Raw genomic sequence first — 219,731 nt, forward strand, 5'->3', positions numbered from 1 at the left:
TTGACTTTCCGAATTAATCGTGATATAATCTATTGATAATTGGTATGTATCTTAATACCTAGCAAGCTTTGTTATAAAATGTTTTTGATATCCACCCAAAAAGCTTCATTAAATATTCGGGTATGTACTCGTTTCGATAACAGCTGTGTCGATACACGCCCATATATTTCGTGCGAAATTATTTGAACGCATAACATTATTACATTTCACAGTGAGAACAGTCAACATAAACTGAATTATACACTCTGGCCGATGAAATTCAAATTTGACACAAATCCAATATTTTCAATATAACGGCAATGGGAGGAGCGAAGTAGTGGCTTTGTTGAGAATTGTGGCTAATACGCGCGAGAGATCAGGGTAAGGGCGAGAGGGGCAGGGTCGACCCTTTGCCTCAGCCGCGACCGACGCGCGCACTGTCACCAATTCACCGCTAATCTTGTGTACTTTTAAAACAGCATCCTTAAAAAAACTAACGCCAAAACTTAAACATAATGTTAAACGCTAACGCATTGCAGTTAAATATTGAAGCGATGCACTGAAACTGTGCTTCACGCTCTGAAATGCGGACTCAAGACCTAAGTCTTACGAATTGCGCCAACAGAAATAAGAAATAGTGCGATATAGTGGGATTAATATTAGTAAATAGTATGTGGTGCGAGTTCGCACGAGCTTCTGCCGAAACGGAACGAAGCAGAGGGGTTCGTCCCCCCGCGCCCCATGCCACCGCCGCGCCGCCAGCCATCAGTCGCCCCTAAGTCTCAGGTTTGTACGCAGCATCCCGACGCTTATTCGCATCACGTTTCAAACAATATTAACCCTTAAATCGTGTCCGATGCACTGATATTGGCATGTGATTTCGCGGCGGTTAAAGTTGACGGGCGTTCAAATTTTTGAAAAAATGGTGCAAAAGAGACGTATTTTGCCAGCTGCCGGCTTATTATTGTTTTTCGTCGGGGTGTTGTCGGCGCAGAGTTTTCCTGTGGACAAGATTGCCGTCGGTAAGTAATGCACGTGTCAAAACTATTCCGCAAAAAACTTTTCTTGTGCACTTAATTTTTGTTTCGCACTACTTTTAGTTTATGATATCGTTGTAATTATTTGAGTAACTATTTCTGCTACTTTCTAGACTGCTTTAGAGTTACTTTTGGGTGAAATTAGCATTGTTTGTTATAATACTGTTTTATATTTTTTGAGCGTATTTATGTGTTTTGTTTCTTTCTCCCTTTAACCAATGTCTTCTCAGTCGGAAAATAAAATATCGATTTTCTCTCTCTATCTTTGCGCACCTATCCCTCTTCTCCATTCTTTACTCGCAAAGGGATCAACTTCCGATAACACTTGAAGCGTGTGATAAAATTTTAACGGATTTTTTTCATCAGTAGCATGAATACTTTATATGAATATAATAATAAAAAGGAAATGTTTTATCAACAATGAACAAAGGAAACTGACTATTTGGTAATGGTTGCTACACAAATAGAACATTCATAATATTTATTCAATGTACAAATAAAAATATTCTGCATTTTCTTCACAAAACTTGAACTATAAATATTTAATGTATTTGAATAAGCATCTGAGAAGAATTATTTGCTCTTCTGATAACTTAACGGGGTACGGAGTGTAGTTCAAATACGCCTTAAAGAAATTTTTGCATAATATTATAAGTATAACGTTTACTTTACTTTGCTGAAGCATGACATGTTTTCTAAGAGTTTGTCGATTTTATACCGTCGCTGCGCTATATTCCTTCTGCACAGAAGAAACTTTCTTATTTAAGTCGTTTCAATAAATATTGTGTAATGGTCAACATAGGTATTATCATATTTATGATGTGATATTCCCAAAGCTTTTAATTTTAATAACGTGAAGAAGAGGAAGTTTATCAATTTGAACCGTTTTTAAGATGGTTCTTAATAAGGTCGACAATTAAGTTTTTGTATTTTCTAGGTACCATTTATTACTTCATTATTTGAAGGTGTTAGAACCTCTGATTTGACTCTGGAGGCACCACAGTCACACCTTTACTTATAGTAATAACAGTGGTGCTGGTTTTTGGTTTGAAAGGTGTTAGTTCTCAGGGGAATCAACGCATCTGTGGCCGACCTTAGGACAGCAGCAGAAGCCACTTACCATGAGATGGACTGCAGGCTCGTTTGCTATTTGTATAATATAAAAAAATGGCCATTGGTCAAAAATGGTCATCACAACGCCTCAACTAAACAACATAACCTCATCGAATGCAGACTTGTTGGACTGTCCTCGCTACATTGCTGTAATTATAGTCAAATTGACAAAAGTTTAATAAATCTAAGTTCGAAGCATTAGTTTGTATTTTCTGGTTTTTACATTTGGTGTAAGTCAACAATATTTGAGATATTGTACCAATAAGATATATCCGCTTTAACATTTATCTACGATCATGAATACTTGAGATTTCTTTTGGCAAAAAGAAAATTTCGCTGTTTTCTTACACACTCATAATTATTCGAAGGAGCGTGGTAGAGTAGCTTCCCCTAGTTGAGAAAAGTAGATGGGTGGTGTCATTAAAATTTGATTGCGGTACTTTTGTCGTTTATATTCAACTAGCTTTTGTCCCCCATTGCTCGCATTAGATTTTATTTACTCCATAGCTATATTATATTATTACTTTGTTATGTGACGTACGCTTTTCATTGTTGTATTATCCGGTTATATTAAGCTGCAATCTATTCATCTTTGCATCCATTCACACGGAGATACGAATTCGATAAATAAGTTAGCATTTTTGTATGCTAACTTATTTATCGAATTTTAATAATATAGGCGACAGATTTTAATCACAATTTTACAAATAAGAAGGTAGAAAGAAACCTTTGTGGTTCGACTCCGGCGGCACCACCTCCACACTTATTTCTGCTTTATAACAGCAGTGGTCCGCGGAGACGTACTTAGCTGAAGCGTTTCAACTTAGTACTCAGGGTTAACAAAGCATCTGTAACCGACCTCAGGAAATCTTGTCTTATCTGGTATTAATTCCTTGACTATGCAGATGTTTGCTATCTAGATCTAACTGAGGAGCAACTTAATAAGCTTGAGCGTATTCAAAATTTGTTTATCAGGTTCATATTTGGAATTCGTAAATATGATCACATTTCAGAGTATCGAAAGAAACTCAAGTGGCTCCCTATTCGTCTTCGTCGGAATACTCATATTCTTTCTGCTTTATACTGCGTCCTGTTTAATTCAAACAGTCCCAATTACTTAAGGGAACGATTTCATTACCTACATCTTTCTCACGATACACGCTTTCTTCGTTCTAATGAAAATCTTTCCCTTTCAACTCCTTGTTCCTCATCCTTCTTCGGCAGATCCTTTACTGCAGTGGCTGTGCGCCTATGGAATTCCTTACCATCTGTTATCCGTCGCGCACAGTCACTAGATTCTTTTAAAAGACAAGTGAAGGAATTTTACCTAGCACTTTAACCTGATATATATTTAAAATATTATTATTATTTGTATTTATTTATCCTATCTCTTTTTTTTTTTTTTTTTTTCCTATTCTCTGTAATATCTCTATCCCTTACTTTCTTCACCTTCTACGCTAGCTGCTGATATGTCCAAAGATAAATTCTAGTTGGTATGTTTTTACATTTGTACACCCCTACCCTGTGTTTCTTGTGTCTAATATGTTTCTCTTTCAATTACTCTATGGTTGTCTGGAAGAGATCGCTTTTAAGTGATAAGGCCGCCTATTGTACTCTTCATTATATGTATGTAAATATTTGTCATTTATTAGTTGGTGTACAATAAAGCATTTTTGTATTGTATTGTATTGTATTGTAATTATAAATATGCATGGGCTGCACAAGTCACTTACCATTAGGTGGACAGTACGCTCGTTCGCTACTATCATATTATAAAAAAAACATAATGACGAAAATAAAACACAAAAATAAGTTATTAGACTTACATTTCAAATTTTATTACGTCATAATATTAAGGCTACATACCCAACATGCGATGAGGTCACCTACAACCCTACAAGTCTGTTCTACACTTTCCAGTTCACTACACTACAAAGTATATGCGATGTGCTCCGTATATTTTTTTACTTTTACCTTATTGCTTAGTTTTTATCAAGCCTTTACAACGTAGTATTTAAAAATATTATAAGGCTGTGATTGCCTAGTGGTTAAGAAACTCGGCCTCTCGATCGAAGGATCCGAGGTTCAAATCCCAGGCACGCACCTCCGATTTTTCAAAGTTATGTGTGTATTAGGAATTAATTATCACTTGCTAAACGGTGAAAGAAAACATCGTGAGGAAACCTGCATACCTGAGAGATTTATAAAAAAGAAAGAAATCTTGAAGGTATGTGAAGTCTACCAATCCGCACTTGGCCAGCGCGGTGGACTATGGCCTAATCCTTCTCACTTTGAGAGGAGGCCCAGCAGTGGGACAGTAATGGGTTGATGATGATGATGATGATTTAAAAATACTTAGGCAATTTTTAAAGTAAATACAAATATTTTGCAATTACATGTAATGATTATAAGTTTTTTATACTTATAAAATAAATAACATTGAAAACTTACTTTTATGTAAGTCGGGATCTATTCAGACTTAGAGACGAATGAATTTATTGTGAGAGAAGTAATTAGATTTCTTATTCATACTGATTAACCTATAAATACTAAGTTAGTCAAAGAACAAACAATTATTCAATTTAAATAGGTATATTTGAAAATAAATTTATAAATATTTATGAATTATAACACTTCAAATGATCAATGATATTTATATTTCAATTTATAATTAAGTGTCCACTTTCATGGTGTACGTAGATACGTAGATACGTAGATAGGTGTACGTAGATACGTAGATACGTACACCATGAAAGTGGACACTTAATTATAAATTGAAATATAAATATCATTGATCATTTGAAGTGTTATAATTCATAAATATTTATAAATTTATTAGATAATATTAATATTCTGTGGACACATTTGTCCAAATTTTAAATCTCAATTTAAAATTATTAATTTTATTTGTAAGTATAGAAATTTATCCCATTTTAACACTCGTGTTTTTTCTCGGATAAAATATTTAACTAGCGCAATATTTCTGTAGTAATACTCATAGGCAACCTAAATATTTACTCAGCCGTTAACTCATAACTGAAGTTAAATCTAGGGAATATTTAATAATTTATTCTTGAATTAGAAAATAAAATGTGACACAGAATATAAAAGAGCTGCGGTGGCCGTCATTCGTAGGAAAATCACGTTTAGTCTCTTAAGCAACTTAAGGAGGAATGACGACATAGCGGCCTTGTAAAGATATTAGAAAATGCCGTTTTAAGGGTCAATAACTCCTATGGTTATGGTATATGGTGGTGGATGTAACTCAGCTTTCAAAAGTATCAAAGTATTTGTAAATACCATTTAAGACATAAATTAAAAAAAAATACAAGAAGATGGGATAATAGCGTCAGATCAAATTATATCATGATCTCCGTTTAGTGTTTTATAAACAAGAGAGGTAATGCGGAATAAACTTATCATTACAATACCGATAAAAGTTATAATTATATAACTTGCAATAAGTCACCTACAATTTGATTTTTTGATCAACTTTAAGTATTATAGCTTACAATTGTAATGTTGAGTTGGTGTTTGTAGTTTTACTACTTTGCGACATATAAGTCTGGCCATACATGGACTGCTCGAGCAGTTACCCCGTTATCAACATACACGGACCGCTCTTGCAGTCAGAGTCAACAGCTTGAAGCTGCAGCTTGATAACTCCTTGAGCAGTCAAGGTAACTGCTCGAGAAATTCGTGCAGGCGGGAAGCGTGCGCAACGAGGAATGAAGAGCGCGGGCTGAGGTAATTGCGCGAGAGCAGTCGACAGCTCGAGCAGTCAGTGTATGGCTGGCGACTGCTTGACCGCAAGATGAAAAATCACCGTGCTCTTAACCGCCTCAAGCAGTTGCAACTGCTTCAGCGGTTCGTGTATGTACGTACTTATAAGTCTGAAGTTCAGTATGCAGTCGCAGCATGTAGCATTCGATACTGGCTGCTCCAAGCTGCTCGTGTATGGCCGGCCTAAGATGCTTCGTATGCACTTTATGTAAATTTGTCGTCCAAAAATAAATATTGCTCTTTTGTCACTAGGAATAAGAAAAACTCAGTCAACATATTTTGATGGTAATAGCAAAACGGAATGAGTTACGTTCAGCCGATTTTCTTCTTTCAATAATCACGTGTGGCTTCTTAAGCCGCTTAACCAATAGGGAACTAGACACGAGCTGATGTAATGCAGAACAAACGATTAATGAGGTCGAAATGGGAAATACATTCAGATGTATTCTAATATAGCTCTATCATCGACTTTTCTACTTAAATGAGCTCGCGTGTATTTATGACACTTTTATAAAATGAGATAAAGATACAAGTGTATTTTCGCCATGTTTTTAACTTGTGTATTTTGAAATTTAATCACACTGAAATTATGTCAAATCTTTTGGATATAGCGTTTATATAAAATTAAAATTTGGTTGGTTATGCATTGTAAATATATTAGTACTAGTAATCACGATTTTTCAGTATCGACTATTGTCGAATTTTGAAATAAATTAAATGAAAAATTACAAAGAAGGAAGAAAATAAACTACAAAATCAACAATAAACATGGTGTTATTCAAAACGGAAAGGGATAAAGAACAAGCAAATGTGTTTCAGGTTTGTTCATAGCGCCAATATCAAAGGGGATTCTAGCGCAAAGAGCTTATATCAGATTTAGCCCATCGAGGATCCAAGATGCATCACCGAACAGTGCTTTTAAGGGCTGTCTGCGGCTAAATATAGAATAAGATAATGAATAAATTGCAATTAAATAACCAACACCTGGTCGAAGGTTCGAATTCCAGACACGCAAACCCTAATTTGTCAAAATTATGTCTGTAGAAGTTAATTATAAATGAATAATTATCAGGGAAGTACTTGAGTAGTCGTAAAAAAATATTCTTAAGGATATGTGAAGTATACCAATTCGCAGATGGCCAGCGCGGTGGATAATGCCCTATCTCTCTTAGAAGAGACTCATACCCAGTGAAAGGTGGCGGGAGGGTCGCCGTTGCATAACCATTAAAACTTGCCCATTAAAGATTTTAGATATTAGTTTTGGTGCTAAAGGATATTTCCTCGTATATAGGGACAAGCTTTCGTAGCTTTGTGGTTCCGAAATGCAAGCTGTGTAAACGTTATTGTTTAAGCAACAACTAGAGCGACCGGTCCTGTTGAATTTGTCCATTATTAGTATTAGTAGATAGGAAATAGATAGACTATGTCAGGTAAAAGTATTTTTTATGAAATACAAATATATTCGAAGAATTTCTGGTTTCGGAATCACCGCCACATCCACTTCTGCCTAACAACAGCAGTATTATGCGTTGCTACGGCCTGGTTTCATGGTTGTGGTAAGAGAGAATTATTTTTACGAAGCGTTACAGCTTAGTCCTCAGGGTCAGCGGCGCATCTGTTGCCGACCTCAGGTAGGAATCTAATCCTATCTAGGGTTGTTCACAGATTTCAATGGGCGGCTGTAGCCACTGACCATCAGGTGGACTACATGCTCGTCTGCTACTCTTATATTATAAGGAAAATTCTGAACCTAATAGTGAGTTTCGGGATTACTTTATTTAATAGGTATGTAATAAGCAATAGTTTCTAAGCCGCTTCAGTTGATACAATTTATATCAGTCTATTGGATCAGACGTATAGATTGGATCGCTACTATGAGTGCTGAGACAAGCTGAAAATTTAATAAAAAAGCACTTCTTTTCCTAATGAGTTCCAATGAGCACTTCGAAAGACATTTTAAAAGGATTATTGTCCTCTGATAGCAATGTCGAGAAGGGCAATAAAATGATTTCTTCTTGAAGTTAATATTATTTACGATATAAACGAGGAACAGATTTTTATTGTCCAATGCTGCATTTGTAAGCAACTACTGAAAAACACTTTTAGTATTGTAAGATCCAAATTTGTATATAAAATTTAATTACAGCATCAATGTATTTTTGATTAACGTTTAGGCGCGGATTTTATCGAAGAATGTATGGACGGAAAGTAGTATGAGCAGCGTCATAACTGCGTGTACGACGTTTTTTAGGGTTCCATCATAGATTAGTGAAGATTGCTCACTCCTAACAAGAAAATGTAACCAGTTTTGAGAATTGAAATAAATGCATAAAAAAGTGTCGCGACGTCTCCGTGCTAAAATATTTAAAATACTTATTCATTTATTATATAAATTACGCAGTATTCGTTATTTATTCGTAAACTTTCTCTAAAAATGTTTGTATTTGTCAAGAATTGAAAAAAAATAACTGACAAATCAGCCGTTTGTGGATTCATTCAATTTCAAGGCAGCGAAGTATATTTACTAATCTATGGGTTCCATACTCAAAGGGTAAAAATGGTACCGTATTATTAAGCTTCCCGTCTGATACCTGTCACAGGGCTCTATGTCCTGACCCAATACATAGACACTTGAATTTTTTGCGGAGTATGTATAACAACAAATACTATAATCATAAAAATGTGTAAATAAATCTGAGTCGCTTGCTTTATCTATTAACCGTAGTAGGTAGACAGTTCAAATTAACTTCAATGACTACTATAATAACCAATATTACAAAATAAAAAAAATATTTGAACATTTTGGTTATACGGAACCCTCCGTGTGCGAGTTAGACTTGCACTTGGCCAATTATTTAGAGCATGCTTAACTTCATTTTAATTTTTTCACTAACATGAAATATTAGCTTATCTTATACCAAACCTTTACATTGCATATACCCTTTATTTATTGAACTATTATTCCAATGTAGTATAATAGTTATCATCGTCATGTAATGTAGTTATAGATTAGACACGACTTTATCTTATATATGCTCCGAAACGGCTTTACCGATTTTCACCAAATTTTATATGCCTATCAGTAGGTCTGAGAATCGGCCACTATATATTTTTCATACCCCTAAGTGATAAGTGTTGTTCCCCTTAACATTTTTTATTTATATGGCAACACAACGTTTGCCGGGTCAGCTAGTTATGATGTAAAAAAGTCATTAAAATATTATATGACACAAACTCCCCGTCAAGTACAACGTGTCCTGAGCGTAAAAGCTTGTTCATATATTGCTTGGAACGAGCACATCTTGTTTAAGACTCGCTTAGGCCTCGAGTGGTGTTTATGGTCTTCACAACTTAATGAACAACACTTTAAAGTAAGCGTGGGTTAATTAACTTTCTTTCTTAATTAATACTCTTTTAATGTATGCGGTACTGTTATCTTAACGTAGTTAGCACATACAACATATACTTTTGGAAAGATTATTAGATAATTATACAGTCTTTATAAGCAATGATAGTGTACTGGTTGTAATTCTTCTCTTTAATGGGGAGGCTCGAAGTTCATATGACAGGCATGCACATATGGTTTTTCGAAATTATGCGATTAGAAATTAGTTAAGCACTAGTACTTATGTTTTGCGCTTGCCTTTCACAAATTGAGTAATAGTAGGATACAATACTTATTATAGTATCAACATACACTATAGTTGTAAATATAGTTAAGGTGAATGATTTTACAATATTCAAGAAATTATCTATATGTTCATTAAATATCGATATCTTTTAGATTAGTTAACATATCATACTACCAAATTTTCTACTAGTTCCAGTGCTAGTTATAATCGGACGTAGAACAAAGCCTTTTAACGATATAGCCTACATCACACTCTACGATCCGCCTAGATTGGATTTTTTATTGCAACTAGTGGTCAAACTATCCGTGATGTTTTAAAACAATAGATCGCCAATAAAATATTGCCAAAAACGTTTATAATACGTACGCTGCATTTTGAGAATGAATCCATAAAAAAATGTCATGGTCACGTATTTTCTGTAGTTTGTTTGTGGTCTATAGGTATCTGGTATAAGGTATAGTTTTCGCTAAACTGCTAGCCCGCTCTGAAGTTGTTGCGAGCAGGTCAAACAATTTGCTATTGCGACGCGATTCATTTCTATTCAGAGCGGACTAGCAGTTCTACGCGGCGTATACACCTCACTAAGATTCGCATACATATAATTAAAGTAGTTGTGTTTAACTTAAATCTTTGTTAAACACAAACAACTTTTATTGATGTATTATTCGCGTATGGTGGTAAAGATCAGTGGGTACTGTAACTCGATAAAAGCAGTTGGCTTGCATAATGTATTCTAGTTTATATAAGATGGAACTCCTTAGGAATGTACGACAATTAACTAAAACCCGTGCAACAGTCCGCGTTGAGGACCGTTCCTGGCAGTTGGGGCAGTCCTGGCTACCGTTGACAATTACTGGCGACCATCTGCGGCTGTTTTTGCAGATGGTCGACTTGGCTGTAGCTATTCATCGTCGATCATTTTTTTCCTCGATCGCTGACGACTATCCACGACTGTCACCGCCTGTTGGTAGCGATACTCGACGGCGTCGCTGACGGTCATCAGCATGGGCTGTCGTTCGCGTATTAGCTTACTGTCACTCGTATTTTAACGTCCTGTAAATAAGCTATATACCAAACCTCGATTGATCCTTTATTGAATTTGGTGACGATTACCAATTGAACCAGTAACTCCTGACATTAACATCGACCTTTATTTTTGTTGGTGTTTTTTGACCCGCGTTGCGTAGAGGGGTCCAAACCACGCTGAGGGTTCTGGGTTCGATCCCCGGCCAGACAGATAGCTAAATGATGAATTAACATTTCTGTTCTGGTTCTGAGTGTATTTATGGGTATGACGGCATCTACGACACAGAGATTTCTAGTGTGGGGCTGTGAGTATAAATAGCATATTCTTACATAAATCGATATAACAAATTGAAATCCAAGAGTACAAAACACTCTAAGGCATAATAATCTCTACTGCGAAAGTGACAAGTAAAGGAACCGCAGGTTGTAAACAACGAGAGCCTGCGGCTGTGGGGAGGTGGGAAATTAAATGGATGGAAACAAACACAAAATTAAATGGATGGAACAAACACGTCACACGTCGTCACGCTGTACGTAAGCTTTGCGATACTTTTGTGATTTTCCGTTCGTAATTTTATAATGGGGTGACTCTTATTTTACTTCACGGTGATATGTTTAGTCTACTTATACTAAGGTTTGTTTTATGTAAATTTTACATTTGATTAAATAAATAAGAATTAGCAAAAAATAAAAAAGAGATTATTTTAAGGGCTGGTCAAGTCTACGTGACTTATACAAAGTTTCTGATCAAAATTGCAAATGAATCTACTAAGTATCAACTTGTATAATGTCAATATCAGTGACCACTAACTTAACAAAGAACAGGTAATATTATATCTAATTAATTAACCAAATTGTATCAAAATTAATAGTAAATGATAAGAGTAAAATTAGTAAAAAATACATAAATAACAATTTAAAAAAACGTTAAGGAAATAAGACTTATCAAGAAACAGTTAGCATTGCATAATGGTTCATAAAGTTTTAAAGATTCCAATAAAAGTTTAAAGTGAAAATGTTGAAATTATAAGCAACGAAGTTACTGAGTTGAAGGGAAAGAAAATTTATAGCGAAGCAAGTACCAATATAACGAAAGAATTTAGCATCGGCTGCACCTTATCGATATGCTAGAGTTTGGTGTAGCTATTTCTTGGAAATGTGCTAAGGATGTCGTCGTATCAATTTCAACTGTATTATATTCATCTGTTGTACGAAATAAAATGGGTAAACAATTAAACTATCTGCTATGTTTTGGTATGTTTTGGTTTGGTTTTCAAGTGTGGTAAGTAAGGAAGTCACACTTATACGAAGTGTTTTAAAGAAACTCAAATAGGACTCTTTTCTAGAGTTCATTGTAGGTGTTAATGGGAGGCAGTTGCCACTTAACATCAGCTTGGCCACGTGCTCGTTACTAGTATAGCATCTGTAAACCCCAAATAAGATTGCAGTCTTACCTGAGGTCAGCCAAGACTACGAGTCCCCTTCAAACAAATAGCAACTTGATTTGTAGAAGACAGAGGTAGTTGTAGATAAGAGTTACTTTTCTATATGACTTTCGTCTGACAAAGGATTCCGACAATATTTAAAGGTCACTTACTTTACTCCCTGCTTAACCAGCTTTTCAAAGTGCCGAAATGCTTGTGGATTTGCCTCGAGTGCTCATTCGTTTCGTCTACTTTACGTCGATGCCATGGGATCATTAGGTCTCCATTGCTTGTGTAGATGCTACTTCTATGGCGAATTATGTCTGTTTATGCTACACCTCACGAATTGGTTATTAAATCAATTAATCGATCAATTCAAGTGACTTAAGTCAATTCAAGTGACTTAAGTCACTTGAATTGATCGATTAATTGATTTAATTGATCATTTTGTTTGGATAGATAAAGAACATATTCTTTGTTTATCCAAACAAAATGATGCCGTTATTCATAAGCAAGAACATCATTTTGTTTGTCTATTATTTACAGAGAGAACTTTATAGTGATACGAATATTAATCAATCAATAGCACACATTAATTAATTGTAAAATTTACACGTGATATAAAATAAATATATCACACGTTGAAATTGAAACACATATCATGAGTCACATACAGCCAGAGCCGTGCGCTGATACCTATAGCCAATAAAACTTTAATTTACTCCCAGTATTAACTGAAATATATTATTATTATCATAATTTATCGAAAATTAATTCACATTTGACCACATCACTCAGTAGCTAATTATATGTAAATGTTGGGATATATGTAAATAGTGGGATTATTGAAACAGTTTCAATAGCGTAATGAGCGTCGAAGATAGGGGAAATTAATATAGAACCGACCTTTTTGTAAAACCAATCTGCGGTGTGATGTTTGCTTTAAAATAAGCTCGATTAAAGCAACATTTTATAATTTATATGTTTTAATTAAACACGTTATGAACGAACTGAATGGATATTGAAATACACCAACGTTGCTCGCGCGGCTGCAGCTATATTTTAGTTTTGCACATCGTTTTTTAATTGCGCTTGGATATTAATTTCCAATAATTTGTGTTTTACCACTGAATCACTAAAATTATTATGAGTTAATAATTTGGAGAATCTACCTAAAATCCACGAGGTAGTAATGATCTAAAATTGTCTGTAAGTATTATTTATGTTTTCACTAATAATTTTAATTTACTGATTGTTTTTAGGAAAGCTTCGGTAACTTTCTTCGGTATAAAATTCGTATTTACATTCACATGCATTGACCAGTTCACATCGGATGCACGTCAACGATATAATTTGCAATTCTTTTCCATAAATCAATCCAGGAGATTTATGGCACAGTCTCGAGTATTGCAGATTTTTATCGACGGATTGGTTAGATTGCCAAATTGGTACTAGTACTATTTGTACGAGCACGTTCGCCCATCAAAATTCAACCAATAGAATAACTATATCGACGTTTGACTCAATACTTGGCAGAGGACCAGCTGTAAAAACGAGAAATCGTTAATTTAAACAGTCAATAATTCAATAAGTTTAAATAAAATAGGTAACTAAGATTAATTTGTTTGAGAAATACATTACGTATTATATTTAAGGTTCCGTACCCAAAGGGTAAAAACGAATCCCTATTACTAAGAGTGTCTTTCCGTCTGTCACAGGGCTTTATCTCTTAAACCATAATAGATAGACTTCCTTAATCTTATGATAACGAATACTAAAAAAACATTAGTGGTCTAGAATCCTCCGTGTAAGAGTTCAACTCGCACTTGGCCAATAGTTTGATGAATAAATGAATATAATAATATGCTACGAGTATTATTGAGGATAACATTTCTTCTACAGATGGCTAAATAATAAAGAAATCAGATTGACATAAGATATACCTTAAAAATTACTTAATTTATAGATAGTATTATCCAATTTAATAATTACAGATTACGTTCAAGTCAAAAGCTGGCTAAAAAGATTTGTAATTACTCATTTTCCCTTTCCATATCCAAGTTAAATCTTTTTCAATTATTTACTCGTTAACGCAACAGAAAAATTGCTCGACCATTTATCGGCGAAGTTCCGAAAGATTGCGCAACGCAATTGTATATTTGAGCGCGATTAAAAACGCCACGAAAAACCGTTGACGAGATAAGCCTCGCTTGAAAATTGAGGTGTACAAAACAATGATGCATTTATTGCCTTGTTCCGAAGCCGGTGTAACGGCGCTCGTTTTGGTGCATTGCAACCAATCGATATTTTTTGTTGGCGGAAGCTTAGCAAAACGAGTGAACCGGGTAACTGGGTATTAATTAATGGAAGTGTGCAGCCGTTTTAGCTCCATTTCGGCGGTTTTATCGAGACCGTCTTTGTTCTTTTATGAAAGGCTGTCGACAGGTTGGGCAAGAAATACTGCAGAATATATTTTTTCGGTCAGTTTTTATTAAAAGCCGGCAAGGCTACATATATTTAATTATATTTCGTTCGCGGCTAGTTAGACGATCGACGTGTAAATTTAATTAACGCTGTTTAAATAGAGCTTCAAAGGACTTGTGATGAAAAGGTGATATTTTTTAATGTCTTTTCAATTTAGAAATTGAATAAGTAATTTGTCTACTAGTATTAGTAGTATGAAATACATTTATTCATATAACAAATACAGGTAGATACATAAAGACTCAGGGCAAGGGTTGAAATGTAACTTCTCAATTTTTCAAAGTTATATTATTACTTACTATAACTGTGAAAAACGTAAACCCCCTAGAGTTCCTTAAATAAAGCTCCCAAGGTGTTCAGACTACCAATGTCATTTGGCTAGCACAATGACTTAAACCTTTTCTGTAGAAGTGGGACCATACGTAAATTACTCTTTTTCTTTTAAGAGCATAATGTAATGAGCATAATTTAGAATTCACCGCACACCAATCTGCAAGCAGACCATGTTGTCTATCTTGACAAATCGTTTACTATACGCCGGCGCCACAGAGCTATTAACGCTCCGACATGCACCAGATGGACGACATCAATTAGAACACGTCTCTGACGTGTAACCATATATTGTGCTTTACCGGTTAACCCGTAATTGTTGGTAAATACATCAATATCACTGTTTCCATATAGACGATTGACCCCGTCACTTCTCTGTGATTGGTAAACTAATCTTCTGAGTTACTACAATTTAAATTTAAACAAAGTGTGGCAATGTTGCTCTTGCAGCCAAAAAGCAAAGAGTACAAGATGAGAAAAAGAACGATAAGAATTTAATTACACATCTGCCCTAATAATCATCTCGGTTTGGCCGGATATCGAACCTGGAAAGCTAACACAACACACTGTCAAAGTGAGCTTTGTGCGTAAAATATAATATTTATCACTGATTAAGTACATTGCATCTTAAAAGACAGAAACTTCGTCAGTAAATCAGCTCCATACCTACATTATTACCGTCCTCACTTTCTAGGACATAATTTATGCTTGTTGAACAAACCTGCAATATCTCGCCGCCCTTTCGTGATAATATTTTGTTTCGAACAAATATTCCTACCATATTGAGTTTTCTCGAAACAGCACCCTGAAAACTTTTAACAATATTTGGGTAAAGTTGCTAACATTACCAGCCACCGAAGTTATCTCACCAACGCTGCTTTCTGATACCTCTTATATTGCAGAAATTGTTACGATCAACTTTTGCTATCCCGCGGAATCTTATGCGTGGCCCACATAATGTGGAAAGTCACTTGAAACTTTACAGCTTAAAAACTCGATTTCAACTTAACGTTGAATTTTACAGCGTATTTAGTTTTCGCCAGCTAAGTAAATTAAACAAATATTATTTTTCTTACTTCACCTTCTTTAGCCTTCTTTAGCCTTAACTCTTATTAATTACGATAAAACATATTGGAATCAAATTCTAAATAATGATATTTTTCTTTTGGGGAAACATATTGCTCAGTATTGATGTACTCGTAAGTTCGTTAAGTAGAAGTCAAAAAGGTTTATCTGACCACAATTTCAGATTAAAAAATATGAGCGCAAAAATCAGCTTTTTTAGACAAAATTGGTTTAGAGACTTGCTGTCAAAACACATAGACTTCTGCAATGGTTAGACCTGAATTTATCAACTAGACATTTCAAGCATCTTTATTTTATCAATAAACCTAGCGATGGTTCGGGCGCAGACGTTAAGAGGTCTGTACAATATTCGAAAAATGTCTACAAAGCGTCTCAACCAATACCTTTCCGTACAAGTCTAACGGAGCTCTGATAAATGTCGGTGGTACAGGAAATCCCGGCTTAGTTCCGAGTGTTTTTCCAAGCAGAACAGTCATTCTGTTCCAAGACAAACGAGAAAGGATACCTCATAGTCGACTCCTTTTATCTCTCTGTCTCTTGACCTATTTAGAAGCCCAAGCGGCATCAATTCTGTGTTGGCATTGTTTGGTAAGTGGAGCGCTTATAGTTTAGTGGCAGTGGTATATTTATATTACGTTTTCTTAAGCAATATCGGGCATAAACTGATGTTTTTATAATTTTTCATAAAGACGTATACGGGTTATCTAAAACTGGAATCCACCCAACTCCACCAAATCAACTATCGGATACTCGTTAAGTTGTGTAGTTCTTTCGACTGTTATTTACATCATATATATGAATGAAAAAAATAAAACTGTATGTATTGTACATACAGTTTCTTTTTTTTCATTCATATAATAACAAAATTGCTGGTATATTCTAAAATTGTTCCTTTTTACTATTCTGACACGTTAAAAATTAATCAACATTAATTGGAGTTAGAGCGACTCTACTCCACAAAGATATTCCGAAGAGAATTTGCCGCCAAGCTAACTAAAAAACGGGGTGACGTATAATTTCTTTGAAATGACGGATTCAGTCCAGGAGTGCTACGGAATTGTGATCCTAAGTGATCGTAACGTAGAAACTTACCATTGACCTGCAGGAGCGTGAGATCCTCCCAGTCGCATTTTCAAAACCCTTTGAGCGACGTGCTAAAAGCGTTAAAAGCAATAAAGCTTCTGTTTTGGCCAGGCAATGTCGAAATTAGTCCTAAATTTCAGACTGAAATACCTAAGTGTAGAAAAGTAGATGGCACTGAGTGCTAAAATCTGCTACGTTAGAAATTTCGTAAGTGGTAAGTACTTGGACTCGATACGAAAATGCACTACTTTCGCAAATATTTCTGGAAAGTTCTGTTTATTACTAAGCTCCTTTAGTTATTAAATTGAAGTAGCATACAGTCCTGATGGCTTACTATCACTGACGTCTCTTCCCAAACCCTCCGAATGAGAGTACTAATCAGCAATAAGGGAATAATCAGCAATTAAATACCAAGCAGTACTTATATTGACTTCCAAACACGAATCGCTATTTTAAACCTATACTTTTTAAAGGAACATTATTTTGTCTCATAAAGTACCTTCAAAATAGTAATTGAAATGAAACTACAAAAATATCTATAACCTCTTAAAATAATGATTCTAATTGTCTATCTATCGAACTCTTAAGATGTCTAAGTGCAATACACGACTTTCTAATCGAACAATAAAACCACCGATTTGCAGTAGTTGGTTCGACTAAGTTTAGCTTTTAACCTCCTTATTATGAGTATAGAAACAAATAGAGGCCATTGAAAGTAATGTTGCAGTCAATTATACGGAGCCGTATTATCGTAGCTCTTGCTTTAGGCACTGTATTTTGAAAGGTATATTATAATAAGAAGAAATTATCCCGAGAAGGATTACGTTGTGGTAACAATAAATTGCTATTATATTAATATTTTCGTTTTACATTTTCATTGTTATTATGTGACTTGAAAATATTTTTATCTTGTTTATGAGTAACAACAAATATGATACACGAAAGTATTAACGAATATCGACTAAACTACTGAATAATGAAATTCTTAAGTTATTTCTGCCTAATTCCTAGGGTTTTATTGCAAAAGATGAGCTGCTTTATCGCTATTATTATCTACGGACATTTTGATGAAAGAAGGATCTCTCCGTAATATTTTGGAGTAAATATATTTCATGTTTCCTCCAGTACCTAATATGATCTGTCTTTGCGTCGGATTCCTGACATAGTTAATACAATATGCATAGACTTATCACGTTAAGTGACTGTAGGCCAGTTTGTTAGTATGCCAATATGGGCTACTAAACTAGAAAATAAGGTAGCAATAAGAAACTCAGCAAGACTTGTAATCTCTTAGTCCTTGCAGTAATTGTCAGTAACTTAGAATGCATGAATGTCACTGTTATAAGGAAGAAATATGAAAGTAGGTCAAGTTGAACGCACTGTAAAGTTATAAACAAAGTGACACGCAAGTGGCTGTATCGCAAACTGCTGAGGTAATATCACTTACCCGCGTTAATAATGCAGGATGGAGTTTAAGCTCTTGTTGCATTTTTCCCCGCTATTTTATCGGGCAATTTAATGCTACAGTATAACAAACCATTAAATCGCTTTACTTGGATCCGGACTCCGTTTAGAATGAAATGATTTTATGTTATATTCGACCAAGCCGTAATACAAACATCTGTTAATTTTAAGTCCTTAAAATCGTGCAGAGTTTCACAGGCGTCTGTTTTTAATCTGCTTCTATGTTACATTGGGGGGGGGGGGGGGGCGACTAGGTGCTGCAGCGTAATCTCTCCGTGGGAGCTACGATGACTACTTACTTGAAGCGGTGGCACTAATGGTTTCGAGACGCTTTGCTTTCAAAGGCCGAGGGATGCCATGGTATCCCATGTATTCGTTGAACACATATCGAGATTGAGTCGTTTGTGAAGTACACACCGTTGTAGCTGTACGAGGACACGGCGCAGCATTCATAACCAACAAGCTTCCGCGCGTCTCAAAGATGACAGGATGAAGTAGTTACAGCTTCATAAAAAGAGAAGAGCAAACGCCGTCGCTACCTAGAATGTACTATATAGAAGATAAACCTAAATATCTGTGTAAAGGTTACTTTTGGAATAATCTAGCCTATTGTTACCATGCAAATTTTACGTCTAAAACGTTTTTATGCTGTTCCCGTCAGCGTTTGTTTGAAATTTTACACGGATTATTGTGTAACAAGCCGAAACGTGGCAGGTTTATCGTATGTTCAAACAGGTGCTTCTATACCAAGTTGATTAACATATTTCAAGAAGAATATTCATGTGGCGTGCTTTCAAATTGATAGAGAAATTAGTAATATAAAACCAAATATCCGACTGCTAAAAATAAAGAACTGAAAACGAAGTAATGCGTAAAAGAGTCCAACGACACTTCGTTTGTTGAAATCCACCAAGTAGTTTTGTTGTTTTTGTATGCATTAGTTGTAGTAGTAGAATAAAACTTTATTGATAGGGGAAGTACACGAAATTACTAAGTCATCTAGGTAAATTTTAGTTTTGTGAAGCAAATACCAATAAAGGACGTTGATTAAAAGTTACCATAACTGCACAAAGTCACAGGAACTAGTGTGGGTGCTTCAATTCTCAAAGGTCCCGCGACAGCTCGTTTAGCCATATCGTTTGATATTGTCCCACTCGATGAATCTGAACAACTGTCCATTTGAAAATTAAGCGTACGATATCGCAAATTCCGTCGAGACATTCTGTGATCGAACTTTGACAGATTGCGCTTCAAGGGGAAAATGGAAAAGCAATTCCGATGTCCTTTAAACAAGGTAAACGTTACTTAACTTGACCAGTGATAATAGTGTTTAATGTAGATTGTTTAATCTGTCTAATTAAAAAGGCCCATGAATATAAAAAAGTTATAGTCATGCAGGACTTACGAAGTTAGATCTACTTGAGTGCATATTAAAGTGTATTTTCATTACCACGATATTATTAACTTGACCATGTCGCATATCGCTGTAATCACCAAGGGATCTGAGAGGAGCGTAAATTGCTCCCCCCAGGGCAGATCCCGATAGAAGGGCATCGCGTTAGGAGAACTCCGGTTGTGTTCCGTTGGAGATCCCGGAGTTCTCCACCTAACGTTGAGGACGGCCACCGGGGGCTTTTATTACGGTAAAAATCCCACATAACCCGGCGTCACTTCCATGGCGTCGGGTACCTTTTGAAGGTTTCCCCCTCGTCCAGAAAAAAAAGGATCGTCAGGATTAACAATTTTCCTTGTACAATTTTAGTGTGGTTTTTAGTTTTTAAACTATAAGTATTTTATCACAAGTAGTTGAAGATGAGATCGACTTTTATGTAGTGGAAAAGCTGGCTCGTGTCAGCCTGTAGTTTAAGCGTTTAAAGCGTTAGTTAAAGAAGTTAAAACGAGGTGAGTTTTAAAACTTTGATAAGCGAAAAACATGGTGTAGTGCTCGTTTCATAAAAGTGAAATACGTAAGTTATGGCATGTAAGGAATGTAATACTTCGATGACAGTTATTCGTCGCTTACGGTCGTCAATTGTCGCCGGTTGTCATCAGTGACAATAATATAGGTGTAGCAAACGATGCACAGAGCATGCAGTCCACCTGATGGTAGGTGGCTACTGCCGTCCATGGACATCTGTAATCAACTCCAGATAGGATTAGATGTTTGTAGGTGAGGTCGGCTACAGATGCGCCGCTACACCTGAGGACTAAGTTGGAAAGCCTCGGAAAAGTATGTCTCCCATACCACACTTCTGAAATGAGAACAAAGCTGCGCTTAACACTGCTGTTATGGGGCGGAAATAGGTGTGGCGGTGGTGCGGCCTGTGTCGAACCACAAAGGGTTCTACCACCTTCCGTTATTATTATATTATACATATTATATGATAGTTTATTAGTTTACTGTCGCTTATGAGCTATCTCTCTTAGATAGGGCGTTGATGAGATCCTCCCGAAGAGGTGTATCACGGTAAACACAACTATGCAGCAGTGAAACTACGTGACCAGTTGTCGCAATGAGGGCTTTTAACTTTCAACTTATTTATGTGACATAAAATGTAATTACATGAAGAATTTGCGAGTAAGCCCCTGGCTACAGCCCAACGGGTACCGTTCGCAAGTAATGTGCTTTTGAAATAATATGTTATAATAAAACGGGCCTAGATAATATAAGACATGTTGCTTACATTTAGAAGCTTTAAACCTTCTTCGAGTTTATTACTAAATAGGGCAAAACTGTATTTTTTAACGAATTTGCGCGGACCTAAATTAAATTGTATTGAAGTTTGAGTAAAGTCGATTAAAAACAAATAATTGACCAAAATTTGGTGGTACGGAACCCTGAATACCTGAATACCCTGAGTAAAGATCAAATAATTCGATATCTTTTAAAATACGGTAATACTGTTATCCGTATGGTTAAGAGGCCATAAATCTTCCATCGTATTTTAGGGTTCCGTACCCAAAGGGTAAAAACGGGACCCTATTACTAAGCCTCCGCTGTCTGTCCGTCTGTCCGTCGATCCATCTGTCACAGAGGTCTATCTCTTGCACCGTAATAGACACATGTCATTTTTACAGAATGTAATGTTTTTTTTTCTTCTTCTTAACGAGGGGGATACCTTCAAAAGGTACAAAGGTACAAAGGTTCAAAAGGTACCCAATGACGTGGGAGCGACGCCGGGTTATGTGGGATTCTTACCGCACTAAAAGTCCTCAACACTTGTTGGAGAACCTATAACAACAAATACTAAAAATAAAATAAAAACTTGTCAATAAATGCGGGTTGCTATTCAAGAAACCGCTATGTTCGACATTTTTCGCTTTATCTTTTGAACTATAGGTGGACAGTTCAATTTTTCGCAATGCATGTACTTCAATGGCTGTAACAATCAATAACAAATGATAAAAATAAATTGAAACATTTATTGGTACGGATTCCTCCGGGTGCGATTTCGACTTGCACTTGGCCAATTATTTAAAAGTTTGCTAGTAACAATTATCTCAGACAAAAAAAGCTATTAGGATCTTGATATTCAAACGGTCAGTATGTTAGATATATATATTAATTATTTATCCTTATTTAAAATTTACTCATGTATAACTCGCCTAAAATACTTAGGTTAAACACTTAACTATCAATTTATTTACGTTAGGAATAGCACTAGGATTTTGAAATGGATATTAAAGCATCCGAAATATTTGGAATACAAACATAAATTTCAAGTTTCTAAATTCATGAATTGTTTAACACGTTAATTATATTACTATCAGTATGATATTGAAGAGGTTCGAGTGTTATGAATACATATATACTTTCAAGTGTCTATTTTGAATACGGGTATGTAATAACCAGTCAGTAATAATTAGCTCAAACACTTCGGCCGTAATTGATGAACTGGCCGCAAACAGCTGGTCGTGCGACAGCAATTTGCGTATTTGCTCGCCTGCCTTAGTTTGTTCAACAAACATGTTTACAATATATTTAACTCTTTAGTGAAATCACACACGAGTGATCAGGTAAAAGTCGGTATTTCAACAATGCAGACCTCATATTGAGAGTAAAACCGGTGTGGTCCACCTGGAAGGCCACCTATTGCCACACCTTCCTACAATAAGGTTGTGTTTCAGCATAGATTAGTAAAGATTACAAAATTTTGAAAATAAATGGGGCTCAACATAAGAAAAGCCGCATTTTTTTGAAGGTTCCTTCATCTATTAAACAGTTATAATTGTCATAATGCTATCTATGGCTATCACTTTTATGGCTTCAACGATAAAAATACTATAAATCAAAAAATAAAAACGAATGAAAATTTGGTCACACGGAACCCATAGTCTGCGAGCCCGACACGCACTTGGCCAATTATTTATGAATGATAGACGTCATTCTCGCTTGATATTGTCTGTGCGACCATTGTACGGGATCAAAGATAAAGCTAATTGGTAGGAAAACCAGCTATCGCATTTAAATCTACATTTTTGTTTTTTTCCGAGCACGACTGTCAATCTGGACGAATTCATTACTCACGTCAATCTTCTTCGATCTGTGGTGGAAACGTTTTTGCTTTTTTATTATGCGTCAATAAAATTGTAAATTGATTTTAGGAAGGCACACTTAACACCTGAACCCGTGTCGAGACTTTAAGGACGTTTGCGCAACGTCTGCAAACTCACGCGACGGAAAAGTCTCTTACAAAGATGTACAAAATTCATTTAGATAATACAATATCGCCGCATATTTCGTCCTTCTATTCATAAATATCAAAACCCGTTAAACTAACTCGAATACGAGTCTAACTTGCAAAAATTATAAATTAATTTTCCATCCCACAAAACGTATCCCGTTTGAGTATCTTGAATGTACGTACAATTCTTTCATCGGTACGCTGTTGTGAATAGGATGTGCGGATATAAAAAAAAAACCCTTTCAGTCTAGACTCCGCTCGGAAATCCATAGGTTTATTTTTATGATTTTGTAAAAGAAAGTTTTTATAAATAGGCATCCCCGCTTTGTTCGGTTATTCAAATAGGTGGTCAGCCCTGTGTAAATATAATCAACATGAAAGCTCCTTTTTGATAAACCCCGGTAAAGGATACAAAATATAAAATACTACGTTCAAAAGACTACTTGAAGTTAGATACTAATATTTCGCAACAGATTGATATTACTTACTTGCTCATAACTTTAAAAGCTGTATTCAATGGGTTTATCTGTGGTTGGAATTCTCAAAGGCATAACGTTGTTGTTTGTGCTTCCTTCTACTTCATCTATTACATTACGTTAAATTTCATTTAGCGTAATGTAATAGATAAAGAACAATTACATAACTTTAACAAGTGTAATATTTTTGTTATTTTCGGAGACATTAATAAATACAACTTGGATTGTTGTGTACCTACCCAGGAAATGAATGAGAATTCCTTGAAAATTCTCGTCTAGACTATTTTTGAATGTAATCTTTAAAAACTTGCCTAATATTATAAAAAAAACAATGGTTTATTTCAACAATGGTATTGGTATATAACATTCTTAGCTCGCGTAATTTCGCAAAAATGTTGCACATGACTTAAAAGGCGAAGAATAATTATAGAGGAGCTATAAATCAAATGAAAATTTCCTACTATGCTGTGCCTTAAACACCGATGCATCAGTGCATATTCAGCTAGTTGTTCAAAACATTCTAAGAGGATTTAAGCTATCGGAGCGTATTGTTAGTTACTAAACTAAAACTTTAAATGCTATCGAATTTTGGCTTAGAATTAAGTGCATTTCGAGCACAGTTTGAAATTTTAGCTACACTTTATCTCTTCATCTATTGGCGAAGCAATTATGTGTTGTATCTACATTTTTTATTCTGGGTATTGTAGATTTAAAACACAATATAGTACATAAGTAGTAGTTACTGATCACTATTACTTTATAAGGTGTCTTGGCAATAAAGGACAAACTGCGAAGGAATCACTTTAAGAAACATAAAAACACGTTTAAATACTTAGTAAAAGATGTACCAAAGATGTTAATTCCAAAATTTAGATGAATCTAGTGACACGTAATAATATGTTAAAATCATCAAGTCATTTGGGCTACAGGGCGTGACAAAAATTAGAAATTTTCTTAAAAACATTACCGTCCAGTTCAGTAGTCAATTACATTTATCCTTTAAAAAAAATATTTATTTTGATAGGAATTTCTAAATAAGGATTGGTCTTTTATTGTTATCCTAACAAAGTTATTTTTAAAACAAAAAATATATTTCTGGTTGCATTACCTACATCGTGAAGACAATGCAAGAGTAGTAATTTTTATAGTTACTTTATTAACTTAACTTAATAATTTTTTAAGTTACACTCCAATGTAATAAATTCCGTAACATCGTGGATCATGAATGAGGCGCGTAGCCTTGAGAACGTTTTAATGTAATGACGAACTAAGCGTTGACGAACGATACGTACTATAAAGCGGCAATGGAGCATGAGGGTTTTTCTTCTCAGTTTTTTAGTTAAAAATTCTTTAGGCTCGTATTCTTTTGACGCATAGATAACACAATATTTCGACCGTAACGTAAGCGTAACTTATCGTTAGCTATATCCGAAAAGTATGGGAATAAAAGATTACGCAATGCGTGTGTAAATATTATTAAAAACCTTTTTGGCTTACAAAATGTTATTTAAATAACATTAATATGTATCCTCTATAAACTAGAACTATGGGAAAAAAGTCATAAGTATTATTTGTAAGCGTCCTCTTAATGACATAATTTTTGGTGATAAACCAATGAAATATACGGCCAAGAGCAGGGGAAATGTGTGCCAATAAAGTTATATAGGTATTGCTATAACTCAAAAAGAGTATGCATTTGCGTAGACTCCAAGTACTCTACGTATCATTCTCAACGCCTGAGTATTAATCTGAGGATTAAATTTTAATGTACGCATAAAATTTCCAATAGCGTACTACAAACGCGAACTGTCATGAGCGATGAGAAACTCATAGTTCACGAGTCTTTATTAGGGTTAATTAATACTTATTTATCCCGCTTATTTGAGTTAAGTTCGTTTGTTGATCGCGATCGCGTATTATAATAACCTCTCGATGTCACTGTATTGCGCCGCTCGGTCTCCAATTAATACAACCATCATTATATTTCATGTACAGGGTAAAATAGGTTAATAGTCTAATGATCCTTGAGATACTGGTAGTCTAGTTCAATCCGTTGGTGCGCACCTCCGATTATTGCCCCGCGCTGCGGAGGGTAATGTTGTTCGAGTGTATGTATGTCTATCTAAATCTTTTTGCAAGTTCTGTAGCCGAAATCGCTTGAAGGATTTTAACACATGTTATGACGTGTCGTTAATAATCTAAACTGTAGAAGTGAGATATTTGCTTATCTGGGATTGCAGGGTTAATTTTTATAGATTACCAAAAACACAACATTGTTGCTAAACACTAAAGGAAACATTGCAAGGAATCTGAAAAATTAAAAGTCTATAAAGAAAGACTGGGGGTTAGGTTAGTTTAGGTTAGAGTTCCATATCCATCACCACTACTACGTTTTGCTTAGTAATAAAATTATTTATAATAAAGCGGTCCTCGGTACCTGTAACTGGTACACGCTTAATATCGATTTCTCGTACGTTATATTAGCCCTTTTATAATTATGGGTGCTCCGAGGCACCCCTTTACGCTACGTGTTGAAAGGGTTATGAGTAGGTATATGCAATGTTTTCTATTTTTATTGTAGCGCGAATGTGGAACACCACTCACCTTTTATACAATTTTCCTGCTGATAGAATAACGTTGAACAATGTTTTTCAATCTTTTCACGTTCCTTATTTCACCTTTCACGTAATAGTAAAAATGTGACGTGACTTTCTATTCTCAATTTATTCGTAAATCCAAGTTATAAAGATTTTTTTATTTTTTATGAAATTAAATAACGAACTAGCATGTGCTTCATCTACTTACGTGTAAATGGAGGAATATGTAATGTAGGTAGTAAAGTCAGTGTCGCCGCAACGCTGCGAATCACTGATTCAAGGACCTTTGCGTAAAGTTCAGGTCCCTCCTAGCGACCATATTGTGTCTGTTATCACAAACATACATAATTATTGTTTCGTTATAAGTTTAATAAATTTTGATGTCCATTGCTAGAACTATTTATTCTCTCATCACAAAAAGTTGGTACATATTCTTCGGAAAGATTTTATGCCAAAGTCACCTTCAAATCATTCTTAGAAAGCGAAGAACAATGCAAAAAGCAATAAAGCTTATTGCTTTATTAGACAAAATATGAGTTATCCATTGTATTTAAGCTCTTAGTGGTGGTGTCGAAAAACTTTTTATATTCTGGTATTACATCAGTCAAATAGATAATAGTTAGGTATGTAAAGTCACGTCCACAAATAATACTCGTATATTACTCCTGCGCTTAGAAATATCAGAGACTTATTCCCAAAAAAGTTTTGGCTTTTAGAGGCCTATTTTGTTACGTTACGTACGGATTCTCTTTACGAAACAATTTTCTATTTAAACGGATAAACTGGCTGTATTAGTGTGGATGACAGTTTATTAATCGCACGAATCAACGTACGAGCCTAATCCGGTTCACGTGTCAGACCAATATATTATGGAATGCCTGTACATGATTAACGTAAACAGAACATTCCGTGACACCCGATCTCAGCTTATAGATAGTAATATCTACTAGCAGTGGTCGAATTCGACAATAACTTTTGAGATAACTGGATATACAGCGAATTATAAGATGGTTTGTTCTTAACTTCAATGCGTTATATTTTACTTTTACAAATATTAAACGTAGATATAAAATGTACCTTTTATCTATGATATGTATGAATACGATAAATACTTTAAGTAAAAAAAAAATTAACGTCAACCCATTGTTGTCCCACTGCTGGACGGGGTCCTCTTAGAAAGAGAAGGATAACGCCATAGTTTACCGCGCTGGACTGGCTGAAATAATTTTATAAATCACTTTCCATTCTACTAAGTATATACTTTTTAATCAGAATTCATGGTTTAATGAACGTCTTTAAGTCTTCAGTAAAAATCGATTGATGCATGCTATATGGGTCAATTTTAGTTAATAATACGTTTTAAAGATACCTATTTTAAGTATTAATCAAATTTTATGGTTTCACACCATAGGTTCCATTAGGTAAGGTAATTATTTACGAAAATATTTTTTACTAATTATATTTCTGTAAAACGCTTAGACAGTTATATGAAAATTATTCAGTAACGTCAACTGTAAAGTGTAGTTATTTATATTTATCTTTTAAATATGCATTACATACGTCAATGTTATGCAATAATTATTATGAAAGTGTTAAAATAATTTCTCATTAAACACTGAAATGTTAATCAATATTCGTGGAGTGAATATTCGCACATATTGAAATATTTTATTTTACTGGAAATATCATAATTTGAATATAATTAATATAAACGGGATATTTGTTCTCAAACATACAAAAATCCTTTTATGTTTATAAAAAATATTTTAAAAATGTAATATAAAAAATGACACCGCGCATCTACGTAAAAATAACATACTTTAGCATTTACACTAATAATTGACTTGCAATCAAAACCTACTAAGAAATAATTTTATTTTAAGAAACTATTGTACCAAGAAAGTCTGCAAAATATTGCTACGAGTATTACAACAAAACAAGAAGTCATTGTTCCGCGCAATTCTCTCAGTAAACAACGCACAATGACCGCAAACCACACAGAAATGCAAAGACGTTCCAGATAGCTGTTCTATAATTTAAAACGCAGTTTTAAATAACATGGATTACACAAAAGATTAAACAGAACGGGCGCTATCAAAGTAGAAAAAAGGCAAATAAGAACGGTCCTGCAGTAATATTGCGACTTGCTATTATCGTCTCATAAAATTTGCAGCGCCGCTGGACGCCGGAGTTTAAAATATTTCTACAGAGCGAAAAAGTTTCTTTTAATCTCCTTTTAATGAAGTTACAGGGGTCTCAGGTAAGACACCGCGTTACAAACAAATCCGGCGCCTTCATAAAATCCCTGTGAAAGTAGATCTAACTACTAATTAGCCTGGACTATTACCAAGGACAACTTGATATACAAATATATAATTAATAATAATATTATAATCTGAATCGTTTTCGTTTACTATTTTCATGTTAGAATTTTTTTAAATGTAACTAACATTTTTCCAGTACTAAAAACATATTTCCAGCATATTAATGAAGCCGGAGTCGAATGTACATTCCACATGATGTTAAGTATTGATGTTATGATGTTAAGTACTCGAGGACACTTATCGCCCAAATCAAGTAGACGTTATTGGCCTCAGTCATTAGGTTAGTCATAGTTAAGATTAAGTCTTAAATTTTACTATTACCAATTTCCTTAAATACTATACTTTGATACAACAGTTAGCCTAGTGGTTGAAACTCGGCCATTCGATCGAAGGTTCCAACGTACAAATACTAAACGCGCACCTCTGATTTTCAAAATTGTATGAAAACATCGTGTGGAAATCGTGGCCAGCGCGGTGAACTATGGCCTAATCTGCATTGGGACAATAATCGATTTACGATAACGATGTCGATTTTATTAATATAGCTGTTATGAAAATTGTTACATAATAGTGCCACTACACATAAAAGATAAGCAACTCTATGTTAATATGAACGAAACGAATTATGTGAACGAAACAAAAAAAAATTGTTGATTTTATAAGATCAGCTAACATAAATGCTTAGTAATAATATGCTAATTTGCCTAATGCGAACCGGAGAAAAAATCAAAACCAAATAAGCTCTTTGAAAAGGAGCGTAATTCTATTAAAAGGCGGTTAAAATTACTCGGCGAGTCGGAAAAACCGAGCAGCGGCAATAAAACAATCAGCTCTGCTAAAGGAGTAGTTAAGTTCGTTCAAAGATCATTAGCGTTTTTCCACCACTAAACGTTCCGCGCCACACAAAGCAAAACAATTACTGAAATCGGTTCAACAGAGCCAGGAAATATGTGGTTTCAGCTCGATGAAATTCGTCGCGATGGAAAGATGACGTTGCAAATGGAAGAAATATGGCTGGAAACGGCGCTTAGTTTCCAGGATAATGTTCGATCGGCGTGGAAATGAAAAAGACAGGAAGTGTGGTACGTAAGGCGTTTCGCCCGGGGGTGTAATCGCAGCCACTACTTAGGAGCGTGTTTCCAGTATTCATCCGTCAACGTCTTCGCATGGTCATATATGTATTGCGTGCTTTGATTGCTTAAGATGTATGCGTATGTTAATAAATCAATCACATTGCGCTTTTGCGACGCATCCTAAGGCACGTTCCGGCTTTGCATCTGTTGACCTGTCGTGTCGTTAGATAAATCACATCATATGTTGTGCCCTCTTAGCACATAGCCTCATAGCAGCAAAACTTTAGTAAATCAATAGAAAACCTCAAAGTGACGATAACAACATAATATATGTTATGTTATGATATGGTATTATGATAATATGTTACCTCATTACTAATCACAGGTCATCTAATTGATTTTGGTTATGATTTAATTAATATATGCTTTAGAGATTATCCAAATGCAGAACTATCTCCTTTGTATGGATGTGGTTTGAGCAGTCGTTTACTAACAAAAGAAACGTAAAGTGCTTAACCAATGATGACGATCATTCACGTTATTATTATTTGAGTGCTATAAACTCGATGGTAAAACAATTCGAAGAGTCTTTTGAAGGTGGTAGGACCCTTTGTTCGACTCCGACGACTGCCACACTCATTTCTTCCTTATAACAGAAGTGTAAAACGCTGCTGTATGTGTTGAAAGGTGTGGTAAGGGAGACATTTTCCGAGGCGCTCCAGCTTAGCCCTGAGTAGCGGCGCATCTGTGGCCGATCTCAGGTAGAATCTAATCCTATCTGGGGTTGATTACAGCTTTATTCTTACCGCGTACGTGCAAAATGTGAAATCAACTTCATGACATGGGGCTCTTCAAGAGGGGTGTAAAAAGAACTCTCCTTCAAAGCCGGCGATGCATTGGCGACTCCTCTGGGGTTGCAAATATCCATAGGGGACGGTGACTGCTTTCCATCAGGTAGCCCGTCTGCCTTATCGTTAGGTTATATATAAAAAAAAAATGTTCATGGGCAGCAGTAGCCGCTTACCATCAGGTGGACTGCATGCGCTTCTGCTACACATATATTATAAAAGAAAGTATTTAGTCATCTACACAGCGCCTAAAGGAACAACTAAACTGTGGCTTTACTGATTCAGATAAACGTTGCGGTCAGCGCTCGTATATCAAACGAGGACAATCCCGGAACCTCGCATTTTCCTGACCGATAAATACGTCCCAGCTTAATACTCTAGCTCAAATATTTTTACACGTATTAGTAGTGTTCTTTCAGATCTTACTCTAAGTATAAGATGAAACTAATTACATTTATGCATGCGTTTTGATTTTTGCAACTACTAAGCCATTTTATAAATAAAATTGCATGTGTTATATGTAGGTAATTAACGACTATTTAATAAATATTTCTCATTATTTCTCTTCTAACTGTGTATTTTCTTAAATCAGAAGATTTGGATAATATTTAAATTAAAATAATATTGTGCTTTTCAAGTTTAGCTACATACATATTGAAGATATAAGGCACTACTACGGGTTTACGAAATACAGTAGAAAACGAATAAAACCTATCTACATTAGGGTGGCAAGATGTTACGCCAGAATGTAACACACTATGCTTAGCCATTAAAATTCAAAGCACGTTTCCTCTTTCCAGGTGCAATCTTTGATCAGAGTACCGAGGAGACGCAGTACGTGTTCCGATATGCCATGACGGTGCACAACCAAAACATTAGCAGCCGTCGACTGGAACTACAGGCCTACGTCGACATCATCAACACCGCTGACGCCTTCAAGCTTTCACGACTCAGTAAGTACTACAATCAAACTCAAATTCAAATCGTATTTATTTAATGTTGTTTCACATTGAACCGCTTTGAAAGGTTTCGCTATAAAGTATGTGTTTTAATAAGCAATAAAACACGGGACTGAAATTTGTCAATTTTTAAATTAGTAGACAGTAAAGGTTAATTTCGTAGGTAAAATGCATACATGGATTAATTATAAATTAATAACTAGCATTAAATAACAGTACAGTTGATTCTAGGATTTTTGATACACAACCAATGTACCTACTCGTACATATACCATTACCAGACTGAAAGGTCGTTCCACACCGGCGACACCACCGCCACAAGACGTCTAAAACAACAGTATTAAGCGCTGCTGTATTCTGAGTTGAAAGGTACGGTAAGGGAGACATACTTTTCCGGGGCATTCCAGCTTAGTCCAGGGCTTCTGTGGCCTATTTCAGGTAGGACCTGATATCCAAGGGCGCCTAAAGCCATTTCCAACAGGTGGACCGAATCTGCTACTCTTACGAGTATATTATAAAGTAAATATAAATATATCAGATTTCACTAAACAGTGACTTTGTTAAACGAGTTAAAATAACGACGAATGTAAGAAGACTATATACTCGTTATAGGAATAAACAAGAAAGTAGGAAGGTGAATAATATAGAATTTCAAATTATCGCTTCCTTATTAATAGTTTCCAAGCAAGTTGCAAAGACGCAGTAAGTCTACCTACGTGAACATTGTACCAAAATAACAAACTTAATAGATCAAGTTTCTTTGCAGCCATTATAAACATCGCGTGAGCTCTAACATCTTACGGCTCATTGAGCGATTTGGATTATTATTAAGTTAATAGTAGCATCTTTTCTTTACAGTATTTTTGTCACAAACCTTAGGTACAATAGAAATACAGGTTTGTGGTTTTTGTTATTCAAAATACTATTCAATCCGTTTGAAGACATTTTTGTAGTAGTCTAAGACACACAGTGAGTAGAAGTAAACCAGTTTACGCGAGTTATCACATGACTTGTACTCTCGTGTCGTGTGCTTTATAATATATGAGTAGCAGACCAGCATGCAGTTCACCTGATGGTAAGTGGCTACTGCCGCTCATGGAAATCTATGATCTACCCCAGATAAGATTAGATTCCTACTTGAGGTCGGCCACAGACACTGCACTAACACTGAGGACTAAGCTGGAATGCCTTGGAATGGTATGTCTCCCTTATCACTCCCGTCAAACCAGAACGCAGCGCTTGAATCTGCTATTTTTAGGCAGAAATAGGTATCGCGGTGTTGCCGCCGGAGTCCAACCATAAAATATTCTACTACCTTTAAAAGTCAGTTGCATATAAGTAACGTTCATTGATTTTATTTGTAAAAATGTAATGCCATACCTATAGTGGAATGAAGAAAAAAGTTCGTCTACATAGTAGAGTATAAATAAAATCCATGGTAGAAACGAGGCTTTAGATACAACATTAGAACGAGTTATCTTTAACACTTGCATTAGCCGTGCTTCATAAAAATAAAATGGAATATGGTACTAAAATGTGTCAGTCAAAAATCTCGATAACTTTTACGCGTACATGTATGTGGTAATAGCTATTCACTATACCGTCCATGTTTCAAAGGGTAAAGCTGACGCTCATGTTAATATCATTAGTTAAACCGAAGGCCTTACGGCGGCATTACACGAACTATCGGATTTACAACCCGCATCCCCACCGATGCCCACGAAAGCATCGATAAGCTGTTATAGCATGCTACCACTAAATGATAACCAATAAATGCTGAATAAATGCTTTTATTCTTACACTTTTGTGGTAGTTTCTATTGATATACAAATATTCAGTTAATTTTTAATAAAACAGTAAAGTCCGTGGTTAGAATTCTAGGCATGCACCTCGTTTTTCACAGTAAAGTTATGTGCGTATTAAAAGTTATTTATCACTTGCTTGCTTTCAAGAAAGGTAGTTAAAACTACACACGTGAGAAATCTGAAAAAATCCTGTAAAGATTTGTGAATTCTACGAATTCGCACTAGGCCAGTGCGGTAGACCTAATCTTTATCATTGTGAGAGTAGACCCGTGCCCAGCAGTGGGACAGTAGTGGATTGTTGACCACAAATATTAACTGCAATTTTTTTATGCCGCATTGTTGGATACATGTCTGTCCTCGCAAGTAGGTAAGACATAGCACATATTCAACCACGACGATTCAAGGCGGATTAGTGGAGAAATTTACTGGTTAGTGGTCACCGGCGCCGGATATTATCAAACCGCCCATAAGGCCTCAGGACTTGTTTAACAATTGTTATCTAATGATAGCTACATTATATTTTGTATCTCCCTTCGAAATGCGATAACGTACAAGACATTGACGCAGTAGCAATTATTTATCCATCTAAAATCTTTTCGTTTTATCAAGTTGCATATGAACCACACGTTTTTCGTGTAAATTATTTTCTGTTTATTTTTTTATAGTCCCGTATAAAAACATGATTCGTAAGTATGTTAAAATTCTATTCTTCTCAAATAATAAGTTTATGTCACATTGCCTCTTTTCTAGAGACTAGTGCACTATTGAAATAATTATTATGAGTTACAGCTGAGCCGCTTAAGGGTAATATACTGCTTTTAAGCTTACTCAACTGAGTAACCACATACATCTTGTACGAAAACCAGGTCGACTGTAAACATTTGTAAAACGTTCCAGCTTTATAAATTGAAATTTAACTCATGTTTTTGTTTGATTCGTATTTTTTTAATTAAACGTTTAACAAAAAGTGTAATATTATATTTAGCTGAAACTAGGACATGAATAAATAAAACGGGAAATGTTTTTTTAGAATCGGGTTGCGATATTTGAACTTCAAACACGGTAAAACTACATAGAGATCAGATCCCGTTTTTAAAATTGGTAGGCTTGCGTCGGCTTCAGGCCTAAAATTTAGATGCCCTTTGAAGCGCTTTAATGATAGGTGGTATACACCATATACGTCATATACGTGATAGGTGATCATTCCTATCATCGTATATGTAATCTTTGCATGCACAATACGATGCACTCATATACATTTTCAGCTGATAGCACACAATGTACTCTAAAAATATTGATAAGGATAACTTTTTCAAAATATAAAAGCAGCAAATGTGCATGCAGTTCTTCTAATGGTATGGGGAATCTGTCGCCCATCGACGTCTATAATCAATTATAGATAAGATTGTTTTCCTATCTGAGCTCGGTCACGGATGCGCCGCTACCCCTCGGATTAAAATGACATTATAAAATTTATATTTAATTATAAAATAATGAAATAACATAAAAAAGTTAATTATTTGTTTAATTTATTTTCAACTTTCTATTTTATTTGCGCGTTACTTTGTGTGAATCTACGTTTATTTATATCTACACACATAGAACGTGTCAGATACGAACAATGACAAACAAAATATTATTCTTTTATACAATGCATTTTATCTTTTGTAACCCGGCCACACAGACACCACCAGATCCAGAGTGTGCTCGGTCGGTAAAATAATATTTGTCTGCGCGGTTGCATGTATAAACAAAAACTCAAAAAGTAATAAACGAAACAGTACGCTACACGTAACTACCAAATTTTAAATCAAAAACAACACAAATTTCAAATAGATTTAATAAGTACATTAATTAGTTTAGTTAGTAAAATCAAATATATCGTCAATGTAGGCTTTTAGTGAATGTAATAAATCTAAACGCTGACAAAACATTGGTTATAAATTGAAATCATAACACTAAATAGTTCACTGCCCAATTTGCGCCGTTTGTGCAGGTATCAAATATCGCTCATTGCGAGCTTAAATAATTTATTAATTTAGAGAAACGTATTAATTATATTCATTTGAATAACTTGTTATTTATAATTCGTTATTTGTACGTTTTCGTCGTCATCGTGGTTGTCAACCAATTACTGTCCTACTGTTAGCCATGACTGTCTTGATCACGATTACTTGTCTTGTCAATGAGAAGAATTAAGCCATCGCATTGGCCTAGTCTGTGACTTTACAAACCTTTGAGTAGCTTTTTTTAAAGATTGCTTCAGTATGCACGTCCTCATGATGTTTTTACTATTAAAGCAAGTGATAATAATCAATTCCTAATAAGCACATACGAGTAACTTCGAAAAATCAGAGTTGCGTGCATGGGATTTGAACCTTGACGTTCAAGCACGCAAGCAGGGTCAGTATATTAAACGAAACTAAGCGTATAAGTTGAAAATGTAAATTGTAAGTTTCTAGTGGAAGATATTAGTAATATTTATTAAAAGGCTGGTTTTAACTAGTTAAGACCAGTCACTTTAACTTTTACTACCACTTAGTTTCAATGATGATCCACCGAGTTATTATTTAATTCTTAGTTTTTTATAGCTAGTATTGGAAATTAAAAATATAAAAATACTATTCTATATCTGTCGTAAAGCTGCATCTATTCTCTATTACATCATGCATTAGCACTTTAACTTAACTCGTACTGTCGTTTGCATTCAAACTACTTGGAGATAGTTTGCGCCTTATTGAAAGGATGACTGGAAATTAAGAATGCAGACAAGGCCTTGTTTCCCTGGTTCCGCATTGAGTGTCCTCCGAGCCGCCATCAGCACGCTCCGTGATCGGAATACACCCGCTTTGATCAATACAGAAGAAGCCGGAATGTACCTAGTTTTCGCAAGGATTGTGTTAATGTTAAGAAGCAAATAACTATTGAATATAATCGATTAGTGAGAACTTCGTAATAGTTTTCTTATTTTATAACCTACCAACTGTTGCCCGCGATTTCGTACACGTAGACTATTAGACAATGTAATACAAACACTCATCCTTTATCGAAACCTTTTAATGGTGGAATATCCAAAAATCCGTTTAAAGTAGGTGCCGTATCAGAAAATGAACCCATTCTTTTAGTTAGTCAATAAGTGAGTGCGTATCCTGTCGTTTATACGAGTATATCACAGACAGACAGAAAAATATATATTTTTTCTTATTTTTATATTCATCTAGATTACGTATACATCTTAAATATAAAATTCTCGTGTCACAATGTTAATTACCGAAACGGCTCCGAAACGGCTTTATCGATTTTCACCAAATTTTATATGCATATTCAGTAGGTCTGAGAATCAGCTTCTATCTATTTTTCATACCCCTAAGTGGTAGTAACATTTTTTTATTTTTATAGCAACACAGCGTTTGCCGGGTCAACTAGTGAATACATCAAAGAAAATAACCCACATAACCCTAAGAATGTGTCGCTCCCACGGAACCGGGTACCTTTTGAAGGTTTCCCCCTCGTAAACAAAAAAAAAGTAATTACATCAATATGTACCGATAAATGCTTAAAGGTAATGCCAAGCTACGGCGTAGAAGGGCTACGCAGTACCTCTACATCGTAAAAAATATAATATCTGACCAGTCTTTCCATAAAATAACGAACCAACGGTATTCAGTTTATTAATATACTCATTTGTTTTGTCTTAAATATTAATGATTAGGAATCTTACGTACAATAGTCCCTTGAGAAGCATATTGATTAAGCACAGCGTATGCCACACTTCGTACACCGCTACCGTATTACTATAGTACCGTCATAAAACAATGTTGATATCAAAGCTAAAAATTATAATGTTCTTCTTTAAACAACAAGTAACCAACATAATATTGAATTAGAATATAATACTATTTTTGTATATGTATTATAGACAAAATAAGATTTTCTTTTGTTGACGTGTTATTAAAACATATCGTATTGCAACTTCAATAGTTATACATATTTATTGTACTTGAATGGTATACTAAGAACCATTGAATTTATTAGAAAAAATAAATAATACGATTTTCTTTAATCAGTTGATTCTTGTACATAATATACCAATTGCTACCAAATTTGTTCATCATTATGCTTCAAACTTTAAAATTAAATTGCAAATCATCAATGGCCATGGAGGCCAAATTTGACAAAATTTATTTTAAGAAATGTTTTTATGGAATATATATTAAAATTAAATTTAAGAAAAAAAAAACAAAAAGTGCCGGAGCTCGGTCTCGAACCAAGGGCCGTTAGATCTTCAATCTACCGCTCTCCCACTGAGCTACTCCGGCTGTGCTTGTATTGCTAAACAAATTGATCACTATCGTGAAAATCTTGTATCGACACTGAATATTAAATGGTAACACGATACGATAGGGTCTAAACTGAAATGGTGAAGCAAAGGGGAGGCCTTTATGAAGTAATACTCGCATGCTGTAATAGTGAAAATTCGACCGTAACTAAGAGCAATTAAACACTAAACTTGAAATTCACTGAGGTATAACATGAACAGTTATCCTTTTCTATAGATTATATTTCATTGATAAAATACCTATTTCGAAAACAGTTTTCACTACAGCAAACGTTTTTAATTTTTGAGTTATTTTAAAAACACCCAACAGACATTAAAAATAGGTTTAATCAGCTAAGCCAAATTTAGAAGCAATGTAAACCGTTTTTTTTTTATTTAGATTGTTTCTATGAAAATTTGACATTTGATTATTGTTAAATTGACAGTAGATATGCACGTTAGTAATGTTAATAATGATTGTTTTTTGTTTGTTTAAATCATCATTATTACCCACTACTTTCCTGCGGTTCTTCCATATAAGACATTGAATTATACTGTAAAACAAGTTTGTAATGAGTAAATTTACTTAAATAACGAATAATAAATAAAAGTTAATTTTGTTTTTACAGATTTTTACCTCATACAATGTTCAAATTAATTCAAATTTCCATCGGTAATAAATATTTGTTTGTACAAATATAATTCCATTTCAGAAGCTATATAGCCTTTGAAGGCCGTGACGAGGTTTATTGGAAATATGATTGTAGACAATATGATAAGCGATGATTACGGGGTAATATTAATTACATAATTTTTGAATTGTTCATTTTACTTTACGCTGGTATCATGTAGTGTATAAATTTTCATTTTACATTGTTCGCACACTTTATAGGTGTTGCAAATTTCGCTTAAATTGAACTTACGTCAAAGCGTTTAATTATGAAAGTGACTTTGTTATACTCTTCCGTTTCTTAATTTTCTCGATGACAGATCGACGCCCATGTAATTTTGAGTTGTTACCGTTAAAATGTCACACAGATAATACTGTACTTCATGGACAGGTAGTAATGTGTACATAATGATTACTATAGGAGCTATAACGATATATATTACTATAGGAGCTATAATGATATAACGATAAAAATGTAAGAAACTAAACTATTGCCGGATACTTTTGTACAAATTTATTAACTTTAATATTATATTACATATACTTATAATATTATATTTTATTACAAGATGTTACACGTATAAATTTTTGATTGATAATGCCTACTTCTTTAAAATTTTCGAAGCTGTTGTAAAATAGGTAGGTTTTAGTCAGTAAATTGTCTTAGTTTTCTTACGGCGAAAGCTTTGTTGTATTTGTCTTTGTTCAAAATACATATAATAAATATATGCGATCGATATCATTGCTGATTTGGTCACAACACTACATATAACTGTCATCGAGAAAATAAAGAAATGGAAATAGTATAGTGTAGCAGCGATATTGATTCTAAATTTTTACTCGACTGTAGACTGGTGATGGAAATGCTTTTCGAGTATGTAAATATATCTCATTCTTTATCAAGCTCTACAACCCAAACGGCTTCATAGATTTTATCATATGAGGTGTTGTTGGATTCGTCTATATTAGACTTTGTAGGTTCTTATGTTACACCTCAATTTTATCCTGTCCTAGAAAATACACTGTATAACATTTAGGACTTGTACTCGTTTAAATGCAATTAAAAATAACATTACGAATTTGAGCATTTAATTAAATAGTGTAAACAAGACTATTTCTGTTGTCTTTTCAATATATCTAATATAATGTTAACTTAAACTTTATATATTAAAAACAAAAGCTTTATACAAATAATTATAAAATTAAATGAACTTTAACAGCAACACGGTAGTCGGTATCCGGTGCCGTAGAAGGCAATAAAACCTAAGCTTTCTTAAAGTACTTTTTATTTGTAACCTTTACGCTCGCTTATCCGAGAAATTTTCAAAGAATTATTTCGTATAACAAAGACAGATCTCTCGTAGACGTTCTTTATGAAAACAGACATCAAACTTATCATGACGACAATACTAGGAGGTCATCGCTTCCATTCGCAGAAGATACCCAGTTGCTTTGTCCAAAAAAACGCGTAACAACAGATAAAAGTGGGAACATATTTCGTATCTCTTAGTAAATGGGAACAATACAGAAATACTGACGCGGAAATTAAAAGAAAAAACAAAAGCAAATTGGCCGTAAGAGAGGAGCGGTACCGCGGGCAGGCCTATTTGCTTAATGACGACTACTTTTCTCGTTTCTACGACCCGCTGCCTATACAGGTCCCGGTTTTGGGTAAATTTCCAAGGCACTATATGTAACCGGTTTCCTAAATAAATTCTTGAACTAAGCTACGTAAAAAATATATATGTTGTAATATTTGGCATACTATGAAGTTTATATGGCAAACATTTATTTTTAAAATTTTATGATTTTACACGTCTCATGTGGTTTAGTAACACTCTATAAAAATACATTTCCAAAAGATATTTATACAAATGTTGAAAATTTAACTAAACTATTAATATTCTGCATTCCTACGCTACAAAGAATTCGCAGACTGTCTTATATGGTAACTAGCAGAACCCGCGGCTTCGCGTAAAAAATATGATATGACATACAAATAACTGTAATCGTAAATTTGTACCTTTAACAATTTTAACAATAAAGTAGCATTAATATTTAATTCATAAAAGCTTTTTTTTTTCGTGACTTTGTATCTAAATTGGTCAAGCTTTCTTCAGAAACATACACTGAAACTCTAATAAGTGGACTGTAATGAAACTTTCATTAAAATATAAGTTTCATGTAGGATACAATAATAATTATTTACACTATTCCATAGGGACCGTCCATGTTATATGGGGCCTTACATACAGTGGTTCTTTCCAGGGTCTCTGACTGGGCGAATAGAGCTCCCAATCTTGCCACCCGCAACTCCAGAAGTCCCCCTTCAGTGTCGTACGACAGGCAGGGGATACTGTAGCCCTGTTCTAGCCCAAAATTTTAATCCAAGGTCTATGTGTCTACCACATCACCATCACTAATCCACGCATAACCACAACCATACCCCACGGCAGAACAAAATGTTGGCACGCAGTGTCCAAAGTAGTTGCGATGTACCTAATCAGTATACCAAAATGTAGGCCAATTTGAATAAACTTACGCATTATCATATATGAAATTTGCACCTGTCCACGTTGTCGTGTATTTGTCTGAATAGACGTTATCTGAAATTTCACATTTCTAACTTCAAACCTAAAAGATCCCCGTATATATAACATATAACACTTCTTTTACCTCCTTAGTAGAATTTCAAAAACATTCCTATGTGCATATGCATCAATAAATACTTTATCAGCAAATTTCTCAAAGCTAATATTCCACACCAGCGGTCGGCAACCTGACGGCCACACACCACCCGCGGGTCTGCGCGTTACTAATAATTGGCCAAGTGCAAGTCAAACCCGCACATGGAGGGTTCCGTACAACCAAAATTTTTTTTTTTTTAATTTCTAGTATTTAATATTGCAGCAGCCATTAAAGTTCACACATTGTGAAAAATTGAACTGTCTACCTCTTACGGTTCAATAGTTAGTTGGAAAAATATCGAATAGCAGTTTATTGTATGGGGATCCCTTTTTGTTTTAAACTTTTTTTTATTTTTAGTATTTGTTGTTATGGCGGCCACCGTTATACATCCTCTATAAGAATTTCAAATGTCCTCTATAAGAATCTATCTATCACGGTTCCAGAGTTAGAACCCTGTGACACACGAACAGACGGACAGACAGCGAAGTCTTAGTAATAGGGTTCCGTCTTTATCCTTTAGGTACGGAACCCTAAAAACCGCTGTTCTGCACTTCAGCACGCGCAATACATTCCCAGGATAAAAATATTGTTGATTTTCAAAAAATGAAAAAATAAATGATATATTATTTGCAACCAGAAAGGGAAATACCAAGTTTCATAGACTTTTCTTCAAAATCTGCGGACTTCTAAACGAAGTTTCTACCCCTATTATACCCTCTTAAGGGTAGATTTTCCATAAACGGTGTTAAAGAAGCTCTATTATTTCGAACCAGAAAGCTAAATGCTATTTTTACAATCCTTGTCTCCAAATTAACGGATTTTAAAATAAAGTTCTATTCCCTATTAATCGAACTTAAGGGTTGATTTTCCAAAAACGGCAAAATAGCTGTTGTATTATTTTCAATCAGAAAGCTGAATACCAAATTTCATAGGATTTGTTCAATATCTGCGGACTTCCCAACAAACTTTCAACCCCTATTTTACCCTCTTAAGGGAAGATTTTCCATAAATGGTGTTAAAAAGTTCTATTATTCCCAACAGGAAAACCAAATGCAAATTTTTATAGTCCTTGCTTCCGAATGAACGGAGTTTTTCCAAAAACAATGAAATAGGTGATTAATTATTTACTATCGAAAACCCAAATACCGATTTTTGTACAGTTTACATTAAAACTGGGGGACTCTCATACAAATTTACAACCTTTATTTAACCCAAATAAGGGTTGATTTTCCAAAACGATAGAATTAACGTTCCACTATATCTAACCAGTGAGGCAATGGCTAACTTTCATAGTGCTGGCTTTCAAATTGGTGAATTTTAAAATAAGCTGTCAACCCCTATTTTACCAACTTAAGGGTTGATTTTCCAAAAACAATGAAATAGGTGTTAAATTATTTTTAATCGAAAACCCAAATACGGATTTTCATAGAGTTTACATCAAAACTGGAGGGCTTTTATACAAATTTACAACCCTTATTTAACCCACATAAGGGTTGATTTTCCAAAAACGGTAGAACTAAAGTTCTATTATATCTAACCAGTAAAGCAATGGGTAACTTTCATAGTGCTGGCTTTCAAAATGGCAAAATTCAAAATAACCTGTCAACCCTTATTTAACCACCATTAGGGTTGATTTTGGAAAAACCCTTAGATTAGATTTTTATTACTTTAAATAAGAAAGCTAAATACCAATTTTCATGCAGTTTGCTTTAAAACCGACGGACTTTCATACTAACTTTCAACCCCCATTTAACCCCCTTAACAGTGGAATATCAAAAAATCCGTTCTTAGTGCGCATCTACATTATAAAATGAAGCTATATTCCAAATTTCATGATTGTAGCTTCAGTAGTTTAGTCAAAACCTTGATTAATACGTTTTTAACGTGAGTATCTTTTCGCTTTTATATATATAGATTATGTATAAATTTGTAATACAATTTCCGTTACACCGAATTATGTAACTTAATAGATAACATAAAACAACATTTTGTGTATATAGCTACGTTTATTTAAATTTACGTACGAAATCATTATTTATTCTGACTTCCTCGGACTCATGGCACTTTATACCCTCTAGAGTTGTACAGCCAAAGTTTTTATTTAATCGCCAACTAGTTGTCTCGTTTTGTCTCTTTGAACGGCGTCCACTTTATGTTGTCAAGTGGATTCTGCCGGCCTCACTGTAATATCGCACGTAAACCACTGCACCAACTCGAACATGTTTCCGCTTATTTAGTTCATTCCTGTTTTATTCATAGTTTTACGTCCAAACTTAAATATGATAAAAGTGTCAAGTTCTTATATTATTACAGTTGTAAAACATTATAGCATTTGCCTAAATATGGGGTAATAGGAATTGCGTGTAAGGGAATGTCTATAAACCCTTATATATTAAACGTAGATTTGATTACTTCTGGGAATTAAATGAGGGTTATTATTAAGAATAATATATCAATTTATATATCGATTTCCTACCCACCAAAAATCGAACTTTGAGTAAGTCTAGTATGAAGATATTTTTAAAATAAATTTTCTTAAACCAAAAAAAAAAGTTATTTAGTGGCAAAACATTGGATAGATTATTTATGACTGTAGACAATTATGCTGCAAGTGCTACTATTTGATTATTATTTTATCGTGTCCTTATATTTTTCAAATGTTGTGAGATCCCAAATAAATATTGAGCATATTTATTTGGGATCATTACATTATTGTCCTTACATTTATTATTTTTGAAAAGATCGTTCAAGTTTTGTTACTAAAGTCTTGCACAATATATTTTTACTATAGTTTTACAGTAAATTTACAATTATTTTAGGCTAAACAGATAGATAGTATATTATAATGTACTACACTACAGTGTCACTACAGTACTAAAACTACACTAAAATATAATTAAAATAAATGTTGGTTTAGTACATAGTTCTCTAGTCGGCGCTCAATATATTTCATTGGATAACGGCGTAAACAGCGTGTACAATATGAAACGTGTCCAACAAAAACAAAAATCATCAAGATCGGTTCATAAACGACAATGTTATCCCCAAACAAACATATATTCGGTCGAATTAAGAAACCTCCTCCTTTTGTGATGTCGGTTAAAAATATAAGACAAGTTCTCGCTTATAAATTGTATGATTCGGCTACAAGTCTGCCATATTGTAAAGGCAAATAAAAAGGTTACTCAAAGCTGTAAAAACTGTCATGAAAGCGTTTACAGCCATTCAACAGATTACGAAACCTTACATCAAATTAATGAGGTACTTCATTGACTGTTTCAGTGAAACAAATATATTCCATAAAAAGTTAGTCAATTAAAAAATAACGTATAAAACATGAGATGTTAGGGATTCTTATAATAGAAGCGAAGAATCATCAATCGGTAATATTATGTTTTAACAGGACTTAATGGTACAACTTTTCGTGACTAATATAATAATGAACATAAAATTTGTAGTATAATGTCGTCATGAAACACATAAAGAAAGAGTTCTTCCCATGGGAGACATTACGGAATCATATCGAAGCACGGCCCACTATTATCAATTTGTCTGGAGAATGGACGAAAGTTTCATAAAATTCTAATTAAAATCTTATCCATTTTTACAAAAGTGGTTTATAGATGGAGGTTACACCCTTAAGATAGTTTAATGAAATTTTTCGGATTACTGATAAAGCGGCACCGCTGCTACATTACACTATAACTCGTTGGGATTAAGAAAAGACGCTTTCTACACTGACAATCGCACACTAGGATTCCTTGTGTGATGCCAGAGAACGCTACTTTCGAACGCGATCCTTTTAGCGAATTTAAAAATAACACATTAATATAACAATGTCAGCGGCACAAACACAGTTTACAGGAAACCTCGACGCGACCATAGAATTAAAAATTTGTAACACTATGAATATTTACGAATTCATTCCCCACACACGTTTCAATTAACATCATTCCGATTGTTAATTAGATACGTCGTCACGTCATTTTAAATTTCGACAGTTTGTGGCAGGTTAATTACGCTTATTTAAAGTTGTTACAATTATTAACACGCTTTTATTAGCTTGGGTTGTACGTTTGTATGTATGTATGTAACAGTAACGGAATCTTTGAGCCCGATTTTTATCCACTTTGAACGTTCAGTTTAATTCAAAATTTTAAAGAATTATCAAATACCGATGACGATACACGATTTTAATAATTTTGTACCATTGTCCTTATCAACATCCTCAGGATTAAGGATTTTCGAGGGGAGAGAAAGCGCCTTATGGAGCATACAGGCAAAGTTCCTAGATTGATTTTTAGCTATGAAAAATAATAATGTTATTTCCCTATAACTCAAATGTATTGAAACATAATATCTATAATACCATCTTTTAGAATTATTTTTAGGATTCCGTACTCAAAGGATAAAACGAAACCCTCCGCTGTCTGTTTGTGAGTCACAGGGCTTTATCTCTTAAACCGTAATAGATAGACACTTGATTTTTTTACAGACGACGCATAATGATGGTCGCTATAACAACAAATACTAAAAATTAATAAAATAAATATAGTTCAAAAAACTAAAAAACACGCTTTTATGATAAAATCAACTAAAAAGTAGAAAATAATTTTCAATCTAGGAATAAATTAAGGAACAGTAAATTGTATAATTGTGGAAAAAGTGTGGGGTGCTTTTCGAAAATTAATAAGTGGAGCACTCCACGCTTTTTTCAAAATTATACAATTTACTGTTCCTTAATTGATTCCTAGATTGAAAATTATTTTCAACTTTTTAGTTGATTTTATCATAAAAGCGTGTGTTTTAGTTTTTTGAACTATATTTATAATTAACTGTATAATATTCTTTTGTTCGCTTACATTGTTCATTGTAATGGCCGATAGCAGATTATGATTGAATAGCAAAAAGTTACAAAAGACAGAAGAAATGAAAGATCTTCATTAACCTATTTGTTAACATAAGAAACATAGTGAATCGTGGAATAAGGGCACAATACAAGTTCTATGTTTTCCAATGTTTCTATGTTTTCTAATGAATGTTTCTGTTTTCGTACAAATACCAACTTGAAAAACTTTGCTTGCCAAATCGTAATGTAATAGTCCTTTCAAAGTTATGCGTTGTGTAATTTTGTAATATATAAAATGCGATATTCCTTAGTAAGTGTTATTCAGAACTACAATGAAGTAGTGATGGACTAGTGGAACTCGCCCTCACAGTAGAAGTGTTCAAGACCCAGCCACTCACCTCTGAATTTTCAAAATTACGTGTGTATTAGAAATTGATTATCAATTACCGTAACGGTGAAAGACAATGTCGCAAGGAAATCTACACGCCTAAAAACAACCCTTTAGACAAAATCTATTGATCCTACACAGACTTCCGCTTTTACAAAATCATCGGACAAACAATTTATAAATAATAATTTCACGAGGCGGAAAATCAAAACACTTACCTCGATTCCAAGAAGGTGCGAGCTACAAAAGGTTAAACAACCATTAAACTAATTTAAGTTTATCTTGCGCTGTTTTGATATCCTTTGTTCTTTAACGGCTTCATTCTCTGTTGGCAACTATCGTTGCATTGGGCAACGTAATTGTCCTTATGAGATTCAATCGTACGTCAAGTATAAATTACCATAGATAACACGTTATATCTGTATAGTACTAGATAGGTTAACGGTACGTTACATAATTTATCCTCATCACGAATTCTGCCCATTCCACGTGTCATCTGCATATTACTAAGAAATTGAATTAAATAAATGGTTACTACTATTTTTATTGTTATTTTTGTTTGTTATAATTACAAACTGCTGGTTCTTGGTCATTCTCCTTCAGTGACGCCATCTTTCCGGTCATCTTTCAGCCTTAAAGTCCTAAAAAGTCCGAACATAGACAACATTTCTTAATTTAAGATAAACTAATCACTAAAGTAAACCGTGGCAAAACATTCCAATCATTACATGTTCCAATAGGGTTACTATACATTGTTCTATTAAAAAGTTCTTTATACTATATTCTGGTACTAATATTAGATATTCAGTCCAATGTAATTAGAAATGAATACAAATACATATTATAAGGGTCAATATTCCAGGACAAAATCGGTGAGCCTGTGAACAGTGAAACCGTAATAGTGTTTTTTTATAATATGAGACGGAGTAGCAGACGAGCATGTAGTCCACCTGATGGTAAGTGGCTACTGCCGCCCATGGACATCTGTAATCAACCCCAGATAGGATAAGATATTCCTACCTGAGGTCGGCCACAGATGCGCCGCTACTCCTGAGCACTAAGCTGGAACGCCTCGGAAAAGTATGTCTCCCTTACCACACCCTTCAAACCAAAACACAGCAGCGCTTAACACTGCTGTTAAGACTTAAGACTTGAGACAGAAAATTGTGGCGGTGGTGCCACCGGAGTCGAACCACGAAGGATTCTACCACCTTCAACAACGATATTGAATTTTAAACACAAAGTCCACAGTACAGTCTGCCAAGTATTAAATGCAGTTAATTAATCCCTTAGTGGAACAAAGGCTCCCAGGCCCTCAATGAGCTCAAAGTTGTACATGTAATGCTGCATGCGATACAACAAAGCAGTTGTATTACTTCTTAGCGGCTGACGTAGTTATGCTAGTACGACAATAACTTATGCTGATTTAACGCGAGACCTGTACTTCGAGTTATAGGATCGAGGATAGGATCGCATAATGTGACTTTAAACTTGCTCGTATGACTAATTTCATAGAATGGAGTAAGTTTGTCACTCTGAGAAGTCAATATGTGTGACAACCCCTACGCCAGTAGGATAATATATCTATGGTGACAACTGAGTGTGAATATTTAATGACAAACCATTCATTTTTAATGTATCAGGCCGGGACAAAGGTAGGGAGGAAATGTGTTATCTACCTCATATTAACAATTTGTATCAAGTCATTCTGAAATATTGATCGAACGTGTATCAATTCAACAGTGACAGTTTGAAGCAGGAGGAAAGTTTTTACTTATATCTAATCTCTTTGCAATACCATAATCTATGACGTAATGATTATGGTATTTAAACAAATATTATAAATGAGAATAAAGCACAACGGAAGTTAATAACCGACAATAGTTCACGCGGACGAAGTCGGGAGCACAGCCCGTTATAATTATTTTAATCTTCATAAGGAAAATCTTATTACAGTCTAATGTATTCGGCTAAAAGGTATATAGGGCGGGTGTTTAATATTGCCGTACTCAGGGCAGCTTAGTAATGAAGTTATTCAATAATTAAATTTAACCGAAGCTGTTGACGACATAATGATACGGCATTTTGATCCGCCGTAAAATTTGTTTGGTTTATCTGTAAGAGTCACGGTATTATTATCTACAAATGTTTTGCTTACGTTAAAGTCTGTCATCAGTAAATGCCAAAATCGAAACTGAAGGGACAATATTACAGAAAAACCCTACTAAAACTATTTTTGTCACCGCCTGCAGGAACAAAATATTTTTTTATTATTTATGTGTTTGACTTATAATTGGTGCCCATCAGAGTAAATTAGTTATAATACCCATATGAATGTGGCTGCTTTCAAAAAAGACAAGTCTTAAACGCTCAATACTTTAAAAACCAAATTTAAATTGGTGAAGAGGCGTCCGTTGTAAAGGTTGTGTAAAACTGAACCACAGCGATTGCGGTCAAATCGACAGTCTCTATGCTAATTTCACGGTTATCTGTTTCGGAATTGATGAAAGGACTAAATAGAATCCGAACAGCTAATCTGTTATGGGTTTGATCTACCATTTACTCATACTATGCGAAGGTAGTAAAAAGGAGTGGTAGCCTAGGCACGCACCTCTGATTTTTCAAAGTTATGTGCGTATTAGAAATTAATTATAACTTGCTTAAACAGCGAAAGAAAATATCGTGATATTATATCTATGTGATATTGTGTCTATGTGATAATATCGTGATCGTGCACACCTGAGAGATTTATCAAAAAAATCTCAAACGTATGTGAAGTCCGCCAACACGCACTTGGCCAGCGCGGTGGACTATATCCTAATCCTTTTCATTCTGGAAGGAATGCCAGTAGTGGGATAATAATGGGTTGATAATGATGATGCAAAGGTAAAACACACATGTAACTCGCCGCAGTATTTTCGTGACTTGTATGCGCAAGAATTAAGCAAGCGGCACGCGTGCAGAGGTGCATGCAGACGTCAACACGTGCGTCAGGAAAAGGACTCTACGGGCGCTTTTATGTGCGATTCACACGCACGTACTAACTCACTGCAGTATCTATGCAATCATGCGCGTTTGCAATACAAACGATGGCTGCAAGTGGCACGCGTTTGGGTGAACACTTGGGTGTTATCATCGCGCGATAAGTAAAGCGTAAAGCATAGGGTTTCATTATAATTAATTATTTGTTAATATGATCAATGATATTCATAGGCGTGGCTTTATTCAGAGCGTAATTAATTATCTGAAATCTTAGAAGTGGTGGAAGCGCTTCAAGTATTGAGTTCACCTTCACGTAATAAGTCCGCCCACACTACCCCTACAGTAAAAAAACGATTAATTTATATTTTTGGAAAACTAGTACAGGGCTACGTACAGATCTAATTATATAACTTCAAGGAAACTTAGTTGATATTGACTATTCAGATATTCCTTAAGTAATGAAAAACATTGTTTTGAAGGTGGTAGACTTTGTGGTTCGACTCCCACACACCTATTTCTGCCTAACAACAGCAGTGGTAAGCGCTGCTGTGTTTTGGTTTGACGGGTGTGGTAAGGCAGACATTTTTTCTGAGGCGTTCCAGCTTAGAGTTCTCAGTAGTAGCGGCGTATCTGTGGCTGACCTCAAGTAGGAATCCAATCTTATCTGTGGTTGATTATGGAGTACAGATGTCCCTGGGCGGCAGTAACGACTTACTATCAGATGGACTGCATAACAAAAAATACAAGAATTACTGAATGCATTTCAAAAGAATATTTTTCATTTTAAAAGCTCATAATGCAATTTAACTACAGAAAACAATTAAATGAAAGTCAGTTTAATAACTACAGACATACTTGGACTTCGCCTATGTACGCGCCATGACACATAAAGTTGTAAATTTCTGATATTCTTCAAAGTATTTTCTAATTTAGACCACGCAGTTGAAGTAGTGGCTAAAAGCTAAACATCCTATAAAGAAGAAACATTTTCTATGTTTGTGTACCCCAACCTTAGTACTGTATATCATTAAAACACACAGGACAGATAGGACTTTTCACCTGATATAAAAAACCAAGAAGCATCTAACAGTTATATGGTTTGGCAACTTATTCATGTAGCGTTTATGCTCTTATCAGACTCGCGATTTGCTAAGGTTTTCTCGCATTCATATCGCACCCTCTGGGCACGCGCCCGAAAATCGCGTCTATGATAGCGAACTTATGTTCCAACAGTTGTCTCAAGAGAAAGATTATGTGAGCAAAGACACATAGTGCATGTCTCAGATTCTTTGTAGTCATTATTGTCGCAAGCTTAATTGCTTAGCGACATGCATTTTTTAATTCATATTTACTGTTTTGTTTTAAAGTAAATGGGTAAAAGTGGTAAAGTTTTTATCTTGTTTAGGTGAGCAAGAACGAGAAGTCTTAATTCCGTAAAAATAATTAAATAGAAATGATTAAATTTAATGTTTTATCAGTAGGTATGCCTATAGCCAGTAATTGGGACTAAAAGCTTATTACAATATTTGATGTTTTTAATTTTAATTTATTCACATGAGAAATAATCCGTTCGAAAATCCACGATGTTATGAAAATCCAGAGGTTATAATAGGTCTCTCCTATTTGGTGCTACTTATAACAGATTCTCTCTTCTTTATATTAGTTTAGCGATTGAAGGCTTTGTCAGTATCTTTTGTTTGTTTATTTATTACTTACGAACGTTATCTCGTATCGATACTCTAACACCGGTTTTTAATAATTAATCTTTCTAGTATTTTGCATAGCTAAGATCAATTAGTTTCTAATGTGCACTAAAACACATATATTCAAATAACCACTAACACATTTACCTAAAATCATCACATTATTATTACGTAGAAAGCTACTATTTTTACAAAAACCTCATTTTACAGTAATTGCACCCTAAAGCAATTACTTTAAAAGCCTGTCACCGAGGCTTTTAATGAACTTAAAAATAAAGTGAATTGTCTTATTCTAATCCACCGTTTTCTCTTTTTTACGCTTAATCTTTTAACTAAGGTAAGTGTGATATTTTTCTTGGCTTAGGAATTATGAGAATAATATTGTTAACGTAATCATTTGATTAAGTTAAATAGGTAAGCTGGTATGAGTTTTTACGTTTTGACAAAAATGGCTATTTTGGTATTTGTTTATGTATTTGCCCATACATTTAAAATCAGTGCCCCTAGCAGAACTGATTGGAAAAATAAGGCAAATACGTGAACAAAAACAGTCATTTTTGTCAAAACGTAAAAACTCATACTACGGATACTGGAAAGAAGTACAGGTCTATGATTCTCAGTTTCAATACTAAGTTACAAGTCGTAAGCAAATGTAGTGATATTTGACTTTTATATCTATTTATATAGTTAGAAAATATCACCTAAATATGATTACTGTTAGATACACTTTAACGTTGTATTTTACAAATTATAAAAGGATATTTTGTCCACAGTTTGTAACCAGTTCGCTCGCGGTGTGTTCGGTATGCTAGGCGCGGTGTCCCCGGAATCCTTCGATACTCTGCACTCGTACACGAATACCTTCCAGATGCCTTTCGTCACGCCGTGGTTTCCTGAAAAGGTCAGTTAATTTCTTATCAACTTTGAATATATGATTTATTTTTATAACGTCTTATTAAGAGCAATAATAAATACACAGATTGTTTTGTGTGTATTTATTTGCTGCACTTTTTCTGTTAATTGACGCATTTTTTGTCGAATCAAATTATGAATGTCTGTCAAGATATGATTTTAATAAAATGGCGTTGCAGGTCTATCGATAGGTAATAAGGTTTTTATTAATATCCATTTTTATTTAAGTAAATAGGTAGCATCTTCTACGCGCCAAAAGAAGAATATCTTCAAAAATAAGAGAACTAAAACGAAGTATAATTTAACCATGGACATTTAGTAACTGTATAAATACTATCTTAAGTGATAATAATTTATGCAAAGAACATTTCATTTGTATTTTATAATTAAATTCAAGAAGAAGGTAATGAGCAGACATTAAATTATTTGAGCCTCCCGCCAGATTAAAAAGCTAGTCAACGCAAGGGTTCATTTGCAAATGTATTCAAAGGCTATACTTACTATCAGGTGGCGCATATTCGTTCTACGGCCTTAAAAAACTGCACGGAAGGGCATTAAAAAGTGCTTGGCAAACATCCAGGTTTTTCGTTAAAAGTTATACTCAGTTTTAAATCATTTTTATGGGTTTTTTTGATTTTCTTGCTTTGCTAGTGAATACCCTGGGAGTGATTAAAGAACTTCATCTCTACATAAGGTGTAATTTTATGCACTCACTTGTCGGTGGTTTAACTTGGGCAGTCCACATTAATTTATAGTTTAGTGATTCAATACAATCCACTATAAGGGAAGGTTCTTATTTACAAAATAACAAATTGAATTGCGAATTCTGTTGTCATAGTGATCAGTATTAATTAATTGTGACCAGTATACGCAGTAAAACGAAGTCAAAACGTACATTCCAAGTTTATTAACATTGAATTATTTCGAAACATTAATTCGCCCTCCTACAACAATATTTACTCGTATCTATAGACGTAAAATGGCAATTGGTAATTCTATCATATTAATACTTAAAACTAAATGTAACATCAATATCGATGAAGAACGGGTTACTAACTTGCCTTCAATCGACATAATTTTACTGACAAGAGTGCGAGATTTGATTCCCATTCTTAATATCATTCGGAGACGGGTTCCATAATCAAATGATCGAAGCAAGTGATCAAAGTACGAACGTTCAAATAATTATGTTTTAGAACTTCAGAATGTTCATTTTCACGTATTCGCTTTATATATTATGCTAAAACTTTTAATGAAACATTAGTAACACGCCTTTGGAATTTAGGGGCAATAAAGTTGTACCGTAAACTCAGGTTGTAAATACCAATTAGGTTCGAATTATTTAATTCTAGTTTAGTATCTTTCCAAGTTAAATTTGAATATTCCCGTTATAAAGTAATTTACTTCTTTATTAGTAAAGGATCACATTTTGTAGTATTAAAAGCATACTAATTTAGGTAATCCTAAATTAAAATCATAAATATTTCCAAATATGTGAGCTACAAAACAATATTATAAAACACAAATACAGCCAACAATTTGACCCGTACTTAAGTTACTTAAAGTGGGTTTCACCGTAGGCCCGTTTAAAGTTCGCGTTAAAGTTATATATATCAATAAGTTTCACGACTGCTATGGAATGGAAAAATCCTGCGTTGCACCAATTTATTTGTCATTGATGTCATTTGCGTCGTTGTCACCAAAATTTTTGATCGACGATGACGATGGAAGTTGACGAAAATAATAACTGTAACTGAACGAAATTGACCGGTTAACGTTAAGACTTGGTTATGACGTCAAGTTAACTGTAACTAAAACGGTGCATAGGTCGCTTAATGGAGGATTTGACAGCTAGTTAGGCATTTGTAAAGGTAAATTGACATGTTGCAATCCCCCCTGATAATTATTTATTACTAAAGTTAGCGTCAAATTATAATAACAAAATATTTTATGTTGTATATCAGGCTTTAAATATACTTTTGGTCCCAGGTCATTCCACCTTCATCTGGGCTGATCGATCACGCGGTCAGCATGCGTCCTGATTACCACAAGGCTATTATCGACACTATCACGCATTACGGCTGGTCGGAGATTATCTACATGTACGACTCTCATGATGGTAAGTAGAAATTAGAAGTACTGATATCACATTTTTTGTTAGTATAATATTTTTCGAGCATACGTACATGTCTTTGGAACACGCTGCAGCTCAAACGGCTTGAAGGATTTCAAAGTAATATAAGTTGTCGTTATATTCGTATAAAGTGTGTGACATATTTTAAGCTATGTTTATGCAAGTTACAAATAGTACAAAGTACGGTGCGTAAGGATACTGTTAGTGTTGTGTGTCGTGATATGGAACCTAGAAAAAAAACGAACTAGACGTAGGGTAGATAGATTAGTCTACCACTAGTACTTGTCTATTATGATTTAGTGGAGTTGAGAGCTTAGTAATGTGATACATAAAATGAAACGTGTAGTATTTAGTTTAATTAATTTAAATTAGCATTAGCCTTGTAAGGTTTCATCTATCGGCAATTAATGTTTCTGACATTTGTGTATGTTTAAATTTAGGTCACTTCAAACGCTACAGGATTCTACTAACATTTTTTTTTAAAATAGGAGTAGCAGATGAGCTTGCAGTCTACCTGATGGTAAGTGGCTACTGCCGCCCATCTGTAATCAACGCTAGATATAATAAGATATTCCTACCTGAGGTCGGCCACAGATGCGCCGCTATCCCTGAGGACTAAGCTGCAACGCCTCGGAAAAGTCTGTCTCCTTTACCACACCCTTCAAACCGGAACACAGCACAGCACAACGCCTAACTCTGCTGTTATTAGGTAGAAATAGGTGTGGCGGTGGTGCCGTCGGAGTCGCACCACAAAGGATTCTACCACCTTCAACATTGCTACTATACGATAATAATATAACATTGTTTTTTTGAAAACGTTAGAACTAAGTAACATTCACTCAACTTATAAGATAAGTATCCGATCGTGTTATTTTATTTCGTTATAGTACTTTAGAAAATGCAATATTGCGGAAGAATTAAACTTTCTAACCTTCTTCTTACTTTTTTCTTTCTAAAGTAAAATTTTCGCTTTAAATTACCGTCACGTATATAATACCAGTGCATTAACTCACAATATACATCGCTTTCGTTTTACCTTGTGTATTAACATCTGGGTAAACCACGACTTACTTTGTTTGCTGTAACATCAAATTTAATAATGTAGGAGCATCTTTAGGGTTCCGTACCCAAAAGGTAAAAACGGACCCTATTACTAAGACTTCGCTGTCTGTTCGTCTGTCCGTCTGTCCGTGTGTCACAGGGATATATCTTCTTTTAGTTGGTTAACGTTATAGTTTTATTTAAGACAGCTCTTGTTATATTTTTTGCAAATCGACACATTTCATTTATTGTACATTTTTTGACGTACTTTCAGTTACCAGTACGTAACATACTATCTCAATTTTACACTGTTAATATAATTGGCTATATGTTATTTTAAATTTAAATTTTCTTTAACTGTGACAAAAATTTCTCAAAGCACCGATTTTATGAATTGTAAGCTGTACTACCCACAAGGGATTAGAACGTATCTCAGTCGGGGGATAATAAAATAAAGACATTGAAGAGATTGTGGTCGGTCCGTAACTAATGGTTGGAGTGTATTCGGCGCCTACCGGACTGCCAGTTTTATTGCTCATGCCTGGGATTCGAACCTTCGTCTGTCTGAGTGAGAGGTCGAATTTCAAACCACTAATCTATAAGAGCTATTTTCCATCTGTTACTTATCTATTGTATAGTTACTAATAAACAATTTAAGATAAACAACAAACACTATTGACATCAAATCAAAAATATCTTAATTATAGAAAATTCATGACAAAACTGTTTCTGAACTTCAATATATCTACCACCACTTTACAAGGTGTTTCGTTATGGAGAAGATGCGGCGAAAGAAACCCCATAACTCACATTAAACAATATTAGATATTTTCTTCGAGCTGAAATGAAATGAAATGAAATGAAATATATTTATTTTGTATAGGCCAACGGCGGCACTTACAAATTGTCAGTTACAATATTTTCTTAAACTACTACCGGATCGGAACGCGACCTCTACTGAGAAGATCCGGAAAGAAACTCAGTGGGTTTGTCTTTTTTAATTTTAAAATTAATTATTCTCCTTTTAATTTTTTTAAATGCCATTATTTTTACATATAATTAATAAAGCATTAGCTCCAGTATCTTGCTTTACATTTATCTAAAAAAAAAAGAAGTTTGTAATAGGTAGCATTTTCTTAGAGCCTTATAATCATTAGGTGCAGCTTTAGAGCGACTTGTGCTATCCGGTGGGGCGCGTTAAACTTTACGGTCAAGTGGAAAATGTTACGATAATCGTATGTGGTTTTGTAAAAATCCCCTTCATGGTTGAACTTGAAAACGCATTTTTTTTAAATTGTATTAAATTGTATTTCTACGTAATAACAAGTAATCGTACATTAGTTTGCAAGTGTCAACGAATACGGTTTCGTAGAACTATAGTTCGTGATTGTTAGTAAATTCTGCTTCTTAAATTATTTTGACCCAAATGTTGACATTTCAGTTAAGTTTGGCATTTAATTATTTCAGTTATTAAAGACATAAATATCTTAAAGCTCCTCTTAATTAAATAATAATTTCAGTCAGGGGCTCCATACCAAGATTTCTAATTACAAGAACACAAGTACATACATTAGGTATGTATTAGAAATGAATTGTGAATTCTTTGTAAACCAACTTTTAAGAAGTAGAATATTTCTGCACGCGGAATGTACTTATTAAATAAATTACTACGGTACTTAAAAAGCTCAGGCAGTAACTGGTAGGCGCAGGGAGCTATAATCAACACTGAGTGCCATTTAAGCCGTTAAGACGGGGACAGTTGCGCCCTTACTTGCTCTGAGCAAGTCTTGCAAATCAAGGTCTCAAGGACAATGTGACATAAATATCGTAAACATTAATTTATGGTCAATCATAATCTGTTTTTATTTCGTTTTAGAGTTGTGTATTAATTTTATACGAACCGTTAGCAATGAGTAACTGTTATTGGCAGTGATAGCCTAGTGGTTAAGAAACTCGGCCTCTTGATCGAGGGGTCCGAGGTCCAAATCCCAGGCACGCACCTCTAATCTTTCAAAGTTATGTACGTATTAGAAATTAATTATCACTGGCCTAAACGGTGAAGGAACACATAGTGAGGAAACCTGCATACCTGGGAAATCTTAAAAAAATATATTTTCAAAGGTATGTGAAGTCTACCAATTCGCACTTGGCCAGCGCGGTAGACTATGGCCTAATCCTTCTCATTCTGAGAGTAGACCCGTGCCCAGCAGTGGGACAATAATGGGTCGATGATGAACCGTTATTGAATTGACATGTCGTTAACTCGTTACTATCCCACTAGTGGGCTCGGGTCCCATCTCAGAATGAGGATTAGGTAAGTTACAGGTTAGGTTTACAATAATACATCTTTATAAACATTTTTAGTTCTAAAAGGTATGTTATATCATGGAAAAAATATTTTTTTGTATCAAAGTAACACGAAATTTAAAACAGATTTGCGTCCCTTATTAGGCACTGAAATGAACACCTGTATACCATATGCCATACATATCATACAAAACAATGTTATGCGTATAATCTTTCTACCAAAATACAGGCAGTATATCAGAATCCATTATTCCTTATCAGTCTGGTAGTGATGTGCGACTTGCCGTGCAAGTCTCTGCGCTACTAACGTCCTCTGAATAAATTGAAAACCGATATCATCTGTGATCACTGTTGGATGTAACATATCGTCTATTTGAATATGGAATTGTTTTATCTGTGGCTTATCGCGTAATGAAATCAAGATGCTTCGGTAGAGTCGATTTCGATAAAATGGACTTTTTGAATAATTTAAATCAATGTAGAATTGACGTCGACTAGCTTCTGAAAGCATTGATTATGATGATCAAAGAAAAGTGAAAGCAGTGAGTTGCCTTTTATTTTTTGCGTCTTCTCGTTGAGGTCGTGTTCCAATTTAATACTCGTAAAGGAAAAAATATTGTGACTGTTTATTTGTAAGTCCAGTAATTAAAGCACCCTTAGGCCTATAGAAAATATTAACTGTTTTATTCAATTAATTAATACTAATAGGTTTATGAATAAATCTTAGTTATCAATTTAAAATATAAGTTATTTTTAAAAAAGTACCGCCATACTTCCTGATAATGTAATTATAGCCATGCGCTGAAAATTTTAAATAGGAAATTTGAATTACACTAACATGATTAACCTTGTTACAATATTTATTTACAATAATATAACTTTATCCATTATTTTATCGCACTTCATAACTTAAATCAAACCAATATTTCATAAATTTAACAGTATTAAATAAGTGGTGTAAATTATCAATAACCAGCAATTATGTGGTCTGTACGGTGCGATGACTGTTACACGTTTAACCGCATGCCTGTTTATAAATTGTAAAACTCACAAACAAAAGCAATATAGTCATTGCAAAACTTATCACAGTCATATTCCGAAATGAATTTTATCAGTTACAATTCCCTCCCACATTGCTCAGAACGCTTGCGACGTACCTAACTGAGAATTTGAGTGAAATCATTTCCGAGGTCCGATGCAGGGCCCACTCCACCAACTTCCATTTCCTTAATGAAAAATGTTTTAGCTGGAGTTATTTGGTTTTTCACCAAACCACGCCAGGTTTCCCAAAGGTGCATCCTAGGACGTAAAAGTCTGCGCATCACTAATGCACGAAGCTGTGTGGTAATGGATCTCTTTTACGTACTAAAAATGAGAGAGCAACGTTTCAGAAAATGGAAATTTAGGTACTAGCACTAAAGAACTTCCCTTTAAATCAAAATTTATGTAAGGATGTTATAAATAACGTAACGTGCATCCCGTCGGTAGATTTACCTTCTGCTAATTTTCTGTAGCTGGATAGTGTTATATTATACATGGAACATAAAAATAATTGCGTTTCGTTGCATTTATTTTGTTGTATCCATGTGAACACCTGTAAGACCTATATTTACAAATAAAGATTTGATTTGATTTGATTTGATTTGATTTGATTTGATTTGATTTGATTTGATTTGATTTGATTTGATTTGATTTGATTTGATTTGATTTGATTTGATTTGATTTGATTTGATTTGATTTGATTTGATTTGATTTGATTTGATTTGATTTGATTTGATTTGATTTGATTTGATTTGATTTGATTTGATTTGATTTGATTTGATTTGATTTGATTTGATTTGATTTGATTTGATTTGATTTGATTTGATTTGATTTGATTTGATTTGATTTGATTTGATTTGATTTGATTTGATTTGATTTGATTTGATTTGATTTGATTTGATTTGATTTGATTTGAACAGGCAACTCGTATTGTATAGCTTAGTAGCTATACAATACGAGTTGCCTGTGCCTATAATAAATGACCTATCTATTTTCACCTAATTATTCCCCTTTTGAGATCGGAGCTCCCAAAGTAAGAGGCCTCAGTAAAAGAATGAATCAGTTCATAATTCAGGACTAGTTTCCAAATTCGATCGCCCGCCAATCCATATCTGTATTTTTTCTTCGAGTCTCAACACACGAAAAAAAGTTCTCAAGGTTGTGTATTTAACAATCCAGACTTAGTCAGCGGGGCTGCATCATGGCCTAACTCCTTCCATTCTGTTAAGAAATCCGTGCCCAGCAGTGGGACATTATTGATTTGACGAAAATGACTATAGTATTCAAATGCTGAATACTGTACCCTTAGTATGAGTTTTTAGGCTTTTACAAAAATGACTGTTTTTGTATTTGTTTACGTATTTTCCATACATTTTCAATCAGTTTTGATACAATCCGCTAGGGGTGCTGATTGGAAATGTATGGGCAAATACGTAAACAAATACCAAAACAGTCAGTTTTTGTAAAAATGTAAAAACTCATACTAAGAGTACAGATTTGCGTTATAGTTTTGAGCATACCTATATTACTTATGTATCTTACTCATCTTCGTACGTTTACATCACAGGCCTGTATTCCAGGTTTACATTCTTCGTAAGACACAGAATATTCTCATATGAAATCATAAGTATTTGCCGAAAGCATTATTTGTATAAAGCAATATATAGTCAGCTTGTATTTCAACTTCAAAGCCTTCAAATATTGCTCCATCTGTGAGGGAAAATTAACAAACCGACATTCTGTTGTTAGTGGGCAGTATCTGCGAATATGTTGTCTCCATCAATGCTACCGTTACGAGTATTTCTGAAACAAAGCCGTCAGATAGTGAAACTACGTCGGTATCACAACCACACTGATTTCTATGGGCATACAGGAACACTATTAAGTTCGAAAAAACCAGATAGCGTGAACCTCCGTGTCTAAATTAACAATTAGTTCAATACAGTCATAACAAGACAGGACATGTATATTTTGTAGGTCTAAATAGCGTGGTAGGGAAATACACTCATTCATTCATCAATAATCCATTACTGTCCCACTGCTGGGCACGGGTCTCCTCTCATTATGAGAAGGATTAGGCCATAGTCAAGTGCGTATTGGTAGACTTCACCTTTGAGATTTTTGATGTGAAACATCATAGCCGCACGTAAAACCGATTTCTGGCGTGGCGACGCATGCCGTGGCACGTCGCCACGCTATACGATGATATATATATACAGTCTATATGCAGTAGTGTGTACGGTGTGGCGACGCGTCGCCATGCGCAATCGAATTCAATAAATAGTCATCGTTATCTGGAAAAAAATCGTAATATTTTATTTTATCATTCTGACATATTTAGTTCCTATTACAATATGTTCTTTTCTGCATATTACTTTTACAAAATAATGTCGATGTTCACATCTGCCAGGCGTCTCGTGACGGCTCACATTTTTTTTTTATAAATCTCTCAGGTATGCAGATTTCCTCACGATGTTTTCCTTCACCGTTTAGCAAGTGATAATTAATTTCTAATACGCACATAACTTGGAAAAATCATAGGAACGTGCTTGGGTTTTGAGCCTCGGACCTCTAGATCGAGAGGCTGAGTTTCTTAACCACTAGGCTATCACTGCTATGGAAATACACTATTTTATAATAATAGAGTAGGGAACGAGAATGCAGCCCACCTTATAATAACACATCTGAAATATATAGTGATATACCTAAGTAGGATTAAGTAATATTATAAGGCAGAAAAAGTATATTGTCGCTTAAATGAAAACAAGCCAAATTTATCTACCTTTGGTAGCATTAGAAACTTATTGCATACTCATAGTTCGTCCTTACTTTATGCCTGGAGGTATGAGGGGTGAATAATATTTATAGGTCGGGATCTGAACACTTCGTTCCAACCACTTTCGATATAGGTTATTGTTTGAAAACTTCATGGATTTATGGCCATGTAGTTAGCTTAACGCCTCATAGGAATATTCGAACTCTATTAACTTTATTTATGTACTCAATCGTTACTATACCAAAAATCTAAAATTTGCCAATTTTTTCGTAGTTGGCCCATCAATCATATTTGAAATAATTAGTTTATCTTGGGGTGTCCGCCATAACATTAGATTTAGAATAACATCACTATATAATCATGGATTGTTACCCAAATGACATGTATATGCAAAACAGCTTAATCGGTTGGGATAAACTAATTTTGAAATCAGTTGAAGATTTGACGCTTACATACCTACAGAGAAGCTAATAAGAGAAGTTAAATAAAAGCTTGTAAAAACGGGTTATAGTTGCATTCCGTAGAAAAAGCAATCTGCAAACCGTATCGAGAATTGGTTACAAATGGCTATCCGGCATTCACCATTTGATAGTCTGTACAGAAAAGTGCCCATCCAACACAGTTTCTACATGACATAAAACACGAAGTTTGCTTCAATTGCGTTTTGTGCAAAGCATCCTCGTCACGTATTTATGCAAACAATGCTAGCGGCTCCGTGGAGTGCAATCCTGTTACACTTATTCCCACAAGTGCCTTTCCGGAAACAATCAGAAACAAACACTCGGCAAATGGAAGCTAATACTATTTTCTATAAAATGCCAGGAATATACCAGCCTCTGTATTTATAAATATATATGTATAATACAGAAATAGCAGATATGCATACAGTCCACCTGATGTTAAGTACTGCCGCCAATGGACATCTACAATGAGCCCCAGACAAGACCAGATTCTTACCTGAGATTTGCCGCTACCCTGATGACTAAGCTGGAATGCCTCGGGAAAGTATGTCTTTATCGTACCTTTCAACCCAGCCCAAAGCAACATTTGTTTTATTCGCTGCTATTATTTCCAACTATTTTTAACTTACCGTAATGTCCAAGTTTAAAAAGTTCTTTTCGTGTTTTTTTGCAAATTTTGATCTCATTGGTCAAAATATCTCACAAGGATAATATATGTAAAATATATTTTACTTATTATCCCTCAGAAGCAAAATAGTATGCATATGTTAATGCAATGTTTTTGAAAAATGCCTTGCAATTTACCTGCATCAACTGATTCTTGCTATAGTTCTTCTTGGTATAGTAACAATTGATAATAATATTTTAACAACAAATCGAGTCATTACCCAGACACATACATACATATATATGCAAGTCACGCTACGCAATAAAAGCTTGGAAATCAGAATGCACTATACGCATAGTACCAAAGATTTATCCAATTTTTGTGTAACTAATATAACAACAAAACAACATGGTCATGCTTATCTAGGCCATGTTAATTATTAGTAACCAAAGACCATCAAAGACTGACACACATTTTGAGTACATTCTCGACCGACTGCGAGATCGGGCCTATATAGAATCCACTTCTTGATAATCTTATTTACCAGATCCAATATAAACATTCTATTTTACAGTTCAAAAATCAAGAAAACATTTAGTATCATATTAGCAAAGAAAAAATATGATTATGTAATACGCACGCATTTAATAAGTCTTTTTTTTATAATATAGGACTAGCAGACGAGCATGCAGTCCACCTGATGGTAAGTGGCTACTGCCGCCCATGAACATCTGTAATCAACCCCAGATAGAATTAGATATTCCTACCTGATGTCGGCCACAGATTCGCTGCTACCCCTGAGGACTAAGCTGGAACGCCTCGGAAAAGTCTGTCTCCCTTACCACACCCTTCAAACCGGAACACAGCAGCGCCTACCACTGCTGTCATGAGGTAGAAATAGGTGTGACGGTGGTGCCGCCGGAGTCGAACCACAAAGGGTTCTACCACCTTAAATAGTTTTAAAGTCTATCATTGTGGTTTGACTCCGGAGGCGCTACCGCCACACTAAAACTGTGGGTTCAAGCCAATGAACCCGCACTTGGCCAGCGCGCTGGACTATGGCTTTAAGAGAATACCCGTTCCCAGCAGTGGACAGTAATGGGTTAGCGATGACGACGATAGAAAGGTGTTTCATTTATTTCCTAGCAGCCATATTTTCTTTCCTTGCTTCTCTTTATAAAGGAGTAATAAGATTATTAGATTCGCATTCCAACTCTTCAGGGATGACAACTCATCTATAATCTTCCTATGAAATTGTATTCCCATTTGCTACTGCAGTTCAATATAAAATACGATATTTCATGTTACGAGTACTAACAATATAATCATTAACAGCAAAATGCGTAAAATCCATTTCTCGTTTTTAATATGGAGATATCGCGAATTTTAAAGTTCCATAACCCTTTGACTGATGTCGGTTTAATTTCACGGTGACTTGTTTATATGTGAATCGGTACTCGTGTATATTGTAAATGTGTATGTGTGCATTTATAAAAATATGAATAATCAAAGCTATACATAATATCATCCAACAAATATTTAATTTGAGTCGAGATTACAGTATGGGACGAAAATTCACAAACAATTTTCTGTTAGTTTTTCACTTAGCGTACCTCTTGCTATATCCTGTTTTGAAAGCCTTAAGCTTTGATCTCCCTTCATAATAAGATAGGTCATAGTCTACCACGCTGGCTAAGTACGAATTGATAGATCTCACGTTACTATGAGATTTTTTAAGAACTAGTTGTAAACAACATTTCTGTTACCACTAAACTCGGTTCTATTCCGAACCCGTTGAATATGAATATAAACCAATTTTTAATCCAATTTACCGGACATTACGGGCAGGAAGTTTAATTAAGCAGCATAATGTTAATTATAACCAGTATTAATTGTATATAGATTTTCACTGAAAATCATGTCACATTATCGGCTATAATAAACAAAATTCCTCATGATATTATTGAATTAACTAATCATATTACGGATATTGTAAATACAATATTAACAATATTGTTTATATTGTATTTACTATAGAGTTGGTAATAGGGAGGCAGTTCATTGTTATGATGGAATAACATACATAAGGTTACTAGCAAACCCGGCGAACTCCGTTTCGCCACCAGATGGCTTTGTTTTTTGTAACATTTCGTTTGGGGACTAAAAAATGAAGAAAAAATATTTTTTTTTGTTTTATTTTTGAAAAGGAAAAAAATTATTTCATTTCACAGCAGTAATGAATTCATTTCGATTACAAAAATGAAATGTAATTTAGTTGAACTTTATTTGCCCTTGCCAATAAATGATTGGATATTGTAACACATCGTACGAATGATGTGTCTCGCTTACACGATGCATGATATTGCTTCTTCGCTGAACGACAATGTCTCGTGATGTAGTTGGATCGCCAACAATAATTGCTGCAACATCATCAACGATGGGTGCATTGAATATTCGCACATGTTCACCTGTTGGGGTACGATCCGCTCTTATGACAAATTTGTGCATATCCGATGGCATTCGTTCCAATGCTGTTTTGAACATATTAACCACAGCGTTATTAGCGTGAAAAAATGCTTGCAACTGTTCAATAATTCGTCTCTTTAACACAACAGTGTTCCCTGTATATTGCACCGCACATTCAGCTGATCCACCATCGACGAAAAGAAATATATTTGCAGAAATTGATGCGGTTCATCTGGTGTTGGCACCATTGAACCATGCAAATGATATATTTGTTCTTGTATCTGTGATGGCAAATAATTTGGATAGAATAATTAATTAATTTATTTTTGAAGAATATGGTGTGACTTCTGATCGTGTGATGGTGTAGTGTGTGGTGTATGTGAAGTTGTTATGTGTTGCAATTGATTGTGTTGGTGGGATTGATTGGTGTGAGTGATTGGTTGTGTGTGTTGTATCTTTTACCTTGCAAGTCGGCATGAAGCCAACTTCTCGAATGACATTAGCTCCAAAGGAAATCATGCGAAAGCAGTTATTGTATTCAAGGATGCGTTGAAGAAAATGGTTGGAATCGGGATCAGTTCCATCGAACAATGGTTTCAGTGGCTGTGGTGGTGTAAGTAATGGATCCAGTTTGACTTTTCCACTTGCGCAACACAATCCAGCCGTTTCTCCTTTAAACTTAAACGCATTGCAATATCGGCATACAGTCGTCATTGGTCCAATATCTAAATTATCATCATCACTGTAGTTCGCAGTGGCATCATATTGGAATGCCAAGCAATGGTATGATGCCAATGATCTTCGTGTGCTCACGCGTTGTCTCAATCGGGTATTTTCTCTTGTTATATTTTGTCTTTTTTCGCTTAAGTTCTGTGAATACTCTTGTTGCTGGCTTGCATGTCTTGTGCGGCGGTTGATGTTTTCACGTCGTCCTCTCAGCATTTTTTACTATGGACAGACTGGTGACTGGTGAAACCTCAAATGCACGATTCACATAATTTACACAGTTCAACTTACAACTTACAGTTGAATAAAAATTTGCACAATACGCGTGATTGATTTGATGGTTTCCAATTGAACTCTTAGCGTTTGAAAGAACGTGCGCATAATAATAAATGTCACATGAAATTATCTAAGCAGAGTACAATGAGTAGCTGTCAAACAATGTATCACGCACCGGCGCCATCTACTTAAAATGAAACGTACTTATTTTCGTGAGGGATACCCACACACCACGTACTGGCGCCGTTGTAGTACATGCTATGTATCAGAAATGGCGCTGATGTGAAAAATGATTTTCCCTGTTTTCCTGCTTTTCTCTTGAACATTTTCCTGATTTTTTTTGCTATAAACCTCACGGAACCCAAGACCTTTCCAACGAATGCAAAACCGTGGAAATCGGTTCGTGCGTTCTGGAGTTATAACGTCAGGAAGGAAAACCCGACTTATTTTTATATAATAGAAGATATTATTTATCTACGAGGAGATACGATAGTTAATTACTTTTTACTTTAACGGTAAAATTGTAAATTGAAAGACTATTGGGAACTTGGAACACTTCGCACTCTTCAAACCGAGACACAGCAGCGCTAAATACTGCTGTAACTAAGGAAGAAAATGCAGCAGTGGTTCTTCTTGAGTAGAATTACAACCGTCTGTCAATTTTTTTATAATAACGTAAAGAATATGAGAAATATACAATTACGTATTTGGAAAATGACATGGTATATTTTTGACAAAACACCTAAACTCAGCAGTGAAACAGTAATGAGTTAACATTTCCATATGAATTTGTCACAAACAACGCTTCTGCATTTAAAACATTTTCAAAGTAGCGGTGGTTTAAGGTTAATTCATGTGTGCATATGAACATAACGCGACGTCCACGTTGAACAATGTCACAGCTGTCAGTTTGTGAGCATTTAGTTGAATATACGCTTAAATCTGAATAGATGTTTTGATGAACTAAGCTAGCTTAGAACCAAACGCGGGCAGTATTTAAATGGATGGATGATACATTTTCATTAACTTTCCGCTGTTTTGACGGAAACTTTAAAGCGGTCGTTTCCTCTATATTCCTCTTTAAATCTTTTCACCCGTCTGTTTTAGGGCTTGAACACAAAACTGCGATGCGACGCGATGCGAATTCGCAACGCAGAAAATTGCGATGCGAATTGCTGCGATGCGATATCGTGCGGCGTAGCGTCTCTCAGGGTGACCAACAACAACAACCACTGTGCGATGCGAATCAATTCGCAAGTTCTTGCGATGCGTCGAGGGAGCTCGCAGATTTTTGCGATGCGACGTCGCATCGCAGTTTTGTGTACGAACCCTTACAGTGTATCTTCATTTCATACAAATAAATTAATTCACAGAAATAAGAAATTCATAGAATCAATAATTTGCAAATATGCCCGGAGCCTATAAAATTAATTTTCAAAGCACAGACCCCAATCTAATTTATTTGTATAGCAACATTATAGTAAATAGATAAGTATTATCTTAAATGGCTTTAACTTGGTAAAAACTTCGCCAAACATTTGCTAAATGAATACAAGTTGAGCAGCGAATTCAATACTTCAATTACGGCAGGAGCGATCCGCCATCAATGTTAATGATTTAATGATTAAAAGTTCTCGTTTTTGGAGTTCGCCAACGTAAATTTAGTTTCGAGTTCATTTTCCACGCGAACAGTAAACCCCATTAATATTCATTATTGTTTATGAGTTAAAATTAATAGAAGTTCCCTGATAGCCCCCGAGCCGGCGCCCTTAAAGCTGATACCAGCTGAGGCACCAATAACTCAAAGAAAATAACCTTTTCTCTTTATTGAAATTCAAAGTATGAAAACTCAACCTCAAAAATCTTGTAAGAATAATAATTAATCAATTCTTGAACTTCGACACAACAGACGGAGGGTTGATTATTATTTTGAAGGTACTTCAACATTATTTTCCTATTGTTATAGGTATTCGTATTTATTTACTTTTGGACGCTAAAATCTTTATTTGTTCGTGTATCAATCACCCAAATGTATTATCATTAGGGAGTTGGTATCTTAATATTTTGTCTTGCTTTACACAACAATGGCGTTACAAAATTATCATTATATTAAGCAATGATTGAATGCATCGCAAAATTATTTCTCCAAATAACTTCATAGTAAATCTATTAACTTTATTTATTGTTTAAAAAAAGAAACACTTCATACATTTTATATTGTAGAAAGAACATTCTACATTGTAGAAAGAAATTTTATACCTTTTGTGGAAAGAATCTTTAATAGCAAGATATTAAACAAATAATTGTCGCCCGCGGCATTTAGGACGTAGGACAGACAGGGGAGAATATGAGGCGCGGTCACTGCGGGCACCCGTCGCCCGTCTAATTTCTAAACTATATTTCTAACCCCGGCTACAGACTTATGCCGAGAACCCCCGAGAAGCGTGAATGTGATATCATTCTCGCCTTCTTGTTCTGTTCTCCGATCGGTGTCGGTATTTTTTGCTCGCTTCAAAGGGTTTCTTTGGCGAGAAAAGAGAACGGCGTCACATTCTTTTTCAGTCTCAGTGGGACCATAACATTGTCTGTTGTTGCAGAGTAGCTGCAATGTCGTCCGTTCTGGATAACGGTCGAGAATGCGAATGAGAAGGTCGCATTCTCGATGCCTTCTCGATTCTCGCGCAATTTCTCGGCGAGACTCCTCGCGTGAGTCTGTAGCCGGCTTAACAGTATACGTATGTATACGCGGCGTCCGGTTTCTTCTATACTGTAATATAGTGATTACTTCCACGCCGCAAATTGCTTGTGTTTGATCCGTGCCTGTAATATCACACGCCAAACCAAAGATACTAAACTAAGCAGTGGGGCTAGTAAATTGAGCAATCTCGAGATCCGAAAAAAACTTTTATATCTTACAGTTACTTACTTAGTTTTAAGTTAGCAAGAAAACAACAGCAATCACTTTCCAACTGCTTAATTATCTGTGGTGTCATACAATCACTGACAACAAGCATCTTAAAACGCAACACGAGGATAGTTACGGAATGTTGGTAAAGTTACGACACCGCATAACTAAAGTTGATAGCTTTCGGATACTCCTACGAGCCGTTAGACTCCAGCTTCATAAATCCAGGAAGTTTCATAACAATAACCTACATCCGAGGGCGGGCGAATGAGGTGTTGCTCCGGACCTATAAATATTATTCACGCTGATACAAATCCCTTGAGGGCCGGAATAAAAATGAGATACTGGTACACCATAGCTTCTCAGTAAAGTTTGGCGAAACTCCCATGGCTGTGTGGCGTTGGTGAATATCAATAAAACTTTAGGGGGAATAATAATATATCACCAGGGAAATTATATATGACCTTAGTTAAAATAAATATAACCTATCTGCTCTATTTTAATGTTCATCAGTATTTTGTTTTTTTTTTTTATAATATAAGAGTAGCAGACGAGCATGCAGTCCACCTGATGGTAAGTGGCTACTGCCGCCCATGGACATCTGTAATCAACCCCAGATAGGATTAGATATTCCTACATGAGGTCGGCCACAGATGCGTCGCTACCCCTGAGGACTAAGCTGGAACGCCTCGGAAAAGTCTGTCTCCCTTCAAACCGCAACACAGCAGCGCCTAACACTGTTGTTATTAGGTAGAAATAGGTGAGGCGGCGGTGCCGCCGGAGTCGAACCACAAAGGGTTCTACCACCTTCTTATATAAATACTTCTCAATCTATAAATCGGTTTATAAATACTTCTCATTCTATAATAAAAAAAATATATAAAATGTTTTTAAAAACAATATTTCATTAAATAAATTATTTTAAGATGCTTTAACAAGGTACTGATCAGTTATCTGAATGAATTACTTCAATAACAAACTGCAGGAAAATTTCACTTAAACAAGATAACGTACTTTTATGTCAAAGTAAATAATATTTTTCTAAGTAACCTTAAAACTGTTAGAAAATTAAAGAGACAAAGAACTCTTTGTTTGCCACATTAATTTTATCTGTCAAAAGATTTTTCATACAAGAAATAATTTGTACGAAATGTTTCGCTTACGATTATGGAAGAACGAGTATGTTCCAATGCGGCCTTTTTGTCTTTCAAATACTTTTTCTAATGGTAACTTTTTCTTTTACTAGTAAACATTTGATATTAAATTCTTAGTAAGGTAATCTTGTGTCTCTTTACACGTGACATTCTAGCTTAGGCATATAACATACACAACAAAGTCGCCAATTTTCGTACCCTGAGATCGTAATCCGCAACAGTTGACAACGGGTGCTGACGAGACACAGCGATAGTATAGTAGCGACGACCAAAGTCTTGACGATTGCCGACACTAAATATAGCTCGTATAGCCCCTCCCTTTGTAGTCAATGTTAGCAATATATCTACTATCGAGCAGATATCCAATCCTATGTAGAGTCGAAGTTCAGATTCTGTTTCTGCTGTCCATGGGGACAGCAGTGGTCATTTTTAATCGGTTAAACGGTTGAATCGCTTAAATTTAAATAGAAAACTAAAAACAATTTAAAAGGGACTGTTTTTTAATTATTAACGACAAATAAATCTTTTGTAATATATAATCAAAACCTAAAATACTATCAGTGCTACTCTGTTACTTCTTAAAATATTAAACGATTATTTACAATTTAACATTTTCTCGGTCTTCTTGGATCTTTGTTAAAAGCATTTGTAAGGTATCGACACGAAAGGAAATTACTCTATTTAAATTTAAATCCTCAAAAGCAAAACAATTTTTTTCAACACTTTAGCAAAGTGACAATAGGATAAGTAGTAAACTCCAAACATTGAACTTAAGTCGCGTTTATTATTAAATAATATCGTTTTAAAAATTAGTTTTCATTTTACAAGTTAAAACTGCATTATATTTCTTTATAAGTTATGTGTTATTCCACGAGTTTACGAACGTTATTGCAGACGTTATTCTAAAACGCTTTCTTATCTTGTAGTGATGTGTGACTTGCACAGACCTGCGTCGCACTAGCGTCCTCTGGATAAATTGAAAACCGATATCATCTGTGCTCACGTGGTGCTCACTGTCGGATGGAACGTATCGTCTATTTGAATATCGAATGTTGTTTTATCTGCGGCTTATCGTATAATGAAATCTAGAGATTGTGTATACGTGTATGTGTATGCAACTGGTTGAAGTGTTTCGTATGTACTTGTGTGCGTGGCCTGTTTATATTGCTTGCTATGCTCACAAGCAAGCTCAAGGCAGTGACAGCCTAGTGGTGGAATCACGGCCTCCCAATCGAGGTAAGATATCTATTAACTATATCTATATCTAAAAACAATTAAACGCAAATGAGCAAGAAAACTGGCAGAGTAACGTTCTTTACAAAGATCGGAAAATAACTACTCAGTAAACAATCTGCAGTGTCCTTTTATACGCCCACTTTTAGTTAATACCCGCATTTGACAATTAATGTTTGTTACTCTTACCATCACTCCCAACAATATATAATATAATTACAAATTACACAAGGTGCAAAATAATAGCTAGCTCTCGTTTATTAGGCACATAATACGTGTAAGATTTGGAATATTCTAAATTTAAATTCGCCGCAGAGTACACCGCTTATTTTAGTAACGAAATTTATTTTTAAATTTTGTAATACGTAGCTAAAATAATGTCGAGTGTTGAATATGTAAAATAGGAAGTGGAAACAACTTGGTACTGGAAACACAGCCACGTCCGTTTTAAGGAAAGTAGCCGGCAGGAAAGAAGGACTTTAGCTCAGTGGAATAAAACGAACAAAGAAGAATAAGTTTCATGAATTTTGATGGCTGATTTTGTTTCTAGTCAGTTTCATTATAACGTGAGAGGTAGTCATAAAGATATTCAGTCCGAATAAAATAGTCTTTGGGATTGCATAAAAGATTTTTCGGTATATTATAGGTATTGTAGAAGCAGCTTATAAATATATGACGAATGTTAGATAAGTATGAACAAGTTCCACTCACGATGGATGCTTCGAATATTAAACATCTTTGATAATTAGAATTTTTAAATTCCACAACACACACAAAATTCCTGGGTTTGTGATGCCAGCAGACACATTTAATCATATTAGTTATGTGCTGAGGACGTAAACCTTCTCACAATATCTACGTCACTTAGAATTACGTCAATATGTGTTAAGGCGACGTGTTGAGGCATCAGACCGGGAGCTTAGTAGGCCTTAGAATATCGAGAAATAAAAAAGACCGGTGAAGCCGTTCTCTCGCCTCCCGAATCCTATGATCCCGCAGTCAAAAAGCTTTACGCATTCGTTATTTTATCAAAAGATCAGGCTTCTGCCGACCGTACGCTATCCTCGCGATCATGTAGATATACGTCCAGCTTATTCAAAGAAATATGACTCATCTGCCGTTAGCACAGAATCCGAAACGGCGCGCGTAAATTCCACCCGAATATCGGAAAAGGTAGGTATTATCGTTCTACAAAATCCCGGTCAGGTAATATTTGAACTAGACTTTACAAGAAAATGTGGTTGGAGAGGGCTGCAGTCCGGCTTGAGGTTATCGATATCCATGAGATTTTCCTCCCCATTAACTACTGCAGCCTTTTTATATCCTACTGCTAGGGAATACGTTTTCTCTATCATGTTGCTTCAGCGATTGGTAAAGGTAGATACGAGCTTTACAAACCGCCGATAACAATATCAAACTTTGTCGGATACCTGCGACAAAGTTTGATATTGTTATCCAATGGTAAACAACCTTACCTATCCGACTCCCAAACAGTTCTGACTTTACTTAAGTTTGTGGATTGGTCTGCATGTATATTGAAGCTAGTGCTAGTTTAGCCTCGACCTCTCAATCAAGAAGTTCTAGGTTCGAATTTCAGGTAGGTGTTTGACTTTTCAGAAGTGATATGCGTATTACAAACGAATTAATCAAATCAAATCAAATAGTGAAGGAAAATATCGTGAGACATACATGACTACGTGTTGGAAAAAAGTTCTCATAGATATGTTAAGTCAAGCAATACGTAACTTCTTGGCCAGTGCGATAGTCTATAGCCTAAACTAACTTTGTTTTGCGGAGACCCGTGTCCTGCTGTGGGACTGTAACGGGGGGACAAATGTACTTAAATCCATGCGGCTCAATAGGCTTCAAACACCGTATAATCTACTTCCAACATACCTATACTATACCGTATTGCGACGATACTGTACAATTTCGTTCAAACGCCAAATATCCCATCACGCGTAATCTTTTTAACATTCGTACATTCAGGAGACATATGCAGCATCATATTTGCATAGAGGTGAGCGGACGCAAACAAGTCACCGTGAAATTGAATCCACATCAATCAAAGCGGTATGGAACTTTACAATCGAGGTGTGCGCAACGAGGGGCCAACGGTTTCACGCGTTCAGTGATAAAGGATGGTTGGAAAAGTTTCATATTCATAGGGGTTTACTCGATTTTTTACTATTTATTTTCCGATTTTTGTATGTGGACTCGAAATACTCGACAGTCACTTACAAATAAAACTAAACTTTAACGTATAGATTATCGTTTAGTAGTATCATTATATCGGCATTAATTTTTCCTTGTCTACGTATAATAATTTACAACTAGTTTTAAATAATCCCTGTATCTCGAGATCTTACTACTTATGTGTAATATGCCAGCCACTTTGATTAATATATATTTTAGGTAGGCATACAATTAATGATACAAGAAATTACCTAATTGCGACTAATGCATAACTACAAATTTCTAAAAAACAATTTTAAATTCTTCTGGATCCATCATACAAATGTACAGAGTGTCAAGCTCACTATTCAATTAAATGTAATACCTATATGGAACTTTTAAGTCCACAAGTCAGTTAATCTAATATTAATGAAGATTACCTGCGTGAGTTTAGTTCAGTTGGTCCCCAATGTTCGCAGGCAAAATAAATTAACCTCCATTTAGCACCATTCGTTTTGATTATTTCTGTAGCAATAAATAGTATACGAGTAAGGGAGGTAACATACGAGAGGCAGTGAGTTAATATATGAGTGACAGTTCATGCTGTCGTGATGACAGGCGGCGACTGTCGGCGGCAGTCACTGGGGGTAATTGGTGACAGTCGGCAGCGGTTGTCGGCGTCGGTTGTCGCTCGTGTATTTGCTTCCTAATGCTAATACACTTGTGCTTTAGGCTTTAAGGTTATTTTCTAAAATATTAGATATACCTCTTTGCAAATGGTAAAGGAAGTGATAGCCTAGTGTTTGAAACGGCCTTACAATCGATTGGTCCGAGGTCCGAAACACAGGCACCTCAGATTTTTTGAAATTAAGTGTGTATTACGGATTAATTATCACTTGCTTTAGCGGTGAAGAAAAATAACATGAGGAAATCTGCATACCTGAGAGACATTAAAAAAAACTGAAAGGTATGTGAAGTCTATCAATACGCATTTGACCAGTGCGGTGGACTATGGCCTATCCTCCTCATTCTGAGAGGAGACTCGTACCCGTCAATGGGACGGTAACGGGTTGATGACGATGACATTTCCGTTCATTAGGAATAATATCGTGGTTTCCTTCTGAAAATATCATTCAAAATGCGCTTAACAATTAAATTGAGTTGAGAGAGTTTATAATACAAATATACACTAACAGTGATATTATCGGATAACGAATAAAAATATTCGATACCATTTGTTCGGCTTTGTTTCTGATTGTTTCTGCGACAGAATGCGGAACGTGTAACGGTTGCACTTACAATACTTCGTTTTCTTACAGTTTTTAAATGTGTATCTGGATATACCCTACCCTTGTTATGTCTCACCGCTCGGCTTTTCTCCAAAATAATGCAGGAGTAGCAGACGAGCATGCAGTCCACCTGATGGTAAGCTACTGCCGCCCATGGACATCTGTAATGAACCTCAGATAGGATTAGATATTTTTACCTGAGGTCTGAAGCCTTCGATAATGTGTATGTACGAGGTTGATTGCGTACTAATTTGCTACTATACTTTTAAAGTTGTGCAAACTTTCTTCATAGTTAAGCATATAAAAATTATAAAATGTAGGTTTGAGTACCTCATGTCCGACCGATATCGACTAAAACATTAGCTCCCATTTGCTCCGTTGATTGTAATTGTTTTAGAACTACACACTGTAACAAATTTAACAGAATTGCATTTTCGTTTTGTTTTATTTATTTCGTTTCATTCATTATTGCTTTTTTTATAAAAGACCTATTGAGATTTTTGTATTTAAAACCTTTCGTTGGAATATTTCGCTTTGACATATAGATATTATAGAGAAATTTGAAATGTGTATTTAATTGTTAAATAGCGATGAGTAATAAATTACATAAATAGATGTATGACATTAAGAACTTTGTCTAAATTAACGTAATATTTTGCAATCAAAATAAATTTTCAAGTTTTTAAAGAGACTTACCTAAAACTTGAGCTACTTCGTCCGAAAATGAATACTTCAAACATATATATTGATCAAAAATAATCAAACCGGAAAAGCATTGAACGGTGACATATGTACGTAACAATTTCCTGCTTGTTCCTTGTTCCTTTACATTTAACGACTGTCATTCATTCATTTCATTCATTAGGATGTCAAATACAAATTCACGTGGAGTTTTTGATATTTAGAACCCCTAAGCAAAAATTCCCAAATCACAAAACTCAAATTTTATAACATAAAATAGTCGTTATTTTAAAAATTTCTCTCTATTAGGCTATTGGTTTATAGCATCATTACTATATTATGCACACCCAGAATAATGTACTAACAATCAATCATAGTTCCACAAAAGTGTCTTTGTAACATTTTAGCTGAAATGCTATTTTATATTAAGGAACTATAAACATTACTGCACTAATATAGTATTATCTCATTTTTGCACGAAAAAAAGGAATTCTATAGGTGTGACACACCACAACACAGATACTGAATTTATTAGGGGGTTATTGCCCGGGAGGATAGATTTAATCTTGCAGAGTAAATAGTCTTATCGTTGCTTTTCTGTAAAGATACTATTAATTCCTCGGTATACAATATGCATAATCATTATATAAGGTTTTATGCATTGAGAAAAAATAGTTAATAAATTAGACACATTTTACTTACAAAATATATTGAGCTACGGCCGTGCCGCTTTTTTTGGCTTTGGCTCGACTTGGCGGAGGCACTGCCGTGCCTCCTGATATCTTTTAACTTAAGTTACTCATTTAGTCTATAGACTTGTCGGGAAGATTTGAGAAGTAGTACAGTATGGAGTCGCAGTGTTAGTCTCTAATCAACGGGATGTGAGCCTATCACTATTCCTGTAGGGAAACCAAAACCAAAGAAAATGAAACTTATGAATTTATTCTTGTTACAATATATGTGTTTAAATCCATACTTTGTTGCGATAGATACCGCAATATATTATGATGAGTTTTCCAAAATACGCCGTATTTCTCGTTGAAAATGCCGTGATACTTTACGCACTACGTAAAATTTACTGACCATAATTAAAGTGTTATTCCTGTGTTTGCATTGGTATATTCTGAATAACCCCACTACATGATCTCTAACAATCCGAGTTTACCGAATTTTGAAGTCGATCAGGGCCAAGTTTGGTAAAATTCATACTTTTTTCCATATTTCTCTGATGTGGATGAATTTAATATTCTCATATCTTATGTATTTCAGTATTGAGTTTATATCATAGGAATCGTTAAGTATAAGTAAAGGTCACGTAAACTACAACCTTATCTTTACCATTATATTACTAACATAGACATCGTACCAAATGAAAGATTCTATTGAATTCCTCGGAGTCGTCTAATAGAATAAAGATTAAGGTCTGTCAAATGAATTAAGTATCCCCTTTTCTCAACGCCCACCAACCTCGTTACTTCTTCAATGGAAATCCAATTACGTGGACTTGCTTAATGCATCTCTGTTTTCTATAACATTCCGATATCATTTGCTGCTCAAAGTAATTTTCACTTTAATTGGATAGGTTATTAGTGTTATTACCTTATCTCATAATGTTAAGTAATAGTGAGTACCAATTAAGTTTATTTCTTGAGCTTTTATACAAAGAAATTTAATTTATTGGTAAAATAATTTACAGTATGCAATACGGTAAGTAAGTAAGGAAAAAAAACGTTCCGCTTTATCACCAGCGCTACGCCTATTTCTCCTGTATTAAACGTTGCTGTGTTTTTTATTTATAGTTGTGTTAAGTCAAATCTATTATTTGATGCGTTTCATCAGAATCAGATAAAGTTTTTCCAGATCAGTTTTAGGTAAAGTTCCTATTGGTTTTAGCCTAAAGACAATTAACAGCGGCTAGATCTTTTATGGGTAACTGTATTCGCTACTACAATAAAATACCCGACCACATTTTGAATCTCACAGAAAAAAAGTTCAAACATGTCGTTAAACAAACGCTATGTAAAAAGCGTACTATAAACTAAGTGATTATTTCACTGACAAAACGGTGTGGTCGGAAGTAGTTCCAGCTCCACATGTACCATTAGGTTAAGTTTAACATTGTAAAAAACATTTTTTTAAATATTGTGTGTTATGGAGTTTCTTTCGCCGCATCTTCTCCATAACGAAACACCTTGTGAAGTGGTGGTAATTGTATTGACATTCAAGAAGTGCTCTGTAAAGAACCTATTCTGAATTAAAAAAAAAATTGATTTGATTTCGATTTGACTTACACTGCAAGTTCCGTTGCTACTTTTAATTTATAATAAAATCATACTTATATTTCAAAGAAATGTCGAAATAAAATCTAAAAATCCATTAATTACGTCAATCAAACCCAGACCTTTTCATTTGAAACCCCCGAAATATTTGTCACATTTATGATCATAGCCCCAAAAGTTGAAGAACGGGTCCTCAATGCCTCAGTTGATTAATAGAATTAAAACTTCCGATAATTTCCTTTCTCAACAAGTAATTTAATTCGAAGAGTTTCGTATCATCGAATTTCTTCAATTTTGGTGGTTTTAAAGTAAATTACGTATCATGTGTTTTGGTAGTGACGAGTAATTCCTGTTGTATTGTAAGTATTATTTTTATAAAAATACTAGTCATTCACGGAATTCATTATTAAATTTGTAAATTTTGAAAACCCTCAACAAGGGCTAAGGTTTTATCAAATATATTTCGCATTTTGTTTAAACGATTATTTTGGTTGCGGCTAAACAGTAAGAAAACATGAGGTGATCACGCCCAGATATGTAAGGTCTACATTTTGCGACATACCTTTTCCGAATAGAGAGAATAAATAATTAGTTCTGCTTGAAATTCATACATTACCTACCTCTACCCATAAGGACTAAATTTAAATGCACGATGTGAGTATGAATTCCTTTACAACCGGCTATATATTACTATTGAAAAGAAGTAACATTGATATGAATTCCATAAAAATATATACAAATTGTTTCAACATGAATGCCGAGCGATTAATAGACAAATTCTCGCGACCGCCGAGCGTTATCCGCGGTACACTGTATCTTATTGACAGAACTGTCAATACTATTAGCCGGCGTCGGCACGGATTAACCGGACCAACCACTTGATTGAGCGAAAAATTATTTACATAAATTCGCAGAGTGTGTTACTCGTATGGTATCTGTGGATTTTTCACCTGTACCCTTAGTATGAGTTTTTACATTTTTACCAAAATGACTCTTTTTTGTATTTGTTTACATATTTGACCATACATTTCCAATCAGCGCCCCCAACGGACTGTACCAAAACTGATTGAAAATGTATGGGAAATACGTAAAATGGTAAAAACGTAGAAACTCATACTAAGGGTATTGACACGAAGTAATGTTTTTCGAGCCGTCGTGCTGATATGCTGTACGTATGTCTCATTCTTTGGCAAATCTTGGAGCCTAAACGACTTGATGGATCTTAACATATGAGGTGTCGTAATCGTCGGATTCGTCCAAATTATGTAATCTTAAGTATGTAAAAAATGATAGTATGTTCATCCTGAATGAATGCTTCGATTCATTCAATGAATATATCATTTCAATTAATTATTTTCTAAATGCCTGCGAAATATTTCAAGTGGTGTAACATTTTCCTTATACATGCCATTCAAACCGTTCACTCACTAACACATTAAATTGCTAGGTACTGCTACAAGCACGAAATATTACACATCTTTTAATATTTTTTACATCCCCTAAGAGAATAAAGGGTTAAATATTAAAAATTTTCACTTTTGAGTACGTTCCTCCCAAAAAGTCAGGGTTTAGTCGATTCCACCTCCTACTCAACGAGAGACTGGTCCCGCTGTGGGTAAACTCCGTCGGACCGCGAACGAATGCTGTTAGCGTACCCGTAGTCCTAACAAGGGGCGTACAGAGGAACACCATGGGGTTTTAGCTGGTAGGAGTGCGGAATATCCTCTCCACTGCCCACGCGGCTGAGTGGAACCCATGCAGGGTTTTCCCACGTAAAAGAGGCTTAAGTCGATGCACCTCGCTGGCTAATTGCGGATTGGTTGACCGTTGAAAATATTATTGGCAACACATTTTTCACATTTTTAACGGGTGTTTTCCTTCACCCTCAGGGCAACTGAAAATAATAGTGGGTAATAAATTTGTTATTATGATTTCGAAAATACCAAGAACCAGGGATGTCTAATTTATATACGCGTGGTCTTAATTTAAACCCCTAGGATGCCATTGATGAAGATTAAATATATTATTACACTTGTTGTTCATCTAAATAATGTAGTCCCCAGACTTCGGTATGTATACAAGATCTCACGAAATATTGTCAACAACGCATGTTTGTTATAAGCACTCTTACTTCCTAACTTTCAGCACGACGTAACCAAAGAATTCTTTATTAGTATACATGAACTCGTAAGTAAACATCAGATGTTTCCGTAAAATCAATTTCGGCACCACGTCAGCCCGCGTCTCCAATCCAATTTGTAACCTATAAGCAAGGATATTGAATACCGGGAAAGAAAAAGAAACAATAGGATGCTATCAAATGAAATTGTTAAAGAAATGGAAAAGTACGACGAATAGGGTAGAAAGAACTAATCGGGTGAGGGCTTATTGTCACTCTGTTTGAATGCCATATAACCGGCGTTAACTTTTGCGTTTGTGGTTAGGCATCTAATGTGTAATAGGCACTTAAATAAAATGAGTTAGCTCTCAAGCACAGCCGGGCGAGTCTAGAAGCGAATTAAATAACTTTGCCGTTCATATAATCGGCACATTTGGCTCTACGAACCGTGAAGTGTACGTAACAATTGTCGCGAGAGGTTGGCAAAACCGCACGGTCGCCGTCAGCACTGTAATCAAAAGCTTTTAATTCTTGCCTTTCGGCACGACGTAATTACAGGCATTAAATAAGTTTCGTATTGAATGAAAATTGTGATCGTGCCACACCAAGTTAATTACGCAATTGGCTCACTCCGGCCTTCACTTTTGAGTGATGAGATTTTGCGTTCCAAGTCAAATTATGGTCGTGAAGTTAGACTACATTATTTGTGTTAAGTGGTATAAATTTGAAAGAGGATTGAAAGTGAACGACTGCGGTAAAAGGATATTTTATTTGCTCGGAACCTAAGAGCTGTTTACTTTTGCACCTACAAACTTTGCTAAACCGCTCTACGACTGGGAGATTTTTAGATTCTTTATTTATTTACCCGTGAAGAGTAACTAACGTGAAGAATTAGAGCTATTTGTTCATTATACGGTGCAAATCAGTCAAATACGGGTTATTTTTTATAAATCAGAACTAAAGTTTTGGTATGTATACTTCCGTACGTTTAACTGCTCGATTTCTACATCTATCTGTTTTTAAATGAATATACTTTTATATAGATCAATAGAGGAATACAATTACAAATACGTCGTACACAGCAAATTGTACTTTAAGATACTTATACAGATGGACTTTATTTAAAAATCTAAAATACTATTATTACCAAACATGCTTAACGCTTCGTATATACAACTACATACATACATTATTATGTTAATAAGAATCGACCTTATGTCGTTTCCTGAACGAAATATAACAATACGAGTAAGTAAGTACAAATAGATATTCCACTCCGTAACATTTAACTGTGTGTAACATCTCTGAAATTGTTTATATCAAATTATTTCACGCAGTATTGGGTTTCGTACAAAAAATATTCCGTATTTCATACGTTTCATTAGGTACTCCCCTCGAGTAGAATTCTATAGAAGGCCCCACAATATTGAGATTCCAGAAATAAGAAAATGTTACTCGTACAATACAACCTTGGCGCTACGGAATTGTCTTGTGTTTTATTTCACGATTTCACGTTTAATAATATCTACAGTTTGGTGATACGTCTCCACGTGACATTTTTGCACTATAAGATTTGTCAAATAAATTATTGTCGTGTCTAACCTAACCTAACCTAAACCTTGTATGTCACAAGGACGGACTAAAAATATGAAGGGGAAAAAATATCATGACGAAAATAGTTATCGCTTATATTTATTTCGTCACCAAAGAAAAATCTGATCGGTGGCTTTCACGCGAGTAGAACTCCGAAAAGAAGCTAGACACATTATAATAACGTATGTCCTCGTGTCTCCCTCTCACGCGGCAAAGAGTTTTTATTTTTTGCCCCTTCGTAGAGCGCTTTGTCCTTTTTTCGTTTCGCTTGTTTTATATGGGGCGTTTAATTCGATAAAATTCGCGTGGACTCAAATTGCTTTACGAGAACCAGAAAATCGACCGACGCAAAAACGCTTCTGGCGTTGTCAATGCTATATCATTATATTTCTTCTCCTTCTACGCCGGCGTAATTGTACTTAGATATCTGACTTTGTATCGTCGAATGTAATTTTCGACGTGAAGGTCGGCATCGTATTTCGTAATACCAAATAAACCGATTTCGCTATACCACACTCGGGTTACTGAGTGATCTGCGATGGAACTGGCAATATTAGACAAAGGAATTATTGTTACGATATCCTATTTCAAGCTTCCACCCTGTTGATATTCAACTCGTTTTATTTCAAATATCCCAAAATACTCGTAGACACCTACTAGTATTTTGGGATATTTGAAATAAAACGATTTGAAATAAATTTACCTACTGAAGGTTTGATAACTTCTAGTAGGCATGAAGTATGAAATATCGATCTTTGGTAAGCAATATATCGGATAGATTAATTATTAATAACGAGTGTTAGTGTAGGTATACATCAGTATCATATCAACATTTAAAGGTAAATGAAGAGCAAATTACTTTCTTCCTTCACATTCCTTCTTATTAATGATTTAAACCAACATTTTGTCAAAAAATGTATAATAGAATAGATTATATAACTATTCATACCAAAATAATTTATTTCATCAGCAATCCATTACTGTCCCACTGCTGCGCACAGGTCTCCTCTCAGAATGAGAAGGATTATGCCATAGTCCACCGCGCTGGCCAAGCGCGTAGTGGTAGACTTCACATACCCGTATGCAGGTGTCTCACGATGTTTTCCTTCACCGTTTTAGCAAGTGATGATTAGTTTCTAATTTGCACAATTAAATTCGAAAAATGAAAGGTGCGTGCCTGGAATTGAACCTCGGACCCCTTAATCGAGGACGAGTTTCTTAACCACTAGGCTATCACTGCTTAAAATAATTTATTAAACTGCTTAATTTATCACTTAATACATATTACGATAAAGGTAAATTAAAAAGCAACTAGTTAATTTATTTACTCACTAGCAGAACCCGCGGCTTCGCCCGCGTTAAAAAAATATGATATGACATACAAATAACTGTAATCGGAAATTTGTACCTTTAACAATTTTAACGATAAAGTAGCATTAATATTTAATGAATAAAAGCTTTTTCTTTTCGTCACTGTGTACACTGTGTGGGCGTGTGGGCGGTTAGAGCTCCTATTCTTGCCGCCCGCAACTACACAAGTCCCCCTTTAGTCTCATACGACAGGCAGGGGATACTGTAGCCCTGTTCTAACCAAAAATTTTAATCCAAGGTCTATGTGTCTACCACATCACCATCAGTAATCCACGCATAACCACAACCATACCCCACGGCAGGGCAAAATGTTGGCACGCACTGTGTCCAAAGTAGTTGCGTTGTACCTAATCAGTATACCAAAATGTAGGCCAATTTGAATAAACTTACGCATTATCATATATGAAATTTGCACCCGTCCACGTTGACATGTATTTGTCTGAATAGACGTTATCTGAAATTTCACGTTTCTAACTTCGAACCTAAAAGATTCCCGTATACATACATATAACACTTCTTTTTCCTCCTTAGTAGAATTTCAAAAACATTCCTATGTATGTACATATGCATCAATAAATACTTTATCAGCAAATTTCTGAAAGCTAATATTCAACACCAGCGGTCGGCAACTCAACACCCACGGGTGGTGTGTGGCCCGCGACTTTCCCTTGTGGCCCGCGGGTCTGCGCGTTACTAATAATTGGCCAAGTGCAAGTCAAACCCGCACCTGGAGGGTTCCGTACAACCACAATTTTCATTTTTTTAAATTTCTAGTATTTAATATTGCAGCAGCCATTAAAGTACACACATTGTGAAAATTTGAACTGTCTACCTCTAACGGTTCAAAAGTTACTTGGAAAAATATCGAATAGCAGTTTGTTGTATGAGGACCCCTTTTTGTTTTCAACTTTTTTTATTTTTAGTATTTGTTGTTGTTGTTGTTATAGCGGCCACCGTTATTGGTCCTCTGTAAGAATTTCAAATGTCTATCTATTACGGTGCCAGAGATAGAGCCCTGTGACACGGACAGACAGTGAAGTCTTAGTAATAGGGTTCCGTTATTATCCTTTAGGTACGGAACCCTAAAAAACCGCTGTTCTGCACTTCAGCACGCGCAATACATTCCCATGTTAAAAATATATGTTACTACGGCTCGTGGAATTTCGCCCTACACTAAACTTCTCTGCACTCTGTTCTTTTTTCAGACACGCCAAAGGAAGTAACTTCAATAACGGTTTTTAAAGAAACTTTCTTTACGTATAGTACCCTAATGGAGTTGATTGTTGAGTTGCTAAAAATGCTGAAACAGATGTGTAAACACCCTTTTATAGCCATCTTAAGGGTTGATCTAAAAAACAGTGACTCAGATGCTTCATTGAGTCAATGATTATTTATCATAGTGGTTGCTTCCAAATTAACGGTTTATAAAATAAAGTTTCAACCCCTATTTAACGACCTTAAGGGTTGATTTTCAAAAAATGGCAAAATAAGTAATATATTATTTACAATCAGAAAGCAAAATACCAATTTTCATAGACTTTGCTTCAAAATCTGCGGACTTCTAAACGAAATTTCTACCCCTATTATTCCCTTTTAAAGGTATATTTTCCATAAATGGTGTTCTATGATTCTATGATTCCCAACCAGAAAGCCAATTACCATTTTAACAGTCCTTGCTTCCAAATAAACGGATTTTAAAATGAAATTCCATCCCCTATTAAACAACCTTAAGGGTTGATTTTCCAAAAACTGTGAAATAGGTGTCCTGTTATTTTCAACCAGAAAGCCAAATAACAATTTTCATAGACTTTGCTTAAAAAGCTGCGTACGTCTAAACGAAGTTTCCACCCCTTTTTTACCTTCTTAAGGGTAGATTTTCCATAAACGGTGTTAAAAAAGCTCTAGTTTTTCCAACAGGAAAGCTAAATGCAAATTTTTATAGTTCTTACTTCCGAATTCACGGAGTTTGAAATAAAATTCAAACCCCCATTTAACTACCTTAAGGGATGATTTTCCAAAAACAATGAAATGGGTGATTAATTATTTTCTATCTAAAACCCAAATACCAATTTTCATATAGTTTACATCAAAACTGGAGGACTTTCATACAAACTTTAAACCCTTATTTAACCCACATAAGGGTTGATTTTACAAAAATGGTAGAATTAAAGTTCCACTATATCTAATCAGTAAGGCAATGACTAACTTTCGTAGTGCTGGCTTTCAAATTGGCTAATTTTAAAATAAGCTATCAACCCCTATTTAACCAACTTAAGGGTGGATTTTCCAAAAACAATGAAATAGGTGTTTAATTATTTTCTACCAAAAAGCTTAATGCAGATTTTCATAAAGATTAGATCAAAACTGGGGGAATTCCATAAAAACTTACAATCCTTATTTAACCCACTGAGGGGTTGATTTTTCAAAAACGGTAGAACTAAAGTTCTATTATATCTAACCAGTAAAGCAATGGCTAACTTTCATAGTGCTGGCTTTCAAAATGACAAAATTTTAAATAAGCTAGTCAACCCCTATTTAACCACCTTTAGGGTTGATTTTGGAAAAACCCTTAGATTAGATTTTTATTACTTTAAATCAGAAAGCTAAATATCAATTTTCATCCAGTTTGCTTTAAAACTGACGGACTTTCATACTAACTTTCAAACCCCATTTAACCCCCTTAACGGTGGAATATCAAAAAATCCGTTCTTAGTGCGCATCTACATTATAAAATGAAGCTATATTTTAAATTTCATGATTGTAGCTTCAGTAGTTTAGTCAAAACCTTGATTAATACGATTTGAACGTGAGTATCCTTTCGCTATTATATATATAGATATTTGTTCATACCAAGCGTAAGATTTTAAGCGTAAGATATAACAAAATGTGATTTCATACAATTATTTTTAAATCTTCAAGCATTGTTCCAGGCCTTGCAAAATAAATAATAATTAAAATTTCATTGGTCTCGGATTGGTATTTGACAAGCATTATACTCCTCTAATTGTTTGATGTTACTTCTTCATGTTTCAAATTTATACGGAATAAAATGAGAAAGATGTTACGGAGAAAAGATTTTTTCTTATAATGTAAGGAAAATTTCCTCGAAAACATCCCAATAAACCTTCTATTGACCTGTATAGAATATATTCAATTTCCTATCATTCAAAAAGCTTTTATGCGTGCATTACCGATACGTTTCAGTTTATTTCATTTACTGGATCAAATTGTTTGATTTATTCACAGAATGATAAGAATATGTAAATATATTTTATCAACTGTATTAGAACTATTTCCGTTCGTGTTATGAGATTTACCGTGTGGTTGTAATTTGACACAAACTTCTTAATTGTGCTATACTAGTTCAAGGAGTGTATTTTTCGAAGGGGACTGCTATTAACGAAATATCAAAGCGTTATAAAGTTTAAAGTTGCATTTTCTTGTTGGTACTCCAGATAACAGTTGTCTTTGTTCCCAGGCCTGTTACGGCTGCAGCAGTTGTACCAAACTCTTTTGCCGGGCGTCGCTCCATTCAAGATCAACTTGGTGAAGAGGGTTCACAACGTGACTGATGTTATCGAGTTCCTCATGGCGCTCGAGGTCCACGACCGTTGGGGCAACAAGCGCATCGTGCTGGACTGTAACGCAAAGAATGCTAAGAACATCTTGATAGAACACGTTCGGAACGTCTACCTTGGACGTCGGACTTACCACTACCTGCTCAGTGGATTGGTAAGCGTTTTTTAAATTATAAATTAGCGATAAGAGACGGGAAGACGGGGTCTTACTTTTTGAAGAGTATTAGAAATGAATTATTGCTTGCGCGCTAAATTCCCTTAGTCATTGCTTTCTGAACTCTCTGAAAATAGGTTTTTAAGTATTTTTTTAAATTAATTATAAATGCCTAGAATAATATGTAATTACATTATTATTAAAATATTTCCGAATTTTATCAATTTATTTGACTTTAATTTGTAACATTATTGTTAACATGTCGAAATGTATCAGAAAATTTAAATTAAAAAATCAGAAAGTTTTAATTAATGTAACTGTTGTATAAAAGTTATAATGAGATCGCGGTTTTCAACAAAGCAAATGAAGTATTTATTGAATTCCGTAACACAACATTAAATAAAATAATTATTTCAAATCATCAATGAAGAAATAATTATGTCAACATCACTTGTGGTCTGATGAGGTATTGTTGTTTCATTTCAATGCAATATGTTAATTATTCATGAGAATACAGCATCTGTTAAAATCTCTGTAAAAGTCTATGCTTAACGTTGTTTGCGAGAAGTTGGTTCATTACTCTCATATTGTTCGAACACTAGAAAGGCTGGTGCATCTCTGCATATTTTTAACTTCATTGTAAATGCTTAGTTCATTTAGGATGTAAGAGTAAATATTAGTTAAGCTATAAAGTTTATCAATATTATTATTTAAAAATTGGATCGTTTAATGGTGGAATGGGATAGAAGAACAATTGCAAGAGGGACATTCATTGAAATATGTTGAGAATTTATTTTTGACTCAATTATTACACAATAATTTATCTCTATGTACATTTGGATACTAAGTTCAATTACATAACTACAGACTACGCCTTACCTGTTGCTGCATCTACAATACTGTTTATACAATGGATGCACTAGTTAGTGCCAACAATGCAAACAAAACTATAATTGACCTGGCGGCCGGAGGCAAATTGCTCGGATTGGACACTAAGGCAAATGCCGGGTGCAATCAAGGCGTTGAAAAACAAACATGAAAAAGTGCCTGTATTTTAAAATTTTATATTAAGACTAGTGGTACCCGTGGCTTCGCCCGCATTTTAAAGAAATAATATGACATACATAAAACAGAAAATTTGTACCTGCATTGAAATGACAGTGGTGTCATCTGTCGAAAATTGGTCTTACCAACTCCCAAACCCTCGTGGGCTCTTGGACAACAACTTTGCTAAAGATCATCACTTGATCAAATGCATAGTTACCGATTCTAAAACTACTTACAATTTTTTTTTTAAATTAAAAATTAATTGAAAAACCTTTTTCCCCGGACTAAATTGTGAATCTAAACCTTTCTCAAGTCCCCTTGAACACACACAACAAATTTCATCAAAATCAGTCCAGTCGTTTAGGAGGAGTTCAGTGACATACACATGCACATAAGAAATATATATATATAAAGATTTGAGAAATATTTGTATATAGGCAATTAATATGTTTATCACGTGAAAACAATGTGGGTTCCCATAATTTATCATACAATCGAGATTTTATGATACATACGGTTTTAAATATGACTATCGATATTGTTAAACTAGTCGGATTATGGAGACAGGAGGTGGCACAGAATCTCTAGTTTCTGCTCGTAAGTTCAAATAAAAAGTTCTTCAAAGATGTTTCTATACACATATTCACAGCCACACACTAGGATTCCCTAATCTAAATTCATCATTCAAATATTTGTCTCGCCAGAGATCGAACCGCATCCCTCTGTGTGACAGTCCGGAAGGATGATCCCTCCGCCACGAGGGACATCAAATTGTGTAAATGTTTGAAAGCTATATCTATGTACAGATTAATATTTTATTTACTTGATAATATTATTAGCGTAACCATCATGCAGAGGGATATGAGTTCAATTTGCTGCCAGGCAGACGTCTTAATTGTGAATTTACATTTATTACACGCTTTTGTTTAGGGGTGGTACAATTGGGAATGCTAGTGTGATTTTGTAAAGCGTTGATTTTGACTAGCCTGACATCTTTTCTCAACGATATGGTAACTAGTATTTTTACGTTAAAAATTCAAATACTTATCTATCTACACGAATATTATGAAGAGGAAAACTTTGTTTGTTTGTTTGGTTGTAATGAATAGGCTCAAAAACTACTGGATCGATTTTAAAAATTCTTTCACCATTCGAAAGCTACATTATGTACGAGTAACATAGGCTATATTTTATATGAAAAATATTTGATAAATAGATTTTAAGGCGGTACAAAGTTTGCCGGGTATAATAAAGAAAAAAACTTTGTAATTTCTAGTATTTTATATAAGAGACATGGGACACGATGAAATGGCTGGAATTCTAAAATGTAATTTACCATCTTTAAACATAAATTATAGAAATTAGATAAGCTTTATGAGTCAATCACATAGGGTGTACTCTTGTGAACTCATCGCGAAAGGTATTATTATTATTATTTAATTTTTTTACATCCTTGTTAAAAGTTAATGACTGTAGTTAATAATTGAAAAGTTAAAGATTTTTGTATGATTTTAGACTAATGGCCTCGTTACAATACTTGAAATTGACCGTATACAGGGTGAATTTTTCAAATGGGCCTTCAGGGCCAAATCCGAAACTATAAGGATTAGCGAAAAATGCTGAAAGGAGTTACGAGCCCGATTTTGATAAAAACTAAAACTGCATCATTACTTTTTTTAAATATTTTTTATCCTAGCCGGGAATCGAACGAGTTCATTTTGACAAAAACATCACCCTCTATATTATTTCACTATCTGATAGTGTCGCTTCTAAGGATCAAATTCTGGGAAGTAATGTTATGTGACAAATGAAAGGAAAATGTTTTTTTTTATAAGAAATACATTTTTTTCATACATTGACATACGAATTCTTAAGGATTATACATAACATATGACTTATGTAAAATGCTTTAAAATACATACATAAGCCTAACATTGAAGAATTTGTTGGTTAATCAACTAATTCTTCGATGTAATGACCATGACATACGGCTTAGTATGAGCAAGTAATAGGTTTGCAACTAAGTTTCCGCCGTTTTTAGGGTTTATTTTTTTTAATAAAATTAGATAACTCATTAATTACTTAATTCTTATTTTTTGTTTTTTATCTATATCTCCTTGTTTAAATATCACTCGTATTTGACTCGAAAGTCATTCTCGCAAATTGTCAACTTTGTATTACCTTGTAACATCTGTATTAAACCAAACTTCACACATTCTCAACTGCAACTAAAAATCTATTATAATGGTGCTAAAAATAACCTTAACTAAGTTGAACATAAAAATATAAATTCTTGGAGAACAAAACGTCCTCTTTCGAATGATTTGAAACATTAGGCCAAAAATAACTGTTAATACGCGAAATGTTTAAATTAATGAATGGCGGGAACTTAACTGCCAAATTAATATGAAAAAAATTGTATTTTTTAAAATTGACGCTTTTCCTTTAGTTTGTCATTTGTCATTACTTCCCAGAATTTGATCCTTATAAGCAACACTATCAGAAACTGGAATAATACAGAGGGTGTATTTTTTTCAAAATGAACTCGTTCGATTCCCGGCTAGGGAAAACGATATTTTTAAAAACTAATGATGCAGTATTAGTTTTTATCAAAATCGGCCTCGTAACTCCATTCAGCATTTTTCGCTAATCTTTATACTTTCGGATTTGGCCCTTAGGGCCTATTTGAAAAATTCACCCTGTATATGCATATTCAATATAACATGACACAAAAAATATTGGCCAAGTGCCAATTGGCAAGTTTTTATGCAAATCGCATAGATTTTCATTTTGACTCACTCAATCAAATATTCAAATAATTTAATCAATATAGTTTCTCGGTATACAATATGTTTGTGTAACAATCTCCACAATAGGCAAATAGTTCCGATTGTCACGAGGCTCGGCCAGGTTGTAATCACGGGCCGATCAAACATATTGTCCGGTGCAGTTAGTCGCCAGCGATTGTCTTGACACTTGACGCACGCCATTCAGTCCTTAATACCTGTTCCTATTGAAATGGCACACATAAATCTACACACACTGTATAGTTGTCATATCGTCTCGTACAAGGATATCAGTTTGATGTCGGCAGGCCTAACCTTCTTAGATGTTTTGTAAATATGCATGGTAGCGTGTCAACCAAGTTCTTAAATATTACTACTAGGGTTAGGTTCGAGTTTTAATTAATTTTATCACGTCCAAATGTATATTAAAACTGAATTTTCATTAACAGGTAATGGACGATCATTGGGAAAACGAGGTGACCGAGTATGGAGCAGTGAACATAACTGGCTTCCGCATAGTGGACCACAGCCGCAGAATGGTGCGAGACCTGATGGACGGCTTGAAACGAATGGACCCTAAATTTAAGGGTACCATATCGGTAAGTAGCAGACTACTATTATAATTTTAATTGTGCTTATAATTTCTTTAATGTGATTGCATATACCTCAAGTCGAGAAAGTCACATCGAGGAAATGAGGAGGTAACACAAATAGATCATATTTTAAATATTTGACTCATTTTGAATGACTTTAATGACCTGTATGGGATAAAAAATGTTCGTAGATGGGAATGCTTTTTACCATTTAAATTGCATATTACATAGGGTGAATTTGTCCATCAGGCCTTCAGGGCCAAATCCGAAGCTATAAGGATTAGCGAAAAATGTTACGAGGCCGATTTTGATAAAAACTAAAACTGCATCATTACTTTTTGAAAATATATATTTCTCTAGCCGGGAATCGAATAATTTTGAAAAAAAAAATACACCTTCTATATTATACCACTATCTGATAGTATTGCTTATAAGGATCAAGGAGGATTCTGGGAAGTAATGTTATGTGACAAATTAAAGTAAAAAGAATATTTGGAAGAATATACATATTTTGTATATAATGTGAGTTCCATACATAGTATTCAATTGTATAACAATGTAATTTGAATACAAACAAAAATCTACAGACGCCATATTATATGGGTCATACTCTTTGTGCCCGAGGGTACCAGGCAGGTTACGGGTAACCTAATTGGTACGTACATTGTTTAAGAGCCTTGGAACCTTGAATTACTTTCTACGCACACACGCTTAATGTAACAGAGTTGGCATTGAAAGGTTCAATTTAAAGGAGGGGACCGAACATTAAATACATTTTCAACAAATGGTGCAAATGGTATTGATCATGATTGTAAAATGTTGTCACATATCTCTAAGGCTTGTTATCACGTACTTTAATAAAATCTTGTAATTTAAAATGGAGATAATTTTCTCTGCCTCAGATTCGATCTTTGAAACGATTGTAGAAAATGTACTATTTTATAAAAGTTAAGTAAGTTTGAGTAAGGTACTTATTTTATAAATTTTACTAACCAATCTGACAGCCCATGGCCATTGTGAGTATGACCAACTTCAGATAGAACTGAGATTAACTAAAGCTGGTCGCAGATGTATTCATGATGAATAATACAGTCGCCTCATATTTCAGGTGGCACGCACATTCCTCCGCCGAAATGCGGGAACTGCTTCACGCTAAAATGTGTTGCAATTATATCAAATATAACCCAGCCAAACCATAGTGATCAGACAACCTCTCAAACATACAGTATAAGTCATAGATATTATAATAAAACAAAAAAATGAATGCAAGTATACACTGCACGACATCAAAAATAAAAAAAGATTTTTGCTAAAATAACTGAACAAAATAACGGAATAACATATAAATTGTTTTAATAAACCATTAAAATATCTTCATAGTTTTGGCAAATTGATTCATAATTTTCGTTCGACATTTTTTAATAAACGAACGTTTGATTTTGGCTGTGAAAACTAACTAGAATTGTGATAAGAGGATTATGGAATTCCCACGCACCAAAAATGTACATATCAAAAGCGGATATATTGGCCGGTGGGAATTAACAAACCAATATCTGTCGCATTTTTATTAGTTTTTTAAACAAATATTTGTATTCCTGTATAAATGATACGAGCGTGCTATACTACGATACTACAGTATACTCGTATCTTTGTTACTAGGACGTTAGCTATAAAAAGTTATAATTGTTATATATTACATATTTTTAGCCCTTATATGCTTTTTTGAATTAGCAAGTCAATAGTCTTAGTCTAAATTTCTTGCTAGAAAGAGAAAGAGAATTAAACAAATCTTTATATTATATTTTTTATGAAATTGGAAAAGCTTGGAAATGGAAATTACACAACCACCCTTGCATATTTTTTCTAAACCCAAATAAAAACTTACATCAAATTTTCCAATCCCTGTAATCAAATATTTCGAACTATTCGATATTGAACTAATGTTAATAATCTTGGCACGAATCAATTATGATTAATGAACTAATCCAGACATAATGCGCTTAAACGCAATCAAGCACTATTACCGTAATATGTATCTACTCGTACGTAACAATACTCCACGTCTGTGTGAGTTCACAGCGTAAACCAGTGGGTGTAGAAACGTAAATAAAATTAACTTTTCATTGTATGATAGACCTTCTTTTGGATTTCAAGAATTATATAGCAATGTCAATGCAAAAATCTCAAAGATGTGACTACCAATACGCATTTGGCCAGCGCGAAGGACTATGGCCTAATCCTTCTCATTATGAGAGGAGACCCGTGCCCAGCAGTGCGACAGTAATGGGTTGATGATGATGATGTTTATTTAGGATTTCAGAAATATACAGTAAGAGTCCTAAAATTTAGTACTATGAGTCCATCGTATATACCTGGACCTATTTTAATGAAACTTTTTGTATTTAAATATTACACCTAAAATCCGCGTTTATCTCGCTTTAGTAACAAGGTTTGGGGATATAAAAAATAAATCATATTTTTATTACCACGATCGTCCAATGTAAGGTAACTCCAATTTCCAGTACTAAAGTTTGGTTGGTTCTATACCAAGTTTATTATAATGTACAGAGTGGTGGCACTGAAGCCTACATTATAGTACACAATTATTGTGCATAAGAGCGAAGTGGAGGACCAAAAACTGCATAAGAGGATTATTTCACACATGGTTATCTAATATCTAACACAATATTAATTAATTATATGAATGCATTTATAAATTTCAAATGAATTTAATTACAAAATAAATGAAACGAGATGAAAGTAGGTATTGCGGTGGTGTCAACATACGATAATAAATAAATAAAAAAAAATGCGTGTGGCACTCGGAGACTGCCGCGGTAAAGCTATTACATAGCATTTTTACCCGACTGCCAAGGAAGGGTTATGTTTTTCGCGCGTATCTTGTATGTTTGTCTTTCTTTATTTGATCCGATCTAACAAACGGCTGGATGAATTTCAACAGTTAAGGTGTCATTATATTTGTCTCAATGACCCGAGTGTCCTTAGATAGGTGTTAGTAAAAAAAAACATAAATGGCGGATTTTTGGCGCGAAGTAGTAACACATATAAAAAAAAAGTTAACCGAACCTATCGAGTAGGGTATCAAATGAAAGGAAATTAAACGGAGATTATAAAAACATATTTGTATATATATAAAACAGCAAGGTGACTGACTGACTGACTAACTAAATGACTTTTTCATTTTTCAGAAATCAACGTACAGCCTAAACCAAGGACCTTACACTTCTGAAATTTTGCACCTAGGTTCTCTATATAGCGTGAATAAGTACTAAGAAAGGCCTTTTGGAAATTCTACCCTAAAGAGGGTAAAATAGGGTAAAACAGTTTTTTTGAAATCCTTTAATTTTGATGCAACTACTATAAAATTTTGTATTTGGCTTTCTGGATAGGAACAAGGACGCACTTATTTATCGCCTGCCGAAAAATCAACCCCGTAGAGGGTAAAATAAGGGTTTAAAGTTCATTTGAACAATTGTCAATTTTGAAGCAAACACTATGAAATTTTGCATCAGGCTTGTTAGATACAAATAATGAAATTCTACCTCTAACGAGGTAAAATAATGACCGAAACTCTGATTTACTGAAGTTATATATTTTATAGACCGTAAATGGTGGATTTTTTCGCGAAATACGAGTAGTAACACGTTTTAAAAAAAGTTAACCAAACCTATCGAGTAGGGTATCAAAATACAGGAAATTAAGAGGAGATTACACATACGTTATATACCTAATATATCTTATATATAAAATTCTCGTGTTTGTTACCGTACACGTCCGAAACAGCTTCACCGATTTTCACCTAATTTTATATACATATTCAGTAGGTCTGAGAATCGGCCACTATCTATATATTTTACCTCTAAGTGATAAGGGTTGTTCACCCTTAACATTTTTTTATTTATTTGGCAAAACAACATTTGCCGGGTCAGCTAGTACATATATACTCGTATATACACATCAAGATGACTGTCTGACTAAATGAGTGAGTTGCTGTACCAGAGATCGACGCAAAGGGAAACCGCTGAACTTAAGCGTGCTGGAATTTTACACATTTTTAGGTTCTTTATATAGCGTAAAGCAATACGAGGATGAAATAGGATAATATTGTTTGAACATCTTTTGTTTTTGAAGCAGACACCTACTATGAAACTTTGTATGTGGCTTTCTGGATAAAAATAACGAAATGCCTATTTCTCTGCTTTTGGAAATTCTACTTTAGCCTTTTTGATGCAGTCGGGTTTTTGAATTTTTTAATTAATTACTTGTTCTCTACTTATTCCCTTTTGCTTTATTTTTAAACTATGTTAGAATAACTTTATTTTAATATTACTACTTTTTCTTTTTTTATAAATATTTTTTTTCCATTATTTAGGCTCGTATAAATGGTTCGTATTTTTATAGATTGCTATTTGCTAATGCAAATGTGTAAAAGTCGTTATACTAATATATAAAAGTAAATATTTATATATATTTTTTTTAATCTAATTGTTTTATACTTAAATAGATACCAAACGCTGATATATCTTGTGATCACATGAAGTTGGAATGTTTTGTATAAGAAAGTTTTCTCATCACATCATTTAGATCTCCTATACTATACAAAAATGTAGATCAATATTTGATAATCTAATAAAATCCACAAGTAAAATACCTCTATCTTTACCTACAATAGTACATGTACAATTGTACATTTTATACCTATGAAGCTTTTTACAGAAATCGTCACACGCATGCTAGTCATTCATTTTACCGATAGGCATAATTATTATTTAGCTTAATTATTTATTTCATACAAGGAAACTCCTAAACATATTCAATCATTGGGAAATGTAAGCACCAACGGGAGTGTTATTTGTAATTTTTAACTTAGATAACATAACAGGAAGGAGGAAGAATAGATTAAAACTTCGAAGATGGAGCTTCCTATTCATACGAGTTTCTCGTTAATCTAAACTTGTATGTGAAGGTAAAGGCTAAGAAAGTAATTACATCGAGGTCTTTACAAAAGAAACAATAACGAAACAAACAAACAAACAAAGAAATAATAACGAGTCGAGCAGCGGCAGAACTGATGCAGTGTTTCTTACGTCAACTACAATTCTTAACTGCCGCAATTCCGACTTCATTAACCATTTAAATTTTGAAACCCCCGTATAAGCAAAAAATACAATATTTTTTGATGTCTAATTGTTTTTAGGTACAACTATGTGAAGATAACTGCTCTCTAATTTTATTTATTTCAAATTGATTAATATAAAATTATTTTTGAACGTTTCCCGAGGTATTCTGTATAATAGGAGCCCTGTTTTATGAACATTGTATGACAACAAATATTTACAGCAGCTTTCCTTACTAACTTAGAAAAATACTACTTTAAAAAAATGCATAGGTATGTGTTTTTCAAAGAGTATCTGCTACGTAACGAAGTGACAATATCTTAAATTAAGAGCAAGTACTTTTTAATCACCATCTTCAAATTTATGTAATAACCACTATAGGATTTAAAATGAATTCCTAGTTAATTTTTTAAAGTTTGAATTACGATATTTGAATGCCGAGTTCATAGCACCCACGTTAGACGGAATCCTAGTATGGGGCTGTGAGTGTAGAACGCGTGTTTGTACGATGTTATGCCGCAGTTCGTCACCTTTGTTAGCGCTCCCGTGGCGCAATGGTTAGCGCACTCGGCTATGGGCCGAGAGGTTGGAGGTTCAAATCCTCCCGGGAGCATTAACAGCATTGTCTTCCTTTTTTTCTCTTTATTATTTATGCTATGAAAACGCTCAGAAGGAATTCCAGAAATACAATACATTCTTCCATAATCATCAACATTTACATTAATAAATCTTTATCCACTATTTTATCATATCACCATTATATAAGAAATTGCAAATATCAGCTATAAAATATACTTCACGCAATTTTAAGATTTCCGCACGGATTATAAAAAAATGTGTATTACTGCCATCTGTGTTCAAGTTGACGAATCAAGGTTATCAAATAAAATAATAAGGAATGTAAAATAATACTTTATTCAATTATATCCATATTTTTCTATTGACAGTCAACAGCTCGGTTGCCTGGACACTTGATATCCAACAGTCCTCCACCGCTATTTTTACTTGCACCACCAGGGGCGCCGGCAGCATTTGGTCAAGGTGACGGCGCACCAGTATGCCATTTTCAGTTCTGACTTCATAATGGAGTCTACCTAATCTTCGGATGACGACTCCGAACTCCCATTTAACTCCTGGGTTGGTGTAACTGCGGACTTGTGCCTTATTACCTTATCCGAACTCCTTCGTTGGCGGTGCATTGTAATGTAATCTGGATAGTGGGGCGGATTTCTTAAATAAGGCATGCATATAGGTTCTTACCTCTCTGCCGAACATTAACTGATAAGGTGATAACCCTTTTGTATTAGGTGTACGTCTCAAGCGTGCCTTGACAGTTAACAGTTTATCAAATAAACTTCCGCTCTTGCCGATATAAAAGAAAATTGAGGTATTAGCCGATTATTTTCTTTTTGTACATTCAACAATTTAAATTTTAGCTTTGTATATATTTCTTCAAATTCGTACTTGTATTTTATTTCCTCTTCTAAATTTTCTTCTTCTGTAAGCCATTCAATTTTTTCTTGAATCGCGTAGAATTTGTTCAAATTTTCTTGTAAAGAATTCAGTCGTATATTTATTTCTTCATTGTTAATTTTTCTATTCCCGAAATGTAATTTTCGGTTCGTTTCATTAACCCACGTAATGTGGCTCGTATTTTCTTATTGTTTTTTAGTTCATTCGACATCTCGTCGCCAATATCAAATAAAATAATAAGGAATGTAAAATAATACTTTATTCAATTATATCCATATTTTTCTATTGACAGTCAACAACTCGGTTGCCTGGAGACTTGATATCCAACAAAGGTGTTATTAATTTTCGTTACGGAATTTCTCGATTCGGTCGCCGCGCTCAAAGCCCGCGATAAAAGCTATGCAATAGCTTAAAAAATCTTTACTAAGGTGTTCCTAATACCTAAGCTCCATTAAATTTTCAATTGAATAAATCCTTTGAATATAAATAAGAACCGCTTTCAAATTCTTTTGATATTTTTCAAAACAGAACGCTTAACTTCTTAACTAAACTAAACCAGAAGGAATTTTAATAGTACCCCTATATTCCTTGAATGAAAATTCAGGATTTCCGACTTTCACTGTAGATTTTTTTGTTCTCATTTATTAAGAACCGCTCTCGCGTCGACTTTTTGTTTCTTTAACGTGTGTTGCGCTGGTATTATAAGAATATGTTAAATTTTACTCCATTTTCTACTTATACTGCTAACTGCACAGTAATACTTATACTGCTAACTGCTTTACAAAAACTTTATATTTGTATGATAATCAACGTTACTAAACTATGATACGAAAATCGTCTACATAGTAAAACAAAGAAAAACTCGAACCATATTCATACCCAAGGGCTTAGGGATAATAGAACGCGCCACTCAACCCGTATACATTTATAAATCTTCTTTACTACACGGTATCAACAAAATTTTACGACAAACCCGAGGCATAACATAAAGTCTCCGCGAGGTGGTAAATACAGTTTCTCTCGAAGAAAATTTCGACCTGAAGTAATAACGCGCTTATGTAGATTTCACTAACTTACGTATACCCTAATGAAACCGTAAGTGGGTACCCTGCATAAATTATTACTCCATATTATGATCTCCCTTCTTGTTCTTGGGCCCTTTTAGTCCTAATTCGAAACAAGGAAGCGAATTGTTTCAAAGGAGCAATTGGTAATGTGTCCAAAATGGATGCGAGCATCTCAGCTGATGTGAGCGTTGAGTTACGTACGTCTCTTTAGTTTATGAGAGCAATAAAAACTTGAATAGCATTACATTTTCTCACAGTTATTTGTAGCTACAGGATTGTTTCGAACTTTCCTTTTTTATTTCATAAAAAAATCAGTACAATTATTTAGTACGTAATACACTCATATGTCGTCACTCATCAGGCTGCTATTCCAAGTAATGATATGCGAGTGTTAACCACATAAGCTGCCAGATATACTTTAAAGGTTTAAAAGCACTTTTATTTTTAACGAAAGTTCAATTTGTCCTTAGAAGTTCTGAATACTTATGCGTATTAACCGAATGCAATATAAAAAACAGTTATCACCTAAGGGGAAGACAATTAATCTAAAAAAAAATCTATCAACTATTTATGGTTTGCTCATTTTATAATATATTTTGACTATAAGTCAATTTTTATAACAAAGGGCGTTACACTAAACACAATACAATTCGAATACAATTGATTTTGAAGTGGATCACACAACAAATTAATAAAAAAATACTACGTACTTACTTAACAATACAACAATGTAAAGTAGTTGTTTACTTAACAATACAGCCACGTTAAGTTTTTGTTGAATACGTTATTTTATTGCTCGTTAGTCGATAAGTACTATTTAATAAGCCTTATTAATTTATTTATATTCTTGAACAGGCCCAAACAGCTCTCATGTACGATGGCGTGCACGTGTTGATGGATGCTCTGGGAAGACTCTGGAGGAAGAAGCCGGAGGCGTTCAGAAACGCTTTGCGCCGTGCTGCAGCGCAAGCCAACCAGACCAAGGTCATCGACTGCAACCCTGGCAAGAGCTGGGTGGTGCCCTTCGAGCATGGGGATAAGATCTCCAGATTGATTAAGAAGGTATCTATGATTTTACTACGGGTACTTCACTATCTGACGTTACTTTAGCCTAGCTAAGTAACTATACCACAGATTAATAAATAGTTACTAACTCTACTAACTCATGACCTTTTATAAAAACTATAATCAATGTATTGCAATAAAAAAACTCTTTTCATCTTAGCGATAAGACAACGGGGCTACATAATGGAAATCGCCATCGCCTATGCATATTTGCAACTCCAGTAGACTTGCCAATTCATTGCCGGCAATTTTACTTACTTTTACTTATCTTGAAGAACCAGGAAATTATGAAGGATCCAGGAATAGCCCAGGATATACCAACTTTATTAGGAAAGTAAAATAATCTATTATAACGCACTCAGTCACGAATTGTTCGACATAGCCAATAGCAAACTATAATAATAAAACGCATTGTTCATGCTGCCACAACCTTTCACATGATTTGTGGGAGGAGCAAACTGTTACACGGTAAAAAAGGTACGGAACCGATAGCACTTACGAACTTAGAACATTAGTCACGACATCTGTTCGGTCCAGTTCGCGCTCGCTACTCATTCTACCTATAATATTATTCGGTCCTGGTACTTGGGCATTGTAGGTTGTGTCAACAAATCATTATTTATACTTAACTTCAAGTCAATATTAGATTATTTTGAAAATAAAGGTATGGTACTAGATGGTCTATGATATTTTAAGCATTAAATATGCTGGATATAGCAGAGATAGCCTAGTCAATTAGAAGTTCTGCATGTGTATGAAATTTACCAATTCACACGTGGCCAACACGGCGGACTATGGCCTAATAAAACTATTTTCTCTTATACGAGCTGATACTGTTATGGGTTTATGACGAAGTATGCTGGAAGACTAAGATGGTTAGGTAACGCTAGAAAATGCTGAAAAGGATCAAATTTCTAGAAAGACATTCTTATAGATTTTGATTAGCGAACTATGCTTAAGTTTAACGATTTTAGCTCATGGATGATCTCATTTTCACAATATAATAATAGTTTTGCCATATTCACGGTCCTTGGACGTGATTGTACGTGAACTATTTAGATTAGAACTTCACAGGAGAACGCTCTTGGAAATCTCCTGTTTATAATGATTTTGTCGTCTCCTATGTCGTTCTCGGGTAGAAAGTAATATCTAATGTTCTTGTCCGCTAGCACGTGGCGTAATAATCATTGAATTTTTTTATTGAATTAAATTACAGGTCTGGTAGTTTTGCACTTTTACACTGTAAGTAAAACTACAACATTTCTTCTTGTTTCAGACCGATATTGAAGGTATCACCGGAAATATATCGTTCAACGAAGAAGGGCATCGCTACAACTTCACCCTTCACGTCGTGGAAATGACTGTGCAGAGCGCAATGGTTAAGGTATGTACTTTAAATATTTAAATTTCGAAATGTATCTGTAAATGAATATGGTGCAGTATACCTTTAGGCGAAATAAATAAATACAGATAAATATCAACTGAAAACATTGCGAGGAAAGCAACACACTTGAGTTCCGTAAAAAAGAGATGTGTGAAGTCTACCAATTCGCACTTGGCCAGCGCGAGGGACTGTGGTCTACAGCCTTCCGCTTTAAGACAAGGCCCAACAATATTGGGTTAACAACCATGATATTAAGTAGTTATAATATGATTTGAACACTAGTCATTCAGCGTTTAAATCTCAGTCAGGTTAAGACTGTAAAGTTATTTTCTTGATAGAAGTTAAATGCCTAAAATTAAATAAGGTGTTAAAGTCAATTTGTACTAGGGTTACTTTAGGACTTGTCCCTGTAGTCCCGGGACTAGAATAGGGCTACGTTATCTCCTGCCTGTTGTAAGAGGCGACTAAAAGAGGCTTCCAAGGTGGCGGGCCGCAAGAGTGGATGCTCAAGTCGTCCAGCAAGCGATTCCGGGAAGGACAGCGGTTAGTGTGGACGCATATCGCTGTAATCATCAGGGAATGTGAGAGGAGCGTAAATAACTTCGCTCCCCCTAGGATAGAGCCCGATAGGGGCATCGCGTTAGGAAGATTGTGTTCCGTTGGAGATCCCAGAGGTCCCCTAAACGCCAAAGACAGCCACCGGGGGGGTTTTAGTGCGGTAAAAGTCCCATGTAATAGCGTCGCTCTCATGGCCTCGGGTACCTTTTGAAGGTTTCTCCCTCGTCGTCGTTAATAAGCTGATCATAAACTACTCGTATGTAAACTCTTTATAAGTTTTTCATACAAGCAAGTTTGTGAATTCTGTGAGTGTATTAAGGTTATGTACAGACGCAATACCTCGTGTTTCTATAATATGAAAGTTTGTTAAATCTTCGTTAACTTTGCACATCCACTCCTTGGGAAGGCTAATTTGAACTTTACTTTCGCGCTTATGATTTCTTGGAGATCGTAGATCAACGCGAAAACTTGTATCATAAGTTTCACATAAGATGTGTTAAATAGTGACTACAGTAAGTTGTTAAAGTTTCATACCTATATTAAACTACATAATATAAATAAAATTGAAGTGTCTGTTGATAGTGTGTGATAATAACTTATTACCCATTAACTTTTTTATTGTCTTTTTCCAAAACGGCTGGTCCGAGTTGATGGACACTCTTTGTTAGTTGATTTTAAAAGGAGTAACTTGGGTTGATTTAATTTTACATAAGGATTAACGTTACGCGAAAAAATAAACTAAAATGTCCAGAATTTACTTACATAGCTAGTATAATTCTCGAAACTCGAATAAGTTACTATCGAAAATTCTACGTATCCCAAATGTATGAGCATTATTGTCCCGTACGTGTGTTACGGGACAATAATACTCGTATACACAATGTCTACATAGCTCTTAGCTGTATCGGGTTCCAAATGCCGGTTACATATTCTAGTATCAAAACGAAATAACATTAAATTTGAAGACTTTATGTGCTATCCAAACCCTTAGTAAGAGTTTTTATGTTTGCTCGAAAGCGGTCACCGCTTAAGTTTTCGGCTCGTACAGCGCTCCCGTGGGCCGTATTATTACTATTTCAATCCAATGTTGTGCTTGCCAAAGATTGTCATTCTTCATTATTCAAATTTTGATCTTTGAACAACAAAATATCACCACACAAAGCTAAAAACTAAGGACATAAAAAGAGAAAAATATACATAGTGCGTTTGTATTTTTCACACCTTCGATCTATTTACATCATGTTTGTTAATCAGTAGTACGGCTCAAATTAACGTGTCTACTACCATATACAAAATCCCTGGACTTCGAATTATTACAGTATACAAAATAGCGTGTCCAAAAGACCAAAGCAATTTCGAACTAGGCTTCCTTATCACTTTGTGTTCCAGCGTGAAACTAATTTTTATCCGAGAGTTTTATGCTAACGTTGTTTCATTCCGCGCCCCCAGATTAAGGAAAAATAGAAGGCGTTGTGGAAAATGGCTTCCTTTGCCGCGGTTGCCAGGTCACCTCCAATATTTGTTCATAGTTGGAAGATAAACATTTCGCTGTTTATTTTCTAGCTCATTTTTGAACATGCTTTCTAAATAAAGGACAACTTCGTCCGTTTTCCTGCACTCAGTCTTGCATGTAGACAATTTGGTGAATGTAAAATGTTACGAAGCACGTCTATTTTCGAAGGATGTGTTCTTTTGAATTGATTTTAAAAGTATTTGCAATACCAATACAATTTAGGTGTATATTTCATAACAAATGATATATTTATGTTGCTTTCGATTTTATTCCCATTATTGTAGCATAAGACTCAAAATAAGTAATACACCTATTATTAAAAAACAGTTTTGTAATTGAGCATTTCTGGAAGCCAAATATTAGTTTAAATAAACAACAACTTACGTATTAAAGTATTAAGACGCCAATCTAAGTAGTCTTTGTAAATAATGGAATCATCTCCTCCCTTCCGAGGACAGCGTACACGCTGACAGCAAAGCTTAGCCAAAGAGCTTTGGAAATATTACTTAGCTAACTTAGTTTGATCGTTAGATTTTTATTGAACATCTATCAATACTTCAGTAATAAAATAATCTATAATAATCTTGTAGTTTTATCCGTAAATGCGTATTTTTTATTACCCTGCCAAGGAAGGATTATGTTTTTCGCGCATATCTTGTATGTTTGTCTTTCTTTATTTGGTCGGATCTAACAAACGGCTGGCTAAATGTCGACAATCATTATATCATTATATTCGTCTCAATGACCCGAGTGTCCGAGTGTTAGATAGGTGTTAGAAAAAAAATCAAATGGCGGATTTTTGACGCGAAATACTAACACATTTAAAAAAAAAGTTAACCGAACCACGAACCGTTAAGGGTATCAAATGCAGGGAAATTAAACGGAGATTATAAAAACATATTTGTATACATATAAAACAGCAAGAAGACTGACTGACTGGCTAACTAAATGACTTTTTCATTTTTCAGAAATCAACGTACAGCCAAAACCGCTTAATTTAGAGTTCTGAAATTTTGCACATGGGTTCGTTATATAACGTAAATAGGTAGTAAGAAAGGCCTTTTGGAAATTCTACCAAGATAGTAAAATGGGGGATGACTTTTTTTTTTGAAATCCTTTAATTTTGAAGCATCTACTATAAAATTTTGTATATGGCTTTCTGGATAGGAACGAAGACACACCTATTTAGCCTCTTCCAAAAAATCAACTCCGTAGAGGGTAAAATAAGGGTTAAAAGTTCATTTGAACAACCACCAATTTTGCACCAAACACTATGAAATTTTATATCAGGCTTGTTAGATAAAAATAATGAAATTCTACCCCAAACGAGGTAAAATAATGACTGGAACTTTGAATTACTGAAGTTATATATTCTGTAGAGCGTAAATGATGGATTTTTATGGTGGAAATAGTAACACGTTATAAAAAAAATAACCAAACCTATCGAGTAGGATATCAAAATAAAGGAAATTAAAAGGTGATTACACATAATACATTATATACCATATACATAAATATAACACATTGAGATAACTGTCTGACTAAATGAGTAAGTTGCTGTGCCAGACATCAATGTAAAGGGAAACAGCTGAACTTTAGAGTGGTGGAACTTTATACATAGGTTCTTTATATAGTGTAAATGAGCACTACGAGGATAAAATAGGATAATATTGTTTGAACATCTTTTGTTTTTAAAGCAGATATGAAACTTTGTATTTGGCTTTCTGGATAAAAATAATGAAACGCCTATTTCACCGCTTTTGGAAATTGTACTTCAGCCTTTTTAGTGCAGTCGGGTTATTGATTTTTAATTAAATTACTTGTTATTATTAGGTAAGGGAATTATCGACCAAAATAAAAATTAGAGAAGCTATAATTAAATAAGCGAATAATTAACAGTACCGACACGTCTCTATTTCCGGAAAATCCTTTTCTATTGACAAAATTTAAAAGTTTATAATATTTAATTTGGAAGGTCTTTTAAGCTGGGGAACATTCATCAGTTGCGTTCTTGGCCAATATACTAAAAACATTGTATATACACTGCGTAATATATAATATGAACGAATTCCACTGTTACGTTTATTTACAAATACAAGTACAGAGACATACGCTTTAAACGTTTTCTACACTCACAGCCCCACACTAGGATTCCCTGTATCCTGGATGCTATCGACACACAGAGACAAATACACAAACACCCAGACCCAGAAACAGAAACCTAAATATATTTAGATTTATGTCTGGCCGGGGATCGAACCAGGGACCCTCTGCGCGTCAGACCGGTATGGTGACCGCTCCGCCACGCGGGTCGTCAAACACAAATTAAATATATGAACATTAATTTAATAGACAATTAAATCCGATACCGCACCAGATAGGTATTAACACTAATAAGCAATACAAATATATACCAAATCTTGAATCGAGATAAGTTATTAGTATTCAAATATTATTTCACAAGTTTATACAATGTATAAACACACAAACGTTTTATTTATAAACCTACTCGTATAAACTAATAGAATTCGCTACTCTTGTTGCTTCAGAATCCACATAAGCCGTACATAAGCTCACCTTCTCTACGTTTACGACTGTTCATACATAAATGTTTAAGTACATCGATTTGATTCCTATCAGTAATACGCACTCACGTTTGGACCGCTATTCGGTACATCAGACCTGCCCCAATTTGAATTAATCGACCCTTATGTTGAATATACTATCTATCACTGCTATCTTTTAGTCCGTAATCTCGTGGATGGATTACATGTGGAAATTCGGATCTGAAGATAAATCACGTTCGGTGTAACATGAACTAATTGTAGCCCAAGTGATGGAGTGATGGCAAATCATGATTGTTAACCCATTGTAGTATTGCTGGGCACTAAGATTTACGCAGTAGCTCAACACTCTTTCCCGGCACAGATTGGTAGACTTTCAGTCCTTTATTAATGACTATCACGCATTAAATATAATAGTCACGCAATATTGACTTTTCCGTTTAATCAAGACAGGCATATCATCATCATCATTATCAACACATTATTGTCCCACTGCTGGGCACGGGTCTCCTCCCATAATGAGAAGGATTAGGCCATAGTCCACCGCGCTGGCCAAGTGCGTATTGGTAGACTTCACATACCTACTTTTGAGATTTTTATTTTATAAATCTCTCAGATATGCAGGTTTCCTCACGATGTTTTCCTTCACCGTTTAACAAGTGATAATTAATAGACAGGCATAATTAATTTGTAATTCCTACGTATATGACAATATACTAATTAATTTGTACTAATGGATAATTATTAATTATTACATATTTGTTATCTTATATTTGTTTAGCAGACTGGTATAATAATACTGGGTTCCATTTCAGACTAAACGCCTAATTGATAATTTCTAATATGTAGTCAGTGTTTTGAACAGAGATTAATACATTTTTTGTTTTCTGTGTTTTTAATTATTTAAAACGTTTTATATGGAAGGTGTTATTACTTCGCTAAACGAAACAACCATCTTTTCTTATAAATAAATAGTAATAAGTGCAAACAGACTCAAATTACTAAAACACTTCATCCATTAATGAATGCAATTCAAAAATACTGAAGACAGTTCTTATAAGACAGTGTCCCGATCTGTGAGTTTCAAAGAAAAAAATAACACGATTATCTCATTAACTAGTTTCTTTAGAGCGTTAATTAATAGCAACGTGCCAGTACAAAAGGTTCGGTTGGTTTAAGTACCATACGTTGGCTCGTCTTCTAAGTAGCAAGTAGCAAGAACAGCTTTGTCGTAGGAAAGTGATTTTCAGTGAGGCGGATTTTTTTAAGTGCCTCTTTTTCTCAAGTGTTCAGTTCTATTGCATCAAAAAGGAATTGCAGGCACATTATTTCAAAGGTTTCACAGATCGTATTAAGCTCGAGGCTCTGGTTACTAATAAGGTGGCTGTTGGGAATCATTTTAGACTCTTTGTGAGAAGTATATAGGTACTTTATCTATCCGCTGTGGAGTAAATAAGAAGTAAATTTTGATACCGTTCATTTAGATTTCGGTTTCAACCTCATCTAATAGAAACATAACTAGTATTGAAATTTATCGCTCACCTAGGTTCTTCTACTACATTATAAATAAATATCCTCCAAATAATATATGAATAACACTAGTAAATAATATATTCAAATAATATATTAATAAAATTAGTAAGAGTAACTTCTTAATATTCTCTTATGCAATGGTTTACCGCGGAGGCAGTTAACCGCGCGTCTAGGATCACCTCATTATTTTGCAGTTAAATGCATAAAATTATAAATGGTTGTATATTAAACTGAAAGAAGCAGTGATAGCCTTGTGGTTAAAAAACGCGGCCTCTCGATCGAGGGGTCCTATGTTCAAATCTCAGGCACACACCTCTGATTTTCAAATTTATGTGCGTATTAGAAATTAATTATCACTTGCTTAAACGGCGAAGGAAAACATCGTGAGGAAACCTGCATACCTGAGAGATTTATAAAAAAAATGTTAAAGGTATGTGAAGTCTACCAATACGCACTTGGCGCGGTGGACTATGGCCTAATCCTTCTCATTCTGAGAAGAGGCCCAGCAGTGGGACAGTAATGGGTTGATGATGATGATGATGATATTAAACTAAAAAAGCGGCTAGCTGACCTACGTTTAATCACTGTTGCGTAGTGGATGTAATAAAATTTAATTTTAATTCTAACCGTAATTTTGATTTTACCTTAGGTGGCAACATGGAGCGACAAGCAAGGCCTGAACTTAGTACGACCACGGTACACCCTTCTCCGCTCACCGATTTCCTTCGATACAAACAAAACGTACATCATCAGCACCATTCTGGAAGATCCATACTTGATGATAAAACCGACATCGGAACTCGACTACACTATGCGGGAATCGTCGCTGTATCACGGCTTCTGCAAGGACCTTGCTGACCTGCTCGCTAAGAGGCTCGGGATTAAATGTAAGTTATTATAGAATTTGACAGATTTTCACAAAATTAGGTAACTGAAAATTAAGAGCACTTTTTTGTGAAAGTGCCTAGGGTATTACATATTTTTTATATTATAAGAGATGCAGAGGAGCATGCAGTCCACCTGATGGTAAGTAGCTACTGCTGCCCATGGCCATCTGTAATCAACCCCAGAAAGGATTAGATTTTCCTATCTGAGGTCTAAGGCCTGAGAACTAAGCTGAAACGCCTCGGTGAAGTATGTCTCCCTTACCACATCGCTTAAAACAAAACACAGCAGCGCTTAACTCTACTGTATGAGTCAGAAATAGGGATGGCGGTGGTGTCGCCGGAGTCGGACAGCATGGGGTTCTACCACCTTCAAACACACAAGATGAAACATGTCAAAGAAAAAATTGGTTTTACACCTTTGTTTGTACAACAAGTGAATCATGCCAGTTTCTGTGTATTTCACGTATCATTGAAAGATTATTTAGTTCCTGGCTGCCAATTTGATGCCATTTTTCTGTCATAGAAATAAGTTGTGAATAATACTTACTAAGATAGATAAAACTTTCCAGATGAACTTCGGCTGGCAAGAGATGGGAAAATTGGCGGCGAAAGTGCAACGGACATCTGGTCAGGAATTGTTGGTGAAGTGGCGAGAAAGGTACTGAATACAACATTATTTATAACAATATTCTATTTCAGAAGATATTTTAGAAAAAAATCATAGCTGCTTAAGTTTAATCACTCGGCAACTGTCTTCAAGAAAAAGCATTTTCTTAAAAAATATTCGTGATAACTACCCTCATTTTTAGTGTACATTATAGATGATACAGTTCATGTAAAATATCCAGAATATATTTTTTTATTTACGTAAATATTACTACTTACATTGAAATGTATAACAAAAAAATAGTTACAATTTTAAATGCCACATTCCTTCTTAGTTTATCCTTCGTAATGTTCGGGAAACTACACTAAAAACGGCTATTAAAATGTTTTTAATATGTGTATGCGTGAGATTATTAAAACAATTGAAGTTATTGAGATGAAACTTTAACGCTAGGATGACTTTTACAGGGCCATTTCTACTTCGATAATATCTAGGCACAAAAAAATGACTGCGGAGGGACGCAGAAGCTCGTTAAAATATAAAATTTAAGCTTTCCAGAACACAAAAGGTCCGTTGTCTATATTCGTTTGAGAATGACGGAAAAATAAAAATGATTCTATTTTAAATAAAAAAATGATCTCGCTATTAACGTTGTAAAGCTGAAATATGGAAAGTTCTTTTCATATCAATTGCTATGACTAGATTTTAAAACAGCTATTATTGTACTACATTTATAATAATTAATCGCATATAGAATGGAAATTCTATCTGATTGATTATTCTATTGTTATCCTTGAGGTCGAAGTGGCATGTCATGTCTCGTATAAGTATTTTATCCTTACTGTACAAGTTCGCACACGCGTCATAACCGCACTTATGCAAATAGAAATTTATTGAAATAATTTACCTCTTCAATTGTTACAAGCTCCCATATTACATAACTAAGCGCTTGATAAAAATCTTGGATTTACTATTGCTTCGTCTTCATATTAGTCTTGGCCTAAGGAAGCGTCATTGAGGTATACTAGGGGCTATAAAATTCTTCCGGGACCAGAATAGGGCTACGGTATTCCCTGCCTGTCACAACAGGCAACTAAAAGGACCAGCCCCGGGAAGGACGGCGGTATGTGTGGTGATATCGTGTACACCAGACGATATGGTGAGCGTCATGCTCACTTGGGCGGAGCCAGACGGGGCAACGCGCTAACTTCAGTGCAGTAAGAATCCCACATAACTCTGTGTCGCTCCCACGGCACCGGGTACCTTTTGAAGGTTTCCCCCTCGAAAAGGGAGTTTTCTTCTTTAGTTAGAATATTGAACCTAATAGTGGAAAAGGTCTGTTAAATAGACTTACCATATTTTTCAAAAGATTACAAAAATACTTTTTTGAAACGTATGAAATTACTAGAAGTCCTACAAAAATAAGAAACATTAAAATTATTTTCTGATCTCAGGTCAACGATCACTTCAACGATTACCGTTTACAACATTTTATACAGATAATAATGCGCAAATTTCCAGTTAAAATAAATTATAGACCCGACCGTCGAGATGGTCCATAAATTTTAAACGAAACGTACGCTCCCAATAAATACCAAACGACCGTCACAGTCGTTACCGCCTTTATATTGGAGGAAATAAATCATAAAATTTGATTGAACCTGATTATCGGTCTCAGGTTTCTGCTGAAAGGATTTTCCTATTAAACAAATGAAAATTTCGCCTTACTTCCCCTTGATTGAGTAACACGAAACCGAGTTTTAATTGCTTGACTGTCTTTGTACAACATGGAATTTCTATTCCTCTTTTAATTGTAGATGTTGGGAAATGGCCACAGGAGAACCAGAAAATAAACTATGAAATATAATAAAATGAAATTCACTCCAAAAAGATACTTTTTATTATATCGAATCATTGACAGAATGACAAATCAGAAGAAGTAAAATATATGTTTTTCAGCTGCCAGCTTTATCATATATAACCTACTTGAATATTATACATTATAAGAGGCTTGAGTTTTTGCTATATTCCAACAGTAGATACCTTAAAAAAATAGTGTAATGTACTCGTAAGCCGTACTACTGCAAGAAAACCTTGATCGCATGTGATTTCACTGAAAAGTTTTAAAGTTATGTGAATTCCTAAATTCGCATCGGGGCACTATACTATGGTCTTAACTCTTCATATTATGATAGTAGTTGTATGTCCAATAATGAAGGTTCCTGATGTAGGATAATACATTGAATCAGTTACCAGAAATATGATAGCATCGTATATATAGTTACATTTTCATTTTTCCCACTGATACTCAGAATGAGCGTATAGAAAAGTTATCTTTGAGGCTTAACCAGATTGTTAAGCCATTTTTTACTTCATCTTAAATCCATACAAATAGTCCCTTTCGCGGAAGTGCTTGAATGAAAAATAATATTGCGAAGGTATGTGTATAGGTACATATTTTTCTTAGCAATTTTTGCATCGCTTTCGAAAACCTTAGTAATTAGTTCAAGAAAAATAAAAAAAGTATTCTTGGAGAATGTATGTAAGATTTCATCATAACATAAGCTATTGTTAATGTAATTTGACAGTAGTCTATCGAAATTTATACGAGGCCATACGTAATAGATGGTTTGAAAATATTCGAATGGCTGTTAGCTAATACTCCGTTCCATCAGTCCGCATTGGATTTGCCCGAGGCCTGCCCTAATTGTGGGTCCCGTACTCTGTACGAGAACATAAAAAGGTTTGCTCCCAATCAGCAAAATGTTGTATCATATAAAATTCATTATTACCCATTTAAAAGTATTTTGAAGAAAATCATCACATCGAAAAACAAATCAGCCTTGTTTGAATATATAGAACGAAAAGAGTATTTTTCGTTTAATATCCATTAGTTCTTGAAATAAGTGGTACTGTGATATGTAGCTAAATGTGGTACTGTTTCATTATTCACGAACTTTTTAAATATTGCTCTGTACATTTTACTGTGCAACTGTATGAAATAAAGTGTTGTGCACCTGTCTGTAATGGATATGTCACGTATTAGCATGTACCTAGCTACTATAGTTTGATCAGCGTTTATACATTTTACTTGTAGCGTAATATATCCATTTGTTACTAATCTTTTTAGAGTTCCGTACTCAAAAGGTAAAATCGGTGCCTTATTAATGAGCCTTCGCCGTTTGTCCGTCTGTCTCAGGGCTCTATATTTTGAACCATATATAGACACTTGAATTTACATAGTATGTATAACGGTGGCCGCTACAACAATAAATAATAAAGGCTTGATGTTATAAACGATTTCTCATACACAAACAAACACCGTAGTAGTAGGACCGTCTCGGGGTCATAAATGGTTGACATATAAGACAGACTGTACATTGTAGGAATGTACATTGTACAATGTTAATTGCTTAATTAAAAAGTTTGGAAAATCCAAAAGTGCACGACTCATAATGCTCATTTAATTATGAAATATTAAAAAAAAAACTTAAGTCGTTCAAAATTAATTGCCGAAAAAACAGCTGTAGTAGGAAGAAGGTACTGCACAAGCGCCCCTGGTGGAATAAATGTACATAATATCTATAGATATACAGTCTTGTAGTTTTCGTTTTTTATTAATTGCAATTAAACGACACTGAATTAATTAATCATTCGCATTCAGTGACCTACAATCGTCGATTAGAATTTAAAAAAAAAAAAAAAACTCAAATGATGGATTTTTTCACAAGTTACAGTGTTTTCAGGTTTCACACATGACGGACAGGAAAATTTTTTGACCTATTTTGGTGTTTTTTTCCAATTATATTGCAGTAAATCAATTTTTAAAAAGTATGGAATTAATCTCCATTAAATTATCTCGACAATAGTATGCAAAATATCTTGATTCCGTGAACTATCAAGGCTATAATAATAAAAATAGCCGCCAAAATGAAGCGAAAAAAATTTTTCGATCGTAAAGCACTCTCTGATGCTTCGCATCATGAGTCGTGCAATTTTCAACATTTGTATTTATAATTATCACTTTAGTACATTCGTGTAGATACGGAACCCAATAGGAGTATAATCATCTACGTAGCTTACTATAACAAATTATTTAGGAATCGCGTTACATATAATGCCTTGGAAATTTACCCAAAACCGGGACCTGTATAGGCAGCGGGTCGTAGAAACGAGAAAAGTAGTCGTCATTAAGCAAATAGGCCTGCCCGCGGTACCGCTCCTCTCTTACGGGCAATTTGCTTTTGTTTTTTCTTTTAATTTCCGCGTCAGTATTTCTGTATTGTTCCCATTTACTAAGAGATACGAAATATGTTCCCACTTTTATCTGTTGTTACGCGTTTTTTTGGACAAAGCAACTGGGTATCTTCTGCGAATGGAAGCGATGACCTCCTGGTATTTTCGTCATGATAAGTTTGATGTCTGTTTTCATAAAGAACGTCTACGAGAGATCTGTCTTTGTTATACGAAATAATTCTTTGAAAATTTCTCGGATAAGCGAGCGTAAAGGTTACAAATAAAAAGTACTTTAAGAAAATTTAGGTCTTATTGCCTTCTACGGGACCGGATACCGACTACCGTTTTGCTATTAAAGTTATTGTTTATAAAGCTTTTGTTTTTAATATACCTATATCGTTTAAAATTATATATCTAATAGGTATATTGAAAAGACAACATTAATAGTCTTGTTTACACTATTTAACTAAATGGTCAAATCCGTGACATTATTTTTAATTCAATTTAAACAAGTCATTATTGTTAAACAATATTTTTTTATATAAAGGACAAAATTGATATGTAAAATAAGAACCTACCAAGACTCATTTAGATGAATCCAACGACACCACATATGTTAAAATCTATCAAGCCCTTTGGGTTGTAGAGCTTGATAAAGAATGAGATATATTTACATACTCGAAAAGCATTTCCCTCCCCAGTGTTCACAGTCGAGTAAAAATCTATGATCAATATCGGTGCTTTACACTAACCAAGGAAACGGCTGACGGTCAAAGCATTAAATAATTGAACGCTTTGACCGTAGCCGTCATTAATGGCGTAAGTTCATTTGAAGCAAATTTTGCAATGCCTACGAGTATAATGTTCGCGAACAATGTGATATGAAATTTTATACATTGACACCAACCTAAAGTAAAATCAATAATTCAAAAATTATGTAATTAATGTTACCCCGATATTGACGTAATAATTGCTTATCATTTTGTATACAATCCTGTTCCTCATAAACCTTGTCACAGCCTTCAAAGGCTATACGAAGAAATACTTATTACGATGATAACATACAACATTAAATATATTTTAACATTGATTTCGGTTAAAAATCTGTAAAAACCATATTAATTTTTATTTGTTATTCGTTATTTAAGTATTCTTCCGTTACAATCTTGTTCATTTTTTATATAGAAGAAGCACAACATAGTGTGTAATGCGGGGCAAAAATAATGATAAGATATTAAACAAAAAAATACCATTCATAATTAACATTACTAACGTGCACCCTACTGCACGTGCACCTACTGTCAAATTAACAATAGCCAAATGCCAAATATTTACACAAACAATGTAATTTAATAAACCGGTTCACATTGCTTTTAAATTTCGGTTAGCTATGCTAAACCAATTTTTATATGTGTTGAGTATTTTTCAAATAACTCAAAAATTAACAACGTTTCGTAGGAGATAAAAACTATTTTAGAAATATCAACCTTATTAATGAAACATAATCTATAGACAGAGACAACTGTTCATGTTATACCTCAGAGCATTTCGAGTTTAGCGTTTCTCTTAGTTACGGTCGAGTTTTCACTACTACAACATGCGAGTATTACTTTATAAAAGCCTCCTCTGTGCTTCGCCATTTCAGTTTAGACCCTATGTGTATCGTGTTACTATTTAATATTCAGCGTCGATACAGGATTTTCACGATAGTGATCAATTTATTTAGCAATACAAGCACAGCCGGAGTAGCTTAGTGGGAGAGCGGTAGATTGAAGGTCTAACGGTCCTTGGTTCGAAACCGAGCTCCGGCATTTCTTTTGTTTTTTTTTTAAATCACATTTTAATATATATTGTATAAAAACATTTTTTAAATGAATTTGGTCAAATTTGACCATTGAAAGGATGTTTTGCAATTAAATTTTAAAGCTTGTAACATTATTACAAACAAATTTAGTAGTGATTGGTATATTTTGTTCAAGGATCAATGAATGAAAGAAAAACATTTTCGATTTTTTATTTTTGTCTAATAAATCTCAATGGTTCTTAGTACATCATTTAAGTAAAATAAATATGTATACTGAATTTGTTATAATAAACATTAATAAAAAACTTCATTTTCTTGTTTTGTCTATAATTTGTAGACAAAAATATTATTTTATGCCAATTAAATATTAAGTTGGTTACATGTATTTAAAGAAGATTAAAATGTTTCGTTTTGTTATCAACGTTGTTTTATGATGGTGTTTCAGTAATACGGTAGCGGTGTAGGAGGGGTGGCATGCACTAAGCTAATATACTTCTCAGGGGACTATTGTACATACGTACAGATTAATAAATAGATGCTTAACTATTAATATTTGTGACAAAAGAAATGAGTATATTAATAAACAGTTGGTTGGGTTTTTGATGGTCATGGTCATGGATACATGATGGCGTATAAGGGCTACGCCGTAGCTTGGCATTACCTTAAAGCATTTATGTGTACATATTTATGTAACCATGTTTGTGTAATGTAAAAATATATAATAATATGATTCTGTAAAAGTAGTTATTTTATAAAATTATATATTTTTGCCCGTGTATCTTTAATTTATAAGCAAAAGGATACGCACTCACTAACTAACTAATTATCGTAGAGCCTGAAGACTCTTAACAACTGAAGCTACAACTATGAAATTTGAACAATGGTTTCATTTTTGATACGCCATCCATACTTTAAACGGATTTTTGGATATAGGTTTAGGTTAGATAAGGGATAAGTGTTTGTATTACATTGTCTAATAGTCTACGTGTACGAAGTCGTGGCCAAAAGTTGGTAGGATGTAAAATCAAAAAACTATTACGAAGTTCTCACAAATTGATTACTCAATAGTTATTTGCTTCTTAACAGTCACACAAGCTTTGCGAAATACGAGATATATGCCGGCTTCTTCTGTATTGATCAAAGCGGATGTATTCTGGTCATGGAGCGTGCTGATGGCGGCTTGGAGGACACTCAATGCGGTACCAGGGAAACAAGGCTTTGTCTGCATTCTTAATTTCTAGGCATCCTATCAATAAGGCGCAAACTATCTCCAAGTAGTTTGTATGCAAACGACAGTACGAGTTAAGATAGAGTTCTAATGCGTGATGTGATAGATAATATATTCTCTAGTTTTTTTATTTTTTTACGTTGAATTTCCAGTATAAAACTAAGTATAGTTTTTATTTTTTCTATACAAAAACTAAGCATTAATTAGTAACTCAGTGGACATTCAACATTTAAATTAAGTAGTAATTAAAGTTAAAATCGACCTGGTTTTTGTAGGAGATGTATGTGGTTACTCAGTTGAGTAAGCTTGAAAGCATTATATTGATAGTTTGATACCCTTAAGCGGCTCAGCTGTACTCTTAATAATTATTTCAATAGTGCACTAGTCTCTAGAAAGGAGGCAACGTGAAATTATTGTTCGAGAAAAATACAATTTTAATATACTTACGAGCCATGTTTTTATACGGGACTGTAAAAAAGATGAACAGAAAATAATTTACACGAAAAACGTGTGGCTCATCCTAAAAGCAGTGTTGAAAGATCGATTAGAAAATTCAATTCCAACAAATAAGACCTAATTCAGCTTAAAAACGATAAACTTTTAGATGTATAATTGCTACTGCGTCAATTTCTTAAACGTTATCGCATTTCGAAGGGAAATACACCATATTATATAGCTATCATTAGATAAAATTTTTAAACATGTAGGAGGCCTTATGGGTGGCTTTTCAGTTTTTTTAAGACATTTAAGGTTTTGTTACGATGTTTTCCTTCACATTTAAACAATTGATCATTAATTTCTAATACTTAAAAAATGAGATATATACCTGGGATTCCAACCACGGGCCCGTTACGGCTTTATTGAATATTTTACTGAACATTTGTATATCAATAGAAACTACCACAAAAGTGTAAGTATTAAGGAACCGAAAGCATTTATTCAGTATTTATTGGCTATCATTTAATGGTAGCATGCTATAACAGCTTATCGGTGCTTTCGTGGGAATCGGTGGGGATGCGGGTTGTAAATCCGAAAGTTCGTTTATTCTATTTAACTATGCTTATTTTTTATTATTAAATCTTAATGAAATAAATACTTTTATCCCTTTTCAAGTTATTAGTAGATAATATTTGTCTTTTACACGATTTGGAAGGATAATTTAAAAATTATAAAGATAAGAGTGACTTGACTGAACGATATTTTAACACGTGAACATCGGAACTTGAAAAACTTGTGAATGTCAGTATTTCTATTAGTTTCTGTAAAATGATATTTTTTCTATTATTATAAAATTAATATTTTTACATTACATGTATTTTTATAATTGCTATTTAGGAGGGCAAAATTACGTTTTTTCTATTATTTTACGTGTACTAAAGGAAGACCTTGAAATTATATTGGGGCCCCGGGAGGCACAATTTAAAGACCACTGTTTAACGCGGGTGAACCCGCGGGGCGCAACTAGTGTCTTAATAATATTGCATTGCATCTGCATTGATATCTTTTTATCTGATTTAGCATGCTTAAGACATGCACACGTTTTTGCTCCAAGTCTAATGAATTCTAGGCCTCTATATTAAAGTATTCAATATTTGTCGTTCTCAAAGGAGCTTTGTGTAAGAAACATCTTTTCAACCCACTATCAGAACGTTTAATAAAAAAAATGGCACGAAACTGCTCTTAGTCAAAGAAATGCGAGATTAAATTTGTTATGGTGTGATGAAAGTTTGTTACCGAGGATTTTTTTGTTCATTAACAACAGCACTACAAAAAAAATGGCTTATGATTACAACCTTCTGATACAGGCAAAGAAAGTATGGTTTAGAACCCAAAAAAAAAAGTAGGTACATATAAAACAATTGATCATGACCTGATATAAAATCACGCCAAAATTCATAATGTAATATTATTTTAAAAAATAAATGGATTTAAAAAAACCAAGCTTCTATATGAATTACGAACATAGATTTTGTCGGAACTTTCGCACAAGCCTAAGTATATGGCGGTGTCGTATCAATGCCCAGTTCGCTTCATCGCCTCGCCGACAGCCGGGCGTCAATCCAACGGTATCTCCAAGGTATCGATATTGTTACGGCTGAACGAAGTCGCGCTTATAAATTGACAGTTCAACTGTTGCATAGATCTTTGTTGACTACGTTTGTTACCTATATATTTAAATAGCTAGCTAGGTTGTTGATTCCACGTACTTCAGCAACAACACAAATTTTAGATCTCGGAGTTGATCGGAGTATTTCTGTAAGTATTAAAGTAAAAGTAATATTACAAAAACAGATAACTTAAAAAAATCTCTCGAGCGTGCCAAAGAAAAAATAGAAATCATACCTACAGTACTTAATGAAGCGATCCAGAGAAAGAGGCAAAAATAGAAGGAACAGTGAAAGAGCAGCGGCGACGGAATGTAAGTAACAGTACGGTAGAGGAGAGTAGGATGTTCGAGACGTAAGCTTTCCTTAGACAAGGTAAGACCATAACGCTGCGTCCATTATAAAATTCTATTTTAACGTTCAAAAGCTATTATGAACTTCCGTATTTTTAAGGAAATGAGGATAGCCTTATACCACATAGTAGTGTTACCATGTAAATTAGCATTATCTATTTTCTGCACGAATGCATGAAAGATTATAATAAATAGTAAATAAAATAATCTAAAAATATACCACTTCAGAAAAGTGACCTTCAGTTCCTTATTACATTAATTAAAAGAAATAATTATAATAGCCCATCCGCAGTAAGGAGTATTACAATAGGGTTTACTTAGCTTATTCTAATAATACTCGAATGGTTGACTTTGTAATTTTTTTGTATAAATTTCAAGAGCAAGTCAAACGTAATAAAAGTAATTGAACTTAAGAATTGCGATTACTCTAGTAGTAGTAGTATTAGTCGTCCTAATTAACTCAAAATGCTATCTTACTTCGTTTTGTAAATTGATGATAATGAAAAATACCAATGAGAATTTTATCGAATCCTGCATCATAAATGTCGGGCTCTCATAGATATTTTTCCGAATTCGCGCGGCACGAGAGTGGAGTTTTCAAAACCGTTATGAACTCGAGATATGAAAACTCAGTTTACGTCGACCGTTTATGGGCTCTGTCTATTCCGGTATTTTCGGTGCAAAGAGGGTTCGGGAAAATGTCACCGCACCCAGGTATCCAATCCACGGCTTTCGGGCGCTGTACGTTTTATATTTTTTCTTGTAAATAACGTTCGGTTCCGTGGTGTAGAGGAGTTGGTGGCGTTAACGGCTTAACGCGCAGCGGGATACTACCCACTATAACGCTGTGCTTTTTTATTTGTTAAGCTGTTTTCTTTTAATATTTTTACCTAATGATACCCCTATTAAAAAGTTTCGGGTTCGCTTCCGCCCGGTGTCATTTTGTGTGACAATAACGTAGAGAAACTTAGTGTTAGGATAAAGTGTGTTGAAACCCTTATTTAAATTGTAAAAGAGTAATATTGGTTTAGATCTATGTAATCGTATGGGCTAAAATATTATATCTGTAATATATTTTTGTCATACATGGCAAACTGATATGGTGACCAAAATTCTATAAAATCTAAATGAACAGATATAAATCTGTTGTTACAGAATTATCTTCTTCCGACTTATTCTGTCATAGCGTAGCTACATCGTTATAGTGTAGAACGAAATATAAACATAATTATGTGTTTAGAACGAAATGAAAATTAATTACAACCAACTTCAAAATTATGCCGACCGTAGCCGCAAAAATCCAGCAGTACATTACACGAGCGCCATAATTTCAAATAACTACTCCGAAATCCATTCTCGAAGTATATTACCATTCGCAACTACGACTTTGCTAGTCATAGTCGTTCATTGCTTCCCTCTTTCCTGCGCTTGAACATAAGTTCCATATAAATCGGTTTTGGACGGTATCCAACCTATTTGTGCGGTTGTACAATAGAGGGCACATTAAACCGGTGCATTTAAAATTATTTATAATTACTGCGATATTCATATTTAGATTAAATCCTTGCCAATGCTTGTGAGTCGCGAGAAATGAATACTTAAGGGTTTTTTTTACGGAATATTTTTTGTATCACGTAGTCATTGACGTTAAGTGGTCGCTGCCAGATATAAGGCTGATAATAGTCTATTCCTGGGTCTATTTAAAAATCCTTATTTGTTCTTGATATCTTAACTTCTGGCTCCCATGATCCTTTATTGCTCTTATTACGTAAGAAATTGGACTATCTCTTGTCGTACAAGAGATAGTCCAATGTCTTACGTTGTAGCAAATAAATTACTAATACATAGTAAATAACACCCTTAAAACACCTTATTCTTTTAACACCCTCCTCTTTATAACTTTAAGGCCGGTAAACTTTACGTTAACAATGTCTTATTGCAGTTGTAAAGAATCGACTCTACCGGCCCACGTTTATTTAAACTTTAACTGTCGACCGTCGATTTAATATCCGGCTAAGTTTCCAATTTACTCATTGTATTTAGAAAGCGCGTCTTCTCGCCTTTTATTAAAGGTCAGAAAAGCGCGCGTCGCCACCCGCGTTAACCGTGGTTCGGTTTTCTATTTTTGCTGAATCTTAGATTGTTTTATGTAACATTTAGTTTCTAATCTTCCAATAGAAACTCTGTTTTCGTATGAGACTTCATTTGTAAAATAAAGAGAAATAAAATTAATAAACTGGGTTTTAATTTCTTTTTCATTTCAATTTTTATTATCAAAGTTAGTAAATTTTGGGCGTTAATAAAGTTAGGCTACAAAATGGTGAAATGTGCTGAAAAGAGAGTGTAGAAGTACCAGCTATAAACGCTTTTATTTTTATAGGATCCATATGGTTCCAGCATTTTGACGGAGGTGGTTCAATTAATATATAAGATACCTCTTTCTTACCGAAAAATAATGACGTAAACAAATACCAAAATAGTATTTTTTGTCAAAACGTAAAAACACATACTAAAGGGACAGGGAGTTGTTACCGTCACATGTAAAACACAATATTGTCACACAGACATGCATCTAATATCTGTGATTGTTCGAAATTTAATAGTATGTATCTTTCACAGGAAGTGGATATCGCCGTAGCACCGCTAGTCATCACACCAGAGCGATTGAGTCTTGTGGAGCTAAGTGAACCGTACATGTCGGTAAAGTCTCCCATTTTCGCAGTTAAGAAGAAGCCCAAGCAAGTTTCTGAAACCTTCAGCTTTTTGAAGCCTCTATCTAAGGAAATATGGGTAAGTTTAGAAAGCTTTAATCAACGGAAGAATGAGATCACAACGAACATTTCACACAATGTAAATGTCGAATGAATAATGCGTACAGTGAGTCGTAGCTGTAACTCCTGTTTTTATGTGTTCAATGAAAATAATACAGGTCATAATATATTTCTTCTTTAAAAAGTACTACGAGGTTACTTACGCTGCCTCTTGCCTAAAGACATACTTCGGAAGCAGTGATATAGCTTGTTAACGTTTACATATACCATTTGAATAACTTTATATGTGGGTTAGCAGCCAGCTAGTATGTTGAATATTTTAATAATGTCCACTAATGTAATCTACTGTATGACTATAAATATAGAGGTCATAAAAAGAAGATATTAATGGAAATATCCAACAATCGAGCGCACTCACATTCTTTGAACCTATTATATAGTTTGTGATAAGTATGACGATGTCTCAATATAAATATTTTTAAACTATCTTTAACTTATACATTACAGGTTCACGCCCAGTTTAGGCAACTGAAGATTAATGTTATGTCCAATCTTACTATAATGTTACCCTGCACCTAATAACATTGTGTACTAAATTGTGTTATTTTATGAAATAAAGATTTTTTATATAGAATAAACTAACAAGAACTAGAAAGTTTGTTCATTTTAAGATTCAACATCTAAACAATAACGATATACCTACCTTGCTTACAACACAATATATAAAATGTAATATTTAAATAATTTTTAGTACTTAACCTTTTTTATTTTAACATATAGTCCAGATAAGTATTTAAAAATATAAGCTTATTATGCTGAAATACGTTAATTAATTAAGGTAATTTTAAGTAAGATTCTAATTTGTTCATGAAAATCTCGATAATGATATTCAAGTTTTATAATTATCATGAAAGTTTTGGTGCTATAAACATTATTTGTTTTGTCAATAAAGGTTCGGTTGGCTTAACATTTCGGTACTTTTGGCTATACGAATAGAAAATTTGAACAATTTGCTACATGTGATCAAAGGTCTTCTAATAATTATGTAAATGTTATAAGAATTTTTCAAACAACTATTTTTATGTTTGTAAAGAAACGATATACAACTAAAATTCGGTGAGAATACAGTCCCGCATTACGGTTATAAAGTCGAAAAGTAATATAAAATAAGAGTGGGAACAAGAAGGAACAAACTAGTGGGTAAAAGTTACCGACATCTACATAACAAGAGCTTCCCAAGCCGCGGAACACGCCGCACATTCCGTCGATAAAACCGTGTTCACACACATGGATGTTTGTGACAGTTGTAATCTATGCTGTAGCTCGTGGCTGATTTATGACATTTTCAAACATGGGCCATGGCTTCACGAATGATAAATTTCAATAAACGCTTTCGTGTGATCATGTGATCCAAGAAGGATTAAATGAAGGAAAATGTAGTAATGAAAATCGATACAGAACAATTTCGTACTAACAAAATTATGAAAATATGAGTAAACGTAAGATTATCGAAATTAGTGAGTTATTAATTGTCCTAGCTTAGCGTGTATAGAAAAATAAGCAAATACAAACAGAACTCGCATATCGTAGCGCTATCATCAAATCCGTTTACACAAGCGTGGCATAACGATGAACTATTGGGACAGTATAAACTAATTTGTCATTGTTCATTCAAAACACGCATCCGAATATACCGCAGCTTCCTTCCAATATTTATTTATCGTTGCACTTGATTGTTTTACGATATCCCCGTGATGGATGAGCTCAGATCTGATGTATGGTCTAAAATTTTATACCGTAAAAGTCGAACGGTAAGAGATTCAATCCGATAACACTTAACGCTCCATTACGTACAAAACAGCGAACGGTGGCTGAAATTTTCTACGAAGAATTGATTGCCCTAATTTTGTTACAGCTATGCGTTCTCTTCAGTTTCTTCGCTGTAAGCATTGTTCTTTTCTTGGTATCAAGATTCTCACCCAAGGAATGGAGTTCAGAGTCAGTGGATTCTCACATGGATCATCCAATCAGCAGCACTAACGAGGTACATATATATATATCTTTATAATTGAAAGTATTTTTTTATTTCTATTTTGGTATTTTTGTTATATTTATTAATCATATTTGGTTTAAAATTCTACAAAATTACACTTTTGTCATTACCAGTCTCGATGGAATAACTTAATACAGGCTGTATCTTGGAGATCTTTTATTACGGAAAATTAAAAACAGTTTTCAATTTTCTAGATAATCTTGCACAACGACTTCAGCCTATGGAATTCTTTCTGGTTCTCGCTCGGATCTTTCATGCAACAAGGCAGCGACGTTGTACCAAGGTATGCTATAAAATGTTTCTTTTACGATTTCAGTGAAATTGTACAACAAAATGTCGGGTGCCAATGTACGCGAATTTTAAGTAATGCGGTCAATATAACGCGGTGCGCTTCGGAACCCTAGATTAAATTCCATGTCTCGTGTTAAATCGTGCGTGTCTGAGATATACCGCAGTATATTCCGTGTATAAGTGAACGCCGGCATGGAAGAGGCCCGATAATCACCTTGTTATGTCTACCGACGCGAAATCTCACTTGCAATAAAGTAACTTTATCTACGTTCTCGTCGCAAGCCAGAAACGGTGATAAAATATGACCAACTTATTGTTTAACTAAACGAACATCGGGCTGCATGTTTATGATAGCAACAACGCCATTTTATGAATAAGTTAATGTTATGGTTGTACATTTTGTATCGGAATATAAAAGTTTACGGGCTAACCAATTTATGTTTTATGATTTTTAAAGCTTTTCTGTAAATTTAGGGTTATTGCATCATGGTAAAGCGTTAATTTGATCCGTCCATGGTTTTTGGATCGTATCATATGATCATGAATTCATGCCCAAACATGGATGTACGAGCAGAGTTACGGAAACCTATCACAAACAATTTTTGAAAAGTCTAGATTTACATACTGGGAAACAATGATTGGAATATTTTGTTGGTTTCCTAAATATGAATTCAAATATCCGAATTTTTGTTCAGTGCCAAAGAATGCTTTATATGTAGTTACGAATACGATACCAGGAATTGTAATAATTACTTATATTGAGCGTAACATGTTTATAAATATGTATGGGTCGGATATTGGCTTTGAAATATTTACGTATTTTACAACAAAATGAGCTTCGCATTGGTGCATGGGGTCACATACTCAGCTAGCATTTTTGTAAGCTTGACTGCGTCAATAGGTACTCTTGCGTGACTGAACGCGCTATAAGAAATACGAAGACTTGTATGTAATGTATGTGACAGATATTATAGTTTTTTTAGTAACATCTAAAAATGATATTACCACAAGTTTTCTTCTCATCGATATTGTTTGGATAAATATTTAATTTGGAGTTATTTACAATGTACTAGGTTTTGCTTACGTACATTCTCAGATTTATGTTTCGATTGTCACACTTCCAAAAGGTATATTTGTCTTCATTTATAAATTATTTTATACCAACAAAACATCTTATCATTTTTATCACCATTTAACGAAATTTCCCATTTTATGTTTTCCAAAATAGAACGTAAATGATAACCTTAAAATAAATAATCCAAATATTTAGAATAGACATTAACAGAATTAAATTAAATGTTTTTGTATACAAAGAATTATGTCTACAAATCGAACTGCCTGGCAAAGCTTAAACGAATATTCAATATAAATGCGCCAAATTGAACGTTATCTGTTTATTATTTATTATAACTATACCATGTTCACATTTCGCATGTTCTCGTATATTTATTTTTACATGAACCATTTAACAGATATCCGAAAATTAAATTTTAAAAAGTAATGGTTGGTAGTGTTATCAATTTTAGTAGCATCTCTGCGAAGTAATCCATCTTCTTAGCTTATCGATACCCAAAGTTTTAATCTTTGACGACGGCAAAACCTACTTTTCAACTTTTCTCTGTTAGGAAATTTTATCCTTTAATGGACTTTAACAGTATTCGTGTAATTTTATCGACCAATACTATTCTAAACGCGTAGGTGTTCTAAAAAGCAGTGTTACCCTAGTGGTTGAATCTCTCTCTCTACTCGGTCGCGGAGTCCGAGGTTCAAATCTCAGCCACACACCTCTGATTTTGCAAAGTTATGTATGTACTAGAAATTAATCATCGCTTGGTTTAACGGCGAAAGAATATGTCGCAAAGAAACCTGCGTAACTGAGAGAATTTAAAAAAAAACTCTCAAATGTGTGTGAAGTCTACCAATAGACACTTGGTAAGCGGGGTGAACTATGGCCTAATCCTTTTCTCGGAGGAGAGCCATGCCCTGCAGTGGCACAATAAGGGGTTGACGATGACAACCGATTTAACTTGCGAAGGTGGTAGAACCCTTTCTGATTCGACCTTGGCGGTACCACCGCCACACCTATTTCTGCCTCATAACAGCAGTGTTAAGCGCTGCTGTTATGAGGCAGAAATAGGGTGTGGTTAAGGACACATACTTTTCCGATGCGTTACCTTAGTCCTCAGGGGTAACTGCGCATCTGTGGCCGACCACAGGTAGGAATATCTAGTCCTATCCGGGGTTGATTATAGATTCCTATAGGCGGCAGGAGCCACCTACCATCAAGTAGTCTGCTACTCCTATATAAAAAATAACCAATTGAAAAAAAAATGTTACTGAATGTTTTTCCCGTTCAGGTCCCTCTCCGGACGTATCGTTGGCACTGTGTGGTGGTTCTTCGCACTGATCCTGGTCTGCTCGTACACGGCCAACCTCGCCGCTTACCTCATTGTGGAGCGCATCGCCGAACCGAACATCGCCCTCCAGTTCCCGGTGCCACAAACAGAAGTAAGAGACATCTCTTATAAATGATCCAGGTAAACGCTAGAGCCAGATTTCAGCCAGCGACGCACCTGCGACCAAGTATTGGCGTGCATTGCGGTGACTGTCAACTCGAATTATACTACGTAGCGAGTGAAAATTCGTTTTATAGAGGTTTTCACATTTATATTTATAGTGTGCAAATATTCTTAAAACGATGTATCGCAAAATCTTTGTTGCAATTAAAGAAGTAATTAATTCATAAATTGTATATGAAATCAGATGGGACTTGCAAAGGATTTGCGATGCGTCTCAAGAAGAATTATATAAATCGTGAACATACCGTTCAGTACATTTGATATTTTTATGTTTTTCCATTTGTGAATTCGTTGATACTGTAAATATATAGTTTGTATTATTATTTCAGCTTGCGACCATAATATAATATTCAATGTGGAATAAGCCGTGCGTATCCCTCCTGAAATAGTAATAAGTAATAAGTGTTGCCATTTGTATATTATGGAAATATCACGAAAGTGTTGAACAAACGGTCACAATTTGCATTCAATAATACGCGCGATTCTATGGGGACATTACTTTGTAATAATGCAGTTTGAATTTGTATACAATAATGTAGCATTCACACTGACCTGATTTTGTCGAAACAATCCGTTTCGATAATGGTTATGCGAGTGAAATGCTGTTTTAATATATTTGTTAATTATTTATTAAAAGAAGTTAATTAAAGTGTAAAATTAATAAAAACGCAGTTAACGATTTGGCTGTGGCACTGTTTGTAAGGGAGAATAATATCAGGGACATATTTTACCAAATAAATTACACTTGAAATAAAAATAGCTTATTTAAAACGTTCTTTTCCATGTTTAATTGTTTTTCTTATTCCCTTTAGTATATTAAATACATAAATTAAAAGGCAACAAAAGAAAAATTGGCACAAAATTATATAGTTTAATATTTTGTTCAATTTCTTTAGCTTGATTAAAAATATTACCTTACCGACTAATGTTGCAATGGCGGGCTTAATAATGGCGTTATGCGAAATTTAATTTAGCACTTTATTTCAGTTCTAAGAACTCCATTAAAACCATTTCCCCGTTTTGCAATCATTTATTAAAAACGTTATTCCCAATACCATCACTCGAGTTTACCATTTAACAAAATTTCGATTGTTATTCACCGTATTTTTCGAAAGCGATATAAGCTTTATTGGTTTTGTTCGATTTTGGAGTGTTAACATTGGTAATTACCAGATTAAAATGTATGACTATTCATATCTTTTTGCATTAAGGTTGTTACTGCACTCAAATAGCTTTAATGCGCGAGTAGTTTGAAGTGTCGACTAAAGTTCACTGAAACGGGGCGTCCCAACTTTATTCCCAGTTTTAGTGTTATTTTTTTTGTAACAGTTGTCTTTAAATGTAACAAAGACTGAGTATAGCTAAGAAAATCCGGAACGTCTCATGCTTAAGAAAGAATTTTGTAAAGGTCAAAAGTCATACTTAAAAAACATTGTAATACAAATTAACTTCCCGCAGAATTCCAACGTAGCTACGCCGCCGGATTTCATCGACGTTCAGGCTGTGGTGCCGTTTACTCCGGAGAAAGTGGACCCGCCCTGCACGCCCAAGGTTTGCGGATACCACCATGTGAACTACGCCATTGCTGTGTCCAAGGGATCGCCACTGAGGTAAGGCATTATTAATACTCGCAATACCAAACACTATGAGACCAGTACCCTTAGTATGAATTTATACGTTTTTACAAAATCGTTTTTACAATCAGGGCGGACTGTATCAGAACTGATTGGAAATGTATTGGTATTGCGTAAACAAATACAAAAACGGTCATTTTTGTAAAAATGTAAAAACTCATACTAAGGGTACAAAAACAAGGGTATTCAAATTTTAAAACATCCACATTAAAAAGTGCATAATATACACGTCAGATTTATTTCAAAATATACACGTAATGGAAATCATAGAAATTGTATTTCGCTCAGGTAAACGTTAAAATAATTAAATCATAATCATAATCCGTATCTCTTTTACATCATATAAAGCTGGCTTGTATGACGGGAAAAAAGGAAATAATCTGTTTCGCGGTGAAAAGGGGGTTTCATACGAGATAATTGTTCCATAAAAGTGTTGGCAGACGCCTTTCCATTCGGTGATAATGCGCTTTGACCGGTCGGCCGTGTATTCCCATCATAGCGTATACTGTATATGTAAGCGTTTTATAAAAGTAACCTCGCATACCCGGAGAGGGTTAACCCCCATTAGACGATGATGAACTGTTTTAATAATCAATTATTTATGCTTATAGTAAAATTGCTTCTAATACTTACTATGAAGGTGGTTTTTATATTCACAGCCCTATACTAGAATTTCTTGTGTCGTGGGTACCACTGATACGAATACACGAACCATCTACAAAAAATCCAGAGTACAAATTTAAATTAATCAGTCAGATCGATATGGTAAATTTGGTGGACGCGCAGCTGTGCGTGTAGACTATAACGTAAACGGAACCCTATTATTAAGCCTCCACTTTATAATAAGGTTCCATTTTTACTCTATGGATATGGAACCCTAATAAAAACAATGTTCGGCAGTAAATTTTTGTCGTCAATAATCGCCGGACAGATGAGGGAGTCTGCGAAAGAAATAAAACGTAACCCAAACCCAGTGTTTCAAGCGGAATATGGCAGCTCGGGGTTTGCCGCAAGTTTTAATAGACGCTTTTCAGTGTCAATGCAATATTGCTTGATTCTAAAACGCGCTCTCATTGTTCGTTTTAAGTGCTCCAGTGCCATTCCAAACAGGCTTATAGCTGTTCAAAATTTTATTCCGTTCAAATTTTTATGATCCCAAAGAGGTAAATTCACTGGTATTTAATATCAGCGCTGACGCCAGGCAAGGTAGTGGAATATGGAGCTGAAGTGAACGTTTTTAATTTGTGTGAGGTTTCGCATGCGGTTTTGGCTGCCTCCGCGGAACACATGATTTTAATGGCTCCGCCCTTTGTACTCGTATAGTCAATGCCAGCTCATGTAAAATCTGTGTCTTTGAGAGTTATTTGAATATCTATTCCGGCTAGTTTGTCTGTTGCATACATAACATACTGAATTATAAAATCAGGTTATATCCTTTTGTTAAAGTAATAAATTGCTTTGTAATAACGAATTTTTTTTTATTGCTGCAGATGTTATAAAGTAGAAATTAAAAGTAAATACCATAGAGCGGGCTATTAAATTGTAATGAATGAATGAACTCGAACTGAAATCGAACTTTGATGATTAAGTTCGATTCATAAAATACTTTTAATCGTAAATGACCCTTGGGTGTTGGTTACTGGTCTTTATGTGGCTCTAAGAATAAAAACAACGAAAATATTACTGCGATTATGATTGTACATAGAACCAATTTATTACCATCGCCTCTAGCCATTATGTCAGACATTTCGAAAGTAGAATAAAGGAGTTTGCCATAACGTATAACTCAGTGTTATGCCGAACGCGTCCTTAGCGTTTTTTCCTACGTTTATTGGACCAGCTATGAAAATACTTGCGTGGCTGAGATACCGTGTATCGGGTACGAAACGCCTTTCCCGAAGACTTTGTATCTAATCTTCTCAAGGTTAACTGAAATGAGAAATTTTCCTTCGACCCAGAGTTTATTAATATTACCCATTTTACATAGCGTGTACGCGTAGCCCTAATGGTGCTACAATGTTATGCTTATGAAGATTGTTATTTTACTCGCGGTAAATTATCAACCTGCTTTTGGTATTACGTTTTTTTACAATAGAGAAGTAGCAAACAAGTATTAATTTCGTCGGATGGTAAATGGATACTTCCTGCCATGAACTTCTGTAATCAACCCCAGATAAGATTAGATTCCTACCTGAGGTCAGCCACAGATACGCCGTTACCCGTGAAGTTATAATAGTAATAAATATAGGGTTAGATACTTATCAAATTAATAAATATGTAACGAGTTGCAGTGAATCGATAGGGGTGTTAAGTCGTTGGTCTCTGGGACATTAACTTAAACGTTCTTCGATCAGATGTCAATTAGCATTGAAGTGGTCAACTGATTGACCTATGAGTAAAGACTTGTGCCCAGCAGTAAGAAAAGTAATAGCAGTCGACATGGAACATAAAAGTCCTATTAATATAGAATATCCGCCTTTAACATAACCGCGTTCAGTGGCCGCGGTTCGCCAATATCCGTGATTCTGTTAGCTTTCGCTCGAAGTTTTCTCATTAAAAATTCACTCAAAATGTGTCATCCTTTGTGTAACAGTGCTGGATATTTCACAATTTTGTACTTTATTAAAATTATTATATAGTAGGTAGATTATAGCTGGCTACTAATAAAAGTTCCATGGATCTACTCGTTTCATTAGTATATCAAAAGTATAATTTAGGTAGGTAATTAGGTAAGTATCTTTTTATTTCTGTTGAAATCATACGTATACGTCACGTCAATCCTTAATTATTCCACTGCCAGGCGAAATTCCTGCAAAATTCTATGCTACCAAAACCACCCTAAGAAGAGTCTGAGGCATGTATGTTTTTATTAATTATTGAAATATTTATTAATAAATATCTATCACGTACATTCTACGTATCTTGGATTTGAAACTCTACAACTAACCTAATTTTACGCATACAAAACATTTTTGTTAAAGATTGTCCTTCAAATTATATCTACTAAATAGACACTCCTTCCCTTCCAAAATTACTTCCTAACTGTTACTTTAAAGTTAAATTTGCCTCGCCAAAAAACAAAATGTAAAAGTTGGTGTGTGTACCTAATTATTAGAGCTTACCCAACAACGCCGCGAAAAATTGCACAGAAAACTCCAAAGCTAAACAACGTTTCAGCGCGTATTAAAGTTAACTCATTTACAGTGTAATAACTAGACCTAATCTGTTTTGCTGGCAAAATACATAGTGAAGGTTCAAATTTTATCTTGGAAAGCTACTTGCGTGGAACGGTATTAGGGAAGTAGGATTTATCGCCGTGTAATGCGGTCGGTGAGAATATAGTCATTACCGTTTTAAGTTTACAAAGAAAACATACTGACAGATCCGTTTCTGAATTCAGACATCTGAACGTTTGTAGTTTGTCGCTTGCGTGTACTTTCTCAAATATTGTAAAAATGTTGAACGTAGTAGAACCCTTAGTGGTTACACTACGGAGGCACCACCGTCAGACGGATTTCTGCTCGGAAAAGCGTGGCCAAGTACTCCTGTGGTTTGGTTTGCAGAGTGTGGTAAGGCGACACATTTATCTGATGCGTTTCAACGAAGTAGTCACTACTTAGGTGGAGCAATGCATTTGAGGTCTACCTCAAGAAGGATTCCAATCTTAACTGGGCTTAATTATAGATGTCCATGGGCGGCAGTGGCCCTTTCATGATGTCTGGCAAGATCACATCGTGACTCAGGGCTGGATGTATTGTTAAGATTTAAACTTACGTCAAATTTCGTTAACAAAGATCATGGCGTATCTTGTATAATTATCATTATATACACAACTACATAATGCCTTCCACTTAACCTATGCATTACAAAATTATGAGGCATTTTTAATATTACACTCATATGCTTACTTAACGTATTCAATGTAATTTTACTCCACACTTAAATATACGTAATGGTTGGCGAATATCTTCACTGGAGCACACATTTTAGTTCCAATAGTTTTAATAAATTGAGAAATCTGAATCCGATTAGTGCAATTGCTCCGACATAGATTAGGCATAAATCATGGCATTTATTACTGACTGTCTCTTCGATCCAGCTTTCTGGAACCATGCCAGTTTCTGCTTTGGAGTGGAAGTGCTTTTCCGATGCTTGTTTTTCGCCAAACAACCACAGCAATCGTTGACAGTTTTATTTTTGACTCTGCGCTATATGTACTTTAGATGGTATACGCGAACTGTCGCAATGTTTAAGGTCTTGCATTTTTTCCATATCAACTGTTCGTTAGAATATCAAGTAAGTTGTCAGTTATTTACATAATATAATTACGACATATCGTTAACATCGTCGTCAAGCCATTACTGTGCCGTTGCTGCAACAGGACAAGCTCCATGGTTAGGTCTCCTCTTAAGGTGAAAGGGTTAAGACAGTAGTCCACCGCACTAGCCAACTGTAGATTGGTACACTTTACGCCTTTTAAAAGTATTAAATTTGAAATGACGACCAACTTAATATACAATTTATTCGTGTAAAAGCGCTGCCTGCGACTTCCTTCACGTGGTTGAAGAATATACCGTGAATTGCACAACGCCATCTGTCACGATAACGGAGCAAACCCTTAAAGATATATTCTCCGCTCCGCATACACGTCAAGCAATGTTAGAAAAAGTACTTCTAATTTTAAATTTTAATTACTTTTAATTTAGTGTATATTAGATCGATTTGAATAAAAACTTAAAGTTAAATCGAGATATGAATATTATTATGATATTGAATTCAATTGGGTAGTTATGGTACGGTGCAGTTTTATACACAGACAAAAGACAGAAAAGAAATCTAACAATTATAGAAATGGCTACTATTACTTATTCTCGGTTCTTCTATTTTTTTGTAAATATGTTCAATGTATAGATACGTGAAGTTTCCTTATTATAAATATACGTTGAAATTAACGTGACTCAATAGGATACGAGACATTGTCTCGTAGCATATTAATATCCTTTACACGAACTAGTCAGAAGTTCCTATCATCAACGTGAAATCTCTCCGCCCTGCGGTAATTCCCAGATGAATACTTAATAGTTGTAAATTTACATGGACCTCTGCAAACGGAGAGCGCCCCCCGCACCCCGAATTTATACCACCCCATTTTTATGGTGCACGATTTGCGAACGTGATTTTTAACAACAAGTTCAAAATTTACATTTTATTTCGCTCCGCTCCACTTTTATGATCGCTGGAATCACCAGGGACTTTATTGGACCCAATGAATCTCAACTCTTCGTCGTGTTCCTATTTACTGGGTGGGTTAAAATAAAGCATCGTTATAATAATTGGTATAAATTAAAAATATTTGACACCTATATCCACTCCTGCTGGATAAAAAAGCAGTGTTCAAAATCTAAATTCAGTTTCATTTTAGCTATGTTCTGGATTGAAAATTGTGGTAAGGCGTTACTTAATTAAGGCCATTTAAATGTGCACTTGTGCAGGGATAGAAACACATCTATATGTACTAATCGTTTCTACTTCCTATTTCTTTCGTGTTGTGGGTGTCAAGCATAAAGATGAAGACGAATAGACAACCCAGATCTAGAATAGAAATATAGATTTTCATCATCTTTTATACATCAAAAATTTATGATTACAGAAAAAAAATATTCAGTTGAGATCTACCTCAGATGCTTTCCTACAATTATCTCTTTTATTATGTTAAATTATTACCTTCTAACTATTGCATCGACGGTTGAACTACAAAAGGCTCTACCAATATAAATCTTTTTAAAGTTTGAATCAAATTCGCATAATGAATGACAAACTAACTTTAATATAACTACATAGCCTTTATTTCTCAAATATGTGTACCTAACATTATTATAATTACCTTATTTCTTTAATTTCAGAGAACCAATCAATTTAGCTGTTGTTTACCTAAAGAAAGAAGGTATCATTGAAAAGTTGTGGCAAAAATGGCAATCCAGCCTTCCCCAGCCTACATGCGAAGCTCCTAAGAATGAAGTAAGTGACTTAGCATAATTTATGATGATTTCTTATTTTTTATGAAAAATAATTAGTAAATGAATAAGCACATGATCTGTTTGTAAACTGTCACTACACCACACTTGTTGTACACCGTCGAAGTCTGTGACCAGTTCTATTTAGAACACGACAGAAGTTTCCCCACACTTGAGATACGTCTTCGGAGGACTAAGATAGCTGCCTGGATGGATGGCTTATATGTATCTACATTCTTCTATTGACAGGCAAGAAGCGTTTCACGTTTCTTCTTTAAGTAAAATATACTGTTACTCTTAACATTTTTGGTAACAGCTCAAAAAACAATATTAATCTTCTACAACATTTACACAATGGCTGTCGATAAAAATCCTTTCTAACTTTAACATGAAGTCGCATCCAGCCGGCATTATTGCTACGGTACATTTTGTTAACAGATTCTTAAGTTCTCATTTAAGTGAATTGTAACCAATTTTTTACCACAAAATCTAACCTTTAACCACAAATATCACTTTCTAAATTCCAGGAGCCGTCGATAACCGAGATGACATTGGGCCAAGTTGCCGGGATATTCTACGTGCTGGTCGGCGGTCTGGCTTTGGCGTTAGCTGTGGCTCTTTTGGAGTTTTGTCACCACGGGCGCTTAGAGGCCGCTAGAGCCAACGTGCCTCTACGCGCGGCTCTTCGAGCTAAGGCCAGGCTCGCGTCTCGCTCTGAACGGAAGACTCCTCCTCAACGCACGCCACAACGTGAGCACGACCGGCTTGGATGGAACGGAGCTGCTTTTGCCGGGGTAATTATATTTAATACATGTTTGTAAATTTTAAAAGTCAGTCATAGCCAAGTTTGAAATTCAACTTCTGATTCCACATATAAATTTTCGAAGATATGGGTAATGACAATGCTCAATACTGAGACAGTAAAGGGTTGACGATTACACTGTTTAAACGAAGTTTTGGGCTCGGTCATTCGCTGTCCACAAAACAATATCGACGGATGGGTCCAAATATAGTATTTTTTATATCTAAATTTTATTAAAATGGGTTGAGCTATTACATAAAACTAACTTAAGAAAATAAGACGATCACAATTTGTAAATAGAATGCTCATAGGAGAAAATGTATACAATATGATTTCTGCTATGACTATGCTTAAGTTTTGACAAATTATGCTTAAGTTTATGAAATTATTTAAAATATAATTAAAAATACTGTCATGATATTATATATATGCAATTATATTACTGTTCGTTTTAAACTGACTAATACATTTTTGTGTTTAGTACAATGACTTCCTCCTAGGGAGAGATTTCTTGGGAAGCATTCATCAGAAGATGTACTAAAAGCTATTTTTTATGTAAGTTTTATCAACGAACCCGTGTTTGGTCCAGTGACTGTTGTGTGCTGTCTTTCCATAACCCTTATAACCATGGTATTACCTATGGCCTACTAATTGTAACACTCAAAGATACTTTTGAAATACCACCTCTGTGTACCTTCTGTCGTCTCCCCCTATACTGATCTCACCCACAAAATGTATTAACATTTATGTTTTCTAAAACAATAAATGCACAAAACAATACAAATCATATTGTTTTCAAAATGTTAGAACCCCGTTATATGGCCCTGTATGAAAAGTTTGTTAATTACGTATTTTAGGTTTTATCTAACCCATTAAATGTTACAATTATACATTAGTGCTCATTGATTTGATAAGTTGTGGACTTTTGTGTGTGCATCAAAAGACTTTTCTTTCAGTAAAATATAACAGCTACAACCTAGTCAAAAAATCTTATTATCTCTTTATAATTATTAAAAAGTGTATGGGAAGTTTAATACATTTCATTTACTCTTACCAAAAAGCGTTTTTTCCGTCCGACACTGATAACGATTTACCCGTACCGGACCGATATTGATATTATCATGACTCAACGATACCGATATCGGTGGGAATAAAGCATTTTACTGATGTATTGATTATACGGTATATTGGAGTGAAATGGTAACAACTGTATGGCCTAGCAAGCGAGGTGAAGGATGCTAAGTTATGCAAGTAGGATAGTTAATAACTTTAAAGATGGTAGAGCTCGTTTATGGTTCGATTCTGGTGGCAACACCGCCACACGTATTCTTACTAAGAACAGCAGTGTTAAGCTCTGCTGTGTTCTGGATTGATGGACGAGGTAAGGGAGATATACTTGTCTGAGCCATTCAGTTTAGATCTCAGGAGTACCGACGCTTCTGTGGCCAACCTCAGGTAGCAATCTAATATTATCTGTGGTTGATTAAAATTGTCCCTGGGCAAGAGTAACCTACCTTCAGGTGGACTGCACGCTCGTCTGCTACTCCTATATTATAAACGCGTAACTATTCGCACATTATATGTTATTACGCTTACTTGCAGTATACGTGATTACAACAAATAAACTTGATTTTATTGGGACAACCATAAGGGGAACGAATTGGTACCCCAGGTCGAAAATACGTTGCCTCGACCAACAAAACCCTCTAATGAAGATTTAACGTACAATAATTGCTAGTGAATGCTTGACTCATTTCTTTTGTTTCCCCTCTATCATACTTTTTTAATGTGACCATTTTACTAACATTGTTCTACCACACATTTTAATGTCCTTCATTTGAAATATTTTCAGTACTTCACCGCCGGGACCCAAATCGCCCAGGAGGAGGCCGTGCAGGCAAGTTTCACTCATGTCTGATCCGAGGACCAGAGCGGGGCTACTCTGCGTCGCTCTGCCACCCTCAAGTCGACCAATTCGGTGGACTTGTACCAACTGTAAGCTCAGATTATCGCTCATTGCAATTCACTCAATATTCGAATAACTAATGATATGAATATGAAAAAGATCAAATCGAAACTGGAAAGGCTAAAAGTCTGACACTGAAGTGGCCTCTTTACGTATTGGACTCTTATTCTTTCCAGTGACGAAATTATATCAGTTAAGCTGGGGATTGACCTTTATAATAATGTGCTCTAAAACGGACATTCGCGTACACACTGCAAAAATCGGTACTGTCTTGTGACGACTTTACGACGAATATCATTATCTTTCAACGAATATCGGAACGTCTCGATTGAGTAACTTGCTGGCATTTTACACAGTTTTGGGCAAATGCTCGGAGGTCGTGCCAAATTAACGAGTACTTATATTAGAACAACACAAATTCAGGTCTAACTCCAGTTTAAGGCACTCCGTACACAAGGATACCGTATTACATGTATTAATTACTTGACTACGCTATATTAGTAGTATGTAAAGCTGTGAATACGATGAGTATTCGAAATACTTAATATCCGATATTGTACTATCTTACGTGTGCGAAATGCACACAGTATTAAGTTTTGATTTAAGTTTTATACGCTTCAAAGTCAGACTTGCATTTACTATTATATAGTCCTCCACTGCCAAAATACTTCGAAATATTGGAATTGATGAATATATGCTGAAACAACATCATATCGTCATTGGAAAGGCTCAAAGTCTAACACGCAAAGGGGCATTCTTTGCGTGTTAGACTTTTAGCCTTTCCAGTGACGATATGAAACTTGTTTTAATCTATTATTATATTAAAATGATATTGTATTAGTTTTTACTTGTATTTTTAATCAGCGTCCATTACTGTTGCCAATAATTAGTGCATAATTATATTTCGTTTTACACCTATAAGTGTATTTGTTTATATCTATGCAATTTTATAATTATTAACTGCATTAGGTAGCTTTTTATGTATTTATAAAATGAATTTTGTATTATTACGTAATAAAATGAAATAAATGGTTTGTCGATGGGCAAATATCTAATATTAGTCAGGTTTTGCTTCCATAGAAATCTGCGAGTTAGATAATAATTATAGATTACTGTCATTATTGTTATATCCCCGAGTTGTTAGGATTTTTCTACTCTCCACACAGGTTTTAGATACTATTTACTCATTCTTAGATATATTGTACTAGATAATAGCGATTTACTAGTAGCTACTTATAAACTGTTTATAATTTTACTGTTAGATAATAATACTAATTATAATTGTCGTCATTCTCATAATAACTTAGGCAGTTGTAACGTTACTTACTTACTAAAAGTTAAATCTTTTTTCAATGCATATAGATAAATCCATAGACTTGTTCGAATTAAAATAATAATACGTGAATGGATACTTACTTCTTTGAAAATTACTTTGAATATTTATTTTTATCCACGGTCTTAATATAATAACACTAAATAATTACATTCAGCTTCAATATTTCTTAAATCAATATGTATCTTGATAAATGTATACTTCAAAGTATTCGTTCAAGAAAGTAAGAACGTATTAATAATTAGAAATTTAAGAAAGTCGTCAAAATACCAAAAAAATGAATTACAATAATCTTAATCGTATTTGTTATAGATATTTAATCATAGGCATTAAATTATTGATATCGGCGTTAAAATATTAGGTGGATAGATTATAATCTTCATCATTAATATTTTAATTTTAAGAAGACGCATTTGCTTGATCACATAAAACTTGTCTTCTAATTATAATGTGTAACACAGTATATTAAAGAAGTAATGAAGATATGTACCACACGTTTGCATTATTTATTCCTTAACATAATGTTAGTTAATTCGCTAACAAAGGAACACAAATTTAAAATACAAATTGAAAAGCTACCACCACTGACTAAGGATTTAATGAATGTGAATTGGTATAAAATTGGTTTTATATTTATTTTGTATTACAAATTTAGACCCTTTTACACGTCAATAAACTATGTATACTGGCTTTCCACTACCCGTGATGTTACCGAATGGAGGCAATCAGCCCACAGCAACACGTGGGGAGAGCATCATCTATCGTAGCACGGACCAATCCCTAGGAGACATAGATATATTATACTAACAGTAGGATAATATATCTATGCTAGAAGGTATGTAGGGTCCGTCGCGAATTGGCATCTTCAAAGAGCGTTTCAAAATGACAAAAGGATTTATCATGTCGTAGTAAAAATATTAATACTCATAATATATGAAGTAATAGACGGTGGACGGCTGATTACTAATATATGATAAATTCGTACAATCACGGACCGTAGGAAGCCGCTATTTTATGACTATGAAAAAGATTTAAACAACAGCTGTGAAATTGATGAGCATTTATTCTTTCGAAGTAACACAGTTTGTTACTTGCTACAAATATATATTGTGTTACATAGCTAAATTACTGCTACTGCTGCTGCTAACGGTTCACAGTAACGACTCAAGTATTTATTGCCAATCACAGCTTTTTAAGTTTTAACATTGGATTTGATACGCTTGTTCTTACAAATATATTTATATTTAAGGTACTTCAATATTTAATTAATAGTTATACCATTGTTGATGCTTTTACTGTCATATTGTCATATTTTATGTCATTTAAATTGCTCGATAAGATGGATTTGTTTAGAAAGTAAGCATTATTTGTCTCAGACAAAAATTATACTTACATACATTACTAGCACAAAGTATATTACTTAATAACGTTGTAAGATTAATTTCAAGCTATATTTTATAAAAATGCTTCTTTGTTTTTTTTTACGATTTACTGCTGTGTTATTGTTAAGGTCTTCAAGATAAACCTTCACTTTTAAAGGCCATAGACATTAGGGCGCGTTTACAGACACATCTTTTTGACATTAAAGTACTCGTATATTTATTTTTACGTAATTAAAAATTCATATTGTTGACTTCAGAGTTCAAAGGCGATACATTTTACCTACTACAATTTTTGAAATACTAGGATTGACTATTTACAAACTCGTTAAAGCCGACATTTTTACTATAAATTAATCAACCTAATGATTAAATGCTTAATTTATTGGATGGTTTGTAAATGCACCCTCTATTAACATATCTCGTAGTAATGCATATTATTGTTATAACCTTAATCAACATTGAATATTTAATTAAAGTTTTCATCACAAACTCCTGCTTTTGATTTTCAACATCCCTATTATTTTTTTTAGACTTATGTTATATTCAGACCGAATGATTAGTTATATATATACAGGGTGAATTTTTCAAACGGGCCTTCAGGGCCAAATCCGAAACTATAAGGATTAGCGAAAAATGCTGAAAGGAGTTACGAGGCCGATTTTGATAAAAACTAAAACTGCATCATTAGTTTTTTAAAATATCTTTTTCCTTAGCCGGGAATCGAACGAGTTCATTTTGAAAAAAATTACACTCTCTATATTATTCCACCATCTGATAGTGTCGCTTATAAGGATCAAATTCTGGGATGTAATGTTATGTAACAAATTAAAGGAAAAGGAAAATTTTGAAGAAAATACATATTTTTCCATACCCCTTTACACCCGAAGATTTTTTTTCGCAATTTCCGATTCAAAACGTTTATTACGGCTTTTTATATAGCTTAAGGGATCCACAAAAAATACGAAAAAAAATCCAGAGTTTATACTTAATCCAGAAAACGACCCGCACGATCGTGAGTCTCCGGTGGGAACTGTCACACTCACGATCGTGAAAATTGCAAAAAAAAAAAGTTTTTTATCAAAAAATATTAGAAAATTAAAACAATTTGGAGATATTTAACATCACTGTCTTTATTTTCATTAGTCTTTATAAAAAATCTGTCTTGGCAATGAAACCTAAACTACGTAATTCTATGAAAATCAACATTCTTCTTTCTTCCGTTATTGCCTCCGTCTTCAATCCAGGTCTCCAAGGCGTAGGTATTCTTGGCTAGGGAATACATCCAATGATAATGCAGATGGAGAAAACTTTATCCATATCTATTGCAATTAAATTAACTTTTCGACCGGTTCTTCTCAGATAATATAAATTTGTGCATCTGGTTACATATCAAGAGCCTCGTAATTAAAATATTAAGAAAAATATTTCTTTGGAAACTTTACTGGAGATGTTGGTAGGGATGTATAGATCTTTTCAAGACAGAAAACGTATTCTTTTCCAAGCTTTTTTTCGATGTGTTGGACGTGAAGATGCTCGGCGGCGAGAAATTTCTAGGGATGATTTTAAAGTAGATGGTTGAGGTTTAGGCTCAAGTTGCAGATCCAATTCTAGGTCAGTTTCTATTTGAGGGTCTGCATGTGCTTCTGGGTCTGTTTCAGGGCACAATTCTTCAAATTGAAACTCTTCTAATCTATTTGGTTGAAGCTCTTCACTTTCATGAAGATCTTCAATGTCCGATACATTTCTCCTCACCCTGCACTGGCAAAATCTGATCGTCATTTAAATGTACCCCTAAAATTGTAACAAACAAAATTGATATTGACGAAACTTACACATAACTGGTAATAGCAATAAAAACATTTACATCAAACGTTATTCTGCACCAACAACCGTAGGCACACGATCGTAACAGTTGAAATTTGCAACCTAATCCTTACTAATATTATAAATCCGAAAGTAACTCTGTCTGTCTGTCTGTCTGTCTGGTTGTCTCTTCTTCACGCCTAAACCACTGAACCGATTTTAATGAAATTTTGTACAAAGATAGTCTGAGACCCGAGAAAGGACATATGATAGTTTTTATCCCGGAAATCCCACGGGAACTAGGGATGGCGATCTAAGATCGATTAATCGGAGAATTGATCTTTTGGACCCAAAACATCGATTATTTTAATCGATATTAGTAAGGATTGAATTTTAAAGTATGCATTTAATCAAGCGATGATCTTCAGCAAAGTTGAAGGTACGAATTTTCAGTTTTATGTATGTTAGTATGTTATATTATTTTCTTTTAAACGCGGGCGAAGCCGCGGGCAAAAACTAGTTGTATCTAAATTGCAAGTTTATCGAATAAACTACTAAATTCCACGTATTTAGTGTTCTTTTAGCTTTCAAATTAGCTATGATTAATGATAGATACTAAACATTTAATACCAAAAATAATTATATACCTGTGACAGTGCGCGGGTCGAAAAAATATGCCATCTTTGGACGAGTCCCTAGCACAACTGACCGCCTGCACCCCGCTCACTTAGCCGGTATCACGTGCGATACTCTCCTCACGATCGATCGGCATCGGTTGCGTTTCGAAAAAGTAGAAGCTATCACGTGGGATTTTTTTTTAAGTGAAACTCACGCTCATATCATCTCGGGTGTAAAGGGATATATATATTGCCATACTAATCCTTAAGGATTATACATAACAAATGATTTATTTATAATTCCTTAGAAACATACGTAAGTCATACCATTGAAGAATTTGTTGGTTAATCAACTAATTATTCGATGTTATAACCGTGACATACGGCTTAGTATGAGAAAGTAATAGTTTGGCAAATAAATTACCGCCGTTTTAAGGATTTATCTATTATATAAAAATAAGTCGGGTTTTCCTTCCTGACGTTATAACTCCAGAACGCACGAACCGATTTCCACGGTTTTGCATTCGTTGGAAAGGTATTGGGCTCCGTGAGGTTTGTAGCAAAAAAAATCAGGAAAAATTTCAAGAGAAAAGCAGGAAAACAGGGAAAATCATTTTTCACATACAGCGCCATCTCTGATACATAGCATGTACTACAACGGCGCCAGTACGTGGTGTGTGAGTATCCTTCACGAAAATACGTACGTTTCATTTTAAGTAGATGGCGCCGGTGCGTGATACATTGTTTGACAGCTACTCATTGTACTCTGCTCAGTTAATTTCATGTGACATTTATTCTTATGCGCACGTTCTTTCAAACGCTAAGAGTTCAATTGGAAACCTCAAATCAATCACGCGTATTGTGCAAATTTTTATTCAACTTCAACAGCAGGCATTTGTCCTCAAGGTGGTAAGTTGAACTGTGTAATCATGTGTGTGTGTATCGTGCATTTGAGGTTAAATTCACCAGTCTGTCCATAATCCAAAATGCCGAGAGGACGACGTGCGAACATCGGCCGCCGCACAAGCCAGCAACAAGTGTATTCACAGAACTTAAGCGAAGAAAGACAAAATATAATAAGAGAAAATGCCCGATTAAGACAACGCGTGAGCACACGAAGATCATTGGCATCATATTACATACATACATAAAGAGCTTGGCATTCCAATATGATCTCACTGCGAACTACAGTGATGTAAATTTCTAAAAATGATTTTTAACTTCCTTTAACACTAGAAAGACGGCAAAATTTAACTACCTACAAAGACGGCGGGCGGTCAAATGACTGCAAGTACTCATATTCAGAAAATTCTTTATTAGTATAAAAAATGCTACTATAAACTTGAATGTTTGTAACATAATGCTCATAATTTATACTATTTTACATATCTAATTGCAATTTTTACATTTAAAAGTTTTAATTTCATTACAAGAACCACAAAGTGGCTTTTTACAGGAATAACATAGTTTATTAGTTTTATTTTTACATTTATTTATATAACATTCTCGCCTTTTTCGGTTCTCTTGGATGATCGGGAACGAAGATTGAGAAGTTGAAGGCATAGGTTCTACACACAAAGGCTCAGAACCGGAAAGTGCTGTTTTAATTTCATTATTTCCACTAAGTGCACTCGCTAAATCCAAAATAAATTTTCTCCGTTTTATATTTATGCCTGTCAATTTCTTATATATAATGTAAGAATTGATTCCCGCTAGATCTAAAATGTTAAAAAATACTTGTACAGGCCATCTTCGAGATGCTGCTTTGACACTGTACTTCTTCGCCATCTGATCAGCTACATCCACGCCATACTTAGTAGCATTGTAAAAAGTCACAGTCTCCGGCTTTTTTTTACGGTGATCGGTATCGATTTGAACATTTTCATGTAAAGTACTTAGCAATAAAACATTCTTATTTCGTTTTCCCTGATATATTGTAAGAGTGCAATCATCACATTTCAACACTTTTGTTTCGAATAAATTCAAACAAAGTATCTTGGCATAAGGTGGAATTTCGCGTCGTGCTCTATTCATGGTCCCAACAATCGTAGTGCGTTTTGAAAGTAAGTTTTTTGCCAAGCTAACAGATGTAAAAAAATTGTCTGTGGTGATGTTTCGACCAGTATTTATAAATGGTTCCACGAGACGCATTACAACGGATTCACCAAGGCTTTGGTTTTGTGGCCTACTATCATCTTTACCTAAGTATGGAAAACCTTTGAGCACATATTTGGAATCAACATCAACGCAAAGCCAAAATTTTATACCAAACTTATCAGGTTTGTTTGCAATATACTGAAGAAACTTACATCTTACTTTAGTAGAAAAAAGTTGTTCGTCAACTGTTATATTCTCACCTGGTTTGTAACAACATACGCAATTTTCAATAAATTTATTCCAAACATCAGACATCAAAGCGAATTTATCTTGTTGAAGTCGGGAACTTCTTTGAGATTTTATGTCAAATCGAATAAACTTCATAATATCCTTGAATCTGTCGCGAGGCATTGTTTTCGAAACGAAACTTATTCCCCATGTTTTACTCCATAATTCGTTTATCGGGATATTTTTCGCACCGCAGGCACCACGAACATAACAAATAGCAATAAAATCTTCTAATTCTGCCAACGTGAGTGTCCAATTATTATGTCCTAGTTGCCTATTAGCTTCTTCTTTTGTGCATTTTTGAATATGTCTCAAAATATGTTCGTCAATAAATAGCCTCCATGCATCGGCTATATTTCCTTTGAAATTCCTTTTTGCAAATGATGTAGGTCCTGCTTGCTCAGTAATAATGTTCTGTCGAGCCCGACGACCAGTTGGAGTTGATACCGTCTGAAGTGCCCATGTGGTCCCGTCTGTAGCCGTGTAATGGCGATCCTGCTCGTGAGCAGTACTGGCAAGCAAACGGTGACCCCTACCCCTGCCACGAACGCGTTTATTGTTATTAACGTAACGTAAATTTGAAAGGGGTACCTGATCTTCTGGGTCAGAGTCTGCAGTATCAGAGGTCGAACTAACAGCAGGTAACACAATGTCATCATCGCTGTCAAGTACTGCACTTTCAGATTCACATTCCGACTGATCGTCTGGTAGGTTTTGCAGTAAATGAAGTATTTCGTTGTCATCTAGTCTCCGAGACATTTTTACACGAATTTATTCACAATATTCTAAATAATACGTACTATATGAAGGTAGTTACTCTAGCGACTGACTAATAAAACTAAACCATTCACATGTTTACAAAAACACCCTCATATTACAATTATAATCACTACTTAAGTTACAGCAGTCAAATGACTGTCGCCGTCTTTGTCGGTATATCAGTACTTTAAAAGGTAAACAAAGACCCTGAGAATCTTTTGGTCATGTATTTTTAGGATTCTTTTCATAATAATAAAAGTCACAAATTATCAGTAAACTTAGTCAAAAAGTTTTGGAATAAACAAACTTTTAAATTGAAAATCCGGTCAAATGACTGCTCCCGTCTTTCTAGTGTTAATTCTCATATAACTTACGAGCCATCACATTTCAAGCCATAACATTCCATACACATACTGCTGCTATGTGAAACATAATTGTCGTAACAGTCTTATTTCATCCGAATTCCGAATAGTTCTTACACTTTTTAAAAGTAACACAAATACCGAATACAAGTACTTCATATCCGGAATCCTTGGCATGTCAGACAGATATATAACAACGAGCTCTTGCCCGCGGCTTCGCTCGCGTTACGATGTAATATTTTCATCCCCTATTTTATCCCCTTGGGTGTAGAATTGATCAAAATCCTTTCTTAGCGGATGCCTACGTCATAACATCCACCTGCCTGCCAAATTTCAGCCCGATCCTTTCAGTAGTTTGGGCTGTACGTCGATAGATCACTATGTCAGTCAGTAACCTTTGAGTTATATATATTTAGAATAGAATTGATCAGTATTAAAATGGTTCACACTACTATTAAATTATTAATCTTTAAAACATTTGTTTTCAGGGGATACTCTAGACGTTTCGGATAGTATTACCGGCTCATTTATAATGTAAACTAATTTTCTATCTTCAGCCCACATTAGTCCACTGCTGGACATAGGCCTCTCCCAAGGCACGCCACTGAGCCCGATCTTCGGCTCTCCTCATCCAGCTAGTTCCCGCCGCCCGGCGCAGATCGTCGCGCCACCTTGCAGGAGGGCGTCCCACACTACGTTTGCCTAGACGCGGTCTCCACTCCAAGAGCCGTCTACTCCAGCGATTATCGGCTCTTCGACAGATGTGGCCAGCCCATTGTCACTTCAACTTGCTAGCCTTTAGAGCTATGTCGGTGATCTTGGTCCTCATCCGAATTTCTTCGTTGCGGATCTTATCTCTCAGAGATACACCAAGTATAGCTCTCTCCATAGCACGTTGAGCGACTGTCAACTTATGGACTAGCACTACAGTAAGTATCCACGTCTCGGCTCCGTAGATCATCACTGGTAGGACGCACTGATCAAAGACCTTGGTTTTCATGCTTTGCGGTATGGGCGACGAGAAGATGTGAAGAAGCTTCCCGAAAGCTGCCCAACTTAACTGGATCCTCCTATCGGCTTCCTTCTCAAAGTTGTTCTTACCCAGCTGGATGATCTGGCCTAGGTAAACGTATTCATGCACAACTACGAGAGTCATACCCTCAACGGTAACCGGGCTAGGAATGACATGAGTGTTGAACATAACCTTCGTTATGTCCTAGTTCATTCCAAGCCCTACCCGTCGGGAGGCTCCATTCAGGCTGTTCAGCATTTCTGCAGCTCCTGCAGCGATTCTGCCATAATGACGATATCATCGGCAAAGCGCAGGTGCGAGATGTAATCTCAGTCTAACCGTATGCCCCGTCCTTTCCAGTCCAATAACTTGAAGACATCCTCCAATGCAGCCGTGAACAGTTTCGGGGACAAGATATACCCCTGTCTCACGCCTCTGCTCAATTGGATGGGTCTTGTTTGGACGTTCTGGATTTGGACGGACATAGTTGCGGTGTTGTACAAACATCTCAGCACATCGATGTATCGCCAGTCGACCTGACATCGCTGCAGATATTCCATAACAGCCCAGGTTTCGATAGAGTCAAATGTTTTTTCATAGTCCACATACGCCAAACACAGGGGCTGATTGTATTCCGCAGTCTTCTGTATAATCTGCCTCACTGTGTGGATGTGGTCTATGGTAGCAAAGTCTCTACGAAACCCGGCCTGCTCTGGTGGCTGGAATTCGTCAAGTCTTCGTGCGAGTCGATTTTCTAATAACCCTCGAGAACAACTTGTAGGCATGGCTCAGGAGCGAGATGGGTCGAAAGCTTTTTAGCATCGTCTTGTCCCCCTTTTTGTGGAACAAAACTACGATGCTCCTGTTACAAGCCCTTGGAGTTCTCCCTGTTTGTAGGACGGAGTTAAACATCCTAACTAGCTGTTCAAGGACTGGTTTCCCTCCAGCCTTTAACAGTTCAGAGGTTATGCCGTCCTCACCAGGGGCCTTTCCATTTTTAAGTTGTCCGAGGGCTAGTACGATCTCCCCAAGACTGACTTCAGGAAGCTCGTCGGTGTAGTGTTAAGGTGGCTCTAGGATCCGTGGCTTGAGGTTCTGGTCGTGGAGCACGTGAGGCATATAGCTGGCCATAGAAGTCTTCTACTACAGCGAGAATTTCGGGCTTAGAAGTGACGGTTCTACCATCCTTGGTCTTTAACTTCGTCAGACTACTCCTTCCAAGGTGATGTGCGAAAACTTTAGACCCCCGGTGTCGCTCAATTGCCTCTTTTATAGCTTCAGCATTTGAGCGCCGAAGGTCTCTGCGTATAGATTTCCGCACATCCCTTGTAAGGCGTTGGAGTTCTGACGGTGTGGCATTTATTTGCTCTCGTCTTCGCTTCATGAGCTCCAGAGTCTCGTCTGAAAACTTGGACTTCCTGTCCCTATGGCTCGTTCGACAGTACCTATTGCCCTCGTCCCTGATGACCTTCGCCACCCTTTCGAAATCCTCGTCTATGTCTGCAGTGGGTTCCAGGGCGTCGAATCGGTTTTTCAGCTCCAACTGAAATTTATTGGAGCTCATTTCAGTTTCTAGAAAAGTTGGTCGGAGCGCAGACTTCACCATATGACTTCTTTCAAGCTTAATATTGATACTTAGAGAGCCTCGTTCAAGTCGGTGGTCACTGCCGGTATTAAACCTATTGACCACTGAGACGTCTCTAAATATGTGCTACAGTCCGATATGATGAAGTCTATCTCGTTTTTGGACCTACCATCAGGGCTTTTTCAGGTCCATTTCCTTTGTGTTTTTTTCTTGAAGAAGGAGTTCATCAAGAACAACCCCTCGCTCTCAAGGAAATTGACCAGCGTTTGTCCCCTGTGGTTTCTTCTGCCAAAACCGTGGTCACCAATTGACGATTCGACGCCAGTCTGTATACCCACTTTAGCGTTAAAGTCCCCCATGACAATGTTGTAATGAGCCTTTGTGGTGCTATGCAAGGCTCTTGCTATATCTACGTACACTTTTTCAACTTCTTCATCCAAATGTGTTGAAGTAGGAGCGTAAACCTAAATGACCTTAAGAGAGTACCTTTTCGTCAACTTCAGTATAAGGTACACAACTCGTGTCGACACACTGGATACTTCTACAACATTGTCAGTGAGAACCTTATTGACGAGGAATCCGACTCCGCCTTGAGAGAGGCGATCGCCTTCTCGGAAGTAGAGGAGATGGCCTGATTTTAAGGTTATTCTGTCCTCCCACTGTCTTCGGACCTCGCATAGCCCTAAAATCTGCCAATTCACTCTCTCCAACTCTACCTCGAGTTCAGCAATGCTTTTGTCAAGCCTCAAACTTCGTCCATTGTACGTCGCCAGGGTCAGTTTTTTGAGGTAGCCTACCGTAGCCCGGGGATTCTTTGCACCCCCTGCCCCACCGATACCATGACCGCTACCGTGGCCTGGCCTGGTGGAGCGGCCGGGAACTAGGGGCCCTTTATGTGTCGCGCAATCCATTTGGGAGGTTTGCCCTAATCGCCACGCTGGGCAAGCGGGTTGGCGATCGCAGACACTAGACCTTTCTACCATCTGACGCTGCTGCCCGTCATTGGCACTGTCATTTGATGTCCAGTGTAAATGTGATGGGTATTCCGCCATCATTTCGGTCGTCACTTGCCTCGTTCGTTTTTCAGCAGGGTGTACCGCGTGCAGGTGAGGTTGACTTTTGAGACTTGAGATGTTATGTCCCCTTACACCCTACTAATTAAACTAATGTTTTAATACAAATTAGATAAATTTGAAAACTAATTTTCAAATTAATCTAATTTGTATTAAAACATTATACATCTTCGTTTTTAGTTATACCCTTAATGTAAGAACAAGCGTGAGGAAAATACTTATATTCATGGCCATAAGAAAAAAAGCTAGCCTGTGGATAGACAGTAATTACTCAATGCCCTATATCGGTCAGAAACGGCTGGGAACGGTTATTTTAGTAAATCGATATTGATAACTAATATCAAAGTCGAAAACCAACCATACAACCTTATTTCAGAACAAACATTTGGAATTTCACCTCGTTTCTGTGCCATCAGTGAAAGCTGACGGCTAACAAAAATTTGCTACAGCAACAACTTTAGAAAGAGCAGGCCTTCATATCTTGATGTCTTGAAGTCTTCATGTCTCCATACGTATCATCTTGGAACGTATAAAAGAACGGAGAAAAGCCGGGCTTTTATACGTTCACGAAATCATCTCGTTAGCGTGTTTCAGAAATTGGATATTGCCATCTGTTGAAGCTATGCAAAACTCACCATCTAACCCCAGACCTACAATACAGGTCTGTGGCTCTAACACTACCAGGTAAATTTCAATCGAACTTAATATTCAAATGGGATGTACTTCGAACAATATAAAGTGATTCTTTATTTGGAAATAGATTATTTTTATTTGAGACCTATTTTCGGGGTTATAATACAAATTAAAGATATAATAGTGTTTTTGGTACAACTACATCTAGCGGGTGGTTAATGAACTAGCGTAAAAACAACTTCGGTGTGGCTGTGTGGTCGTAGCTACTAAAATTTTTTTTAATAATAAGATAATCAAATGTACACGTAAATTTTCTCCCCAATAAACATGTTTTTATTGAATATTAAAAATATTTTAAACACTCGTCTTATGTGTTTAACGTAATGTAGTAACATTATATTGATCCACACCGTGACGGCTCGCAACACGTGTATCATCTATGACATGTATTGTGTTTCTCTATGGTTCGCAATCTTATATCTCAAAACCTCACCCCAACCATCAAATGTCAAAAGTCATCTTATGTCAAAAGGTTATTTTTGATCAGTCATGATTTTGGTATAATATTAAACTGCTAACATTACAATAAAACGATAAATTAAACTAAACAATTATTATTCAATAAAAAATATTTTACGCTTGATTTAAATGATTTCTCAAAGTCACATAAATTTCCACTCTTGCCTCATAAAGTTAGCGAGACATAAAAATGCTTATTTATTATAAATGTTTATTTCTTTACCAACTAAATAAATTTGTATTAAAATAATTTTATAGGTTTCATTTTAATTGTATAAGTCTATCAAAAATGATTCAGAATGAATTAATGTTGCGGTTTTAACACAAGTAAAATATTACTGTAATAAGTTAAAGTAATAGCTTTATCATAAGGTACCATAAAACAATTAATTTAATGACCAAAATCATAGATACAGAATGTCAGCCAAAAAAATCGGAGTCTGTGACTAAACATTTAAAGCTGTTAATATTTCTTGCTGTACGCCTAACTATAGCGCATGCGTGAAGGCTCTGGCGCCTTATTTAAACATCTACTTAGTCTGTTAAATTGTATGTTAGTAGTGCTTGCTAAATTTATAAAAATGTTTTTTAGCTTCTTTTAAATCTCATATAACTTACGAGCCATCACATTTCAAGCCATAACATTCCATACAACATAGATTGACATACTGCTGCTATGTGACAAATAAATTGTGGTCTACTAACAGTCTTATTTCATCCAAATTCCGAATAGTTCTTATACTTTTTAAAAGTAACACAAACACCGAATACAAGTACTTCATATCCGGAATCCTTGGCATGTCAGACGGATATATAACAATGTGTATTAAAATAGATCTCATCACTATTATATTATTATAATATAGAAGTAGCAGACGAGCACGCAGTCCACCTATCCACAGTCCGCCCAAAGACTTCTGTCATCAACCCAAGATAGGATTATACATTCCTACCCGAGGGCGGACAAAGATGCGCCGCTAGTCATGAGGACTAAGCTGAAACGCTTCGTCTCCCTTATAACACCCCTCAAACTAGAACACAGCAGCGCTTAAAAATATTGTTATGAAGCAGAAATACGTGTGACGATGATGCCGCCGGAGTGGAACCACAAAGGGTTCTACCATCTTCACCAAAAACTGTTGTTAAAATAAATATAGTTCAAAAAAATAAAAAACACGCTTTCATGATAAAATCAACTTAAAAGTAGAAAATAATTTTCAATCTAGGAACCAATTCAGGAACAGTAAATAGTATAATTGTGGAAAAAGCGTGGAGTGTTCCATTTATCAGTTTTCTCATACTTTCTCAATTTTGTCCCCATGTTCACTAAGATCTCTAAAACTACGCATCGGATTTTGATGCGGTTTTTTTTAATAGACAAGAGTGATTCAACAATAAGGTTCGTATGTAGGTATAATACAATCATTTGACCGAGACCTATGGGGACGCCCGTACAGGATGGTGCTCGGTAAGTTACGTCCATGGGTGCCTCCTCTCACGGAAACTCTGGACCCGCATTTCGTGGATACAGTGGTGGACAGCCTGTTTCCAGGAACCACTGACGTAACGGGTTCTCCCGCCGCGTCGCCGGATCTCCCTGGTTGGTCGGATGACCTGGCGGTCACTGATTGTGAGCTCGACGGAGCCATAAAGCGCATGGCGAGGCTTGGCTTGGTATCCCAGGCCAGGCTTGGGTCTTGGCGCTGACAGTGCTGGGGGGGAGGCGGCAAAACCTGCTCACCGCCTGCTTCCGCTATGGACGATTTTCGTCGGTGTGGAGACAGGCGAGGCTGGTGCTGTTGCACAAGTTGGGCAAGCCTCGAGACTCCCCATCAGCGTACAGACCCATCTGTTTGTTGGATGAGGCGGGCAAGCTATTCTAGAGGATCATTTCTTCTCGAATTAGCCAGCACTTAGCGTGTCATGGCCCGGACCTCTCCGACAACCAGTTAGCTTCCGGCAGCGGCGTTCAACGGTGGACGCCATCCTCAGAGTCCGAATGCTCTCAGAGCAGGCCATATCCCAGGGTAGAGTAGTCTTGGCAGTAAGCCTTGACATTGTCAACGCTTTTAACTCTCTGCCCTGGAGAGCGATCATGGAGGGCCTGTCTGTTCACCAAGTGCCTTCCTATGTACAGGAAGTTTTGAAGGCCTACTTGTCGGACAGTTGTATCCGCTTCCCAGGTCGAAGCCTGGAACGGCATGATCACCTTCTGCGACGTGGTCATGTCTGCGAAGGAAGACGCCGAACGAGCTAGGGAGCGCGCTGAACCCGCTCGGAGGAGAAGTCGCTGCGGCCGTAGATAAGGGTCCCCGGCGCGATGTCCCTGTAGTTCCGGGACCAGAATAGGGCTACGGTATCCCCTGCCTGTCGTAAGAGGCGACTAAAGGGGGCTTCCGGGGTTGCGGGCGGCAAGAGTGGGAGGTCAAACCGCCCGGCCAGCAACCCCGGGAAGGACGGCGGTATGTGTGGTCGCACACCGTCGTGTACAACAGACGGTGTGGCGAGTGGTATGCTCACCTGGACGGAGCCCGACGGGGCAACGCGCTAAGAGGATGTTGCGTTCCTCTGGAGATCCCGGAGTCCTTTACGCAGCACCGAGGACGGCCACCGGGGGGGTTTTAGTGCGGTAAGAATCCCACATAACTCTGTGTCACTCCCACGGCACCGGGTACCTTTCGAAGGTTTCCCCCTCGAAAACAAAAAAAAAAAATACAATCATAACATACTACTCGTAGAAAAAACACTGATAATTTTACAGATTTCGTAAAAAACACATTTTTTTGGCTTACATTGTAGTCGCCGGGTGAAGATAAATTAAAATAATGTTCTACAGTATTGTACACCTTGGTGTACAATACTGTAGAACATTATTTATTTATATTCAAGACAATATCTACAAATAAGTCCGCGATGGCATATGTCTATTTTTGTTGCGTACTCCACAATAACTGTTTTATGATTAAAAAAGAAGACAATAATTAAGTTCATATTAAAATGGTTTTAATAGATACCAAATATTAATCCTTATCAAAATAAATTGTTTTAAAAATCAAGCGTTTAATGTAGATAAAGTTTGTTCTTTATTTATAGCATGTAAATTGGACTTATAGTTTAGAAGATCCTACGAGTATAACTTTTTGCGGGATGAATATATGGAGGCACTCGCTATCAATACAGGTGATTTTCGTTCGATTTAATACAAAGTAACCATAACATAGAAGATAGTATCGATTGTTTTCCTGATGCGCCGCTACCGCCGCTTCTGTTATTAGGCATAGGCATAGGCTGTTAATAGATGTGGCGGTGGTGCCGACGGCGTCTAACCACCAATAGTTCTACCACCTTCAAAAAGCTGATAGTTCACTACGAAAACAATAGACACTTTTCTATTCTGCCTGTGCGAAGCGCGGGGGGATTGCTAGTACTTGCACCTATAAAAGGCATTCCGTGCTATGACTTTTGGCTACGGATCAAAAAAGTTTATATTTTTTGATGTTATATATATTTTGGAACTGTAATATTGCACATTTACATTTTGAGATACTAAATAAAAATATTACTTTGATACACATTATATAGTACAATAAATGTACTAGTACAAAAAATAATATCGAAATCGATTTCATATGACACTATCAGAACCCGCGAATTCGCCCGCGTAAAAAATATGATTTGAAATACAAATAACAGTAATTGTAAATTTGTACCTGTAACAATTTTATCGATAAAGTAACATTATTTAATATATCATTAAAAGAAGATTTTTTTATTAATTATATATACATGTCGGACAAAACACGAATTAGGACATCAAAGGAATACGTCAGTCAGTAATTCAGTAATAATAAAATAAGTTATCACAGTTAGGCGGTCAAGTATACATATAGCAAAATAACCATAGCGATCAAACGCGTTAATAAGGTAAACCGACAGTATCGCATTGGAGATGTGACCGGGTCCGTGTCTCACGGTCAACTACCCTCATTCTCGAATACGACTCTGTCCGCATGGCGCACCATTGTTAAATAAAAGTGACGTCACGACGTCTACCTGAGGTACAGATAATAAAATTAGCAATCGTATTAAACAACTATATCGATATCCACGACATACATGTCCTCGGCGGTCCTCCACGGTACGGTTTGCACGGACGTTCTTGCCACGGACGTGTAAGATGTGGAATGAGCTTCCTCCCGAGGTATTCCCGGAGCGCTATGACATGGGGCTCTTCAAAAAAGGTGCTAAAAGAGCTCTCCTTCAAAGCCGGCGATGCATTGGCGACTCCTCTGGCGTTGCAAATGTCCACAGGCGACGTTAACTACTTTCCATCAGGTAGGACGGCTGCTTTATCGTCAAGTTCAAATATAAAAAAAAATACATATATTTTTTCGCCACTGTGTACTTAAATTGGTCAAGCATTTTTTAGAAACATACACTAAAACCCTAATTAGTGGACTGTAATGAAACTTCTTTAAAATATGAGTTTCATGTAAGATACAAGAATTATTAAAAAATCATAACGATCCCGTGGTATGTAAAAAACAAAACACAAACGCATACATGGGAACCGTATGGCAACTGTTTGTTGCTAACGGTATGGCAAATTATTTACTTACTAAAACCCCCTCTCACAACTTTTGGTGTTTAGCTTAAGATATGCGGCCTTACATACAGTGATTCTTTCCAGGGTTTCCCGCTGGATCGGCGAATGAATTAGTAATGCTGAATTAGTTGTTTTATCAAAATCGTCCTCGTTACTTCTTTCAGCATTTTTCACTAATCCTTATAGTTTGGGATTTGGCCCTGAAGGCCCGTTTGAAAAATTCACCCTGTATATACATAACGGAGTAAAAGAGGTGTGACGTCAGCACCGCTGACGTCACAATTGTTGTAATGTTGGCGATGACTCACGTTCAAACTTTCGAAAGAAAACCACAAGAGAATTGTTGAGCTTCGTTTATTCTTCGGGCAGCGTAACGACGTCCTAAGGAGGTCCGCACTGTTCTACAGCTCGAGCAGTAATGCCCCGATGACAGTGAATTTCTTCTTGCAGGCCGAATATCGGCCCTGCAGGTGTCCTTACAAAGGCTTAGCCTTTCGAAGGAGGTGAGCTCCCGCTACTTGTGGACACAAGTAGGTCTTATGGGGGGTGGTAGACAGGGAGTCCCCTGTCATGCCTGGTTGGTCGCATTGGTCTGGTGCTGCTGGCGCTGCAGGTCGGTCCGTCGTTCTTGATCTTTTTCCCTGCATTCTGCGGGGGGAATCTTTGTTTCTGACGTAGGGCCCACTACTCACAGTGGGCGGACATCTTTACGATGCCGCTCCGAATAGCCGGCCCTACGTCGAGGCCCTCACTTATTGCAGTTATGACCTGCTGTAGCATTACGGACAGATCCTGCAGCAACCTCAGTTGCATGTTGCAGGACTCCCTGTTGCTCCTCCCTGTTGCGGGAGTGGGGGTTGCGGTAGTCAACTTCTTTTTCCTGGGCTCCTTGTGTTGAAGCTGTTGAGTAGCAGGTGCTGGTGCGGGTGGTGCTGTAAGGGGGGCGGCCTTGGCCTTCTTCCTCATTCTCCGGCTTCTCTTGGGAGCTCCGCGACGATCTGTTGGTTCATTAGCTGCGGCCATGAGGGAGCCAGCCTGATGCTGCTCAACCTCCAGCTGCGGCTGTAAAGGACCATGCCCCGATGTCGCCAGTACGGCCCTTTTTATAGGACCGGCGCACGTGCACTTGTTTTCCTATTTAAGATGCAGGTAGTTTTACCTCAGGTGTTTAATCATTTCATTTTATCATAGGACAACTGCCGTATTTGCTCCAACATACATATAGATTTACCAAATTTACTTGTAAATTTATAAAATTAAATAAAAACGACTATTATTTAAAATATTATAAAATTAAATCAGAAATATAATAATTATTTCGGTACAAATTTTTGAAAAAAAATATATTAAAAATATATATGGAAAATGGCTGGCATAATAATTTTGTTCAACAAACTAAATTTGACCCTGACGTGATTCGAACACGCAACCTTCCAATTCATAGTCAGACGCGCTACCATTGCGCCACAGGGTCGTTACTAATAACAGCGAAATTTGAGTACACTTTATGAAAGCGTTTTGTGACGTTATTGGTGAATTTACAGGTACAATATTTTTTATTAAGTCTTTCATTATAATACATAGTACTAGTGGAGCCAGTCATTAAACTTGATAGTTCATGGAATTATAAAAACATTTAAAGCTGTTGTTATGAGACTAATAAATTAGGATTACAAATTTTTAAATGTCAGAAAAAAAATAAAGAAGAAATTGTTCAATAAATAACACAAGAATGATTTAGATAACACAATATTTGGTTTTTAGATAAACCCTTTTAGAGCCGATTTCACCAACACTTAATTTATACTAGAGTAGCTATCCCGGTATAACGTTACTCTGTCAATTTATTCCATGGTTAACTTCAATTTCGTTTCACCACGTTAGTCTAAGGATATCTTATTCTCACATAGTTACTCTGTGACGTTGAACGAATGAATTGAACAAATACGTAATGCATCCAAGTAAAATAGTCAGTTTGACGTATACTTGCACATTAGCGCTGCATATTCTTACATTTGGTCGGATAATACGTTATCTTGACAGTTTAGTTGACAGTGGCTTTTTCATTTAATTTTGTCGTATTTCGATTTTTTTAATTTGGCGTAAACAAATCTTTATTATTGTTTTACATAATTATATAAAGTACTATTAAACAAAACCGATTTTCTGTCTTTAGACGACGTGCCATTATTAAGGTTTTAATTAATGATATAAGTAATAAGTACAAGTTGTACAACATACAATACAGTGACAGAAAAATGACACTACTAATCGAAGAATAGCCGCTTATTCGGCCGAAATCGGCGGTATACGACTTTACTTCAGTATAGGGATTTTGTCACTAGGATAAATTTTGGTGAAACGTAAAATAGGCTTACTCGCGAGTAACTAACGACTTATTCTGGGAATAAGATTTATGCGACGTTGGTGAAATCGGCCCTTAAAGGAAGATATCGATATTATCTTTACCTTATCCATTGTCATATTGTCTAAATAATGACATATTAGTATTGTAGGTGCAATTAAATTCAGTTTATTTGCTACGGTTGCAATTCGGCCTCTCAGCCGGAGGGTCCGCGGGTCGAACCCCGGCATCCTTTGATTTTTCAAAGTTTTGTGCGTTTAATAAATTAATAAGTACTTCTTGCTGTTTTTATTTTTATTACAATTGCTGTACAAAGTTATGTGATTTTTTTTATTCTGTACACAAATTAATATATTACGCAATTGAAAGTTAATGACATCTAGCGAAATTTATAAAAACGCTTTAGTTCGACCTACAGGCCTAACTACAGTGTACAGGGGTGCATACTTGTAAGTATAATTCCAACGACTTCAGGTAGCTATCCCTAGATGTCGTTATTTGTGCTAGTAACAATAGTAAATAAACAATCATAATATCGAAGACTAGTTTATTACCTTAAAAATTAAATAAATTTAACAAATTACAAAATATGTATTTTTATCGTTTTTTTTTTAATTAAAGTTAATATTTATTTCTATATGTTTTAAAAAGTTTTTGTTATTTCTTAGTAAAATTCACAAAAGTTTATTAAAACCTTTAATCTTTGCAACTATTTTGGGATATAACGCGTTTTTTGAGCCATCCCGGTAGACCGGTAAATTAACGAAATAATAACGACATCTGTCCAAAAGTTATTAAGGTCTTTACACTTTGTATACTACAGTATCTGTTTCCTGTAGTAATCGGTAGATGTCGCTAGCTTTCAGTCTGTAACATTTCCAATGTATTGCAATTCAAGAAAACACTTGTTAAAATCATAAAAAACGGCTTAAGTATAGAATAGTCAAAATTGTTAAAACGTTTGTTTTGAAGAACAATCATGATAGCCGTTATTACCGACTACCAAGGAAAGGTTACGTTTTTCGCTTGAATCTTGTTTGTTTGTAAATTACTTAAGCGGAGAGGATTTCTTACATTTTTAACTCAGAAAATGAAAAAAAAAACATGTTGTATGTTGTGTTGTTTTTGTTGTATTTCATTAGAAATTTATTATCACTTGCTAAACGGTGAAGGAAAACATTGTGAGGAAACCTGAGGTTAAAAAAAAGTAATCTCGAAGGTATGTGAAGTCTACCAATACGCACTTGGCCAGCGCGGTGGACTATGGCCTGATCCTTCTCACTCTGAGAGGAGACCCGTGCCCAGCAGTGGGACAGTAATGGGTTGGTGATGATGATGATTTTTTTAGTAAAGTAAAAGAAAAAATACACTGCTTAAGCAAGAGTTGTACGTACAACGTACGTACTTAAGCAAGAATGTACAGTTTTTCCCATTTATGAAATGAGTTTTTAATCTAGAGTTTTCATTTGCGTAGTGAAACACATTAAAGTATGACGCAGCATCCGTTGGTGCAGAAGAATAATTCATTCATAAAGTTCATATTATTTGAGACATGAGATTAAAAATTAAAACGCACGGAGGGTTCCGTACCACGTATTTATTTTTATTTTTATTAACACGCTTTTATTAGCTTGGATTGTATGTATGTATGTATGAATGTACGTAACAGAGTAACGGAATCTTTGAACCCGATTTCTATCCACTTTGAACGTTCAGTTTAATTCAAAATTTTGAAAAATTATCAAAAACCGATGACAATACACGTTTTTATTAATTTGGTACCATTGTACTTATCAACATCCCCAGGATTAACGATTATCGAGGCGAGATTGTTCGAGCGCCTTAGAGGCAAGTTACTAGATTGCAAATAATTATTGCTTTTTAGTTTCAATAACTGATATAGCGTGATTTTTAGTTTAGAAAATAATAATGTTATTTCCCCATAACTCAAATGTTCTGAAACATATCTGTAATGCCCTCTTGTAGAATGATTTTTAGGATTCCGTACTCAAAGGGTAAAACGAAACCCTCCGCTGTCTGTTCGTGAGTCACAGGGCTTTATCTCTTAAACCGTCTCTTAAACACTTGATTTTTTTACAGACGATGCATAATGATGGTCGCTATAACAACAAATACTAAAAAATAATAAATAAATATAGTTCAAAAAACTAAAAAACACGCTTTTATGATAAAATCAACTACAAAGTAAAAATATTTTTTAATCTAGGAATCAATTAAGGAACAGTACGGAACCCTAGAAAAGATTCCAATTAGTGATGTAACACAATGTCAATCCGTTATGGTTCGAATGCTGGGCGCGGCTTTTCTACCAGGATGAAAATGGTTCAATCTACAATCCTACACGCCAAATTCAAATTGGAAACTTCACAGTTTTGAGATTTTTTAAGAGACCACTTAGGCAATGTCTTCATTACTAATTTTTTCTTTAATTCTAATAATATTAATATATCAGGAGACACTTTCCGAGACTTTGTATGTACGAGTCGCTTGAATGCAGAGGTTTCCGTAAAAACAAATTTTCGTTCTTTTATTTTTTCTTGTTCTTATAGCGCCTCTCCGACCACCGTAGGATGGTTGTCAATGCTGCAAATACTTGAGAATACACTCCATATCTGGCTTTTCATTTTTAGTGTTTTTTAATATTGTTATTTAGGCAATTTGCATTTGCATTGTGAAATTTGCAATTTGCATAGTTAACTGAAAAAAGCCGGTTCACCCCTCCCTATTTTAATTTTTGTATTTTTTGTTAAAGCGGCATATCAATACAAAGTCTTGTAAAATAATAAAGTGTATTAGGTTATTAGATAAAATCCTCTGACGGACAGATATATCCACGTTTTGTATCTTAGAGCTTTTAGCACAGCATAAGGATATAGATACTTGTACTGTGCTTTTAGACTGGAACCCTCTCCACGCAAGTTTACTACGCGTCCGGTTTATTTATTAACTATTTTATAATTTAATCATTTCATCTAATGCAATCAATATTAATTTGTGCTTTTCCGGTCAATTTCGATTAGTTCTAAAAATGCTGGCGGCAGTCTCGACATTCGTAACGAATCTGACGTTAACTATCGATCGCTAAATCTTAACGAAAAATATCGCTTGCAGAAATCTTCTTTACGACAAATGCAAGTCTCGACTACTCAAATTCCACGCAAAGTCGGTACTTGAGACGTCGGTACGATAGCGAAAACCGTATTCATAACAGTGACAATTTATTTCAAGAAATGTTGCACCTTAAAAAATGTAAGGCAGAATTGGTGAAGTTACTTTAATAAAAATAATTAATTCATTTTTTCAATTACTAAAAACGTATGTGAAATATTATTAGTAAATATGTTTTTATAAATCTATTCCATTTTAGTGATATAGCTTTAATATATCGAGAATTGTAATAAAATCAGTGGACATTGTAATGTATGTTACTGCAACACTAGCCAATTTGACGTTTGTTATTTGAATCTGTTTGAAAGGTTATGAGACAACGTCAACATTGTTTTTTATCAAGGATCATATTAATTCTTTAATATAGTTAAAAATTTGTATGTGATTACTTAAAGTTTGTCAACTACCAACAGGCGGAGCCCTCCTACATGTACGCTGAAGCAGATAAGGTGCAAGCAGAAGCTACAATAGTTTTGGCAGAGGCATTGAATAAAATGTGGATGTCTCAAAAATAAGAAGGTTAAGAAGAAAAACAATAATGTTTTTTTAATGTGTCCATATTTTGAGAATAAACATATATTACGCACAAGAAAATTTGTTATTTTATGGGTGTCATCACCCAAGACTAAGGAGTACCCATCAGCACCTAACATATTATAAATGAATTAATGAATACAGTACATATATGCTTTATTGTAAATCAAAAGAACATGATAGCCTCAGAAACTCATCTTCATCCAAATTTTGTTCATTACGTCCATTTCTCATGATACGTCGCCGCTTTACCGTTTTGCGACGATGCTCAAGCTCAAAAATATTATAAGCTAAATACGCCTGAGGTAAATATGTCTTTTTTTTTTTGGAAATAATTGTAGTTTAAATACCTTAACGATCGTAACGATCACTTATCGGGCTGTCGAATTTACACGATAAATGTTTTGCGAATATCGTAAAGTTGACAAATGAATTGGATACGATTGCGATGACAGTCGGTAGTTTTCATAGTCGAGACTACCAAAAATCGTTAAATTACGATCGGTAAGGCTTATCAACCGAATTCGGTCGCTAAGCAATCGCTATCTATGTCGAGACTGCCGCTGTTAGGATAATTGGACAAACTCAGGGGTCGGCAACCTGTGGCTCACTAGATGTAACTGGTTAGGATAATTGGACAAACTCAGGGGTCGGCAACCTGCGGCTCACTAGATGTGAAACTGCGGCTCTTTATTTCCATACACAAATATGATTTAATTTATAAAAAATAAAAATCCTTTCGTACAAGTTACATTGGTTAGTAAAGTCATTTTTTTTATTTGAATAACCAAGCAAAGCCATGGCTTTGTTGATCGTTTCATTTGTTAGCTCAATTCTTTTTTATTGAAGTACAAGAGTGTTGTACCTAAATATTAGATTGTTCTTATGAATAAAATTAGTAGTTTTTCTTTCTGTTTAATAAAACTTTATCTATTTAAGTACCTACTACATACGAGTATTTCCTGTTGACGAGAAATAATTTTGTGGCTCTTTAAAAACTTAGAAATTTTGTAAATTGTAATTTTTGACTCTTCCGACGCTAAAGGTTGCCGATTATGGTTATTGCATTTTCATTTCATAAGTAATGAATCCCATTCTTGGGGGTCAAAATACTGTTCAAAGATTCCGTTACATACATATTACATACCCAGGTAATAAAAGCTATCTAAAATAAAAGTATTAAGTAGATAGCAACGAATATACCTTAAAATAATAAAAGTAAATCTATGACGATTGTTCCCTGTATCGAATCAATCATTACTATTTGCTGTGAAAATAACGAGTAGGATAGCAATGCTCGAACGAGTCTGATTCGTCGGACATCAAGCGGAGCACGTTGCGTACACAAAGATCTCTTCATGATTCGATTGTAACTACTAAGATCTTAGTTGTGTTCTGAACCAGATTGGCTTTTGATCGTTCGTTATGTCCACAGGATATTTATTCTGATTTTAGCTAGTTAACGGATGGGCTCACGGTTTTAAGTGATTTTGTCAATATTTACTTTATACTTTATACATACATTCTTAATTCAATTACTTTCGAGTTACAGTGAACGCGAACAGCCCGGGCTTGCGTAGATTGCAACTAATGTATAAAGTTAAGCAACGTTGGCCGCTGTCGAGTGGATGAGTGACCGTTAGTGAGTAAATGCGAGCTTGCTTCGAATGACTCGTTAAGCCGCCAGTCTCTATATGCCTCTGTGCTTCGAAGGAAACGTTAATTTGTCAATCACTGTTTTTAACAGAGGATAGCAATTGTTAAATCTTGTTGAGTTGTATATGCGGTTTACCAGCCTCCAAAAGTATTTGTTTTATGAACCACCTGCTAGTTGCATTTATAATAATACCTAACTGGCACTGCAAACGTTCTTTCCAACAGTTGGCATGATAACTTTGGTTTACTACATACATTTACTAATATTTCAGGGTCTTGGTTTAAAATGGTAGAAAAAGGTATCAAGGTACCCAACATATGATTGAGGTAAAAAAAGTGTGTGTGTGTCAGCTACGACGCACGATTGGAGTTTACTCCTTACGAACGATAATTATGATATATATCGAATAGAAAAAAAGGGTAAATGAACGCATCTGCTAAAATGATAAGAGAAACAAACATATATCTGTAATTATTCGGATTATTTATATTACTTCAATAATGCGTATTACATAAAGTATGTTACAAAATAATATGAATAATAATAATAATAATAATAATTGTGTTCAATTTATAGTATACAAATCCAATTTTAGGATGATTGATTTCTTTCACTTTGAATTATAATATCATTCTTAAACTTAAATTCAAAAATAGAAATGGGTCGTAATAATTTAATATAAGGATTACAAAATATTATATAAATATAAAAATATATTTAATCAATTGATTAAAAATAATAATAATAAAAACACTAAATAAAAGATCTAGCTGTTCGTATTTAAAATGTATATTATTCATAAATGTAAACGATAAGCTTACCAATTAACCGCATCCATGTGTTTTTTGGATTCTTCTGCATTATCATGTAAATCAATTTCTTGCATATTTTCAAATATTTTTTCAACTTTAATCACTTGATGATTTGTTTAATAGTACATAAAAATACACGTATCAATGCATAGAAGTACAAGAAAACTTTAAAATCAAAACATTAAAACTTGATGGTTAGGTTGCTGTTTATGTACGTTGTATATAGATGTATATATGGTCGCATGGGTATAATAGCGCCATCTAGTGGCAAGTTTTATAAATTGTAAGTTTGCAAGTTTATCAATCTATGTATTTTGGTTCCAAAAATTATAATGGTAACTTAATATAATTGTTTATATTAAAGTAAATTTTAATATAATATAATTATTTATATTTAAAAAAATATTAAACGTTTTATGACTTAAAACTTAATAATTATAATTTCTTTGCCATCTATAAAATATCCTTGTTGCAATTTACGGATGCAATTTATATGAGACTTAATAAACATGTTATTATATGTAATTTGGATTGTTTCTGAATGTTTTATAATTCTAGAATTCATTTAAAACGTATTGCTAATTTTATATAACTTATTTTGAACATAATTCATTAGCAATAATTCTGTAATAAATATTAAATAATACTGTTTTGATTTTGCCCGTTTATCGTTGATAGATGGTGCTGATTAATAATGCATCCATTTTTATAAGTTAAATTAATATATCAGTAACATACAAAAGCCTCTTTATGTTAAAAACTTATTTTGCTAATATTATATCTTATTCAATTGCTTACTGATTTTATATGTTACTCTTCTTTAAAAACGTTCATAAAAGATTGTTAATCATATTATGGCGCCAATGTTCATATTTTTCACAGTGTTTATAAATGATCAAACCTATAACTTAATTTATGCAAAAATGTAAACAAATTAGTTAATGACGTTTTAATGTTTTATATATTGCTAATTATTTTTATTGTAATAATTACTTTCACATGGGATTTGAACTTACTGTATTTTAATTTTAATATATATATATATATATATATATATATATATATTTATTTATTTATTTATTTTTTTACATTCCAGCGATTTTTTCTCGATGCTGCGACGGATCGACATGATTCAAACACCATGCGGCTAATTTCACAGGGAGTGCACTTCTGTGGAAGTTTGAAAATTTTTGCTAGTTTTTCCGGAAAATCGGGAAACTCCGATTTCTTGAAAACTTGAATAACTCGAATATTTCTTAACCAATTTCAATTTTGTTTTTTATTTGATTTAGGTGTTTTATCGTGGTACTTATTTCGACCTGGGTATCGTCAACTATCATCCCATGATTATAACTTTGAGTTATGCGGTGGCATTCATTATCACTACCCCTGTTTTTGCATTTTTTATGCTACCTTCTGCCTACACTATTCTCAGGAAACTTAAAATCAACATCGAGTATCTAGATTAATGTAATATGATCGAAAAATTTACCTTCAACTCTTCAACCCTAGAACTCAGACCTGCATGTTGCCTAAACTATAGAAGTTAAGCTTTTGGAGCTTACGAATATGTGCTAGATCCTTAAGCAGACATGATGGAAAGTTTGACCTTCAACTCTTCAACCCTGATAATGCAACAGTGCCTACTGCCTGAACCATAAAAGTTAGGCATTTGGAGCTCACGAATATTGAATAAAGTTGATAGGCCGAGATCCATGATGGAAACGTTGACCTTCAACTCTTCAACCCTTATAATGCAGAGGTGCCTCCTGCGGACTATTGCCTCAACCATATAAGTTAGGCATGTGGAGCTTACGAATAAGTGATAAGGTTGAGTAGAGACATGTAATGAAAAATTTTATACCTTCAACTCTTTCTTACATTCTACGTCTTAACGGATTTAACATATAAGGTGTCTTTGGATTTGTTTAAATTGTGGTGACATAGGCTACGTTACTTGTCCCTGTAGTTCTGGGACCAGAATAGGGCTACGGTATCCCCTGCCTGTCGTAAGAAGCGCCTACGTTGGCTTACGGGATTGCGGACGGCAAGAGTGGGAGCTCAAATCGCCCAACTAGCGACCCCGGGAACGATCCGTATATCCCCGGTGGTCGTATAACGACGTGTACTCCACTCGTGTGTAGTGGGTGGAACCCGACGGGGCAAAATGCTAAGAGGACTCCGGTTCTTTTCCTTTAGAGATCCCGGAGTCCTTTACGTAGCGCCAAGGACGGCCAGCGAGGGGCTTTTAGTGCGGTATGAGTTCCACATAACCTTGTGTCGCTCCCACGGCCCCGGGTACCTTTTGAAGGTTTCCCCTTCGTGAACAATAAAGGCTACGTCATTTGCCTTTTCAGTTATTTTTTTAAGCAGACGGGATTTGTTCTTATAATACTTAGCAGTTTACAAACGTTTTAGGTGTAGGTTTACTTACGACTTTGCATCACGAAGTTGTGTATTGATCTTATAAGCTTTTCCTCATTGTCGTTATGTTTCCTACACTAGTTAACAGGAGCGCTAGAACTCCGTTGAGATGAGCAACAATATTAATAAATCTTGCTGGTGGGATGATACCAATTCTAATATTTTATACTTTTTCTTACAGTCATTACTTGTAAATGAACTTGTGTCATACAATAGAGATTCTTGGTTGTAAATAAAAAAGTATAAGTGTAAGTACAGTAGTTAAAATTAATATGTATTAACATATCAAATCTTATAGATGTAACGGTTCATCGCTCAAAATTAAAATTTCGTAACACATCTTTCGTGACACGCTTTAGAAGGGTAAGGGGAACGAACTGGTTAAATTGTAACAAAAGAGTAGTGAACCGAATACAGAGCGTGGTTAAGAGTCTGTAACCAGCGTGCGGGCGCAGAAGGGCTCTCGCGGCCCGCTGAGTTCAGTTTTCCGAGAGTTTGATTTGAAGTATTCAGTTCTTGTAATAAACTAGTTACAGCATACAATTAAAATACATTTACAACCTTTATTTGGGTATTTGTGCATTCGTTGCTTCTATTTATTTTTGTTAGGGATATGGATACATACTATGATTATAATCGAGTACAGCACCGTTAAAACTTGTTGTTATGAAGTAGAATAAGGTGTGCCTCCGGAGTTGAACTACAAAGGGTTCTACGTTCATAATTTAAAATTAACTTATAACATACGACAAAATTGTATAACCGCGAGTTAAAATAAAACATGCAAATAGAGGTGAGAAGTTGATTCAACTTATAAATAACTTTTACACATCAAAATACTATAGAGCGGAAACCAGACGAGTTTCATAGAAGTATTCAAGTAGACTTTAGATTGCGAGTAGTGTTGAGCTCGTGAACCAAACACTTACTTTTGGAGAGTTTGGTGAAAATATTTTTAGGAAAAGCTTTATAATAATATAAAACATTTTTATTTATAATACTCAGGTTTAGTTACACACGCAGGGGTAAAAAGGGGGTATGACGGTCGTGCCGATATCAGAAGTATCTCTACACACTTGCCCGCGGTGCAGTATTCCACAATTAAGGATTAGCTTAGGTTTTAGCTGTAGGGGCAATCTAGGGACCAAGGGTGGTACCGCGTCCCTGCCGCAGGGCCAGTCTAGCAAGATTGCCACTGCTTGCCCACACACATCAAATTAAGTAGGCAATTAAGGGTCATCCCCACTCTTACACACTAGATTGCCCCCGCGGCAGGTCTGTGAGTAGCTCGTCTTATTCTAATTACAGTATACCTAAGGGTTACGATGATTTCGAAAAAAAAATCATGTCTGATTTTTTTTTTACATTATGGGAATAGCAAACGGTAGTGCAGTTATGGGGAAGCATTGTCCGTGGGCAGAGCCTGATAGGGACATCGCGCTCGGAGGACTCTGGTTGTGTTCCATCCGAGTTCCCGGAGTTTTCCACCAAGCGCTGAGGACGGTACCCGGGGGGTTTTAGTGCGGTTAAAATCCCACATAACCCGGCGTCGCTCCCAGGTCGTCGGGTACCGTTTGAAGGTTTTCCCCTCGTAAACTAAAAAAAAGGTACGGGGATGCATGTGACAGAACTACAATTTACTATGAATCTTATTTTTAAATTATTTATGAAGTAACTGATATAGCTGTTTCCTGTAATTCACGAAACTATTTTTCAATAATGTTAAAGTATGATATAAAGCTATATTTATCTTGCTTAATATTTATTCTCCTAATACGAGTATTAAGTCATGAGTAAGAGTTACAAATCACAAATTATAGTTTATTTATAAACATCAACAGTAGTTACGAGCCAGTGTTACGCTATATTCTTATTAATTTGTGTAACTATTAAAATTAATAATATTTAACTGGCTGGAAAAACAAGTGCGGTTATTTTCTTCTGTTTTTATTATTTTCGCGTTGGTCGAATTTACATACATGGCTTCTTCGGGCATATACGTAATACGAAAAGATAATATAATTGGCTACTTGACACTTTTTGGGAAAGTGTTTATGAATTCGTATACGTATTATATGTGCCTTTCATTGATATTTTTTTCGAAAAATGGGCTATTTATTAATAACAAACGAACTTTCTTTACGGTGAACGGAACGTCGCGTTAATTCAGTAGCACTACCATGAGTTTACAAAAGTTTTACTCGCTAGCGACTGCGGAAAATAAATGTATGAAAAATTGTACAGCGCCTCTGGTGGTTACTCGTAGAACTAAAATCCGTAGTGTGAGCCACTACGTAACTCGATAGGTAAAACACCTATCGAAATCAAATCACTAGCGAATGTCATTATGATCTATTGCCATACAAATTCGGTACCATCAGTCATTAATTTGACAGACATTGTCAAGAAATACCGTGACGATAGTAGTTAAGTTATTCACTAGCAAAAATTGGGCACGACAATAGTTTTCCATTTAGAATTTAATTTAATTTTGTGTATTATTTGTGAAAATAATGTGTATTTGTGAATATTTAGCATGAAACATGTTAGATGCGGCAGCATATAAAGACGAGCGACGGGAACAAACATCATTTTGGGTTAATATGAGGACCGACTTCTTTGTTTGTTAGGTTTATATGGCTCTATTATTGAGTACACACCGTAGAACTTTTGTATATATTTATAATTATATGTTACATTTACAATAATTACTACAGATAACCTCAAAGCATTTTGAAGCTGTTATTTTCTTGTATATTGAAGCTCTTGCTAAGCTGAATTTTTGTGCTGCTTGAGTGTATGCTTTCTTCATTTCTAAAATTATTTTCGTAACATCTGGATATATATTTTTTATCACTATCATTTTCAGAATTAAATCTATAGTGCAATAACGGCAACTGTATGATCATTTTCCTTCCTTCATCTTGTTGGGTAGGTTACTCAAATAAAGAACTACTATTTCCCATTTTCTTGTACTTGTCCAAAATGCTACTGCATGTTTGCTGCATCCTTGGGAGGCAGGACAGTCATCACATTTAATAATACTTTCCTTTTCATATACAGTCATGGACACTGAGCATGACTTTTGATGTACCTTGCCTGCCTTTTAAGCTGCATATACCTATAGCGTCGTCACTTTAAGACTGTCGCGAATATCAAGAATAGAAGTATAGTTTAAAAAAAGCTTGATAATCACTTAAAGACCTTTCTTCTATCGAAGGTCGGTTAAGAAATGTTTTAACTGTCCGAAATGTAAATATACAGAATATTTTACTTACGTTGTTTATTTGTGATTTCCATAGGCTATTTCACGGAAGTTTTTGTATTCATTTTTATTTATTGCATTGTATAAGCAGATTCACGCTGACAGCTTTAATATAGTGTGGATTAATTTTCGTTAACATAAATTCAACCAACTCTAACAGCAAACGATATAAATATTATTTGTCTTGGTTTATTATTCGTGTGGTGACGTCACATGACATTTCAAGCAGCACCGTCGCCGTTTTGGAATTTGCAACCCACAGATAAAAAATCGAAAATTTCTTTTTAGAAATAAAAATACTTAGAGTGTATTAAAAATTAAACTAAATATTGCATAATTTATGTTTACTTATAAGCTATCATACCTACATACATATTTCGTATTTTATTGGGTACTTGACAGTTATTTAAATAAAACGTCAGAGCGAGGTTTCGAATAATGAATATATTTCTTTTTAACTTTACATTGGGAGAGATATGTCTGTTACCAGCCACTATAAAAGAACACAACAAACTAAAATAGGTTGTATACGTATTGATTAATTTTTGCAAATACAAATGGAGCAAACCAACACGCCCCCTCAAAAATTAATCCTCCAATTATAACAACATTTATACAATAACAAAAATACCTAAACAGATCATATACTCTTTCCCAATGTTTACTGGGGAATACATAATCATGGTCCAACATTTGTTGCAAGGATTAGGAAAAACCCAGTAAAACCTAACCAGACCATTTCACTTATTTATATTAATTAATAAGTGTTAAAGAAATTAAAATTCTAAATTAAAATAAATTAAATCAATTATTCTAAGCCCATTCCTTCTCTAAATTTACAAAAAGTGACGACGGGCAACGGCTTCGTCAGAACATCTGCCAGTTGTTTACCTGTCGGAATATAATTTAATTTTATTATATTTTTCTCAACTTGTTCTCTGGAGAAATGATTTTTAATATCTATATGTTTAGATCGTTTATGGCAAGTTGGATTATTAGCAATACTTATACAGCCGTTATTATCTTCATAAATAATTATAGGCAAAGTAATATTAATTTTTAAGCTGAGAGCCATTGACTTAAGCCACAAGGCTTCTCTAACAGCCTCAAACAAAGCCATATATTCAGCCTCAGTGGAAGAAGCTGCAACTGACAACTGTTTCTTTGTACACCAGGTAATTGAACACTTATCAAACAATTTAAATAAATATCCAGTTGTGCTTTTTCTGTCCATTGTATCATTTCCACCCCAATCAGAATCAACAAAACCACATAAAATATTTTTATAGTTACATCTCGTGTAAACTAATTTTAAATCAATAGTACCTTTCAAGTATCTTAAAACCCTTTTAAGACATTGCCAAAGTTCTTTATTATTTTTATTTGAATACCGGCTTAATAAGTTTACACTCAAACTCAAATCTGGACGAGTGCATAACATAATGTACATTAAACAACCTATAACATTCTGACATGGTGCATCATATTTCTCCACAGAATTTAATGCTTCATAATTTAATTTACTTTCGAGAGGAGTACTCACAGGATTGCAGTTTGACATCTTAAATTTATTTAAAACTGTTTTACTATATGCACTTTGATCTAAAGATATTTTATCATCGCATCTAGTTATTTTTATCCCTAGAAATAATTTAATATCTTTTAAATCTGTCATTTTAAATGTACTCATTAGATAGCTTTTAAAATTAGTAAGTGTTTCCACTTCACCACATGCTATTACCAGATCATCAACATATAGTACAAGATAAATATTTTTATAGACATTTCCGTTATCTAACATATAAATGCATCGGTCAGCCGATGAATTCTGAAAACCCCTAGATTTTAGTTTTTGCTCAAATAGTTCAAACCAACATCTAGCAGCTTGTTTTAAGCCATACAATGCTTTATTCAGTTTACAAACATAACCATATTTATATTTTATACCTTCCGGAATTTTCATAAATATTTCCTCCTTTAGATTACCATTTAAGAATGCAGTTTTAACATCCATATGATGAATTAATAAATTGAACTGATTAGCAAAACAAATAATAAATCTAAAACTAGCTATTCTTGCAACTGGTGCAAATGTTCATTGTAATCTGAAAGGTATTCTTGACTAAAGCCTCTGGCAACTAAACGAGCTTTATACCTCAAGGGTTTTCCATATTCATCGTTCTTAATTGTAAAAATCCATTTACTGTCTACAATATTTCTATTCTCTGGCTTTGGTACAAAGGTCCAAGTTTTATTAACTTCAAGAGAATTTAATTCATCTTTAATTGCACTTTCCCAATGACATTTATCTTCTCTAGTTTGAATTTCAGCAAAAGAACTAGGTAATTTACATAGAATAGATTGAGCACACAATAAATAATTATTCACCATTTGTTTATAAGAAACAGGGGGACGACTTTTAATCCTATCACTCCTTCTAAGATTTAAGTTCTCATCTGTGTTTTGTATATCATGTGAATCTTCATCTACCGAATAATTCCGTTCAAATACGTCATGGTTAATTTTGCGAATTTTATTCGAGCACACATGCTCATCAGATTTCAGTACATCTGATTTACAACCATCAGAGATTCGAGACTCTATCGACACTGATTTTGACCCGTGGTCTGTATCAGTTTTGTCACGAGAATTTTGAACATTCTCTTCAAGTCCTAATTCAGGCCTGGATTGCAAGAAATTAGTCTCATCTACGATAACATCTCTGACTGTACAAAATTTTTCGCAATTAGGATTCCAAACTTTATAACCATTTGGTTCATATCCCAGAAGGATACCCTTCCATGACTTGTCATCAAACTTATTTTTACAAAGTTTGTCATGAACATAAACAGTTGAACCAAAAACCTTTAAATATTTTAATTGAGGTTTTTTATCATGCCACATCTCAAATGGTGTCTTTAATATTTTTAAAGCTTTAGTTGGTGATATATTGATTAAATAAACAGCTGTTAACAGAGCTTGACCCCAAAAAACTTTTTCTAATTTAGCACCGTTTAACATAGCACGAGCTTTTTCTGTAATTGTTCTAACCATTCGTTCAGAAACACCATTTAATTGTGGAGTCCTAGGAACTGTAAGATGATAACTGATTCCCTTTTCAACACAGTAATTTTTCATTTCGGTAGATAAATACTCTCTACCATTATCGCAATAAAGGTAAACTAGCTTTAAGTTAAACTTAGCTTCACTCTTTGCAACAAAATCTTTAAAACAAGAAAATACGTCAGATTTATATGTTATTAAATAAACAACACAGTAATGAGTGAATTGATCAACAAAAAGAACAAAATAATTATTGTTATCAACAGTTGAAGGAGTAATAGGACCACATACATCTGAATGTACTACATATAATGGTCGTTTAATAAAACTTTTATCCTTAGCGTTGTTAAACGGCAGCCGGCTCTGCTTTCCATTTATACATGCCTCACACAGATTATCATCTGGTACCACTGTACGTATTATATTTATGTCGTCAAACATTTCATGAATTCTCATTTGTAAAAAATTATTTTTACCTTTATGACCCAAACGCTGATGCCATAATCCGTAACTATTTTTGTCATTGTTATGAACTTGAGAAGCAGGACAACTGACGTTCAAGCACAGTTCAAAATCTACAGTTATTAAATTATTTGAAAACATACCTCTCATTATAATTTTACCACCTTTGCAAATTCGTGCTCCTTGTTCGTCGAAAATTATTTCATATCCAGCTCGTTGCATTCTCGAAACAGATAATAAATTGTATGGGACCTCACGGCAGAATAAAACATTCTCCAAAGCTCCTTGTACGCCCATATTACTAGTAAGCTGCAAGGTTCCACGTTTGGTAGCTGTAATAAATTCACCTGATTTAGCAACTGAAATTTTAAGAGGAACATTTAAAACAGTATAATTTATGAAAATATCATCTCTATTAATTATGTGATCTGATGCGCCCGAGTCCAGTATAAATGTTATTTTATATTCAGTTTCATTTTTAAGTAAATAATCTCCAGTCATGAAAGCAAAACTTGAAGAAGTAGATGGTTGGTTAGTCTCAATAACTTGAACCGTTCTCATGCGATCAATAGATTTCTGCTGCCTCGAACGCTTAAAATAATAACAATCGTTCTTCACATGACCCTTCCTTCCACAATAAAAACATTTCATAAAATTTTGTTTCTTTCCTGTGTGCGACCGAGAATAATTGTCAATTTTTCTTTTCCGCCATATTTTTTCAGCTTTTCTTTCCGTATGCAAAATTTTTAAACTTGTGTCACCGGATTCATTTTTTAATTTTACTTCATGGTCTAAAAGTCTTGTTTTTACAAAAGCTAAGGTTAAATTATCATCCGACAAGGTTTCTATTGCAGTAACGACTCCATTGTATGTTGAGGGTAATGTCAGAAATAAATGAGCAATTTTATCTGATTCCTCTAATTTTGCACCACAAGCCAATAATTCGGCAATTAAATCATCAAAAACGGAAAAATGCTTAATGAGAGTAGTGTCGCCTTGTAATTTTAAAGATAACAATTTTTTTCGTAAAGCCAACTGAGTCGCGATACTTTTCCGTTCGTACAGAGAATCTAAACTTCTCAAAATATCCTTTGCAGAACTCTCTTCTTTCGCAAAACCGAGATATGAGTCACTTAAATATTCAACGATAACGCTCTTTGCGACCCGGTTATTCTTCTGCCACTCACTGCAATCTATATTCGGTTCGTCGTCGATAACTTTTATAACGTCAAGTTCACTAAGTAATGCCCGTATTCTAAATTTCCACACACTGTATTTCTCGCCGTCAAAAGGTTTTACATTTCTTTTCATTTTAGAACTTTCCATTATGCCGAATCTGTACTATAATTTTATATTTTCAATTTTATATATAAAAATTTTCTGGGCCCATAACCTATTTAAATAAAACGTCAGAGCGAGGTTTCGAATAATGAATATATTTCTTTTTAACTTTACATTGGGAGAGATATGTCTGTTACCAGCCACTATAAAAGAACACAACAAACTAAAATAGGTTGTATACGTATTGATTAATTTTTGCAAATACAAATGGAGCAAACCAACAATTGGGTACTTGACAGTTATAACAAAACTGTCAAGTACCCAATTAATATGCAATAATTTACATAATATCAGGATAATTTAACCCAGGTATGATACTGTTATTCAATATTGTCTTAATTTCAATGGCAAATTCATTATAATATAATTTAAAATTTAGTTTTGTTTTTAAATACTGATATTTACTTTATACCAATGGTAAAGTTATTTTAATAATATAGAAATTTTAGTTTTGTTTTATTGAGTAAGATAACTTTTGTTTATAAAGTGTGACGATAATTTAAAATACTTGTATTATTTTTGCAACCCAATTTTTTTAGTTAATCTATTACATGCATGGAGGAAGCATTGAATTTAATGATACATATTATGTAATTTTTACGTAGCTAAACATAAAACGTTTTGATACTAGAACGTCAGGAGGATGATAAAGTATAAGAAGAAACTAGAAAGGTACGCAAGCACTCGAGAGCGACGAGTGTTAAGTTTGTTGAGCAAACACTCGGTCGTCAAGATCGAAACCTTTGGTAAAACGTGAAATAACTTCAATGTAATGAACCTTGTTTTGTACATGAACTTTGACACCAAATAATATTATATATTCGGGAATACAGTGCACCCAGTGGGACCAACAAGGGGACCTTTTTTCTGCTTGGGTTAGACAGACATGAAGGCTTGGAAAGTAATGTAGGTAACACGTTGCAATACAGATTGGTGGGAAGAGTTTTTAAAAGGTTTTCTGATAAAGTTAACAGGGCTATCAGATGATGCTGATCAGGCATCGAATGCTTAACATGACCTCAAAAGCAGGGAAGTGTTCATTACCTATAGCGCGACACAGTATTATGACTGTGACAAACTCTGAAATGAGAAATGACATCGAGATTAAAATTACGTTTAGGTAATGAATTTTAATAGACCTGCTTCGTGTATGAGACTCCGTACTTTAGAAAAGCTGGATATACGGTTCCAAATAATGGAACTAAACACTTTTCTTAATGAATGCTATGTCCTCATCCTAGTGTCCGACAGCTGGGAACAGGTCTCCGAACGACGTGAGAGGAATTTAGGCTACAGTCCATCGCAATTTTCAAAACCGAATGGGTAGGCTTCACATAACTTTGGGAAGCTTTTTAAAGGACTTTCAGACGTATAAGTTTTTTCACGTAGTTTCCCTCACCGTATTATGCAAGTGATGATTATTTTTTAGTGCCTACACACATACATTTTAAAATTCAGAACTGCGTGTCTAGGCTTTGAAGCTCGGACCCCCGATCGAGGAGCCGATCACTAGGCTATCATTGTTCCTACTGCAATAAAAAGTCTATCAGATTAAAAAAATATATTAAAAATGCGTTCAAACAAACAAACAATATTAATAACTTGAGTAACATTTGACTAAAGAAAAGATAATAATAATAATAAAGAAAACTACAAAAACAGCAAGATCAAACAAACAATATAAAGTACGTAATAACTTAAGTAACATTGAAATAAAGAAAAAATAAAAACAGCAAGATCAAACAAACAAACAAAGAATATTAATAACTTAATTAACATTTGAATAAAGAAAAAATAATAAAAATAATAAAGAGAAAAAAACGGAACACAATGCTGTTATGCTCCCGGGAGGATTTGAACCTCCAACCTCTCGGCCCATAGCCGAGTGCGCTAACCATTGCGCCACGGGAGCTCTGTCAAAGGTGACGAACTGCGGCATAACATCGTACAAACACGCGTTCTACACTCACAGCCCCATACTAGGATTCCGTCTAAAGTGGGTGCTATGAACTCGTCATTCAAATATCGTAATTCAAACTTTAAAAAATTAACTAGGAATTCATTTTAAATCAAAAAATATTGTAATTTTTACTTATAAGGGGGTTTCAAAATTTAAATGGTTAATGAAGTCGGAATTGCGGCAGTTAAAAATTGTAGTTGACGTAAGAAACACTGCATCAGCTCTGCCGCTGCTGGACTCGTTATTATTTCTTTGTGTTCAACTCCTAGGATACGTTGACTCGGTAAAGTTTCTTTTGTAAAGACCTTGGTGTAATTACTTTCTTAGCCTTTATCACATACAAGTTTAGATTAACGAGAAACTCGTGTGAATAGGAAGCTCCATCTTCGAAGTTTTAATCTATTCTTCCTTCCTGTTATGTTATCTAAGTTAAAAATTGTACACTCCCGTTAGCGCTTACATTCCCTAATAATTGAATATCTTTAGGAGTTTCCTTGTATGAAATAAATAGTTAAGCTAAATAATAATCATGTCTATCGGTAAAATTAATGACTGGCATGCATGATTTCTGTAAAAAGCTTCATAAGTATAAAATGCACAATTGTACATGTACTATTGTAGGTAAAGGTAAAGGTATTTTACTTGTGGATTTTATTAGATTATCAAATATTGATAATCTAAATGATGTGATGAGAAAACTTTCCTATACAAAACATTCCAACTTCAAGTGATCACAAGATATATTATCGTTTGGTATATATTTAAGAATAAAACAATTAGATTAAAACAAAAATAATTATATAAATATCTACTATTATATATTATAACGTATAACGACTTTTTCACATTTGCATTAGCAAATAGCAATCTATAAAAATACGAACCATTAGCTTAAATAATGGAAAAAAATATTTATAAAAAAAAGAAAAAGTAGTAACATTAAAATAAAGTTATTCTAACAAAGTTTCAAAAATAAAACAAAAGGGAATCAGTAGAGAAAAACACGAAAAGCCTTACTTATTTCTGTTTAGATTATTTCATAGAATGATAAAATACTTGATGAAATGAGGAATTAAACATTGGAAGGAAGTACAAGATGAATAAAAAGTTAGGCAATAACGATCACACGCGCTATTATTGCTCCATAAAAATGTTGGGCGTTAAAATAATATTGGTTTACTCCTATCTTTAAGTAGAATATACTATGTTTATTAAGTTTACGACTTGTTCACTAGGTAAGTAATAATTAATCAAAATCGTGTGCTTTATATTTAAAAAAATGTGAGCCGTCACGGGACGCCTGGCAGATGTGAAACATCGAAATTATTTTGTAAAAGTAATATGCAGAAAAGAACATATTGTGATAGGAACTAAATATGTCATAATGATAAAATAAAATATTACGATTTTTTTCCAGATAACGATGACTATTTATTGAATTCGATTGCGCATGGCGACGCGTCGCCACACCGTACACACTACTGCATATAGACTGTATATATATACCATCGTATAGCGTGGCGAAGCGTCGCCGCGGCATGCGTCGCCACGCCAGAAATCGGTTTTACGTGCGGCTATAGATGTTTCACATCAAAAATCTTATGGAATACTAGCTTAGTTATAGTGAAACTAACTCAACGATACGTAGTGGACACGAGCGAAGTCATGTATTTCTCATTTAGTTTAGGAGAGTTGTAAATTATACACTTGTGGGAACACCGCTATACGATACTTAGTTATAACAATGAACCTACTTATGCGAAATTGTAATCCTTGTGAAAAAGAGCATTACTTTACCGCAATACACTGGAACGGTTCCAAGCTCGCGGAAGAACATTAATCACTGCTACTTATCCTTTGATATGATGTGGACCGGTCCACTTGCGGTATCTTGGGTCATTTACACCCCGAGAAAGATTTTCATGCAATGAAGATAAATCCATAAGTAGTAGTTAACTCGATTTTATGAGGGTTATTAAAGTGCAGTAAATTGTAGCGCTATTTCTAATAAAATGTAGTTTTTGCAGTGGACTAACTCGCTTGACTTTACTGATGGTATGGGAAAAAAGTGGTATACCTATTATAAATGAGTTCTAATGATTTAAGAGATGTGTGGATACAGACTTATGTTATAATGAAGTACTGTTGAGGGAATGCTACTATAACAGTACAAATTTCAGTATAACAGTACAGTTGTTCAGTTTCAAAACTATCCTAGTAGATTTGTGTAGGTATGCGTAAGATGATGTAAAATAACGTGAGGAAAGTTATCCGAACAATTCTCATAGCTGTGTAATCATCATCATCAATCCACCAGTGTCCCACTGTTGGGCACGGTGACTCCTCTCAAAATGAGAAGGATTAGGCCATAGGCCACCGCGCTTGCCAAGTGCATATTGGTAGATTACACATACCTTTGAAAACTTTTCTTTTAAGATATCTAAGGCATAAGGGAAACATCGTAAGGTTTCCTCACGATGTTTCCCTTAAGAAAGTGGTAATTAAATTGATTTTTAATACGCGTTTAACTTTGAAAAATCAGAGGTCTGGGATTAGAACCTCGGACCCCTCGATCAAGAGGCCGAGTTTCTTAACCACTAGGCTATCACTGCTAACTATACAATTTGTGTGAGTTCTAAAATTCGTATACATAAAACAATTAAAAAATAATAAAATAAAGGAAATATGGAATGGGTTAATTATAATTATTATATAATCATTTTGAGTGCCATTAATAATGAACAGTTATACGTGTTCAACACTGGAAATAGTTAAATTCAAGTTGTTCCGATTGCACAAACCATTCTGAATATTCAGTATTATGACATTAAAATATGCCCTCGCAGTTGTACATTCCGGGAACAACTCCGAGGCAGCCGAATCGACAAATTCTCATGCAAAATATATCGGATACGTTGCCGGCGTATTCGCGAAACAGTATTTACGAGTGCTCGTTCCGGCCCATGCACAAAGTTTGCGATATGCACCGCAATGCGACTTACGAACGCCATCACCACAACCGTCATACATCAACACCTGTCTTCGCCGCCTGAAATATTTGCCTTTGAGTCAACTTAGAGACTTAGTATATCTACTCCGTAAGAAGTAAGTTCAATTACTTGCTCACATTTGATGTCAATAGCTATCCATACATACGGACATCTATAATCAACCCTAGAGAAGATTCCTACCTGAGGTCGGCCACAGAGGCTACGCTGCCTCTGAGAAGTATGCTAGAATGCCTCGAAAAAGTATGTCTCCCTTACCACATCCTTGAAACCAGAACATAGAAGCGCTTATCACTACTTCATTATTATGCAGAAATAGATGTGGCGTCGATCCCGAACTCGACCCATGCTACATTCAAACGCGTTATTAGAATATAGCTTACGTATATACAAATTTAAATACATAGGCCAGAAATATCTACCACAAACCTACAAAAGTGGTATAAATCTATCGGGATATTGGAGAATCCGGGACTCCAAGATTTGAGTTCCATCCCCCCATTTCTTCGAAAGTATTTATAAAAAAATATCGTTGACTTCGGAGAGGATCCCTATTCGAAGTTGGATAATAGTCGCTATAACTATTATCCGTTGCAACTATTTACGGTAGGCTCGCTTGCTGTTTCTATTACATAAAATACATATATACAAATCTCTAAATAATAACTATAGCCATAAGTATTGAAATCATGATGTATGCCACAATTGTTACTAAAAAACCTCTTCAGAATAATTTGGAAACAAAACTCATGCGTTTTGTTTTACTACGTTTACTATTTCACAACTTCATTCCCGTTTGCTACATATACAAAACAAATAGTATTAACAAGGTGTATGTGAACTGATACTCCATCGTTCAAGTGTAGGCTGGTTGCCAACTCGCAATCCTAGATACGTGTGCGTACACAAATACATGCACAGTTTAGGTACGTTCGGTGGGAGTGCGCCAACTGCCTTACCCAGAGGATATTTGGCACAGCATCGCATTAGTAAATAACGTCATTTTCAGGCAACTGCATTTCGTAATTAACCTTTAATGCTTCTTTTTCGGCTCCATTTAGAAGTTTGTTAGAGAGATGAAACGGTCTAAGTGGATTGCCTACTTCAATATTTAGTCTTATTTTTTACCATTGGCAGGTTAACATGTGATACATTAATTAACACAGAGTATATTAAGTGATATGGACTACACTATAGTTACATTACAATATAGATATATTACAATTAGTAATGCGTTTAAAATACAAAAATAAATAATTTCCAAATGTAATTAGTAGCATAAATTGCTCCTGCATCTTTTAGTTCCAATATAATACCGAGTCCCGAATGCCGAAAAGATTGTACTTATGATCCCAATTCAATATTATACATGCAGCCGTAACATTTAATAGGTCATTTTATGAACCCTTACTATGAGTTATTACGTTTTTACAAAAATTACTGTTTTTGTATTTTTTTACGTATTTGCACATACATTTCTAATCAGTGCCCCTAGCGGACTGTATCAGAACTGATTGGAAATTTATGGGAAATACGTAAAGTAAAAACCCATACTAAAGATACTGGCTGTCTGACGTTTAAATAAACTAAAAAGAGCCAAACAAAGGAAGAGTAGAAAGAAAGGAGGACGGAAGTAGATTCTAGAGGGTGTATTAAAAATAAACTAAAACATACATAGCACATAATTAATCAAATCACCCGCAACAGCTTATGTTTAGAATTTGGCATGTAACCAACACAATATTCATGATTTACTATTGATGAGATTACCAACACGGATCCGCCCGCTTGCATTCTCTATTTGTGATTTAGTTACTAGTTACATAAAAGTTATGAATAATTAAAAAAGTATCACTACCGACTTTGTTGTTCCTTCTATTTTTTTGCTGCATAGTTATAGAAATAGATAATAAATATATACAATCTTGTCCAAAACGTATGATTCTGCGAAGTCTTTTCCCATTCCACTCAAATCCTTTCTCAAATCTGGGTATATCTGGGATCCCTCCCTATTCGAGGATATCCCTATCCTCCTTACAACTAGGGCTAGTTAATATCACACTGCACCAATGCGGCTGCAATAAGGTCAGAGACAGACAGAGATAGAAACGTTAACCTTTTAAATTTTGAATTTGCTTCTTTTATTTATAATCAGTATTTCGACTAGTATTAAATGGCAAATGTATTAAAAGGCCGAAGTAGAATTTCCAAGAATGTTGAAATAAATGCAAATAATTTGCCAGACTAAATACCAGCCGAATAGTACGCAACTTTGAGCATCTTTGAACTTTGATTTTTCAATATTTTTCTCTAAAGGTTGGAAAATAAATATTTAAGCAGTAGGAAGTACCCGACGGGGCTGCGATTGCTTCCGTTAGGTAGGGATCCGTAGGGATGTGAATGACTCATTGATTTTTATAATAATCGATTTTTGTTAATAACTTTTTCAATATTTATAATACACTGTACCCGGCAAACGTTGTGTTGCCATATAAATAAAAAATGTTAAGGATGAACAAGCCTTATCACTCAGGGGTATGAAAAATAGGTAGTAGCATATTCTCAAATCTACTGAATATGCATATAAAATTTGGTGAAAATCGGTAAAACCGTTTCGGAGGAGTCCGGTAACTAACATAGTGACACGATAATTTTATATATAAGATAATATATCCATCAAATATCTAATTTTAAAAATTCGATTATCTTTAACAAATTTTAACAAACAATTATTGAACTTAGCGGTCACGGACACGAGGGCTCACCCTGCTTAAACCTAATATTAATTATAGAGGAAATTTCGAGAATCTTTTTTGCCGTCATTATTTTGAGGGCTATTAATGACCTTCTTGTTCGTTGGCTGATTATTTATTCAGTTTTCAAAATTGATTATTTTTACAATAAATGATTTGTAATAATCAATTTATTTTTAAGAAAGGAAATCTCTCACATCCCTCACACATCATTTCGACGTTTCACTGCACCTCTGGGGATGTCTTCTTTCGTTAATCCTATTTGGTTTTCGCCGCTTCGATAAAATTGAACTTATTTTCTACCGCTGGATAAACTTTATACAAATAAGCACATTTCAATGTGGTTCATTAATTACTTGTATATAATGTAAAAAGAACTAAATACTGTTGTTGATGTAGTAATTTAATTATCACTGTACACGTACCTAATGAATCCCTTTGAATTATAATAATTCCCCTTCCCTTTTGAATTTATAATAAAGTTAATAATAACTTTCAGTTATTTGTATTTCAAGTATTATGAATAAGTTGAGAAATAACTATTTTTCACAGTGATAAAGTAACTTGTGGACGCTTATAACACTTCGGTATTTTTTTGGCAGGTGAAATGGATATTTATTGTAATACTGAAGTAAAAATCAAATAATAATAAATTGTCTATTTATGATTTTGTTGATTTCATAGAAAATTATGGAGATTACGGGCATGCAACTTCTCAAAGGAGTGTGAAGTCTACCCAAATGCACTTGGCCAGCGTGGTGGACTATGGCTTAAACATGGCTTTTTCTTACAGGAGATAATCCTTGCACAATAGTGAAAAACATTTTCCCAATCAATTTCTACTTCATAAACAGTGATCCTAGTGTAATCCTCCAACACACGATCCAAAACAAACAATTGTAACACCGGTCTATGCAGCTTTATTGGATTTCGATTTCTGAGGTATCTCTGTTATTCTCCGAATACAATGTAAGCCGGGTGTGGAGTGTTTGCTTTGTGCCGGAATAAACCTTCTGAATCGCTGAGTTACATACTAAATTTCAAGGAGCAGTAAATTTGAACGTAAATCGCTTAGATTCGGACATTTCTGTACGTATTGTTATTGGAAATAGTTCACAATATGCAGTTAGCTGAATACGATATTCTATTGCAATCCGTATTCAAAGCCTGGCTTACAAATAACTAGAATACGAATAGAAGAATGGTATATTGAAAATTTATTTATTTATTTATTTATTTATTTATTTATTTATTTATTTATTGCTTCATTAACAAAATTACATGCAACAAAACTTATAGATAACACAGGCCAAAAAAGAATAACATGGAATTTCAATTAGAAATGAAGACAGCTAGCATATAAGAGTACATAAACACACATAGATGTACACAACTAATAACATGACAAAAATTACATTACAAATTGGAAATTATAAGGGTGCCTAAAGTTTAAAAAGAAAAAAAAGAACAGGTATTACACAGCTTTTAGATTTGGATGGCTGGGAATGGGGTGCAAGACTCTATATATTTTTCTTTTAAAGGCTTCAAGTCCATCATGAAAGAGGTCGATAGTAAAATCTTTAGCTAAGAATTCCTTCAGAAGTCTGCATAACCGAGGAAAAATGGAGTGGTGTCCTAAATTAGTTCTGTATATAGTGTGGGCAAGCAAGGGTGTAGGATGTCGTGGTATACGCGACGGCACATTGAATTTAATGTGGTTTAAAAGCTCTATATCATCAACAAAATTATTAAGTATCTTGTATAAGAAGGTAATGTCAATTATTTTGCGCCTGTCTGATAGTGTTGAGAGATTAAATATATTAAGTCGATCATTATATGGAGCCCGTTTAAACTGTCCGTGACTGAAGAACTGAGTAAAACGTCGTTGTATGCTTTCGATGCGATCTTTATGGATTTGATAGTGAGGGTTCCATACTACAGAACAGTACTCAAGCCGACTTCTAACTAGTGTGATGTACAGCAGCTTTATTGTGCTTAATTTTTTGAAATCTTTTGCATTTCTGAATATGAAGCCCAACATTTTACGTGCTGATTTGCAGATGCTATCTATATGTTCGATGAAGGTTAGTTTGTTATCAAAAGTTACACCTAAATCTCTTTGTGATTGCACTGTATTAAGACTTATGCCGTTTATGTGGTAAGCTACTTTGAAAGTATTGTAATTACGAGTGAAATTGACTAAGGAGCATTTTTCAGGGTTTAGGAGCATTCCGTTTTGTTTGCACCATGCAGATAATCTGTCTATGTCATCTTGTAAAGCTTTAGCATCGTTAACGCACTTTATTGGTTTAGCAATTTTAATGTCATCAGCAAAAATAAAGCACTTAGAATTTTGAATGACATTCGTGACGTCATTTATAAAAATATTAAATAAGAGTGGCCCCAATATAGAACCCTGCGGCACGCCCGAGGAAGCAATATAAAAATCAGATGTGTAACCCTTGACTACTACACATGAAGGTCTATTATTAAGGTAAGATGAAAGCCATAGTAACAAGGGTCCGCCAAAACCAAAACTTGATAGCTTATTCAAGAGAATTTGATGATCAACCCTATCAAACGCTTTGGATAAGTCAGCATAAACTGTATCTACCTGAATACGTGCGTCAACCTTACTCGTAAGATAAGTTATAAAGTTAGATAGATTGGTTGCTGTCGACTTAGAACGTACAAACCCATGTTGAGCATTACAAATTCCTTGATGGACGTGTCGAGATAAAAGCGGTTGTACAAGCGATTCAAAGGTTTTTGCTAATATTGAAATAATGGATATAGGCCGGTAATTAGTAATGTTGTCAAGTCCTCCCTTTTTGTAAATAGGTACTATTCTTGACCGTTTCCAAATATCAGGAAAGGTACCCGATTTAAGGGACTTATTATAAATTATGCTGATGGGATGCGAAAGGGAACTTGCGCATTTGACAAGAAAAATTGCAGGTAAATTATCTGGGCCGGCCCCTTTACGTAAATCAAGTCTTTTTAATTTTTTATAGACTTCATAGCGAGTAAAGTGGACTGAACAAAGAGAGTTACTGGAGACTGTCTGAAGGAAATCGTTACAAGGGAGACTAGTTTTAGAGTAAACAGAAGAGAAGTATTCTGCAAAAAGATTACATATACTTGTCCATCAGATGCCAATTGCCATCTAGTGTCATTTTTGATGGATAAGAGTTAGTAGAATTTTTAATATTTTTAAGGTGGGTCCAAAAGTATTTAGGGTTTTTTGCAATGTTGTGCTCAATATTTTCAATGTAGTTCTTGTAGCATATTTTTATGAGTTTGTAGCAGCGATCACGCAGATATTCAAATTCAAGTCGATCCAGGGGGTTTTAGTAATTTTTAAACTTAAGTCTGTATTGTATTGTATTGTATTTACGCTTCAATAGGGAAATAAGTGTTTTGTTAAACCAAATAGGATACTTCTTATTTTTTGTATTACTTTTCGGAACATGTATTTTTATAATTTCATCTAACTTTTTATAGAATGCTGAGAGCATTGTATTGACATCTTCATGAGGCAATAGTACTTAATAGTAATAGTAATAGTAGTTCATAATAAATGTATATTATATTTAATCTATTTTAAACAAACACGTCACATATTTAATCCGTATAATGACGCGTCCACATGATTACCGAACCGTAACAAATTCAAAAGTGTGAATAGAGCATTTGAGTTGGTTTATGTAGTTTTCCGAGCGCGTGTAGCATAACTTTTAATTAAGCCAAACGTTTGTGGTGGTTTGGAGTTAGCAGCAAACTCCAAGCTTGTGGACACAGCATGACATGTTAAAATTGCGCGTTGAATATTTTTGTTATTCTAAAAATAAAACATATATGAAATTTATTTTCATAGACTATGAAAATGAAAAAAACATCTCAAAGAAAGTATTACAATTCAGGCCCGTTACGTTAAAACTGATGTCACGGCAGGAAAATGCCTCGATAAGTTACAATACACTTTTCAAACAAACTCATAAGTAACTAAAGTAGCCAACAATACCTGGAAAATCCCAACCTATTTTAAGCAAAGTTACAAAGAGTCGGAAATAACTAACGAAAGGGAGTTCGTAAAGTAAGGGACAAGTAGGCAACACTGTAAATGTTTTATTAAAAATGGCAACGACCCTAATTATGAAGCACGAATGAGTTATAAAATGGATTAAGTTTATCAGTTTTAAATCCAACGCCCGTTTTAATAAATTAACTTTTTTTAATGTGAAACATTTTTATGTAATGACGGATTTAAGTTGTCATCTAAATTAGCGATGGGCGATTGTTCTAAAAAAAACAATCGAATAAATCGACAATCGACGGAATCAACAATCGATTGTCGATTTATTCGTAGTAACAAAAAAACAATCGAATAACAATCGACGTTCGAATAACAATCGACGTACGAATAACAATCGACGTACGAATAACAATCGACGAACGAATAACAATCGACGTTCGAATAAAAATCGACGTACGAATAACAATCGACGTACGAATAACAATCGACGTACGAATAAAAATCGACCTTGAAATAACAATCGACGTACGAATAAAAATCGACCTTGGAATAACAATCGACGACCGAATAGAAATTATGCCGCGCGGCCACATACGTGTGCTCAGGACAATGGGCAGGTGTGTCGTGTTGCAAAGCTATCGTCACTTGCCACTGGTTGGAAAATGTAAAGTATTGTATTACATTTTAGTCAATTGTACTATATATTGTTGAGAAATAATTATACCATAAATCATTTTGTATCAAATACTATGGAGTATCATCGATAATCCAGATGTCGTAGTCATCCCCTAAGTTCGTTTCATGACAACGTTTTCAAAAAGAGGTCATCTGAAAAATATTATATACGTCTTCATGGCGCATATTATAGAAAAAGATTATCAGAAAATATAAAATATGTCTTTTTAGCGTATATTATATATAAAAGTTATCACAAAAAATTATGTACTCATAGTTGCATTAAAATTAATCGGTGAAATACTATATCTTTGAAGAAAAATAATGTTAACAACGCGAGTAGGGTGTGAAAGTGTGTGGCCACGAGGCGCAGTGAGCAGTGCGAGAAGCAAGGTGTGGACGCACCATTAAATAACGGAATGCAACGAAGCAGCGGAAGGGTACACGACGCACGTGCGCTTCGCCCCACCAAATATAAAGGACTGACTCAGATTTCTTAAACACAGAAATTAGGGGCTCCTCGCTGCTAGTAGCTTTGTGCATACTAAATAATTGACCAACAACCAAATAGCTTCGATACTTCTATTTTACCGTAATAATCGCGTATCGCTTGACTGCGCTGTTACTAGTTTTGCGTGTACTAAACAATCGACTAACAATCGAACAATCGACGAAAAATCGAACAATCGAACAATCGAACAATCGACGAACAATCGAACTATCGAACAATCGACGAACAATCGAACAATCGACGAACAATCGAACAATCGACCAACAATCGAACAATTTCGATTGTTCGATAGTTATTCGAATACAATCGAAGAATTTCGATAGTTATTCGAATACAATCGAACACAATAACAATCGAATAATTCGATTGTTTTTAGTAACAATCGCGCATCGCTAATCTAAATTAGATTATGAATAAGTACCTAAGTTTTGAACAAATATAACATGTAAATGGTGAAATAATTATTTCGTAGCCTTTGTTAGTCAATTTAGTCATACCAAATGAGTATACTACACTTATACTTATACCTACACTTATAAAATACTTCGGAAAAAATACTTAGATATTTGTTTCAACACTTATTAAACGGCCAAATTTAACCCACTAAACTATCAATGTAAATAACTGAGACATACTTATCCGAGGTGTAGCAATCATCACGGGTAGCAACCCCAGGAAAGACTTATTTTATCTAGGGTTGATGACAAATGTCTATAGGCGCCAGTAGCCACTAACCATCAGGTAGACTGCATACTCGCTTCTATCATTATAAATAATACATGTCTAAGAATGCTATAAGATTAATCTGTTCATTTACTACTTAGATTAACTTACCCATATTTCCTTCCATCACCTAAGTACTGCGCACGTTGGAAAATGAACTAAACATTTATGATGACATAAAACGGATTGCTCAAGGGCTCAGTGGCAGCAAACTACATTGTCGGGAGATTTTGTAAAGCAGAATATTATGCACTTGTTAAATATTTATATATATATATATATATATATATATATATATATATATAAGTAAAAATATATTTATAGGTTATTGAAGCACAATAATTTCCAAACCAAGTTAAATTCCACTACTTTATTATTTTAATGATTTGCATCGTGACATCGTATTTCTTATTTATAGGTAATAATTTGAAATAAGGTAAAATAAATTATAAGGCAGATTTAGACAAGTATGTTTATTATAATGAAAATAAAGCAATAAAGCAATACTAAATCAATAATATTTATTTACTTGTAAGTATATTTATAATAATCTTATTAAATAACATTTTACTTAATAGCATAAAAAAAGGAATCACAATATTACGTACCTTAGATATTAACTTCGTTCTGGTTGAGATGCAACTAAACTCACAACACTGAATTTAAGTCCTTTTATACTTTACTGACAAATAGCCAGTGACGAAACGAGTCAAATGATTATCTCTAATATTTATAGATTATAAGTAAAAAATATAACTAAGACTATTCCCAATATTTCCTAAAATCATAAACCATTTAATTACACATAATAAGCTATACAGGGTGAATCTCCATAATGTGCACATACTGAAACAGATAAAATTAAACCGCATTTTGTCGACAAAAAAATGTAAAAAAAAAATTAAAAAAATTTTTTTTGGGTTTTACGACCTTTTGATTTTTTTTTTTGGGAATTGTGCACCTGAAGTAAATAAATCGCTATAACTTTTAAACTAAGAGGGTTATCAGGTTCAAACAAAAATAACAATGATTGCCAATGATAGGCCGTACTGATCCATGAAAAAAAAACAAAAAAAAAATCATCTTCCCGGGAAAACAATGTCAGATTAGTGCAAAAAAGCACTTTTTTTAGGTAAAATTTTCAGTAATCATCAATTTCCTCAAAATAATCTAGGCATTTTATTTTTTTATTATTATTTAATGCAATTCTACGTCGTATTAGCTTTCAAACACTAAAAAAACCACGCCTCTAACTCAAGTGTAAAGTTTGCTAGGAACGTTTCAAAAAAGATACTCATGACGCGACGCACGTGCGCCCTAATAAAACTGGTTTAGTCCGACTCATAATTAGATGTCCAAAATATAAACAAAGGAAACTATCAAAAATATGTTTCAATGGTAAATTTATGGTAGTTTCTTATTTATGACGATATTAAAGTAATAAAACAGTAATAAAATAAATCTTTAATAATTAAAAAAAAAACACTAGTTTGTATTAAAAATGTTATTTATTACCAACACCCTTAAAAACTGCCTTTGTTTAAGCGCTCGTAGGAAACTTTATACTTAAGTTAGAGGCATGCTTTTTTTAGTGTTTGAAAGCTAATCCGACGTAGAATTATATTAAATAATAAAAATAAAATAAAAAGCCTAGATTATTTTGAGGAAATTCACGATTACTGAAATTTAACCTAAAAAAATTGCTTTCTTCACACTAATCTGACTATTTTTTTCTAGGAAGATAAACTTTTTTGTTTTTTTGGAGTTTACTCCTTAAGAAACGATTTGAGTTATAAGGCCCGGTACGGAAATTTTATGAGGAGTAAAATCAAGTGTAACACGAAAAGTTGAGGCGTAACGGTAACCAAAATATGAATCAAGAGTGCTTTTATTAATTTAAAATACAGTAAGTTCAAATCCCGTATGAAAGTAATTATTACAATAAAAATAATTAGCAATATATAAAACATTAAAACGTCATTAACTAATTTGTTTACATTTTTCCATAAATTAAGTTATAGGTTTGATCATTTATAAACACTGTGAAAAATATGAACATTGGCGCAATAATATGATTAACAATCTTTTATGAACGTTTTTAAAGAAGAGTAACATATAAAATCAGTAAGCAATTGAATAAGATATAATATTAGCAAAATAAGTTTTTAACATAAAGAGGCTTTTGTAAGTTACTGATATATTAATTTAACTTATAAAAATGGATGCATTATTGATCAGCACCATCTATCAACGATAAACGGGCAAAATCAAAACAGTATTATTTAATATTTATTACAGAATTATTGATAATGAATTATGTTCAAAATAAGTTATATAAAATTAGCAATACGTTTTAAATGAATTCTAGAATTATAAAACATTCAGAAACAATCCAAATTACATATAATAACATGTTTATTGAGTCTCATATAAATTTCATCCGTAAATTGCAACAAGGATATTTTATAGATGGCAAAGAAATTATAATTATTAAGTTTTAAGTTATAAAACGTTTAACATTGTTTTAAATATAAATAATTATATTATATTAAAATTTACTTTAATATAAACAATTATATTAAGTTACCATTATAATATTTGGAACCAAAATACATAGATTGATAAACTTGCAAACTTACAATTTATAAAACTTGCCACTAGATGGCGCTATTTTATATTATTTTGTAACATACTTTATGTAATACGCATTATTGAAGTAATATAAATAATCCGAATAATTACAGATATATGTTTGTTTCTCTTATCATTTTAGCAGATGCGTTCATTTACCTACCCTTTTTTCTATTCGATATATATCATAATTATCATTCGTGAGGAGTAAACTCCAATCGTGCGTCGTAGCTGACACACACACACTTTTTTTTTCATGGATCAGTACGGCCTATAATTGGCATTCATTGTAATTTTTGTTTGAACATGATAACTCTTTTAGTTCACAAGTTATAGCGATTTATTTACTTTAGGTGCACAATTCCCAAAAAAAAACTTCGAAAGGTCGTAAAACCCAAAAAAAAAATGTGTGTGTGTGTGTGTGTCAGTTACGACGCACGATTGGAGTTTACTCCTTACGAACGATAATTATGATATATATCGAATAGAAAAAATGGTAAATGAACGCATCTGCTAAAATGATAAGAGAAACAAACATATATCTGTAATTATTCGGATTATTTATATTACTTCAAAAGTAGAAATGGGTCGTAATAATTTAATATAAGTATTACAAAATATTATATAAATATAAAATATATTTAATCAATTGATTAAAAATAATAATAATAAAAACACTAAATAAAAGATCTAGCTGTTCGTATTTAAAATGTATATTATTCATAAATGTAAACGATAAGCTTACCAATTAACCGCATCCATGTGTTTTTTGGATTCTTCTTCATTATCATCTAAATCAATTTCTTGCATATTTCCAAATATTTTTTCAACTTTAATCACTTGATGATTTGTTTAATAGTACATAAAAATACACGTATCAATGCATAGAAGTACAAGAAAACTTTAAAATCAAAACATTAAAACTTGATGGTTAGGTTGCTGTTTATGTACGTTGTATATAGATGTATATATGGGCGCATGGGTATAATAGCGCCATCTAGTGGCAAGTTTTATAAATTGTATGTGTGCAAGTTTATCAATCTATGTATTTTGGTTCCAAATATTATAATGGTAACTTAATATAATTGTTTATATTAAAGTAAATTTTAATATAATATAATTATTTATATTTAATGTTAATGTTAAACGTTTTATAACTTAACACTTAATAATTATAATTTCTTTGCCATCTATAAAATATCCTTGTTGCAATTTACGGATGCAATTTATATGAGACTCAATACACTTGTTATTATATGTAATTTGGATTGTTTCTGAATGTTTTATAATTCTAGAATTCATTTAAAACGTATTGCTAATTTTATATAACTTATTTTGAACATAATTCATTAGCAGTAATTCTGTAATAAATATTAAATAATACTGTTTTGATTTTGCCCGTTTATCGTTGATAGATGGTGCTGATCAATAATGCATCCATTTTTATAAGTTAAATTAATATATCAGTAACTTACAAAAGCCTCTTTATGTTAAAAACTTATTTTGCTAATATTATATCTTATTCAATTGCTTACTGATTTTATATGTTACTCTTCTTTAAAAACGTTCATAAAAGATTGTTAATCATATTATGGCGCCAATGTTCATATTTTTCACAGTGTTTATAAATGATCAAACCTATAACTTAATGTATGCAAGAATGTAAACAAATTAGTTAATGACGTTTTAATGTTTTATATATTGCTAATTATTTTTATTGTAATAATTACTTTCATATGGGATTTGAACTTATTGTATTTTAAATTAATAAAAGCACTCTTGATTCATATTTTGGTTAAAAACGCTACTTCCTTTTTGAGAGGATATGATGATCTACGTAACGCCTCAACTTTTCGTGTTACACTTGATTTTACTCCTCATAAAATTTCCGTACCGGGCCTTATAACTCAAATCGTTTCTTAAGGAGTAAACTCCAAAAAAAAATTTATTATTTTTTTTATTTATTTTGTCGACAAAATGCTGTTTAATTTTACCTGTTTCAATATGTGCACTTTATGGAGATTCCCCCTGTATAATTCAATATCTATTTATTATTTCATTTATTTGTTTAAAAAAAACAGTGATATTAACCCAAGTGACAGGATGCATCAAAGTAATTCCATTCAAAAAACAATAATTTCATTTGAAATGCTTCATATAATAACTAATATAATTCACAATTTATTATGTACAATTACATGTAAAGTATATATTTTTTAATTAATTTATCACACTCGTGTTCAGGTATTACCTACGACATTGTGTACCTCTTTGTCGGTCTGTTTGTCCAAAATCTCGACGTAATGTGTATTATCTTTAAACACATTTTTTCTTAAGGATAAGAGCACCTTTTTACTCCCTAGGATATCCGGTGTTGTATTTATTTTTATAAGTAAGAGCATATATAGGTAGGATTTGATTTTTTTCAAAATTAAGTCTGGCAGGTATTGGAGACGAGATACGAAGAAGATATAATACGAATAACGAAGTAAATTATCTTACACATTGATTTTGCTTTGAAAATATTTTAAATGCTATACAAAGCTCTACAAAATATTAAAAGTTACCTTAACCTTATCTGATTTGCGCATTCGAGTGGATTCGAGTGGATTTGAGCATTCGGTGGAGTGGTGGATTAAAGTGCACATAAATATTCATGAGTTTTAGGTAATCGGTTACAAACACGTGCTTTGATCGCACGTGACAGAATTACAATTTAGTACTAGTCTTATTTTAAAATTATGTATGAAATAACTGAAATAGCTGTTTCTTGTAATTTAGGAAATTATTTTTCAATAATGTTTAAGTATGATGTAAAGCTATATTTATCTTGTTTAATATTTATCCTCCAAATAATAAGTCGTGAGTACTGGAAGTGTATTGTTCAGACACATTATTGTTTATAAACATCAACAGTACTTACGAGCCAGCGTTACGCTATAATAAGGATTATATTTTCTTTATGATGCATATTTTAAGAAATGTATATTTTTTAATTATATTAAAATTTTATGATTTGAATATAATATACTAAATTAACATAAGCATTAAAATATTAATTTATGTAAGTATTAAATTTAATATTATTTAACTGGCTGGAAAAACAAGTGCGGTTATTTTCTTCTGTTTTCTTTTTTTTGCGTTGTTCGAATTACGACACATCTTTTCTTCGGGCAAATACGCAGTACGAAAATATAATACACAATAATTTAAATAACAACAGGATAATTAAACTCAGGTACGATACTGTTAATGTATATTGTCTTAATTTTAATGGTAAATTCATTATATTATAATTTAAAATCTTAGTTTTGCTCTTAAATACTGATATTTCATGTTTGCTTAATTTCAATGGTAAATTTAGTTTAATTATATTGAAATCTTCGTTTTGTTTTAATGTGTAAGACAACTTTTGTTTAATAAATTAGTCATAGTAATTTAAAATATCTTTTTATTTTGCAATCTTTTGTAGTTAATCTATTATCAGAAGTGGGATCGAAAGTGTGTATTCTGACACCTTTTCCTACAAGTTTCAGATTTATTCAGACAATACAAAATGGATCCAGCCGTTTTAGAGGGCCTCCTTGGGGCTATTCGGGATGGCGTCTCAGGTCAACGCCATACAGACGAAGACGTGGCGCTGCCTGTGTTTGACTCAGCGACGAGCGACAACCGAGCGGCTGGGTGGTGCCATCATGTAAAGACGCTTGCCAATCAATTTCAGTGGAGTACCGTGGCCAGCGTCGCTAAGGCGGGTAATGCCCTTAAGGGCTCAGCATTATTGTGGTATGAGTCCTGGAGTCCATCTGCGGGTCGTTCATGGTATATATTCCAAAAATACCTTACGGCTGGCTAAGTAACGGAAAAGTTGACAAAAGCAACTGTATATACTTCAGAAACTACAGAATCATACTGCGAATACGCAAGGGAGAAACTAAAATTGCTTTGCGGCACAAATATTTCTTATACTGGAGTACAGCTAGTAGAACTTATTTGTGGTAGTATAGTTGATGTAAATGTAAAAATGGCATTTTTTAACAGCAATGTGTAAACAACTTCAGAGTTAATTTAATTATTTTCTACATATGTAAAACAAAAGTAAAAGTCTATAGAGCAACAGCACTTTAAATAATAGCAATCAGTATAGATTTAAGTGTTTTAAACAAGATAATTTTAAACACCATGTGTCATGAATAAAAATGATGTAGTTGAACAAAAAAATAGACTTATTAAATTTTGCTCATTTTGTATAAAAGCAGGGCATGATGAAACTATATGTTTTCACAAAGCACAATGAATAACCTGTAAATAGTCCTACGGTTAATTTTTAGGGTACAATAGGTGTTTAGACAAATCTTTTAAATACCAATATCATTCGAGAAAGTGTCTCTTCTTTTGCCAGCCCAGTTCTTTTAGTTAAAAAATACTTCTGATAGACTCAAAAGGCCTACAATATCTAGAGCTAACTATTTGTGGATTTTCTATTAATCTAAAAAAAAAAACACTTTTTTTGTTTAAAGTACTGAATATTTAGGTAGAAAAAAATCCACAAGAGAGAGTAAAGCCAAGTAAAGCCTAAGTTCAGCATTAGTTAACTCACCTGTTCCCTCCAATGTTAGAAAAGTGCGTCACTGCATGGGTATTACTAGTTATTTCCGAATATTTATTGCAAATTTTGGTACAGTATAAATCAAGTATAAGTAGTGAACTAAAATGATATATACCGAAAGGTACTCGTTTAATTGTTTTAACACTATTTCATGATGAGAATTGTCATGTTGGATTTGATACGATATTAGAAAATCAGTGAACATTTTTGATTCCCGGGGATGTCTTCATTTGTATAAAAAATATTTAAGTCATTGTTAAGCACATACTGTATGTATAATGTATATAAAAAAGGGTATCATGGTCGTAAACAAAGTTTTTTTTTACACCCCATAAAAAAGTTATCAATAGCCTTTCATACATTGCATCTCCACTGTACAGGACTATTTACCCAATCGGAAGAAGAGTATAAACACATCTTACTTATAAGTTTTGTATACTCAAGCCTTTAAGAAATCTGAGTACTCAAGAGTTGGTTCCTATAAGAGATACCATGACTACTTTTGGTACCCCTAAGTAAGTTATCACCGATAGAAGTACAAATTGTAGCTTTAGTTAATTAGAAAATTGTTTAAAACACTCGAAATTTACTATCATTTAATATCTACAGGCCTACATACCCTAGAAGTAAAGGGCAAGTGTTACGGTATGTTTCTACAGTTACAGATATGATTAGTAATGATATGTCAGAATGACCAAACAAACTGTAGAGACTTCAACAATCTATAAACACTACAGTTCAGAAATCAAGTATATTCTCTCCTATACGTTTGTTGATAGGTAGATGTTCTTGATAATAATTATAATATGGTGCCATTAATCAACGCACAGGCAGGCACATAGTCAATTAGCAAACCAGAGATTGACACAAGCAGCTGAAAATATTTTTTCAATAGGTGTTTTAGTATTTGTGAATATTCGCCGGAATAATAAATTAAAGCCTAAGTTTTTCTTCCTAATGATTGCTTTGCTCTCAAAGAGAACAAATTCTTGAAAACATTGCTGTGGAAAATGTACTAACCTAAATCGTAAGTTTTATTGACTAGTTACAATGTGTTAATTAGAAATTTATTGTCAGTGATTTATATATATTTTTTACTTACTTAATTAATCACTATTTTTCATTTATTATTGTTCTTAATTATGCTATGTTTATTGTGTGAATCCGCTGGTCGGTTAATTGTTTGGTACTAGTTTATCCCACTGACAGCGGGTGGAGGGAGCTAGTATGTCTATGCAATTAATCATGAAAATAACACATATTCCGTTGGTCGACCGCTTACTTGGTGCTTATCTAGCCTACAAGCAACGGGTAGATGGGATAAGCATGTCTAGGTAACCGGTAATACGTGAAAAAATGTAAGAAAATAAACGTATTCCGTTGGACGACCGTTTACTTGGTGCTTATCTAGCCTACAAGCAACGGGTAGATGGGATAAGCATGTCTAGGTAACCGGTAATACGTGAAAAAATGTAAGAAACTATATGTATTCCGTTGGTCGATCGTTTACTTGGTGCTTATCTAGCCTACAAGCAACGGGTAGAGGGGATAAGCATGTCGAGGTAACCGGTAATACATAAAAAAAGTAGAAAGAGAAAAATTATAATGAAATATTGATATCAAAGGAAAGATAATTAAATGTTAGTAAATGAGATCTATGATTTGAGACTTAAATGTATTTTGTATTATACATAAGTAAGAGAATGTCACAATGTTTTAATTTGTTTGAGACCTATTTTTGTGTTTATATGTATTTCATTTTGGGTACTTCGAGAACGAAGTATATGTCAGTATGGCCGTGACAGAATTACAATTTAGTACTTGTCTTATTTTAAAATTATGTATGAAATAACTGAAATAGCTGTTTCTTGTAATTTAGGAAATTATTTTTCAATAATGTTAAAGTATGATGTAAAGCTATATTTATCTTGTTTAATATTTATCCTCCAAATAATAAGTCATGAGTACTGGAAGTGTATTGTTCAGACACATTATTGTTTATAAACATCAACAGTACTTACGAGCCAGCGTTACGCTATAATAAGGATTATATTTTCTTTATGATGCATATTTTAAGAAATGTATATTTTTTAATTATATTAAAATTTTATGATTTGAATATAATATACTAAATTAACATAAGCATTAAAATATTAATTTATGTAAGTATTAAATTTAATATTATTTAACTGGCTGGAAAAACAAGTGCGGTTATTTTCTTCTGTTTTCTTTTTTTTGCGTTGTTCGAATTACGACACATCTTTTCTTCGGGCAAATACGCAGTACGAAAATATAATACACAATAATTTAAATAACAACAGGATAATTAAACTCAGGTACGATACTGTTAATGTATATTGTCTTAATTTTAATGGTAAATTCATTATATTATAATTTAAAATCTTAGTTTTGCTCTTAAATACTGATATTTCATGTTTGCTTAATTTCAATGGTAAATTTAGTTTAATTATATTGAAATCTTCGGTTTGTTTTAATGTGTAAGACAACATTTGTTTAATAAATTAGTCATAGTAATTTAAAATATCTTTTTATTTTGCAATCTTTTGTAGTTAATCTATTACACGCATAATTCTAGGCTATACAAAAGTCGCGATAACATAGTTAGCAATGATTTTATGTACGTTCATTATAATATCTCTGTAATCTAGACTATTAACTTTATAATATAGGAGTAGCAAATCGACCATGCAATCTACATGTTAGTCACTTGCTTCTGCCGCCCATGGATATCTGTCATCAACTCCAGATAAGATTATTATCCTACCTGAAGTTAACCACAGACCCTATAACTAAACCTCCACAGTAATCGGTGGACGCTGTAACAACAAATACTAAAAACATTTCATTTTTTTGGCGTTTTTCGCTTTATCTATGTTTTTCTTTTAGGCACTATCGACCGTCATACATAATTGTGCTTAATAACCACGGCTGTGTTCCATTTTAAATGGTGTGGTGATAGAGACATGCTCATTGGAGGTGCTCCAACATAGTTCTCCTAGGTACCACCTGTGCCCAACCTCAGGTAGGTAATCTATTCTTATTTTATTTATTTATTTATTATGTTGAATTGATTAAAGATAAACACGGGCGATAGTAGCCTCTTACTATCAGGTGGACTACATACTCAACATGCTACGTGCTACGAGCTAAATGCAACGTCTACGCGCTACGTGCTACCTACTACGTGCTGCGTGCTACGAGTTACATGTTACTTGCTACGAGCTGAGTGATGCGTGCTATTTGCTATGTCTACATGCTTCATACTATATGCTACGTGCTTTATAATACGCGTTAAAACTTAAAATATTGATCCAAATTCATGTAAAATAGATAGACGTAGTACATAAGCTGCCACGAGCGTTTCAGTTAAACGGTTTAAATAGTGATCGGTAAACTAATCTGCCTTGTCAACCGTCCCACGTTCATCCCACGTCCATGGTCTGATAAACTGAATTTGTTAATCAAATTATTTGAACTAAGACGCATTTGTAAACGACATTATGTTTTGTGGCAACTATTTCTGTGTTTTTAGGTCATTCTTAGAAATGTGGCGTGTGTTAAATTATCGCAATTATAATGGAGTGGATTAGACGTGCAATTGTGACCTGGATAAGAAATATAATAGGTGGTCTTAGAATAAAAGAAAATACTCAGAATGCGCATAGAATTAACTAAGCTGAAATTAAATTCACTGAAACCTATCATCTCTTATGTATGTCAATCAGTCATTTAATCTTGAGCGTGCATATATGCTTATTATTTTTTGATGGTCTAATGTTTAAATTTAAAATATAAGGAGACTCGAAAACGGTACCATTCATGGGGAAAAAATACTAGCTAGCGCGGATTCCATACATTTTGTATTTCCTGCCTTGTTGAACCGCCTCACGTATTGTGCTATAATCAATCTTGTTATTTATGGGACTTTTTATTAATTGAATGCTAAACGAGATTAGGCATGAATTATTCACAGGTAGCAACCATTAGTCGTAAATCTTGGCACAAATACAGTACACTTCTATACAAAAACATATTATTAGTGGCATTTGCCTGCGACTTCGTACGTGTAAATAAAATAAAAATGGAAGTGGTCGATATTTGCGCCTTAGTAATATTGAAAGATATACGAGATGTGTGTTTAAGCAACAACTGCTAACACAATAGTTTTTAGAATTTATGCATGTCTGTCTGTCATCACCGAAAAACTACACCGAAAACTTAACCATGATTTAAGTTGATTAATAAATAACAGTTGGAAAAAAGTAGAAAGAATGGTTTTGGAAATAAAGACCTAACCAGTAAGTGGAGATCCAGATTTTATGTTACTAAATTATCAATGCTCTAACGAAAATTCCAACTCAAATATATCATGCTTAAGTAGAGTTTAATTTTATATCAGAAAGTCACAGCGAAGAAAATTTCCGATGAAATGAGCCATTCATTTCTGCTCAATAAAATTCCATTCCTGTATAAGCGACCCTGTCTATTCAATGAGCACGAAATATCTAAGGGCCGTATTAATAAACAGATCTCAAGTTTGAGATCTAACTCAAGTGCCATCTTAAGTTCGTTATCGTATTAATAAACAAAACTTAAGTGTCAAACGCTAATTAATAAATGAAACTCACGAATTTTTTATTCTGCCCTGTTTAACATCGTCTGATATCTAATGATAAGTATGAATTTTAACGCGAGAATCAGAAGAATAAATTATGAAAAGTAAGCTGCTTTTTATCCAAAGAAGCGGCGTTTTTTCAAGAAAACTAACGACTTAAGTCACACTTTAAAAATATTAGTCAATTACTACGAATCCACTACGTATAAGCTGATATCCTGTTAAAATTGTAATATAAAAGCCACTTGAATAACCTGAAATATACTTACATACAAAATTCTTATAGCATAATGTAGATACACTGTAAGAGCAAACATATTGGCTACCGTTAAGGCTACCTTTAATGCTGTTAATACCGTTAATGTGTTTATTTTACACGTACCGTTTCTCACGTTTTCGTACCTTATCACTTAAATCTTATTGTACTACGGACAGCATACTTAAAATGTATCCGAAATTTTGTTATATTTTAATTTATTAATTATTTTTGACCTAATAAATAATCATGTATTTATATCTACTTACAGACATTTATATGTACAGACTTACAAAGTGTCCCGTCAGGCACTATAATATTTTTCTATAAAATATTTGACATGGCCCGTGTCTATGCGATCGTTACGCAATATAAAATACTTTTATACAATAAGTATAAGGTGCACGCACATCGGCTACTATTATCAATCCGCATAATATTGTTTTTAAACACAACGAAACACAAATCGCATTAAAAAGTCACTTGAGGACGCTGGAGAGCAATTTTCTGCATGAATTTAATTTAAACTTAAGCCGTTTCATATATGATTTCTCGAAGTTCCGCGACTTGATTTCTTTCGAGGGAAATAAGTTTACGTGTTGCAACTCACGGATAGAGTATAATACAATAATGATATTTCAATGTACTTTTTCCTTTAGTGATATTTTTATCATATACTAGCATTTGCCCGCTACGTTGTACGTGTCTATACTAATATTATAAAGAGAAAAACTTTGTTTGTTTGTTTGATTGTAATGAATAGGCTTAAAACTACTGGACCGATTTTAAAAATCCTTTCACCATTCGAAAGCTATATTATCCACAAATAACATAGGCTATATTTTATATAAAATATATTTGATAAAAAGATTTTGAGGCGGTACAAAGTTTGCCGGGTCAGCTAATTCATTATAAAAGGAAATCATAACGAAAAGCCATCCAGCATTTTTCTCTGTCAGGGGTAGAATTTCCATAAACATTTAAACACATTAATTTATTATTGTACTAAAAGCAAATATATGAAATTTCCCGCGTTGAACATTAAAACACACAGATATCCATAAGAATTGGCACCCGGCGGCTTTTATTTTTATTTTTAGTATTTATTATTGTACTTGTAGCAGCCATTTAATACATGCATCGTAAAAAAATGAACTACTACTACTATTACCTACCTATCACGGCTCAAAAGATAAAGCGAAAAACGTCGATACCGATTTCTTGTATTTTTATTTCCGGAGGGTTCCGTACAACCAAAAATTTGTTTGTTTTTGTTGTTTCTAGTATTTATTATTATAACAGCCATTGAAGTACACACATTGTGAAAATTTGAACAGTCTGCCTATAACGGTTCAAAAGTTAGTTAAAAAATATCGAATAGCAGTTTATTGTATGCTTTTTGTATTCAACTTTTTTTATTTTTTGTATTTGTTGTTATCGCGGCCACCGTTATGCACCCCCTGGAAAAAAAATTAAGTGTCTATCTATTACGGTTTCAGAGATAGAGCCCTGTCACTGACGGACAGACGGACATACAGCGAAATCTTAGTAATGGGGTTCCGTTTTTACCCTTTGGGTACGGAAACCTAAAAACAGTCATTTTTGTAAAAACGTAAAATCTCATACTAAGGCTACTGAAACTTAAATACAGCGCTATTGCAGTCACTATAAATATAACGGAAACGCTTTAAATATCACGGCAGTGAAGGCAGGTGATGTGATGTATTAAGGGAAGCACGTTCGGGGTAGGTATTTGAAAGTCGCAATGCGGTGCATCCACCAACTTTGTGAATGTGCCGGAACGAACCTCATAAATACTTCCTAAAGGCCACACCGGGAATTGAATACGTAAATACTTGGTAGATACGTGAAGAGTTTTCCATAACGGCACCTTAATAAGTACAGTTGGATAGATATATATATAACAGTTTATATCGGGTCAATAGTTAGATCAAAAGATAAAAATAAAATTATATTCAAACAAGATTTTATTTGTATTTAAATAGAAATAATAAACAGTAATTTGTAATTATAATGTCATCATAAAATGGTTGGTTTTATGGTTTTAAAAGCTTGTAAATGCTTTGGTCCTAAATTTATTGCATTTTAAAATTTTAAAATTATTTTATTCATTATAATTATTGATAAATTGGCCACAATAGAAGGGTTCTTTTTTTTTTTTTTTTGACGAGGGGCAAACCTTCAAACGGTACCCGACGCCATGGGAGTGACGCCGGGTTATGTGGGATTTGTACCGCACTAAAACCCCCCCGGTGGCCGTTCTTAGCGTTTGGTGGAGAACTCCGGGATCTCCAACGGAACACAACCGGAGTCCTCCTAACGCGATGCCCTTCTATCGGGCTCTGCCCTGGGAGAGCAATTTACGCTCCTCTCACATCCCCTGGTGATTACAGCGATATGCGACCACACAAACCGCTGTCCTTCTCGGGGTCGCTTGCTGGACGGTTTGAGCTCCCACTCTTGCCGCCCGCAACCCCGAAAGCCCCTTTTAGTCGCCTCTTACGACAGGTAGGGGATACCGTAGCCCTATTCTGGTCCCGGTACTACAGGGACAAGTTGGGTTCTACCGCATTTATTTATATTTATAAGGCAAAAAATACTGATAGCTGGAAATTTCCCTTATTTAATTATGCCTTTATTCCCCGACCTTCTTATGTACCTTTCGTGCAAATGAGTGTGATCCCACAGTGGGGCAGGATTGGACCATAGTCCTATGGCCTATACGCCGCTCGAAAGTACAAAACGTCTACAAATGTAGTGGACCAATCCGTCTCGGTTACCAAATGCTCGGTTATGACGGATAAGGCCTCCAACCAGTTGATCGACCGCCCTCCGGTGCCAAAAACTGAGGCCGACGACGTGACGTGACCTTTATTTATTACTTTTATTTATTTACTTAATAATAATTAATATCAGACTGTAAGTATAAATAAAATATTGATGGATTTTCACTTTTGTATTTATGTTAACTTTTAACAACCAAAATAAACATTTCATATTGTTTACTTACATTTGAAGCGTACTGTGGTATGTTTGCACATATCAATGCGTCGTGCGTGTTCGTCTAATTTTGAATGATGGTGCTAGTGATATTTAACTACTTATAGTGCTTGAGTGCGTTTGAAACGACTAAGTGTTTTTGAAATATTGATCTGTTCGTATACTTCTCAAGCTGACTGTACCTTTAACTTACGTAATAGAAGGTTATTTAAAAATCGCAGACACTTATTCATTGTTTATCGTGATATTCTCATACACACATATTAAAGTAATGACTACTTCAAAAATTCGTACTGTATTCACATTTTTCAACCTTTTGTTAATTAAAACTCTGAGAGCACTAACTGCCAATTAAAACTTCGCTACGTTTGTTTTCAGGTTTATTCAAAAAACTATCGTTAGTGACATATTCTTTTATTCTATTTTACACACCACAAAAGCGTTCCTAATGAAGTAGTAACCATTCAAGTATTGGTTACTAAACCAGAAACATAATCTGGACTATTCCAGATTATGTTTATGGTACCAAACATAATGTGTTGTCTGGGTATTAAAATACGTGATAAACATTATCTAATGAATAAGGTGCAATTCCGACGTTAGCGACCGCGGCCGGCGATCGCGACTGGCGACCGCGACTGGCGACCGCGACTGGCGACCGCGACTGGCGACCGCGACTGGCCACCGCGACAAGCGATCGCAGCCGTGGCGTTGCCTACTGTTTAGTACCTATACATTTATATGAAGCACTAAACAACGCGACTGGGTCACGAGATCTGTGGGATCTTAAATAAGGGAGCCAATATCATACGAGAGGCAGCCCGCGCCGGCGTCAGACGGCGACTGTTATTAGCGACCTACGACCGACTGATTGTCGCAGGCAGTCGAGAATCGTCGCCGGCAACCGGCGGTGGTCGTCGACGGAGGTTGTTGTTCGTGTATTGACTTACTGTGTGTTAGTAGTATGGTTGGAATACTGACTAATCTAATGCACGGCAATAATATGGATATCATAAATAAATACAAACATCCAAACTCATAAAACATAACGATTTTGTTTAATTCAGCGTCCATATTGGTACCATATAAACTTTTCTAGTTTCAGTGGCAGTTTGAGGTCGGATATTCCGGCATATTCACCAAAGTCTATTTTCTTCCAGATGACAGCCTGTATGCATATTTAACTCCACCAGGCTTCTCAGAGTAGCTGTAAATAATTTGTGATGACAGCCACATATGGCTCACTTCTAAATGCAGCTTAGGTCTGATTTAAATGGAATCGTCTAGTTCAAATCGAGTTTAGCGCTTCATCGGAAGCCAAGACTATCGGCGCTTGAAAACGTTATTTTCTCGAGTTACATCACTCTTACATAGATTAGTAAAGATTACTCACTCCTAACAAGAAAATGTACCCAGTTTTGAGAATTGAAATAGTTGCGTAAAAAAGTTTTGCCACGTCTCCGTGCTAAAATGTTCCTAAAATATTTGAAATAATTATTTATTTATTACGTAAATTACGTAATTATTACGTAAATTAGTTATTTATTCGTAAATTTTCTCTAAAAATGTTTTTATTTGTCAAGGATTCAAAAAAAGAGCTTACTAAAATAAGCCGTTTGTGGCTTCATTCAATTTCAAGGCGGCGAAGTATCTTTACTAATCTATGCACTCTTATAACAAATTTTTACCCACTGCCAAGGAAGGGTTATGTTTTTCACGCGTATCTTGTATGTTTGTCTTTCTTTATTTGAACCGATCTAAAAAACGGCTGGATGAATTTCAACAGTTAGAGTGTCATTATATTTGTCTCAATGACCCGAGTGCCCTTAGATAGGTGTTAGTAAAAAGAAATCAATATCGGGTTTTGGACGCGAAATAGTAACACTTTTAAAAAAAAAATAACCGAACCTATCGAGTAGGGTATCAAATGAAAGGAAATTAAACGGAGATTATAAAAACATATTTGTATATATATAAAACAGCAAGGTGACTGACTGACTGACTGACTAACTAAATAACTTTTTCATTTTTCAGAAATCAACGTACAGGCTAAACCAAGGACCTTACAGATTTGAAATTTTGCACATAGATTCTCTATATAGCGTGATTAAGTACTAAGAAAGGCCTTTTGGAAATTCTACCCTTAAGAGGGTAAAATAGAGGAAAACAGTTTTTTTGAAATCCTTTAATTTTTAAGCAACTACTGTAAAATTTTGTATTTGACTTTCTGGTTAGGAACAAGGACGCACTTAGTTATCCCCCTCCGAAAAATCAACCCCGTACAGGGTAAAATAAGGGTTAACAGTTAATTTTTACAATCGTCAATTTTGAAGCAAACACTATGGAATTTTGTATCAGGCTTGTTGGATAAAAATAATGAAATTCTATCTCTAACGAGGTAAAATAATTACCGAAACTTTGATGTACTGAAGTTATATATTTTATAGACCATAAATGGTGGACTTTTTCGCGAAATAGTAACACGTTTTAAAAAAAGTTAACCAAACCTATCGAGTAGAGTGTCAAAATAAAGGAAATTAAGAGGAGATTACACATACATTATATAATATATCTTATATATAAAATTCTCGTGTTAGGTACCGTACTCGTCCGAAACGGCTTCACCGATTTTCACCAAATATTATATACATATTCAGTAGGTCTGAGAATCGGCCACTATCTATTTTTTTACCCCTAATTGATAAGGGTTGTTCACCCTTAACTTTTTTTATTTATATGGCAACACAACGTTTGCCGGGTTAGCTAGTACATATATACTCGTATATACACATCGAGATGGCTGTCTGACTAAATGAGTGAGTTGCTGTGCCAGAGATCAACACAAAGGGAAACCGCTGAAGTTAAGCGTGCTGGAATTTTACACATAAGTTCGTTATATAGCGTAAATGAGCACTACGAGGATAAATTAGGATAATATTGTTTGAACATCTTTTGTTTTTGAAGCAGACACCTACTATGAAACTTTGTTTTGGCTTTCTGGATATAAATAATGAAATGCCTATTTCACTGCTTTTGGAAATTCTACTTCAGCCTTTTTGATGCAGTCGGGTTTTTGATTTTTTTAATTAATTACTTGTTAAGGCACATGTTTTATTGACATGAACATTCGGTCGTTTGTCACCCTAATGGTAAATTGTTTCGAAAAAAAAGAGATTGATTAACCTGTTTGTAATTTTCAAGTAATGATTGAGGATATTGAGAAATATTAATATTTACTGACTAAAATAATACAATGAGCTTTCACTGAGCCATGTCATAATGAAACATACAATTGTATTGTTATGTTTACAACGATTAAATAGCAGATCCTATGAACTATTATGAAGCTACAGTGCTGTTCTACAATTACCCTTTGAGAAATCCTATAAAACATTAACTCTAACACTCAGGACTAAAAAAATATCCTAAAAAGTCTATGAAAAATCTATTAAAAACTTTTACTACTATATCTCGAATACTAACGTGACCTCTTGGGTCAACAAGTACAGTCGATTCACTTGACCTATCAGCCAGACAACTTGTTGATTTAAGTGGATATTAGATATCATTTCGAACGGGGAATGGTCATGAGGGTGGGTAGTTATCCACACGCTAGTCACAGTCATGGGGCTTTTATATTTAGGACGGTAATAAGTTTCATCGGTAACGAACACAATATCACGAACTATTGAGTTTATCTGCAACCTAGTGTTATCGTTGCTAATAAGAGGCAGGAATGTTAACTATATCGCAGTTGTATAATATTACATTAAAGTAATAAGTCATTCTTTCGATACTACAGTTCAACACAGATGCAGCGGGGATGTGACGTGGGGATGGCATCATGGGACCGCTCGAGTTAATAGAGAAAGACATTCTGGTCGAGACTTTAGCACGCGCAGTCAAATAACGGAGATATAGTTATAATACCTCTAATCACTAGTGTGACCTTACTTACATATAATCGTAATATCGGTTCCCTGTGCCGTTTATGTGCCTTTGAATTTTACTAGTATGGCATAAATATAAAAAATCGCCAAGTACGAGTCGAACTCGAACATGGAGTAACACTTCCGTAGCACCAAATGTTCATTATTTTTTACTTATTTTTATTCATTTATAGTTATATGACACAACAATAGATGACGTTGGGGTGATGATGAATGATACGTAAACAACGTATAATAAAATTAAAATATGTTTTATGGTTCTTATTTGTATTTATTATAATACCAGTTATTGTAGTAAACGGATTGTAAAAATTCCAACCGTCTTTCTAGTACGGTTTAACAGTTAGATCGAAAAATGCCAAAAAATCCGGTTTGTTGTATGGAAACCCCCTTTAATTTATTTTTACTTTATTTTATTTTTAGTATTTGTTGTTATATAATTAAATGGTAGTTGCTGCATCCCCCCTGAAAGGGCTGCTACCTTGTCGTGGTAGGGGGGCTTGCGTGTCCTATTGATCCCCGAGGCTATACGGAAGAGTTACTCATACCGGAAGGCGAAGGGTGAAGGACCAGACTAAGAGTGGCCCACAGGGGATCTCACCCCTGTAAAAAAAAGAAAAAGACGAAAAAAAGCTACTTGTGAAAACGGTCTCCAGGTGGGTACCCGAGAGGGAGAATCCCACCCCTCTGCTTCGGTGGAGGGCAGCCCCACGTACTCTGGAGGGGGCAACAACTGACTGCCTCGTAGGTCGGCAGCCCGCCGACCTCCGTAAACGCGACCACAGCATTCAAACAACGGACTCCGAATATGTTCCTAACGAAACGGAAAAGACGCCCGCTTTGAAAGCGGTAACAAGGAAGGTGCGAATCCATCTCAACCACTGACAGTTGTTTACAACTACATAGATTTTTCGCTTTTTCATATTCACACGCGTGAATAAATACATAACGAAACGAAATAATTGGCTAAGTGCGGCTCGAGTTTAGACAAGGAGGCTTCAGTACCACCAAATGTTAATTATTTTTTATTTTTAGTATTTGTTACCATAACACCTATAAATACATTTTGTACAATACACAGTAATTAAATGAGGTTACTAAATTCTTAAGTAATATAACATAAGCTATGTAGGTACGCCGGACACACAAATCGAATTTTATATGAGTAAGCTACATCCACGCTATTTAACTCTATGATGAAGGAACACATTAAAACATTTCTCTTTTATACATATATACACAAAAACTGAAACTCAAGATTGATTCAACTCCTTACTTCAACTTCAACCGAGGAATTTCTTTTCGTAATCCGATAAAGTCGTCGCTACGAGTTCATTCAATCCCTAAGTTGTAGGACCGACGTCTACAACTTTCAAACCAATATAATACTACTTAATAAATTAGGATTAATTAGGGTTACAAAGCATTTTACATATAACTACTGTTTTAAAAAAATCGTAGACATTAACTTTAAGATAGAGGAACACATTAAAACACCCATTCTCCTTTTTATATACACCAAAAAGTCAAACTCAAGATTGATTCAACTTCTACTTATTTCAAACTCAACCGAGGAATTTCTTTTCGTAATCCGATAAAGTCGTCGCTACGAGTTCATTCCTGAGTTGTAGGACCGACGTCGACAACTTTCAAACCAATATAATACTACTTAATAAGTTAGAGTTACGAGTACTTAATAAAGCACTTTAAATAGAGCATCCGCTGCATAGTTCTTGTTTAGATTCGTGTTTATGATCATGCTACCACTACTGGACACAGATCTCGCAGATTGGGATCAGGAAATGAAATAAAATGAGTTTTCCTTTTAGATAACTTTGTCATTGTAGTATTTTCGTTACGGTTCTTTTACCAAATTTGAGTTATAATAAATTTCTATTAAATATGTTTTAATAATTAGAGAAGCAACGATCTACTTTCTCCTGGCCTATTACTTTCTATGTGAATCAGTATTTTTTTGTCCACGAGGGGGCATTTAAAAGTTATCCGATACCGAGAGGTGGACTAAATTAAGGTGGGATTTTCACTACCACCTACTAAAACCTCCCGGTGGTAGTCCACCGTACGCGGTACCCCTTTTGGGCTATGCCCAGAGACCTTTACGCTTGTCCCACACCTCCTTTTGGGTATTTACGACGGCATGTGGCCACAAATACTGTCGTTCTTCACTGGTTGGGTGATTCGAGCTCCCAGTCTTGCAACCTATAACCCCGAAAGTCCCCTTTTAGTCGCCTCTCACGACAGGCAGGAAATATAAATATATAAAAATACCGTAATCTATCCCAGTACCCACACTATAGAGAAATCAGTACCTATGCGGTCAAACGGTTATATAATAGGAAAACGATAAAAATAATTGGGCGAATCATTCAGTATCTCCTGGAATACAACTTTTCAATTTTGATCACTTTGCTGTCAACGATTGATTGTTGTGACAGCTACATTATCACTTTTGTACTAGCGTGGTGTATGGGACGTGATATTATTTTCTGTTCTATCAATAAGTAGGTCCCAGTGTCCCACTACTGGCCACTGGTGATGTTAAAGTAAACGTATCGATAGACATTTCTTACGACTCTTAACCTTCTGCGACTGAGATGACTTTTTTGGTAGTACTTGACTGAGGCGTAGTCTAACAGACGTCTAAATAAAATACGCCTATTTTTAATATATGTATATAACTAAATTAGATCTAAATAGTCATAAATATACTTAGTTAATTTACAATATCAAATATGAAGGCTTATATATAAAGCTAAATGTTTATTTTGTATTTTTTACTGAAACATGTTTTTAACAATTTTTTGTACTAGGTTTAAGTAGCAACACGTATTTTTTTAAATAGTTAAAGTAACTTAAAATTGTCGTTTATTATTTTAATTACGACATCATTTAAGACTTTCAAAAGAAAATGTATTGAAATCACATGGTTCATTTAGGCACAACTCAGCCTCAAGTTGTGCCCTTTTTAAAAAAAAAAAATTATAATCTTCGCAAAGTTGCGAACCACACTCAAGGCAGATTGGCTTTTTACATGCACAGAAGGAGAATCATGTTTGTCTTTGAGCCTGCAGTAGTCTGCTGGTCCAAATCCTGCATAATTTCCTTCTTGGTGGCCTCTCAACATAAGGCAGACTAGGGGGTAAATCATTTTGAGATTCCTCTATTACTTCCTAGGTTTCTCGTTTGGTTTGGTTTTCCCTTTCATCTTCAACTATTTTTCACCTTCTAACTATAGCCATTCTTCAATTTCTTCATCTCTAAGAACTTTAATATTAAGTTTCCCCTACAGTGTCATTTAGCAAGTCTACAGTGATCCTTTTGGTTGATTATCTCCAAAAGGAAAAAAATAAATAAATGTTCGACCACTTATACATAGCGCCAACTAGCCCTAAACTTAGCACGTCCAGCACGGGTACACATACTAATGTTTTTTTGGAAATAAAGTGTAAATAAGATACATACGACATATTCAAACTTATAAACAAACATTGTAATTTCTTCGTGTTTGTACCTGCTGGGACTCAATCCCGAATCCCTTGGAATGCTAAACATATGTCTTACTATGATGAAAATGAGGTTACGTCTAAGATACTCGTACTTAGGAATTATTGATGATCTACTGAGGACACGTATTATAGACACAAGGTAATTAACATGGTCTTGCTGATTTGACGTCTATTAGAATCCAGTACTTATTGCTGTACTTACGTCTGTGAGACACTAAGACCTCGTAACACGAAAAGTAAGCATCGTGTGATCGTCTAGCCGCGACTATCACGTAGCACAAACCATCTTAGGAAGGTACTAAGCGAGACACCACAACATGACGCCGCATTCCAAAATGGTAACGTTTTTTCTTTTAGCGGTGTCTGACAGACTACCACCTCAGCCGCAGAAGGTTAAGCCCGAATAACGCAAAACATATAACTAAATCATAAACATGCAACTTCTTGTTTTGCTTCAAAATAACACCTGAAAGTTGCATGTGTCAATCCGCTTACAAATACAAAGCCGTTTATATCTCCCGCCCGCAAATTTCAGTCGGCGGGTGCGAAGATACTCGACATTCCATTGAAGGCTACATAATCCGCCGTTGGCCACTAGATTCTAGGTACACTATCGATTTGACCGCATTCAAGTTATGACGATATGTACGATTTAGATAATATTTGTATTTATTTTATTTCTATCATGGCAGCAATGTGTTTCGTTTTGAAAGGTGTGGTAAGGAATACCGATTAGGTGGCCCAAGCGTCCTCAGTTTGGACTCTAATCTTATCTGGGGTTGATTACATATCAGGTGGACTGCATGCTCGTTTGCTACTTCTACGTACATCAAAAAAATATAATCCTTAAGCTCGTTATTATAAATTAATCTATTACTGTTATTTATTAATAAAGGGCGTTTTGCAGCACGGATAAGCATCTCATAGGAAGTAAGAATGCCTCGCAGGTAAGAATCGTGTTCTATTTGTTAGTTGTAGATAGTCAATGCCAAGTGGCCAATGCCAATCAATATTGCCCAACGGCAATATTGACTAAAAAAGATAGGCGGCACGTTTGTTTACTATTTCTATAAAAAAAAAATGCAGTCAGAAACCTCTACTATACGAGTAGGACAGAAATAGATCCAACGAACGTATATTGATAAACCGCTCAATGAATCTTCACGTTCCCCGTTATCGATTCTCTGTAGCATCCTCTCAATGTAATCTTTGTTCCACTAATTAGATCTTTATTTACTAGAGATCAAGTTTCTACTACTAGTGATTGCGTAATCACCTTGTCGTACAGTTGTTATTTATACTTACGGAATATTTACTCGATGAGAGACGATGACCTCTTTACGGCGTATTTATAAACAGAGGTCGATGGATTAACGTAAGGTTTTAATGTATCTTGGTAAACAATGTATTAGTTATATTTGATATCATATTCTTTGTAATGGTTTTATATATAATATTAGAGTAGCAGACGAGTATGCAGTCCATGTGATGTTAAATGACCACTGCCGCCCATGGACATCTGTAATTAACCCCAGATAAGATTAGATTCCTACTCGAGGTCGGCCACAGATGCAACTGTGGACTAAATTGGAATGCCATGAAAAAGTGAGTCTCCCTTACCACACACTTCAAACCACAACACAACAGCGTTTAACACTGCTGTTATTAGGTAGAAATAGGTGTGGCGGTGTTGCCGCCGGAGTCGTACCACTGAGAGTTCTACCACCTTTAAGTGTTATGTTATGTTATTCAATGTAACCATTGTCACGTATTCTATGTTTCACGATCACGTATTCCAAATTTAAACCGCATTTATATCAACAGTATCCTTAGTTCAATGCATACAGCAGACGGTATCAGAACTGATTGGAAAAGTGTGGGAAATACGTAAATAAATACAAAAACAGTCATTTTTGTAAAAAAAAAATGTAATAACTCATACTAAGGGTACTGACACGTTAAAGTGTTAGACTATATATAATAAAACATGACACGTTTGTCTGTAAATACGTGGCCTGATTCTTTGTATTCCATTTCTAATTAGATCAACGAGTATCGCTACGATTGAATAATTATCTTATAAAGTTTGTAAGATTAATATCATTATTTCTGGTCCAATTAGAAGTCATGTGCAGTTATACAAACTATGCAAGATAGTACAAGTGCCTTATTATGCCTAGTAAATCAATAACATTTTCTTTTCAAATTATTATAGTAGTACTTCATATTATCTGACATACGGCGCCTTTGGTTTTTGTATCGGCGATAAAACACAGATCTCCTTTCCCCGGAGAAAGAAATATTGATATTTCAATTTCATTATAAGCAAAGAAAAAATATACGAGAAAAATGTACGTAAGACTAAATAAAGGATTCCTATACGAGACAAATCGCGTGAATTCCAATTCCATTTTGCTTTGAAATTTAAAGCCAATACACGGCATGCCTCTGAGAAAACCTGGTATGACAACTGACATCAGCTGAGTGGAGAACACCGCGTTTTTTTGACATGCTTCTATTCTGAGAAGGAACGAAGTTGCCATATTTTATAGAATGCTCACATTTAAATACTCATAATGGTTTCAAAGTCTTACATTGTATTTACAGAGTTCTTATTTGTAGAATTCAAGTTATACATACTTGTGTAGATTCACTATTCAATTTCTAACGTAGGCATATTCGCCACGCTAGCAGTGCTGATTGAGCAGAAACAAATTAGGCTATGTAAACACGTACTGATCGATAAGCGTATTGCAACAACACTTGACACCAAGAACGCCCCTAGACGTTTTAGTTTTACGTCAGCGGTGTATTGTAAGGCATCCAATATTGTTTCATTATTTAGCTAGACATCCCTTAATACAAACGTTCTATAATAAGACGTTGATGACGATATAAACGATTAATTATATTAGCTTTATATTTTTGTTGTGTAATGCCTTGCTACATATAGTACCTAATTATGGTAGAACTGCTCTGTGAGAAATTTACTTCTAATCAAACGGGGCTAAAGGAAACTTTCCAATTTTTGACAATGATAAGCGTAGTTTTGGTCAAAAATGTAAAGCATTTTCTTTAGTGTGGTCATATCCTATTTTTACTTACACCTTCAAAAGGTACCCGGTGCCGTGGGAGCAACACAGGGATGTGATGATTATGTGGGATTTTTACCGCATTAAAACTCCCCCCGGTGGTAGTGGTTGGTGCGTAGGACGGTATGCGACCATACATACCGCCGTCCTTCCCGGGGCCGCTGGCCGGGCGGTTCGAGTTCCCACTCTTACCACCCGCAACACCAGAAGCCCCATTTTGGTCGCCTCGTACGACTGGCAGGGGATACCGTATTCTGGTCCTGAAACTACAAGGCAGTGTGGTCAGATTCTAGCTGTGGGGTTCAAAATTATACAGTATAATAATAGACTAAGTCATTAATCCCTATGAATTTAACACCGTCTTCGATTGGTATACCAACACACAAAACCAATTCAGCGTTATAAACACACATTATGTACACATTCCGCACGGTCAATAATCTGTATGCATTATGCAAGCGTGATTCGACGTGTATGGATAATATTAGCAACGTCAGATGCCAATCTACAATGGGACGGATACACATAATTTATTACGCAATTAGACATGAACATCGGTGGTTGTATTGACGGATGATAGCGATATTTCTTACTAGGCCAAGTTAGTAAAACATTAAGCTTGTTTTTAAAAAAGAGTAGCTTACAAACATGCAGTTTACCTAATGGTAAGTGCCATTGATCATCTGTAATCAACACCGGATACGATTGGATTCTTATCTGTGACCAGCTACAGATGCACCGTTACCCCTGAGGAGTAAGCTGAAATTATGTCTTCCTTACCGCAGAAATTGTATTGCTATTCTATTGCATAAAAGTAAAATATGTAGATTAAAATTAATTCAAAAAATAGATTCAAAAAGTAGAAAAATTACTTCGACTTCGAGCAGATCCTTAGTTTTCGTGCCATACTAGCAGTGTTAACGGGTTTCCGGTTTGAAGGGTGTATAAGGAAAATATTCTTATTAAGGCTTTCTAACTAGTTTAGGTGGTAGAACCCTTTGTGGTTCGACTTCGGCGGCACCACCGCCACACCTATTTATCCCTAATAACAGTAGTGTTAGGCGCTGCTGTGTTCCGGTTTGAAGGGTATGGTAAGGGAGACAGACCTTTCCAAGGCGTTCCAGCTTAGTCCTCAGGGGTAGCGACGCATCTGTGGCCGACCTCAGGTAGGAATATCTAATCCTATCTGGGGTTGATTACAGATGTCCATGGGCGGCAGTAGCCACTTACCATCAGGTGGACTGCATGCTCGTCTGCTACTCCTATATTATAAAAAAATAAAAAAAATACGCGTGGCACTCGGAGACTGCCGCGGTAAAGCTATTACATAGCATTTTTTATGCTATGAAAACGCTCAGAAGGAATTCCAGAAATACAATACATTCTTCCATAATCATCAACATTTACATTAATACATCTTTATCCACTATTTTACCATATCTCCATTATATAAGATATTGCAAATATCAGCTATAAAATATACTTCACGCAATTTTAAGATTTCCGCACGGATTATAAAAAATGTGTATTACAGCCATCTGTGTTCAAGTTGACGAATCAAGGTTATCAAATAAAATAATAAGGAATGTAATACTTTATTCAATTATATCCATATTTTTCTATTGACAGTCAACAACTCGGTTGCCTGGAGACTTGATATCCAACAAAGTTGTTATTAATTTTCGTTACGGAATTTCTCGATTCGGTCCCCGCGCTCAAAGCCCGCGATAAAAGCTATGCAATAGCTTAAAAGGATTCATCCAACGCAAGCAGGACTTATCTGGGATTGATTAAAGATGTCCACAGAGGACGGTAGCCTGATGCGGGATGAGTGTAAGCTCTTTCTGAGCAGAGCTAAATAGCAGCACCCATTTCAAAGTACTCCGGTTACGTAATTGGAGGTCCTACGATTTCATATAGCGCCGAAAAAATCTCCAGGCAATTTTAGTGCGTTAATCACCATCCTACGCTCCTGGGATTCCCAACGAAATACAACTTAGTCCTTCAAACGCTAACCTTATCGCGTCATTACCAGATGAGTATTTACACTTACTACGGCAATGGGTGTTCACGATGATATGTTGCCACACAAACCGTTGTCTTTTTACCCGACTGCCAAGGAAGGGTTATGTTTTTCGCGCGTATCTTGTATGTTTGTCTTTCTTTATTTGATCCGATCTAACAAACGGCTGGATGAATTTCAACAGTTAAAGTGTCATTATATTTGTCTCAATGACTCGAGTGTCCTTAGTTAGGTGTTAGTAAAAAAAAATCAAAATGGCGGATTTTTGGCGCGAAATAGTAACACATTTAAAAAAAAAAGTGAAGCGAACCTATCGAGTAGGGTATCAAATGAAAGGAAATTAAGCGGAGATTATAAAAACATATTTGTATATATATAAAACAGTAAGGTGACTGACTGACTGACTAACTAAATGACTTTTTCATTTTTCAGAAATCAACGTACAGCCTAAACCAAGGACCTTACAGTTCCGAAATTTTGCACACATGTTCTCTATATAGCTTGAATAAGTACTAAGAAAAGCCTTTTGGAAATTCTACCCTTAAGAGGGTAAAATAGGGGAAAACAGTTTTTTTGAAATCCTTTAATTTTGAAGCAACTACTACAAAATTTTGTATTTGGCTTTCTGGATAGGAACAAGGACGCACTTATTTATCTCCCTCCGAAAAATCAACCCCGTAGAAGGTAAAATAAGGGTTAAAAGTTCATTTGAACAATCGTCAATTTAGAAGCAAACGCTATGACATTTTGTATCAGGCTTGTTGGATAAAAATAATGAAATGCTACCTCTAACGAGGTAAAATAATGACCGAAACTTTGATTTACCGAAGTTATATATTTTATAGACCGTAAATGGTGAATTTTTTCGCGAAATAGTAACACGTTTTAAAAAAGTTAACCAAATTTATCGAGTAGGGTGTCAAAATAAAGGAAATTAAGAGGAGATTACACATACATTATATAATATATCTTATATATAAAATTCTCGTGTTAGTTACCGTACTCCTCCGAAACGGCTTCACCGATTTTCACCAAATTTTATATACATATTCAGTAGGTCTGAGAATCGGCCACTATCTATTTTTTTTTACACCAAAGTGATAAGGGTTGTTCATCCTTAACATTTTTTTATTTATATGGCAACAACGTATGCTGGGTCAGCTAGTACATATATACTCGTATATACACATCGAGATGACTGTACGACTAAATGAGTGAGTTGCTGTGCCAGAGATCAACGCAAAGGGAAACCGCTGAACTTAAGCGTGCTGGAATTTTACATATAGTTTCTTTATATAGCGTAAATGAACACTACAAGGATAAATTAGGATAATATTGTTTGAACATCTTTTGTTTTTGAAGCAGACACCTTGTATTTGGCTTTCTGGATAAAAATAATGAAATGCCTATTTCACTGCTTTTGGAAATTCTACTTCAGACTTTTTGGTGCAGTCGGGTTTTTGATTTTTTTAATTAATTACTTGTTTTAGGTTTGTAACTAAGCGGTTCGAACTTCCATTCCTGCAACCCACAACCTCAGAAGACCCCTTATAGTCGTCTCTTATGATAACCAGGTGATAGTGGTATTTCTAATCCTAATCTAATATTTTTCTCTCTTGGAAATTTTACATTTAATGGAGCAATATAGGTGTTGATATTGTTTATTATTTACAGGTAGCGTCTAAATAATTTCAATAACAATAAGCTTTAGATAAGCATTAAAATGTTGTTATACATCATTCCGTATTATTACTTATTAATAAATTACACCAATCGTTATCGTAAAAGGTTATAGTAAAAGTCCTTTCCATATTTATTTACGCAATATTATAATACTTTGATATATCGGTATTCGCTTTGTGTAATTACTGACCACTGAATTAATTAATCAGCGTACATTGCGGTGTTATTTAGCTATACGTGAATTCCGATTTAAATTTACACGAGAGATCGCATTTTGTGTTAAATATTATATTCATTTTCATTTATATTAAAATATATTTTAATAAAAATGAATGTTACAAATATTTTTATGCATTTAATAAAAAAGCAAATGAATTCCAATTTGTAAAATATCAAGGTGTAACGTATTTTGTAAGTAATATTTGCTTATACAGAGGCAGATGAAACTTCAAACTGAATGTGAGCATTTCATTTCCGTTACTCTATTTGTTCTTTTTATTATGATCAACACGAGTGATGTTGTATTGGTTTCGGATATTGATATTATTAAAACATTATTTGCATTTGCAATTGAAGTAAACAAAATTATTGGAGTTAAGCTATTAGACTTTTTTTATTAGAAGCACACAAAAGCTGACGTCCCTGTAGAAGGATTATTTTTCAAAATAATCAGTTTATTATAACTAGCTAAACTGATACAGTTTAATTAAATTAAAAAATATTAATGTAGGATAATCTCTGAATTTCTAAAAGTTATAGTGCGTATTAGAAATCAATTAATAATTGCTTAAACGATCAAGGAAAACATCGCGAGGAGACCTTCACACCTTCACCTTCATCACCTTCAGAGATATCTAAAGAAATCCTTAGATTCTTTGAAATCTACCAATTCGCACTTGGTCAGCTGTATACTATGGCCTAAATCCATCGCATTGTGAGACTCTTCCTAGAGTGAGAGGGCTCTCTACTCGTGCCCAATAGTGGGTAGTTAATGGGTTGATGACAATGACTACTAAATATATTTGTAAATAAATTCGTTTATTAAATTATCACGGGAAATACAATTCTGATCGTTTAAAGTTTTCAAAGGAAAACCTTAATTGCATTTCGCTTAACTGTATATTAAGAAATCTTACTGCAGTAGCTCACAATTATTTTATTATCGTTGTAACCGAGTACTTAACTCTAAAAGCGAGCAGTTTTGCTTTCAAAGCAACAGATTATCTTCTTAGTGGAGGTAGGAAATTACGAAGGACTCAATTTATGGAATACACACCAGCTTTTCCTAGCTAAGTTGTCCGTTCAGTTTAGTCAACTTACGAATATTTAGAAACAAGCGCTTTACTACTACGATACAACTTACTACGATACAACTTTACTATGATACAACTTATCTTTATGGCTTATAAAAATAAGCCATAAAAATAATAAGTCACCAAAATTAATCTTTATCTAATTGTGAAACGATATTATACGAAAACATCGGTTTTATTAAATAAATTCTTATAAAAAAGGTTAACGATAGCAACACGGGCGGTGCGAAACGCAAATAAACGAAAGTCGAATGTTTACATAAATTGCGCTCAGGGCGCCGAGAATAAATGTGGAACTGCAAGCTTGAAATATTTATTAAGCGCGTCTATTTTAACACTTATTACATTTTATATTTTTCCTGCTTTCATTGTAAAGAATAATAAGATATCGTTTATCTCGCATTAGGTGCTGCTACACCTAAACTAACACCAAGGTTGACTCTTTTTTCATTTTCATTATTTTTTATTGTACTCTGTAAATCAATACATATTAGTATTTTAATGGTATTTGGACATAATTATCCAATTCCACTTTTACTGTCTCATTCTTGAAGAAAGTATTTTTAACAAAGATGTTCACTCCCTCATCGACAAAGTTGAAAATCAATCAACTCTGCAGTCATCAAGAATTATCTGTTTTTCCACTTCGAATGCACAGCCGCAAAGCCGTGCGTTGAAGTCTTGGTAATAGAACAAGTTGCTGAATTCAATTCAATAGTTATCAATTCTCCTTCAACAGCATGATATGTCTAGGGCATGTGGCTAATCGTAGGATGTGGTCAGTCATATTTAACCATGAAAAATAAAAACTAGAACATATTTTTCAGGACATTCATTTTTAATCTCTAAGTTGTTATAAATACTAAAAGATACTTGTTCGCACTACTGAACTCTGCTTTGAGAAATCTTGGAATACAGATTGCAATTGAACATGGCATTGCATATGTGCGGATTCCAATACGCTTCCATCGAACCATTTCCGTTTGCTTCATATTAAGTTATCGGAAAACACTTCTGATTTAAGACTTCGAAAACATGATATTTTATACAATCTAATTAGAATCATGCAGTAACCTTATTGTAATATTTTTTAAGATGAAAAATTTACTTATTTATAGTTTGAAATCATATTTTCAAAAGCATATTTTTAATTTTGATTTGTCAATACTAATATAAACGTTTAAAATTCTCAAAGTAGAATTTTCAATAAGTTAGTGGCCTTAGTAATAAGAAATTAGAAAGAGGTAAAATTGGAATGATGTTTACACCAGCTAAGTTTGAAGAGCTACCGAACTGTATTTGAAGGAAATAAAGTTATTATTCTAAAGAGTAATGGAAAATTATAGGAACCATTTCATATTTACGTTTTCACAAATATAGGTGCGCGATCACGGAGCTATAAAAGAGAATAATAATACACAAAAGATGCCAGGTACGTATATGTATATTATCGCGAAAAGACGCACAAAGCATTGCAAGAGTGGCTTGGTAACTTCTTCGCAGGCGTACTCGCGTAGTGTTTCGAAAATTCTTCTTTTGTGGAACATTTTTGTTTCTAAATTCACTGGATATGGGAGTCACGGTGTTACAGGCTACTTTTCATCATTGTAACTTTAACATATTTTATTCAGTGTATTTATGTACTATTTATAACAATATTATTATGCCGATATGTATAAAATATTTACGATCTTTGATGCCAGATGGCGTTAGTTTTAGGATTAAATTAGAAACAATTAGATTTTATTAAAAAATACATGATTTTTTATTTTTAAAAATTAAAGAGAATATTAACTTTAAAGATTTCAATATTAAAAATTAGGAATAAAACTTTTCATAACTTTTGAAAATTTACTGCAGCGCGCGATAAAGATATTCATCGCTCGCCGCTAGCGTCATCTGGTTGAACGGATGGATAGTTAAACTGCACTAAAGGGCGTGTACTGTTGGCGTCCGAAACTCAGCGCACAGACATCGAGATTTAGGGGCCAGGGTCGCTTGCACCTCC

General features: G+C 34.6%; 1 protein-coding gene, 1 long non-coding RNA gene and 5 other non-coding genes across 7 annotated transcripts; 3 read left to right on the forward strand and 4 right to left on the reverse strand.

Annotated features, from left to right (window-relative positions):
- The first annotated feature begins 759 nt into the window (after positions 1–759).
- On the forward strand, positions 760–139,339 carry LOC140743349 (glutamate receptor 1). Its single transcript, XM_073074523.1, has 18 exons — positions 760–1,001; positions 31,245–31,397; positions 51,580–51,707; positions 53,708–53,837; positions 85,831–86,084; positions 90,367–90,516; positions 99,044–99,250; positions 100,530–100,637; positions 107,455–107,692; positions 108,262–108,350; positions 120,645–120,815; positions 122,712–122,840; positions 123,044–123,132; positions 125,498–125,648; positions 127,178–127,329; positions 133,257–133,371; positions 133,895–134,161; positions 136,022–139,339. The coding sequence occupies exons 1-18, from the start codon at positions 902–904 to the stop codon at positions 136,085–136,087; spliced, it is 2,697 nt and encodes an 898-aa protein (XP_072930624.1). The 5' UTR covers positions 760–901; the 3' UTR covers positions 136,088–139,339.
- Positions 37,456–37,527, reverse strand: TRNAF-GAA (transfer RNA phenylalanine (anticodon GAA)). The gene has a single exon. It is a non-coding gene; the product is annotated as a tRNA-Phe (tRNA).
- On the forward strand, positions 96,189–96,261 carry TRNAH-AUG (transfer RNA histidin (anticodon AUG)). The gene has a single exon. It is a non-coding gene; the product is annotated as a tRNA-His (tRNA).
- Positions 114,275–114,346, forward strand: TRNAF-GAA (transfer RNA phenylalanine (anticodon GAA)). The gene has a single exon. It is a non-coding gene; the product is annotated as a tRNA-Phe (tRNA).
- Positions 139,340–155,606: 16,267 nt separating the features above from the next.
- Positions 155,607–155,678, reverse strand: TRNAH-AUG (transfer RNA histidin (anticodon AUG)). Its single transcript has one exon. It is a non-coding gene; the product is annotated as a tRNA-His (tRNA).
- Positions 155,679–168,875: 13,197 nt separating this feature from the next.
- Positions 168,876–173,532, reverse strand: LOC140743347 (uncharacterized). The gene is made up of 2 exons (XR_012102455.1): positions 172,119–173,532; positions 168,876–169,341 (listed from the first exon to the last, which is right to left on the reverse strand). It is a non-coding gene; the product is annotated as an uncharacterized LOC140743347 (long non-coding RNA).
- A 1,623-nt stretch (positions 173,533–175,155) lies between these two features.
- TRNAH-AUG (transfer RNA histidin (anticodon AUG)) lies at positions 175,156–175,228 on the reverse strand. The gene has a single exon. It is a non-coding gene; the product is annotated as a tRNA-His (tRNA).
- Between the last annotated feature and the right edge of the window lie 44,503 nt (positions 175,229–219,731).

This window comes from Epargyreus clarus, unplaced genomic scaffold, assembly GCF_041222505.1.
Source record: "Epargyreus clarus isolate Ecla_fem2 unplaced genomic scaffold, WU_Ecla_fem_2.2 ptg000007l, whole genome shotgun sequence".
Taxonomy (NCBI): domain Eukaryota; kingdom Metazoa; phylum Arthropoda; class Insecta; order Lepidoptera; family Hesperiidae; genus Epargyreus; species Epargyreus clarus.

Bases quoted from the DNA above. Each gene is read 5' to 3' on its own strand.
- LOC140743349 (XM_073074523.1), top strand. From the start codon at position 902: ATGGTGCAAAAGAGACGTATTTTGCCAGCTGCCGGCTTATTATTGTTT. The intron at 51,708-53,707 runs GTCAGTTAATTT...TTTTGGTCCCAG, and splicing joins CGCCGTGGTTTCCTGAAAAG to GTCATTCCACCTTCATCTGG. The intron at 108,351-120,644 runs GTACTGAATACA...TATCTTTCACAG, and splicing joins TTGGTGAAGTGGCGAGAAAG to GAAGTGGATATCGCCGTAGC.